Raw genomic sequence first — 247,394 nt, forward strand, 5'->3', positions numbered from 1 at the left:
TACGCGGGACCTTGATGCCCTCTCATCCTTGAATTTGATGAAACAGCCTATTATCAATTCACCTTTCTGCTTGAGTTAGGTTTGCCTGGTTTCTGCTTGAGTATGTTTCACTTGTGAGCATGGGTCTTAACATAAACATCTTAGTAGAAGAGCTAATTCTTCAGAAATCTTTCTCTTTTCCTTTTTTTTGCGGGGGGTGGGTCTTGATTCCTTCTTATAAGGAGATGGACTATAAATACCTCCTATCTTCCCTCTCCACCACCTTTAGAGTGTTAGCACTGGCCCTCCCTCTCCATCAGTCTCACATTCCCTATAATGTTTTTTAAATTCTCCTCATCAGACAAGATTTTGTCAATTGAAATATATCAGAGGTCAGCTCCGACAACTCCCTGATTTCACGGCTGGGGAAGTGGAGAGATTTGCCCCTAGCAAGCTATTGGAGCTAATTGGTTAAAGCAGCCTGGAATTCGGGCTCTTTCCATGTTACTAACTTAGCGGAGACGGCAAGTTGCCCACCAAGAACTGTTCTCCCATTCTTGCTTGGCACATGGCTAGCCTACATTTCTCAGCCTCCTCCGCAGGTAGGTGCCGTCTGACTGAATTCTTGCCAACAGAAAGTGAGCAGTCCCCACACCACGGCAGGGTCTGGGCAGTAAGGCATCAGGGGTGCCTCCTCCATGCTGTTCCCTTCCCACTGGCTGGAACCACTGATGACCCAGCTTCAACCGTGCAGGTTATGACAATGCCCCCAAGAGATTGGAGGCAACATGATATAAGGAGCCTGTGTCCCTGAATGACCGCTTGGAGCAAAGCTGCTCCACTGACCTGGACTGCTCACTTCAGAAATGTTAACTCCCCTCAGAGTTGTTATGTGAGAAACAAACCTCTTTGTTTTCTAAGCCACTATTTTGTTGAGTCTGTTACAGCAGCTTAGCATTTTACCCTAATACAACCATGCAACTTCCTTTGTGTGTATTCAGAATAGCTTTGCAAATGACCAGTTAACCATCTTTTTAGAAAAAAGCCCTAACCTCCCAAGTATGTGATAATCAAATAATGACATTCCTTCCTGTGGCTGCTATCCCAGAATGTCTTCATCTGGTTAAATGCTATTTAACAATTGAAACGGATCATTTATGGGGAGACTCACTTGGTTTTTATGCTTTCATGCAATTCATTCAACAAATATTTGACTTTCTAGACGCTGGGGATATATAGAAAGGTTCCTACATTTATAAAAGCTTGCTTTCGAGTGAGTAGTGTTGTTTTTAATGTTGTGTTTTGTTTTAAGCCAGAAAAATCCTTGTGGAATGTGGAACTGAGTCTAAGAATACAAATAATGACTGAAAGTTACAAAGGATCAAACCATGTGCCTACATTTCAACTGCTTTCTTGTTTAGCCCTAAATATTAATCAAAATACTTTAAGGACTAAGAATCCAGTTTTCTTTTCAAAGTATTTCCTAACCGCTTAGAACTGCATTGTCTGAACTGTAAGAAGTGTCCAAAGCCTAGTCAAGATTTTTACTTTGTCAATTACATCTCAATAAAACCGGGAAGAAGACTTTACTGACAGGTAGACGGACCTAACAGCTTGTTGAGTGTTGGAATTAATTGCCCAAGCCATTCAGACTGGAGACGCCGAGTACCTGGACTTGCCTGGGGATTAGCTAAGGCCAGATGGTGTGAGATGGCGCTCCTCATCCTCACTTAGGCTGAAACAGCCCAAAGCTGGTCTCTGTGGTCTTTCCCTTGCCCACTCTCAAGTGAGATTTGCTGAGTGAGTAGTTGAGTGAGAGGCTTTGCCACAACTTGCTCCCTGACTACGGAACATTCATGTTTTGGGCCTCAGTCACCCCATCTGTACAGGTGATATGGCTCCTTCCGTCTCTACATTTATGACAACCACTAGAACTACTTCCCTTCCCTACACTCGACAGCCATGTCATTCAGAGGGAGCAGGCAGAGAAGGGAACGTCTACCTGAGGGCAGTGCCTCAGACCCCGGCACCCAGCAGATCTCTAGTGTTTGACTTCCCCGGGTTCTCTGCTGCTGGTGGTGAAATTCTAAGAACAGGGGCACTGGACACAACCACGGTGCCTTAAACTTTGTAGGCGCTTTCTTAATAGAAATTCCTCATTTTCAATTGCCAAGAGCAGCAATTTTCAACTGATGTGCCACAAGGATTTTTAAAACATGCAATACCTAGTCAGGGACACGGACCCATTTTCCCCTCGATTGTCAAATTAAAAAATTACAACAGCCAACACAATAGCCATCCGGTGTGAATGAATCAACATCATACCCTTCTTTTGGTCACACCGGCAAAAAACTGTATCTGGTAGGTTGCAGAATTTTAGTAATTAGTTTATGTGCCATGAGATGAAAAAGGCTGAAAATCGCAGCCAGAGATAGCGATGAGTTGAATGGGAAGTTGCTGCACCAGGTATTTCAGATGGAAGGATTAAAGGCTTTTTGAGGGTGGGTTGTTAAAACTAGTTTTTCCTGCTTGTCCACTGAAGCTTTTTAAAAGCTTTAAAACACATTTGGCAACTCGAGTGAAGAGCATTTCAGAAAGACTAAGGTCCCCCCTAAAAACAGCCAGCTTCACACAGCTCCACAGCCTGAGCACTGGAGTCTGCCGGCTCTGCCTCAATGCCAGCTCTGCCGCTCACTAGCTGCACTCTTTGCCGGGCCTGCTTCCCACTGGCCAACAGGAACAGACACGGCATCTCCCTCCCAGAGCTGTGTGAGAAGATAATGTATACAAACTGTTGGTCCTGCTTGACTCACAGTAAGTACATCTCCACTTCCAGTGGGAAGATGTGGCTTCCACCATGTTAGCTCCTGAAGTAGTTAACAAACTGCGAAAATTATGCCATGTTTAATGTAAAGGCCAACATGGGGTGAATACGATGCTAATTGCATCTTTGACCTGAGAAAATTTTATTCTTGAGATTCAAATCAGATCAAGTGGGGGTGGGGGGAGTAAGGTGCAATAAAACTCAAGGGAGCCAGGACACTCCACAGACTGGGAGAAGAGGGAGAAAAGAAGCCACTGAGGTCAAGTAGCAAAACCCAGCTTCTCAGGTCACATGGTAGCATACCTGCTGCCCTGGCCCCAACTCCTGCCCTGGCATCACACCGTGCCACATCAGGTGCCTTGACACAAACCTCCCCCAACACACACACTCACTCCCACACACAAAGGTGAGGCAGCTGCTCACACTGCCTGCTCTTGCAGCAATGCCGGGAGCTGGTCCATCCTTGCTGCTTGACACAGTTGCTGCAGAGAAGAAACATCTGCACAGCGTATGTTTCGGGGGACCTGGCGTATATGGCATACTGTTCTTGATATGTTTGCTTCCCTTAGCGCTATGTGTTTTAACCAAGGTCACCTCTGTGAGAAAGGTTGTTTCCCCCGGTAGGGATTTTTCCCTGAAGTTAGGGAGGAGATAAAACCCCTTAACTAAGTGCCAGGTGGGTAGTTAATCATGCTTAAGCTACATAATCTTTACTCCCTGGAATGGAGATAAGAAACACCCTAACCTTTGGAATAGAAGTTGATAGGATTAAAATCAACTGGTATAAATACAGATGTAACAAGACAACAAAACACAGAACCTAGAGACAGGACTTGGCTGGAGATCCTAGACAGAACCTAGACAGAGAACCTAGGGAGAGAACATGGCAAAAGATCCTGGACAGAACCTGGCTACAGAACTTGGCTGGAGAACCTAGACAGAACATGGCAGGAGAACCTGGAGAAGCTGGATGGAGAAGCTAGTGAGAGAACATGGCCATAGAACCTGGCCGGAGAACCTTGCTACAGAACCTGGCGACTGAACCTGGCTGGAGATCCTGCACAGAACCTGGCTGGAGATCCTGCACAGAACTTGACTGGAGATCCAAGACAGAACTTGGCTGGAGATCCTGGCTAGAGATCCTGGCTAGGCTGCTGATCAACTGAAGGCTGTCTCCGTGTCATTCCTTCTTCGCCGACTCCGTCCACACCTTTGGGGACCCCTGGACCCGCTGGGGCTGGACCCCAGCACAACAAGTGTCCTTCCTTTGCAGACCTTATTACAGATATCCTATCTAATAAGGAGGGAATATGCAAATGGACCGTCATGCCATAACAAGATGGCTGTGCCCACAGAGAGGCCGAGTTCCCGTAATGAGCCTTAATGAGCAATCAGCAGGGACCTGAGGCTGCGCCCCCTGCCCCGGCACCAGGCTAGGGGACCTGAGGCCGCGTCCCCCGCCTGGCAGAGTTTGATGGGGGACCTGAGGCCATGCCCCCCACCCAGCAGGGCTTGATGGGGGACCTCAGGCCGCACCCCTCCACCCCGGCACCAGGCCGGGGGACCTGAGGCCATGCCCCACGCCCAGCAGGGCTTGACAGGGGACCTCAGGGCACACCCCCCATCCCAGCGCCAGGCCGGAGGACCTGAGGCCACACCCCCCGCCCCAGTGCCAGGCCAGGGGACCTGAGGCTGTGCTCCCCGCCATGCGGGGCTTGACGGGGTACCTCAAGGCACATCCTCCATCCCGGCCCAGGCTATGGGACCCGAGGCCGCGTCCCGCGCCCCCCCCCCCCCTCGCCGGCACTGGGCCAGGTGAGCTGAGGCTGAACCCCCCCAACTGGCAGAGGTTGATGGGGGTGGGGCCGGCCGGGTCTGGATCTAGCCCAATGGGGGAGGGGCCAGCCGGGTCTGGGTCTCATGTGACTTCAAGGCACACGTGGGTGGGCAGGGACTTGTCTCTGGTTCAAGGGCGCACCCCAGACTCTCACAGGAGGAAGATTTTCATGCACATTTTACTAATTTTCTTTCATCTCTGACACTTCTATTACAGAGAAAGGAAAAATAGCAATATTAAAATATTTCCTCTAATTAATTCCCTTTTAATGTGCACGAATTTTGTACACCAGGTCACTAGTAATTCTATAATTATATGATCAATGTGGATTTTTTTCATCACCATGTATTCCCAGAGCCTAGCATAGCACATGGCACATCATTTCTAAAATGTGTGCTGGCTGAATGAAAGGGCTGGCCATAGCTTGAGAATTTATCAGAGGCTGCTTTCAGCCTAAACTCTGGCATCTGAATAAAGATCAGTATACAATGGTGAGTACACTGGGGGACCCTAGGGTGGTGGTCACGGCCAAAAACAGGATAACTGACAGAGGTGGCAGGAGAAATCCATGTGTACCCAGGTATTGCCAATAGGTAAGGTGACAGATAAACACAGTATGTGCTATATGCCGTTTTTGGGGGTAAGGGAAAAAATAAAAAATATATACATTTGTATTTGTTTGGTTTTGCTTAAAAATTCTTGAGATATGTAAGAAATTAGTAAGTGATTATCTATGGGGGCAGGAGGGCATGGAGGTGGGAGTGAAATTTCTCAATGAATGCTTTTATATCATTTTGATTTCTGAACTATGTAAAAAAAGTCTGGTAAAAAATATAACTTTAAAAAAATATTCGAAGAAAAAGAAAGGAGTGACGCTATAGAATTCAGCGCTGTTTAAAAGCTCAATCAAGTCTGATAGTTCTTTTACTTCACCCTCTCCTTATATGCACAGCTAACAATACATTTACCAAGAATTGCTTTTTAAGGTCTAGCAAAGTGATCTTTCTTCCAAGATCCCTTCCTGTCCCTCCAAAGTGAAGTTCTGCACAGCTCTGAGAGCCTTCGATGTTCTCTTACCTGGGTCAGTTGTCTGTGTGTATACGATATTTGTAAGCTTCCTGAAAGCAAGAATCACCTCATTTTTAAAAAATACTTTAAAAAATATTTTTATTGATTTCAGAGAAAGGAGAGAGAGAGAGAGGGAAAGAGAGAGAGGATATCAATGATGAGAGAAAAATCACTGACCAGCTGCCTCCTGCACTCCCCACACTGGGGATCGAGCCTGCAACCTGGGCATCTGCCCTTCACCGGAATCAAACCTGAGACCCTTCAGTCCGCAAGCCGACGCTCTATCCATTGAGCCAAATCAGCTAGGGCAATAATCACCTCATTTTATCTCTGTATTCCCTCTTGCCTAGTTCAGGGACTCTCATATAGTAGGCTCTGAACAAATAAAATATTACTTGAGAAGAGAGTTATTGCTTAATGGGTACAGAGTTTCTGCTTGGGGTGATGAAAATGTTTTGGAAATAAATAGTGGTGATGGTTGCACAACACTAAGAATGTAATATAAACTTAAAAATGCTTAACTTTATGTTATACGCATACATACATATACGTAACATTGCTGGCAGCTCAGGTCATTCCAAAGAGAGAGCTTCAACTGGTGATAACTTAAATCTCTAAGAAAATGAACAAACAGTGTGAGATCATATGAAGAACGTCAAATTTGAGAAAAAGCCAACTGTTGGTAACAAATCAGACTGTATATAAACTAGATATATACATATATATCTTTTTAAGGACTAAAGAGGCTCTTTCAAACTTTTTCTTTATTTAAAATGTAGATTCCTAGAAACAAAAAACCAGATAAAATGTAGATTCCTAACTCAATAGAGACAGCAGTCACAGTAATTACCACACAAGAGGACCTCAATAAATGTCGATGTCTTTCGTTTTTCAAATCCCATGTCACAGCCACCTTGGTCTGATTCTCTCCTCTATGGAATTCCAAGGACTGGTTTGGTTCACCTAATCATCTAACTGGGGCCAGTCCTTTCCTGCCATTCACTCAAATCCAAAACTCCTGATTTGTGGGGCGCACAATCCTTCGGTCATCTATAAAAGTGTCTGGAAGTTATCGATATTTTTAGTCAAAGTCAGGGACATAAAACTCATTTCTTAAGGGATATAGTGAATCCTGGTATTCATCAGCAAAAAGAGCCCCTCCAGTGTGAAAAGTGCAATCTGTGCCTCTTTTAAAAATAGAACCTTTAAGGTTAAAAGAAAAAAATCCCTTCCTGAACTCACATTGCCAGACACATCAGCCACACAGGAGCTGACAAGACCTGCTGTTTCCATGACAGAGAACATGACACTTTGAAACCACACCACTGAATGAAAGAAAATGGCGGGAGTTTCTGCATAGCGGTCCTCTGCCCAGACTGGGGCACAGGCTAACCCTCCCCCCGAACCAGATCCCTGCCACTTTTGCAAAGGCCACTGGACATGTCCTTTACACACTAGATTTCAGGTCTTCATCATTCTGCCCTACGGATCCCTTCTCTTCAAGCTCTTTGTCACGGTCTGGGGAAATACTCTGACTTCCTATGGTGGTGAAGGCATCTGAGTCCAATCGTCTTCTTTTCTTCAGTTGGTGTAAATGGGATTTGGATTTCATATGTGCTAAATAAAACAACAACAACAAACAACTCATTAAGCTTTTCTAGAATTAATGCTTGCAGCATATAAAATTAGCTATGCAAACCTTCTGTTTAATAATAACAAGAACAATACATGTATTGGTATAGCTGCTTAAAAATTTTAAAGGAAGAATAAGTTATATGGCCAGCGAGCTAGCAAACTATAGCAAGCTACCACGTATCACACGCACCCTGCTAGGTGCTTTATATCACTAATCCTCCCCGAAATCTTGCAGACAGTACTATGCAGCTCATTTTATATAGGAGGAAACTGAAGTTCAGAGATGTCTTACATTTTGTCCAAGACCACACAGCAGGGGAGCTCCTCAGCTTACCTATAGTTCTAAAAAGGGGCCAAATTTTCCAGAATCAGAACTCTTAATTCAATTTTTTGGTATAGGGCTCCCCTGTTACAGATACATTTCAACTCACATGACTAAAAAGTTACAAATTCAAATCCTTGTCTGTATTGCAGGACAGCCTGCCACAGGCCTGCGGCACCCAGAGACACCCTTCCTACTTCTTCCCTGCTCTACAGGTTGCCCCTCCTGCACTGACATCCCTCTGCCTGGGTCAGATAAGCCATCTGAATGACTAACCCACAAGGCTCACATTATGCAGACACACGATGCTCTGGGTAGATAACAAGAAACCTTCTCTGACATCCCTTCTGAGGGTCAGAAGCAGTAAAGCTACTATTGCCTGATATCAATTTCTGACCTCTCACTCCAGACAGTTCCCACCCTCTGACTTACTCACACAAGCTCCTTTTCACTAGCCTGTTCTTTTTCAAGGAAATCTTATTTGGGAACACCTAAAAAAATAAACAGCTAGATTAAATTCTATTTCTACATATTTAAATAATCATTTTTAAGGGTTTAGAAGCAAAAATAAATAAGGAAGAGGTTAGAAGTCAAAGAAAAGCTTACTTGGGGGGAAAAAGTCAGCTTTGTTCTCCAGCTAGAGGCTAAGGCAAAAAAAAGAAAAAAAAAAAGAAAAGGGGGGTGGGGACACTCTGGACTGGCTCTCCATGGCAGCAGGAGATAGGAGCAAGGACTTGACAGATGGCACTATAGAAGGGCTTATACAAGCTAAGCTCACAAAGGCTCACAAATGTTGCTTCTCTAAGGCTACCCCTGAAGGACACTGGACAAATCGAACCACTAAGTTTCCTTTAGAAAAAACAATCAGACTCTCTCTCTCTCTTCCCCTTTCATCATTATAAACCAATGACAATCGAGGCTTCTTCTGCTGCTTGGGCAATCACAGCCGTCCCCAGTCTCTGACAATGGAGTTCATTTTGCCAGAGTTACCAGTTAATAGAACTAATCATTCTACTGGTTGGTATGGGGAGAAAAATCAACTTCTAAAAGAATCCCATGCAAAGCAGTACTCTGAACAGAAGGATTCCAGCCATTAGGTAATCCAGCTGTGCATAAAAGGAGTGAGCCTTAAACAAGTTTCTAAATGTGATATAAATTCAAGGCTTGGAGGCTAAGGCCCTTTGGGTGACTACAGAAATCCGACAGGGAGTGCATTGTGGCTCTGGCAGAGGCAGATCCAGGCTCTAAAACAGAGCGGAGCCTCCACGCAGGGCTGATCCCTGGTTGGTCGGAAGTACCTTATAAAGGAGACGTTATCCATAACCACCTTCTTTATACATGACTGATAGCCTTGCTGTCACACTTTGCTAGGCTGAATGTTAAGTCTCCCTTACCACTTTTCATCAGTTTTAACAACCACCACCGTTTCAACATTACCTTAAAAATTACTGAAGAGCCCTGGCTGGTTGGGCTCAGTGAATAGAGTGTCGGCCTGCGGACTGAAGGGTCCCAGGTTCGATTCTGGTCAAGGGCACATGCCCGGGTTGCGGGCTCGATCCCCAGTGGAGGGCGTGCAGGAGGCAGCCAATCAATGATTCTCTCTCATTATTGTTGTTTCTATCTCTCTCTCCTTCTCCCTTCCTCTCTGAAATCAATAAAAATATATTTTTTTAAAAATTACTGAAGAGACACCACTTCTGAAGAATGTACTCAGGAAGAGTAACTGCACTTCCTGCTCCTTCCCACCTTTGTTTGGGTGAGTTACCTGGCCTCCCTTAAAATCCTACCCCATCCCACTGAGGTCTGAACATGAAAGGCCAAGGAACTCCTATAAGGCAAGACCACAAAGGACTCTGGGAAGTTAACTGTAGACCCTTTAGTATAAAATATCTACTCTAGCTCAGGGCATATGATCTTCCTTTGAAATTCAGAATACAGAGATAACTGTCCAATTTGGGAAGATAGCCATGAAATTTGAGTACAGGCTCTCAGAGGAATCTGGCCCTCCCTTTACAAATACGCAGACTCTAGCATTCAACCTAGCAAAGACCTTGAATTTCATGAAGTTTGTGTAACACACCCTAACAGATTTCTCTGTGCCATTCCCCAGACTCTACCTGCCCATTCACGGTCCCCAATGATGATCCGACCACAGAGGTCACACATGTGAGAACTTCTCTTGTTCTCCGTGTTACTGTATGGCATCTTTACTGGAGCAGCGTCAGGCTTACGGCCCTGAAATAACAAAGGGGGTGGGGTGGCAGAGAAGCATTCAATTCAAAGAGACTTGGATATCACTCTCTGATATTAAGAATAGAGGGATAGTCCCAAGATTCTTTTTTCTCATCCCAGAGAGCAGGTGGACTGTGAACAGATTTTAGCAACAACCTTTCTGAATGTGAAAGTAGAAACACATCCTCCAGGGATCTAAAAGCAGCCAGCCCTTCTGCTCTATTCCACGGAAAAGAAGGCTTGGTTCCCAACACAGCAACAAAGGTATAAGCTAAGGAAAGTTGTTTGAAAACCAGACAATAGACAGTACCATGATAATAATCACCTGGATGAAACTTTGCACAATTTCAAAAGCAGGTTCAAGAACAGACTCCTCCCACTTCAAGGTATCAGATACTTCTAAGCCATATATTGGGGGGACACTGGGACCAGGTCCTAAAGATGACAAAGAAAAGCTGTGAGAGGTCAGCCCCCAAGACCTAATCTATTCTGCTTCCAGGACTTCAATTCAAGAAAGACCTAGAAGGTTGACTGGTCTGCAGCCAACAAGTCTAGCTATATAATCCAGAGTCTCGAGTGTAGGATCTTCCAAATCAGAAAGGAAAACAATATAGAGCAATAGCTCTCCTAACCACTGTGTGGGCTATAATGTAAAGACAGTACAGCACAGGAGGAAATAAACTAATAGCTTGAAGTACTTCTGAATGGAGATGAGACCAGAGGTAGCCAAGAATACAGCTATAGGCATTTCATCCATCTGAGCCAACCAGGTTTGGTCTCTGCTGGTAGCTTCGCCAGTCTGTGGACACACTGAATTGCCTTCCACAGCTAGGTTAAGTCAGTTGCCTAAAGGCAAAGAGCACTGCCCCATGGACAAAACATCAAAGTCCTCAGGATGCCAACGGCAGGCAGGTGCTAGCCTTTTGATTGTGCCAACCACAAATAAGATTCTTCTTAAAATGGACTGGGCTGCACCTGCCACCACACAGAAAGGTGAGACTGGGAGGGTGCAGGCAGCATCCACAGCACACCTGGCCTTGGCTAAGCTCTGCACCTGTTTCCAGGCCACTCTATATTTTCCTTTCCCTCTAAGTCCTTTGTTGGGCTTCTGTGCCCTGTCTAAGCACCTTTCAACAAGTTCTCGGCTCCCAGCTGCTATTCCTGGCTTAAGTCCAAGGCCAAGCTGGGGTGGGGAAGTCCCTCTGGCTTCTTGCCAGAACCATATCCCAGCAGACCAGCCCTGGCCAATCACACACAGCTCCTGATTTGCAGGGCAGCTGTGCCTTTCACACTAGCACCAGGACTGTGCGGGCATATGCATGAATGAGGAATGGGCATATGATGCACTGTGCCATCAACCCCTCCTGACGCGGAGATGGGGGAGTTATTGTGGCTTTACCACAGAAGGAAGCTCCAAATCATTACAAAAAAACATCTTTTGTTACAGACTAATTGTAGCCCTGGGGAGAAGAGGAGCTGCATTAGAAATTCATAGTAGTGAACTTCAATTTCAGCTGACTCAGGCTTCCTCTATCTAACAGGACATGCAAAGAAAGCAGGATAAGTAGAAGAAAGTGTCAAGAGCCTCTTGGCACCATAACAACAATGGAGAGCTCTGTCAGAGAGTGAGAGCTGGGAGAGAACTTCAGCAATCTGGTGGTCAACAACATGAATCAAGGTGTTTATGTTCAGAGGCACTGAGGAGCAGGGTGGAAGGCCTCGCTGCCCTTATCTGAACTGAAAGCAGAAGTAAAAGGTAAACAGGGGATGATTCAGAAGCATATTTTAAAAGTGCCCACAAGATGAAACTGGGGTTTCACTTATGCTTAATCTGTATGTATAAAAGGCTAATATGCAAAGTGTCCCCTTGGGAGTTCGACCAGGAGTTTGATTGCTCGCTATGATGTGCACTGACCACCAGGGGGCGGTGTGAAATGAAGGAAGGCCCCGGCTGGCAGCCGGAAGGCTGGCCCCAATTGCTGACCAAGCCTAGGGACCCTACCCATGCATGAATTTCGAGCACTGGGCCTCTAGTATCTTAATAAGCACACAATCTCTTACCCAAGGCCAATACAAATGCTGTCTAGCTAATGTTATAGCTAAAGGAAACAAGAAGAATGGTGGAAAGCAGAGCATGGGCTTCAGAATCAGGCCTGCATTCAATACTCTATTGCTTAATAGCTAGGAGATTCCTAGCAAGTTATTTCACCTGTCTGAACCTCCATTTCCTTACCTGCAAAAATAAAAGAATAACAACTACCTGGAAGACAGAATAACTTATGTATAGTACCAAATTTAGTACCAAGGATCAAATGAATGAGATTTTCCTTTCCTTTTCCTTAAAAGTGCTATCCAGCCCATGTGTTCAGTGGTTGAGCATCACAGGTTCAATTCCCAGTCAAGGGCACATACCTGGGTTGCAGGCTCAATCCTGGGCCCCAGTCAAGGGGCAGGTGGGAGGCAACCAGTCATGTGTCTCTCTTGCATGGATCTGTCTGTCTCTCCCCCACCCCCGCTACCCCACCTCCCTCCCTTCCACACTCTCCAACAGCAAGAAAGTGCCATCTAGGGTGCAGGTGCAGGGTGGAGGGTGTCAATGGGGAAAAGGAGGGGGACATCTATAATACTTTCAACAACAAAGATAAAGTTTTAAATAAAATAGTGCTATCCAACTAAAATTAAAGGTGAAGCAGTTTGAAGCACCACATATCTGAACACAGAACATTACGGTGAAGGTTTTGTCTTTTTATACTGCTCATCTGGCCCCAAAACCATTTTAATTAGGAAAGCCTTCCTACAGAAATTTGATTGCTCTTCAAAATTGGAACCTAAAACAACCCTGAGCACCAACTCTGCTAAGATGTAGCTATTTTGCTCTTCCCAGTTTGCAGCCAGCATGCATATGTTCAAGGCATAAGGCAGACTTCTCATTGGAAAGATTTGTTTTCTGAGACATCACAAGAAAATATCCCTGGACGATCAATTATGCAATAGACACCCACCCAGGTCATGTCTCCAATCCTAATACAGGTCCAGAAACTGAAGTTCATTTTCTGGGTGAGCTGAGGGCATCTATAGTCTATTGAAAACAGACCCAGGGGTAAGGAAAAACATGAGACTTACTGCTCAAAAAACGATTTTTAACCCATCGGTTTTGCTTCCGGGCATATCTCTTAGTCACTTGTTTCAGGGCCTCAATACCTGAGAGATAAAGTAGATATAAGAACCTCTAAGTACTTTTCACCCTGCCAAAAGGAAGGCCCATCCAGCCCAGCATAAGAGAAGATTAGCCACAGCAGCACACTAGGGGACACTTGGTCGACAAAAATCTTAATTCTGAGCTGCAGGCCATTTGGGACTCTTCTAGCCTTAGCTCTTTCTCAGACCATACCAGCAGGGAACTCTGTCACCCAAGGATGTCCATGGCTAGGTAAAATGGAGAAATTCACACCTTTCTTTAGGAGCTGGTTACTAGTCTCTGGTGTGCATTTTCCCTCAGTGATCAGGTACTCGTGAAATTCCTTGAAGCCAATTGATTGGAAGATACCATGTTGATAGTCCTGGCTGGGAACAGGAGAGCATCAGCAGATGAGCCATTACATCTGAGCACTAGCAGGGGCCTTGGAGATGATCTAGCTGAGCCATTTCATCTCTCAGATGAGGAAATTGAGATCCTTAGCAGTTATTGCCTCTCTGAACTCCTTCCTCCACCACCCCCACCAGCTGCCAGGTTACTTCCCTTGAAAATTAACTCCTGAGAATGCCTGACAGATTAGAAAACTGCAACTGTAACAAGTACACCAAACCTCCTCCAACAAGCCTTGCCAAGGACAAAGGCTAACAAACAAAAAGATCCAAAGCCAGTATTATGTTTATATAGTCTTTTGACCATAAGCAAAGGATGGAGAGTAGGTTAAAGTAGTAAGTCAAATCCTCACCTGTTTTCTTCAATTTTCTTCTGATTATAGCGTCTGTGAAAATCCCTTAGTTCATCCAAGAGCCCAGCAGCAAGCATGTCATCCACCCTTTTATCCAAGCGCTCATCTAGAACTTGAATCAAATTAACCCATCACCAGTAAGCCTGTTGTAGGTGTGTACTATGTACTTACATGATGAATGGACATGCTGCACAAAGAATAGAATTTGTGCAAATGGAAGAAAGGGTTCAAAGTCCAAAGATCTATAATAATAAAGGGTAATATGCTAATTAGACCTTCTGGATGAAGCCGGGTCTGTGAGGGAAGCCTGGGTCCCGGGTGCCAGCAGCCGGAGGGAAACCCAGGTCCTGGGTGCCAGCAGCCCGGGAAAGGAAGGCCTACTCTTGCATGAATTTCGTGCATTGGGCCTCTAGTTATATGATATTCATTTCATATGACATTTAGTCACGCTAAGACTCTGCAACTCCAATAAAAACAGCCAGAATGAAACACACATCTTCTTATTATATAAAGAGAAAGCATACAATTGCACCTTTTAGGGAGAACAAATATTTTTTATTTTATTTCATTTATTTATTTTTTAAATCCTTACCCAAGGATATTTTTCCATTGATTTTCAGAGAATGGAAGAGAGAGGGAAAGACAGAGAGAAATATCAATGTGAGAGAAACACATGAATTGGTTGCCTCCTGCACACGCCCCAGCAGGGCTGGGGAGGAGCCTGCAACCAAGGTACATGCCCTTGACCAAATCGAACCCAGACCCTTTGGTCCGTAGGCCAACACTCTATCCACTGAACCAAACCAGCTAGGGAAAGGAGAACAAATATTTTACTCTCACATGGAATGTATTTCCATTGTTTATTTCAGAGGCAGCTGAGAGCCCCCTGGTTTACCCTTACTTTTTTTCATCATAGTTGTTACTCTAACGTTGTGTTATTTCACATTTAAGAATTCTTAGATGACTCCTTCGAAAGGAACTTTAGTCCAAAGCCATCCTCAGTGTATCCTGAACTACTGCGCCAGACAATTGAGTAAGAGGTCATAATCATTTAGATGTGGTGGTCAAACACAACTTTATTATAAATCAGATACCATTATATTATGCTAAATTACAGGACATATTTTAATTTACAAACATTTAATTGTGGCCCTGGTCAGTGTGGCTCAGTTGGTTGGGCGTTGTCCCATGCACCAAAAGATTCAATTCCCAATCAGGGCACATGGTGGGGGATTCAAGCTTGATCCCCACAGAGGGAGTGCAGGAGGCAGCTGATGGATGTTTCACTATCGCATCAATGTTTCACTCTCTCTCCTTTCCACTCTCTCTAAAAATCAATTTTTAAAAATCTCTTTAAAAACTTTTTTCATTATGAAAACATTATCTTTTTCTACAAACTTATAACTAAAATTCATAACAAATTTTCACGATTTCAGTCATGCTCTTCTACATCTCTGCCACTGCTATTTCATTGCCTGCAATGGAACTAACCCATGTTTCTGTCTTCCTAAAAAGTTTGCATGTATTGAGGACTCTAGATGTGTCAGGCACATTCTCAGTACTTTATATTATTAACTCAACTAATCCTCAACGAAGCAGTGAGATATGTACTGAAACATTATCTCCATTTTGCAGGAGAGAACATGGGGGGCACAGAAAGGTAAACTAACTTGCTTTAAAACTCACATAGCTAGAAGATGATGGGTTAGGAATCTGAATCCCAAACAGTCCGGCTCAGAGACCGTGCTCTTAATAACCACACTATACTGCCTATTCTCAAAATAATCTCACCTTCCCAGACCTAGCTCATAGGTTACCTATACAGATTGGTCCCAGACTCCCCCACAGAGAATGCTCATCACTTTCTAGCCAACATTTATCACAATGTAGTATCTATCTCATTATTTGTTGCCCCACCAGACTAAGAGCAGGCACTGTGTCTCATATTCATCTCTGAAATCCAAGTACCATGCAGAATACTTGACACTTCAACCTCTTCCACAGGAGCCTCCCTTCTCTTTAGCTTTCTCCTTTGGCTCTTCTCTGGATAGCAATCTCTCTTCCATCCCACTCATCCCATCTTATCCCACCCTTGATATCTTATCCTGGTGCCAGGGCTGCCCTTACTCCCTTTCCAGATAGACACTTAGGGGAATGGCCTTACTGTGCCTTACTAAGTCAACAAATAATGGTAAATGAAAATAAAATTAATAAGTAATACTTATTTAGTGTTTATTATGAGCCACTCATGATTGTAAGCATGTTATATATAGTAATCATTACTGTAAGATCTAACTCGAAAGAACTCTAGGGCATCAAAGGGCTTTTACCTGACTGGTCAGCATGAAGCCAGAGGATGCAAGAGTTAGGGTACTTCAGAGGGCCTCCAAGGGGACCACCACCTTCCTCTGCATGTTGACGATGAAGAAATTCACTGTGAGAGATTCCCGTTTCTTCAAACACTTGCAAACTCCTAAGTCATTTGGGGGTGGGGGGAAGGAGGGGTTAAAAGCCATAAAAACTATTAGGAAATATTAATTCTCAAGGAGAGAGGGTGTTTATTATAAAACGTCTCATTCTCACTTTCACTGCATAAGCCCATGAAGATATGAAAGTCCAGGTTACTATGATCCTATAGCTATTCAGAAAGGGGTCCTAAGAAAACTTTAGGTAAAGTAAGAAATAATACTGTTCCTTTAAACACATATCAATTTTTCTGAAATCAGTTAAACAGGTTCAGAAACAACAGGTTTCTTCTATACATACAAAATGGGACTTACTTTCAGGTAAGCAGTAAAAGAACTTGTTTGGGACACTTTGTTACAAGCTAACAAGTCTAGTCTCGCTAGAATGCCTTTCCCACAGTAGAAAAGTATGTTGTATAGCCAGCTCATCAACTTTCTTTTAAAATATGTCTAAAATTCTGACTAATTCAGTATTCTACTAGCACAAAGACCAATGAAAAAAGAACTCACATACTTACTCTTAAGCCACCATACACTCTGTCAGTATCTGTTATGTTACGCAGCACTAGGTAATTTAACTCCCAATTCTATACTCTACCACTCTGGGTGATTGTAAGTTATCAGCGTGAAAGTGATCTTTCCCTTTCTGACCCAATTCTACTTCCTGAAACCCTAGTACAAGAGTAAAGACCCCTTGTTATTTCACATCACTGGTCATTCAAAGAGGATCTATGAGGAAAAAATGTATAGTGACAATATCTCACTTTTCTGGAGGTTAGACTACAGGCTCAAACTAAAAGAAAGATGAAAAAGTCCTCCAATCCTCTGTACAGACAGATTCTAGAGCTCTTACTTAGACTTGATTGATTCCTACGAAGACACAGTTCTCAACTCATTACTAGTTTAGAAGTAGAAAATGAGGAGAGGTGATAAGAGAGAACTACTTGATAAAAGAAGAGGAAAATATAAACCAAGCTCCAGAATCATATCATAAAACAATATAAAAATGAATGTTCATCATAATGTTCCTGATTTTTCAAAAAAATTTTTTTAAAGATTCTTATTAAAATGTTTAAGTAAAATGTTTGGATACTAGAAAATATAACCTTCATTTATCTACTAGACTATGTATTATCAACAGGGTGATATTGCCCTCAAAGAGGCAAAAACAACCCTTACCTAATACGAGGTGTGTGTCCCTCCAAAGGGCAACCAAACCCAAAAAACCACATAATTCTCCAGTATTAAAATTTCATTGGTGTGAAGAAGGAAGGGGGCATAATTAGGAAAAACAATTCTAAAAAGGCTTCTAGGTGGGGTGGGAGGCAATAATGAAAAAAGAATTCAGTAACATGATCTAGAACATTCATTTGAGTGGAACACTTCATAATCCCTATCAATACCACATGTTGCCATATTTAATCTTTATAACCATCCACATAGTTGGTACTTCGTTAGATCTTCTACTCTGCCAGATACTCCCAACACAGAAAAATACAGCCAACACATCAGGCTGCAATTTCAAAACAACCTAAGAAAACATGACCTTATGAGTTCATGCACCACCTCTCTCTTCCCTTAAGAAAATCTCCATGTGTAAAGGTGAGCTGATCTATGAGACAGTTTATAACTCTGCCTCCCACTGGGAAAGCTGTTGGGGCAGAACTCAGCATTGCACAATCAATTATGAAACCCAAGTCACAATGTAAACCTACTGCATGCCAGAAAAATTTATATGAAAACTGTTATACAAGCAAAGATCAAACAGAAAATGAAGCAAGATTACATAGGCCCTAGGGAAAAACTATATTGTATATGTATTTTAAATGTAACAACAAAGCAGGGTACAACTATTTATTGAGGGAGTTGGTCTGCGGCAGTAACTCAGGGCCTCCTAACCTTTTAAGCTGTAACTCATCAATCTCCACTAAATACTATTATCAAACCTCTCTCTCATCACCCAGGCACACTGAAGAACTGACTATCCTCTAACTCTAAAGGAACTCAGGGGTCAGTGGGCCCAGGCTTTCTTACCTGGCCACTTTGCGCTTGTCATGTGGGTGCAGCTTGGCAGCCATTTCTGGGTCCACCTGGCTTAGGCGTTTGTGAAGTACATGGCCATCTTCCTTTTCAAGCTCTACTTTCCGGTCAAACTCTTTCTCAGTGCCCATCTCCTGGGGCTATTAAATGAAGGTTTATAAGTAAATTTAACTCAACAATTCAATAAGCACCAAGACAGTGTGTGTACCAGGCACTCAGCTAAATGTTACGAATACAGAATAGAGATGATTCGGAAGGTCTTGCCATACAGTGAGAGGCAGATCATAAACAGAAAATTCCAATACGTCAGGGTAGTGCTGTGAGGCCACAACAAGTAAGAGGAAGGGGACATACTCTGGTACCCTGCTTCCTTGTCAGGAATACAAATAGGTACCAGGGCTAACATGTCTATATTAAGACATCCAGGAGTCTAGTGTTCCCAGCAAGTGTGACCAAAGAGTAGATCAGAATGGCCAGCACACTATAGTTTGCTAAGTCCCACCCTATGCAATAGCATCTCTGTAAGAAAGGTTAGTATTGGATATCTCCCTGACACATAGATTGTTACAGCCAGGAAATGCTGAATCAGACCAGTGCACTGCTAACTATATGGAGATGCTAATTAATCCACAGAGGAGCATTTTCCCACACACAGCCCCTGCCCTTAGGCCTGCCTGGAGGAGCACACTTCACATATGGAGGTGGCATTTGCTTCAGAATATTAAGTTGAAAATTACAGTTGCTGAGTATAAGAAATAGGCAAGAGTCCTTCCACTAAAATTAGCTGGTAAGAAAAAATAGCCCATTTTCTTGTGACTTACAAGTGAACTAAACATACCTTAGCACTGATAAGAACTTTCCAGAGTAGAGACTCAATGTAATAATTGGTTCCTCCCACGACAATAGGAATTTTGTGTCGGGCAAATATATCTTCAATGTGAATATTAAGAAAGACATCACAATATTTAATTTCAGAAGAGAATCCTGACTCACCCAGAAAGGAGGGTATTAGCAAAAAACCACATTCACTTGGAATTGATACTAGTCTTCACTGTTTCCCATGAGTTCTCAGAATTATTTCCTATCAGTTCTGGAGGGACTTTCATAAACCAGAAACATAAATGACTGTAATTATTTCCAATTCTAGAACTTTCTTGCTTGGTATTCCAATCAGCTTAATGAGCACAAGTCCAAGGACTCTCACAGAACCAAGTGTCAGCTGCTCAGGAGCCACCAAGGTGACGTCTGACTTTGCTTTCTAAGGCAAAATACAAATTGGTTCTGAGACGTGGTTTAGACTCGGTCTTCCCGTTATGCGGTAGTAGAGCACATTTCAGCCACTTGAGACTCCACTAGAAAAACTGAGAAGCACTGGTTCTAACGACAAACAGATTTCAATTACCAGTTCCAGTTCTTGGGCACGTTATTCAGCCTGAGCTTCAGTTTTCTCACCTGTAAAAATCCCCATGAGTTCTTATGAGGATTAAATGTGACAACGAAAGTAAGTCCCCAATCACAATGCCTGAAATATCTTTTCAATTGTGTCAGCATTCAATTTATAATTTACTTTAGTCACTATTGTTTTTATGTCTCTGCTACTTTGAATTCTTTTCTTTAGAACTCTGTTGAACAGGTAATTATCTGCTTTAAGAAGGCTTTGCTTCTGAGAATAATTGATAAAAAGAGACTTTCAACCCAAACAAAGACTCATTTACACACTTCTTTCCCTTGCCAGCCAGTCAGAGTGCACAGACAAAGATGATCTCTTTTCTATCAGAAGCCCATTAACCTTTAAGAAGTTGGGGTGGGGTGGAAAGATGTTAGCAATCAAGGATCATATAGAAAAAAAAAAATGTGTTTTTTTAAAGGTAAATTCTGTATTTCCCTCCTTAAATTAAGTACAGGAAGTATACAATTACACAGTAGTTGTAATAAAACTTCAAATATATAATTAACAAAAGGAAAAAGGACAAGGAAAACAAAAAGGAAAGGCTAAAAACAGTGAGATAGCAAAAGTGGGGGAGAGTGGAAAAGAGGGAGGGAAATAGGTAGTAGGAGACATGGAGTGAAAAAGTTTAACTTGTTTGCACAAGCCATGAAACTACTGTGATCCTGGGCAAAACCCTCTGTCTGGGCCTCAGTATCTAGTACCTTCATCTGTCTAATCAAGAAGGCTGACTGGCCCTGACCAGTTTGGCTCAGTGGATAGAGTGTTGGCCTGTGGACTGGAGAGTCCCAGGTTTGATTCCGGTCAAGGGCATGTACCTTGGTTGCGGGCACATCCCCAGTAGGGGGTGTGCAGGAGGCAGCTGATGGATGTTTCTCTCTCATGGATGTTTCTAACTCTCTACCCCTCTCCCTTTCTCTCTGTAAAAAATCAATAAAATATATTAAAAAAAAAAAAAAAAGAAGGCTGACTGGCTACTTCTGAAGATACTTTCTATTTTGCAATCCTATAAATGACCTGATTAAATTAAATCATCCCTATTGTTGCTGCCCTTTGGAAATTTTAATTATCTCTCCATTTTCTTTAAGTTCTTCCTGAACAACCAAATTGTCCTATAGCAACAATGTACTTTGGTGATTTATTTTAATTTCCAAAGGGCTTTCATATAATTTATCTCATCTGATACAACTGCCTTGTAGAGCAGGTAGGGCAGGAATTATTATCCACATTTAAATCTCTGCCCTTTGAGAGGCAAAAAAAAAAAATCTCATTGTTTTTATTTGCATGGTCCTGATTAACAATAAGGACAAACCCTTTTTCATGTTTATCACCATTTCTATTTCTTCTTTGTGAATTAGTACTCATGACCTTTAATTTTTGTACTGATTCATAAGAGTTCTTCATATTTAAGTATATTAACATCTTACCTTTCCTGTGTGACAATATTTTCCCCCTGGTTTGTAGTCTGTTTTGGGGTTTTTTTTATTGTTTTTTTAAATATTCTTATTGAAAAAAATTTTTTATTGATTTCAGAGAGGAAGGGAGAGGGAGAGAGAGATAGAAACATCAATGATGAGAGCAAATCATTGATTGGCTGCCTCCTGCACACCCCCTACTGGGGATCGAGCCTGGAACCCAGGCATGTGCCCTTGACTGGAATCAAACCTGGGATCCTTCAGTCCGCAGGCTGACACTCTATCCACTGAGCCAAACTGGCCAGGCTGTAGTGTGTTTTTTAATTTTATTTATGGTGGGCTGTTTTCCCCATTTAATATCTCTATATATATATATATATATATATATATATATACATATATATATATATATATATATATATATACACACACACACACACACACACACACACACACACTTCAGAGAGGAAGGGAGAGGGAGAGAGATAGAAACATCAACGAGAGAGAATCATTGATCGGCTGCCTCCCGCACCCCTCCACTGGGGATCGAGCCTGCAACCCAGGCATGTGCCCTTGACCGGAATCGAACCGGGGACCCTTCAAATCCACAGGCTGATGCCCTATCTACTAAGCCAAACCGGCTAGGGCTCCCCCTTTTTTTAAAATTATAAAATATCCAATATATACACAAGAACATTTTGACATATGTAAATTATGAAGCCCAGTAATAAACAAATACTAATGAACCCAATGTAAGAAAAGGAATGTTAGTCATTCCTTTGAAGTTTCTGTGTATTCATTCCCATCTCAACCCCCAACTTCTCCTCTCTCTGAGGAAACCACTATCTTGAGTTATTTCAGGGAAAGGAAGGGTATTTGTTTTTCATCATTCCCTTGTTTCTCTCTACATTACTACTGATGTGTATATATTAACACATTAATACATAAAATACACAGTCAATAAATAACAATATATAATTATGATCAGTTTTGTTTGCCTTTTAACCTTTATAATGGCATGAACATGTATGTATCCTTCTATAATTTTCATATTTTATGTTGTTTTTGAGATTCTTCCGCATTGATTGATGCATGTACCGATAATTTATTCATTTTCACTGCTGAAAAAGTAAACTTATATGAACAAAGCAAATGTTATACATTCTTCTGTAAGTAGGAATTACAGTGTTTATATGTTTTTGCTGCTTAGAGGAATGCTATTATAGAATGAAATCTACCACATATCTCTGGGTATACTTGTGACAAGGTTTCTCTAAGTAGATACCTAGGAGTTCTAGCTGATACACATTCTTGCCAATACAAATTCTTAATCCTTACATATTCAACTCTAACAATTTTCCTTTTCTGCCCAGCTGGTGTGGCTCAATGACTGAGCCTCAAACCATGAACCAGGTCATGGTTCAATTCCCAATCAGGGCACATGCCTGCGTTACAGGCTCAATCCCCCAGGAGGGGGCATGCAAGAGGCAGCCAATCAATGATTCTCTCTCATCACTGGTGTTTCTATCTCTCTCTCCCTCTCCCTTCCTCTCTCTGAAATAAAAAAGTATAGATCTTAAATACACACACACACACACACACACACACACACACACACACACACTAGAGGCCTGGTGCATGAAATTTTGTGCAATGGGGGGGGGGGGATCTCCCTTAACCCAGCCTGCATCCTTCCAATCCTGGGATCAGGCCTAAACCAGCAGTCGGACATCCCTCTCACAATCTAGGACCACTGGCTCCTAACTGCTCACCTACCTGTCTGCCTGATTGCCCCTAACTGGCCCCCTGCCACCCTGATCACCCCTAACCACCTCTGCCTGTCGACCTGATCGCCCCTAACTGCCCCCCCCCCGCCCCCCGCTGGCCTGATCGCCCCTCACTGCCCCCTCTGCCAGCCTGGTTGCCCCTCACTGCCTCCTCTGCTGGCCTGGTGGCCCCTCACTGTCCCCCCTGCCGGCCTGGTCTCCCCTCACTGTCCCCCCTGCCGACCTGGTCGCCCCACACAGCCTGCTGCTCAGTCGTTTGGTCGTCCCTCACTGACCCCCCTGCCAGCCTGGTCACCCCATGCAGCCTGTTCGGTAGTCCGTTCAGTTGTTTTTGATGTGACGGCCCCTAGCTCTTTATATATATAGATATAGATATTTAACTCTGAAATCATGTCATATATAAAGAGGACTTGGTTTTATTTTTTTCCAAAACAATGAACTGTCTCAGGAATAATTATTAACTACTGCATTATTTCTTCATTTATTTTATTTTATTTTATTAGATATAGACTGTTTCACAAATTTGCATGTCATCCTTGTATAGGGGCCATGCTAATCTTCTCTGTATCATTCTAATTTCAGTACCTATATATACTGCCGAAGTGAGCACTCTTCACTATGTTTAAATTCTATCTTAATAAGCTAATATATATGCCCATTTGAATTTGTATCTGAATTTTCTATTCTGTGCCATAAGTTTGTATAGTATATAATTTCCATGCTATTTTAATTATTATGAATTTTTAATGTCTTAGTATCTGGCACTCCAGATGTTAAATGCAGTCTGGACATTAAAATATATGGACAGCCCCCCCCCCCTCCCCCCCAATACTACTCCTTTTTCAAAAACTGCTGGTATTACCCAGAACAATTTTTTTCCTGTCCCATCATTCCTACTCCAAATATCCCTTTGAAATTCTAACTGGAAGTCCATTATGTTTATAAATTAATTAAGGGTGGAAAACTGAAGCTCAGTGAGGTAAATACTCTAAACAATGAAATTCACAAGATCAAAAGAGGTGGCTCTGAGGCTGGAACACAGATTTTTCTGGTCCTAAATCAATGTTCTCTCCACTAAAACAGTGCTTCTCAAACTTTAATGTGCACATAAATCACCTGGTACTCTTGTTAAATGCAGATTCTGATTCATATGAAGTGAGGCCCAAATTCAGCATTTCTAACAAGCTCTCAAGGGATGCTGATGTTGCAGTCTGAGGACAAGACTTGAGTAACCAGGACACCATATCTTTCAATCCACATACTGCTGATGGGATGCTCCCTATTGGTAGTGAGGTCTTGCGTGCCCCTGCTTAGAAGAAACTGTCACTAGAAAGAAAACTTCTTTCTTGGCTTGGGCTGCCTTGCCATCCATCAAGCCTAGTTGTCTTTCCTAAGGATATCACAGCAGTTGCCTTGTTCCTGAAGTCCACCACTGTGTAATTTGTCACAAGAGGATCCACAAAGCTGATCATGTGGTGCTGGCATAGTCTCTGCTCTTGGGTAGAAACCTTGTTGGTGATGATGTCTAGGCCTTCATAAACCTAGGAGAGAGAAAATTAGCATGAGAATGTCATAGGCCTCCTTTACTGTACACTTGATGGGTGGAAATGGTGATCTGCTCCTCCCTCCAGCCAAACACTTGACTGACCTAAAGCACCAGAGTAAATGTGATCTAACCAGAGCATACCCAGATCCACAAAACCCAAGGCAAAGGAAGCAGAATATAGAACACCAGCTTTCTTATCAAATATAGGTTTTCCCCACTTTCCCAAAGTACAGTGTTCCTACAAAACTTTCCCTAAGATAAAATGGGGTAAAGCAAAGAAGCAATTATCATTAATTTATATGAGAACAATTTTGATCTTTCCCAGACCCCAAATTCAATCTATATACAATGTCTTTATTTTGTTCACCACAACTGAAATGCTTACTTGCATCCAGTTTTACACTAAGCATAACACCCTTACAAGCTCTTTTAGGCTTTGCTGACACCTTAGGACACATCGTACTAATGGATACACAAAATAAATCGAGATAAAGCACAGATGCTCACAGACACTGTTCGAAGCTATGAGGGCTCGACACTGAACTGGTAGGCGTAGTTCCCAGGGAAAGGGCTGGTGCTATCTTTATAACAACTTGCTGCAAAACAAATGATGAACGCTATTTTCACTTTTTGCCTTTTTTCATAAAAACAAAAATTCTCTTTGGATTTCTTATAGTAAACAAAAATAGTACAGGTTTCCCACACTATCCAAAAGAAGACCATTTCTATGAAGCCTTTCATAAAATTAAATGGTGTAAGGCAAAGAAGCAATTACCATTAATTTAAAAACCTCTTAATTAATTAAAAATCCTCTTCAGATTTCGTTTGGTTACCAAAAACAGGTATTAATGTAGATCTTACTTGTAAAAGTGAAGTGGCTTTACTTAAAACTTTTGAAAAGTTAGGAACACCTGTCGTGGCTATTAGCTCAGACTTAAAAATGAAAAGGTTATGTAAATCAGTGCCCAAATGAGAATTAACTCTGCAAGATTAACCAGAGGTTCTTTGGCCTGAACTTTAAGCTTCTAAACATGGATAGGCTGCTTTATTTATTCTATTTATCACAAGTCTCCAGAAAGGTAACATTTTGCATTGCTCATAGTTCTACTTCAAATGCTTACACATCTTGGGATTTAAGTGGCTCTGAAAGGTTTTTAGAATCTGTATTAGATTGGCTATCTACAAGAATATATATATAAAACACACAAAGTCAACTATTCTTTAATAATAAATAAAATACATAAACACTTTGAAGTCAGACCCCTAATACTGCTGTACTCTGTTGAAAACGTAGTGATATCCAAATTACTGCTTGACACACCATAAATGCTACATAAGAGTTCTTATAGAACAGTATAAATACTCAAAGGCAAGCCCAGCAAGTGTGGCTCAGTGGTTGAGCACTGACCCATGCATGACCCAGGAGGTCACATTTCCATTCCCAGTCAGGGTACATGCCCAGGTTGCGGGCTCAATCCCCAGAAGGTGGCAGTCGATCAATGATTCTCTCTCATCATTGACATTTCTATCTTTCTCTCCCTCTCCCTTCCTCTGTAAACAATACATATTTTTAAATAAATAAATAAATACTGAAAGGCAATATATCCTATCTGCAAGCTCTTGATCTGCCAAATGAACTAAAAAGTTCAAGTGTACTTTTTCTAAATGCAAGTTCTCAGATGGAGAACAAATCTGAAAATACTAGTTTGAAAGGAGGGATGAATGCTTTGAAATTAAATGTTCTCTCTGTAATCACTGATTCTACAGGGAGCACTGAATGAACAAATAATAAGTTCCATAGAGCCCACAACGATGTTAAAAGCATTTTTTATCTCACATTTCCCTTTACTTATATGGGTGTCATATAAGTACAGCACAGTAAAATAGTTAGAAGGAAAGACCCTGGCGCCAGACTGCCTCAGATCAATTCCTAGCCCTGCCACTTACTAGTTATTTGTACTTGGAGTGGTCACTTACTAACCTCTCTGTGATTCAATCCCTCATCAGTAAAATGAGGATGATAGTATCTATCTCATAGGGTTGTTATGTGGATTAAATGAGTTAATATATGTAAAGTACTTATTTTGCTTGGCACACTGTAAATGCTACACAAGAGTTTTATATAACTACTTATATTAAGATCACTACCACTACTATTATCACAACAGCATAGGGAGAATGGGAAATAATTTTAGTGTCACTATTTACTGAACTGTACAGTTATGAATTAACTATTCATGTTATGGTATACATTATCTATCAATTAAAATCAATGCTCAGCCAAAAAGCAAAAACACGGCAATATTTTACACATTTGCACTAAGAGTAAATATGTAAACAAACCAAAAAAACCCCAATCAATTTTGTAAATGTTACTTTTGGTCTATAAAGATACTTATATTGTAGATGCCACAATTGGGCTTATAATTTCATTAGCTGCCTAGAAAACATTCATCCAATAAAACAGGTTAGATTTGTAGCTGATTGTCTTACATTTACCCTATTTTCCAGCTTCAATTATATATGTATTTTAAAATATATTTTTATTGATTTCAGAGAGAAAGAGAGAGAAACATCAATGATGAAAGAGAATCATGGATCAGCTGCCTCCTGCATGCCCCCCACCGGAGATTGAGTCCGCAACCCAGGCATGTGCCCTTGACCAGAATCGAACCTGGGACCCTTCAGTCCACAGGCCAACACTCTATCCACTAAGCCAAACCAGCTAGGGCTTCAATTATATTTTTCAGTGTGACTCTACCTATAGAACAGTCAGCCCTGGGTGCCAGGTAGAGCTAAAAGGACCTGTGGTATCTTTCAAAAGGCAGCAAGTCATTCTATTCCATTTCCCATTCTTCCAGAAGACACCTGAGATCTGTGTACATAGAAATTACTGGATAAAATAATTCTCTCTGCACAAATCAGAATTTGACAATATTAAGGGAACTCTGGCCTCTTTGTGAGCCTGATAACTGAGACACTGAAAAATTATAGGTTTAAGTTACTTAGCTAATTATCAACATAACTGACATTTCAGCAAACATTCACTGAGCATCTACTATGTGCCAGGCACCCTGCAAGATGTTTGGTATGCAAAGATTAAGAAAGGATCCCTGTCCTCAAGGAGTCCAGGCTAGTAAGAAACACAGATACAAATAACGTAGTACAAGGAGATAAGAGATATAAAAGTTTATGAGAGTTATTAAAGTTTGACTATACACTCTTTTCTAAATACCACAACCCCAAAACACTTAATGGTTTAGGCATCTAACTGGCTACTTACTTACAGGGAGATATACCTCTTTGTCTCACATCTAGTGAGGGTTTATTTCCAGCCTGAAAATTTTTTGGGAAAAGGTCACAAGGCTGAAATAACTCAACTCTCCAAGCCAACAGAGGTGAAGTGCCTAGAGGGGCTAATGAAGGTGAAGGGAATCTATAAAAGACCAAAGAGGCCGAAACCGGTTTGGCTCAGTGGATAGAGCGTCGGCCTGCTGACTGAAAGGTCCCAAGTTCGATTCCGGTCAAGGGCATGTACCTGGGTTGCGGGCACATCCCCAATAGGAGATGTGCAGGAGGCAGCTGATCGATGTTTCTCTCTCATCGATGTTTCTAGCTCTCTATCTCTCTCCCTTCCTCTCTGTAAAAAATCAATAAAAATCTATGTAAAAAAATAAAAATAAAAAAAATAAAAGACCAAGAGGAAAACCAGAAGAATCTAGAGTTGTGACTGTAAACCAGAAGTGAATCTGTCCACCAGGGGATATCTGCAATGTCTGGCTGTCACAACTACGGAGCTGGGGGCACTGCTGGCCTCCAATGGGTAGAGGCCAGGGATGCTACTCAACAACCTACAATGCATAGGACAACTTCCCATGCCCACATCAAAGAATTATCCAGCCCAAAACTGTCAACAGCCCCAAAGTTGAAAAACCCTGATCCAAAGAAATTTCACCCTGGAAAAACTCACCAAAATTTTTATGTATACAGACAAGATCCAACTCATGCTGTAGGGTGGCCCTAATGAGTGTGCTAATTAACAGCATCCTGGGCACTGGGCAGATCAGAGAGCTCTGTCTGAGTGCTGGCTGGCTCTGATACCCCAATACAGCCTTTTACAAGCAAGAGTACAGTCAAATCTCGTTTCTTGAACGTCTCCCATCTCGAACAATTGGGTTCTCGACCAAGTGGTTCACAGAAAAAATGTCTCTCGGTTGTTGACCAAAACTTCAGTTTTTGACCTGACAACCCAAATGTTTCATGTGGATACCTCAGCATCACAAAAAGCATCTCTCAGGCAACAAAGGAGAGAATGCTTTTGTTGCTGGCTAAATCAATGATTAGCACAATTTTAAGACATAATGTTGCTAAGGGTGTGAAAGTGCTCACAAAACGAATCATATGCAAATGAATAGGTAGAAAAACTGTTGTTTGGATAAACAAAAAGTAGCTAGCCAGTGATAGCATCTCAGAGGCAGTGATATATTAAAAATTCATTTAAGGCCGAAACCGGTTTGGCTCAGTAGATAGAGCGTCGGCCTGCGGACTGAAAGGTCCCAAGTTCGATTCCAGTCAAGGACATGTACCTTGGTTGCGGGCACATCCCCAGTGGGAGATGTGCAGGAGGCAGCTGATCAATGTTTCTAACTCTCTATCTCTCTCCCTTCCTCTCTGTAAAAAATCAATAAAATATATTTAAAAAAAAAATTCATTTAAGGCTAGCAGGGGATGGTTCTATAAAGGTAAGAAGTTTTTATTTATAGACTAAACAGTACATTAGATATGTACTGTATATAAGAAAGGTTAAAACAGAGAATCATTTGGGGGTCTGGAATGGATTAATTCAATTTATACTATTTCTAATGGGGAAAATTATTCGGTTTTAGAACAATTCACTTCTCGAACAGTCTTTCTGAACGAATTAAGTTTGAGAACCAAGGTTCCACTATAAAAGCAGCTCCCCCCCCCCCCACCACCAGTTTGGTTCCTTCCCTCCAAGTTATCTTCCTCTTTTGACTTCATTTCCTTCCCAACCAAATTAGATTCTGAAGTCCTTCAATCACTTTCTTACCTCTATGAATTACAACTGCATTGAAACCACAATCTTGGATTATGGATCAATACAATCATAGCTGCCTACCCCCACCCCCAGCTCCATTGATATCACACTCACTCTCTGAGATCACTAATGAATCTGACTGCCAAATATAACACTTTTCCACTAAGCTCCCAAAACATGTCATGAAAAGGAAAACACAATCTGGTACTATTGAGCTCCCTCTCCTTCATAAATCCTTCTCCTTTGGGGCTTCAACTGCACTAATCTCTCTAGCTTTTCCTCCTATCTCACTAGCCCTTCCTCAGTTTCCTTTACTGAGGCCAGCCACTGCTCAATTAGCAATGTCTGTCATGGGAACAATATGCATTAACTGGTGCCCTATGGGCAGTAACACAATCTCATATGAAGTAACCTTAGCCATCATTCTCTTATCAATTTTACTTATAAACAGCTCCTTTACATTATCAACATTGATCACTACTCAAGAATATATTTGACTAATTTTTAGGGCATCTACCTGCCATTTCTATACTATAAACTTTCTCTGGGTGACATTCATGGCTTCTACTTGTGCTCATAACTCCCCAAATCCGTATTTGCAACCTAGTTCTCTCTCATGTTGCCATGCCAGGCCTGGATATTTAACTGCTTAATGAACATTCCCATCATCAATGAGAGGCATATAATATAGTGAAGCGGTTAACAGTAAGGACTCAAGAACCAGGTTTCCTGGATTTAAGTTCTGGCTAAACCACTTACTAGCTATGGAAACTTGGTCAATGTAACTTATTTAATCTCTGTGCCTCAGATTTCTTATTTATAAAGTGAGGATAATCTTAAATATAACCTCAAAGGGTAACCGTGAAAATTAAATAATTAATACATGCAAAGCATATGGTATAGGGCCTGCCCTATAAGAAACAGTCAATAAATGTTAGCTAGCTAGCACCATCATCATCATTACTCCAAACAGGCACCTGAAACCTGATATGCCCAAAATTGAATTCCGTACCTTCCCAGCCATACTTGAACCACCCAGATCCCTGGTCGGCAAACTGCGGCTTGCGAGCCACATGCGGCTCTTTGGCCCCTTGAGTGTGGCTCTTCTACAAAATACCACGTGTGGGCGCGCGTACAGTGCGACTGAAACTTCGTGGCCCATGCACAGAAGTCGGTTTTCGGCCTGGGTGAGTCTATTTTGAAGAAGTACTGTTGCTATCTGGCTCTGTTAACTAATGAGTTTGCCGACCACTGACCTAGATAATCAAACTAAATACTCTGAAGTGATCCTAGTATCTGTCTCCCTCATCCCAGTTCCAACCTGTCTCAACTTCTACCTATACTAGTTCCTAAAATTATCTCAAAGTTTATCACATCACCATTACCACATTTCCCACTGCCATTAAATCAATTGAAGGCTTCATGATTTCTCAATTAGACTATCCTATCAGCTTCCTCATTGATCTTCTTACCTTTAGAGCAGGGGTCCTCAAACTACGGCCCTCGGGCCACATGCAAATACAAATATTGTATTTGTTCCCATTTTGTTTTTTTACTTCAAAATAAGATATGTGCAGTGTGCATAGGAATTTGTTCATAGTTTTTTTTTAAACTATAGTCCGGCTCTCCAACGGTCTGAGGGACAGTGAACTGGCCCCCTGTTTAAAAAGTTTGAGGACCCCTGCTTTAGAGTATAACCCAGCTGTGGGCAAACTACGGCCCGCGGGCCGGATCCGGCCCATTTAAAATGAATAAAACAAAACAAAAAAAAAGACCGTACCCTTTTATGTAATGATGTTTACTTTGAATTTATATTAGTTCACACAAACACTCCATCCATGCTTTTGTTCCGGCCCTCCGGTCCAGTTTAAGAACCCATTGTGGCCCTCGAGTCAAAAAGCTTGCCCACCTCTGGTATAACCACTCAAATTTATGTCCTCTACAGCCTGATCTCAACCAGCCCCACACTCTTTAGCATTACTTCCCAACGAAAGCCTGCCTTTAGATGACTCCCCAGCTGTACTTGCCCTCTGTCTGCCATAGTAGCCTGCATTTACCTCTCTCACAGAACTTATTGTACAAAACTTTAAAATATTTCTATCTCCCCCACTCGACTACAAGCTCTGAATGAAGAAATGGTGTACTTTATCTCTAGCCTCAGCACAGAGCCTCATACATAGAATATACTCAACGAATACTGGGTACAGATTGCTAGATCCTATGCTGAGTTTCACATCCTATGAAGTTACATTGCCCTCATTTTATCAATGAGGAAATAGAAATTAGACACAATAGGTAACCTGCCCAAATTCACACAGCTAGTTAGTGGCAAAGGCAAACTATGAATCGATTTTACAGTCAGTGTTCTTTTTCCACTATATTACTTATCTCTGTTCTGTACAAATCAGCTTGTGACTTTGGGAAGTCAACTTTCTCTCCTGAAACCTCAAGGTCCTCACATCTAACATCCCTTCTAATAGTCCAAGCTTCAGAAAAAAAGTTTTGGCAAAGGAGGGTAAAAGAAACAATTATTTGTTTAAAGGATGTTGGCACTTCCCAGAAAGTTGATTTTCCTTTTTGATTAAAGGAATTTGAATTTGATTATTCAACTGAAGAGAAATTGAAGAGTAGAGAAAAGGTCAGTGTCTTGGCTTTTATTTCTTAACTAGAGGCCCGGTGCACAAAAATTTGTGCACTGCGGGGGGGGGGGGGGGGGGGTTCCTCAGCCCGTCCTGTGCCCTCTCGCAGTCTGGGACCCCTCGGAAGATAACAACCTGCTGGCTTAGGCCTGCTCCCAGGTGGCAGAGGGCAGGCCCAATCCCTAGGTGCAGCCCCTGGTTGGGCTCAGAGCAGGGCCGATTGGGGAGTTGGGGCGCTGCCCCCTGTCATGCACAGAGCAGGGCGGATCGGGAGGTTGCGATGCCACCCCTAGTCACGCTCAGGGTACGGCCGATTGGGGGGTTGGGAGACCGCCCCGTCACACTCAAGGCAGGGTCGATAGGGAAGTTGCGGCACCACCCCGTCACGCACAGAGCAGGGCTGATCAGAGGGTTGGGGCGCTGCCCCCTGTCACTCACAGAGTAGGGCCAATAGGGGAGTTGTGGCACCGCCCCCTGTCACACACAGAGCAGGGCGGATCAGGGGGTTGGGCGCTGCCCCCTGTCATGCACAGAGCAGGGCCTATCAGGGGAGTTGGGGCACCGCCCCCTGTCACAGAGCAGGGCGGATCAGGGGGTTGGGGCGCTGCCCCCTGTCACACACAGAGCAGGGCTCATCAGGGGTGTTGGGGCGCTGCCCCCTGTCACTCACAGAGCAGGGCCCATCAGGGGGTTGACGAGCTCCCCCCTGTCACGCACAGAGCAGGGCCCATCAGGGGGTTGAGGAGCTCCCCCCTGTCACTCACAGAGTAGGACCGATAGGGGAGTTGGGGCACTGCCCCCTGTCACGCACAGAGCAGGGCGGATCAGGGGGTTGGGGTGCCGCACCCTGTCACACACAGAGCAGGGCCGATCAGGGGGTTGGGGTGCCACCACTGTCACACTCAGGGCAGGGCCGATGGGGAGGTTATGGCTCTACCCCGTCACACACAGAGCAGGGCCCGAGGGAGGGGTTGGGGCGCCACACCCTGTCACACACAGAGCCGCAGGGCAATCAGGGGGTTGGGGAGCTCTCCCTTATCAGGCACAGAGCAGGGCTGATCAGGGGGTTGGGGCACCTTCCCCTGTCACACACAGAGCAGGGCCGATCAGGGGGTTGGGGCGCCGCACCCTGTCACACACAGAGCCGCAGGGCGATCAGGGGGTTGGGGAGCTCCCCCCGTCACGCTGATCCCGGTGCCGGGAGGCCTTGCTGCTCAGCTGATCCCGGTGCCGGGAGGCATATTACCCTTTTACTATATAGGATAGAAGCCTGGTGCACGGGTGGGGCCGGCTGGTTTGCCCTGAAGGGTGTCCTGGATCAGGGTGGGGGTCCCCACTGGGGTGCCTGGCCAGCCTGGGTGAGGGGATGATGGCTGTTTGCAGCTGGTCACACCCCCTTCAGGGTGGGGGTCCCCAATGGGGTGCCTGGCCAGTCTGGGTGAGGGGCTGAGGGCCATTTTCAGGCTGGCGGGTGACTGAAGCTCCCAACCGCTCCTTTTTTTCTTTTTTATTTATTCTAGGCCAGCTTTAGCTCTGAGGCTTGGCTCCAGCTCTGAGGCCTCGGCTGCTGAAAGCAGGTTTCTGGCCTTTGTTTACCTTCTGTATTTGAAACAATGTTGCAGTCCTGCTGGCTGAAGCCTGGCTGACTAAAGCAGGTTCCTGGGGTTTGGTTTAGCTTCTATATTTGTTACAATGTTTCTTAGAGTTGCAGCTCAGAGGCCCGCAAGGCAGGCGGGGAAGCCGTCACTGAAGCAAGCAAGCAAGCCTCCCTGTTCGCGTCAGCTGCCTGGCTGCCGGCTGCCATCTCGGTTGGCAGTTAATTTGTATATCTCCCTGATTAGCCAATGGAAAGGGTAGCGGAGGTACGGCTAATTACCATGTTTCTCTTTTATTAGATAGGATAAAAGAATGAGTTTTGTAAAAATTTACACTTTATTATGTTAGAATGATTAGCTGCAGGAACATCATAGCAAGCAGCTACTCCTTTTTAGCTTTGTTCGGCAAAAATTCAACTGCAGACTTGCTGAATATATCAGACAGATTAAGATGCTCAATAAGTGGGAGAACCTGCACCTGACTTGTCCAGTCAGTCTGGTGAGAGGAGTGGTTTGGAATTTATAGTGCAGATCATGGCCTGTATTCTTCCTATGCCTGTCTCTAAGGGGAAAGGGACTACAATAATAATATAAGGCCATGCTTCTCAAATTGAGAAGTGCATACATAAGATGTATGTGATGCATTTTTCCAGAGCATCAATCTTACCAGTGGTAAAAGGAATTTGCAACATTTTTACATCTAAATAAGATGTAGGGCAGAGAATGCAAAATTGGCACATTTTTTCAGAAATTCAGAAATCATCCATCTAGTCCAGTAATGGCGAACCTATGACACGCGTGTCAGAGGTGACACACGAACTCATTTTTTTGGTTAATTTTTCTTTGTTAAATGGCATTTAAATATATAAAATAAATATCAAAAATATACATCTTTGTTTTACTATGGTTGCAAATATCAAAAAATTTCTATATGTGACACAGCACCAGAGTTAAGTTATGGTTTTTCAAAATGCTGACATGCCGAGCTCAAAAGGTTCGCCATCACTGATCTAGTCCAATCCCCTGAAATGTTATACTTGATAATACTAAGGCTGAGAGGGCTCCCCTGTCCATATAATTGACTGGTGGTAGAGACAGGACTAAAGCCTGGATGCTCTCCCTATAATACAAACTGTTGCAGTGGCCTCATACCAACAGAATTTATACCTTTTTTACTCTGGTCTATTTGCTCGCTTGAAGTACTGAATTCCTACTAAGATGAAATTAAATTCCAGCGACTGAGAATACAGTTACTATACACCGGACCCCTTTCAAGGTTTTCAAGAGTTAGTATGACAAAAGGCAAAACAAACACAAACTCATAGTCACAGACAACAGTAAGGTGGTTACTGGAGGGAAGGAGGGTGAGGGTGGTGTAGTAAAGGGTAAAGGGGGTCAAATACACAGTGACGGAAGAAGGTCTGAGTGTCTGAGGTACAGATTGCTAGATCCTATGCTAAGGATAACAATATACAGATGATGTATCATACAACTGTACACTTGAAACCTTTATAATTTTATTAACCAATGTTACCCCAATACGTTTAATAAAAAAGAGTAAATGTAATAGAAAGATGGAAATATACACATAGACAATGCTATGTGTCCAATGAATGCATAAATAAGTCAAACAAATCAATGTTTCTGTTTCTCTCTCTTTCTCCCCCCTCCCTCTATCTAAAAATAAAAATTTTAAACAATTTTAAATAATAATAATGTTTCTATTCTATGGCCATCTTTACAGCCTCATGATTGCCCATTTTTGATGGTTTCAGTGATATTTATCTTATGATACCTGTGATAGAGTATAATAGCTGAGGTGCTCCATTATTTGGAGGTCTGCGTCTAAGTTAGGGAGAGGCAGTAGAGTATAATGAAGGCAGAATGCCTGGGTTCAAATTCTGGCTCTACTATCCAACTATAGCCATTATCTGGCAAGTTATTTAAGTATCTAATTTTTCTTTGCCTCAAGTTTTCTCACCTATCATCTTCACTGGGTTACTCTGAGACTTAAGGCTTTTAGAATAGTGTCAAGCAGATGGTAAGCACTATATGAGTGCTTGATATTATCTATATTTAATTGGAGGCTAACCAAGATTTTCCTTGGTTCTTTGTATTGAGACCCCTGCCTAGGGTTCAAAAGAGAACCACAAAATACCAGAGCTGAAAGGAGCTTTAGACACAGTGACAGACAAACAGCGTATGGCCCACAAAGCCTAAATTATTTACTACCTGGACCTTAACAGAAAGTCTGCCCATCCCTGGACTAATCCAATCAGTTTCCCCTATCTAAGATATCCGAAGAGGGAACTAAAGCCCAGACAGGGTAACCTGTCCACAGTTATATATTCAGTGAGTTAGTGGGAAAGCTGGGACTAAAACCTAGTAAATAAGAATAAAGATGAACTATAAATTAGGAAAAATACTGGCAGCTGAAGAGTTAAATAAATCATCTATTTCCAATGGATATTTACTGAATATTATAAGCCTTGGCATCAGTGTGTGTGTGTGTGTGTGTGTGTGTGTGTGTGTATATAATTTTATTTTTGCATCAGTGTTTTTTAATGCTCTCCAGGTGAATCCAATGTGCAGCTGGAGGCGAGAACCACTGTGACAAGTATTGTGCTATGCAGTAAGATATAAACTAATCACTTTCCCCCCCTCAAAAAAATCAACTGACAGGGTAGTTAACCAAAGGTACCCATACCTATAGAATCCCATATTTCCCTTGCAATTACCTACACGTTTGTGTAAGGAACTCCACAAAGAAGAGGAACAGGGATGCACAGTGAAGACAAAGAGGCCCTGGGTATATCTTCATTTACACTAGAGAATCAACATCATTTTTTATTTACATCTGTACGTTCCAACAGTTAAATGAATTATAAATTTCAGACAAGAACTCTTTCTGAAAGAATGTTAAAATAACTTGTACTCCTAAAAACTGGACAAGAATATACTAATTTAAAACTTTTATATGGCAAAAAAGGATCATAAAAGTCAAAAGACAAGTGACCAACTAAAAAAACACTTCTGACACATGAGATTATACAAAGGGTTATTACTTGCAATACACAAAAAGCTCTTCCAAATCAATAAATACAAGAATAAAAACGATTATATAGAAGTGGACACAACAGGAATGAACAGGAAATTCAAAACATAAAAAACACAAATGGTCAATGTACCCTTAAAAAAAACAATTAACCTAAGAAATGAAACCCATTTCTTGTTTACCAGACTGACAATGAAAGAGACAGGTAATACACAAATTGCAAGGGTGAGGGGAAACAGACATACAGCTAGTTCAAACCTTTTTTAAAGCAGTCTGGCAATATGTATCAAAATATAATGTGTGCATCTCAACAAAAAAACAACAACCCAGTTTAAAAACGAGCAAAGGACCTAGTCTCCAAAGAAAATACACATACGGCCAACAAACACATGAAAAGATACCCAACATCATTAGTCATTAAGGAAATGGAAATGAAAACCACAATGAGACACCACTTTCACACCCAATAGGATGGTTATAATTTTTTTTAAAGGAAAATAAGTGTTGGAAAAGATGTGGAGAAATTGGTATCTTCATAGATTGCTGGTGGGGATGTAAAATGGTGTAGCCACTGTGTAAAAAGAGTTTGGCAGTTTCTCAAAAAGTTAAACATAGAATTACCATATGACCCAGCAATTCCATTCGTAGGCATAGGCCAAAAATAACTGAAAAGAAATACATGTACACATGTATACATGTACACATGTTCACAGCAGCACTATGCACAACAGCCTAAAGGTGTTAATCTCCATCATTAGATGGACAAATTGTGTTCTATATACAATGACATATTCAACCATAAAAAGGAATGAAGTACAAATAACAAGTGAAGAAGCCAGATGAAAGGTTGGATATTGTATGATCCCATTTATATTAAATATCCAAAATAGGTAAAAACAAAAAACAAACAAACAAAACAAACCAGAAAGCACATTGGTGGTTGTTAGGGGCTGAAGAGAAAGGGGAATAGGGAGTAATTGCTTAATAGCTACAGGGTTTTCTTTTGGGGTGATGGACACATTTTGGAACTAGATAGAGGTAGTGGTTGTACAACATTGTGGATGCACTAAATACCACTGAATTGTTCATTTTAAAATGGTTAGTTATGTAGAGCACTTCTAGCACCAGGTAGATGGTAACCATAAAGCTCAACCCTTTGGTCACCTCGGACCACACCAAAAACTGCAAACACGCTTCAATGTCCCCTCACACATGCACTAGAAGATGACCATGTTGTCCCCGCTCTCCAAGGAGCTGTGGGAGAAGTACGTCTGCTCCTTGCCCATCCACAGGATGAGGAGGTCCAGGTGGTTTGAGGACACTACAAAGGTCAGCCTGTAGTAAGGGTGTACAGAAAGAAATAGGTCATCTACATCGAGCGGGTGCAGCGTGAGAAGGCTAACAACACACTGTCCACGTGGGTATTCATCTGAGCAAGGTGGTTATCACCAGGCTAAAACTGGACAAAAATCAAAAAAAAATTCTTGAACGCAAAGCCAAATCTCGACAAGTTGGAAAAGAGAAAGGCAAATATAAGGAAGAACTCATTTAGAAAATGCAGGAATAAATGTAACCTGTTGAACAACCACAGTTTAGCTGTAGATTTTTAGCCTGGTGTATATTCTTTTGAGACTTTTCAAGATGTCTCTAGAATATTTCATTTCTTTCCTTTTCTGTTATTGATATGTACCTCTGTAAACCTACTGTTGCTGTTTTAATTTTATGAATAAAAATTGGAAAAGTTGAATTCCTAAAAAATAAAAAGTTAACCCTGGCCTGTGTGCCCAGTGATTAGAGCATTAACCTGCGTACCAGAGTCGAGGTTCAATTCCCAGGCAAAGGCACATATCTGGGTTGCAGATTGGATCCCAAGTACAGGAGGCAACCAATTGATGTGTCTCTCTCACATTGATGTTTCTCTCTTTCCTCTTCCACTCTATCTAAAATCAATGGAAAAATATCCTCAGGTGAGGATTAACCAAAAAGGAAAAAAAAGTATACCCTCTAATAAATGCCTTAAAAAGTGGAAGAATAAAAAATAATATATACATCCTCTCGTCCTATGAATTTACCCTGAAGAGAATCATACAAAAAGATGTATGTGCAAAGATGTTCATCTTAGCATCATTTATTACAGCAAAAAACAGAAGAACCCTCTAAATGTCCTTCAGTAGAAATCTGGTTACATGAATTATGATACACCTGAATTCTACACAAAAATTAAAAACAATAATGTAGACAGAGAGCTTTGCTATCCAATTTCAAGACTTATTATAAAGCTATCGTAATCAAGAAAATGTGATATTGGCAAAAGAATAGACATAGGTCAATGGAACAGAATAGAAATAGCCCCACACAAATACAGTCAATCGGTTTTTAACAAAGGTGCAAAGGTAATTCAATGGAAAAAGGATAGTCTTTCAAAAACAGTGCTGGTATGCCCTGGCCAAGTAGCTCAGTTGGTTAGAGAATCATCCTAATTGACCAAAGTTGTGGGTTTGATCTAAATGTTCCCTGAATGGCAAAATTAACCCAGATTGAGACCACTGATGTAGACTTGTATACATTAATACATAAAGATATCTATAACATACTGCTAAGAGGGGGAAAAATAAACAAGACACAGAACAGCATGAAATATATGCATCAATTTACATAAAAACACATACACATGGACAAAACTTAGGGAAATTATGCTAAGTGAAATAAGCCAGTCATAAAAGACACAAATATTGTATCATTCCACTTACATGAAGTACTTAAGAGTAGTCAAAATCATAGACACATAAAGTTGTATGGTGGTTGCCAAGGGCTGGAAGAAAGGAAAATGGAGCATTACCCTATATAATAAAAGGCTAACATGGAAACAGACCGAATGGCGGAACAACCAAACAACCGCTCTCTATGACTTGCACTGACGCGCGGAACATGGCGGGCATCGGCCACGGCAGGATAGTGGAGCAGGTGAGCGAGGGCGCCAGACCAAGGCGGGGCACCGATCACTGTCATCAGGGTCAGCCTCTGGTGGTAATGGAAAATTCTTTGCTCCCGCAGGCCGCGGTCCCACCCGGTGCTCGCACCTGCTGCCAGCATCAACCCCACTCACACCCACTGCCAGCACCCAGCGCCAGGTCCCGATCGCTCAGCTCCATCAGCAGGTGCGAGAGGTGGCTTCCGATTGCCCCTGAGGGCTTCTCCACCTCCCCCGCTCCTGAGGGGAATAAGGGTAGCAGCCACCGCTCACACCCGCTGCTGGCACAGTCCGCAAGAGCAAGCAGGGCTGGCCCCATCAGAGCATGGGAGCAGTGGCGGCGGGAGTGGGGCTTCCGGCAGAGAGGAGATCAGGGGCCACGGCAGGAGGGACCGGGCCAGGGCGCGGAGGATGGGCCGAGACCCACCCCTGTGCCCACTGCAGCCTCGAAGCCCACAGTTCCTTTCAAGGTGCATGAATTCATGCACTAGGCCCCTAGTTGTTTAGTAAGTATAGAGTTTCAGTTTTACAACATGAGAAAAGTTATGAAGATGGATGGTGGAGATGGTTACACAACATTATGAATGCATTTAATACCATTGACCTGTACACTTAAAAATAGTAAGAGGGTAAATTTTATGTGTATATTTCAATTAAAAATTAGGGGGAAAAACACACATACACATGTGCATATAAATACATAGATAAATGTCTGGAAGGATGTGCATCAAAATATTAAAATGATTATCTCTGGATGCAAAGACTACAGTGATATTTCCTTTGTACTTTTTAGTGTTATCTGGATTTTTTTCCAATAAGCATGTATCCTTTTTTCCAAACATAAAAAAGGCTTTTGTGCCCAGTTGTTGAGGCTCAGTGGTTGAGCATCGACCTATAAACCAGGAAGTCACCGTTAGATTCCCAGTCAGGGCACATGCCCAGGTTGCAGACTCGATCCCCAGTGTGGGGCATGCAGGAGGCAGCAGATTGATGGTTCTCTCTCATCACTGACGTTTTTATCCCTCTCTCCATCGCCCTTCCTTTTTGAACTCAATAAAAATATTTTTAAAAGGCTTTTGTTCTCTATCATTTTGTTTCAAAATGCTCCCATTTCAATAACCAAAATCCTATTAGTCTGTCTCCAAAATGACAAAATGGTTACCTGCTATCCTTAGCCACAACCCAACTCCAGCCTCTTTCACACCCAGGCTAACATAACAGAATCCTAAACTGTTCATCTCTCCACCCAGCCAGTGGAGTTACCTTATAACACAGATTTACTATCACTTCCTTATTTAAAACCCAAAATTCCATAGCATGCTTTCAATGGCCTCTAAAATTTGTTCTAAGAGTCTATATTTTTAGTTTGACCTCCTACAGCTGTCTCTCAAGTATCCTAGATGCCAGATAGTTGCTGGTCACTCCTTGAAAACATACCATGCATTTTTTTTACTCTTTTTACTTTGCTCATGCTGTTCTTTTGTCAAGAGTATTCTTCTCCCGCTCTGGCTGGTTTGGCTCAGTGGATGGGGCACTGGCCTGGGAACTGACAGGTCCCGGGCTCGATCTCCGGTCCCAGTCGAGCATGTGCGTAAGGCAACTAATTGATGTGTCTCTCTCACATTAATGTTTCTCTCTGCTCTCCCCCTCCCTTCCACTCTCTCTAAAATGGAAAGATATCCTTGGGTGAGGATTAACAAACAAAACAAAAAAAGAGAGAGAGAGAGAATATTCTTCTTCCTTCTCTGCCTGATGAAATGTATACAGTGGAATAAAGGAAAAGAACGGGATGAAGGACAAATGGATAAACAAATAGGAGGAGGTGGAGAAAAAAACATAGAATAGCATGGAGATGACAGTTCAAGAAAGCAATTTTTGGTAGGGATGAGATTATTATAGTGCCTACCTCATAAGGTTATGGTGAGAATATTAAATGAGATAATATATGTCAAACTTTTAGAATAGTGTCTGTTATCTATAATAATCTATAATAATAAAAGCATAATATGCTAATTAGACCAGATGTCCTTCCAGACGAAGCCGTGGTGGGGGCCGAGGCAGCTGCTGGGGCAGCAGGGGACCTTGCACAACTTACGTGCATCGGGCCTGTAGTGTGTGTGTGTGTGTGTGTGTGTGTGTGTGTGTGTATTACTGCTATTTTCAGTATTGTTATTATTATTCATGATACGGTGCTAAGAGCTTGAACTCTTGCTGCCTCAATGAGGAAGGAGCAGTGGTGAGGCTCCAGCATGGCTCCAAAGGTAACCAAAAAGACAAACGGGCACTGGTCTGATTCAAATTTATTCAACAAACTACACACAAAACCAAAACCAATTAGGTTAAGCCATACTAGAGTACATACAGAGCATGTAGGTGAATTCCTTTACACCTCAAATAACTTTTACTCCTCAAACATATATCCTTTTTAGAAGTGGAGCTGTTTCAAGTGAAATATGAGGACAGCACTCATGCTCACAAATATGAATCTGCAAGTCTTATCTATGCTCCCCAATAGTTTTCCATTTGGCCAGGAGTCATTCCTCCTTCCTTACATAACACAGGAGGTTTGACTACAAAGTTCTTCTCATAGCTGCAAACAAAGTGAATATATATTTAAAAACCACCCACACTTAATACTGTAGCAAAGGAAAATTAAATTCACTCACAATAGAGCTGAGTCAAGAAACCTTAGAAACTCATCCTATAGAATAAAGAGGTAATATGCAAATTGACCATCACTCCAACCCACAAGATGGCCACCACCATGTGATCAAAGATGGCCCGCAGGGGAGGGCAGTTGGAGGCGACCAGGCCTGCAGGGGACGACAGTTAGGGGCAACCAGGCCGGCAGGGGAGGGCAGTTGAGGGCGACCAGGCCTGCAGGGGAGGGCGGTTAGGGGCAACCAGGCCTGCAGGGAAGGGCAGTTGGGAGGTACCAGGCTGGTAGGGGAGGGCAGTTAGGGGTGACTGGGCTGGCAGGGGAGTGGTTAGGGGGTGATCAGGCTGGCAGGCAGGTGAACGGTTGGGAGCCAGCAGTCCTGGATTGTGAGAGGGATGTCCCAGATTGGAGAGGGTGCAGACTGGGCTGAGGGACGGACACACACACACACACACCCATGCATGAATTTCGTGCACTGGGCCTCTAGTACATACATAATTTTAGATGAGTCAAAAATTTGAGATTTCCTTCTTTGCCTCTTATCAGGCTCAATCCTATTAAAAGATTGCCTCCAGATAGCCCCCATCTCTTCTGGTTACCAGGTTTTCATGACTTTTATTTCATATCCTAGTAATAAGCCACTGTGATCCACTATCCAATCTCTCCTTCATATCCCTCCCCCATGCATCCCAGACCTCCCTTGAGCACTATCAGACAGTAGGCCTTTAGTTAAAAAAAAAAAAAAAAGCAAAACACTGCTCCTAAATTATGTCCCAAAGCAGACAAAAAGAACGTAGAACTCCACATCTATTAAATGGCACATAGCCTGCTTACTAGTCAGACTGCCAAAAATCATTTGCTTCTCCTCTTGTAGGTTTAGACAAACACAAAGGGAACTATGCTCCTATGTATGACTACTACTTCTCCACAGGACTTGAAGGACTAAGGCATTAGAGATACTTCCTCTCTATAAACCCAAACAGAACACTGTTTATTTTCTCTTGGCATACAGTTAGTTGTCTGTATTTCCAGACAGTCATTGTACATCTTTTGGCAAGTGCCTTCAAGTTTCTCAGTACAATGTTTCATCCAGTCACTGAAGGCAATGCATTGTACCTTGAATTTACATGCCAAGAAAAGACAGACTGAAAAGAAGACCTTCAGTATCACCTTCCTGCAATATATGAGACACTACAGGAGTTAGAAAGCCCAGATCCAATTCCCAGGTGTGCAAGTGTCTTGCAGTATGATCTCCAGTCTGCTCTTTAATCTTTCTGTACTTCAGTTTTTCCATCCTGGAAAACAGGGATTGTATTACCTTCCCCTCCCTGAATTTAGACTCTTACTGCTGACTGAGAAAATTTATGTTTCTATAATTTGTGAAACTGGGGTTTGGAAAACTCAGAAAATTAAGCACAAATGTCATTTCTCACTTTTGTCAGATCTACCATTCAGAATCCACAGAAAGTGGATTTAGCAGGAGTCTCTAAATAAGTAATCCCTCAGAGAGTAGTTCTGACTTCCCACTCAACAAGTAATATACATGAGAATGGGAGGCAAGAGGCCAGGGAAGACCTTCAGATGCTACATGGCTAGCTACAGAAGCAAGTCATTACACATCAGGCTCCATTACAGTATTATCACCCTAGACATGCTATCCTTAACACCCCATTGTAGTTTTACCTCAAAGAAACTACCTCAATATTTAAAGCACTTACTTAATTCAATGTTTACCAAAAACAAGCACTTTCCCTGGATGGTAACTGCTCTGGTAAGGGTTGCCTTGGGGTGACCCTACAATTAAGGCAAGACAAAGGGATGACACCCCAAGTATGAGGTGCAAGACAATTTAAGATTTAAGGCAGTGTTTTACAGTCCTTTTTGAGTTACTAGTACACTTTTTTTAAAACTGCTAAATGACTTTTTTAAATTAAGTTTTATTGTCAAAAGTATTCCATATGTCCCCCTTTCTTCCCCATTGACCCCTTCTAGCCTGTCCCCAGGCCTTCACTACCTATGGTCTGACTAGTACACTTGTGAAATACAAAATTCTGGACAGGATTCCAAAAAATTATTAAAATGCAAATGTTGGTTTTTAAAAAGATAAACTTGGACCCTAGCCAGTGTGGCTTGGCTGATTGGGCGTCGTCCTGTGTACCAAAGGGTTGCCAGTTCGATTCCAGGGTGCGCAGGAAGCATCCAATTGATGTTTAGCTCTCACATCAATGTTTCTCTCTCTCTCTCTCCTTCTCCCTTCCTCTCCCTCTTAAAAAAAAAAAAAAATCAATAAAAAATAATTTTAAAATAATTTTTTTAGCCCTAGCCGGTTTGGCTCAGTGGATAGAGTGTCAGCTTCGGACTGAAGGGTCCCAGGTTCAATTCCAGTCAAGGGCATATACCTTGGTTGCGGGCACATCCCCAGTAGGGGGTGCGTAGGAGGCAGCTGATCGATTTTTCTAACTCTCTATTCCTCTCCCTTCCTCTCTGTGAAAAATCAATAAAATATATTAAAAGAAAAAAGAATATCACTTTGTGCCCTAGCTGGTTTGACTCAGTAGATAGAGTGCTGGCCCAAGGACTAAAGGGTCTCTGATTCGATTCCAGTCAAGGGCACAGCCAAAGTTGCACTTCATGAGTGTGTCCAGCACCATGTGGGTATGGCTGGACACTAGTTAGAGTGTCGCTGGGCACTCTAAATAGCAAAAGCTCTAGAATAACTGGGAGGCAACCAATGGATATGACTTTCTCACATTGATGTTTCTCTCTCACTGTCTCTCCCCATATCTTCCACTCTTTCTAAGAATCACTGGAAAAGTATCCTCAGGATAGGATTAATAAATAACAACAAGAAATTTAAAAAAAGAATGTCACTTTGTTCAAAAATTTTCTGACTCAACCTCAAGTCACTGAAAAGCATCACCTCCTTCCATTAGCTAAAAAACAAGCAAAGCAGCACTACCCTAACAGGGGGGCATGGTAAGCAGCTATAGAAATGAAGAACTGAATATTCACAGTGAATGGGGCAGAGATACTTTATTTTATTATTTAGACTGAAAAGTAAAATCAAAGGTCAAAGTTTTTCAAAGGGACCCAGAGGAAATGTTATGAATATCCAAGATATAATCAAAATTAAATACAACCTATACCCAATTCAGAAAGCTCAATAATCATTAAAGTACTTTTCATATATTAATTAATCCTCATGGCATCTCGAAGAAGTTTGATTCTCATATTCTAATTACTTATAACCACAGGAAAAATCTGAATGGACCAAGATGCACCATTTTAATAAAACAAGTCAACAAATGTTTTCTTCTTTCTTATCTATCTATCCAAACTTCACCTACCTTTCAAGTCCCTTTTCAGAGAGATTTCCATGACTATGCCATCCTTCTCCCTTGAGAAGGAATTATTTAATTTATAATAAAATGGAGTAAATGAGATGCTTGATGTGAAATTCAGGAATTATTTAATTTATAATAAAATCTAACACTTGTAGCCTCTCTTCTCCCTACCTGTCCACCTTACAAAGCATCATTAATATCTCAGTTCAAACACTTATTAACTCTATTTTGTTTCATGTTTAGCTGAAATAAAACTTCTTGAGGACAGGGATTATGGTTTTGACTCTCCAAAAGGACATTTCAGAATAGTACCTACCAGTCCTAGCTGGTCTGGCTCAGTGGATAGAGTGTCGGCCTGTGGACTGAAGGGTCCCGGGTTCAATTCTGGTCAAGGGCACATGCCCAGGTGCGGGCTTGATCCCCAGTGTGGGGTGTGCAGGAGGCAGCCGATCAATCATTCTCTCATTATTGATGTTTCTATTTCTCTCCCTCTCCCTTCCTTTCTGAAATCAATAAAAATATATTTTTTTAAAAAAGAATAGTACCTACTATATTTTTACCACTTACTATGTGCCATATGTTGTATTAAGTGCTTTACATACTTTATCTCCTTTAATCAATACAATAATGTTGTGTTGTTGTTATTATTCTGCCTATTTTACAGAAGGAAAAACAACAGTATGAAGAGGTTGGGCTGAAGTTGCATATCTTAGAAAAGACAGGGCTGAGATTTGAGTCTCAGCCCTAAAATCTATCTCTAGAAGTTGGCACAAAGTAGAGATCACAAACAAATATTTGCTGAATTATCCTAATCATCTCATGTGTGTTGATGGCTGTATCACCCCAAATGAACTAATGAGGGTAGAAACCTTGCCTAGAGGTTTATAAGGTAGAGTGGGGAGCGCTGCCCCTCCAGGCCCTGAACCTAGGTGGAATTTCACATCAAGCATCTCATTTTACTCCATAAAAACCTCTATTTGTAAGTTCTCTTCAACAAATAGCACCTGTAATTCTTCCAGCAGAGATTTACCCCAAAAGTCACCCTCTCTCAATCCGAACACAAATGCTGCCAGGTGCCATGTGTGCTGCATTCCCTCTGGGCCTCCCTCTGACTCAAGGGACAGGACACAGCCTCCTGCTCCCCCGATGCCAGTAGCTTAGGAAGTTCGGCTCCTGCCCGGCCAGCCTGGCTCAGTTGCTGAGCAGCGACCTGTGAGCCAGGAGGTCACCGTTCGATTCCCCTGTGTGGGTCATCTGGGAGGCAGCTGATCAATGATTCTCTCATCGTTGATGTTTCTATCTGTCTCTCCCTCTCTGAAATCAATAAAAATATGTATACTTTTTAAATTTCAGCTTTTTTAAACAAGCATTTACCAAGTGCCTGGTCTTCTTCAGCAAAGGCCACCCTGCTCTTCATTCTAACTCTATTTTAACCCCAGTTATTAATCACGACAGCCCTGTGAGGTAGGCAGTGTATTCTCCACTTTACAGATACATAACGTCCCCAAAAAACTACATTATGAAGGTCACGAGCCCGGTGGCCGATAGGGCAACCGACGTATCCTGGTGTCGCTGGGCACTCTACATACCAAAAGCTCTAGAATAACTTTCATTCAAAAGCTATTTATCGGACACGTACAGGTCAGCCTTGCGGGTTCAAGTACTATCTCCTCTACCTATTTGCTACGGGACACGGAGAAAGTGTATGTCACCTCCTTCGGTGAGTTCCCGCGTCTATAAATGGAGATAATAGTACCGGCCGAACAGTACTGTCGTGAGAAGTAAATGAGATGAAAGTGAAACGCCTGCAACTGTGTCTGACAGGCGGTGGGCGGCGAGTAACGATGGGCTCCTTCCCCTACCCGCTCCGCCCCGCAGGCCTCGGGGCTCACTCACTCTCCCGCGCTCCGGGGCATCCCCCTGGCCCGCGGCCTGCACGCGCGCGGCCCCCGGGTTCCCTGGGCCGGGCCGGCCGCACCGTCATACCTGCATGGAGTCGGCGCTGACGACCTCGCCGCCCAGCCGCTGGCCCAGCTGCAACGCCAGGGTGGACTTGCCGGTGCCCGTGGCCCCGAGAATCACTACAAGCGGCAGTGTCCGCTGCACGCCCCGGAGCCCCGGGCCCACGGACACGGCGCGTGCAGCCGCCGCCGCCGCCGCCGCCATCTTGAAGACATCTGCGCTTGCGCGGAAGCAGCTGTCCCCATGGCAACCGTCAGTGCGCTTGTGCCAGCCTGGGGCTCGGCAGGGAGGGCGAGCCGGGAGGAGGGAGCTGCGGAGCCAAGGTCCCCGGGCTCCCGACGTGAACGCCGCCAACGAAGTGGTGTCACAGCTCCAACTACCAACTCTCCTACATAGGGGCTGGCAGTCCTGTTTACAATAGAATTATCCCCATCATTCTTTTCCAGCACCCAGTTATTTTTCTTCATAGCACTGATTACAATAGAAAATTATAAATTGACCTCTTGTCTGTTGTCTGACTTTCCACTCCAGGCTGCTGGTTCCATCAAAGCAAAGACCAGCTCCTGCCCAGGTCATTGCTGTATCTCCAGTACCAGCACAGTACCTGATACCGAGTAGGCTCCCAATATTGTTGTTGTTTTAAATATATTTTTATTGATTTCAGAGAGGAAGGGAGAGGGAGAGAGAAACATCAATGATGAGAGAGAATTATTAATAGGCTGCCTCCCTCACGCCCCACACTGGGGAGGGAGCCCAGACCCGGGGCATGTGTCCTGACCTGGAATCCCACGGTGACCTCCTGGTTCATAGGTCAACGCTCAACCACTGAGCCAAGCCACCAGAGTTTGTTGGGGGTTTTTTTAATGAAGCACTTTACAAGTGTCAGACTTTTTAAAAATAATGAGTCACCCTTTTTTATTTTATTTTTTTTTATTGGTGTGAGAGAGAGGAAGGCAGAGGTAGAGAAAGAGAGAAACATCAATTTCTGTTGTTTCACTTGTTTATGCATTCATTAGTTGTTTTCTTATATGTGACCTGCCTGGGGATCAAACTCGGCAACCCTCTAACCAACTGAGCTGGGAGGCCAGGGCCCAATGTTGTTCAATGGAGAGGAGAATGGCTTGCCTATCTAGTGCTGGAGCCAGTCAGCTCAGAGGTGTGGCATTCTCCGGGATCAAATCTGCCCTGTTATCAGGCCAGGGTGGCTGCACTAATGTTTTCATCCCACAATGCAAACTCAGACACAATCAGAAGGCAGGGCAAAACCCTCCATCTCTTTGGGGAGAAGATGCAAGAGATGGAGTGAGAAAAAAGAACAGCAAGCAAACTACCCACAAAATATGAAGAAGAAAAGTAAAGCAGGCAGAAAGGATAAAGTAGTAGCAATCCTTCCATGTGCCTCAGTGGTCGGAGTGTAGCCCTGTACACGGAAAAGTTAGGGGTGTGATTCCCAGTCAAGGCCCATATCTAGGTTGTGGGTTCGATCCCCGACCTGGTCAGGGCATGCAGGAGGCAACCTATGGATGTTTCTCTCTCACATCGATCAATCTCCCCCCCCCCCCCCCCGCCACCGCCCCCCCCCCCCGCCCCCCGCACCCTCTTGCAAAATCAATGAAAATGTCCTTGGATGAGAATTAAAAAAAAAAAAAAGTAGGTGAGGAGAATTAAAACAAGAGAAGACCAAAATCCAGGGGACTCCACCATCTTTAAGAAAGGGCTTTGGAATCAGATGGACTAGGTTCAGATCCTTGCTCTGTCACTTATCATCTGTGTGGCCTCATACAATTAGCCTCAATTTCTGTATCATTAAATACCTCTCAAGATTACCATAGGGAGAACATGAAGTAATGTCTGAAAAGTGTCTGCTACAATGCCCTGGTACATAACAACCATTTTTTGAACACTTTGTATTATTATCAAAGTAACACTCCATCTGCCTCACTAAAGAGGTAAGAGCAGCAGCCTAAAGGTCCAAAATTTTCAGTAATGTGTAAAAGTGTCTAAATACCTATGTACTAACCCCTTCTTAGCCAATTTAAGAGTTAATTTTTTTTCTCCCTGAGATTACTTGTCTCTGTCTAGCTCTCAGATCATGTCACCAGGATCCCCTGGGCCACGGGAATTACTCCTGGAAGTTTAGAGCATATGTGAGAATATCTGCCAATATGTGCCCTGCCTGGAATAACTATGAATACATTTCGTAATCACTTGGATCACCCCTGGCATAATGGCCACTCTTATAGCCACATGTATTATTTGGAGAACACCAGATCCCAGGGTCCCCATACCTCCCTTTCTCAATCCAATCTGCTTTGATCAAAAGCCTTGTTCTCTCCAATTTGTGGTACCTGCCTGGGGCTGGAATTAAAATCAAGATGGGAGGCCACATATTGGCAGACACTCTCACCATGATGGTTGTTAACTGTAGAGCCTTTGCCTGGAGACTTTCAGAGGGTACAGTTACCATGACAACCAACAGAAAGATGACAGGCTGGAGAAATGATGCAAATAAAGCAAAAGGGAGGCTAATTTCATGATGACAATCTGACCATGACAGAGTATGCTCACTCACAGATGGGAAAGCATTGTTCAAGTCATGACCAGGTGACTGTTACTAGAGAGAGGAAAAGAGGGGGGTGGAATTTACCACCGAGAGACCAGAAGAGGGAGAGGCTGGTTGCCAAGGCAACTGGGAAGAAAGGAATGAAAAAATGGAGCTTTACCACAGCAGCAGAAAATTGCTTCTAGCCAAGCAACACAGGACTGTTGCTATAGAAACAAAGAGAACAGGGATCCTGTAGACCATGGGGAGAATTATCACTAAAATGCTGAGCAGGGAAGACTCCTAAATCAGAATGGAGTCCAGGGTCCAAAACAAATGAGAAGTGAGAAAAACATTGTACCGTTTCCATTCATTGTAATTCTACCAGCCCTACCAAAAGGGAATGGGAACATATTTTGTAATACCTTTATAGTATTTTATTTGTACATTTGTCTCCCTAATGATCCTCTAAACTCTACTAAGAATAGTTCCTGCAAGTAATCTGTAATTTGAAATCCTAATTGGAGAGATTAAGTTCAAGGGAAAATCAGGAAATTGAAGTCTATGACCAAGAGTTAATAAGTATTTCTGAAAACAACATAAAACCCTCTAGGGCAGCGGTTCTCAACCTGTGGGTCGCGACCCCTTTGGGGGTCGAACGACTCTTTCACAGGGGTCGCCTAAGACCATCGGAAAACATATATATAATTACATATTGTTTTTGTCCTTAATCACTATGCATTAATTATGTTCAATTGGTAACAATGAAAATACCTGCATATCAGATATTTACATTAAGATTCATAACAGTAGCAAAATTACAGTTATGAAGTAGCAACGAAAATAATTTTATGGTTGGGGGTCACCACAACATAAGGAACTGTATTAAAGGGTCACACCATTAGGAAGGTTGAGAACCACTGCTCTAGGGAGAAGCTTTGCAGGATAATAAGGAGACAAAAAGTTACAAAAGGAAGTCAGAAAAGCTACATGTAGTCATGCCCAGGTATTAGCTTTGACCCTTTCTCCACCTTTTATGAGGCCAAATGGGATGTAGCTCAATCTTTTCTGTAAGATAGCTCAAGAGGAAAGGTAGGGATGAGATTATTGTAGTGCCTACCTCATTCTTTCAAGTATCTATATATATAAAAGCCTAAGTGACCATTACAATGGAATGACTGGAACGATGGGAATGACCGGAACGACCGGTCACTATAACGTGCATTAACCACCTTGGGGCAGATGCTCAATACAGGAGATGTCTCCAGCCCGCAGTCCCTGGTCACCAATGGGGCCTGCCAGCCAACCTCCCGGTCCCTCTCCACAGCCAGCAGGCCCCAATAGCCTGATCAGGGCTGGGCCCCTGGACTGGGATGGGGATCTGGGGATGGATGGCGGCGGAGGCATCCCCTTTCCCAGGGGGTCCAAGGGCTAGCTTCCTCCTCGAGGCCGGCGGCCAACCTCCTGGGTCTTTCACCTTGTCTCTCCCCTGGTTGGCAGGCCCAAATCGGCCTGCTGCCCATCCTCCGCGGTGGCAGTTGGCCCCTCCCCACCTGGCCAGCAGGCCCTGATTGCCTGATTGGGGCTGAGCCCCAAGCTGGGACAGGGAACTGGGGGTGGGTGGTGGACGCCCGCCGGCTGCGACAGAAGGAGGGGGAGGAGGCGGGAGGCCAGGGAGGTAGGGAACTGCATGGTGGTGGCACGTGGGTGGCGAGGGAAGGAGGAAGCGGGGAGGTGGGGAGGCGGGGAGGCGGGGAACCTGATGGGCCCTGATCACCGGCCAGGCCTAGGGACCCAAGCCGTGCACAAATTTTGTGCACCAGGCCTTTAGTATGTATATATGTAGAGGTGAAGGATGCAGAGCTTATCTCCAACATACTCCACTGCTTACAGGTTGTTTGGGGTAAAGAAATTCTAGTTTAAAAGGCAAAAATGGCCCAGCTGGTGTGGCTCAGTAATTGAGCATCGACCTATGAACCAGGAAGGAGGTTACGGTTCGATTCCAAGTCAGAGGGGCCCAGCCTGACTATACAGAGCACATGCTCGGCTTGCAGGCTCCATCCCCAATTGGAAGGGTGCAGAGGCAGCCAATCAATGATTCTCTCTCATCATTAATGTTTCTAGCTCTTTCTCCATCTCCCTTCCTCTCTAAAATCAATACACACACACACACACACACACACACACACACACACACACTGAGTGGCCAGATTATTATGACCACCCCATCAGTACTTCATTGACACTTCCAAAAATACTGAATATTGAAAACTTCCTAAGCAAATACTCTCAAGGTTTTATTATTAGTATTATTTGCATAACTAATTCACTTCATTGTACTGATGGGGTGGTCATAATAATCTGGCCACTCCGTGTATATTACATATTTTAAAGGCAAAAATGTTGGGATAGGTTCAGTCTGGAAGGGCATATCTAAAACGCAGGAATGAGGTACTAGGGATGCTCAAATTACTGGGAGGGTAATAATTCCTCGCCTGCCCTCCTGAAAGTCCACAGCATCCACCTAATTGTCACCCACAGTGTGTGAGTGTTGTACCCTAGGAGCAGATGTATAGTCAGGCTGGGCCCCTCTACCTACCTCCTGTTCTTTAGGGAACTGGGAACAGAACATTGGGTTGGATGCACATGGAACATGGTAGAAAAGGAGAAAGAGAGAAGTGCAGAAAGATAGAAGGGAAATTTGGGTGATGACTCGTTAGTGTTTATCATGTTACTTTCTATCCTCTGTATATTTTAAATAATTTATTTTAAAATTTTTGGAAAAAGAAAGAAACTTGAGAAGAAGGCTAAAGGTGAAACCATTAGAGTGGAAGGTCCATTCAAAGTGAAGCGTCAGGAATGGGATTCTGGAGGATGCTGTGACAGTCTGGACAGAAGGAAGAAGGTGGGAAGACTGAAGCATCTGTTTCCAAGGTAAAAGAAGAAAGTTGGGTCAAAGACAAACACTAGTTTTTTTGGTAAAACTCAAGGTGCCTTTGCAACCTAACCCCATACTAATTAGGTATCCTAAATAAAAAATATTTCCTGCCGGAGTATTTCATGATGAACTTGGTATTTGTTTTAGTTTCCCAGAGCTGCCATGCTTGCCATAACAGATTACCACGGAGGGGGTGGCTTAAAACAATGGAACTGCATTTTCTCACAGTTCTGGGCCGGAAGTCCAAAATCAAGGTGTAGACAGGCCATACTCCCAGGCTTCCATCTATGGAAGAATCCCTCCTTGCCTCTTCTAGCTTCTGGTGGTTGCTGGCAATCCTTGGCATTACTTGGTCTGTGGCAGCATGACTCCAGTTCTGCCTCTGTCTTCACATGGCCCACTTCTCTGTCCGAATTTCTTTCTTTCCCTTGTTTTTTTTTTAAATTGATTTGAGAGAGAGAAACATGGGTTTGTTGTTCCGCTTACTTATGCATTCATTGGTTACTTCTTGTATGTGCCGTGACCGGGGATTGAACACACAACCTTGGTGTATCAGGATGATGCTCCAACCAACTGAACTACCCCACCAGGTCCTGAATTTCTCTCTCTTTAGGATACTAATCATTGGATTAGGGCCCAGCCTAATCCAGTATGACCTCATTTTAGCTTGATTACATCTGCAAAGATTCTATTTCCAAATAAGTTCACATTCACAGGTTCTGGATAAACCTGAATCTGGTGGGGGATATTATACAACCCAGTACAATGTCTGTCAGTAATCACAACACATCCCATTGGTTTGGTGAATTGCTGTTTCTAGTGGTGATTGGTTAATTCAAATTTGGGAGCATCAGAATTGCGCAAAACAGGCAAGAGGAAGAGAGTAGAGCTCACTATGCTGTAGGGGTCATGTTATACCTAAAGAGTTACAGGGTTTGCTTTAGAGCACACCAGAATATTTTCAAAAGATGCTTCACTTTGGACCTTCTGGGCTCCTTAAGAGAGCCCGCATATCCGCAGGGCATCCCTGAAGGCTGCAAAATCAGAGTGGGGAAGGTGCAAAAGGAAAAAGACGCAGAGGTCCTTGCCAGTTCTAATCTCAGGGCTCTTTTTTCTTTTCTTTTTTTCTTTTTTTTTTTTATATGAAATGCTTCATGAATATGTGTGTCATCCTTGCGCAAGGGTGATGCTAATCTCTGTATCGGTCCAATTTTCATTTATTTATTTATTATCCTTTCAAGTTTAGTATATGTGCTGCCAAAATGAGCACCTCATGACTCTTTTAAACTTTATCCTGTACTCCTCGGCCCCCCTCTTTCTCATGGCGTGGCATTCTGGACCTTCATCATCTTTATATCTTGAGTTCCAAGCCTGTATCTTCAGTTCAAACCCTTTCTAAAGCTTCAGTGTCACATTTCCCACTTCCCCTGTTTTGGATGACCCCATCACTTCAATCTCTGTGTACCCAACCACAATCAGTTTCTTTCTTCCCTGACTTCCCTATTTCAAAGAATCACAGAGGGTGTTTGCTATTGAAAGGATCCTCTTAGAAATCTAGTGCAAACCCTCTTGTTTTGTAAAAATGAGAACGGTCAACAAAGCACACCAGATTTTTGCCCTTCCCCTAGGTTCCACATAACCTTCCCAATCCCCTTTCCCCAAAGCTATTCCCTTAGTCTAGAACACATTCTCCTCTTCATTTAGCCAAATACTACTGGTACTTCTAGTTCCAATATCCTCAACAGGAACTTTCTTAATGACTCCAAACACAGTGCTCTTCCCCTTCTGAGGCTTGTAACCCTTGTCTGAGACACATACTGCCTTAGTTTGTAATCATGTTTGCACGCTCACAAACTTTCATAAGGAACTGTAGTAGCTTTATCTTCATTGCTCTTAACTATGTGGGAGCTACTATTCCAGGAACTTTTCATATAATAATTTATTTACTCTTCACAACAGTTATTGAGGCAGGTGTTAATATTATATCCATTTTAGAGGAGCAGGAAACTCACTTGGGGAGGTGATTTGCCCAACATCACATGGGCAGTAACCGCAAGTCCCTGTCTTTAACCTTTATACAGGGTGGAGCAAAAGTAGGCTTACAGTTGTTCTTATGGAAAATAGTACAATAATTAATACGAATAATACAAGAATAAACTGTTTTGCATACTCACAACTGAAAAACTACTTTTGCCAAACCCTATACTCTGCCATCTATAACCACCTTCTGTGAATATTTTTGTATCTTTGCATCTCTTCAGGTCTTGGCTCTAAACCCTTATTCCAATGTTTTTCTAAGTGTGACCTCAGGATTCCACCTCCCTGCTTGCTCATCAGCAATGTAGGTTTCTGGCTCTGACCTCCTGCATCAGGGTTTTGGAGGTAGTTAAATTCTAAAAACACCCTCAGGTTTAAAATCTCTGCCTGAACAAAATAGGCGTTAGAGGATTTAATGACTGAATGGAGTCAGTTGACTCCAGCTCAGATCGAAGGTATTGCAGTACCAAGTAAGGACAAACGGAGGACACATATGTGCACTGGCATCATAGACTTGCAGCTCCTGCCTGCCATGGGTCATGGGATGCTGTGGACCCATCAGAGATTCAGATCTTTGCTCTCTTTTCCTCCTCTGCCTATCTCAGTCTCTCCAAACCCTGGCTACTCCTTCCTGGATAATTTACTGCCTCTTGAGGCATCAATATGTGTACTCAGATTACTTCAAAGTACTCCACTTGGGAAGCTTTCTTCTTTTATCAATCCCTCCTGTCTGTCACCTTTCAATAGGATGAATCTGTATCCTAGGTGTGGCCTGTTAAATGGCTTAAATAACACTAGTCATTTGGGGAGAAAATACTTGCAAATTACATATCTGATAAGGTTAATATACAGAATATATAGAGAACTCCTAAAAAAAATCCAATTAAAAACTGGGCAAAGAACTTGAATAGCCATTTCTCCAAAGAAAAAACACAAATGGCCAATAAGCACATGAAAAGATGCTTAATATCACTAATCATTAGATTTGGTGCCAAAACCACAACAGCTACCACCTCACATCTGTTAGGATAATTACTATTAAAAAAAAAAAAAAAAGTGGCCCTGGCCAGGAAGCTCAGTTGGTTAGAGAGTCATCCTGATATGCCAAGGTTGCAGGTTCAGTCCCCAGTCAGGGCATATACAAGAAGCAACCGACGAAGGCACGAATGCATGAATGGGTAGAAAAACAAATCAATGTCTCTTGAAAAACCAATACATTTTAAAAAATGGTAAAGATAATAAATTAAGATAACTTACGTGCGCCGAAACCGGTTTGGCTCAGTGGATAGAGCGTCGGCCTGCAGACTGAAGGGTCCCGGGTTCGATTCTGGTCAAGGGCATGTGCCTGCGGGCACATCCCCAGTGGGAGATGTGCAGGAGGCAGCTGATCGATGTTTCTCTCTCATCGATGTTTCTAACTCTCTGTCTCTCTCCCTTCCTCTCTGTGGGAAATCAATAAAATATATTAAAAAAAAAAAAAAGATAACTTACGTGTATTTTACTACAATAAAAATAATTGGGGGAAAACAATAACAGCTAACATGCTCATAGAATGCTTTCCATGCGGCAAGCACGGGTCTAAACACTCCACATGTGATAACTCACTACAAAAATACGCTAATCATTTACTGAGCACTTACTATTGCTCGCAACAATCCAATGAAGCAGGCGGTACTATGTACACCTATTTTACAGATACGGAGGCGAGGAGAGGTTAATAATTTGCCCATGGTCACAGAGCTGGAAAATGCAGGGCCAGAGTTAGAACTGAAACCTGTTGGGTGTGAGCGCCCACTTAACCATATTGCTTCGCGCAGTTTAAAGGTGACCCATCACTTCCTGGGCACTGAGTCTCATTGGACACCTGGCACTGAGTCTCATTGTTTTTAATAACTCACCTGAGTAGAGACTTTAAGAACATATTTACATTTCTTCCCCAAAAGAATGGTAACATTAATACAGTGGATTCCTTTGGCAGCAATTCTAAATAAAGACATTAACAAGAGCTACCCACTGGACTTAAAGTAGAAATGCCCACACCCCAAGGCAACTTCAGCAGACACATTTAGATACCTCCCCTTCATTCCCCATCAATTATCTCCCAACTGGTTATCTTATCCTTAGAAAGGAACCTCTCTCCTCTCCCTCCCTCCCATCACCTTCCAGATCTACAAAGGCATCCCCATGCCCCATTTCTTTCTAAAGTGGATCTTCTGCAACATCCTGACCCTAGGAGCACTTTAGACAAATTCAGCGTCTAAGATAACTCAAGCTGTCTCAGTCCCCCTGTCCCCCAGATAGCTGCCAATAGAGGAGTTAAGCACATGCATTAACCTTTTCATGGCTAAGAGGACAACTTTCTTTTCTACACCAAGGGTTGCCTCTTGGCTGCCCCTTATTGTCTGTGCCCACATCCCCAAGTTGGGCGTATATTCTCCTAAATTCAGGAATAAAATCCTAGCTATTTCCAGACAAAGATAGAGGTAGGAGTCTATAGAAACGAGCTAGGAAGGAGCTTAAAATACTTCACATTCCAGAAACACCCTCCCTTCCCCCCAGGAGATGGCTTTATTCCCACTCCTTTCTCAGCAGAGTTGGACTCAAAGGAGCTGAAGCTTGGAGTCAGGCAGCTGGTGCTAGCTGTGTGGGCTTAGATAAATGACTGAAATGTCTCAGCTTCAGTTTGCTTATCTGTGAAATGGGGTGACACCATCCTGTTCTCCAGGTTACCATGAGGATTAAGATACGTAAAACAACCGGCATCTTATTGAGGGCCCGGGATTCATTCAAGATCTAGTAAAGGGAGAGAACTTCTACAAATGAGTCTCTTGAACCAGGAGGTCATGGTTCAATTCCCAGTTAGGGCACCTTCCCTGGGTTGCAGGCTCGATTCCCAGTGTGGGGTGTGCAGGAGGCAGCCAATCAAAATGATTCTCTCTCATCATTGATATTTCTCTCTCCCCTTTCCTCTCTGAAATCAAATACACACACACACACACACACACTTTAAAGGATGGGAACAGCCCTAGCCAGTTTGGCTCGGTGGATAGAGCTTCAGCCCACGGACTGAAGGGTCTCAGGTTCTATTATGGTCAAGGGCACATACCACATTTGCAGGCTTGGTCTGGCACTGGTCTGGGTGTGTGTAAAAGGCAACCAATTGATGTGTCTTTTTCACATCAATATTTCTGTCTGTCTCTCCCCTTCCCTTCCACTCTCTAAAAATCAATGGAAAAATATCCTTTGGCAAGGATTAACAACTAAAAGGATGGGAACAGAGTTGACATTAACTAAAAGGAAAATTAAATTTTAAGACAAGAGTCCCAGCAATCCAAGTCTGTTTTTATCCAACAACTACTTATAAACTGGGTTTGGTGATGTAGGGGCAGGGGGGGTGGAGTAGAAAGTTTACCTGACAGGAGTCTGGGTTTGGGATTCTGATTTTGTTATGTGACCTTAACCTCTCCAGGCTCCAGTACCATGTGGCAGATACTGCCTACTTACCAGGTTGTGATGAGGGTCACTGGCTACATGCCAGGAATTTATAGTTTTTTTTTACTCTACTCGGGCTCCATAGGAGTGCAGGCAGGCAATACCAACTCAGGTTTCACCCATAAGGCAGGAGTAGCTAAAGCAAGGTGGCCTTCTCCCACCATGCTGCTCATGGCCCTTCGAAACAGCAACCGCTTCCCTTTCCATCCCACTGATGGGCAAAGGGGCTGGTTATGGAACATATGCATCACTTCATCCCAGAAAGTGGCAGGCACAATGACCCCCCCCCCGACCCCCCCAGAGTTCCAAGCAGCAGTTAAGCGATGGAATTTCATGTTTACCTCCACCACACACTCCATGCTAACAAAACAAGCTGATCATTACTATGCTGTGGGGAAGACTTCTGGCTTCGGAGATATTCAGAGGTGGTTTCAAATCCCAATCATTGACTTACCAGCTGTGTAACTTTGGGCAGTTTTGTTTCACTTTTAGAACCTGTTTCCTCTTCTGTAGTCCTGGTTGGTGTGGCATAATATGGAGAAGTAAGCTTAGGCATAGGCAGTACTCTATCAGGAAGAGCTATTATTAAGTTCTCTCCTCTTGCATTTACAGCAACTTTATAAGAACTATGGGAGGAAAAGGGAGTCTTCATTCTCTTTCATTAAATCCAGGAAAAAAAAGGGGGTGGGAATCACATTACATCACAAATTTACTGAGAATTTCTTAAAAGACATCCTGCAATGGGTCATCATACCACTAACGTAAGAACAGTACCACCCTAAATACAAGGCTTTACAGTTTAGAAAGTGGTTTATCATCTACTACTTCATTGAATACCTGCCAAATCCCTGTGAAGTAGCATTTACCCCCATTTTACAGATAAGGAAACTAGGGCTCAGAAAGATTAGGCTAAAGGCACAGAACAAGTGGTGGAACCTGATTTCAAGCCTTCTGAAGTACAAATTCAGCATGCTTTGCAATTCACAAGGGAATTTCGTGTTCACCAAGAGCCGAGCCTACCTTGTTTAGACATGTCTGAAATGGCATTTCAGCAACCCAAAGTGGAATGACCAGGTGAGCAATGTGGTTAGAGAAATGCAACCCTCTGGCTCCTTTGTAGCTACCCTGAAACAGCCTTCCTTGGATCAGGGAGAGACTCAGTTGGCATAAGCTGCCCCCACTCTGACATGTTTGAGAAAGTTTTATTAGCTGTCCCAGAAGGCAACATTTTTAAATCAGGCGATCAATAATTACAACTAAATACATAATTTCAGATAAACTTGCCTTTCAAAATAACTCAAGACTCTCACAACAGGATAATTGCCCAAGAGCTTTTTTCTTGTACAAAAACAACACCACTTTGCAAAAGGCATACAAAAATACAGTATTAAAAAAAACACACACACAAAACCTGCTTCCAGTATAATACCCAGCAGCAGCTCATAAAACACAAGCTATTCAGGTGAGACATCAGTAACCTATTTCCCACCCGTTCTCCAAAGACAGTTCCAGAAGTCACTTGGCTGCAGAAAACCATGCTCCAAAAGGTAGAGAGACTTTCTCCAAACTTCCACTGGGGTTCTCTAGGGCCACGAAGCAACCTCAGAAACAGACTCTCGTGCATAACAGGTTTAGAAGTAGCAGGTGGCTTTCCAGAGCCACAGACAGCTCTCAACCATCCTTCCCTCCCCCACTTTCAAACCCACAGCCAGCAGAGTCCTGGAAGGGGGGTCGATCCTTTTTTCAGAATAGGCTTGGGGGCTCCTGAGGTTGCCCACAAGACACTATAGGGTTAGGTGTTTTTTACAGACTGGAGGCTGCACCTGGAAGCCACTTGGAGGCGCCGAGTCCAGCTGGGGCAAAATGCACCATGGTCCACTGAGCAGAGCCCCGACCCCGGGAAGCCAGGCCGCCTTCTGGAGCACTGGATGAGTCCCAGCAGCTCTCCCAGGAAGACCTTCAGTAAGGCCCAAGTTCTGAGACAGGGATCTGACTCATGGCAGGCTGGCTGGCAGGTGGCCCAAGGGTGGCTGCAGAGACACAAGCTCCTTGGAGCTGCACGAGGACAGGTTTGCATGGTTCTAGTAGAACTTCAAACTTATCAGTCAGGGCTTGAGATGAGAGGAAGCTGCGAAAGAGGAAATGGTACAGTTCTCACTCCTGATGTGCCTGACGACGGCCTTGAGAAAAGATTCCAAGATGGAAGACACCTGGGTAGGGAACAAGTTCACAGCCAGAACTCCGAGCCTTCCCTCGGTGAGGACCCATGTCCCTGCATCTTGGGGAAATATTTCTGACCTCTGGGAAAGGGGGTGCTCTAACGCCCATTGCTAACAAAGGCAGAAGGAAACAAAAAAGTCCCTTGTGAGGACAGAATGGTCTTTCCCTCGGAGGAAAGGGCCCAGAGGGCTTTGAGACAAAGAACCTAGAGGCCAAGCTCTTTAAATGTTCTCAAGGCCGCAGCATTGAGTGGGAGGAGGGGTGTCATCTAACAATATATATGTATATATTAAAGGTTTCCAACTCCTCAGCTACTGTAAAGTGTCTGACAGTGAGGTAACGGTCCATGTTGATCAAGTCTGCGAGCTTGTCTTCACCCAAGACAGCTCGTATGTCTCCTGGAAAAAGGAGCCTCAGGGAGTGCATCCAGGCCCAGCTGTCCCAGCATCACCCCAGAGACACCAGTGGGAGCATCCCTTCCCAGCCTAAAGCTCATCCGGAGTGTGAGATTTCATGCAGGCTGGAGGCCCCGACAACGTCCACCACCTGTTGCATAGCATCTGTCAGGCTTTTCTTCAGAGCTAGTGAGCTAGGCAGACCCCAAGGCTCCTCCCTCAGCTGCCCGCCTGAGAAGCCAAAGGCGCCAGAGAAGACACAGTGCTCCCATGAGTCAGGGAAGAGGGAGAGCTGGGTTTCCAGGTTTCCAAGAATGCAAGCCCTTATTGTGTGCACCAGCTGCAAAGCATCCTGGGATCAACTGTCCAGACTGTCCCGCCGTAACCAAAATGTGCAAATTACTAAAGGGGAGAGGGACAGTTAAAAAATTAACTCGGGTCTTTGTAAGAGCAGTCAGGCGTTTTGGTCAGTTAGTAGCCACTGAGATACGCGATTCTTTTCTGCAGTTGCTGCTGCCGGCATCGAAGCTGCCTTTTCTCAGTAGCCATCCTCTTCTCGGCCCCCACCAGGGCCTGTAAGTATTCCAACGCCTTGCTCAGGATCACCACTTTAGGGGCCTTGGAGCAGCTGGCCAGGGTGGGTACCTGGTCCCTCAGGGCCAAGAACCTTGAACGGAGGTCATTTCGCCTTTTGCGCTCCAGGAAGTTGTGGTTCTTCCTCTTGGTCACATCCTCAGTGTCAGAGCTGACAGGTCTGGGGTGGCAGAACTGGGGAGCCTCACTTTCTATAGGCAGGGGGCTCCCAACCTCTTCATGTACCTCATCTTCCTTTTCCTCTGGAGCATCTGTCTCCAGAGCCTCTTCTGGAGGACCTCTCTCTGGAGGAGAGCTCTCAGGAGGAAAACGGGCGGCATAGTTGTGTTGTTGCTGATGGATGGAGATGTGGAAGTGTTTCATGCAGGGGTCCAAAGGGTCTGCTCGCACTGTGATGGTGACCGGCTTCCGCACACCCAGGGACTGTCTCTTCTCCACTGTCACAACATCAATTTCTTCACCCTCTGTCCAAGAAGAGAGATCAAGAGAAAAACACACCCCATGAGAAACATAGACAAGGATCCTAGGCTGGGAAAGGAAGTGACATTTTTCTAATTTAGATATAAGCAAACTGAAGTGAAGGGAAAGACAGCTGATTCATTTGTAACGGGTAAGGGCAGTGTGAAGGAAAGGAAGGGAAATAAGCAAGAAGGGGAATATTCTCCAATTTCCTTTTGCACAGCAAGGCTTAGATAAGAACAAAAGGCAGGCCCAAGCCAACAGCCCCCAGTCTGCACAGACTCTCCCCTCCCCCACTGAGAGGATGGAGAGAAAGAGCTATCAGCCTGGGACAAAGTTTAGCTATAAAGATCTTCCCCAGTCGGGCTCTTTCATGCCCCATCAGAATTGTAAATGAGGGGTCTGTGGGCAGAGTTGCCCTTTGTTCCTGCCCAGCACAGCCTGCACTTGGGGAATTGTTACTTTTCACAAGTTATAAATCCTATTATTCCCCCACCTCTCTATTCTACTATCCCTTTCAGACGAAGATTCAGAGAAGGGAGGGCTGCAAGGCATCTCTCATCTCTCCACACCCACAGAGGGGAAGGAACGGTTTCCGTCAGGGGCATTTTGCTATCGGGTTCAATGGGTTTCTAAAGTCATCCATCATTTATAGGTTGCCTGCCCCACCCCCTTCCCTGGATCAGAATAGGGTTGGATTTGTCATTGCAGGTCGGCAAAAGCTGCAGGAACTTCACAAAGGTACAAGCGACCATTTCCACGCTACCTGTGCCAGGGGTAAGAACTGAGCAGCAGAATATCCCCACGCAAGGGCTGGAACACCAGGGACCTGGACATGCCCCATCATTCCCTGGCTTGAAGATCTCTTAGGTTACCCCAACCAGGAGAGGGGCATTTAGGGGAAAGCCTTCCTGCTCCACGCGTTTTTCAGACCTCCACATAGAAGACCACCTAATGCATTTCAGCCTGACAACAGAAGAGCTCAGTTCTCTGTCTCTTTTGCATATCAGGAAGCTTGAGCCCCTTTGTCAGGAAGGCTTCCATTGTGTGGACAATCGCATTACTTCTCCATTAATAAAACCTGACCATTCAGCCCTCCTGGCCCCAAGGCCTGTGATTGGCTGGCTAAGCTGTGTTTGGAATGCTGTTTTACCCAGCCCCTACCTGCTATTGGCTGAGCTTTGCCATCAGTCACTCTCCCCACCCCCCTCATTGTTTGCAATCTGTTGCATTTTGTTCTGGGCCATGTGGCCTGTGAACCAGGAGCTTGCAAACAGGTTCAGGTTAAAGGGCAGGTCAGAAGATTATTCAGGAGGCTCCCCCGCATCCCAAACTTTAATATTTCAAGGTTAAACCTGGTGGCTGGGAAGACTCAGCCTAACGAAGAAATAACCTAAGACCACTATTCCCCTTTTCAGAGAGCAGTGTCTAACTCTACCCAGACAAGGAAATGCCCTCAGCTGGACAATCAAGGCCAAGCCCCTCATAGGCCAAGGGAGAAACAGCCCTAGATCATCCAAATCCACACATCACTTTTGTAACATTCTGGACCTCAAAGTAAGATCTCAAACTCCCCAAACAGTGCTCTTCCCACTCTTCCACTCCATCAGCCTTTGTAGAGATATATCTTTACAGGTTTCTTGATCTCCAAATTCCCATTCCAGCCATTAAATAAATACAAGCTCTTGGTATAGGAAGCAAGCAGGTTAAAAATGACCTTAAACACAGTGGACTGAAAAAAGTTGACTTTTAAATTTTTCTTGTCATCCTTACTTTTTCCCTTCAAGTGTATGACGACGTCCATACCCTATTCCCTAGTCCCCTCTAAATGGTCATGTAAAGTATTCCTTAAAAGTGAACAAGTGGGACATCTGTAATACTTTCAACAATAAGATAATTTTTTTAAAAAAAGTGACAGGGTTTTCTCTGTCCTGCATCTTATAAAAGCACCCTCTCTCCGATATTTCTTATGGATACAGAGGTCCGAGAAGAGGGCAGGCTAAGAACATTGTAGTCTGGTGGCCTGGGATGCTGGTCTGCCCTTCCTGAGGTTTACACTTGCATTCAACGGTGGGGAGAGGGGCCTGGAGTTCCATATCCCTGACCCCGGCATCTAGATTCTAGAGAGTTTGGCACAAAGTAGGGGCCAGCGAACACTTTTCGAATGCAAGGAGGCAGCTGACGCTCTCGGATGGATTGGGAGGGAGTTAGAGGGACACCTTTCCAACTCAGGCCAAAGCAACAAGGCAAGATGTAGCCCTTCTCAGATAAACAACACTGAAGACCCTCTAAACATCAAGAAGTACCTGGTTGAGATGGAGAGGCTTGGGCAAAGAAGCTGGCTAGATGGCAGGAAGCTGGGGCTCACTTCTAGTGATTTCCTATTTCTAAGCCTCAGTTTATCCATCTGTTAATGGCCAGAGTTCATTCCTTCCTTGTCTCATGGGCAATGGTGTGGATGCACGAATGATAAGGGATGGGAGCATTTTAAAGTCAAGCAGACAGGAGACTAGGTTTTTAAAAGGATGAAGGCTTTGGCTTTGCACAAAAGGCTCCTCAGCTTCCTCTCTCCCTAGGGGAGTGTGAGTTTCCCAGGAAAAGAGGCAGTAACAAAAAACTTCAAGCCTGGAGTGACCCGTAAGGGACCTCTTCCAGCCTCCCAGGACAGAGATCCCCTACTGTCCAATCCCGCATTGTCCTCTCCAAGCCTCACCCTCGTCTCCCTTGTCCCCTGGGGTTCCAATCATCATCAAAGAAGCGCTGGCTCCCACGCCACTTCTTCAAACTGTTTACTAACACACCCACGTGCCAGACAGACACTGCTGGGGGCTACACGGGCAGCTTCAGCCCGAGAAAGGGGGAGGTGGCCGAAGGGCTTGCGAAGATCCATTGCCTGACCTCAAACAGCGGCGGAGTTTTGGCCACCCATGGGGTGCCCCCCTCCACACACGCCTCCTGATCAGCCCGGGGCAGTCCTTACCCGAGTCGCTAGGGCTCTCGGACCCCGAGCAGGCCTGGGTCTTGGGCTCGCCCAGTGGACAGGGGGCAGCGGGCACCGGGTTGCCGACTTCGAGGCTGGGAGCGCAGTCCGGGGTGGCGGGCAGCTTCGGCGGGTTCCCCCGGGGCGCGCCCGTGGCAAGCCGGTCGCTCACCGCTCTCTCCAGCCGCTCCCGGGCTGAGAAGCCGCTCCACATGCAGTCACGGCGGATGATGGAGGCGTAGTTTCTGCCCCAAGCTTTCGAGTGGCCCCGGGATTCTGCCTCATCCCCGGCGCCCCCTCCGGGCCACGGCTCCGGGGGACCAATTCCAGGGGCCGGGTCCCCGGCGCCGGGACCCGAGCCCCAAGGCGGCGACGTGGGAGGCGACGGCACCAGCTCGAATTTCTTCCAGATGTCCTCGCTGGGCGCCGTGGAGCGGTAGAAATCCTCCCCGCAGTCATAGTCGTAGAAATAGTGCTGGTACGAGTCGAAGTCCATGTCCGCTCCCTGCGAGAGGGAAGGGGGACGTGCTGATTGGGGTACGGGCCCAGGGAGGGAGGCGTTCCCGGATTCCCAAGCACAGCCGGCTGCAAGGCTCTACCCCTCCCGAACCTCTGGGCTTGGAACCCACGCCCTTCCCTCGCGTCCCGGGAAGCCCGGTGCTGGGTCAGCGAGCCCGGGGAAGCCGCTCACGGAGCGCGGACGCGGCTGCAGGAGCGAGTTCAAAGCAAACTTTGCCAGCGCCGCCCGGGGCGCAGCTCCCAGGGCCCAGCCGGGCCGGGCGGGGGCGCACTGTGCCCAGAAGGCAGCCTGCAGCCCGCCCCCCCGGGACCCGTGCCCGTCCCCAGGCGGCCCCTAGTCTCACCTCGCTCCGGCCGCCCGCCACCGGGAGCGGACCCGCTCGGGGCCGGCTCGGGGCAGCCCGGCAGCCCGCACACAAGCACATGCGCGCCACCGAGCGCGCGACCCGCATCCAAGAGCGCGCCCCCACGCGCGCCCCCTCTCCCTCGCTCGTGCACGAAGCCCCAGACGCTACCGGGATAGGCGCGGGAGCGCGAGATGCAGGCGCATTGTTTCCCGGCTGCCTTATATCTCGTCGCGCGCTCTAGGCTCCGGGACCCGGGGGCGGGCCCTACGGGACAAGCCCCTCCTCCTATTCGCCCCCTCCCCGCAGTCGACAGGTGGGGACTTGGAGTCTCCGCCCCACCCCTGCTGGCTGCTCTCTGCGGCTCCATTAGTCCCCGTACCCCACAAATAAATTGCACACGGGGGAGGGCAGGGCAGGCGGCAAGCTGAGGCAGCCCGGCGGTCGCCTGGTGGGGGCGTGACTCTTCCCCCAGACCCAGACGGCCCCTGCAGACCGAACAGAAACGGCGATCCTTGCCCACTCCGGGCTGGGAACGAGGGCTACTCCCCGCCGCGCCGCGCCGCGCCCCGCCCTGCCCAGCCCCGCGAGTCTACTTCCCAGGCCTCGCCCAGCCTAGTTCAGGTGCGTCTGGCCCGCGGGGGGTGAGGTGGGGAAGCCCTCGCACCTACACCGCGCCACCTGGCGGCCCGCACTCCCGCACTGGGGCTGGGCCCCAGCCTCTGCGTCCTCACCCGTTGACCGGTTTCTTTAGTTCGGTGTTACAGACCTGGGCCCCAGCGAAACGAGGTGGTGAAGATTCCGGACTTTGGAGCCTGAGACTTCACTTTTTTTTTTCTTTTTAATCCTCACTCGAGGATATTTTTCCATTGATTTTTTAGAGAGAGTGGGAGAGAGAGGACAAGACACAGAGAAATATCGATGTGAGAGAAACACATGGATTAGTTGTGTCCTGCACCTACGCCAACCAGGGCCGGGCAGGGGAGGAGTCTGCAACCAAGGTATGTGCCCTTGACTGGGATCAACCTGGGACCCTTTGATCCGCAGGTGGATGCTCTATCCACTGAGCCGAAGTTCACTTTTCTGTGCCTCCGTTTCATCTACAAAATGAAGGGACAGTAATACCTCACAGAATTGCGAGTTTTTAAGAAGATAAGGGTATCTAGAGAAGGGAACCGGGCCAGGAGGGGAGGCCAGCAGAACACCCTGGTGCGGTGGTAAGGAGGAGAATTTTCCCCCAGGGCCAGGCCACGCCGAGGCCTCTTCCTTACACCACACACAAAATACTCTGTAGGAGTTGTAGTATTAGAGGAAAGAATGGGGATTTGGCGTCTGGAAACTGTTCAAGCTCTTACTTTGCTACTTGTTAGCTGTAGAGCCAAAGACATGTGAAGGCCTCTGTCTGCTCACCTGTAAAATGGGAACATTGCTTGCAGCTGCCTCTCTGGCCAAGATGATGGACAGGTAAACCCTTTATGTCATCTTACATGTAGACTACCTTCGGCAAAAGAGGAAAAGCCGGACTATACGGTTATTCTATTGAGACCAAGGAAAGTAACTTGGAATAGCTGCCAATTAATCTACAATGCTTCACCTGGCATTCAAGGTCTTGTCTCTGTCTGCAAGCAGCAGCCTGATGGCCTGCTGTCTGTGTCTTTCCCTCCCACCTCTGCAGTCTAAGAACAACAACTACTCACTGTTGTCATCCCAGCAGAGAGAAAGGAGAAGTACGAGTAGTTCCGTGTTGTTGGAACATGGGACACACGGTGTGAGTTGATATATGAGTTGGGAGGAGGCAGGAAAGATGATCCCCTCAGCTTTGGATATGTTGGGTCTAAGGTGTATGTGGGACATCTTTGAAAGCTGCAACTAGCTAGCTCTTACTAGCTTTGTAACCTCAGTACCTGGAAGGTATTTATGAACTTACTGATTCAGCCAACCAGATATTATTGAGACAGCCTGTGTGCCCTACTTTGTGCTAAACAGAGGCACAGATCAGGGAAAATTCAGGTCTGGTTGCAGCCCTGAGGGAGAAGGATTGGAAATGTCTTTTGGAGACTTATTCTCTGGTCCATAAAAATGTCTGAAGTGGTTGCTGTACCAGAGTTCTTGGTTACAAATGACAGAAACTAACCCTGGATAAATTTAAGCAGAAAATCACTTTATTGGAAGGATTTTGAGTTTAGAATCCATAGGAAGCTGGGAATCTATGCTTGGAATATGAGTCTTCTTTCTTTATCTAGACAAGAGTCCTTACTCAACAGCCCCTCTCCGTGATTCATTGTAGTAGGTGATATCTGGGGGCAGACAGGAGATGACTCTACCTCAAGAAATAGGATACAGTAAATTGTCGTCTGAGAGGCTGTTCCTTCACTTTGCACTTTGTTTGATGTTGGTCTTCCTTACCAGACTATAAACTCAATGAGGGCAGAGACAAATATCAGTCTGGCCCGCGGGGGGTGGGCAGGGCAGGCGGCAAGCTGTAACTTAGAACAGAGTCTGGCACATCACGGCTGTTTTGTAAATGTGTTGCCTGTTTGACTGGACCTACATCTCTAATACTTTAAACTAGAAATGTGTCAGCTTCCAGTGGTAAGGTCTGGGGAAGGGGTAGAAGGCCCATGTCTTTTCATCATGAAGGTGGCAAGAAGAAGGGCCTGGGCCCGGCCAGCAGTTGAGCTCACTGGTTTGATTCCTAGTCAGGGCATATGCCCGGGTTGCAGGCTTGATCCCCAGTAGGGGGAAGTGCAGGAGGCAGCTGATCAATGATTCTTTCTCATCATTGATGTTTCTGTCTCTCTCTTCCTCTCCCTTCCTGTCTGAAATCAATTTTTTAAAATATTAAGAAAAAGAATAAGAAGCTCCTGAAGCAGCCCAAGAAGCAGGCCAAGGAGATGGATGAGGAAGGTAAGGCATTTGAGCAGAAGCAGAAAGAGGAGCAGGAGAAACCCGAGGAGCTAAAAGTGAAGGCCACAGGGAAGGGCGCCCTGGCCACAGGTGGTATTAAGAAATCTGGCAAATAAATGGTGATGGGAAAGGAAAATAAAATAGAATAAAAAATAAATGAATAAAAGTAAATTTTTATAAAAGAAGAAGGAATCTGGCAAAGGGCTCTCCCTCTCAGGAGCACACCTGCGCCTGTCCTGTCCCCATCCCCTTTCCCCCAGTCACATTACCTGTACCCTTCTCTCTCCTAAGCTCCAAGGGCTCCTTCTTTTGCCTCTGTAACTTGTTTCCAAAGCCCATTTCTTCTATGGCTCACTTCTTCTACCTCTGTGACTTTCTAAATAAACTTTCTCTTATTAAAAAAAGAAAAAACACCTATGGATTCTTTTATAAAATCACCCCCGGGATTCAGGGCTTCGTTCTCCTGGCAGTTTGCTAATTTTGCGTAGCGATTAGTACTGACTTCTCAAAACGGGCTATCCCAATACAGTTCGAGAATGTCCCACGTAGTTCCTCAGAGGTCATGGATAACCCTGTGCTTTTTTATTGCACACTGGAAGAGGAGGAACTTGAATAATTACTAAATTCCCAATCGGAGTGGTCTGGAGGAAGACACAGTAATCCGAAACTAGACATTAATTCAAGCCCTTCCTGAGACTGGGCAGCAAAGAGCCAGGATATGCCTTATTTTAAAATCTGTCCTACCTCTTCACTGACCACACAGGCCTGGGCCACATGGTCGTCTCTTGCAGCCAATCCAACTGTGAGCAGCAGATGGGATCATTTGCATTTTTCTTCTTATATTTTCTTTGACAGGCAAATTAAAGGGTTTTTTTAATTAAAAAAAGAAAGAAATCTGGCAAAAGGTGAGCTGTTCCTTGTGCCTGGTGATCCTTCATTCCATTCCTGTTTGTTTGTTTTGTTTTGTTGTTTTTAATAGTTTATTGATATTTAGAGAGAGGAAAGGAGAGAGAAGCATCAAAGTATTTTTATTGATTTCAGAGAGGAAGGGAGAGGGGGAGAGAGATAGAAACATCAATGATGAGAGAGAATCATTGATCGGCTGCCTTCTGCATGCCCCACGCTGGGGATTGAGCCTGCAACCTTGTCATGTGCCCTGACCAGGAATTGAATCATGACCTTCTGGTTCACAGGTCAGTGCTCAATGACTGAGCCACGCTGGCTGGGCTTACAAATTTTTTGTAAGAGCAAAACATCAATGGGCTGCCTCCTGCACACCCCCTATTGGGGATCAAGCCTGAAATGCAGGCACATGCCCTGACCAGGAATCAAACTGGCAACCTTTTGGTTCACAGGACAATGGCCAACCAACTGAATCACACTGGTCAGGGCAATTCCATTCCTGTTTTAACATATGGATTCCCTGTCATAACATCTCTTGGCACCTATAGCTAGAATGAAGTATTGTCTTGGAGCCTGTTATACATTTAGGAATAAACTTTTGTTTAAAATAATAATAATAGTAATAATAATGCAGTGGCTAATCTCTTTAGTTCTTCTCATTCTGCCAATTCAACCTCAACCTTGAGGTCAGAGTAAACCCAGCCCAGAATCCTGTCAACTTGTGCTCTTCAATCCTTGTTGTATTCCGAGTTCTGTACTGCCTGGAATTAAACCAACTCACTTGAAAATAAAATAAAATAATAAAATAAAATAAATAAAATAAAATAGAGATGTGTCAACTTTAGAGATAGGGACAGAATAACTGTTAGGCCCAGTATAGACTGCAACCTGAATAACTGTATTAATGCAGCTAAAGAAAAGAAGGTGCCAGTTAGGAGGGATCTTGGCAGAGATCAAGAAGAGTTGTCAAGGCAATCACCAGAGTGTCCATCCTAGCACTGCCTGGGGACAAGATGCTAGTCCAGGGACATGGGAGATGGAGGCATTATTCTTTGAAACCACCCAATTCAACCCCCGCTTCACTGATGCTGTGGGTCACCAAGCAACATGCTGAAAACCACTCTGTTCCCTGTGTAGATTCACCTCCAGGGAGAGAATGCGCTCAGCGAACAAGAAGATCCTGTCTGCTTCAAAGCTTTGCCTCCCTTTATAAATTAATGAATTGGTATTTGATTTGAAATATCGGTCTCATGAGCCTGGCTAATGTGTATCTGTTTATAGAAATGCTGCCACTTTTAGGGCTGACAGCTCTGGTTTCTTCGGAGATGTCTGGAGCCAAGATAGTGATGAATTCACTAAGGTAACAAATGCTACCCTAGGGACACTCAATTTGTCTGTAATTTTAAATTTTCTTTAAAAAATATTTTTAAAATGTATTTTTATTGATTTCAGAGAGGAAGGGAGAAGGGGAAAGAGATAGAAACATCAATGATGAGAGAGAATCATTGATCGGCTGCCTTCTGCATGCCCCATGCTGGGGATTGAGCCTGCAACCTTGTCTTGTGCCCTGACCAGGAATTGAATCATGACCTCCTGGTTCACAGGTCGACGCTCAATGACTGAGCCATGCTGGCTGGGCTTTAAAAAGATTTTAAATCAAAATAATACATGTACATAGTGTTTTAAAATCAACTAAATGTATGACAAGGTTAAAACAAAAAGGCAGTCTTCTGCCCTGCCTTTTCCATCCCTGATTCCCATTCACGAAAGGCAACTAGTCTTTTTGCTGTGTCCTCAGTACTTACTTCCATATTTTGACCAATCCAGAGAACCTATTTTTTTCCTGATTTAAAAATTCTTATTGACATTTTACAATAGAAGGAGAAGATGTAGCTCTTATATTTCCCTTTCTACCCCCACATACTTGGTCTTCCCATTTTTCCAGTAGAATTATAGTTCAAATTTAAAATTAGTCAATATTTATAGTATTTTGGCTATATGAATACGGAATACTAACTATTTCCTTTCTTCTACATTTTTTTCAGATTTAAATTGTCTCATTTTTCTCTTTTGCTTAGATTTCTATGTATATGACTTTACATATCCATTCCCACTAGAGCTACAATGATCACTTAACATGGTCAAACATGTCAAGTTTGTTTGTTTTTTTCTTGACAATATCCCTTCTTGGAGCCCTTTGTCTTTCTGTTCCAATTTGAATTTATTGATCTGTAGGCCTGCTCCACAATTGTCAGTCTGCAACTTTGTCACCATCATCCTGGAAATTCCCTTTGCTTCTCTCCTATTCTGGCTCCCCTGTTTTCTGGAGCTCATTTCTTCTTTCTTGATTTACTTTCTCCCATTGGTTAAGCACATCCTCCAACAGCTGCCTGAGAAAGGGTACTTTTACTTGAGAAGTAAGTTTTGAGACCTTGCGTTTCTGAAATTGTCTTTATTATACTGGCACCTTTGGTTTGTGTGTTTAATATATATATATTATATATATATGTATATATATATATATATATATTTTTAATTGATTTGAGAGGAAGGGAGAGGGAGATAGAAACATCAATGATGAGAGAGAATCATTGATTGGCTGCCTCCTGCACGCCCCCTACTGGGGATCAAGCTGAAACCCGGGCATGTGCCCGAATCAGGAATGGAACCAGTAACCTTTTGGTGCATGGGATGGCACTGCAACCAACGGAGCCACTCCAGCCAGGGCTTCCCCCAGAATTTTAATTAATTTTTTTTTTTTTAAATATATGTTTTATTGATTTCTTACAGAGAGGAAGGGAGAGGGATAGAGAGTTAGAAACATCGATGAGAGAAACATCGACCAGCTGCCTCCTGCACACTCCCCAACGGGGATGTGCCCGCAACCAAGGTACATGCCCTTGACCGGAATCGAACCTGGGACCCTTGAGTCCGCAGGCTGACGCTCTATCCACTGAGCCAAACCGGTTAGGGCAGAATTTTAATTAATTAATTAATTAATTAATTTTTGTTTTGTTTTTTCCCCAGAATTTTAAAGGTATTGCTTTCCTGTTTCTTAGTAACCAGTGTTGCTACTGAGAAGAATAATATCATTTAATCTCTAAACCATTGTATGCGACCTGTTTCCTCTGGAAGCTTTTAGGATGTGCTCTTTGTCTTGGCATTCAGAAAAAAAGTTTTTTAAAAATATATTTTTATTGATTTCAGAGAGGAAGGGCGAGGGAGAGAAAAATAGAAACATCAATGATGAGACAGAATCATTGATTGGCTACCTCCTGCACCACACAGGGGATCGAGCCCACAACCGGGCATGTGCCCTGACCGGAAATTGAACTGTGACCTAGTTCCACTGAGCTCTGCTGGCCGGGCTGCATTCTGAATTTTTTCATTGGTGTGGGTCTGTTGTATAAGAAAGAGCTTGACTGGCCCTTGTATGAGCTTCCACCACTGCCTCTTCCTAGGAGGTAGCCTGGAAATCCTTGGAATTTCCTGAGTGATGGAACAGTCGGTTATTCCTGGTGGGCCCTAATGGTTTATGCTAATGAAGGTACTCATGGTGAGTGCCTAGATAATTTAAGATGATTTAGGGAAAGCGTTGGCCCAGCCAGAAAAGCCAATTATGCAATTACAGGGTGGACGCTTTGAGCCCTGTGTTATCTGCCTGACTTCTGGGAAGGAGAAGGGGCTGGAGATTAAGTGGGCAATGATTCCATCAATCATGCCTACATAATGAAACCCAAGTAAAAACTTTGGACGCTGAAGCTCAGGTGAGCTTTCCTGATTAACAATACTATATGTGTATTCTACACATCCATGTGCTGATAGGATCTAACTTCTCCCATTTATCCCTTCCTTCTATTTTTTTTTCAGCCTTTACCACTAATTTCAGAACATTTCATCACTTCAAAAAGAAACCCCAGAGCCATTAAGCAATCATTCCCTCCCTTGTGAGTTTATATATTTTTTTTCCTAAACCATTTACTGTCATTTTAATGGAATTTCAAGAGTGAGTGGAGATAAACACATGTGATCAATCCTCAGGTTTAGCCAGAAATCTGCTCTTCCTTTCAAACTGCAACAATTCTCATTTTCATGAGGTAGATTCCTGAGCCAGGTTGTCTGAGAGGGCCTTTTGGAGGAGGGAAACTTGATCTGAGCCTTAAAGATGTCTAGGATTCCAGCGGAAGTTAAGGAGATGGAGGTGGGAGAGGATGCGAAGGGAGCGTTAGGGAGGAGAAAGGGGGAAGGAAGGGAGAGGAAGGCCTTTGGCAAAAGCACCAGAAGAAATTTAATCAGATTAAAGTCTGGTTTCTTATCCCACGTCTGTGGCTCTGTTACCTCTGCTTGAATTTCACTGAAAAGCAGTCCTTTCCTTAGAACCCGAAGGAATGTGGCCTTGCCTTGAGTGCAGGGAGGAAGGAGTTCTGGAGACTTTGTGCCTCACTCTCTGCAGCCAACGTAGGGTAAAGGCCAGGCCTAAAGAGATAGGAACAGTTTCCAAGAACAAAGAGAAGTAGGCTGAGTCTAAAACTTATCTGCTTGCAAATAAATAAATAAAAATGACACTTATCTGTTTGCAGACTGTGTTACCCTGAGCCAGCTTGTACGGACTCCGTTTTCTCATCTGTAAAGTGGTTATTGCTAGTGGCATGATTGGAGAATTAAATAAGATGCTGTTTGCGAAGTGTTTATCACAGAGCCTGGCCCAGAAAAGAATTTCAAAAACCTCAGTTTTCTTCTCTTTCTTTCTTTGGAGATTAAAGGTAAACAGTACGGGTGGAGTCTCAACCAAAGCCTTGAATATCTGACTAAGGACTGATGCTGAAAGCCATGCAGAATTATAGGAGGTTTGTGAGTGGAGGAGTGACACAGATATATCTGTGCTTTAAAAAGATCACTTCTGGCCTGGCCGGTGTGGCTCAGTGGTTGAGCATCGACCTATGAACCAGGAGGTGGCAGTTCAATTCCTGGTCAGGGCACATGCCCGGGTTGTGGGCTCGAACCCCAGTGTGGGGTGTGCAGGAGGCAGCCAATCAATGATTCTCTCTCATCATTTATGTTTCTTTTTTTTTTTTTAAATATATTTTATTGATTTTCTACAGAGAGGAAGGGAGAGAGAGATAGAGAGTTAGAAACATCGATGAGAGAGAAACATCGATCAGCTGCCTCCTGCACACCTCCTACTGGGAATGTGCCCGCAACCCAGGTACATGCCCTTGACCGGAATCGAACCTGGGACCCTTCAGTCTGCAGGCCGACGCTCTATCCACTGAGCCAAACCGGTTTCGGCTCATCATTTATGTTTCTATCTCTCTCTCCCTCTCCCTTCCTCTCTGAAATCAATAAAATATATATTTTAAAATGAAGAATGTAATATTAAAAAAAACACATCACTTCTGAAGAAGAGAATCCAAGCATAATGCAGGAGAGTCCCCGAGTCCCAACTCTACATCTGATTGACTCCATTTTCTTAAATGTATCCAACCCTCATCCGTGTTTCCCCAGTGGACTATGAGTTAAAGAAAACACTTATCCCTGACCGGTTTGGCTCAGTGGATAGAGCGTCGGCCTGCGGACTGAAGGGTCCCAGGTTCGATTCTGGTCAAGGGCATGTACCTTGGTTGCAGGCACATCCCCACCCAGCAGGGAGTGTGCGGGAAGCATCTGAATTGATGTTTCTCTCTCATCGATGTTTCTAACTCTCTATCCTTCTCCTTCTCCCTTCCTCTCTGTAAAATATATTTAAAAAACACACAACAACACTTAATCCCTAACACAAACAGGGTCTCTCAGTGTGCCTCCTTAGAGATACGCAGGTCTAATGGGAGGGGCTCCCCATACTTGAAGGGCATGTGGGATGAGATGGGATTTTGAGAAGCTGAAGCTAAGGGGGCCTTCCAGGCACTGCTCCTCAGAGAGGGGGAAATGCTTAGTGCCTGAGGACAACTGTGAAACCATATGGACCCCCCCTTAAAAAACTTTCCTCAAGATGGATGATAAACCTTATCCATACCCTGCTTTGGGTTCTGAACTCTGGGCACAGGTAGAGCAAGATAATCACCTGGAATGATTCTTCTGTCCACTAGAGGGAAACCCAGGCTAGAGAGATGGTGAATCGGCACAGGATCTCTGAGGCCAGAGGAAGCAGAAGGAGCATACGCTGTGCCTGATTCTCTTGTACTAGTTCCCTGAGAGCTGGTTGCATTTTCAGGAATTGTGGGAGCTGCTGGTTAAACACAGTCATTAAAAATTAAATTATTGCCGCCGACACCGGTTTGGCTCAGTGGATAGAGCGTCGGCCTGCGGACTGAAAGGTCCCGGGTTCGATTCCGGTCAAGGGCATGTACCTGGGTTGCGGGCACATCCCCAGTAGGAGGTGTGCAGGAGGCAGCTAATCGATGTTTCTCTCTCATCGATATTTCTAACTCTTTATCTCTCTCCTTTCCTCTCTGTAAAAAATCAATAAAATATATTTAAAAAAAAAAAATTAAATTATTGCCCTGGCTGGTTTGGCTCAGTGGATAGAGTGTCGGCCTGTGGATTGAAGCGTCCCGGGTTCAATTCCAGTCAAGATCCCAGGCCCTGGTCAGAGCACGTGCAGGAGGCAACCAATACATGTGTTTCTTTCACATCAATATTTCTCTCTGTCTTTCCCTCTCTCTTCCACTCTCTCTAAAAACCAATGGAAAAACATCCTCGAGTGAGGATTAAAAATATATATTAAAATTAAGTTATGTAAATGTACAGTTAAAATTATATAAAAACCAAGATAGTAAAGACTCTAAACTTATTCCTTGCTTTTTATTTTACTAGATCTTACTATTATCTATTGCACCTGTTATGGTGGAAGTACTATATAATGGTGTGCTACTGTCCAATTCCAACTTTGGTAGCTTGACATTGATCGTGGTGGAATATTTATTCCATGGAAACCCACAAATGCTACATTCAGGGTTTCTCCCCATTCTGTGCTAAATGCTAGATCTCACTAAGATCGAGGCCTTTCCCACATTAGGTCTTGTGGGAGGACATAAGCTTTTCCAGTGGTCTGGCCAACACAGACACACTTAGAGATGTCCCCATGGATTCAGAAGGCAGAGGGGTGGGGGAGGGAGGGGGGGGGGCCTTGTTGTGTTGTTGCAGGAGCTTGACACAGAGGTCCTCACCCAGTCTCAGGCTTTGTGCAAGCTGCTCCCTCCCCTGAAATCTCTCTGTGCTCAGGCATGCCTTTCTGTCTGTCTAGTTCCCCCAGTAGAAAGTGTGCTTCCTGACGGGTAGGAAAGTTCCCACCTGGATGTGTATCCCCAGGCCTGGCCCATGTCCCTGGGCCAAAATGTTGGAGTGGCTACACAGAAACCCTATGCGGGAACAGGCAAGACACAGGACTCAGACAGATCTGGGCTCTGCCAGCCCTACCCGCGTGACTTGGGAAGGGCACTTAAGCCCATCTGGTCTTCAGTCTCCTAACTTGTCAGATAGGGATAAGAAGACTCCTCATGCACGGCTGCTGTGAAGATTAAATAAGATTATTCACGCCAAGCTCTCAGCTGGGCATTCCATCACCTAGAAGGTGTTCCCTGATGTAGAAGCTATTATACGGAGGGGTGGGGTGGGTACTAAATTTAAATTGGCTCTGAGTGCCTGACCTCCCTGACACTTTGCGTGGCAAGGAGGTGGGAGCAGGACGGGAAGGACCAGGAGGCGACAAATCCGTGGTGGCACCGCTGGCAGAAGTGTCCCAAGCACAACTAGGAATTGGAATTGGGACGGGGAGTCTCTAGCCAGGATTCGGAGGACGCTGGGTGCCGGACAAGAGGCGCCCCCTTAGTAACCCCCTCCCCACCTCCAGGCTGGGTGGGGCTTTGGGCGAGCCACCGGACATCGCAGGCCCCGGGCTGTGCGCAGGAAGCGGCGGCCCGGGCTGTCCTGGAGCTTCAAAGCGGCGGAAGGGAGGGAACAGCTCGCACCTGCATTGTGCAAGCCCGGCTCCCCGCAGAGTCGCTGCGGACCCTTGGCGCTGAGATCTTGGCCTGCGCGGCTAGGGCCGGCCCTCGGCATTCAGGCAGGTAGTAACTGGACACAGAAGACTCTCTGCATTTTCGTCCATTTATTTCTACATTCACTCATTCATGCACCCATCGGTTATTCTGCTCCCGCAGGAGCTGGTGAGCAAAACAGTCCGTGATTCCAAGGGCCTTCACAGTTCGCGGCTCTGTGGTCAGATGGCTGGGTCGGAAGCCTGGCTCCTTCACTCGAATAGCTGTGTAATTTAGGCAAATTACTTACCCCGCTGGCGTCAGCGGATGGAGAGCTGGATTAGGTGCGTGGGGGACTTGTGATCCATTACTTCCTTGAGTGTTGGATTTAAATGAATCCCACGTGAAGCACTTGGAACCATGTCATGCCTGCAACTACCAAGCATTCATTAAGTGTAGGATTTTAAAAAAAATGCTTTGCAACTTACCAAGTTAGTTTTTTTAATTTATTGATTTTTAGAGAGAGAGAAACATCGAATTGTTGTTCCATTTATTTATTTAAAATCCTCACCCGAGGATATTTTTTCCATTGATTCTAGAGAGTAGCAGAGAGAGGGAAAGACAGAAAGAAATGATCAGTGTGAGAGAAACACATCCGTTGGGTGCCTCCTGCACGTGCCCTCAGGGCCCTGGCTGGGAAGGAGTCTGCAACTGAGGTATGTGCCCTTGACTGGACTCGAACCTGGGACCCTTAGGTAGATGGACACTCTATCCACTGAGCCAAACTGGCTAGGGCATTCCATTTATTTATGCATTCTTTGGTTACTTCTTGTATGTACCCTGACCGGGTCCAACCCCCAACCTTGGCTAATCAGGATGACATTCTAACCAACTGAGCTGCCCTGCCAGAGCTAGGATTTTTAAAAAATAGTTTTTATTATTGCAAAAGGCCATTGTGGACTAAAGGGGCCACATGCTGCCCTGACAAGCTCAGGAGAGGCCTGCATAGCAGTTTTGCAAACTCAGAGACCTAAAATAACCACAAAGGATGGTCTGAAATTAAACTTTAACTAAAAGCAGTTATGGTGGGCAGTTACGTCCTAAGCCGATATCTTCACTGATAAGGTCAACCTTTACCGATATCTTCACTGATAAGGTCAACCTTTACCGTAACTGAGCCTATCTGTCTTTTTGCATCTAAGATAACATATCCTTGGGATGTCTGGGTAACTTGTGACTTCCCTTTTTATGGAGCCCCTGGGGCACAACCAGGTGTGCTGGGTCCCAGGACAGATACCACAAATTCCTTCATCATCATGTTAACTGTTCCTGCACCCATCATTTTACTTTTTATCCTATCACAAAGCCCCCCCCCACCCCCCACCCCCGCTTCGCTTAATCCCACCTCCTTAAATCTGTCACCAATGAATTTCATGTATAAATACGGATGTAAACCTGCTTCCCGGCATATGTCGACAGTTTGGCTCAAATAAACTCACAAAATTCTTTACAGGTTTCAATGGTTTTTTTACGTTAACACCATCTTAAGAGTCTTGTGAAAGATGCACTAGAAGGGCCCAAAGTTATATACTGAAGGTCTGAACAGTGGATTTAAGATGATTTTTAAAAGTTGTTTTTTTGTTTTGTTTTTTAGCCAAACTGACAAATATACAGGGGAGCAACATCTCATATGCTCTCAGATTTAAAGATTTTTAAAAGCTAATTTCCAACATTAAAAAATTGTGTCATTTCATCTAAAACTCAGATTTGGTCTTAAAAGATCCAGGCCTAGGAAGCTTGTGTTTCATAAGCTGCTGTTGGGTATTTTGCTACAGGCAGTCTCTCTCTCTCTCTCTCTCTTTCTCTCTCTCTCTCTCTTTTACAGTACATTTTTGTATGCCTTTTGCAAAGTGGTGTTAATTATACCAGAAAAAAACTCTTGGGCAATTCCACTGTTGCAAGGGTCTGCAAGGCAAGTTTATTTCGAAAGGCAGACGTTGTAATTATTGATTGCTTGATTTTAAAATGCTGCCTTTTGGGACAACTAGTAAAAGATTTCTCAAATATGACAGAATGGGACAGTCTGTGCCACTGGAATCCCCTGAATCAAAGAAAAGATCTGTATGCCAGTGACTTCTCCCAGTGAGGCTAGAGGCCAGAAGCTAGTGAGTGGGTGGAAGGTGGGGAGTCCTGACCAGGAAGTGGAGTGGAGGCAGAGAGAAGGAGCAGGCAGATGACAGGCACTTAATAGAACTGACAGGATGTGGTTTATGAAGGAAAGAGAGGAGGCTGGGCTGACTCAGGTTTCTGGCCTGGAACCGTGGGTGGGAGGTAGACCCATTCACTGACTTGCAGTTCAGAGGAAAAGAATGAGTTTGCTTTTAGTCATGGGGGTTCTGAGAGTCTGGGTCTGTTATGAGATCAGTGGTCTGGTGGTCAGGAGAGGGAGCTGGGCTTAGATGTGCCTTGGGGAGACGAGAGGTCTAGGGAGTTGGTAAAATCACCCCAGGGCTGTGTGGGATGAGCAGGAGGCCTGGGATGGACCTTGAGGTCCTGTTTACAGTAAGGGATTAAGGATGATTAAGGACTTTAAGGGATTGGAAAGATAGTAAAGGAGAGGAAGAGGAGTTTGAAAGACTGCAATACCCAACTGCCTCCTCACATGGTTTTAGCCTTCATCCTGCAGGACTGGACCCTGGCAAACCTCACTGCAGAGGTGGACTGAGGAATAAGTGGGCAGAAGGGATTCTGACTGCAGCCTGCTGCAACCCAAATGAAGGGGGAAGTGGGGCAAGACCCCAGGCTCCTGCCTGCCTCCCAAGGTCACTCGGTGGGCTTCTGGGACACTATTGGGAAGGGGATCTCAGAGGAAGGGCCAGGCTGTGCCTCACTGGCTGGACAGAGAGCAAACAGGGCACCCAGGACATTCTTCTTAACTGAGGGGCAGTTGGGTGGCCAGGGGTGCCCATAGCTGCCACATGGTAGGATACCTGCAGGTCAGGCTAGGGAGCCCCATCCCTTGTGCCCAGCATGTATTGTGATTGTCATTGGTAGAGGCCAGCCAACTTGCTTGGGAGCCAGAAATTTGGGCTAGGGCAGGGCTGAGCTTGAAACATGCATTGACTCTTACTACGTGCTAGACACCGCACACGTTTAGTCTAATGAGAACCTTATGGAGGAAATAAAATTTCCCCCATTCTACAGAGGAGGAAACGAACTCTCGGAGAGCATAGTAACATTCCAAGGACACGCAACTGCTGAGAGGCAGAGTTGGGAGGACAAGGAGCTCAGGTTCTGCTCCTAGGGTTTCTCCTACGGTGGCCCCTCTGCTGCCATGGCCTCTCAGCCGCCTGGACCCCTGGGCTCTTCCTTGGGTGTCCTCCCAGCCTCCACGCTCTCCCTCACCCTCAATCTAAAAATGATCACCAAATCCTGCCCCCTCTACAGACCTTGCATCTGTTCCCTCTGTCCATTCCCGGAAGGCTGTGGTTTTTTTTCCAAACGATATGAGAAGGTTTATTTAAAAAGTCACAGAGGTGGAAGTGAGCTGTAGAAACAAGTTACAGAGGCAAAAGACGGGCCTTTGGAGCTCAGGAGAGGGAAAAGGAAAGGTGACATGCCTAGGGAGAAGAAAAGGGGGTGGGGAGAGGCACAGGCATGCTCCCAAGAGGGAGAGCTGCCCTGGAGTCACTGCCCCTGTTTGGGCCTCATGATCTGCTCTTGCTATTACATCAGCCTCCTCTTTGGTCTCCCTGCCTGCCAGTTCTCCCACCCCAGTTCTTTCTCCACAGCAGCAGCTAGAGGCTCTTTTAAACCACAAGTCTGGCCTGGCTGGTGTGGCTCAGCGGTTGAGCGTCGACCTATGAACCAGGAGGTCAAGCTTCGATTCCCTGTTGGGGCATGTGCCAGGGTTGTGGGTTGCAGGTTTCATCCCCGGTGGGAGGGAGTGCAGGAGGCAGCCGATTGGTGATTCTCTCTCATCGATGTTTCTGTCCCTCTCTCACTCTCCCTTCCTCTCTGAAATCAATAAAAATATATTTTAAAAATAAATAAATAAAATGAAATATAAGTCTGACCATGTCCTTCTTAATACTTGCCAAGGATGTCCGGTTGCCCTTTGATAAAATCCAGATTCCTGTGCAGGTGGGCTCTGATCACCAGCCTCAGCAGCCTCATGTTCACTGGCTCCCCTGGCCTGTCCAGCCAAATATGCTAGTTCACCCTCCTCTGAACAAGCCCGGAGCTGGGCTTTCTCACCTCTGGACCTTTGCTCCCACTGCCTACTCTGCTGACTACAATCTCCCTCATCCATCTCCGCCGACTAAAGTCGGGCTTGCTCCATAGAAGGCCCTTTTGCCAGAGCCTTAGTGTGCCTTGGATTAAACTTTTTTGTGTTCCTATCTCTCTTTCCTACTGAGCAGCATGAGTTCTTGTGTGTCCCTCCCTCTGCGCCCAGCATAGTACCTGAAATACTGGGGAGGCTCTGTAAGTGTGGGGTGGGAACACCGTGGCCTCCATCTCCCATCCTCTCCAACCTGGCCTCTGGCTCCAGGTTCAATCCCTTGCCCTGGCCTGGATTCACACCAGTGATGATAATAGCTCCAGGTCAGGCTCTTGGCTCAGCTCCAACTCTGATTCCAGCTCTGATGTACTTCAAGCTTTAGCTCCAGCTCCTGGCCTACCACTAACTTTGGCTCAATATCGAGGACTCATATTTGTTTAGCCTATGGCATTGGGTCTAAACTTACAACCCATCCAACTGCTTCCTACTCTGCTGATCCCCAGCTTCACTTTCCTGGGCTGACGTTTCCTGCTTTCCTGATTAGGAGGAGGGAGAGCAAGAGAAGACTAGAACAGAGCCCCATGCAGCCTCCCCACTTCTGGGATAACCCCAGCCTTGGAGCCACCTTGCTGGAGCAACCTGGCCCAACCTCAGCCCCTGACCACTGCTGTGGGAACAAATAATCCCAGGTCCAAAGCATTTGAACCATTTACTGGCTGTAAGGATTTAAGCACCTCCTTGGGCCCCTATTCTGCTCCAGCCGAACAAGCCCGGAGCTGGGCTTTCTCACCTCTGGACCTTTGCTCCCACTGCCTACTTCTATGAAATTGGATAACAGATGATGTAAGAATGACAAGAGACAATGCTGTGGAGGTCTGGGCATGGCGCCTGAAACAGTGTAGATGTCAATAACCGTGCGGGCCTTTGCGCTTCACCCTGTCCCCAGGTTTATAAGGTCAGCTCCTGCAGGTGCCCAGCACATTTCACAGAGCCCATTACATAAGGGCTTTTCTGTAACTATGATGTTGGTGGGCCTGGCACAGCCTTGTTTCCTGGCTTCTAGCTTGGACTGTTGTCCCTGGGGCCTCTTGGCCAGTAGGGGCAAGGCCAAGGCACTATACTGGATCCCCTGCCCAGAACTGCATGTCCCTGACGTCAGGAGTAAATACAGACCCAGAAGGTACTGGGGGAAAGGCTGGTCTCCTCTCTGTGGCTCTCCCTTGTTGTGGGTTCAATAAAAATATTTGGATCCTGCCCTGACCGGCTTGGCTCAGTGGATAGAGCATCGGCCTGCGGACTGAAGAGTCCCAGGTTCGATTCCGGTCAAGGGCATGTACCTTGGTTGCAAGCACATCCCCAGTAGGGGGTGTGCAGGAGGCAACTGATTGATGCTTCTCTCTCATCGATGTTTCTAATTCTTTATTCCTCTCCCTTCCTCTCTGTAAAAAATTAATAAAATATATTTTAAAAAAATATTTGGATCGGGGAAGTATGGGTGCTTCCTTCTCACCTCTGATTGGCTTGCTGAATTTCTGTCTCATCAAAGCTGAGAAGGCAAGAATTCCAATGGATAAGGGAACTTGGGGACCCTGCCCCTCAAACACAGCAACAGTGGAGGTCAGGGTGTCATCTGGAGATGAGAGAATGTATATGTATGGATGTATGTGTGGCATGATGTGTGGTAAGTATAGTCATGTAAGAATATCATGTGTAGTATGTATATGTATGTCATGTGTGTGTGTCTATAAGTGATGTGGGTAGTTGGAGGGCTGTGCCTATATGTAGCATGAGTATGGTACATATATGTGACTTTTATGTATTACTATCTATACATGTGGTGATGTAGACCTGGGTATGTGGTGTAAACAATGTGTGTTGGTGTATCTATATGTGATGTGTGTCTCATGTGAAGTAGGACAAGGGACGAGTGTGTTAGGAGATAAATGTGGAGAGTTGTGTTAGGCAGTGGGGAAGTGTTGGTGTGTTTGGGATTTCCTGCTAAACTCTCTGAGATGGCAAGGTTATTGTCCATTCACTGCAGGGGTATTAGGGGCAGAGTAAAGGGGTTGGGCCTATTCTCTAAAGAGCCAACATCCTCCACACCCAGCTAACTGCCCTGCCCTGATGTCTGTAAATACTCCAGGGAAATAAATATAACCTTTGGAAGTCTTGGTGATGTGTCTGGGAGAACGCTCCAGCTGGTAGCTCATGTGGGCAATGCCCTGCCTTTGACCGGAGGTTGAGGTCAGTGAGGTCAATGGCCTTGCTGCCACTAACAGGTCCTAGATGATTGCCTCACTGTTGTTGCAGTATTGCAGTCCTGCTCCAGAGCTTCCAGAGACTCCCTGTTGATTGGCATCTCTAGAAACTCCAGGCCCAAGAAGGAAAGTTTAGGGATTGCCGGAAGCCGGTCCATCCTTGCTGCTTGACACAGTCGCTGCAGGAAAGAAACATCTGCACAGCATATGTTTCAAGGGACTTGGCATATATAGCATATTGTTCTTAATATGTTTGCTCTCCTTAGCGCCATGTGTTTTAACCAAGGTCACCTCTCCGAGAAAGGTTGTTTCCCCAGGTGGGGATTTTTCCCTGAGGTTAGGGAGGGGATACAACCCCTTAACTAAGTGCCAGGCGGGTAGTTAATCACTTTAACTACAAACAATCATGCTTAAGCTACATAATCTTTACTCCCTGGAATGGAGATAAGAAACGCCCTAACCTTTGCAATAGAAATTGACAGGATTAAAATCGACTGGTATAAATACAGATGTAACAAGACAATAAACATCAGATCCTGATCAAATCCTAACCAGAGCTTGGCTGGAGCTCCTAACCAGAACTTTGGCTGGAGATCCTGGCTAGAGGTCCTGACTAGGCTGCTGATCAACTGAAGGCTGTCTTCGTGTCATTCCTTCTTCGCTGACTCCGTCCACACCTTTGGGGACCCCTGGACCTGCTGGGGTTGGACTCCAGCAAGGGATGTGTAAGGCCAGGCCACACCCAGGCTTCTGAGCTCTGGAGGAACCTAATTTTAACCCCAGCTGTCTCCTCCCTGCTCCACCTCTAGAGGTGCCTCCCCTCTCAGAATGACTCCTTAGATTATGTGATCCTGCCTGTGTCTCCCATCGTTCCCAGATACGCACTCCCTGCTGGGGACACCCAAACTGCATTTTCAAGAAGGCACTCTGCAGTCTACTGCCAAAAACACTCTACTCTGCCCTGCTAGCTCTGATTCATCCCCCAAAATTCAGGTTAACTGTCAGAATGCTTTCTGAGGCTGAAACTACTAGTTGTTCCCTAATATCCATCCATGATCCTGCTTGTTCTTAGTCATAAAACCCTGCTTTTTAGCTGGGCACAAGGTTGGCCTGGAGTAAAAACCATATTTCCCAGAATTCCTTGCAACTAGGCATGGCTTTCACTTCTTTGCACTAAGTGCTGGTCAACAGAAGTTGTGAGCAGAAGAGTTTTGTGTAACTTCCAGAAACTATTTTTACAGGGAAAGTGTGCTGTTTTCACACCTTCCTCCTTTAAAAAAATGTTTTTTATTAATTTGAGAGAGAGAGAGAAAGAGGCATCAATGGGCTACCTCCTACACCCCCCCCTACTGGGGATCCAGCCTGCAACTGGCTCATGTGCCCTAACCAGGAATTGAACTGGCGACCTCTGGGTGCATGGAATGATGCTCAACCAACTGAGCCAGGACCACACCTTCCTCCTTCAGACTGGCAGAATGCAAATGTGATGACTAGAGCTTGAGCAGCCATACTGGACAATGAGATAGAAGCATCATGTGAGGGATGGCAGAAGGTGGTAGAGCCATAGCGCTGGGTTCTGATGATTATGGATCCACCATACTAGCTTTGGAATAGTTAATTCCTGCCTTTTAACTGCTTGTAATGACTATTATTTAGGGTTTTCTGTCATCTACAGCCAAACCCAAGCCCAATTGATACACTTTTTTATTAAGAGACTAGAGGCCCGGTGCACAAAAATTTGTGCACTGGGGGGGAAGGGGGGTGTCCTTCAGCCCCACTTGTGCCCTCTCACAGTCTGGGACCCCTCGGGAGATAACCACCTGCTGGCTTAGGCCCACTCCCCAGGTGGCAGATGGCAGGCCCCATCCCTCGGTGCCTGCCCCGCCTCCCTGGGTCGCGCACACGGCAGGGCCAATCTGGGGTTTGGGGCACCGCCCTGGGGCAGGGCCAATCTGGGGTTTGGGGCACCGCCCTGGGTCGGGTTGCACACAGGACACCCGCCGCCCGGGGTCACAGATAGCAGGCCCGGATGGCGGCAGGGCAGGCAGGATGGTGCTGTCCCACCCCACTGCCCCAGGTCGCAAATAGCAGGCCCAGATGGTGGCGGGGCAGGCGGGATGGTGCTGTCCCACCCTGCCTGCAGTATGCAAATTAGCCGCCATCTTTGTTGGCGGTTAATTTGCATATTGTGCTGATTAGCCAATGGGAGATGTAGCGAAGGTACGGTCAATTACCATGTTTGTCTATTATTAGATAGGATTTTCTTGCTCTAGCTGGTTTGGGTCAGTGGATAGAGCATCAGCCTGTGGACTGAAAGGTCCAGGGTTCGATTCAGGTCAAGGGCACATGCCTGGGTTGTGGGCTCGATCCTCAGTAAGGGGTGTGCAGGAGGTAACTGATCAATGATTCTCTGTCATCATTGTTGTTTCTATCTTTCTCTCCCTCTCCATTCCTCTCTGAAATCAATAAAAATATATATTTAAAAAAAAGATTTTCTCGCCCTGGCTGGTTTGACTCAGAGGATAGAACATCAGCCCACATACTGAAGGGTCCCAGGTTTGATTCCGGTCAAGGGGCATGTATCTTGCTTGCAGGCTCAAACCCTGGCCCTGGTCGGGGCTTTTGTGGAAGGTGGCCAATTGATGTGTCTCTCTTATATCCATGTTTTTCTCTCTGTGTCTCTCCCTCTTCCTTCCACTCTCTCTAAAAAATAAATTGGAAAAAATATTCTCAGGTGAGGATTAACAAAACAAAAAACAAAATATAGAGAGAGACACTGAACAGACTGTCCAACCTCAGAGGGAAGGCGGGGGGGGGGGGGGGGGGTAAGAGATCAACCAAAGGACTTGTATGCATGCATATTAACATACACAATGGACACAGACACTGGGGAGGTGGGGGCTTGTCCTGGGGGATGGGAGTGGCCGGAGTGGGGTCAATCAAGGAGAAAGGAGACATATGTAATCCTTTAAACAATAAAAAAAGGAGAGAAATTTTCTTTTAAAAAATCCTCACCCTAGAATATGTTTTTTAAAAAAACACAAGAATATATATTTTTAAAATATATTTTATTGATTTTTTACAGAGAGGAAGGGAAAGGGATAGAGAGTTAGAAAGATGGATGAGAGAGAAACATCCATCAGCTGCCTCCTGCACAACCCCTACTGGGGATGTGCCCGCAACCAAGGTACATGCCCTTGACTAGAATTGAACCTGGGACCTTTCAGTCCACAGGCTGACGCTCTATCCACTGAGCCAAACCGGTTACGGCCACAGAATATTTTTATTGTATATATATTTTTTAAAAATATGTTTTTATTTATTTCAGAGAGAGGGAGAGAGAGAAAGAAACATCAAGGATGAGAGAATCATGATCAGCTGCCTCCTGATGCCTTCCACTGGGGATCAAGCCCACAACCCAGGCATGTTCCCTGGCCAGGAATCGAACCATGGCCTCCTGGCTCATGGGTTGACACTCAACCGTTGAGCCACACCAGTGGGGCTGGTATATTTTTATTAATTTTAGAGAGACAGGAAGGGAGAGAGAGAGAGAGAGAAACACTGACGTGAATCAGTTGCCTCCCGTAGTACTCTGGCAGGGGATCAAACCCACAACCTGGGTATGTGCCCTGCCAGAGTCAAACCCACAACATTTGGTGAACTGGGAAGATATTCCAACCAACTGAGCCACCGGCCGAGGCCTACACTTTAATTGGCTCAGATGTTTCTTCTCTTGTCCCCTCAGCTCTCTGCCAACACACTCCATTCTAATTTCCTAGCTCTATCTGCTCACAAGACCCTGAGCTCAAACAGGCAGAGTCCATGTCACTCACCAAGCACAGTGTGTAACAAAACAAAAAATTTAGTTGTATTAACAGCTATGTGAAATTCACATTCAGGCATCCAGATTTGGGTGGAGCTATAGATTGGGGAGTTATAAGTATAAATATGATCGCTACAGGGATGGGAGAAAATGGGGTAAAGAGGAAAGAGGAGCAAAGAAAGAAGTCCTTAGACCTTTAACACTTAAGGTCATGTGAGTAGAAAAAGACCTAGAACAAGGCTGAGAAAAGCAGTAAGTTGGCAAGGACTGGGCAAAGGGCTTCGGAGCAGGTGAGCTCCGAGAGAACATGTGATCATGTGGTTTCCTCCAGCAGCTCGCAGTAGCTTGAGATAAGAGCAGAGAAGGAAATCAGCTGGGTCTGACCCATGATGAAGGCAGGGGAAGGTGCTGGCAAGAGAAATGCCAGCCCTATGGCAGGTAAAACTAGGAAGGGCTGGTAGGTTGGGTGAGGATAGAGGGGTGGAGGGATGGGGTTGAAAAACAGGTGATGTGGACCTGCGGGCATGCGAGAGCTGAAGGGAATTTGACATTTTTTCAGGGCCCAACCAGGGCATGCCATGCCTAGGATAAAAACAAGGCCACCAAGTAGTTGTTCTGGTTCTGCAGGACCTCAGCCTCCCTCAAAGTCTTCCTGAAGAGCTTTGGGAATCCCAGGGGGTTTTCATATATGCCCACAGAGTTCCTTCATGAGGCTTGCTTCCCATTTCCCTTGCCTTGCTCTAGAGAAGCCGACTCTTGTCATGCTAACGCCCAATGAAGGTTCTGCTGCTGGTGAAGCTTAAGGGGGGCTGATGTGACTGCTGGTGCTCACCTGAGAGGCCACCCTTGACCAAAGTTAAGGGCACTGGTGTTGAAGGAAGCGGTGGTCAAGGGCTCAGGATTCTAGAGTCCAGGACATCTGGGTTTCCATCCTGGCTTTGCCATTCACCGGCTCTGTGACCTTGAGCAAGTTGACTAACTTCTCTGAGCATAGATTTCCTTACCTGCATGGGAGGGTAATAAAGAACCTACCTCATGGAATTGTTGTGAAGTGAAAATGAGGGGGAAATTTTTTTTTAATATATATTTTTATTGATTTCAGAGAGAAAGGGAGAGGGAGAGAGAGATAGAAACATCAATGATGAGAGAGAATCATTGATTGGCTGCCTCCTGCACGCCCCACACTGAGGATCAAGCCCGCAACCTGAGCTTGTGCCCTGACCGGGAACCAAACCTGTGACCTTCTGGTTCATAGGTCGGCGCTCAACCACTGAGCCACGCTGGCCAAGCTGAAAATGAGAAAAAAGTTTTTTTAATGAAATTTCTTCTTTTTTAAAAAAAATATTGTTTATTAATTTCAGAGAGGAAGGGAGAGGGAGAGCAAGATAGATACATCAGTGATGAGAGAGAATCATTGATTGGCTGCCTCCTGCACACCCCCTACTGGGGATTGAGCCTGCAACCCGGGCATGTGCTCTTGACCTGAATTGAATCCAGGACCCTTCAATCTGCAGGCTGACGCTCTACCCACTAAGCCACACCAGCTAGGGAAAAAATGAGAACATTTATGTAAACCACTTAGCATAATGCCCAGAGTGGGTGGCTAATGAATATTAGCAATTACAAAAACTTTTGGTTAATCTTCACCTGAGGATATTTTTCCATTGATTTTTTTTTTTAAGAGAAAGAGAGCCAAAAGGAGGAGGAGAGACAGAAAAACATGGATGTGAGAGAGAGACACATTGATTGGTTGCCTCTCGCACAGCAACTGAGCCTGCAATGAGGCATGTGCTCTTGACCAGAATTAAACCCGGGACCCTGCAGTCTGAGGGCCGACGCTCTATCCACTGAGCCAAACTGACCAGGGCAATGCTTTTTGTTATTTACAGTTGACCCTTAAACAACACATTTGTACCGAACGGGTCCATGTATATATGGACTTTTTTTCAATAAATATACAGCTGGCCTTCTATATCCCCATCCCAGGTGTCGAATCCATGGTTGGGAATGTGTGGGTGTGGAGGGCTGACTGTATGCATTGTTCCATGCTGTTATTTATTTATTTGTTTGTTTGTTTCACATGGTGGCTGTTTACCACCTTCCTGGGCTTTCTGTTGTTGTTGTTTTGTTTTTTTTATTGATTTGAGAGAGTAAGGTGCTGGGGTCCAGCCCCAGCAGGTCCAGGGGTCCCCAAAGGTGTGGACGGAGTTGGCGAAGAAGGAATGACATGGAGACAGCGTTCAGTTGATCAGCAGCCTAGCCAGGATCTCTAGCCAAGTTCTGTCCAGAATCTCTAGCCAAGTTCTGTGTCCATGTTCTCTCGCTAGGTTCTGTCTCTAGGTTCTCTGTCTCTGGGTTCTGTGTCCTGTTGTCTTGTGACATCTGTATTTATACCAGTTGATTCCAATCCTATCAATCTCTATTTCAAAGGTTAGGGCATTTCTTATCTCCATTACAGGGAGTAAAGATTATGTAGCTTAAGTGTGATTGTTTGTAGTTAAAGTGATTAACTACCCACCTGGCACTTAGTTAAGGGGTTTTATCCCCTCTCTAACTTCAGGGAAAAATCCCTACCTGGGGAAACAACCTTTCTCGGAGAGGTGACCTTGGTTAAAATACATAGCGCCAAGAAGGTGAGCAAACATATTAAGAACAGTATGCCATATATGCCAGGTCCCTTGAAACAGCAAGGATGGACCGGCTCCCGGCAGTAAGGGAGAGAAAGAGAGAAACATCAATGATGAGAGAGAATCATTGATCCGCAGTCTCCTGCATGTCCCCTACTGGGGATCGAGCCCTGACAGGGAATTGAACCGTGACCTCCTTCTGGTTCATGGGTCAATGCTCAACCACTGAACCACACTGGCCTGACTCTATGCTGTTGTTTTCTTTGTTTTTCTTTTGAGAGAAAGGGAGAGGGATAGAGAGATAGAAACATCGATGAGAAAGACTCATCATTGATCAGCTGCCTCCTGCACACCCCCCACAGGGGATTGAGCCCGCAACCCAAGCATGTGCCCTGACCAGGAATGGAACCAGTGGCCTCTTGGTTCCTGGGTCAATACTCAATCACTGAGCTACACCAGCCGGGCATCTATGCCGTTTTTTACAAGGAACTTGAGCATCCCCAAACTTTGGTATTTGCAGGGGGTCCTGAAACCAATTCCTGGTGGATACCAAAGGACTACTGTAATTAACTTTTAGGGGAATCTAAAGTTATATGTGGATTTATTAAACGCATAATATACTATTAGACGGGATGTCCTTTGGACGAACCTGGGGCTGTGAGGGTGTGAGGGAAGCCTGGATCCCGGGTGCCAGAGGGAAGCCAGTGCCACCAGCCTAGTCTTGCATGAATTTCGTGCATGAAACTCGTGCACATTAAAAAGGAATTAATTAGAGGAAATATTTTAATATTTCTATTTGCCCTTTCTCTATAATAGAAGTGTCAGAGATGAAAGAAAATTAGTAAAATGTATATGAAAATCTCCCTCCTGTCAGAGTCTGGGGCACGTCGAGGGACCCAGAGTCAAGTCCGCACCCACCCGCGCATGCCTCCAAATTGTGCAAGACCCAGACCCGGCGGCCCCACCCCTGTCAAGCCCTGCAGGACGGAGGGCGTGGCCTCAGGTCCCCAGCTCCAGCGAAAGGGCTCGAGGGCGTGATGACCATTTGCATATTAGCTCTTTATTATATAGGATATATATTATTGATCATATATATATATGTATATATATTGATTTCAGGGAGAAAGGAAGAGGGAGAGATAGAAACATCAATGATGAAGGAAAATCATTGATCAGCTGTCTCCTGCACCCCCCCTAATTAGAATCAAGCCCTCAACCCAGGCATGTGCCCTGACCGGGAATTAAACCATAACCTCCTGGTTCAACCACTGAGCCACGCAGATGGGGCCATATGTGGATTTTTGACTGCACGGGGAGGAGATTGGTGCCCCTAACCTCCATGTTGTTCAAGGGTCAACTGTATAATCCTTCTTACATTCACTAACTCATTTAACAAATAAGCTATAGACATTCCCCCACATGTGCCCAATGCTTCTGCCAAAAGATATTTCCTGATATTTCCCAACGTTTAGCATATCCCCTCCTCCTCTGTGGCTTTGCACATGCTGTTTGCTGTGCTTGAACTGCCCTTCACTCCTCATCTGCCTGGCCAATTTGCCCTTTGGGCTAACACTTAGTACCTCAAAGAACTTGCCAAGACTTTTCAGGCTGGGTCAGATACTTCCTCTGGGCTTGCACATGACCAGGGCTATCTCACTGCACAACTCCAGGGCAGACCGATCATATAGAACCCTATTGTTTTGTGACGTGGCAACGTTGCCCATATCTCTCCTCTGTTTCCCTTTATCATAATTTTTATCAGACACTTACTATAATGACTTATTTACCTGTTGATCTCTACCTCTAGACTCTGAACTCCTCGAGGACTCTGTCTGACACAGTGTCAGGACTCAGTGAATGCTCATCTGAATGAAGGGATTCTGCATGCATCCTTGCGTTTTGGGGCTCCCAGTTTGGCTGGGAAGACAGAATGGACAAACATAAAACATGTCAAATATTGAACATGACCAGAAGTTTCACAGCCCTATGTGTTTCAGATCGAGATTTTCTAGAACAGACAAACAGTAAGGGAGGATGAAGTGGTCAGAGTGGTGGACTGGAGCTGAGACATACAGAATGAGTTTGCAGCCCTAGTCGATTTGGCTCAGTGGATAGAGCATCGTCCCATGGACTGAAGGGTCCCAGGTTTGATTCTGGTCAAGGGCATGTACCTTGGTTGTAGGTACCCCGTCCCTGGTTGGGGTGTGTGCAGGAGACAACCAATCAATGTGTCTCTCTCACATTAATGTTTCTCTGTCTCTCCCTCTCTTTTCCACTTTCTCTAAAAATCAATGGAAAAATATCCTTGAGTGAGGATTAACAAAAAAAGAAAGAATGAGTGTGCACTTGGAAAACCCAATGCCCCACACTTTGGGTTGCTCTACTCAGAAATGGGAAGAATTCTAGCCTTCCCCCATGATGTTCATAAGGAAGTAATCTTTTCAAAGTTCTTACAAGGATGTTATATATCTAAAAGGGACCATCATGGATTGATGCTCTTTGCCAGGCGTCCTGCCTCCCCCCCCCTTTTTTAATGCATGTTAATCTGGGGCATGGCTTGAAGCAAGAGGATGTACCCAGAGCAACTGACATTGCTCTAAAAAAATAATTTGAGTTATCCCCATTATGGGCAGGGATCAGAGTACGGGGCTCTTAGGAGAGTGTGACCCCCCGCCCCGGACCCACCCAATATGGATTTAGACAATACTGTTCCTGAGAATAAACACTTTTTAAAAATATATATTTTATTGATTTTTTACAGAGAGAAAGGGAGAGGGATAGAGAATTAGAAACATTGATGAGAGAGAAACATCAATTCAGCTGCCTCTTGCACACTCCCCACTGGGGATGTGCCCGCAACCAAGGTACATGCCCTTGACCAGGATCGAACCTGGGACCCTTCAGTCCACAGGGTGATGCTCTATCCACTGGCCCAAACAGGTCAGGGCAACACTCTTTTTTTTTTTGTAGATGTGTGTGTGTGTATTTGATATATATTTAACCACCCCTCTGTCATCCCCACTTGCCCCAAAAGGCCAAATCTGAACAATGAGGAGGAGGTATAGCTCCTCACTTCTCACTGGCAAAGAGACTTTCAAGAGATGGGGCACGGAGAGAAAAAATGCCAAGCCCACCCTAGGTTATTGGCTGAAGCCCATTTCCTGCACCCCTCCAACCTCCTGCTGTGATGTGCTTTTAGACTGATAACTCAGATTTGGGGAAGTGTTCTGCTAAGTATTTCTTTTAAAAAATATATATTTTTTTATTGATTTCAGAGAGGAAGGGAGAGATAGGAACATCAATGATGAGAATCATTGATCAGCTGCCTCCTGCACACCCCCTACTGGTGGTGGTGGGGAATAACCCAGGCATGTGCTCTGACCAGGAATTGAATCATGACCTCCTGGTTCATAGGTTGACGCTCAACCACTGAGGCACACCAGCTAGGCTGCTAAGTGTTTATTATCCTGTTGATCCTATTCCATTGGCTTAGGGGGGTGAGGTTTCCTGCAGAGTTTGATGGAGATTTTGTTTGGTGAGAAGGTGGTCTCTTTCTGTGGGTGTGAGGGAAGGAAAATCTGAGACAGGAGAATAAAGTTAGAAACTGAGTGTACTCATGTGGGGACATTCTGTTAACAGGTTTTGGTTCTTTTTTCCCTGTGGGCAGTCATGTGACACGTACATCTTAGAATGATTTCTTCTAGTTGTATTTCCTTACAGGAATTCCTGCCCCTTCAGTGAAGTCTGTCGCAGGCACGTGGACCTTGAATTCATGGCAGCATTGTAGAGACAGCATGTCCAGCAGCGGGGCTGGGAAGGAGTCCTACTGGACGTTAGCTCCAGAGCAGGAGCGGGAGAAAGGGGATTTTCCTTGAAGGGGAATAAAATATGAAGCAGTCTATTGTAGGGTGAAGGCAGTGAGGGTAAAGGGCAGGACTTCAACAAAAGCTTAGGTAAACCCTGGAAACTACCTTTTCTGGGGATGGAGATCTTCAAGCCCAGCTTCTGGCTGGAACAAAGGGTGTGGTGACATCTAAGGGAATGAGGTAGGAGAGTTAGGTGTGGGTGCCCCTTCGTCTCAGTCCCAGTCCCTGTTGCAGCCTGCCTCCCATGGCCTCCTTCCCTCAGGGACTCAGGCTGTAGGCTGTGCCCATGCTTTTTCACTGCTCTGTGCTCTGTGGGAAGGTCCTGGATAACTACCAGGATGCATTCTGACCACCTGAAGACACCTCCCATACCCCCTGCCCTACCCTTTACCTCTCTTTTCTTCCTGGTGGTTGAGGAAGTCCTCCAGAAGCTCAAGGAAAGCTACAACCACCTTCACTTTGGCCCTTTCTACCATGAGGGAGCCAAACTGAGTCTCCAGGAAGAGGAGTAGGGTGAGGGGAGACGCTCAATAATTTGCTACTTTCCCTTCTGTGACCACCTACTCCTACCCAACATAGTAAGCCCAGAGCCTGGAGTTCAGAGGGCAGAGACCACAGTTTACCACCTAAGGTTTAGAACCCAGCCCAGCCCAGCTCCAGAGGTCAGCCCAGGGCCTAGAACCTAGAGCCCAAACAAGCCCAGCTCTGGTCCAAAATCCAGCTCAGAATCCAGAATTTTTAAAGCCTGGAGTCCAGAATCCAGACTGCAGAGCCCGGAGCACAACTCAGTCCAGGACCAAATACCAGCCAGAGCCAAAAACCAGGGCTTAGAACTTAGAACAGCTGAGAACCCAAAGCCAGAAGGCCCAAAGCTCAGAGCCTAGAATTCAGGCCAAAGCTAAATCCAAAATCTAGACCCCAGAGCAGTCTGACTTCAGTTTAGAACCTATCCAGCCAAAAGCCTACAACCCAGCACAAACCCATCTTAGCTCCAGAACCTAAAGTCCAGCCTAATAATTAGGGTGGTCTAGAGCCCCACCACACCCAGCCCAGAGCCTACCAGATCCTTGATGCTCCTTCTAGGGGCAGCACCAAAGGGAGAAATCAAGGCTGCAAACTGAGGAGGAGGAATTCCAGATCCCAACCTTACTTCTGGCTGGAGGTGAAAAGGAATTGATTATTTGTGTGTGTGGCAGGGGGAGTGTTCTGTGGTCCTCCTGGCCCTGGCCTGGAAGGTTCATCCTGGGGAGTCAGATAGCAGGCAACACATGGGCCACCACTGCTGTTGACTTGCTATGTGACCTTGAACAAGTCCCTTCCTTTCTCTGGTATCACTTCTCCTAGAAAGGAAACCAGGAAGTGCTTTATTTAGACCCATACATCGGGGAAACATAGAGGAAGGAGTTATTACAAATAGCCCTTTCATCCATGTAGTCTTTCATTCATCAAACATTTATGGAACACATATAATAGGTAAACTTTAAGCAGGGGGGTGAAATGGTCAGGTTTGTGGTCTTTTAAAATTCAGGCCTAGAATTCAGGCCAAAGCTAAATCCAAAATCTAGACCCCAGAGCAGTCTGACTTCAGTTTAGAACCTATCCAGCCAAAAGCCTACAACCCAGCACAGAGCCATCTTAGCTCCAGAACCTAAAGTCCAGCCTAATAATTAGGGTGGTCTAGAGCCCCACCACACCCAACAATTTCTGTTGTTGGAAATTGGATCAGAGGGGACCAGTTAGGGCATTGCTGCAACAGTCCAGGAGAAATGGGATGAGGGTCTGAGGGTGACAGTAATGGCACTGTTAACTTTATAAAGTGACAGATGTAGTCACCTTAATCCTCTGCTCAGAATCTTTTCATGTCCGCCCCCCCCGCCGCCCCCCCCCCCCCACCCCCGCTATCTTCAGGATGAGGATGCAAGGCCTCCTTCCATCTTCTCAGCCTTGGGGCTTACCAATTCCCAAACAGCAAATGTCCAGACAGTCCAAGCTGCTGAGTGTTTCTGTGCTCACCATCCTTCATCACATGTCCAGGCCTGTGGTGTTCCCTTTGCCTGGCGTGCCCTTCCATGTCTCAGGCACTCTTACTTGCCCTTCAGGTTTAGTTCCATCATCGCCTCCTCGGTGAAGCCTTCCCAGACTTTCACCCCTCAAACAGAATCTAGTGCACTCAGATCTCCATTTAGGTCTTTGTCACATTACTTTGTAACTTTTCCTGCTTATGTTTGTCTCCACAATTCGATGTGACCTCCTCAAAGATCACCCACGCTTTATTCAATTCTGTGTTGCTGCGTGGGCCCAAGTAGGCTTAGCGAACACAACACCAAGGCAACTTTCACACCTTCTCCAAGTATCTTTTTCTTTTCTTTTTTTTTAAAGGCCTCATGTCCTGGCTGGTGTGGCTCAGTTTGTTGAACATTGTCCCATGTGCCAAGAGGTCGCAGGTTGGGTTCCTGGTCGGGGCACATGTCCAGTTGTGGGCTTGATCCCCAGTAGGGGACCGATGTTTCTCTCTCCCTCTCCCTTCTTCTCTCTGAAAATCAATAAAAACATATTTAAAAACAAACTAACAAAAAAACAACCTGAAACTATCTTTTTAAAAGGCTCTCATGTTTCTTTTGAAAAAATCCTCACCCAAGAATATGTTTTTTATTGATTTTACAGAGAGAAGAAGGAAGAGAGAACCATCGATGTGAGAAAAATATTGATCAGTTGCCTCCCATCTGCACCCCGACCTGGTATTGAACCTGAAACCTTTTGGTGTACAGAATGATGCTCCAACTAACTGAGCCACCCAGCCAGGGCAGGCCCTCATCCTGCATCTTCTCATCCTGGACTCCCCCAAGTTCAAGGTCCTCCCAGGAGAGAGAAACAATCCCACTTGGGATGTGTTTTTCCATTGTCTATTTGTTATTGTTGTTCTTATTTATTTCTTTTTCTTTATTTTCTTTTATTTATTTTTCAGCACCATTTATCCCCCCTATACCCTCTTCTACCTCCATACCCCCCGCCCCCCCCCAATCACCACACTGTTGTCTGTGTCTATGAGTTTTTCTCTCTCTTTCTTTTTTCTTTCAATCTCTTCCTCCATCATTGTCTGTTCATCAAAGGCATCTTGCCAATCAGAGGAAATGGATAAAGGAAAGAAAATGATCATTTGTTGAGATCCAACTGTAAGGTTTGTTTTGTACCCACAAATTGTCTCACCTGACCTTCAGGATAAAAATATGAGGCATTATTACAGATCAGATAAATGAGACTCAAAGAAGTTAAACGACCTGCCCTAAGTCACAGAGCTAGCTAGGGACAGAAGTAGATTAAAACCCAGATGAGCCTAACTCTAAACTGCACTTGTTAAGGACCTCAGCGATGCCATTATCTTTTGCTCCTGATCAGCATAGGATCACCACAAAGTCTGAAGGCAGCCACCAAAAGCCGGAGGCCTCCACATGCCATAGTGAAAATGGAAGCAGCCATCACATGGTGCTGGGTTGTCCAACATGCTTTTTGAGCACGTGGGGAGGGGGTTGGGGGAGTGGGGGGACTCCGGGCTTCCCAAGGCAGGTTTTGCTTCTGCCATGCTGACCTGAGTCCAGCAAATCATGTACTCTGAAAGACTCTTCCAGTTCTGAGAGGGTCCAGGCCAGGAGATCAAGGCAGGGCCTCCATGTAGTGGGAGCATGAGGAAAGCCAGGTCAGATTCCTGGCCAGCCAGGAAGGGAGAGGTATGGCTCAGGCCTCAGGCCCCACCCCCACTCCTGCCCAGAGTACACCTCACCTGATCTTGTGGCTCCTGAGGCTATCGGTAGGTTGGTCCAACCCCTCGGGCTCCCTCAGAGCATGCCAGGGCCTGAATAGATATGACTCTCTCAGCTGACCTACCCAGCTTCTTCCACTCTGTCACTCTTAGGTCTTCTCAGCACTAAGAGTTTTCTTGGCAAGTGGGATTGTTTCTCTCTCCTGGGAGGACCTTGAACTTGGGGGAGTCCAGGATGAGAAGATGCAGGGCACTGGTTGGTGGGGGCAAGGGAGGACCACCAGGTGTACCAAGTGTCGATGTAAGAAACATTCAAACCTGTAGAGAATTCTTAAGAGTTTATTTGAGCCAAACTGACAACATGTACTGGGGAACAAGTTCTCAAATGTTCCAGAGAACAACAGTTTAGTAACTTCTTTTATGCATTTGAAATTAAGGAGGGGATGTAAGGAAGATTGAAGAAAGCAATGTGGGGATTGGATTAGAGGATAGTTAACAAGCTTATGTGCTTTCTTAAGAATGGTTATGTCTTTAAAGGGTGTTACTGCTGACATCTCAAAGGTATGTTCATCTATCAGGGGTGAGGAACCTTTTTTCTGCCAAGAGCCATTTGGATATTTGTAACATCATTCACGGGCCATACAAAATTATCAAGTTAAAAATTAGCTTGCTATATTTGGTCAAACGTTTCATTAACTCACCTCACCCCTAATGCCTTGGCATGGCCAGATCAAATGATTTCTCGGGTCTTATATGGCCCTTGGGCCAATGTTCCCCACCCCTGAAGGTGCACAAGAACAATGGACAGAGCTTGCTTAAGGCAAAGATAAATCTATTTATTTATTTATTTATTTATTTACTTTTGAGAGAGACAGAGAGAGAGAAACATCAATGTGAGAAACATCAGTTGCCTCCCTTATGGACCCTGACCAGGGATCAAACCCACAACCTAGGTATGTGCCCTTACCAGGAATAAAATCGAACCCCCAACCTTTTGGTGTACAGGACAATGCTCCAACCAACTAAACCACCTGGCCAGGGTGGCAAAGATAAACATTTAAAAAATATATATAGTTTTATTGATTTCAGAGAGACGGGGAGAGCGAGAGAGAAATAGAAACATCAATTATGAGAGAAAATCATTGATCGGCTTTCTCCTGCATGCCCCACACTGGGAATTGAGCCTGCAACCCGGGCATGTGCCCTGATCAGGAATTGAACCGTGACCTCCTGGTTCATGGGTTGACACTCAACTACTGAACCACACAGGCCAGGCAAAATAAACCTTTTAGTAAAAAGTTAGATGCCTAGGCACTGGTTGGTGTGGCTCAGTTGGTTGAGTGTCGGCCTGTGCCCCAAAAGGTCACCGGTTCAATTTCCAGTCAGGGCACATGACCAGGTTGTGAGTTCAGTCCATAAGGGAGGCAATCCACCAATGTTTCTCTCTCTCATTGATATTTTGTGCGCTCTCTCTCTCTCTAAAAAAAAATCAATAAAACCATTTTTTTTTAAAAAAGGGAAAATAAAACTTATATGCCAAGGGCATGAACCACCATGACTTGCCTAGTTAGGAACCTGTGAGGTGACTTTCAATAGAACCCTTTTATTTCATCCACACAAGGAATGTCTGGGAACTCTTCATGCCCCTCCTCTCCCTGACAACTGAGGCTCAGAAGCCAGTCTCATCACCCAGCCCATTCCTGAAGCCCAGGAGAGGGGGCCTCTCTCTGGAGTGGTCTATAGCTTTGTGGGATCACGGATCAGCCTTGAGACTTCTGCCCCACAATTGCCCAACCAACATCCAGGCAAGAACTGGCAGCCTCAGGTGACTTCAAGAGTCCTCAGCTACTTTTCCCCCAAAGGACCTCTCTTGGGATCCTCAGGAGTCCCTCCTTCCTACTTTCTGTCTGCCACCCCCCTCCCCGCTCTACCGCCCTCCCCCCAACCCCCCACCCGGGACAAACAAAGGGACTAATGGGAACAGGTTGAAGTATTCCCAACACCGTAGCTGTTCCAGGAAGCTCTTGTTCCAGCCCATGCCTCTTCAACCTGGCTATTCCCCGGGCTCAGGCCTTAGAGCACCATCCGGCAGGATGTAAACTTACCAGTGGCTATTGAACTAAGTATTGTTAGGGCATGGGCTGGGCTCCTTTTCTCCAGAAGTCAGGGTGGTAGGTCTGCTAGTTAGGGCCTGAAAAGATCTTACCATTAGACAACAGACCGTAAGCTATACTACTTGGCAACATTGGCATCTGACAACACCTTCACTTAGCAACAATCTCCTAGCACCAACACCTCAACAGCTCTACCTGACGATCCTGCCTAGAAGCATTCCGGTCTGCTAAAAATACCACCTTGAGTCCCTGACATAAAGCTAGTCCCTAGCTATTCAGACCAAATTTTCTCCCTTCTGACTCAAGTGGTCTTACTTGGTGAGGTTTTGCTCAACATACTAATAATGATAATGATAATAATAAACACTTTTAAGTGCTTTCTATATGGCAAGCACTGCTCTAGGCACCCCACTTAATCCTCGTGACAACCCTGTGAGATAGATGCAATTATTACCCCCACTTGGCAGGTGGGGAAAGTGAGGATCAAAGAAATTCACTAATTTGCCCAAGAGTAACCTGTAATGGTAGGATAGGCTATGAAGCCCGGTAATCTGTCTTCTGGGATCTTTGCACTTACCTCTGCTGCTCTGTTTCCCAGGAAGCTCAGGGGACCTGGGGAATTCCCCCAAAGGCCTTCAAGGGAGTGTTCTGGGGCATTGAAGAAGCCCTCAAGGCTGGGCATGGTGCCCTGTGAGGGCACAGATAGTTGCAGAGCAACCAGGGGAGCACTGACGTTCATTTGCCTTAGGTCATGAGGCTGGGCTAGATCCAGAAAGGGTTAAGGATGGCCAGGAGGGTGTTCCCACCACAGAGCAGGGAGCTGTTGGTCTGCTCCTCAGGGAGAAGCCCTTGTCCGCACTGCTATCCTAGGTAGAACATTGCTATGAAAAATGGGCCTAGTTCTCTGCTCCAGGCTCCTGAGGGTAATAGGGCTAGAGAGGTTACCTTCTGTCCATTGTGGACTGGAGCCTCACCAAAGCCCCTTGGGCTCCAGGCCTGGTGGTGTGGGGGTATGAGGGTAGGAGGGAGAATGGCAAGAGGCCCAATGGAGACTGTATTTGTCTGGAGGGCAACATCTCTAAGTGACAAATTCATTGACAGAAAAAGATGCCTGATTCTGGGGTTATAAAATTAGTTCCTGCTTCCCCTCTCTTAGTTTCAGGTTCATCATGGTAAATAGGGGTAACAACTACCCTCTTCAGTGGTGTTGTGAGGAGTAAATGAGATTGTGTAAGTGGCAGGTGCTTTCCTCATGCTTGCCCAGCACACAGTGGGTGTTCAATAATTGGGAGCTGTTGGATTAGCAGTTAATGGTAAATGAGTGTCTGTAGTGATGTGTTATGGTGCTGGGGTCCAACCCCAGCAGGTCCAAGGGTCCCCAAAGGTGTGGACGGAGTCGGCGAAAAAGGAATGACATGGAGGCAGCGTTCAGTTGATCAGCAGCCTAGCCAGGATCTCTAGCCAAGTTCTGTGTCCATGTTCTCTTGCTAGGTTCTGTCTCTAGGTTCTGTCTCTAGGTTCTGTTGCAAGGTTCTCTAGCCAGGGTCCAGGTTCTTTCGCCATGTTCTGTCTAGGTTCTCCAGTGAAGTTCTGTAGCCAGGTTCTGTCCAGGATCTTTTGCCATGTTCTGTCTAGGTTCTCCAGTGAAGTTCTGTAGCCAGGTTCTGTCCAGGATCTTTTGCCATGTTCTCTGGCTAGGTTCTGGTTAGGATCTGATGAGGAGCTGATGAGGAGCTGATGTGGATCTGATGAGGATCTGATCAGGAGCTGATGAGGATCTGATGAGGAGCTGATGAGGAGCTGATGAGGATCTGATGAGGAGCTGATGTTTGTTGTCTTGTTACATCCATATTTATACCAGCCGATTTTAATCCTGTCAATTTCTATTACAAAGGTTAGGGCGTTTCTTATCTCCATTCCAGGGAGTAAAGATTATATAGCTTAACTACCCGCCTGGCACTTAATTAAGGGGTTGTATCCCCTCCCTAACCTCAGGGAAAGATCCCCACCTGGGGAAACAACCTTTCTCGGAGAGGTGACCTTGGTTAAAACACATGGTGCTAAAGAGAGCAAACATATTAAGAACAATATGCTATATATGCCAGGTCCCTTGAAACATATGCTGTGCAGATGTTTCTTTCCTGCAGCGACTGTGTCAAGCAGCAAGGATGGACCGGCTCCCGGCATTATGGGGCTCTTTCCAGACCAACAGTGTGTATGGTGGAGTTGAAGTCCCAAGGAACAGCCTAGATCTAAACGTAGAGAGGGAGAGCCCTGGCTGGTGTGGCTCAGTTGGTTGAGTGTTGTCCCATGCAATGAGACGTCACTGGTTGGATACCCAGTCATGGCACATGCCTGGGTTTCGGGCTCCATCCCCAGTAGGGAGCATGCAGGAAGCCACTCAGTGTTTCTCTCTCTCTTTTCCTCTCTCTCTAAAATCAATAAAAACATATTTTAAAAACTAAACTTAGAGAGGGACAGAAAACAGGGGGCAATAGAACTGACATTCAAAATAATTTTGGTGCCCTAGCTGGTTTGGCTCAGTGGATAGAGTGTTGACCTGCGGACTGAAGGGGCCTGGGTTCGGTTCTGGCCAAGGACATATGCCCACAGTAGGGGGCCTGTGGAGGCAGCCAATCTCTTTCATCATTGATGTTACTGTCTGTCTCTCCCTCTCTCTTCCTCTCTGAAAGCAATAAATTAAAAAAAAATTTGGTGAAAACACAATACAATATACAGATGATGTATTATAGAATTGTACACATGATATCTATATAATTATATTAAACAATGTCACCTCAATAAAAATGAAAAATGGGGTTTTATCTTTAAAAAACCATATAGACAAAAATTAACAACAACAAAAAAACCCACAAAATTTTGACAAGCTGGAATAAGCAAGATGACATTGTCCTTCTGTAGCTTCAAGTCTTTGCACAAAGCAGAGGCAGGGGAAGAGACCTCACTTGACCCCAGCTCCAGTGAAAAGGATCTGAATGATTTAGTTGACCACAACCTGATGGGAACTAATCATGGGAGAGAAAGATTCGGGAGCCCAGCAGCCTTAGGCTGCATTAACAATGTGTCGAGTCCAGACTAGGGGAAATAATGGGCCTATTGTGTTGGCTTGGTCAGGCCATATCTGGAATCTTGCATTGCTACACTGACAGACTGGAATCGGGCCAGGACTAGGACCAGCTCAGCCTCAGCTCCCAGGCACTTGTGCTAAGCACTTCCTGTGCATTTTCTTGTTTCACACCAAAATAACCCTTTAAGATAGTCACTCTTTAAAAAAAAATCTTTATTGATTTCAGAGAGAAAGAGTTAGAAACATCAATGATGAAAGAGAATCATTGATCGACTGCCTCCTGCAAGATCGAGAATTGAGCCTGCAATTGGGGCATATGCCCTGATCATGGGATCGAACTGTGATCTTCTGGTTCTTAGGTCGAAGCTCAACCAATGAGCCACACCAGCCGGGCACCACCAGCCTCTTGAGTGTCTGCCTGGGATGATGTTGGCACAACTGACCAAGAGGTGTCAGAAAGACTGTTATTGGCATCTGTGTGTGGTCTCTGTTCTAGACTAATGTCCTCTCATCTTCTTTCAAGGACCAGGTTGATTACTCAGTACTCTCTTTTTCAAACCTTTCTTGAATTGTTTCAACCCAGAGTGCCATTGCAGCTTTGTATCTCCCAGGGCTTCTTGCTGGGGAGACACATGCGGTCTTCCAGTGATGTTTGCCAGAGGGACCGAGCAGGGCTGGAAAGAGGGAAGGCTTTGGGATGGGACAAAATCTTTCCGGCCTGGCTCCCCCACATGTGTGTCTCCCTTTCTTCAACTGTAAAATGGAGATAATAATAGTACCACCCTCACTTGGCGGCTGTGAGGGCTGAATGACATCATGGTGAGCATCTAGGAAGCTCTCCATAAAAGGCTGCTCTTATCATCAACGTGTAGTAGTGTAGCAGCGGCTGTGGTCCCGGCTCCTCTCCACAACTTGGGAGTTTGGTGACCGCAGGGGAGCGTTGCCTCGTCTTTTTCCCCCATCTCTGAGGGCCCCAAAGATGCCAATGGCAGGAAGAGGAAACGGGGAATGAAAGAGGGGAAATGTCAGTGCCACATCCTCCAGGTTTGGAGGAGAGGGAGACTCAAGCGATTCCAGATTTTAAAGGGGGTTCTGAAAAAACTATAAAGAGGCTTCTGAGTCCCTACCTTTCTCAGACTTGGGGTCATGGAGTGCAGGCTGCATTCAGGGAAAGCTTATTCTGGGAGACCACGGGCACGCTCAGCCGCAGGCTTCAGTTTCTGGTGATGTCAGGTGGCTCTCCCCGCCTTCACCCGGTAGCGAGGTTCGGGCTTCAGAACGTGGCTCAAAGACTGAGCGCCTCAGGGGTGGTTGGGAAGGCGGGGGGCCGGCGGGCGAGCGGATTGGCTGGAGGCGGGGCAGCAGGGCTCCGGGATTGGCCGGGTGCGAGAGGGCGGGCCAACCTTTAAGAGGTGCGAGGGGGAGTGTAAGGGAGTGTGCACTCGCGTCTGCCGCCGGCCTGGGGCTGACTCTCGCGCGGTGACTGTGGCAGCGGCGGCGGCGGCGGCGGTTACTACCCGGGCCCGGGCGGAGCAGAGGCCGGCGGAGCAGAAGAGCATCCCCGCGACCCGATACCAGGCGGCGTGGCCCGCGGGTCATGGCCAAAGGAGAGGGCGCCGAGAGCGGCTCCGCCACGGGGCTGCTGCCTACAAGCATCCTCCAAGTTGGTGAACGCCCGGCCCAGGTGAAGGTGAGAACCTGGCATCCGGGTGGAGGGCCAGGGGCGGTGTGTGTGTGTGTGTGTGTGTGTGTGTGCGCGCGCGCAGGCTGATGGGGGCACCTAAGGATGAGCCTGGGTCTGGGATACATTGGGCCACCCGGGGACTGGCGGCCCCAGGGGCAGGAGTGAGCCTGGAGGGGCCCTGGGGCCGGGAGCGATGAAGTAGTTTGTAAACCCCGGCACCCCTTTTGCTCACCCTCCCTCCGCATCTCCACGGAGCGCGCCGGGCGCGCCAGCCCACGGCTCCACGAGGCTGCCGGCTCTGCCTGGCTGTCTTTCATTCTTCTGTGACTTGCGGCTTAGAAGCCAAAAAGATTCTAAAAGCCAGAGAGACCCCAGAAGTCTGGGAAAGTCCTCTGAGTTCCCCATATCTACCCACTACTCCCCACCCCCACATGCCTACGTTTTCGCCTCAACTCTGGGAGGGCCGCTCAAGTTCATTCATAAGAACAAGGACTCCGCTCTTAAAGGAGCCGCATTCCTGAGGCGTTTGTGTGAGTGTGGGTGCAGGGGCTCATCTCCTGCCCGTGCTTTGGGGGTCTTGACCTTGGGCACCACCCCCAGCTCTTCTCTGGATTTAATGAAGGACCGAACGAAATCAGGGAGGGATCCCAGGCCATAGATTTCTGCCTGGGAGGTGATTGCCTTTTACTTTTAGTTTTAACTGATCTTTGAAAGGAGCCCGGGCAAGCAGTTAAGCTGCTGCCATGTGTGAGTAATCTCTACTTCTCCCTGGGCAACCTCAGCCTCCCTGGTGCCCCACCCAGAGAGAACCCAGCCCTGCACCCAGAGGCTTTCCCTCCCCTCTCCAAGGTCCCCTAGGAGCTGAGGAAGGGCAGGGCAGCTCCCGGGTTTGCCTGAAGCTCTGGCTGCCCACAGGGGCCAGGGATGCTCTGGGACAGATGGAAGGAACAGCTGTGCCTGCAGTCAGCTGGGCTGGGCCCCCACAGCTCTAGAGCCCTCGCCCAGTAGGCAGGTGGGTCCTGGCCTCTGAACCAGGGCAGGAGCTGGGGCTTCACTTCGGCAGCTCTTGTCAACAAGAGGATTTTCAGGTTGTGGCAGGTGGTGCTGGGTGGGGACAGGTCCGCTGCTGGAGCATGTTGCTCTTCCAACCTGGAAAGGAGCATGACTGCGGCCTTGGGGGGAGTTTTTTAAAGATGGTGGTCTGATAAGAATCTGGGGGTGGGGTAGGTTGGGTGGCTTCAGGGAAACTTCTTCAGTATGGATTCCCCTTTTCCAGGTTCCTAAGAATAGAGAATACCTCTCTTTTCTTGTGGGAAGTGCTATCTAGCTGGGTGGGAATAGAGCAAGACAGATTTGTTCCTCCTGGCAGAATTGTCTGGAGGGATGGTCCTGTCTTTGAAATTTTCTAGGATGGGGACTAGGAAATTGGGTCTCCTTTTATGCTTTTCTCTTCTCCCAAAAGGAACCAAAGAAGAAACAACAGTTGTCCATTTGCAACAAGCTTTGCTATGCAGTTGGGGGGGCCCCCTACCAGATGACAGGCTGTGCCCTGGGGTTCTTCCTACAGATCTACCTGTTGGATGTGGCTCAGGTGAGTGGACTGAGCATGCCAGGGTTCCTGCAGCATCCAAGGTTTTCCCCATCTGTGAAATGGGACTGGGAATTCCTACTTTGCTGCCTGTCAGAGTCACACTGGATGAGAAATAAGGGTTTGGAAGTATCCAGAATGAGAGTCTATATGCCCCAGGAGTCATAGCTGGCAAAGTCAGGCAACTCCTCCTTGTCTGGCAAGAGTAACAGAGCCTGGAAGGGTAGGCGGTGGTATGAGGGAGAATGGAGCCTGTTGGTGACGCTGTTCTTAGAAGAGACTGGCACACCATGTCCCCAGCTGGACAGCAAGCAGTCAGCTGCTTGGCTGTGGGGTTGGTAGATATTGCCAGGCATGTGGAAGAGGTGCATCTCATTTTCACCTGAGGAGCAGAGGCATGTGGGGGGAGGGAGGGGAAGGCTCAAGTGCTGGACTGAGTTAGAGTGCCCCAGTACATAGGGTCTTTGATTGGGAGGGTATTTAAGGTGAAGCTGGGCTCCTCTGTACTCGAGAAGCTTTAGCCAGAAGCTTGGCATCCTGAGAATTCATCTTGTCTGAGAGAGTGGGAGGCTGCACAACCACGGATCTCAGGGCTCCCACACTGGCCATCTTTTTTATGTAGTATCGGACTTTGCAAGCAGGGCATCTTAGTTGTATGCATTTATATGCCGGGAACACTGAGCCCCAGAAAGGACAAATGGCAGCATTCACCAGCTAGTTTTCAAGCAACTTTCACGGGTTGGGTCCTGAGTGGGGTGCAAATATGAGGAACCTGCAGCTAAAGTGTAAAACTGTGTTGTATGTTAAAGTTGGAAGTCTGATTAGGGAGACTGCCATGTGGGAGAGGCCAGAAGTTCCCCAGCTTCCTGGAGCAATAGCAATAGTAGGGTCTTTTCTTTTTAAATATGTTTTTATTAATTTTAGAGAGAAAGGAAGGGAGAGGGAGAGAGAGAGAGAAACATCGATGTGTGAGTGTAACACTGGTCAGCTGCCTCCTGCACAAGATTGAGCCCACAGTCTGGGCATGTGGCGTGACTGGGAATTGAACCAGCAACCTTCCGGTGCGTGGGATACACTCAACCAGCTGAGCCACACCGGCCGGGGCACAATAGTAGGGACTTGATAGGTGAGGGAGAGACCAAAGAAGCTGTCTATTCAGGCCTAGAAGATTTGGGGGAGAGCCCTAAATGGTTTGGCTCAGTGGATAGAGCGTCGGCCTGCGGACTGAAGGGTCCCATGTTCGATTCCAGTCAAGGGCATGTACCTTGGTTGCAGACACATCCCCAGTAGGGGGTGTGCAGGAGGCAGCTGATCGATTTCTCTCTCATCCCTCTCCCTTCCTCTCTGTAAAAAATCAATAATAAAAAAAAAGATTTGGGGGAGGGAATAGCTTGAATGGGTAGTGATAGGCCACTTTTAAAAAGCATCTATAGGTTCCTTTTTCCACGTCCAAGATAGAGCTTGAGCCATAAGGTAGGGATCATAACTCCCATTATATAAATGGGGAAATTGAGATCTACCGTGGTCCTAACCAGCAAATGCTAACTCTAGTATCAGGTGGCTGGGGGATCAGGGTTGTGAAAGGGAGGCAAGGAAATCATTCTGGATTCATTCTAATTGATGGGAGTGTTTTCAAGGGCAGTGAAGGGGAGGATGTAAGGGAACAGATCTGGGAAAGTTTCTAAGGAGGCACACAGCTATCAGAATTGTTACTGTCATTATTAACAAGGCAAGTGAAGGTGCTTAAGGCCTGAGTGAGAGCAGCACAGTCTGTCAAGGGCCTGGCTGAGGAGGGGAGGGAGCCCTGCTTTTGCCTACCAGTGAAAGCTGAGGTAGGTAGAAGGATGAAGGGGTCATTTTTTGCCTGTTCCCCATTCCAGGTGGACCCATTCTCTGCCTCTATCATCCTATTTGTGGGCCGAGCTTGGGATGCCTTCACAGACCCCCTGGTGGGCTTCTGCATAAGCAAATCTTCCTGGACCTGTCTGGGCCGTCTTATGCCCTGGTGAGTAGAAGAGGTTCCTTCAAGATGGCAGAAGGCAGGGCTTCAGCATGAAGACTACCCTTCAGTTTTTCCATGTGCTTTGTCACAAGCTGAGGGGTGAGGAGAAGGAATGACGCAAAAACCCGAGTGTCGAAATGCTAGCTGAGGTCAGCTACCCCAGGCATGGGGCTTGGATGCCATGCCAAGTTTATCTCCAGGCTGGCCAAATTGTTAGATTGAGCAACTTCCCCCGGCCCAAACCCTATTGCTTCCCAAGTTCCATTCCCTTCAATGAAACTGGAATTCTAATTTTTCCCACTCAGTCACTTCCCATAGTAGGACAGGTAGTACTGCATAGTGGTTGAGAGGTTATACTCTGGAGCCAGCCTGACTCATTTTGAATACCAGCTTCACCACTTACAGCTGTGCAACCTTAGACAAATCACTTAACATCTCTGAGTCTCAAGTTTCTTCATCTGTAAAATGGGGACAATAATATGCCTATCCCATAGGGTTGTTGTAAGAATTTCAAATGTTTATTTTATTTTATTTATAAGTACTTAGAACAGTGCCTGGCACAGATTAAGTGATATCTAATTTGGCACCCCTTCAGAATGACTCCTAGTGGGGCAAGACCGAGAATGGGATATAAGACCCATAACCCCTTGGTACAAAACCTACAGTACTCAGCCTCCGGCTATCTGGCAAGGTAGGAGGGGTGCTACAGATCAGACAGCAAAGGAGGCACATGGGACAGGCGGACAGGCTGGAGCTCTGGTTCCCCCCAGGACATCCTGCTTGGTGGTGGTGGTGTGGGGGGGATATTTCCTTTCATCTCCAGCCCATCCAAGCTCAAGTGGGCGCCTTCCTGCCCCTGGGGTGCCCATACCTGGTCTCCGGCCTTCAGCCTTCAAAGCTCTTCCCACAGCCCCCGCCTCTCCCCCACAGCTTCCTTTCCCACGAGCCCCCTCCCACTACAATCCTGCCAGTCCCTGGCTAAGGCCCAGGCTGGGGCCTTTGATCCAAGACTTCAGGGCCAGAGGGCAGGACAGCCTGCCTTACCTGGGCAGCCTGCTCAGGGCTCCCTACCGCCTGGAGCCACACACCCATGAAGCTATTGTACCCGCGTCCCTGGGAGCGAGGAGGCGGGAGGCGGGGCTCCACTGCCACATCGCCTCATGAGGCCCAGCCAATGGGAGGCAGCCCCTCTCGCCAGCCCAATAGGCAGCAGTCCAGCCCGGGTTACTCCCAGTCACATTCAGTTCCTCATCTGCTGCTTGTGAGGAGAAGATGGAGTGTTTGACGAAAGCTGACGCCCTTGTTCCCTGAGAAGACACGTGGATCTGGGAAGGGAGGAGGAGGGCTGGGAGGGAGGACAGGGGAGGCCCTGGGCAGGTGTGGCAGCAGCTTGGTGAAGTTGCTGAGGTCCTTCAGGCTGGTTTCTGTTTTAGGACATGTCCTCACCTGTGTGGGTGATACCTCTCGAGTGGCACTACACCCTTGTCTGAGGGCACACTGGACCACTCATGGGCTGAAGGGCTGCCTTGTAGTACTGTGAACTTCTCCCCGTCCATGCCACAGTTAGCATCTAGCTCAGTGATGGCGAACCTTTTGAGCTCGGCGTGTCAGCATTTTGAAAAACCCTAACTTAACTCGGGTGCCGTGTCACATATAGAAATTTTTTGATATTTGGAACCATAGTAAAACAAAGATGTATATTTTTGATATTTATTTTATATATTTAAATGCCATTTAACAAAGAAAAATCAACCAAAAAAATGAGTTTGCGTGTCACCTCTGACACGCATGTCATAGGTTCGCCATCACTGACCTAGGACCTGACACCCCTTCTGTCAGTATAGGAAGAGGCTGGGCCTTTCTGAATTTGTGAGCCACGTGGCCCATTCTCCTCCCAGGCTTTAGACCAGATCTGCCCTCAGCCACCATTTAAATCCCCCTTTCAGACCAGGAAGACTTTGACAGATAGTTTCCCGGGGGTTCCCAAGGCTGCCCCATGAGAGGCAGGGTGCCAGCAGGGTCACATGGGGAGGCCGAGATACAGCAGGGCTGGACCTGAGGCCTGACTCCCAGCCCAGTGCTCTCCACAGCTCCCTGGCCGTCCTCTTCCCTTTTCCTGGTGTGATAATCACAGCAAACACTTACTGTATCCCAAGCTCTAGTCTACATTTTAATTTTAAGCTCTAGTCAACTTATTTAAGTCTCAAAACGACTTCAACCCTAGGATATAGAACCAAGGTCCTTACCTGGCTTGTAAACCCCTATATGACCTGGTGTCCCATTTCCTCTCTGATCTTACCTCCTCATTGCATGGTGCATGCTCACTCCACTCCAGCCTCACTGGCCTCCTTGCTACTCCTCATACCTGCCCGGCACAATTCCCGCCTGAGGATGTTTGCACTAACTGTTCCCCTTGCCTGACACACTCTTGCCTCACACATCTGCAAGGCCAACTCCCTCCTCTCATTCAAGTCTTGGCACAGATGTCACCTTCTCAAAGAAGGCTACCTTGTCTACTCAGTTGTGAATTGCACCCCCATACTCCTAATTCCTGTTTAGCCTGCTTTATTTAACCCATAGCAATTAATCACATTTTATTTATTATTTTTTATTATTTTTAAAAATTTCTACCCAAGGGTATTTTTCCATTGATTTTTAGGGAGAATAGAAGAGAGAGGGAAAGACAGAGAGAAACATTGATGTGAGAGAAACACATCCATTGGTTGCCTCCTGCACGAGCCCCAACCAGGGCCCAGGCCGGGTAGGAGTCTGCAACCAAGGTACGTGCCCTTGACCAGGACCCTTCGGTCTGCAGGCCGACGCTCTATCCACTGAGCCAAACCAGCTAGGGCTTAATCAACTTTTAATATGTTTATATGACTTTTTTGTGGTAAAATATACATACCAAAATTGACCATTTTAATTTTGTTGTTGTTAATCCTCATTTCCCCCCATTTATTTATTTATTTTTAATTTTTTTTTTTTCTCCACTGATTTTTAGAGAGTGTGGAAGGAGTGGGAGAGACAGAGAGAAAGAAAAGAAACATTGATGTGAGAAAGAGACATCAATCGGTTGCTTCCCTCACACGCCCCGACTGAGGGCCTCCGAGATGGCGCCTGCAACCAAGGTGCATGCCCTTGACCAGAATCAAACCTTTGACCCTTTAGTCTGTGGGCCGACGCTCTAACCACTGAGAAAACTAGCTAGGGTTTAACCATTTTTAAGTGTGCAATTTAGTGGCATTGAGTATACTCTCATTGTTATGTGACTTACTAACCATCCATCCAAGCTGAAACTCTATACCATTAAACAGTAACTCCCTAATCCTCCTCTCACTAACCCCTGGCAACTACCATTTTTTTTTATCTCTGTGAATTTGTCTACTCTAGTTATATCATATATGTAGAATCATACAGCATTTGTCCTTTCGTGTCTGGCTTATTTCGGTTAACATAATGTCTTCAAGGTTCATCTGTGTTGTAGCATGTGTCAGAATTTTATTCCTTCTTAAGGCTGTATAATATACATATTAGATGTGTATAATATATATCCTCCCCTCCCTCAGGATCATCTTCTCCACACCCCTGGCCATCATTGCCTACTTCCTCATATGGTTCGTGCCTGACTTCCCACAGGGCCAGATCCTATGGTACCTGCTTTTCTATTGCCTCTTTGAGACACTAGTCACGGTGAGTGTGGGCACCTCCCCTGGATGTGAGGGCAGTCCCCTGGGGCCTCTGGGGTTGGTGCCCAAAGCCACATCTGTTTGTCCATCATCTGACTGGCCGAGGGCCTCTCTTCCATGCCAGTGTTTCCACGTTCCCTACTCAGCTCTCACCATGTTCATCAGCACAGAACAGAGTGAGCGGGATTCGGCCACTGCTTACCGTAAGTCTCTCCCTCACCCACTGATCCCACCTACTAGGAACCCTGGGTCCCCCATTCCTTGACCCTCCTGCCACATTTCTTCCCTTGCTGGGAATGAATATGAAACCGTCTTAAAAATAACTCAATCCCCTTTTGGCTCTGGTGAGACCAGACACTAGTCTAGACCAGAGGCAGGGACTAGTCAGAGGTCACACAGAGCAAGGATATGAGTTTAGTGGTTCTCAACCTTCCTAATGCCGCGACTCTTTAATACAGTTCCTCATGTTGTGGTGACCCCCAACCATAAAATTATTTTCGTTGCTACTTCATAACTGTAATTTTGCTACTGTTATGAATCGTAATGTAAATATCTGATATGCAGGATGTATTTTCATTGTTCGCGACCCACAGGTTGAGAACCGCTGGAACTTAGGCCAAGGTGCCATCTGCCCCACCACCCTATGGCCACCCTACTTGGAGCTGCTACCATGATTTGGGGCTAGAATTTGGCTTCTACTCATCTGAACTTCCTCCCTTGGGGCCCACAACCCATGGGTCCCCTTCAAAGAACCTTCTCTTTATTGCTTAGGGATGACTGTGGAGGTACTGGGCACAGTGCTGGGCACAGCGATCCAAGGGCAAATCGTAGGCCAAGCAAATATGCCTTGTCTTGAGGACCCCAAAGATTCAGCAGTGGCCACGGAAGATGCCAATCATACACACAGCACCACCTCACTCAGAGAAACGGTGAGGCCCCTGTCAGGGCAAGGGTTTGGGGAGATGAGGAACAATGGGATGGTTTGCAATCATCCTCAAAACAGTAACAGTGTTGCTAAATGTTGAACATTTGATATGCAAACTATTAATGTGGCCATGGCCACTTTGTAGATAAGGAAACTGAAGCATAGAGAGGCTAAATAATTTGCCTCTCTATGAGTGGTGATAGAGTTAGTGAGTTGCCGAAACTAGATTTGGGAGAGATTTCTCTGTGGATTCTCAGACTCCATAGCCGGCTTCTTAAAATTTTGTTCTGCTGGACTTTTCCAGCAGAACAGCCTTGGGAAACAGCAATAGACCGAGGGTGACTTTTCAATTTCACAGATGAAGTCAGTGAGGCCTCAGAATAGAAGGACTGGTCCAAGGTCATTGAGTGGAGCTACTGAGTTGAGATGAGACCAGACTGACTGTCTCTCTATGTTGCCTTTATCCCCCTTTATAGAAAAATGCATACCTGCTGGCGGCAGGGGCCATAGCCTCCATCTATGTCATCTGTGCTGTCATCCTGGTCCTGGGCGTGAGGGAACAGAGAGGTGAGAAGCCGTGAGGGGGGTGGGGTGCAGGCCCCAGCACAGATGGCTTTGTCACTCTGCCTGGGTCTCAAGCTTTGGAAGGAGCTTCTGCTCTCTTTCCTTACTGTTCCCTCTGGTCCCCAGAAGCCTATGAGACTCAGCAGGCTGAGCCGATACCCTTCTTTCGGGGCCTCCGACTGGTCATGAGCCATGGCCCATATATTAAGCTTATTGCTGGCTTCCTCTTCACCTCCCTGGCTTTCATGGTGAGTGGGAGTCTGACATGTTCAGCCTAGAGGGGGGAGGAGGTGAGCAGAGGACTCAGGATGTGACAAGCCTGAGAGATGGTGGAGTGAGGGCTGGGGGTAAGCAGAGACCCCTGGAGCATAGGGAATGTCTTGGGGAGGCCCAACCCCAATATCACGTGTTTCTTTGTGCTTCCCCCCTCCCTTGTCCTGTCTCCCAGCTGGTGGAGGGGAACTTCGCCTTGTTTTGCACCTACACCTTGGGCTTCCGAAACGAATTCCAGAATCTGCTCCTGGCCATCATGGTGAGTGTGGGGCCCCGAGGCTGGGTAGGCAGCCTGGGCTGAAGTGGCATAGATTGGGAGATGGTTCTTAGGAGAGTCAGAGGGTATTTCTGAGACTGACCCAAGGTCATAAAGGGGTGAGGGAGGTTTCTCAAAATAATTTGGTTGGATCTGACCTATCATTGCTTAGATAGGAATGTGAAAAGTTTGGGTGCGTGTATGAAATCCATTATGTTGTACCCTTAAACTACTAATACAATGTTGCATGTCAATTATATCTCAATAACATGGGATGGGAGGAGGGAAGAAAGAGTTTGGAGTTAAATGGAACAACACTGGCCATCTTTTTTGTGTAGTAGAAAACTCCTTGCTTGGAGTTAAGTGTCCAAGCACGAGCAAAGAGGTAGAGGCCAGGAACTTCGGACTTTGGCTCAGTGTGCTCAGGAAAGGCAGGAGATGAGGTTGGAACCTATTCTCAGCCCCCTTTGGGAGCCATCAAAGGTGCCTGTCAACTTCCTCACTGCTCAGATGAGGTCATCTGGCTGATGTCAGGCAGGGCTGGGAGTACCTTTGGGGTCCTGGGAAAGGCAGGAGGGGTTCCACAGCTCTAACCCACTTCCCTCACCCCTTTTACATCGACAGCTCTCGGCCACATTCACCATTCCCTTCTGGCAGTGGTTTCTAACCCAGTTTGGCAAGAAGACGGCTGTATATATTGGGATCTCAGTGAGTGGGACTAAAGGGGGAAATGCCTGCGCTGGTGGTTGCTGGTGGGAGCTTCCCAGCTGACTCCTCTTCCTGTACCCCCTTCCCTAGTCGGCAGTACCATTTCTCATCCTGGTGGCCCTCATAGAGAGTAACCTGATTGTCACGTATGTGGTAGCCGTGGCAGCTGGCATCAGTGTAGCAGCTGCCTTCTTACTACCCTGGTAAGTATACAGACCCATCTGGGTATGTTTCCCAGTTCCCCACCCCCACTTCTAAAGTTCCTTTGGGAGAATTCTGTGAGGGCTTCTCTTCTCGAAGGCCATTCTGTGGGTCCAGGTTGCAGGTGTGGGGCAGGTCTTCCCATAGTTATACAGGTTGTAAACTGTCCAAGAACACCTAATCAGCCCTGGCTGGTGTTGCTAGGTGGTTTAGAACATTGGCCTGCCCACCAAAGGGTCCGGGGTTCGATTTCAGGTCAAGGGCACATACCCGGGTTGCAGGTTCGATTCCTACCCTGGTCAGGGCATGTGTGGGAGGCAACCAATCGATGTGTCTCTCACACACTGATGTTTGTATCCCCGCTTCTCCCCCTCCGCACCTCCCCCCAACCCCCCACCCCTCTCAAAAAAAAAATCAATGGAAAAATTATCCTCAGGTGAGGATTTAGAAAAAAACACACAAAAAACCCCACACCTAATCAGACTGAGAAATGGGGGCTTAAGTCTAGTCTGCATGCTACTAGTCCAGTGGAGCACCTGGTGGGGCTAGTTCACCATAGGAAGGAAGGGGCCTTACTCACATCAAGTTGCCATCTCCTCACTGAGCTGTGTCCATGGGGCTGCAAACTCCCAGAGAGCCACCTCTTCTCATTGACACAGAGAGGTACCGAATGGGCTAGTAGGGGCCTGGGGTTGCTAGGTGGGTGGGTCCTCATGGCTGTCACTACTCTGTACAGGTCCATGCTGCCCGATGTCATTGACGACTTCCACTTGAAGCACCCCCATTCCCATGGAACTGAGCCCATCTTCTTCTCCTTCTATGTCTTCTTCACCAAGTTCGCCTCCGGAGTCTCACTGGGCGTCTCTACCCTCAGTCTTGAGTGAGTAGCGTGGGGGCCTGGGACAGTGTTGGACAGGTACAGGCCCCAGGCATCCCATCCTTACCGCTCGCCTTCCCACTGGGTCCCACAGCTTTGCCGGGTACCAGACCCGTGGCTGCTCCCAGCCAGCGCCTGTCAGGTTTACATTGAAGATGCTGGTGACAATGGCTCCCATAGTGCTCATCCTACTAGGCCTGCTGCTCTTTGAGCTGTACCCCATTGATGAGGAGAAGCGGCGGCAGAACAAGAAGGCCCTCCAGGCTCTGAGGTGAGTGAGAGAGGGGACAGGGAGGTGGAAGAGAGGCACCATCCGGACTAAGTCCTCAGCTTATGCATTCTGTGGCCATTCCAGACTTCCTCCCACACACCTTCCCTTGACAGCTCTTCCTCCACCCCTTCCCTCTGCCAATTTATAATAGTTCCAGCTGATATTTCGCTTTTTAAATATAGTTCTTATTGATTTCAGAGTGGAAGGGAGAGGGAGAGAGAGATAGAAACATCAATGATGAGAGAGACTCATTGATCGGCTGTCTCCTGCATGCCCCCCACTGGGGATTGAGCCCGCAACCTGGGCATATGCCCTTGACTGGAATCGAACCCAGGACCCTTCAGTCCGCAGGCCGACGCTCTGTCCATTGAGCCAAACCAGCCAGGACTCAGCTGATATTTCTTAAACATATAGTTGCATGCCAAGTGGTTTTACACTTATTTATTCATTCAACAAATGCTTATTGGAAGCCCACTATGTGGTAGGCATTGCTCTAGTGAATGAAACAAAAATCCCTGCCCTCGCCCAGCCTACGTGGCTCAATGGTTGAGCGTTGACCTATGAACCAGAGGTCACGGTTTGATTCCTGGACAGGGCATGCCCAGGTTGTGGGTTCAATCTCCAGTGTAGGGCATGCAGGAGGCAGCCAATCAATGATTCTCTCTCATCATTAATGTTTCTATCTCTCTCTCCCTCTCTGAAATCAATAAAAAAAATATATGTATATATTTTTAAATCCCTGCCTTCAAGGAGTTTGTTTTAGAGAATGTACATTCATGACCTTCTGTAGTCCTCCGACAACCCTAGGTGTCACAGAGCACTATGATTCCCACTCTGCAGATGAAGAAACTCAGGCTTAACCAGGAGGAGTGACTGGCCCAGCTGATAAAGGGTAGAGCCGGGTTTGAGGCCTGGTGTTCTGACTCCACACCATGTACTCTTCATGGCACTCCTGGCATCCGGGACCTCAGGTGTGGCCTGAGCCCTGCCTTTTGGGAGACCAGAGGGCAGGGTGGAGTGAGTCATGCCAGCCCATCAGCCAGCCTAGGTCAGAGCATACTCTTTGGGCTTGTAATGTCTTGTGGGTAGCAAGAACAGTGATTAAACCAACCAGCAGTTTCTGGGCTATAAGGGAGAGTATTTTATTTTTATTTATTTATTTACTAGTAGCCCTGCACACCAGTAGCTCTCTGCGGGGCCTGGCCACTCCTCGCCCGCTGCCCAGAGGCTCTCTGCGGCCCAGAGGCCCATCCGCTGCCTGGAAATGCAAATGACTTCCCTCCCTGTTCTCAGGAACTCCAATAAAGGGCTTCCTTCCACATTCTCGGCTGGCTTTCACCCCTGTGCCTCCGCCACCAGCCCCTCCTGACACACTATCCTCCACCCCCTCCACCCTTTGGCCGCCCAGACTTGACCTTGCCTGGGAGTTGGGGGCCACTTGACTCTGCTCAGCTTGCTGGTTCCTTCTCTTCTTACACAAGCGTTCCATGCCCCGGCCTGGCCAGAGGCCCATCCACGGCTGGGTGCGGAATGCTTGCCTCATCACCACAGCGATGAAGCAAGCATTCCTCCAGGCTGCTAACACTGCCCACTCTCAGCGGCTGCCCTCCCGGGACTGAGGGACTCCAGCAAGCTGAGAGGTCTGGGTGCCGCCATCTTGTGGCTATGGGCACCGCCATATTTGTGATGGTTAATTTGCATATTACCCTTTTATTAGATAGGATTTTAAAATCCTCACCTAAGAACATGATTAGAGAGAGAAAGGGGGTGGGGGCAGAAAAAGAAGGAGGGGCAGAAAAAGAGACATGAAAGAGAAACATTGATCAGTTGCCTTCCATAAGTGCCCTGACCATGGAGCCTACAATCCAGGAACCCAGGTATGTGCCCTGACCAGGAATCAAATTGGCAACCTTTTGGTGCACAGGAAGACACTCAACCAACTGAGCCACTCTGGCCAGGCAAGAGACAGGGAGTGTTTTAGACTTGCCTGACAGCTGGCTAAGATTGCAGGGCCAAAGATTGCAGGGCCAAGGAAGGAGGCAGGTGGGGCAGGGAAGGGGTAAGGATGTTTCTTCTAACCTATCTTCTCTGGCTCTTGCAGGGAAGAGGCCAGCAGCTCAGGCTGCTCTGACACAGACTCTACAGAGTTGGCTAGCATCCTCTAGGATCCACTGTGTTGCCAAAGTCACCAAGCACAAGGCCTGAGTCACCAGGTCACACGAGGAATCTGGACCTGCTTGCCTGCTCACTCAATAGCTGGTCTCCAGGTGCCAGGAAGGGAGCCAAAGACTTGAGAGTATGTGGCCCAGGACACCTCCAATGCCCACCTTGGGCAGTCTATTCATACAGCCACCTGCCTCTCTCCCCGCCCATGGGGCCGAGCCCTGGGGCTGCTACTGTGAATATGCCAAGGACTGATGGGGTCTAGCCCAGGACACTAATGTAGAAACATTTTATACGGACACTAATTAATAACTTAATGACTATGTATATAGCTATGTGTGTGTATGTATATGTCTGTGAGCTATTAATGTTATTAATTTTCATAAAAGCTGAAAAACAGAGCACTATCTTTCTGTCTTTGTCCTTCACCACTGAGGCCTTCTGTGCCAAAATTCAGATAGTGAGAAGGGAGCACTGAGCCAAATGGACCCTGGCTAGGGAGAATGAGTCTAGAGGTGTGATAACAGCATTAGCTAACATTAACTAAATACCTATCTGTACCAGGCATAATGTGGAGTATTTTTTAAAATATATACACAGTGGGGCCTTGACTTACGAGTGTCCCGACTAACGAGTTTTTCGAGATACGAGCCGTCTTTCAGCTGATTTTTTGCTTTGAGTTGAGAGCTAAAATTTGGGTTACGAGCCAGCTTCAGATACCCCACCGCTAGATGGCGCAGCGGACGTCACAGTGAACGCCACAACATCAGCCCAGCATCACGTGTCTCACTCGTTCACTTTATGATTTGACATATGAGTAATTTGAGTTATGAGCTCCGTCACGGAATGAATTAAACTCATAAGTCAAGGCCCCACTGTATATTTATTTTTAGAGGCCCAGTGCACAAATTTGTGCACCAGTGGGGTCTCTCAGCCTGGCCTGTGGGATTGAGCTGAAACCCGCTCTCCGACATCCCCTGAACAGACCTGAATTGCAAGAGGGTTCAGGCCAGGCCAAGGGAACCCACTGGTGCATGATTGGGGCTGGGGAGGGATGCTGGAAGTTGACCAGCCTGGGAGGGACCGCAGGAGAGCTCTACGGCCAGATCCCAGCAGCAAGCTAACCTACTGGTTGGAGCATCTGCCCCCCCTCCCCGGTGGTCAGTGTACATCATAGCGAGTGGTTGAGCGGCCTTAGCATATCATTAGCATATTATGCTTTGATTGGTTGACCGGAAGACTGGATACTTAGCATATTAGGCTTTTATTATATAGGATTTTTTTTTAAATTTCAGAGAGTAAGGGAGAGGGAGAGAGAGATAGAAGCATCAATGATGAAAGAGAATCATTGATCGGCTGCCTCCTGCATGCCCCACACTGGGCCCACAACATGCAAATGGGCCCTGATGGGGAACTGAACCATGATCTGGTTCATAGGTCGATGCTCAACCAGTGAGCCACAGTGGCCGGGCATGGTATGGAGTCTTTACATTCACTTTGTGGGTGTTCTCAATCCTGGAAACCATCCTGCTATGTCAGAATTTGTCCCCATGTTATTTATTTTTTAAAAAGAACTTTATTGATTTTAGAGAGAGGAAGGGAGAGAGAGAGAAACATCAATCAGTTGCTTCCCACACATACCCTGACCAGGGATGCAACCCACCACCTTTTGGTATGCAGGATGATGCTCCAACCAACTGAGCCACACCAGCCAGGGCTGGACTTGCACCCATTTTAAAGATGAGGAGCCCTGGCAGGTGTTTCTCAGTGGTTAGAGTGTTGGCCTGCACACCAAGGGGCTGCAGGATTGATTCTATGCCCCTGTTGGGGTGTGTATAGGAGGCAATTTATCCATGTGTCTCTCTTACTTCGATGTTTCTCTCTCCCCTTCCACTTACTAAAAAAAAAAATCAAAGGGGGTGGAGGGAAAGATGAGGAAACTGAGCTCCAGTGTTGAGAGGAACTTGGCTAACATCACATAGCCAAGAGGACCTAACGAATTCCATCTTAGGTCTGTGAGACTCCAATATGTTCACCACCAACCTCTGCTCCCCTTTGTCTGATAATGACTGATCTACTGTCAGATAGTAGCTCTGCCCAGACCCACACTGAGTGTTTTGCATCCTGTGTAGGCCTGAGTATGTGGGCCTGGCTGTGCTAGGGCAGGTTCTGTGTGATGGTCCATGTGGTGTCCTAGAGACCTGTGATTCTTCACAATTGTTGGAAAGTGAGAATGTACCTGACTGGGTATATGTGTGTCAGTTGAAGAGGGGTCTCACTGGTGTGCAGGTGAAAACAACCTCTGGCAGGGAGCACAGTGGCAGGAGGTGGGGAGATTGAAAGCCTAGTTTGTAGCATTTGCCTATTTCCATTTGTAAATACTCCCACTATAACCAGTTTCTAGTTCTACATTCTTGCAAAATTCCTGAAAATTTAACAGTTGGCTCTTGCAAATAGATAGGAGCCTACCCTGGCACATCACTGGATTTTATACACTTTTTAAAAAAATATATTTTATTGATTTTTTACAGAGGAAGGGAGAGAGAGTTAGAAACATTGATGAGAGAGAAACATCGATCAGCTGCCTCCTGCACACCCCCTACTGAGAATGTGCCCGCAACCAAGGTACATGACCTTGACCGGAATCGAACCTGGGACCCTTCAGTCTGCAGGTCGGAGCTCTATCCACTGAGCCAAAATGGTTAGGGCAAGGATTCTATACACTTAATCCAAGGTCCAAAAATCAGAAAAAGTAAAGCTGTCAGGATCAGGAGCTACCAGTCCCATCTCTTTATTTTATAGATTGATAACTGAGGCCCAGAGAAGCACTTATGAGTACTTAAACTTTGGTGTGGGGCTCCATTCTTTTGCTAATGAAGTTCCACCATGCCACTTATCCTATGTAATAAAGAGGCAATATGCAAATTAACCCTCATGCCCTCACAAGATGGCACCTATGACCAGGCCAGTAGGGACGTTAGTGAGGGATGACCAAATGACTGAACAAGCAGGCTGCGTGGGGAGACCAGGCCAGCAGAGGGGGTAGTAGGGGGCAACCAGGCCGGCAGTGGGGGACAGTTAGGGGTGACCAGGACAGCACGCAGAGGCAGTGAGGGGCGATCAGGCTGGTGGTGGTGGGGGAGCAGTTAGGGGCGATGAGGCAGGCAAGCAGGTGAGCGATTAGGAGCCAGCAGTCCAGGATTGTGAGAGGAATGTCTGCCAGTTTAGGCCCTAAACTGGCAGTCGGACATCCCCCAAGGGGTCCCGGATTGAAGAGGGTGCAGGCTGGGCTGAGAGGACCCCCCACCCCATGAACGAATTTTGCGCACCAGACCTCTAGTAAATTTATAAAGTGATACTAACAGGTACTTAATAAAGATCAGTTCATTTAGTGAATGATAACCACCAAGTCCTGTTGTTTTTATTTTAAATTTCTATGCTTTTATTTAAATGTAAATTTTTATTGTTAATACTATTGCATATGTTCCCCATCCACGCCCCCCCCCCCCTTTGCCCACCTTCACCCAGCCCTTGCCCCCACCAACCACTTGGCCCTCACTACACTATTGTCTGTATCCATGGGCTATGTATATATGTTCTTTAATCCTTTCACAAGTCCTGTTTTTTTTTTTTAATTGTTTTTAATTTCCTAAAGCACTCACACTTGCTTCTTTCCCATGCCTACAATTATTAGATGTTATCTTCTCTTCTTTCCCATCCCTACAATTATTTATCAGAACACTAAAACCAGCATTCTCACTGATCTGTCTTTGATTTGATCTCATATTCCTCCTACAAACTACCCAAGATAACCAAGCAGGTCTCCTATTTAGAAACTCTCCTATGAGTCCCTGTTGCCTTTAGGAGGAAGTTTGAGAACCCCTCCAGCCTCACCAGCCCCAGATCTAGATATAAGCCCTTTTTGCAGGCCACTGACCAGCCCTGGAATATACCTCTGGCCTCTGGTCCCCCTGGAAGACATTGGCCCAATGTGTCTTGGTTTCAGTATGCTTCTCTAAAGTCATTTCTGACCCCCTACCCTTAGGGGCAGCTTTGAAATTTCCATGCTCACTTCATTGTGGTCTCCCACATGAGTCCAGGGCCAGGCATAGTGGGTTGGGGCTTGTGGAGCTAAATAAACACGAGCTATGACAAGAGGGCTTTGTGAGCCAGGCCCAATTCCTAGTGATCCACTATGATGCTTCTCTCTTGGCTTCCCCCAACTGTACACTTGGGATTTGGAAATGAAAACCCTTGCCTCTCTCCAGTTTCATACTCACAGAAAATTGTTCTTTTTTTTCAAATTTGTTTTCCTTTTCAAAGACCCCCGATGGAGGGTTTGGGGGTGGTATAGGTGGGCAAGTGGGAAAGCAGTCTGAGGTCCCAGAACCCCCTTGGGTCACTGGCTACTCCAGGTCCCTTTGGACAGCTCATATCTACCTATCCTTGGAGAGAAGTGCCATCCTGACTTTCTTTCCACTTGGATCCAGCATTACCAAAAAACCCCCTGCTTCTCCCCTTTTGACTCTGTCCTCAGCAAATCCACCCCCCCCACCCCCCCACACCCCCCCCACACCCCCCCCTCCCCCGCTTCCAAATCCCTTGCCAAGGACCAGATGTAGCTTTGGCTCCACCTGATGGAAGAAAGGAGCAACATCTTTCAATATTGCAAAGAAGGAATTCCAGGTCTGTCATTGACTGGCTTTGTGACCTTGATTATCCATTTATTGAACAAATATTTATAATGGACCTACTATGTGTCATGCACCAGCTATGCCCTGAAGATAGAGTGGTGAACAAATTAGGGCTTACATTCTCAGTGGAGATCAATGACAATGAAGGGACATATAAAGAAGTTCATATTGTAATAAGCACCAGGAAAGAAAGAAGCAAGGTCATAAAAGGAACTTGTGTGGGGGTTATTTTAAATTGATGAAAGAATGTTCTGAAAAAGTGATGTTTGTCTTAAAGCATGAAGGAGAATTAGCATACATCGAAGAGCTTCTAGGAAAGCAATGCAGGTGGAGGAGACAGCTAGTGCAAAGACCCTGAAGTAGAAAAGAGCTTGGTGACTTCAAGTACTTGAAGAAAACTGTGGCCAGAGTGGAGTGAACAAGAGGGCAGATGGTATGAGGTGAGTCCAGAGAGGTATACAAGAATTAGACCATCCAGGGCCTTGTAGCCCACAGTGAGAGTTTTGCTGTTTTTTAAAATATGTTTTTATTGAGAAGAAGGGAGAAGGAAAGAGAGATAGAAATATCAATGATAAGAGAGAATCATTGATTGGCTGCCTCCTGTATGCTCCCTACTGGGGATCAAGCCCACAACCCAGGCATATGCCCTTGACCTGAATCGAACCAACACCCTTCAGTCCCCAGGCCAACACCCTATCCACTGAGCCAAACCAGCTAGGGCGAGAATTTTAATTTTATTTTGAGACCAAAGAGCCATTAAAGAGACTTAAACAAAAGTGATTTCTTTTTTTTTTTTTAAATGAAGACAGTGGCAGATGGCACAGTGCTTTGTAGGCCACGTTAAGCACTTTGATCTTTATTCTAAGAGCAGTAAGAAGCCACTGATGAGTTTTAAGTAGGAGAGTCATACGCTAGATCAAGATGTGGACAAAAAAGGGGCTCAGATTTATATCTGATAGAAAGTAGCCTCATAGGGTTGGATCATATAATTTCTAAACTGGGCAGGTCAGGGTGGGTAGTCACTGGCTCAGGTCTATAAAAAGGTTAATCTTTGCCTTAAGCAAGCCCTATCCCTTGTCATATATATATATATATATATATATATATATATATATATATATTAATTGATTTCAGAGAGGAAGAGAGAGATAGAAACATCAATGATGAGAGAGAATCATTGATCAACTAACTTCTACATGTCCCACACTGGGATCGAGTCTGCAACCTGGGTATGTGCCCTAAGGGAATTGAACCGTGACCTCCTGGTTCATCCACTGAGCAATGCTGGCTAGGTTCCCTTGTTCTTATGCATCTAGGTTAACACACCTTTGAAATGTCAAACTAATTCTCCTTTTCAGACCCTTGGGAGGTGTAGCCATCCTCAAGGGAGTACATAATCTTGTTAACTATCCTGTAATCCCCACCTTGCTTTCTCCCACCTTCATATAATCTTCCTTAGTTCCCTTAATTCCAAAGTATAAAAGGAAATGCAAAATTGTCATTCTCCAGAGTACTTGTGATCTTGGTTCCCAGTATGTCATCAATTTGGCTCAAATAAATTATTAAGAAATTTTCTACATGTTTGGACATTCTTACTTGGACAAAGAATTTAGAAAGACCATATCATCTGCTTTGTGGAGAAAAGATTGAAGGAAGTGAAAGTGGAAGCAGGATGAGTTGTGTAGAGACTGCTCTTACAATATTCTTAAGCAATGAAAAGGACCAGACTAGGTGGTGATAACATAGTAGGTAGTTAGACATAAGCAGAGTAGAAATGATAAACCAGCAATGGACAATTATAAGGTGGAACCTTGCCCCCAGGGTGACCTTTCCTCCCCTAGCATATCGAGCTTTAGAACCCCTGACCTTTCATATCTTTGGTCATACGGTTGGGCCCCTTCCCTTGCCTTTCCTCCCCAGGCATGTCGCCAATCATGCATTAGACCCACTTAGAGGAGGAACAAGGAGGACAGAGTATAACCTCATATAACTCCCATATAAGCCCTTGCAGGACCACTCCCTTAAGCATTAAGCCCTCTAGCCCCACCAAACAATTTTAGGAACAAAGCCTCAGGTCTGTTGACCATAGAGACAGAGTTTTGGTCAAACCAGAGATAACATCTAGGCCTAAATTGTGTTTCAGCTCCAGGCCCAGAAAAGCAGCAAGGCCAGCCCGGTGACAGCATGGCTGACATCAGGGCCAGCTACAATGACCAATGATCCCCTGCCCTGGAGCTGACCCATCAGTGGAGACCAAAACCCTCAGTAGACACACCTGGAAAAGCTATTCTATTGAGATCCTCTTCTGAGAACTCCCCTAAAAACTCCTCCTTTGGAAACCAGATAAAAGCCCTTAAGACAAAAGACCCAGTGGAGCTCTCTCTGAAGCATGCCCAAGCCTTTCCCCCTCTTCTTCCCTGAGGTGAGTTTTCTTTGCCTTTCTCCTAAGCTTTGTAACTTGTTTCCTGAGCCCTTGCAGCCCAGCTGGCCCACTTCTTCTATCTCTGTGACTTTCTAAATAAACTTTCACTGGTGATTTGAGTTCCTTGGCTCTGAATTTTTTCAAGGACTGATGGCTAACATCTGGTGCTGTTTCACTGTTAACAGTGGCAGTGAAAATGGAAAGAAGACAGATTTGACAGCTGGATGGCCTGGATAATAAAGAGAGATTGGGGAGGGGGAGGCGGGGGAGAGGGAAAGAAAGACAGAAATAAGGGCGATACCTAGATTTCTAACTTGGGAAACAATGGTGCCTCAGGGATAACTGGAAGAGGAACAAGCTTGGGGGACAGAACAATTCATTTGTCACCTCTTTGTATCCTATATAATAAAAGGCTAATATACAAATCGACCAAATGGCAGAACGACTGGTCACTATGACTCGCACTGACCACCAGGGAGCAGATGCTCAATGCAGGAGCTGCCTCCTGGTGGTCAGTATGCTCCCACATGGAGAGCACCACTCAGCCAGAAGCCGGGCTTACAGCTGGTGAGCACAGCAGTGGTGGTGGGAGCCTCTCCCACCTCCGCAGCAGTCAGACATCCCCCGAGGGCTCCCATACTATAAGAGGGTGCAGGCCAGGTTGAGGGATCGCCGCCCCCTTAGTGCACAAATTTTGTGCACTGGGCCTCTAGTTATTCTATGTAATAAAAGCTTAATATGCAAATTGTCCCCTCAACTGGGCGTTCAACCGCTCGCTATGACGTGCACTGACCACCAGGGGGCAGCATGGAACATGGTGGGCGTCGGTGACGTGACATGGGCAGCGGGTGGCAGTGGAGGCACTGCCAGCCCTGATGGGCCCTGACGAGAACAGGATCACGGCGGAATGGTGGAGCAGGTGTGCAGGTGGCACCAGACCAAGACAGGTGCGAGCGGGGGCCCAATCGCCCCACTGATCACCCCGCAGATGGCGACCAGCAGCTGGCAGGCCCTGATCACCCTATCAGGACTGGGCCCGAGGCTGGGACAGGGAACCGGGGGTGAGTGGCGGTGACCAACTTCTCATGGCACCCAGGTGGGGGGCTACAACCTCTTGCCAGCTACCTGGGGTTGGGGGTGGCAGGGATGAAGGTGTGGTGAGAATGCAGGGTGTCTGCTAAGCTCACTCTCACTCCTCCAGCTATCCTCCCTTAGGATTCCAGGGCTCGTGCACCAGGGAAGGCCCCCCCCCACACCCCCCGCACTCAGGTGACAGGCACCCACGAGGAGCCTGCCCCGCACCCACTCAGCCTCTTCTGGGTGAGTCAGGCCACAGCCACTGAGACCACAGGGGCCAGTGGGGCTCCCCATGGGTTCATGCAGCAGCTGGTCTACAAGGCCAGCAGGGAGAGAGCACACTGCCCATTTGGCTTCTGTGCAGCGCTGCTGAGCGGCCCAGAGGCCCACGTTGTGCCCCGGCCTGTGGTGTCAGGCCGCACTCACCACATCTCCATGTGGGGACTCGGGACCGCAACTCAGATGGAGGGGGGCGCATGGGGCCTCAGGGGCCCAGGTGCTGCCCAGGGCCCAGAGGTCAGCTGGGACCTGCTCTTCCACACCAGATGCTCGAGCTTTAATCACTGGCCAGGCCTAGGGACTGCACCTGTGCATGAATTTCATGCACCGGGCCTCTAGTTTTCATATAAAAAAAGGAATCAGCCCTGGTTGCAGTGGCTCAGTGGTTGAGCGTAGACCTATGAATCAGGAGGTCACAATTCGATTCCCAGTCAGGGCACATGCCCGGGTTGCAGGCTGAATCCCCAATCGTGCAGAAGGCAGCCAATCAAAGATTATCTCTCATCATTGATGTTTCTATCTTTTTCTCCTTCTCCCTCCCTCTCTGAAATCAATAAAAATGTTTTTTGTCTTTTTTAAAAGAGTGGATTATTTCAGGTAAGGTTAACTTTCCTTAGGGGAAGACAGGGGTCTTATCAATCAGATTACCTTACTAGTGTTTTCAGGAAATTCCAGACCGACTGATTTAAAATTTCATTCCTTGGGGAGATTAAAACTGCAATTAGGTTAGGTATTAAGTTTTGGTGGGGTTTACAACAAGTGACTCCATTTTGGGTCTGTTGTTTCTTTTTAACATTGTCAATGCAATTAGATAAGAAAAACAAAAATTGGGAAGGAGTAGGTAAATTTATCTTCATCTATCAATGACATATTTGTATTCTAAGAGAAAACAAGTTAATCAACTGGAAAAAAACTATCAACAAGAAAATTCACTAAAGAAATGAGTATAAAATTTTTATTTTAATTTTTATCCTCACCCAAGTATATGCTTATTGATTTTAGAGAGAGATGAAGGGAGAGAGGGGGAGGGAAAAAGAAAGAGAAAAACTTGAATGTGAGAGAGAACATCAATCAGTTGCCTCCCATACACTTTTGGACTGGGGATCGAACCTGCAACCTAGATATGTGCCCTGACTGGGAAATGAACCTCAATCTTTTGGTGTACAGGACAATGCTCCAACCAATTGAGCCACTTGGCCAAGGTGGGTATAAAATTAATATTAAAAAATCAATACCCTTTATATAAAACAAACAGTTAAAACTGCATTATCCAAATGATAACCACTACTACATGTTGCTATATAAATTTAAATTTAAAATAACTAAAATTAAATAAAACTTTAAATTCAATTTTTTTCACTCATACTAGTCTCATTTTAAGTTCTCGATAACCACAAGTTTTATAGAACTTGTTCATTGTTGCAGAAAGTTGTTATCCAGTGCTGAGTTAGAAGATATGGTGAGAGAAGACAACATTTATGAGCTCAACAAAATACCTGGGAATAGAAAAGAAATACTGTAGCTATTTGATTATTTTTTTATTATAGGCCCCCTGTCTGGACCTCTCTGTATTCCAGGCAGAGTCAGAGGTTCCTCCAAGCGCCCCCAGCATAACACACAGCTGATCCTCATTCTTAGCAGATTCTATATTTGTGAATTTGTCTACTTGCTAAAATATATTTGCAATGTTATGCCCAGATTTCAGGATCCCCAAAAGACCACCAGGGAGCCAGCCGAGTCAGATGCAAAAGCAAAAGAGCCTTTATTCGAGCTAGCTCAAGCTCCCCGTCCACCACACTCGCCGACGCAGCGGCAGGAGGCAGAGAGAGAGAGCGAGCTCTGTGGGAGAGGGGTTTTATAGGGGGGTTGGAGTAAGGGGAGGAGAGAGGACTGTGGGCCCTGCTGATTGGCCAGGCGCAAGTCGGTGTCTTGTTACACAGGATGTGGTTGTGTCTATGGCGGGCACTTCCCTTGATTATCATTGGTTAGTTTAAAGAAATCCTAGGTGTGGTTAGCAGAGGCTTGGGCTTCTGGGAAGAAGCTCCTTGCTGAGCACATGGCTAATGGCTGCTGCCCAAAAACGGAGGATCCGGGGCAAGATGGAGAGCGTAGCCCTCGCCCTTTCAGTAACCCCAAGAAGGGAGGCAGGAGAGAGAAAAGAGAAGAAAGAAGCAACAATGACAGAGGAGGTAGTGGGCCAGAGAAGGTGTTTTGGATTAGATCCAGAGCTTCTGCCTTTTCCTCCAGGGCAACTGGGCAGGTAGGGTGGGGCTCAAATCTCCTGGGCAATCAAGGAAATCCCTGATTTCTGTGGCTTGAGGCCCTTTCTGGGGTGAGGCCCTAAAGAGGCCCAGCCCAGAGACAGCTCTGATTGCTCACCTTCCAGGAAATTGCCTTCAGTTTGGCAGAGATTCCATTGAAATTGGCCTACGTTGGATGGACTGTGTCCTCACCCCAAAGCTTTCAAAAAATCACCCAGATAGTTTGGGAGGAGTCTTGGATGTCTTGGGGTGACCTACGGTCAGAAAAACAGGGAGCTATCTACCCTTCTAGTGGTTCATAAGAGATGGGGAATGAGACCTAGAGCCTCTACTGTCTCTCATGATAGTCATGGTAGTCACTCATCCCAGTACCTTCCTCTTCAGGAGTCTCATGCAGCCTCAAAGGATGCCTGTATTAGGGAAGGCAGAGGAACAACCCAGCCAAGGGATTTGCACAAGGTACACAGTCAGAGTCAGAAGAGAATGGAATCTAGGGCTTATTCCTAAGCTCAGAGTTATTTTTCTTTTCCTACCAAGTTGTTTTTCCCTCCCCCTTCACTTCCACCAGGACCCAGATTCCAAAGCTAGTTCCACATTTGTCTATGGCTACCAGATCATTAGCTTGGTCATAAATGATAACACCAAGGAACAATGCAGTGTGGGGGAGGACCTGTTCCACTCCCTGCTTACAGGGACCCAGTGGCAGAGGCTACAAGGGAAAAGACCTAGGTTTTTTAACCCTGAGGAGGAAACTGGTCTTGCTAGGTGTGTCAGGCCATAAAAACTGTGAACAATGCACTGCCCTGGGGCGGGAGGGGAGGGGGAGGTAGTTATCGCTGGCCCCAGGACAGATCATCGGATATGGCCTGGGAATTTCCAACACCTGGGGGCCTTCCTGTAAGCCCACAAAAGGGGGCAGAACCATATCTGCAAGACAAAGATCCCAGAAGGTTATAAAAAGTGAAACCCTCTGTGTGTTACTCACTCTGATTTGGAAATTATTCCCGAGTCCACTAGTGTTAATAAACAGGGTCCCTCCCTTTCTCTAGGAAGCATGCTTGGTATTTCTTTGGTATTCTGCAACAGTACTTTTTAAAAAATATTTTTTTTATTGATTTCAGAGAGGAAGGAAGAGGGAGAGAGAAATATCAATGATGACAGAGAATCATTGATTGGCTCCCACATGCCTCCTACCGGGGATTGAGCTGTGACCTCCTGGTTCATAGGTAGACACTCAACCACTGAGCCACGCCAGCTGGGAGCCAGATGTTCTCATAAATTCTGGGAAAAGTCACAAAGTAAAAGGGGGACCTTGAAATCCAGTCTGTTGCCCAAGATATCTGGCAGAGGAACCTTGAAATCTATAGACAGGAAAGTATAAAATCCTTAAATCTCTACCAGGGAGGGTGCTCAGACTAGCTGGGTTGCCCACTGTGCTATATGCCAAGTGTATTTTTCATCTGTATATATAAAAGCCTAAGTGACCGGCCAACCACCAAGGGACAGATGCTCAACGTAGGAGCTGCTGAGCAGCAGCAACTTTGCAGAGTGCCCTCTCGCACTCCAGGACCCCTCAGAGGATGTCGAACTGCTGGTTTCAGCAGGCCAGGCAGAGGGATTCCATCAGTGGACAAATTTGTGCACCAGGCCTCTAGTTTTTAATAAATTTTCTTGCTTTGCTCCCACGCTGCTGTCTGTCACTTGTCTGAAATCTTTCTTATAAGACTGACAAGAGCTGAATAGTAGTATAGCCCCCTCCGACTCAAGGGACTTTCCAGTAACAGTTGTATTTGTACTAAACACAGACTTTTTTCTTGTCATTATTCCCTAAATAATACAGTATAACAACTGTATACATAGCATTTACATTGCATTAGGTATTGTAAGTAATCTAGAAATTATTTAAAGTATATTGCAGGATTTTCATAGGTTACAAGCAAATACTACATCATTTTATTTAAGGGACTTGAGCATCCTTGGATCTTGATATCCTCTGGGGTCCAGGAACCAATCCCCTGTGAATACTGAGAAATAATTGTACAGCCATATAAACTCCACCTAGTTCAAGATATAGAACATTTCCATCCTCTGGAAGGTTCCTCATGCTCCATATAATCAATATCCATTCCACCAAAGGTAAAAACTACAATAGACCCCCTTATTTGCAGGGGATATTTTTCAAGCCCACATTAGATGCCTGAAACCATGGGTAGCACCAAACCCTATACATAATTTTTTCTATACATACATATCTATGATAAAGTTCAATTTATAAATTAGGCACAGTAAGAGATTAACAATAATAATCAGTAATAAAATAGAATTATTATAAAATATACTGTAATAAATGTTATATAAATGTGGTTTCTCTCAAAATATCTTATTGCACTGAACTCACATTTTCACTTAAAGCACTTTACAGCTTCTCTTTGGCATATCCAAATTGCCAGCATCATTATTCTTGCACTTTGGGGCCATTATTAAGTAAAATAAGAGTCACCTGAACACAAGCACGTAATACTATGACTGTTGATCCGATAACCAAGGCAGCTACTAAGTGACTAACAGAAGAGGAGTGCGTACAATGTAGATATGCTGGATAAAGGGATGATTCATATCCTGGGCAGGATGAAGTGGGATGACTTGAGATATCATCATGCTACTCAAAACAGCACACATGCAATTAATACTTATCAATTTTTTAAAAAATATATTTTATTGATTTTTTACAGAGAGGGAGGGAGAGGGAGAGAGAGTTAGAAACATTGATGAGAGAGAAGCATCGATCAGCTGCCTCCTGCACACTCCCTACTGGGGATGTGCCCGCAACCAAGGTACATGCCCTTGACCGGAATGGGACCTGGGACCCTTGAGTCCGCAGGCCGACGCTCTATCCACTGAGCCAAACCGGTTAGGGCTACTTACCAATTTTTTATTTCTAAAGTTTTCCACTTCATATTCTCAAATGATGATCTTGGTTCTTATTTCATCAGAAAAGCAATTAGAAGGTAACCTCTACGTTCTACTACCACTGCATCAACCTACCCACCAGCATCTCCACTGCCTTATTCAAGCACATTCCTTCTACAGTTATTTTATTTCTCCCTCTTGCATCTTCCATTTCCCCCTTTTACTGATGCATTCTCAGCAACTTACAAACATGCCATGTTATCTCCTATCTTAAAAATCAGATAAAATCAAAATCCTTCTCTGACAGCACACTTATTTTCTAGCTACCACCTCATTTCTCTAATCTACTTTATAGCAAATCATCTTGGAAATTTGACTCTGTCCTCTCTCTACTTTCTCTACTCCCATTCTCTTTTGAACCCACTCCAATCCACTTACCCTAAACACAGGGAATGCATCAAGGGGAGCAGAGAAAAGGGACAGTATCTAGAGAGATGGATGATTGGACTCTAATCCAGTCAGGTGTTGTCCCACCATTACACCAAAATTGCTCTTTCCAAAGTCATCAATGACTTCCATGTTGCTAAATCCAATGGTCAGTTTTCAGTTGCACTCTTTCTCACCCCATCCACAGCCCAAATGATCACTCCTCCTTGAAACACTCACCTGACCTCACAGGGACACCCTTCTCTCTGTTTTTTATTTTTTTATTTTTATTGATTTCAGAGAGGAAGGGAAAGAGATAGAGAGATAGAAACATCAATGATGACATAGAATCATTGATTGGCTGCCTCCTGCACACCATTTAGCCTGCAACCCAGGCATGTGCCCTTGGCCGGAATTGAACCTGGGACCCTTTAGTCCACAGGCCGATGCTCTATCCACTGAGCCAAACCGGCTAAGGCTCTCTGTTTTCTTTTCCCTTCCATCTTCCCAACCTCTACCTGGCATGCCCAGGAACCAGTCTTAGACCTCTTCTCTTGCCTGTACTTCCTGCCTTGATTGATGCTCCTGTCAGACCCAATGTTCCATTTTAATTTAATCTAACTTATTTGCTAAATGTTTTATCGTAAGGAATTTCAAACATACAAACAAAAATAGGGAGAACAGCCCAGCCGACATGGCTGGTGTGGCTCAGTGGTTGAGCATCAACCTATGAACCAAGAGGTCACAGTTCGATTGCCAGTCTCAATGCACATGCTCAGGTGGCAGGCTCCATCCCCAGTTTGGGGCGTGGAGGAGGCAGCTGATCAGTGATTCTCTCTCTTCATTGATGTTTCTATCTTTTTCTCCCTCTTCCTTCCTGTCTGAAATCAATAAAACTATTTTTTTTAAAGTCAAGAGAACAGTACAATGTATTCTCATATACTTATTACCCGGAATCAATATTTAACAATATTTTCCCCATTTGCTTTATCTATCCCTTTTTCTCTTTTCTTTGCAGAGTATTTTAAAGCAAATCCCACATACCATGTGTTCATCTATGCAGACCCAGGGAAAAGCCCTGAGACTGGAAATCTACCTCTGAAAGCAAAGGACAGGGAAAGACTGAAGAAAGAGGCTGGCCACTCCAGTCTGGTAATTAATATAAAGTTTATTAAGGGAAACTTGCATACAAGGTGTGTCTTGGGTGAGTGCAAGATGAAACGGATCCTTGTGCTGCTTGGCAGGCACCAAAGACTTATATAGGATAAAAGAGGTGGAGGTGGGGGGTGGGCAGGAATAGTCATAGGTACTAGTACATGAATGCTACCAAGTATGGCAATCACTTTACATGTTTGACCAGATCAGGACAATAGCCTGTTCCAGGAAACGGCACAAGTGGGAGGCAGGCGAGGGGTGCTGATTTACCCTAGTGTGTCAGAATGAACATCAGTTACAATCATTCTCTAAGAGAGGTTTGCAGTAAGCAATCTCCCCTTTCTGGCCCAGTGTAGCTCACTGGTCATGCATGGTCAAGTCATGGAACAGTCTCTCCTACTCACCATGTCATTTCTTTCTTTTTTATTTTTTTAATATATTTCTTATTGATTTCAGAGAGGAAGGGAGAGGGGGAGAGAGAGAGAGAAACATTGGTTGGCTGCCTCCTGCATGCCCTCACTGGAGTTCAAGCCCGAATCAACGGGGGGACTTGTCAGTCCTCAGGCTGATGCTCTATCTACTGAGCAAAACCAGCTAGGGCATCATTTCTTTTTTTCTTTTTTTAATTAATCCTCACCGAGGATATTTTTTCATTTATTTTAGAGAGAATGGGAAGAGAGAGGGAAAGACAGAGAGAAATATCCATGTGAGAGAAGCACATTGATAGATTGCCTCTTGCACGTGCCCTGACCAGGGCTTGGCCTGGGGAGGAGCCTGCAACTGAGGTACATGCCCTGACCAGATCGAACCCGGGACCCTTCAGTCCACACGCTGATGATGTCTCCACTGAGCCAAACCGGCCAGGGCTCCATGTCATTTTTTTAAAAAAATATTTTTATTTTTATTGATTTTAGAGAGGAAATGAGAGGGAGAGAGAGAGATAGAAACATCAGTGATGAGAGAGAATCATTGATGGGCTGCCTCCTGCACGCCCCCTATTGGGGATTGAGCCCTCAACCCAGGCATGTGCCCTCGACTGGAATCAAACCTGGGACCCTTCAGTCAGCAGGCTGACGCTCCATCCACTGAGCCAAACCAGCTAGGGCTCCATGTCATTTCTTTTTTTAAAAAAATATATTTTATTGAATTTTTTTACAGAGAGGAAGGGACAGGGATAGAGAGTTAGAAACATCGATGAGAGAGAAACATCAATCAGCCGCCTCTTGCACACCCCCTACTGGGGATGTGCCCGCAACCAAGGTACATGCCTTTGACAGGAATCGAACCTGGGACCCTTCAGTCCTCAGGCCAACGCTCTATCCTCTGAGCCAAATCGGCTAGGCTCCATGTCATTTCTTAAAGACATGGGCCATCTTCTCAGATAACCATGGTGCCATGACCATACCTAACAAAATTTAAAATAGTTATTTGATATCATATAATACTAGAGGCCTGGTGCACAAAAATTTGTGCACTGGGGGGGGGGGTCCCCCAGCCCGGCATGTGCCCTCTCGCAGTCTGGGACCCCTCGGGAGATAACGACCTGCTGGCTTAGGCCTGCTCCGGGGTGGCAGAGGGCAGGCCCAATTCCTAAGTGCAGCCCCTGGTCAGGCTCAGAGCAGGGCCGATTGGGGAGTTGGGGCGCCGCCCCATCATGCACAGAGCAGGGTGGATCAGGAGGTTTCGATGCCACCCTCCGTCATGCTCACGGTAGGGCCGATTGGGGGATTGGGGCACCGCCCCCTGTCACACTCAAGGCAGGGTTGATGGGGAGGTTGCGGCGCCACCCCCGTCACGCACAGAGCAGGGCCAATCAGGGGTTTGAGGAGCTCCCCCCTGTCACTCACAGAGCAGGGCCAATAGGGGAGTTGGGGCACCGCCCTCTGTCACACACAGAGCAGGGCGGATCAGGGGGTTGGGGCGCTGCACCCTGTCACACTCAGGGCAGGGCCAATGGGGAGGTTATGGCTCTACCCTGTCACACACAGAGCAAGGCCCGTGGAGGGGGGTTGGGGCGCCGCCCTCTATCACCCACAGAGCAGGGCCGATCAGGAGGTTGGTGCGCTGCACCCTGTCAAACACAGAGCCGCAGGGCAATCAGGGGATTGAGGAGCTCCCCCCTATCAGGCACAGAGCAGGGCAGATAGGGAGGTTGTCGCCCCGCCCCCTGTCACACACAGAGCCGCAGGGCAATCAGGGGGTTTGGGCGCTGCCCCCTGTCACACTGATCCCATTGCCGGGAGGCATATTACCCTTTTACTATATAGGATAGAGGCCTGGTGCATGGGTGGGGGCCGGCTGGTTTGCCCTGAAGGGTGTCCTGGATCAAGGTAGGGGTCCCCACTGGGGTGCCTGGCCAGTCTGGGTGAGGGGCTGAGGGCTGTTTTCCGGAAGCGAGTGACTGAAGCTTCCAACCGCTCCTTCTTTTTTTTTTATTCTGGGCCAGCTTTAGCTCTGAGGCCTCGCTGCTGAAAACATCAATACAATGTTGCTAAAGCCCGGCTGAATGAAAGCCAGTCTGGGGGTTTGTTTAGCTTCTTATTTGCAACATAGTACATAGTTGCTTAGAGTTGCAGCTGAGAGGCCGGCAGCGGCAGGCGGGGAACGTTGGAGTTCATTGTCACTGAAGCAAGCAAGCCTCCCTGCTCGCTTCAGTGCATGGCTGCTGGCCGCCATCTTGGCTGACAGTTAATTTGCATATACTCACTGATTAGCCAATGAAAAGGGTAGCGGTCATACGCTAATTACCATGTTTCTCTTTTATTAGTGTAGATATGATTCATAATTATACCTTTCCTAATGTCTCTGATATGTCTTCTTACACTGGGTTTGTTCAAATTAGGATCCAAACAAGGTCTACACATTTTGTTATGCCCTTTCAACCTTTTAAATCTGCAGTGGTCCTCCTCCTCTCTATTTTTTATACTATTGACTGATTGCAGAAACCAGCTCAATTGTTCTGTAGAGTAATCCACATTCTGGATTTATTCCCTTTTTATAACACATCTTTTCTAATTGTCCCTTTACTGTCTTGAAGTGAAATTCAGGAATAAGGTAACTACTGTATTAGTTAGAGCCTGGAAGGAAACAGATGGCACACTCAAGCCAAGTCCAATTGAGGCCAGTTTAAGCAAGGGATTATTGACAAAGATGTAGGCAAAGTTAAGAGAACAAACAAGGAATAAGAAAGAATTAGAGGGTGAAAAAATGTCAAATAAACTCATCAAAATTTCACAAAAAACTAGAGGGAGTGTCTGCCATCCTTAGGCCTAAAGGGCCAAGATAAGGGAGTGGTATGTTCCTTCGGTTGAACCCAACCAGAAAGTACAGGGCAAGGGAGCTTGACTCATGCCTTTCATAAAAGCTGGCCCCCCCAGGGCAGGAAGCAAGGGTGCAAAAGAGCAGAGAGTGGATCGGGTTTGGAGGGGTAAATGCAGATTATCCCTCACCCCCTCCAAATTATCTTCACATGCAATTTCAAAATAATGAATTTAAGTCCCTATAATAAAAGGAGAAATAAGGGGAAACTAATGCAACATGTAAAATTATGCACAACTTCAGCAGAAGCTCTAATGTAATCATCAGGTGCTTGCAGCCATCCATCCCTAGAATCACTGTACCTGTCAAAGCTGCATATGCAGACTGATTTAGGATTGGCATCTAAAATACAGAGAGCAGTGGTGTTATTGATTTTCCAAACAAGACAAAGCACTCTCTCCCATCAATCACATTGTTGGGAATCTCAATGTATATTAAAACCATATAAAAAATACTGTGTATGTGCAGAACCGATGTAGGTTGAAATAAATATAAACATATTTTCACCAAATGAATGTCCAATAGGACATTTGAAAATGATGTAAAATGTAAGACAATTTCTATAATATAGGATTATCTTGTGCATTGCAGAATGCTTAGAAGCCCTGGCCCCACCCATAAAGCCTTATAGTGTTCTTCACCCTAATCATCATGACCTCCCACTCCCATATCCCCCTTCTCAATGTTTTGGTGATTTTCTAAAACTTCCTCTAGTGGGTAGATCATTCCGGTAGAGAATCATTGGCCTAGATCCATGGTCGGCAAACTGCGGCTCGAAAGCCACATGCAGCTCTTTGGCCCCTTGAGTGTGGCTCTTCCTAAGCCTTAGGAGTACCCTAATTAAGTTAATAACAGTGTACCTACCTATATAGTTTAAGTTTAAAAAATTTGGCTCTCAAAAGAAATTTCAATTGTATGTTGATATTTGGCTCTGTTGACTAACGAGTTCTCAGGATAAAGGTGAAAATCCTGACTAAGGCCTGAATTGTTTTCAATTTTCAATTGAGGGGTTATTTTAAAGCAAATAGGTGAACCTGGTGAAAGGGAGAAAGAGAGTGAAGAGGGAGTGTGGGAAAGAGAGGCTTTGTAATGACTTCCATGTGAGGACAGCCTGGGACCCCTTTCTCCAACCTCATCTCCTCCCATTCTTTCTTTCACTTTATGGTTGGAACACATCATAATTCCCCAACTTGTACACTGTTTCAAGCCTCTGGGGTCTTACTTGGACTGCTCTATGTCTAAGTAGAGTTCTTTATCCCTCCTTTTGGTACGGATTCAAAACCCTCTGCCTTTCTCCTTTCCTTCTTCTAGGGAAAAAGAAGAGAGGATAAGAGCCCCAAAAAAAGAGAGGAGAAGAGCCCTGATTGGTTTGGCTGAGTGAATAGAGTGTTGGCCTGCGGACTGAAGGGTATCAGGTTCGATGAGAGAGAGAGAGAGAGAGAGAGAGAGAGAGAGAGAGAGAGAGAATAGGAGGAGGGAGAGGAGGCCAGCTTAGGAGTACCCTAATTAAGTTAATAACAATGTACCTACCTATATAGTTTAAGTTTAAAAAATTTGGCTCTCAAAAAGAAATTTCAATCGTTGTACTGTTGATATTTGGCTCTGTTGACTAGTGAGTTTGCCGACCACTGGCCTAGATCATCTCCTCTGGTCCTGTGAACTTAAATACATTGCACCTTCCAAATTACTCATTCAGCTTCATCCTCTCTCCTGAATACACATTTGTAGACTCAATTTCTACTTGATGTCTCTATTTACATCACTAACTGACATCTCAAAATCTTGAATCTACACCCCAACACAGGAACCCCACCCTTCTCTCCCAGACTTATTTTAGTTTCGGAAGTGGCAATTTCATTCTTGTAGTTGTTTTTATATTTTTGTTTGTTTTGTTTTGGTCTTGTAGTTGTTTAGGCCAAAAATATTAGCATTATTCCTGACACCTCTCATTTCCTCATACCCCACATTGGATCTATCAGCCAATCCAGTTGGCTCTACCTTAAAAATATATTCCAAGCCTGGCGAGCATGGCTCAGTGGTTGAACCAGGAGGTCACGGTTTGATTCTTGGTCAGGGCACATGCCCGGGTTGCAGGCTCAATCCCCTGTGTGGGACGTGCAGGAGACAGTCAATCAAGGATTCTCTCTCATCATTGAAATTGTATCTCTCTCTCTCTCTCCCCTTCCCTTCCTCTCTGAAACCAATAAAAAATATTTTTAAAAAATTTGACGAGTAAATTTAAGATCAAATTGGCTTTATTAAATCATTCAATAATTGGGTAGCATCCTATCTAGCAGATACAAAGGCGTTCCAAAGAGCTGTACAAAATGGAAGGCTTTAGCCCTGGCCGGGGAGCTCAGTTCCTTAGAGCATCATCCCAATATGCCAAGGCTGCCAGTCTCTGGTTAGGGCACATACAAGAAGCAACCAATGACTGCATAAATAAGTGGAACAACAAATTGATGTTTTTCTCCACCCCCCCCCCCTTAAATCAATAAACAAAATGGAAGGCTTAAATACACAGAAAGGGGAGGAGACAAGTCTGACAATAAGGTCTTTTTTTTTGCAGAAGCAGAATGGACTTCATCCACATGTGTCACAGCCTTTATAGATTCCGTTGCTGCTGCCTTTGCAAGAAAGTCAGCTAGGGTCTTTCCCTGATGCTCAGGTCAGTCTTTTTAGTGTGCACCTCAATTTGATGACAGCAATTTCAGAGGGTAAGAGAATAGCAGTAAGAAGGTCGTTTACTTGTCCATTTTTAACTGAGGTCTCAGTTGACATAAGAAAACCCCTGCCATCCCCAAATCATGGACAACGCCAAAGGCATATCAGCTATCAGTATATTAACCATTTGTCCTTTTGATAACTGGCATGCTCTGATAAGGGCACGGAGTCTGCTTGTTGGCTGATTCAGATCATGGGAGACTTCCCCTCTCAAGGAGTTCAACAACATAACCAGTTTGGTAATTCCCTTTTTCATTTTTACAATATGACCCATCAACAAACAAGATTAAATCAGGATTAGTCACAGGAGTGCCTTGTAAATCATGACACAGTGCTGTGAAATGGGATGTCATTATCTCATGGTCATAGGGCTCATCTTTGTCAGGCAGGGATAGTAGCTGAATTAAGAATGTTGTGATGTTTAAGATGCAGATTAGGTGGTGAAAGCAGAAGGATCTCATGGGAGGTTAGTGTGCTTGGAGAGAAGTGTTGAGTCAATTCAGAGTTAAGAAGACTCTGAACAGTGTGTGGAGTTTGTAAGTAAAAGTCATGTTTTGGCGTGAGCATTCCTGGGGCTTGGTCATCTCTTTCATGAACAAATAAGGTGAAAAGTTTTGAACAGTTAGGTAGCTGTAGGGCAGGTGGTTCTTGCAACCCTTGTTTAGTCTTCTAAAGTCCTGCTCATGTTTATTTTCCCAAGGAAGGGGTCCAAGGACTGAAATTTTAGTAAGTTAATAGAGTGGAGAAGTCAATTAAGAAAAATTAGGAACCAATAGCCAGTCAGACCTAGAAATCCACAAAGCTGTCACTTGATTGTGGGCCTAGGAAATTCTTGGATTAGCTTAATTCTTTTTGGAGCTAGCTGGATTCCTTGAGTGCTTCTATGACCTAGATAATGAACAGTGTCTGGAGATAATTGTAATTTTTCCTTAGATCCTTTATGTCCCTTTTCCGCTGACTGTTGTAGCAAACAAAATCCTGCATGGCCACCTCTTTGGTAACTGAGCATAGCGAGAAATCACCTACATATTGTAAAAGGGTTGATTTCCTGGGGAACTAGGGGATGCTTACATCTTGGTGGAATACTTCAGAGAAGTAAGAAGGGGCCTCAGCAGATCCTTGCGGCATGACTGTCCAGGTATATTGTTGATTGTTCCAAGTAAAGGCAAGTAGATACTGGCTGTTGGGGTCTCTAGGGATGCTGAAAAAGGCTGAACAGAGGTCTACAACAGTGAACCATCTTGAATCTGGTGAAACTTGTGACAGAAAATTGTTCAGGTTTGAAATAACTGGAACATGGAAAATAACTATCATGTTAATAGCTTTCAAGTCTTGGACAAATTGCCATCTTCACCCATTAGGTTTTTGGACTGGCAAGATTGTCCCAGTTTTTTGTTCCACATGGCAGGTAGCCAACCCATAGCTCCTAAGTATACATCTCCTCTGTGTGAACTTCCCAGATTGAATTGAATTGGACACTCCTTGTTCTAATTACAGATTAGAGAGAGGGCGAGAGAAAGAAATGTACCCTAGAGTTGTATACTTGGTACATAGAGCTGCCCACATGAGGGTAAGACACTTCAGGTGGTACTTTAGGTACTTTAGCTCTCAACTATAGAGATATTTAGGTCCTACACTGTATTTATAACCTGCTGAGAGACCGAGACGTCTCTCTCCTATGGGAAAATCTCTTTGTACTCTACTGGCAGTCAACCTCAACCTTCCAGGGACAGCTAAATTCAAGTGGAAAGAGCCTTATATGCAATCTGAAGTCCTGGGATGGGATCAACCTCCAGTTTACCACTTACTAGCTGTGTGACCTCGGGCAAGTTATATAACCTCTATGAGCCTCTGTGTACTCATTTCAGAAAAATCAGAAAATGCTAACAATTGTAACTAGTAAAAGAAAACCACACTCTTTGTCCCTTTCTTTCTCCCTTTCACAGGCTTCTTTTTATATAATATGCACAAGCACAGCCTGGAGGAGTTTAAGGGTTTAATTTCAAAGCTTTGGCAGGGCCTTTGTGTCTTTGTGTAGAAAAGGGAGAAGCCATTAAGAGGTACCTGACTCTTCAATAGGCCAGCTCACTATTCCCAGCAGGCCTAAAAGAACACAGTTTGGAAGGCCAAGGAGCAAAGAAATAAATGCAATTGTTCTGCATTGCAATAGAAGTCCTAACTCCACTGTGAGAGAGGCGGCTTTCCAAATTATGGTGGTAGAGGGAATGAGGTAGCTAAAGCAGGAACAATTAGTGAAACCCAAGAGTGGAGAATTGTATAAACCTCCAGGGGAAGGTAGGTGAGAAAGTGTTATTTAGGACATGTATGGGAGGGGTTGGTTTCCCCTTTCTGTTCAGACACAGCCAGTGGCACCTCTATCCCACAGAGAACCTTAGAGGAAGTTAATAAACGGTGCCCCCTCCCTGAGTAGAAGCAGCTCTGTGCCAGGATGCAGGACTTGGTGTGTGGAGTGTTGGCTAGGCACTATCTTCAAGGTTATGCTCAGTGGCCCTGCGTGTCAGCCCTTATTGTAGACTAGTGGGCTGCAAGGAAGATCTACCAACAGGAGTGGACCCAAATGGAGACAGAACAAGGGTGATTCCTAGAATTCTGTACCCCCCCTTCCCCTCCCCCCCCCCCGCCCCCGCCCTCCTATCTCAAGCCACACCTGGTAGGATGAGAAAAGGAGAGGCCAAACACACAGGTTTTATATGTAAACCAGCTCCCTACCCTTCGAATTACGAAAGATTATCTCTAACCTCTAATCCCAAACTGAATGGAAAAAATCTGCACATTGCTTAAATCCTGTTAATTTGCAGGGGTTACATTTTCATATTATTCTTCTGGGTTCCAGATTCCTTCCAATTATATGCTGTCCCCTCTTCAAGTTTTATAAAAGCCACTCATACTAAGCATTAACTTGAGTATTAGGTATTATAGAAAATTAGGGGTGGGAAGGGAGAAGATGAAGGATGTACACTTAAATTTTGCATAAGGGAAAACTCCAACCGTAAAATTCTTTTCAGTTATCCTGCCATTCTACAGATTTCTCACTGACATTTAACTTCATGTACACCCAATCTTCCAGAATTTTGCTGGCTCCCATCTCTTTACCCTTTCTATGTCCTCCTTCTTCTAGAATTGCCTTCTATACTCCAAATTTTCTTCTCTATTATGCAGAGCAATTTAGCTCGCTTCAACTCTGAATCTGCAACATAAATCTAAACCCATCAAGTAGTCTTATACTGTGACATATGATATAGTTGTAAGAACCTAAGGGAAAAAATATTAGCTTTGTTCAACCAACCAATTTGCTGGTGAACCTCCATATATTAAGTATATGATACTTAATAAATAGGAGGCATAGAATATTAGGTAAAGTTGAAAGTAGAATGATTTTTTTAGCCACACTGAAAATTTGAATTTTCACCTTGCCCTTCACATTGCTGGGAGATGTGGAATATTCTGCATATATAGTTTAGTCAAGAAAATATTGATCTTTTATTAACTTGATCTATAAGTAAAAAATTAAGGTCTCTCAATAGTGAAATTTTCGATTTGCCACTCACTGAGGTATGAAAGAGAAGAAGTTGGGTTATATGGGGGTCTGAGGATTATATATTTTTATAATGGTGGTTTAACATTTAAAAATTATTATTAAAAATGTAACTCAGTGAGACTTCAATGTGTGATGAAGGGGAGGGGTAGTACACCTAGGAAGAGCTAAGACTAGTTCAGTTACTTTGTGCAATTTTGTGTAAAGATAAAGCTACCTAAGTTAATGCAAGTCCAGAGTGTTTTGATTGTCCATAACTTGGGGGCAGAGATCAAAGCAAAAGGGGAAAAACACCTGATGTCAAAAGTGTGAGTGTAAAAAGGAGAAACACTATTATTTCTTCTAAACTCCACATATAGTAATATGAAGAAAGCCAGATATATTTAAAAGTAATTATCCTTTTCTTTCCTTTTCCTTTGCCCTAGAATAGCATATGGTGTGGGTTGGTGATGGTTAAGTTTGTCATTTTGTCCACAAGTTGCACAATATGCAGGGGGATCATGATGGAACCAGGGAACGGATGCCATAACTGGATGCGGGCTGTCTCCTTTTAGAAATTGAGTGTATTTTTTTGTTTGCATGTGAGATAATTATATTGTTAGGCAGAGGCATTTAAAAAAATTATATATGATATAAAAAAAAGTGGGAAGACGTTGCTTGGCAACCCATGGTTGGAATGCAGAAAACATCTGTTGTTTTTCTCTATCAGCATTCTATCTCCTTGTTTTGTACACTGCCTCCTCACCATTGCACACTGGTTTGATGGGGCTGTCAATCATCGTTCTCTGCCCTTCCCTAGTCAGAGGATGGTATCTAATCCCAACTAAGGCAAATGGAAGAGCTTCCTCTGTCTCTTTAGTGGAAGACAGGAGGACAGAAAACTCTTGAAGCTGACTCATTCTGGGGCAGCATTCTGAAGAGACTTTTTATTCATTTCTGCTACCTACATATGCAGAACTGCCCTGATTCCTGAATATGTTGAAACTTGGCTGCTCAGATTGTCTTTTGACTTTATGAATTTTCATATTTTATTTCAATAAGTTCCTTCATGTTTCACCTTAAGTTATCCAGACTTAGCTTCTGGTGCTTGTAGCCAAAGTACTTTAACTAGTAGTTGGTCCCTTAGCATTAATCTCAATTAAAAGGGTCCCATAGCCCAGCCAGTGTGGTTCAGTGGTTGAGCATCAACCTATGAACTAGGTGGTCCCAGGTTTGATTCCCGGTCAGGGCACATGCCCAGGTTGTGAACTGGATCCCCAGTGTGGGGCATGCAGGAGGCAGCCGATTAGTGATTCACTCTCATCATTGATGTTTCTATCTCTCTCTCCTTCTCCCTTCCGCTCTGAATTCATTAAAAATATATATCCTATATAATAAAAGCCTAATATGCTAAGTGTCTGACTGTTTGACCAGTCGCTATGACATGCACTGACCACCAGGGGGCGGATGCTCTGACCAGGAGGTTAGCTTGCTGCTGGGGTCCGACCAATGGGGACTGGGCAAGATGGGCTGGATATGACCTGGAGCCCTTCCAAGATCCCTCCCCAGCCCCGTGCATCAGTGGGGTTCCTCAGCCTGGCCTGCGCCCTCTTGCAATCCGGGACCCCTTGGGGGATGTCGGAGAGCCGGTTTCGGTCCAATCCCTGCAGGATCCCATAGCAAAAGGACAATAAACTCAGAAGAATACCATAGATAGCAAAGAAGGTCCCCAAATGAGATGATATTTAATGATTCAACTTTTTCAAATCATGTATATATAGCACCTTTCTCCCCAGACATTCCAACACAGTGTCTGGATTGGAAAGGTTTCAGGAAGGGTACCAGTAATTGCTGATACATTGTATTCAGAACTACCATTTAGGTATGGCCTTACAGGTTTTGCACTACAAAAAACTCCAGGAACTTCCATTCACAAATATTATGATGTGTATGGTGTTTTTGGTATTGTGTAGTGCAGTGACCTGTTACTCCCCTCTCACAGTCCGTTACTAGATTTGTCTTCTTATGACAGCCTCATGCAGCCTCCTCCTTCTCTTTAATTTTCCCTCAAGTGCACATTTGAGCTTCCTGAAATTAGTCAGGGCCATACCAATCCATCAGATGTATCTGTATGTGTCTGAATCAAATAGTGGACAGAGATCAAGACTGTTTCTCAGGAGGTTCCTGAGAAATTAATGTATACACTGAATGTGTCCCCATCCAAATTCGTATGTTGAAGACCCAACCCCCAGGGTGGCTGTTTTGGGAAATAGAGTCTCTAAGGAAGCAATTAAGGTTAAATGCGGTCATGATGGGGGGTCCCTGACCTGATAGTATTAGTGTCCTTACAAGAAGAGACACCAGCCCTGACAGGTGTGGCTCAGTTGGTTGGGCAATTTCCTATGCACCAAAACGTTGTGGATTCAATTCCTGGTCAGGGCACATTTTCAGGTTGCGGGCTCGATCCCTGGTAGGAGTTCGTGCAGGAGGCAGCCAATGCACATTTCACTTTCATGTCGATATTCAATGTTAAAAATCCAAAAAAAAAAAAAAAAAAAAAAAGCCCTGGCCAGTGTAGCTCAGTTGGTTGAGTGTTGTCTCATGCAATGAAAGGTAATTGGTTCAATTCCTGGTCAGAACACATACCCAGGTTGTGGGTTTGATCCCCAGTTGGGATGCAACCAATCAATGTTTCTCTCCCACATGGATGTTTCTCTCTCTCTCTCTCTCTTTCTCCTGTCTCAGCAGGAGTTACTCAGAGGACTGCTCAGTTGTAAACTCAATTTTCTTATGGAAAAGGAAGAAATGATTCAAAGGGTTGAACCAAGCCCACAGTGAACAAGAGCAACTCTCAGGCAATTGGATTAAGCTCTAATCAACATAGACTTGTTGGATTTCACAATTGGCTCTGTTGTGTGTGCCTCCTACTTTCCCTATCTTGGAAGAGGAATGACTATACAGATTATCCTGTGCCTTTTCCACCACTGTGTGTACAAAATATATAGGGAGAGATAACTTGCTTCTTACAGTTCACAGATCTGCTATGTAGGGGAGGGTGTTAGGGAGAGACCAAATGAAGAGGTAAATTAAGAGGCTCTTAAAGATCGTCCAGGCAAGAGACGATAGTGATTTGGAGTAGGTAGCAGTGGGAAGAGGAATAGGTGGTGAGATTCAGAATATATTTTGAAACTGGAGCCCACAGGCTTTGTTGATGGAAGTGGCACAAGAGAGAAAAAAGAGTTGAATATGACTCCCCAGTCTTTAGCTTGAAGAACAGAGTAAATGAATGTTTCCCTCAAAACCTTTTGATTGTCTCATTTTCAGAGCAAATTTTTCAAGTGACCTACAATGCTGTACCCATTTTCTCACCTCTCATTTATCCTACTCCTATCTAGTCTCTGCCTACTACCACTTTACAGAATTGCTATTGATAATATCACCAATGGCCACCATGTTTCTAAATCCAATGGACACTTTTCCATCTTCTTTTCATTTGATCACTCTATTGCATTTAGTACAGGTATCCACTGACCTTCTGAAATATTTTCTTCCCTTGGCTTTCTTTCTTTTTTTAAAAAAATATATTTTATTGATTTTTACAGAGATGAAGGGAGAGGGATAGAAAGTTAGAAACATCGATCAGCTGCCTCCTGCGCACCTCCTACTGGGGCTGTGTCTGCAACCAAGGTACATGCCCTTGACCGGAATCGAACCTGGAACCTTTCAGTCTGCAGGCCAATGCTCTATCTACTGAGCCAAATCAGTTAGGGCTCCCTTGACTTTCTTGATTTTCTGTTACCTCTCTGGTTGCTCCTTCAAACTATCCTTTTCTTTTCTTTTTTAAAATATATTTTATTGATTTTTTACAGAGAGGAGGGAGAGGGATAGAGAGTTAGAAACATCGATGAGAGAGAAATATCAATCAGCTGCCTCCTGCACACTCCCTACTGGGTATGTGCCCGCAACCAAGGTACATGACCTTGACTGGAATCGAACCTGGGACCCTTGTGTCTGCAGGCCGACACTCTATCCACTGAGCCAAACCGGTTAGGGCCTAACTATCCTTTTCTGGCTTCTCTTCCAACTACTATTAATGTAGCTCCTCAATAGCTCTGGCTGACTTTTTTCTGGTCTCATTTTATATTCTTTCAATCTTAGGACTCCTAAATCCATACCTCCTGGCCAGACTTGTCTTCAAAGCTCCAGTCCTAGGTCTACCTGCACATTCAGGAAATCTCACAGACACCTCAAACTGAACATGTCTAAAACTGAACTCATCACTTTTCCCCCTCAATCTTAGTCTTCCTGCGGTGTTCCCAGTCTCTATAAAGAAATACTGTCTCCCCAGCTGCTCAACCCAGAAAACTAATGGTCTACTTGACTACTCACACACTCTCATAGACAACCTAGCTCCTTTAATGTCCAACTCTTAGATCACTCACTCTCAAATCTGTCCATTTCTTTTTATCTACTGCTGTCCAAACCACTCTCATATCTTGCCAGGACATCTGCATCAGACCCTCACTCCTAATCCCACTGGTCTCCATCCTATGGCCAGAATGTTCTTGTTCAAACACAAATAGGACCGTGTACTTTTTCAGTTTAAAGTCTTTCAGTGATTTCCTAAAAGCCTTGGAATCTATATATATATAAGGCTAATATGCTAAGTGTCTGACTGGTCGCTATGACGTGCACTGACCACCAGGGGGCAGACGCTCAATGCAGGAGCTGCCATGACGTGCACTGGCCATTTACAGAGAAATGGCACTGCGAACCTGGCACCCACAAAGCAACACTCGGCTTCCCCCAAGTGGGACACAGGCCCCGCCACCACTCCGGAGCCACAGCCCACCAAATCACAGCCGATGCTGCCAACATCCCATGGTGCAAAATGCAGCCCACAGTCCAGCCCAGCCTGAAACGGTCACTGTGGGCGCTGGGTAATGATGTCATGTAGCAACGTCCCGCTTCCTCTCCCTAGTGACGACTAGCCTCCTTACAGTTTCTTCAGCCCAGGAACACGACTTGCTTTATAGCCAGATGCAAACATTTCACACTTTAACCAAATGTCTGTGAAGCGTTTTCCCGTGCCTCATCTCATTTGATCCTCACAGAAGTCCTGGAGTAGGTAGATAGGAGACTTGGTGGAATCCTATTTTCTGTTCATTAGCCAGAAAACAGAGATTTAGAAAGCTTAGAAACTTGAGCTGCCTGAAAAGAAGTAAGAAATGGTGGACCTTGAAAATGACTTCAGGTTTTCTCACTGTGCAGAATATAGTCAAACACTGGTGCAGTTAAATATTTTACCCTTTGTTCTCCCTGCATGATCTACAATAATAATCTGCTTCCTGTTGATATTTACTGCTGTGTTGCTGACAACTACCTGAAAGAGAAGTTGGGGTGCTTCACTGACTGGGCTGGAAAAAGTTTAGCTAAATCAGAAAGCAGATCTAATTAAGCACGTTTATTCTATACATACTAGAGGCCAATTGCATGAAGATTCGCGCAATAGGCCTTCCTTCCCCTGGCTGCCGGCACCAGTTTTCCTCCGGCACCGGTTTTCCTCCGGCACCCGGAACCCAGACCTTTGGTCCGGCTGCAGCGGAGAAGCCAAGCCTCTTCAGTCTTCAGTCTTCAGTCTTCACTCTGGCCGGAGCCTTCTGTCTTCGCTCCGTGCCTGCATATGCAAATTAACCGCCATCTTTGTTGGGTTAATTTGCATAGTCCCTCTGATTGGCTGGTGGGTGTAGCAGAGTGACACCAATTTGCATGTTTCTCTTTTATTAGTGTAGATAAAAGGCTAAGTTGACTTGTGCATGCACGATACATATAAAGCTCTTGCTGGCGCTAATCGCACACATGTTTCCATCTGTCATTGTTGATCATGAATTTGATTGACACTTCTATTATAGAGAAAGGGCAAATAGTGATATTAAAATATTTCTTCTAATTACTTTCCTTTCAAGGTGCATGAATCCATGCACCAGGCCACTAGTATATTATAGAATCCTTCATATAGTTTAAAAGAGCTTTGCAAGATCTGGACCCTGCTGTCTCTTTCACTTCAATCTCTTATCACTTCCCTTTATTCTCTGTGTCCAGCCACACTGAACTTTTCTCAATCCCTTGAAACTGCTGATCTTTCTCTCACCTTTGGACCTGCACATTTTTTCTCTCTGCTCAAACAGCTCTTCTCTAATCTCTTTGTTTGACTAATCTTACTCATCCTTCAGGTCTCAGTTAAGTAAAATTTCCTCAGGGCAACTTGCCCTAATCTCCCCAGATTGTCTGTTTACTGTTTCTTGAATCTTTAGAACAAGCATGTCAAACTCAAAGGCTAACAGGGACCAAATAAACAAGGTTTAAGTTTATGTGGGCTGCAAAAAAAACAAAAGCTTCAATTTTCATAGAAACATAGGTTTATTTCAATAGAGATATGCTGAATACAAAGGGCTGAAGTAAATAAGTAATTGTTAACATAAAATAATAGAACATTTTAATAAAATTAATATTTTTTCTTGAACATTAACTTACCAGACACTGAATAACTGCACAAATTAATAAGCGTAATACAAATAAACCTATTTTTCTTGTTCTCCAAAAGCGAAATATTTCCTGTTGCGCACACCAAACCAGTCAGTCCAAGACTAATGGTATGGCAATCAGCTGCTAAAATATTCACTGCTAGTATTAATGGAGAGAAATGGTGTGCCTGTGAGTAAGGCACATAAGGAAAATGAATGCAACACGATTATAGTAATGAGTCATTATGAGCATTGTAGTTCATTATTAATAATTATGTATAACAGGATATTGTGAAAATTAAGTTACGAAATTTTTAAATTTTTATTAAAACGTTTCTTGCATACCGTTATTTTGGCTGAGCTGCAAAAATACTCATTGTGTGCCACGAGTTTGGCATGCTTGCTTTAGAACATCTCTTTGTCTATTTAGCCGTCACTTGTGGTCAGTGAGGAAAGGAGAGGGAGAGAGAGATAAGAACATCAATGTTGAGAGAGAATCATCAATTGGCTGCCTCCTGCATGCCCCATACTGGGGATCGAGTCCACAACCAGGACATATGACCTGATCAGGTATTGAACTGTGACCACCTGGTTCATAGGCCGGTGCTCAACCACTGTGCAACGCTGGCCGGGGCTGCTTGTGATTCTTATAATTATTTAGTGGAATATGTTTCATGTTGTCTTCCCCACTAGAGTAATTTCATGACATTCTGTACCTATTTTATTCACCTTTATATCCACAGTGTCGGGTAGTGCCTGGCATGTAGTTAGATGCTCACTAAGTATTTCTGGACTGGCTGACAATCAGGGAAGGTCCAAGTAGCACTGGCCTCAGGCAAAGGCTATAATTACCTAAGGCTACACCCCCATCCCTTTCCTCCCTTAAGGAAATTTGTAAGGGCCAGGGGAAATGCAAACACCGGATGACTTCGTGCACTGTCTAGTACAAAATGAAAGAATATTCATCACAGTTTTATTTATTAGAGTGAAAAAATAGAAAAAAAAAATCCAACATCTCCCAAATATGCAACAATGTGGAAATGGCTAGTTTAAAAGTATTGTCTAATATAGTTAATACTTATTTTTCAAATTGAACCTTGCATGGGGCTCAATATCTAAAATGCATTAAAATTGTGCTATTTTATTTCCTTTCCCCTTGCTCCTCCCTTTCTCCTCAAATCTTGAAGGCTTTCCAGTTTCTGGTTTTATTCTCATTCTCTCTCTCTCTCTCTCTCTCTCTCTCTCTCTCTCTCTCTCCTCTCTCTCTCTTTCTCTTTAAAAATATTATTTTAGAGAGGTGGGGGGAGAGAGGGAGAGAGACAGAGAGAAGAAACATTGATCAGGTGCCTTCTACACACCCCCTACTGAGGACCAAACCCACAATTGATCAGGAATGGAACAAAAAAACTCTTTCAGTGCATGAGACAATGCTCAACCAATTAAGCCCCACCATCCAGGGTCATTCTCTCTTTTAAAGCCAGGGCATTGTTTCTGCTTAGGGTTCCATGAGGCACTCCCAAATGGTCTGTTGTGTTGTTGTTAAGCTGGTTCAAGTTGGTTTTCTGTTAATTGTAATGAAAAACAAAAAAAAAAACCTTAAATAATACTGTTGCAGTTTGAGATTTACTTATGTAATGGAAAGAGAGTTGGCTTTGGAGTCAAAACTGATTTTAAATCTAGGTCCTGACTTTGAGCAAGTTAACCATTTTTAACTCAATTTTCTCATCTGCAAAGGGAATTATACTTAACTTTTGCAAATATTAAAAAATACGAATAGCCAGAACCGGTTTGGCTCAGTGGATAGAGCGTTGGCCTGCGGACTCAAGGGTCCCGGGTTCGGTTCTGGTCAGGAGCATGTACCTTGGTTGCGGGCACATCCCCAGTGGGGGGCGTGCGGGAGGCAGCTGATCGATGTTTCTCTCTCATTGATGTTTCTGGGTCTCTATCCCTCTCCCTTCCTCTCTGTAAAAAATCAATAAAATATATTTAAAAAAATACGAATATATTCAAAGAATTGATATTGAATAGGCTCTCAACAAGTATATCAACAACATTAAAGTCTTACTAGAAGTCGCTCTTAACCCCTCCAACTTGAAGAAGTGGATAACTGGATTCAGGGTAGCCAAAACTAGCAAGGCTGCCATCTTGTGGTGATTTACTGACATACTGTCCAAAGTCATTTAATATATTTGAAGCAAGATACTCAAGAACATAAAGCTACATGAAAGGATGGCAGACATACCAGAGAGCCATTGGAATGAAGATAATAACTAAAGATACAGGACAAAGGTAATTCATCATTGGAAAGCACAAGAAATAAAGAACCTAAGACTGAACTTTTAGGAACTGTAACATGCAGTAGACAGTAGAGAAGTCAGAGGAAGAAACAAAAGAAGTGATTGATGAAGGAGGAGAAGTAAATAAGTACTTTAGTGTATCACTCAAGCCAGGGTTGACATATATATTTATGTTGATAGCTAACCTGATCCTGTCTTTTGTTTTTCAAGACTTCAACAGCCATTACAAAAGCCAACCCAAAGGGGGAAAAAAAGCCAACCAACACCATCTACACTTCTACACTAATAAAAGAGAAACATGCAAATTGGTGTCACTCCGTTACACCCACCAGCCAATCAGGGTGAGTATGCAAATTAACCCAACAAAGATGGCAGTTAATTTGCGTATGCAGGCGCAGAGCGAAGACTGAAGGCTCCGCCTGAGCAAAGACTGAAGAAGACTGAAGACTGAAGAGGCTTGGCTTCTCTGCTGCGGCCGGAGCAAAGGCCTGGGTCCTGGGTGCCGGAAGAAAACCAGTGCCGGCAGCCAGGGGAAGAAAGGCCTATTGCACGAATCTCTTCGTGCAACGGGCCTCTAGTAATTATAATACCAGTAGAGGCCTGGCGCACAGAATTCATAGAAGGGGCTCAGCCCTTGCAGCTGCGGCAGCTTGCCTCAGCCCTCGCAGCCCTGGCTTCATCCAGAAGGATGTCCAGAAGGTCGTTTGGCTGTTTAGTTCAATTAGCATATTATGCTTTTATTATTATACTAGAGGCCTGGTGCACAAAAATTTGTGCACTGGGGGGGGGGGGTCCCTCAGCCCGGCCTGTGCCCTCTCGCAGTCTGGGACCCTCAGGAGATAACGACCTGCTGGCTTAGGCCTGCTCCCGGGTGGCAGAGGGCAGGCTCAATCCCTAGGTGCAGCCCCTGGTCGGGCTCAGAGCAGGGCCGATTGGGGAGTTGGGGTGCCGCCCCCTGTCATGCACAGAGCAGGGTGGATCGGGAGGTTGCGATGCCACCCCTAGTCACACTCAGGGTAGGGCCAATTTGGGGGTTGGGGCACTGCCCCCTGTCACACTCAAGGCAGGGTCGATAGGGAGGTTGCGGCGCCACCCCCTGTCACGCACAGAGCAGGGCCAATCAGGGGGTTGGGGCGCCGCCCTCTATCACCCACAGAGCAGGGACGATCAGGGGGTTGGGGCGCCGCCACTGTCACACTCAGGGCAGGGCCGATGGGGAGGTTATGGCTATACCCCGTCACACACAGAGCAGGGCCGATCAGGGGGTTGGGGCGCTGCACCCTGTCACACACAGAGCTGCAGGGCGATCAGGGGGTTGGGGAGCTCCCCCCTATCAGGCACAGAGCAAGGCTGATCAGGGGGTTGGGGCGCCTTCCCCTGTCACGAACAGAGCAGGGCGGATAGGGAGGTTGTGGCCCCGTCCCCTGTCACACACAGAGCCGCAGGGAGATCAGGGGGTTTGGGCGCTGCCCCCTGTCACGCTGATCCCGGTGCCGGGAGGCCTTGCAGCTCCGCTGATCCCGGTGCTGGGAGGCCTCGCTGCTCCGCTGATTCCGGTGCTGGGAGGCATATTACCCTTTTACTATATAGGATAGAGGCCTGGTGCATGGGTGGGGGCTGGCTGGTTTGCCCTGAAGGGTGTCCTGGATCAAGGTGGGGGTCCCCACTGGGGAGCCTGGCCAGCCTGGATGAGAGGATGATGGCTGTTTGCAGCTGGTCACACCCCCTTCAGGGTGGGGGTCCCCTCTGGGGTGCCTGGCCAGCCTGGGTGAGGGGATGATGGCTGTTTGCAGCTGGTCACACCCCCTTCAGGATGGGGGTCCCCACTGGGGTCCCTGGCCAGTCTGGGTGAGGGGCTGAGGGCCGTTTTCAGGCTGGCGGGTGACTGAAGCTCCCAACCGCTCCCTTTTTTTTTTTTTTAATTCTGGGCCAGCTTTAGCTCTGAGGCTTGGCTCCAGCTCTGAGGCCTCGGCTGCTGAAAGCAGGTATCTGGTTTGTTTGGGTTCTATAATTGTAACACTGTTGTGGTCCTGCTCACTCCAGCTCTGAGATCCTGGCTGGCTGAAGGCAGGGATCTGCGTTTGTTCTATAATTGAAACAATGTTGCGGTCCTGCTGGCTGAAGCCCGGCTGGCTGAAAGCAGGTTTCTGGGGTTTTGTTTAGCTTCTATATTTGTAAAAATGTTTCTTAAACTGCAAGCTCAGAGGCCGGCAAGGCAGGCGGGGAACATTGGCTTCCTCCATCACTGAAGCAAGCAAGCCTTCTGTTCGCTTCAAGCTGCCTGGCTGCCGGCCGCCATCCTGGTTGGCAGTTAATTTGCATATCGCCCTGATTAGCTAATGGGAAGGGTAGCGGAGGTATGGCTAATTACCATGTTTCTCTATTATTAGATAGGATTGCCCAGGCTATTCAAATACTATCCTTCCTCTTAAATCAATGTTTTACCTTCCTTCTATATCTTATTACAATATACCACTAGTAAGAATTTTACTAATTAAGAGATTACTGTATGTCAAGGGTTATCATCACTCCATTTACCACCAACAATGGGATTCTCATTGCTGTCTGATCCAGTTCCAGAATCCCATCCTGAGACTTTTATTTCTAAGGTCACATCCACTATCAAATCTTTTAGACTTAATTTCCCCCAAAAGTATAGCCTGAGACAAGGGCATGCAAATAGGTTGGTTTGTTTGTTTTCAGAAGTGATCCCATGGAACATGAGTCAAAGAAGGGAAGAGTAAAATAGGCAAGCCAGGAAAGTCAGCCCAAGGATGAGGGATCTAGGAGGTTACTGCTTTGGACACATGGGGTTCTATTCCCCTGGAAATATTCTGAGGCCATGTAGAATGTGCTTTTCAATTGTCCAACCAAGGGAAGGAAGAGAGAAGTATATTCATTCATTGGCTCCTGCCTTCATTGGTGAAGGATTAACTCCGTTGCACTTTCAAGAGTTAGCACTTTCAGGAGCCAGACGGTCACCGTGAAGTCAACCCCTTCATGACCTCAGACTGCAGCAAAAACCGCAAACGCCTCTTCAAAGCCCCCTCGCACAAGTGCCGCAAGATCATGTCTTCCCTGCTCTCCAAGGAGCTGCGGCAGAAGTACAACGTCCGCTCCATGCCCATCCGCAAGGACGACGACGAGGTCCAGGTGGTTCGAGGACACTACAAAGGTCAGCAAATCGGCAAGGTGATCCAGGTATACAGAAAGAAATACGTCATCTACATCGAGCGGGTGCAGCGTGACAAGGCTAACGGCACAACTGTTCACGTGGGCATTCACCCCAGCAAGGTGGTTATCACCAGGCTAAAACTGGACAAAGATCAGAAAAAAATTCTTGAACACAAAGCCACATCTCGACAAGTTGGAACAGAGAAAGGCAAATATAAGGAAGAACTTATTGAGAAAATGCAGGAATAAATGTAACCTGTTGTGTAACCACAGTTTAGCTGTAGGTTTTTAGCCTAGTGTGCATTCCTTTAAAATTGTTCAAGATGTCTCTGGAATATTTTGTTTCCTCCCTGGTTTGTTATTGATATGTGGCTCGGTATATCTATTGTTGCTGTTTGGATTGATTTTATGAATAAAAACTGGAAATGTTAAAAAAAAAAAAAAAAAGAGCACTTTCAGGATGACACAAGGATCACATGGCTGTGTAAATTCCCATGGGCATCCTATGAGGTTAATTCCATGAGAGAAGCCCCGAGGCAAAAAGCAAGAGATATTTGGAGAAAACAGCTGAAGTTTTGGGCTGTCAGGTCATACCTGCATGCACCTGATAGCCACAGAAATGGCTGGAGTAGAAAGGTGGCCAACAGAAGTAAGAGACAACAACTTACAGGATGGAAAGTCTAGCCTATAGGATGCACTCTAAGTTCTGAACCAGGAACCAATGTGTGGTGGTGTTTTACTCAGAGCCAGAACAGATGGATCCCGGAAGAAAAAGGGTAAATGTGGAGTGGCAATTCTATTATACTTAATTGACTACTTTTAAATGTTTATCTTCGTGTCTTTGTGATTCTGAACATGGCTAATCATATGTTTTATTATCTTCTACTAGAGGACATGAAAATAGTTTCATTGGATTGGAAACTAAGGATGGCAGTTGACAATTTGGGCTTGTCATTTACCAATTTGGGCTTTCATGCCAGTAGGTAAATAGATTTAAAAGACAAAGGTGAATTCAGTGGTGTGCTAGAGCCAGCTCAAATAGGCTTACAAGAGTCAATTATGTGCATGTATTAGTTTCCTATTGTTTCTGTAACAAATTACCCCCATTTAGTGCTTAAGACAACACAAATTTATTACCTTACAGTTGTGCAGATCATCAGAAATCCAAAATGAGCTAAAATCAAGGTATCAACACAGCTGTGTTCCTTTTGAAGGCTCTAGGTGAAAATCTGTTCCTTGCCTTTTGCAGTTAGGGGCTACCCACATTCCTTGGTCATATCACAAAGACTTCTGCTTTCACAGTTACATTTCTTTTTAAAAAATATGTTTTTATTTATTTCAGAGAGGAAGGGAGGAGAGAGAGATAGAAACATCAATGATGAGAGAGAATCATTGATTGGCTGCCTCCTGCAGACCCTACATTGGGGATCAAGCCCACAGCCCAGGCAAATGCCCTGACCAGGATCAGAATCGTGACCTCCTGGTTCACACAGGTCATCGTTCAACCACTGAACCACATCAGCTGGGCTTACATCTCTTTTTCTGCCTCTGCCTCTCCTGCTTCCTTCTTTCCCTTATAAGGATACATGTGACTGCACTGGACGCACCTGGATAATGCAGGATGATCTGCCCATCTCAAAATCCTTAATTTAATTATATATGCAAAGTCCTTTTGCCATGTAAAGTAGCATATTCACAGGTTCCAGAGATTGGGATATGGACATCATTGGGGGACCATTATTTCACCCACTACAGTGCATTTTTCTCAACTCTATATTCAGTGACATAACATTGGTTGTTTAAAATTGGCTCTGGTGGTAATATTTACACTGCAGAAACTGACAAATTCTTCAAATCAGGGATTTTATCGCTGGAGAGCTTATTGTTAAATTTTACCTATCTCTGATTGTGATGATTGACTGGGATGAATGAGCCTATTATCAAGGCAAAAGAATTTTCATAATAGAGGAAGAGAGGATTATGGATATAATCCAGAGGATACCTAGGGCACCTCCTATTCTTGCCATGTTTAGTGAAGACAACTATGGGAATATCATACAGGCAGCACCACCAAAGTCTCTAGTCCCTCAAGAAAAAAGGTTTGGGTCACCTCTAGAAAACTTACTTATATGATTAAGTTCTAGTTAATGCAATATAAGTGGAAGTGATATATGCCACTTCTGGACCAGGGCCTTTAAAACAGTAGCATGTCTCCTTCATGCCCTCTTCCCATCACTATGACCCTGAGGAACTGAGGTGCTGGTTGAAGACCAAGAGAGTATGGAATGGGTAGTAGATATGTGAAGTCAAGACTATCAACCAAGGCCCTGACTGGTTTGGCTCAGTGGATAGAGCATTGGCCTGCGGACTGAAGGGTCCCAGGTTCGATTCCAGTCAAGGGCATGAAAACAAAACAAAAAAACAACAACAACAACAACAAAAAAGACTATCAACCAAGGCCAGGCAATCAGGTACAGAAAGGTTTCTGGCCATGTCAGTTTAACAGTTACACACTATATTTAATTTTCTCCTCCTTTCCTCCCCCTACCCCATATATGTAGAATGTGGTATATTGTGGTGGTTGACTTTAAAGTTGAATCCAGCCGTAACCAGTTTGGCTCAGTGGATAGAGCGTCGGCCTGCGGACTGAAAGGTCCTGGGTTCGATTCCGGTCAAGGGCATGTACCTTGGTTGCGGGCACATCCCCAGTGGAGGGTGTGCAGGAGGCAGCTGGTCGATGTTTCTCTCTCATCGATGTTTCTGACTCTCTATCCCTCTCCCTTTCTCTCTGTAAAAAAAAAAATCAATAAAATATATTTTAAAAAAATAAAGTTCAATCCATATACTGAAGAACATTGAAGCAGGATCATTGTGGAACTGAAGGAAGAATGAGCATTATTCAGCACTCCTGGACCTGAAGCTACATGATGTAATTAATGAGACTTCGGTTGATTCCTGTTTGGGAGTGGGGAATAAATGTAATGATGATATTTCAGGCGATAAAAGGTAGGTTATTTTAGTTAGGAGTCTTGTTTTGTTTCATTTTTTGAAGTGGAAGTATAGAAAGAAGGGTATATGTTGATGTTGCGCTGTCCCAGGGGTTTATTAATGTGGACTTGTATCATTCTTATTGGACACTCAGCATCTGCAGCCTCTTCATATATTTGGGCAATATCCCAAACAGAGAGAGAGTGCACACCTTATACTATCAAAGCTGACAATGCTCACTGTCACTTTCCTAGTATCACAGACCCAGCCAATCCCATCCTCTCTTTAGTTTGGGTTCCCTGAGACAAGTGAAGTGGGGAAGAGAGAAAAGTCAATACAGGGTTCATTAATGAGCAGGTTACTTCTGTGGACAACTGGGGGCTCAGTTCCTATGGGGACTTTCAGAAACAGTGTGAAATGAACACGTTGGAAATGTCCCTCTGAGGGATAAGGAAGCTGCAATATTTGTTGACTGTTGTTTCTGGCTATGAGACAGAAAGCAGGGTATGCTTTATGGAGTTCTTTAGAAAACTTAGACTTTCTAGTTTTAGATACTACACCTTCTCCTTCCTCTTTCCTTAACATGATGTGATGGCTTGGGCTACAATAGCCAACTTGTAACTATAAAAATAAGTAAAAAAAAACAAAAACTCACAAAAACCCCCTAGCCAGTTTGGCTCAGTGAGTAGAGCATCAGCCTGTGGACTAAAGGGTCTCGGGTTCGATTCCGGTCAAGGGCACATTACTGGGTTGTGGGCTCAATCCCCAGTAGGGGCCATGCAGGAGGCAGCAGCCGATCAATGATTCTCTCTCATAATTGATGTAGTGATGTTTCTATCTCTTTCTACCTCTCCCTTCCTCTCTGAAATCAATAAAAAATATTTAAAAAAAGAATAAGTCAAGCCCTAACCGGTTTGGCTCAGTGGATAGAGCGTCAGCCTGCGGACTGAAGGGTCCCAGGTTCAATTCTGGTCAAGGGCATGTACCTTGGTTGCGGGCACATCCCCAGTAGGGGGTGTGCAGGAGGCAGCTGATCGATGTTTCTCTCTCATAGATGTTTCTAACTCTCTATCCCTCTCCCTTCCTCTCTATAAAAAATCAATAGAATATATATTTTTTTAAAAAGAATAAGTCAAATGGAATCACAGAGATATCAACTCATATTACTGAGCCAGTAAAACTGCCCACCTCCATTCTTCTTGTATATGAAAAAAACTCCACTTTGTTTTAAATGTCTCCACAGTCAAGTTTTCTGTTATCCATCGCCAAAAGCATTCAAATTCCTAACTGATTTATCTAGTCTTACTTGCAGCCAAGGGCACAGGCCACAACTTGGAATCAAAAGGTAATGATATAAAGGAGTAGACACTGTGGGCAACCTTTCTTGTGATGGGGTAGTAGTGGCAGTGGTTATGGTGGCACCATCCATTGTGTTGATACTTCAGACTTTATTTTGCTTCCTGGTGGTCTTCACCAGGGACATAGACAATAGACTCTCTGTATTGAATAATAATTGTTACTATTCAATGAGTCAATGATTTTTGTAAATTTTCTCTCCTAATCACCATATCAGCCCTTCAAGATGGATATTAATATCCACTGACCTGACCAAGATTACACAATTAGCAAGTGGCAGAGTTGGGATGCAGGTTCAGGTCAGAGTGACACCAAATCCAGATCTTAACCACTGCATTATAGTGCCAATATTTATTTTGCCAACTTGTAATTTTTGGACTTGAGACCCTAACTCAGGCTGGATCCTGGGGCCACCCTAAGAGGGGAAGAAAGATGGGCTTGCATAGATTATTGTCTGTCATCAGCCCCTTCTGGCAGGGAGAGAGAGGATCCGCCCAAATGCAGGCAGGCTCTGAGCCAGGCTGCACAGATGCAGGCAATTCTCTGAGCCAGGCCGGGAAACATTCCAGATAAACCGCTAGACTTCTGTGTCTGAAACTCTGAGAGATAAGAATCTTGGAGACAAAGATAAGAATCTCAGAGACAAAGCTATTCCGCAGGCTTAGAAATGTGCTGAAATCTAGGCAAAACGAGAAAATGGCAAAGTACATGAAGACAGGGCATGTGTGAGAATCAATCAACTCTGTTGTCAATTTTTTTTTTTTAATTGATTTCAGAGAGGAAGGGAAAGGGAAAGAGATATAGAAACACCAATGATGAGAGATAATCATCAATTGGCTGCCTCCTACACACCCCACGCTGGGGATCAAGCCTGCAACCTGGGCATGTGCCCTGACTGGGAACTGAACCGTGACCTCCTAGTTCACAGGTCGACACTCAACCATTGAGCCACACTGGCCAAGCATCTGTTGTCATTTCTTGTTTGCAAAATGATTAACTGCACTCCTTTCTTTCTTTCTCTTCCCAAGGCTGGATTTGTAAGTCTAAGGATCAAAACCAATCCAGTCTTCCTCCCACCTTCCATTCACCCATGCTCCAAGTCTCAGAGCCACGTTGGCCCCACCACCCTTTTCATTTAGTTAACATTTTCCATAAATATCTATTGAGTATCATTTTTGAGCCAGAGAGGCAAGGACTCTCACTTCAAGGTACTTACAGAGAAAGAAGACATTACAAGATAATTGCACAAATAATTAATTAAGATTGTGAGACCTGCCAGGAAGGAAAAGCAGTATTCAATGGGAGTATATCCCTGGGGAACTAGATCTAGACTGAAGGCTCATTCAAATCATTCTCTTTCCATTTGTCTTACTCCTTATCCTCCTCCTCCTCACTGCTCCCTTTATAAGAATGGTGAAAAAAAAAAAAAAGAATGGTGTCTTTTGCATTGTCCTCTCCCCTGCATCCCCCTACCATAGCCTTGATTCAGGCCCTTGATACATTTTTGTATCTGTCTTCTAACAGGTTTCTCTACCCACCCCCTTTTTTTAACATGTTCTTATTGATTTCAGAGAGAGGGAGAGAGAGAGAGAGAAACATAGACTCATCATTTGGTTGCCTCCTGCATGTTCCCTACTGGGGATCAAGTCTGCAACCAGGGCATGTACCCTGACTGGTAATCAAACCGTGACCTCCTGTTTCATGGGTCGACACTCAACCACTGACCCACACCAGCCGAGCTCCCTACCCCTTTTTTTGCCCACTCAAGTCCATGCTTTGCATCACAGCTAGAGTTATATTTCTAAGTGAAATATGACCAGCTCTTCCTTGCTTTCACATTAAGGTTTTACCTCTCTTGCCTGGCACATTGCTCAGCCTCTTTTTTTTTTGCTTTATCTCCAATTTCTACAGGAAGCTCTTACTTCAGCCATCTCCACTATTACTTACTCATGTGTGCTCTGCAGTGTTCTTCCCATCTACCTCAGCTCAGTAAAGGACTATTCTGAATTCAAGGGTCTCACTGAGCATGTGCTCGATGAGAGCCCACCATGGGTGAGGTACTGCATAAGATCAGTGAAGAAGAAAAAGCTGGAAGCCAGTAGTCAGCCCTGTTCTGATGACTACTCCAGATGTAATACCTGTTTCCACAATAGACTGTAAGCTCCATTAGGGCAGTGAGAGGATCTGAATTATCCACTGCTGTGACTCTAGTTGTGCCTGGTACAAAGTAGCAGGGTGCCTAGCACAGAGGAAAAAGTCAATATTTTTTCCCCTGTGTATAAATGAATGAATGAATAAATAAAAGTGACAAACACTCTTAAATTGCCTCCCACTAGAATTGTAAATGCACATGTTTAGAGTCCTTAAAAGATTAGAAGTTTCCTAGGGGGAGGGATTGTGCCTTACTCATGCGTGCACTCTTTACAAAAAAAAAAATCACTTTTATAGAGTGGTTTCACATAGGTTATTTATTGCCTGTATCACACTGCAACCTTACAAATTTTTTTAAAAGATTTTTTAAAATTGATTTGAGAGAGAGAGGTAGAGAGAGAGAGAGAAATATCAATGTGAAAACGATACATTGATCGGCTGCCTTCTGCACGCCCACCACAAAGGATCAAGCCTGCAACCAGCATGTGCCCTGACCGGGAATTGAACCCTCAACCTTTTGGTGCACAGGATAAGCCCAACCAACTGAGCCACACCAGACAGGGCAACCTTATAAATTGTTGTCTCAATTTTATAGATGGAGAAACTTCCTTCCTTCCTTCTCCTTCTTGTTTCCTCATCTCTCCTTTTCCTCTAGGATGCATATGTGGTCTAGGTAATTCCTGTCTTTAATTGAGAAAGAGATTTATAAGGGCTAAATGTAAAGGTGATTACAATGAGAGCCAGGGAGGCTATTTGCCCTAGGTTGCACATATATGAAGCACTCATACAACCTTTTGATGTTACGTCTGAATAAAGTCAAAGTCTGTGTGTGCTTGTGTTTTCTTGTTAAATGTAAAAATGTACAATTTTTGTACAATATTTTGTCTTGTCATTTTTCTTGTAAACATACTAGGAGTCATAAAATTGGGAAGAGGCCCAGGTTCAAAGAAATTAGGTAACCTGATAAAAGCCTGACCCCTACTTAAGGGCCTAAGCCAGGACTAAAACCCAGGAAGTCTCCTCATCCAGAGAAGCAACACTGCCTCAACACTGCCCCAAATGATTTCAGTATGGTCTCTATATGGAGGTTAAGGGATTTAGAGTCAGGTAGATGTGTTCCTTTCAAAGGTAAAACAGTTACTTTGCAACCTTGGCAAATAATTCAGCTTCCTCATTTTAAAACTGAAGGCTATAATGGTACCTACCGCAGAGTGATCCTATTAGGATTAAATGAAAATGCATGCACTTGAAGCATTCAGTACAGGCCTGGCATGTAGTCAGCGCGTAATAAATGGTAGTTCTTATTATAAGAACTGTATTTGTTGAATGAATGACTGGCATATAACGCCTGCATTCAACTTGAAGCTTGGAACTATCACAGTCGCTCAACTGAAGGGACAGGAACTATATAGCACTGGCCAATTTTTGCTGGAAATAAATCTTTGTGGGAGGATAATCAATGGTTGGAAAATGTGAGCCTTGAGGCAACAAAGCTCTGATCCCTAGGTCCGAGCCAGGAAGACAAGCCTCCCCGGCGGGCTGCAGCCGCCGTGCAGAACCTCCCCTGAACTGAGTGGCAGCGGGCGGGGGACGCCCAGCCCGGGGTGAGGCTACTTCAGAAGCCGGGTTTTAGTGGAGTAGAGCAAGCAGTATCTCTTCTAATTCCGCTATCTTAGTCTCGGAAACCACACCCTGGGGGCTTGGAGGAAGGACTCCAAAACCGCGGGGCGGAGGCTTCCGCGAGGCCCCAGACCTGACCATCTATGGTCACAGAGCGCACCGAACTAACAGGAAGTGGCGCGAGCTTCCACCTTCCCAGTCGGGGCAGAGCGAGCGAGGCCGCAGCGGGCACGCCCAGGAGCCCGGGGCTGAGCCCACGCGCCCTCGTCCACCCTCTCCCCACACCCAGCCTCTGCAGGTCCCCCCAGAACACTGTCCAAGGCCAACGTCACAAACGGGGAAACCGAGGTACGCACGCCCCGAGAGAGGCGGAGCTTAGCCTTCATCGCCTCGCATAGTTGATGGCCGCCGAGAACTCCGCCCCTCAGAAAAACTACCCCTTGGTCCCTCCAAGACCCCTTCTGGACGGTTGTGAAAAGGGAGCGGCCGTTGCCAATGAGCCCATACTGGTAGGAGCATTACTCACTTACCTGTCCTCCTTCTCTGGAGGTGGAGCTTAGCCAGCAATTTCATCTCTTCATTGGTCCCGGCGTCTGCGGCCCCACAGTTAGATGGAGGCGTGGCCAGATAGGACACGCCCTTCGGGGGTCGCTCCCGCCCTGGGGGCGGGGCTGTTTTGCCTGTGCGCTCCTGGCTGGCGGGTAGACACCGGGGCGTGGTGAATAGGGGGTGGAGTCACGAGCGGGGCGGCCGGACTTCCTCCCCGCGCTCCTCCAGCCAGGCATTTCAGCTGGCCGTTCGTTTCCGGTGGGGGTGCCGCGCCCAGTGAGGGCCCGGAAGTGGGTCGCGCGAAGATTGCTGGGCGGTTCTTGCCGGAAGTGGAAAGCGGCTGTTCGCAGTCCGGAGGTGAAGCCGAGCTCTGAGGTGAGGGTTCGCGGTCGGGTAGGGACTGGGCTGCCTTCCGCGGCCCACTGGCCCCTGGCGTTGTTAATGGCCTATGTTCCTGGCCTATGTGCGCGTGGTGAACCCTGCCGAGGGGTCTGGGGCGGAGGCCCTGAGGCCGACCTGGTAACCTGGGCGCGGTCTCTTGAGGTGGGGCTGGGGTGACCAACTGAATTGGGCTCTCCCGGGGTGGCCTTTCCCTTGGATTTCGCAGTCCGGGTCATCAGCTTCAGCGGAGGCCTGATTCCTAAGATGCCCTAACTAAAAGGAACCTCCGAGACCTTAGTAGTCTTCCTTATCCCCATCTCGCCCCCATTGCACGGATGGGTAAATTGATCCCGGAAAGAACAGGCTGGTCTACGATCGTATAGCTAATGAGGGAAATAATTGGAATCATGACTTGAGTTCTTTGAATCCAAGCCCCAGATCCTTCCTACATTCTTTCCCCGAGAACCTGCCTCGGAACGGTTTTCCGGTTGGGTGTCCTCTCTTTGGCATCTGTCAGTTAAAGGGCACCAAGATAAAGGCTTCTTGGAACTTCTTATTTTTTGTTGTAATGCCGCGTGTTTGGGATGCCTGGGAAGTTTTTAAATGGAGAGAGGGGCAGGTCCTTGTATTTGCATTCGGATAGTCCTCCCTTCCTCCTAGTCAGTTGCTCTTATTCTGAAGTTAACTTTATTGAGGGTGTTGCATACTCCTGGTCCTGAAATCAGATGGCTGAGGTTAGGTCTTGCCCCACTGCTGAGTATCTGTGGCCATAGATGCCTTATTTAACTTCTTTGAGCCTCTTCCTCCCTCCCCTCCCCTCCCCCCCATCCTTTAGGTGGAGATCTCCACTCACCTCACAGAATTAAATTTAGAACAAATTGTGTTTATTCTGTCTCAGGCACCCTGCCACATCCAGGGAATGCAGTTTTGAAACAAAACCAGCTAGATCCTGCCATCAAGGAGCTAACTGTTTGCAGGGACGTTTGTTTAAGAAGTAATTATAAATGTGATGTGTTAGGAAAGAACACGGGATGCTATGGAAATATGTAACAAGGGGCTCAGGAAAATTCCTTCTGCAGAAGCAGTGTTTGAGATGAATTTTGAAGGATGAATAGGAATAAGCTCGATGAAGAGAGGATGGCAACCTTTTTAAGGCAGAAGTATCAGAACTGCCAGTTGAACTTCTTTGTAGGAATTCCTGTTCAAGTGAAAAACGGGACAGCCCATCACCAGTGATTTCTCGAGCCTTTAACATGTGTGAGGCACAGATTAAAGGAGGCACTTGGCCCTGGTGGCTAAGAATACAGTTCTCATAGAGTGGAGGAAGGGGCAGACAAGTAAAGCAGGGATGGTTTACAATGTTCAAGTGCACTGTGTGAGCACAAGGCTGAAAGGCAGTAAGAGGAGAAATCGCTGAGCCAGATTTCCAGGCTTTGAGGAGGAAATGGGAGGCTAAGTCTTGGAGATTTATTTAGCCATATGGTGAATCTGGAAAAGGAATTGGCATGCAAAGCATACAAAACCAAGGACATGGAGATCTGGACACGTGAAAGACCATGACTAGTTCAGTGTGACTAGAATTCTAGTAATGCTTGGAGAAGTGAAGGAAATGGGAAGTGGTGGGGGTCAAATATGAAGGACCTTGTAAACCATGTTAGGAAATATGGATCTGGCCCAACTGGAGTGGCTTAATGGTTGAGTGTCACCCTATGAACCAGGAGGTCATGGTTCAATTCCCAGTCAGGGCACATGCCTGGGTTGCAGGCTTGATCCCCACTGGGGAATGTACAGAGACAGCTGATCAATGATTCTCTCTCATCATTGATGTTGCTATCTTCTCTCCTTCTCCCTTCCTCTCTGAAATCAATATACATATTTAAAAAAAAAAAAAAAAACAACAATGTGGAATATGGATCTGACCCTGAAAGCTATGAGGAGGCTTTGAAGGCTTTTATGTAGGAAAATTATGTTGTCAGATTTATGTTTTATTATATTTATTTTTAAATATGCTTTTTAAAAATATATATATATATTTTGATTTTTTACAGAGAGGAAGGGAGAGGGATAGAGAGCTAGAAACATCGATGAGAGAGAAACATCCATCAACTGCCTCCTGCACACCCCCTACTGGGGATGTGCCTGCAACCAGGGTACATGCTCTTGACTGGAATGGAACCTGGGACCCTTCAGTCCGCAGGCCGACGCTCTATCCACTGAGCCAAACCGGTCAGGGCTAAATATGCTTTTATTGATTTTAGAAATGAAGGGAGAGGGAGAGAAGCACTGATGTGAGAGAAATATTAATTGGTTGCCTCCTGCATGGCCCGCCACCCCCAATCCCGCACTAGGGAGCTAGTCTGCAAGTTCGACATATGCCCTGACCGGGAATCGAGCCAGTGACCTTTTGGTGCATGGGATAGTGCTCAACAACTGAGCCACATAGGCCAGGGCAGATTTATGTTTTAGAAAGTTCAGTCTGTCAAATGGGAAGAGAAATGAGAGGAAGTAGACCAGTGTTTGGAAGCTGTTTCCATAATCATGATTTTAAATAGGGCAATGACAGTGGAAAGGAGAGGAGGAATCAGGCTTGAACAATGTTAAAAAGATGGAATCCATAGAGCTGGAGGCTGGTTGCTAATGGGAGTGAGGAAATAGGAGTAGTCTAGGACAGTGGTCGGCAAACTCATTAGTCAGCAGAGCCAAATGTCAACAGTACTTCTTCAAAATAGACTCTCCCAGGCCGAAAACTGACTTCTAAGCATGGGCCACAAAGTTTCAGTCGCACAGTGCGTGCACGCCCGCATGTGGTATTTTGTGGAAGAGCCACACTCAAGGGGCCAAAGAGCCGCATGTGGCTTGCGAGCCGCAGTTTGCCGACCACTGGTCTAGGGTGATTGCCTGGTTTTCTGGCTTAGGGAACTGGGTAGTACCATTCACCAAGATAGGTATTATGAGAGGGAAGGCTGGGTTGGGCAGGTGGCAGGGAAAGAAAATTAATTTTGGATATATTGAGTACAAGGTGTTTGCTGCACATCCAAGCAAAGATGTCTAGTAAGGTACTCAAATAGTGGAAACAGCAAGAGCAAGATGTGGAGGCAGGAGAGGCCATGAAGTACTGGAACCTGGAGTTTGTGGCAGAAGATAAGATCAGTAAAAAGGTAGATGCCTGCCAGGTTTTGAATGGCTTTTTTTTTTTAAATATATTTTATTGATTTTTTACAGAGAGGAAGGGAGAGAGATAGTTAGAAACATCGATGAGAGAGAAACATCGACCAGCTGCCTCCTGCACATTACCTACTGGGGATGTGCCCGCAACCCAGGTACATGCCCCTGACCGGAATCGAACCTGGGACCCTTCAGTCCGCAGGCCGACGCTCTATCCACTGAGCCAAACCGGTTTCGGCTTTGAATGGCTTTTGATACCTTATTTGACTGCACTTGTATTTTATTCTGTGGTTGACAGCTTGCTTATTGTATAAGTTGTTGCAGTCCAACATAAAGAAAATTCTATAAGAATTTCCTGCTTTTTTCTCCCCTCCCCCAAATACTTTATCAATCAGGTGGACATAATTTATGTCTCAGAAGTTTAAATAAAATGTAGCAGTGAAAGTACTTTGTCATGTACAACCTGTCTTGCAAACTGAAAATGGTGGTAGTGTTAAGATTCGATTAATGTGTTTTTGCCTTGAGGAGGTTAGCTGTTTAGTTTGTAAAATGTTTTGTTTCCAATAAGTGGTGATCTTTATTGTCACCCCTTTTCTTGGTTATACATACATTTGTTTAATTGCTATTATTTTTTTTAACGAGGGACTAAGCCTTTAAAAATTTACTTCCTCCTTTCAGTTTTCTGAAGCATTGTGAGTCAATGATTCATTTTACTTAAACAAGCAAATGCAAAATATCATTTGAATTTAAACCCTCTGGTTTGGAATTTAATCCTGAGATTTGAAATCTCAGGATTCTCAAGCCATAATTTATCCAGTCCTAGTGATTATGCCTTGGAATTGTCATCATCAGTTTCTTTACTTTCTACTAACCTGGCTTTCATGCCTATACTTCAACTTCTGCACCACAACTAGACTAATCTTGCGAAGAACCATTTTCATCTCATTACCCTTCACTTTCCCAAAGAATCATATTACCGAAGAATCAAATCTAGCCCTGGCTGGTTTGGTTCAGTGAATAGAGCATCAGCCTGCAGACTGAAGGATCCAGGATTCGATTCCAGTCAAGAGCACATGCCTGGGTTGCGGGCTGGATCCCCAGTAGGGGGCTTACAGGAGGCATTCGATCCATGATTCTCTCTCATCATTGATGTTTCTGTCTCCTCTCTCCCTCTCCCTTCCTCTCTGAAATCAATAAAAATACATTAAAAAAATCATAGGAGAAATGGAAATAAACATAAAATTTTAAAAAAGAATCAAGTCTAAACTCCATTGTCCAATTTACAAAATTCTCCACAATCAGACTCTTATCTTAATTAGTTTTTTTGGATGTTTTAGATTGACAATATAATTTAGAAAGTCCTCAACTGCCACATTAGCATTTTATTTGTATCTCTTGAACTTCCCTTTGCTCCTCACTATATTGGGACAGGGTTTCTCAACTTGGCACAGTTGACAATTTGGGCTGGATAATTTTTTGTTGTGGTGTTGTCCTGTGCATTGTAGGATTTTATTTATTTACTTACTTATTTTTAATAGATTTTTATTGATTTCAGAGGGAGAGAGAGAGAGAAACATCAGTGATGAGAGAGAATCATTGATCGGCTGCCTCCTGCACGCCCCCTACTGGTGATCGAGCCCACAACCCAAGCATGTCCCCTTGGCTCAGTGGATAGAGCAGCAGCCTGCGGACCAAAGGGTCCCAGATATGATTCTGGTCAAGGGCACATACCTGGGTTGCAGGCTCAGTCCAGCGTGCAGGAGGCAACCAATCAATGATTCCCTCTCATCATTGATGTTTCTATCTCTCTCTTCCTCTCCCTTCCTCCCTGAAATCAATAAAAATATGTTTAAAAAAAAAAGTATCATATCATAGCTATGATTGTGCAATGCCTTATCTCCAACTAATTTTTCTAAAGGCAGGCTCCATGGCCATGCTTAGCGCAGTGTATGGCACATGAGAAGTACTAGGTATCCTGCAATGAATGAATCATACGTTTCATTGAGACAGCAAGAATTATTATTTATTCAGAGAATTCCTGGGTGGTCCTTGAATGACTTGCCTTTTTTGTTTTTTTTGTTCTTTTCATCAGAGGGTGTGATCTTAATAGAGAAATGCTACTGATTTAGGCACTCACCAGAAGAAAGCTTTGGGTTAGTTGACAGCGCAAGTGAGGAGATTTATAGAGGGTGGAGCAAAAGTAGATTTACAGTTGTGAGAATGAGAAATACAGAATTTATTCTTGTATTATTTATTAATTCTTGTATTATTTTTTCATATGAACAACTATAAACTTACTTTTGCCCCACCTTGTATGTCCCCTAGTGGGGATATATAAATTCCTGTTTTGTTCATGTTGCCTGCATTTAGGCAGCTTGGTGTAGTGGACAGGAATTATTTATCTTAAACTGCATATAGTTTATGATGTTGTATTCAATGTTTATTTGATTGATTAAATTATTATAGTTTATCATCTTTAATGCAGTTACAGCATCCACCATGAAGCAGTTTTTTTGTGATATGCTGTTCATGTAAACAGCATAAAAAGAATCATGGCTCTAAAAATATTCCTCATGCACAGTGCAGCTTTGTTTGCTTTGTATTACCAAACCTGTCATGTCAAACTTTTCCGTCTGACTGGAAAATAGTTATAGTTGAAATGTTTCATGGAAGGAATGAGCTTGCATTTTTTGTTTTGTTTTGTTTCCTTTTTCTCCTCCAGAGGTCATAAAAATTCCTGTATTTAAGTTAATTATAGACTTATAGTCACAGATCTTTTCATACATCTAATTGTAGCTAAATCATGGGTAGGGACAAATGGCATCCTTGAATCTATCTTTATGCATGAGAATGGGAAATGCTGTTCTGTTTAAAGCCACTGCCCAGCTGAAATCAGCCAAAGCAGTTTTTCCTTATACAATGTCAAAGATGCCTGCTAAATGTTCCTGTGCAGTTAGTCTTCATCATATTCCTTGACTGTAAGACAGAGAGGAACCCATTGCCACATAAAGTTATGTTTGCTCCAGACCTTTAAAACAGCTAGTTCCCAAGTCTTGACTCCAGCTTGTACATTATTACTAGCTTTACTCCTGGAGTTTCAGATAGAGGACCATGTTAAGGAGGGAACAGGAGACAAGTGCTGATACTGAATTGGATTCTTTCCCTCCCTAGAAGATAGGCCTTTCATTCTCTTAATCTAAGCCTCAGGTGGCAATGACTCAGGCACTAAATGTCATTGGTTTCATCAGTGAAACCAAATGCTTGGGGAAGAACAGTGGCTCCTGATTTGGGTTAGATTTAGATGGCATCTTTACTGGGGCAAAGTGGTGTCTGTTCTTTGGTTTCTGGGTTAAAACAGCCAACTTGTAAGTATCTGTCATTAGCATGTCTAGGTTTTGCTTTCTGACATGTTAGAGGCTAGTGATGAGAATTTCTATATTGTTAGTAGAAATAAGTGATGCCTTTTAGCTCACTGGTAGCTAAAGAGACATTTCAAGTGGGGCTGTTTGGCTTTATTTTCATTATGAATAAATTATATAACTTTGTTAAAGAAAGTTTGGAAAATGGAGGGGTAAATTGTCCAAAACCCCATCACTCTAATGTGACAAATATTTTAAATTTTGTTTTCTTAAAGTCTTTTTTCACAGTGCATTTAGCTATTCTGTTATAATCAGAAGTCTAAGCTAACATTGTAGTGAGCATCTTCCCACCTATCATTTTTCCCACACTAGGATGATTTTCTTAGGATAATGTCTCAGGAAAAGAATTACAAGTCAAGGCCAAGAGAAGCCTTTTGAAACAGATCAGTTGTACTACCATAGTATACAGGCTGAAATGTACAGTTTCTCTTCAATTTCATTATAACTTAAGGGAACAACTACCAGACAAAGTAGAAAACATTTAAGTGTAGCAACTTCCTACTCAAGTAGAAATTCAGACCACTGGTTTAATTGCCTGATGAGATGAGACAAGAATTGCAGGAGTAACCTGGTTCCATTTACTTTTGCACAACTTCCTTGAGTAGGCAGGAAGAATTGGGTTGCTTCAATTGTTAGAATGATGAGAGTATGAAGCAGCTTTGACAGGTATCACAAAAGCCATTTCTGATTTTACTTCGTTTCAGATCACAAAAGAAATTGCTGGAGAACCAATGTTCTAGTTTCTTTTTGCTCTGCATGACATCCCTTCAAGAGCCTATCCATTCTTGTGACTTCATGACATTTCTTTGCCGATGACTTGCAGACATTGATCTCCAGTCTTGATCTTCCCAAGCTTAATTTCTAACTACTTAACTGGCCATTTCTATTTGATGCTTCATCTCTTCACATACTGCCTATCTAAAAATGACCAGGTTTTTTTTTGCCCTAACCAAAACATTGTAGAACATGTTTCCGTCTATAGTGTCATCATTCTCTTAGGCCACTGGATTTGCAACTCTGGAGTCATCTTGGGCTCCCTTTTTCTGAATGCTACTGTATTCATTAGTCAGCGCTGCACATTTGTTACTTGTTCTGTGTTTAATGCACACTTGTTTTGTGTGACCTTCAATGGCAAACCAAGATCAGTGGGTGGAAGTTGCAGGGAAGCCAATTTTGTCTCCATATAAGGAAGAACTTTTAAATACTTTGAGCTGTCTGAATGGAATGGGCTGCTTCCAAAAGTCTTGGGTTCTCCACACTGAAGGTAACTGAACAGAGGCTACCTGACTAATTGCTGGGAATGTTGAAAGGACTGTTTTGGCATCAGATGGTGTTTTTACAAGATAGTTCCTGCACGCCCTCCTAATCCTGAGAGCCAGTGATTCAGTGGAAGGTAGCTTTGTTTCTCCTGCAACTCCCTTAGGGCAGAAAAACTACTTTACCATTCTTTTAGATTTCCACAGCACTTAATTCGTGTGCTGGTCACTTAGCTGCCTAAAACTGATTATTTGTGGATTAATCTATTCTTTTCCTGTGTTTTCTGTATCTGGTTAGACACTAGATGTTATGGATGTTTAACTTTGAAATATAAAATATATTTTTTATAGTAGCCTTCTTATTTTACAGATGAACAACAGCTTTCAACCTAACTTAAACCCTAGTATTTTCCTTTTCCCCCCAAATCCCATTCTGTTTCTCAGCAGTATTTGTTTTTTGTGTGTTTTTTCTCAGATAGTATTTGTAAAATTTATCTTTCATTATATTATTCACTCAAAATCCCTGAATGGCTTCACAATTATCACAACATCAAATTCAAATACTGCCTGGCTTTCCCATGATACTTCACGTTGCATGATATATGCGGTCTTGTACTTTTTATGCATTGCCTTGTTCTCTCTTCTTTGCTTCTGATTGCTCTGGAATGTCTTTCCTTTTTTTCTTTTACCTTTTCTATCAAGATGCCCCACGTCCCTCCAACCAGATTACTTTCAATCCTCATTGATTTCTTCTGAGCTCTCAGACCACATAGTAATTTATACTATACTAGAGGCCTGGTGCATGAAATTCGTGCACGGGGTGTGTGTGTGTGTGTGTGTGTGTGTGTGTGTGTGTTTGTGTGTGTCCCTCAGCTCAGCCTGCACCCTCTAAAATCCAGGACTGCTGGCTTCCAACCGCTCGCCTGCCTGATTGCCCCTAAATGCTCCCCTGTTGGCCTGATTGTCCCTAACTGCCCTCCCCTGCCAGCCTTGTCGCCCCCAACTACCCTCCCTTTCAGGCATGATCACCCCCAACTCCCTTTCAGGCCTGGTCCCTCCCAACTGCCCTCCCCTGCAGGCCTGGTTCCCCCCAACTGTCCTCCCCTATAGGCCTGATCGTGACAACTGCCCTCCCCTGCCGTCCATCTTTGACCACATTGGGGTGGCCATCTTGTGTATTGGAGTGATGGTCTATTTGCATATTACCTCTTTATTAGATAGGATAATTCAGAACCATACAACATTCTGCAAAGAAAAAGCTTTAGTATAAAGGTTGACACTTTAACTTACCCTGATCCAAGTGAAGTTAGATATCTAACAACTTTTAAAAATATAGTCTTTATATAAGTGTGTATATGTATATTGATTGCAGAGAGGAAGGGAGAGGGAGTGAGATAGAAACATCAATGACAAGTTTTCAGGATTTATTATGTTGCCATTTCATCTATGTTGTCCTTCTCAATAAGAATGAACGCTTCTGGAGGGCAGAGACTGTGTCTTCTATTTCTGCAGTAGCTGCCACAGTGCTAAGCACTTTCATTTATGAGCATCTTCTGTGTGCCAGGTTGTTTTAGATCAGCCGTGGGCATACTACGGCCCACGGGCTGGATCCGGCTCATTTGAAATGAATAAAACTAAAAAAAAAAAAAAGACCGTACCCTTTTATGTAATGATGTTTACTTTGAGTTTATATTAGTTCACACAAACACTCCATCCATGCTTTTGTTCCGGCCCTTCGGTCCAGTTTAAGAACCCATTGTGGCCCTCGAGTCAAAAAGTTTGCCCACCCCTGTTCTAGATACTGCAAATTAATGGGACTGGGGTTGGGGAAGAGAATGGATAAATATCTGTCCTCCTGGGAGGCCTACATTCTAGCACACAATATGCAGTGATAACATTTTAACTACATTTTAAGACTCTCAAAGTCACTAGTCATCTATAAAATGTACTACTTCAATCTTAAATCTTAAATCTGTGTGCTAGGTGAGGATCCATTAAATGACTGTTCTAAAGTAATACAGTTAATACTGCAGAGTTGAGACTCAGACGTGGTTTCCTGAATTCTAGTTTTATTTAAATTTGTGTAATTAGGTTTGCCTCTTTTTCTTTTTTTTTTTTTTTAAATATATTTTATTGATTTTTTACAGAGAGGAAGGGAGAGAGATAGAGAGTCAGAAACATCGATGAGAGAGAAACATCGATCAGCTGCCTCCTGCACACCCCCCACCGGGGATGTGCCCGCAACCCAGGCACATGCCCCTAACCGGGATCGAACCTGGGACCTTTCAGTCCGCAGGCCGACGCTCTATCCACTGAGCCAAACCGGTTTCGGCAGGTTTGCCTCTTTTTCTAAAGCTTATATGATAAATAGTTGGAAACCTATACATTCATTTATGAAGCTTACATGTAGTTCTTGGTTATTGTCAATCAAAAAATGGCAAGGAATGCCTCGCCATCATGGCTCAGTGGTTGAGCATCAACCTGTGAACCAGGAGGTCACGGTTCGATTCCTGGTCAGGGCACATGCCCTGGTTGCGGGCATGTGCCTAGTAGGGCGCATCCAGGAAGCAGCCGATCAATGATTCCCTCTCATTGATGTTTCTATCCCTCCCTCCCTCCCTCTCTCCCTCTCTGAAACCAATAAAAACATGTTAAAAAAAAAAAAGAAGACAAAAGAAAGAAAGAAAGAGAAAGAAAGAAAGAAAAAAATAAAAAAGTAAATAAATAAATAAATGGCAAGGAACAAGATGAGGCAGAGTGTTCTGCTCTGGCAATTCTGTATTTTGGGGAAAACTCTTATTTTAAGCATTTGCCTTCTAGACCTGTGTCATCTAGCCTGAATGTGAAAAATATTGGCCTCCATGGAGAAAATTGAAAGCTGCTAATAATGTAACCAAGACACCATAGAGAGGCCTTGAATTCACAGTACTGTGCTTAGCAAACAATGGGGGCTGGATGCTCTGATGAACCATAGAGTCACATAATTGCTTAAAAGCCAGGTGGGCCGGGCCATTGTGGCTCAGTTGTTGAGTGTTGACCCATGAACTAGAGGCCCAGTGCACAAAAATTTGTACACTGGGGGAAGGGGGTCCTCCAGCCCGGCCTGTGCCCTCTCGCAGTCTGGGACCCCTTGGGAGATAACGACCTGCTGGCTTAGGCCTGCTTCCGGGTGGCAGAGGCCAGGCCCAATTCCTAAGTTCAGCCCCTGGTCCGGCTCAGAGCAGGGCCGATTGGGGAGTTGGGGCGCCGCCCCGTCATGCACAGAGCGGGGTGGATCGGGAGGTTGCGATGCCACCCTCAGTCACGCTCAGGGTAGGGCCGATTGGGAGGTTGCGGCGCCACCCCCTGTCACGCACAGAGCAGAGCTGATCAGGGGGTTGGGCGCTGCCCCCTGTCACTCACAGAGTAGGGCCCATCAGGGAGTTGAGGAGCTCCCCACTGTCACTCACAGAGTAGGGCCGATAGGGGAGTTGGGGCACCGCCCCCTGTCACACACAGAGCAGGGCCAATGGGGAGGTTATGGCTCTACCCTGTCACACACAGAGCAAGGCCCGTGGAGGGGGGTTGGGGCGCCACCCTCTGTCACCCACAGAGCAGGGCCAATCAGGGGGTTGGGGCACCGCCACTGTCACACTCGGGGCAGGGCCGATGAAGAGGTTATGGCTCTACCCTGTCACACACAGAGCAGGGCCCGTGGGGGGGGGGGGGGTTGGGGCGCCGCACCCTGTCACACACAGAGCAGCAGGGTCGATCAGGGGGTTGGTGCGCTGCACCCTGTCAAACACAGAGCCACAGGGCAATCAGGGGATTGGGGAGCTCCCCCCTATCAGGCACAGAGCAGGGCAGATAGGGAGGTTGTGGCCCTGCCCCCTGTCACACACAGCCACAGGGTGATCTGGGGGTTTGGGCGCTGCCCCCTGTCACGCTGATCCCAGTGCCGGGAGCCTCGCTGCTCCGCTGATCCCGGTGCTGGGAGGCATATTACCCTTTTACTATATAGAATAGAGGCCTGGTGCATGGGTAGGGGCTGGCTGGTTTGCCCTGAAAGGTGTCCTGGATCAGGGTGGGGGTCCCCACTGGGGTGCCTGGCCAGTCTGGGTGAGGGGCTGAGGGCTGTTTTCTGGTTGGCGAGTGACTGAAGCTTCCAACCGCTCCTTGTTTTCTTATTTTTTTATTCTGGGCCAGCTTCAGCTCTGAGGCCTCGCCGCTAAAAACATCGATACAATGTTGCTAAAGCCCGGCTGAATGAAAGCCGGTTTCTGGGGTTTTGTTTAGCTTCTTATTTGCAACATAGTACATAGTTGCTTAGAGTTGCAGCTGAGAGGCAGACAAGTGAGGCGGGGAATGTTGGAGTCCGCAGTCACTGAAGTAAGCGAGCCTCCCTGCTCCCTTCAGTGCAGGGCTGCCTGCCGCCATCTTGGCTGACAGTTAATTTGCATATACTCACTGATTAGCCAATGAAAAGGGTAGCGGTTGAACGCTAATTACCATGTTTCTCTTTTATTAGTGTAGATAGGGATCAGTATCTTCATAATATATCTCATAGAATTAAGTCTTTTATTAAAATCAAGTCTTAGAAGAAGCAGATTGGTGATATAAAGCACAGCTATAAGGGACTATTATATTTAATTAATATATAATTTAATAAACAAGAATTGGTTTGGAAATCTCTATAGCAGTGTGATTTGTGCCCAAGAAGGCAGCATTTATTTGAAAGATCAGGGTTTTTGTAAAATCCTAAAATAGATAAGCAAAAAAGAAAGTAAGGGGAAAAAACCACTTCTCCTCAGATTTGTCAGAGAGAGGAAACAGCCAAACTTGTGTTGAGGGGAGGGAGAGGGTAAAGGCTATTATTATTATACTAGAGGCCCGGTGCACAGGATTTGTGCACTGGTGGGGGGACTTGGCCTGTGGGGATCGGCCTGCTGCAGGAGCAGCTGCTCATCCAGGTCAGCCGAGCAGCTGTGGACCTGCCCTCTGAGCGACTACTCCCAGAAGCAGCTGCTCATCCTGGTCAGCTGAGCGGCGCTCCCACTGTGGGAGTGCACTGACCACCAGGGGGCAGCTCCTGTGTTGAGTGTCTGCCCATTGGTGGTCAGTGTGTGTCATAGCAATTGGTCGACCAGTTGTTCTGGTCGTTGCGCTGTTCGGTCGCTGGGCTTTTATTATATAGGATAGGATTTTTATTACCTCAAGGACTCTTACCAACCTACAGTATTTACAGTGCATAGTACATTTATAGTACATGGTTTCTGCCCTCAAGTGGCCAGTTGCCTATTAAATGATTAAATAAATGATTTAAAACGTATATGTTAAATGTGTGGTAGAGGTAAGCGCACAATATGTGGGAACACATATTGGAAATGCTTCTTGGAGAGGTATTACTTTAGTTAAGACTTAATGGACCATAGGAGTTCTGGAGAGGGGGAAGATTGAGAAGGAAAAGCATTTGAACTAGATAAGCTTCCTGGAGAAGGCAGCACCTTAGCTAAGTATTATAAGGCAGTAGGAGGTCTGAGACAGGGCAGATTAGGAAGGAAATCAACAAAGCAAAGAGGATAGCATTATAAAGGCTCAGAAGTGAGAGAAAGCAGGACTCTTTCTGGAAAGTGCTAGTAGTCCTGGATTACTGTACTGTGCTGAGGAAAGGTGTGGCAAGAGATAAAACTGTAGTTGTAGGAGATAAAGCAGGACCAGGTTCCAGGTTATGGAAACCTTGTTTGGACTTTACCCTGAATGCCCTGGGGAGTATTGAATAATATTAAATAAAAGACTATCATAATTATATTTGCATTTAAGAAGGATCACTATGGTAATATGGAGACTGGATAAAGAGAGTGTATTACTGGAATTGGGAGACTGGCAAAGAAGTTATTGCAATCTGGCAAAAGTTATAAATTCTTAATTTTTGTCAATCAGGATGATGCAAGATGGAGCCTGTTGATTTTGATAACTGATTAGATTTGAGGAGTAAGGAAGAAGATAATTTAATTAACATCTATGGAATCCTTACTATTTTTTAGGACTGAGCCAAGTACCTTTACATTCATTTCCTCTTTTTTGTTTGTTTGTTTTGTTAGTTCCTTACCCAAGGATAATTTCCCATTGATTTTTTAAAATATATTTTTATTGATTTCAGAGAGGAAGGAAGAGGGGGAGAGAGATAGAAACATCAATAATGAGAGAGAATCGTTGATTGGCTACCTCCTGCATGCCCCGCACTGGCGATCGAGCCTGCAACCCGGACATGTGCCTTTGACCGGTATCAAACTTGGGACCCTTCAGTATGCAGACCGACGCTTTATCCACTGAGCAAAACCAGCCAGGGCGTCCCATTAATTTTTAGAAAGAATGGAAGGGAGGGGGAGAGAGATGAAACATCTCTTATCAATTGGTTGTCTACCACATAGTCCAGACCAGGGCCAGGGATTGAGCCTGCAACCGAGGTCCATGCCCTTGATCGGAATCTAACTCGGGACCCTTCAGTCCACAGACCAACGCTCTATCCACTGAGCCTAACCAGATAGGGCCATGTCTTTCCTCTTGATTCTCACTGCAGCCCTTTGGATTTCATACTGCGGTCTCTATTACACAGATAAGGAAGCTGAGGCTCAGAAAGTTTGATAACACTCATAGTTACAGAGCCAACGAGTGCTGTTATTCAAACCCCTATCTGTCTGACTTCTCTAAAGACAATGCTCTCAACCCTCTATACTTGACTGCCTAACAGTTCCCAGGTTACTAGTTTGGTCAATCAGGTGACTGATGGTAGTGCTAGATTACTGAGACAGTGTGGGTGGGAGATGGGAAGTTGACTATTTCTGTTTTGGACATTTCATCTTGAGATGCCTTTGAGACATCTAGGTAGAGATGTCTAGGAGGAAGCTGGATTTAAAATTCTGAAACCCAGAAGAATGACCTGCACTGGATATGGTGCTCTGGGAGTTGTTAGTCCAAAGGTGGTTGTGGCCGTACCACTCAGCAAGCAGGCTGGATAATGATAGTGGAAGGTTTGGGAGTGGATCCAAGCGCCTAAAGAATGTGAATGTGTGCATAGACAATGAGACAAGGTGTATCTTTTGGTCCCTTCAGTTCTGGACATTCTTTCCCATATCATCTCACGTTTCATCCTACCCTCACCAAAAACAAAAAACTAGGTGCTGTTCTATATTTGGTTAGTGGTAGGATGAGAGTAGCTATAAATGATCGCTGTTTTGCCCTTCCTTTCATTCTGCTTAACTTAGCAGAACTAGCTTGTTTAACAATTAAAGGTTACAAGTGGAGAGAAAGGAGCCAAAATCCCATGAAGCTGTATTAAGCTTTTAAGATTGGTGAGTCTTCACCAACCCTGGCAGTCTTTAGAGACACTTGTATTGTGTTTCTGTTTTAACACTGTAGCATCTATTGTGGGAACATGGAGGGAACATGTTTTAGAACAGGGGGTATCTATTAATGCTTGGGAGTTTATTGTATTTGCTGCCTTTCCCCCTGGGATTTATTGAGTGTGGTAAATAATATGTTTATCCCTGGAGAGTATGCAGAATTGACAGCAATTCAGGAACTCAAGTGATGGTAGCATAACATAAGGGAGAATATATTGGCTGCTTCTAGTTTCTCCATTTGTGAGTAGAACAGAGTTGGAGACTTCTGCTGTGTCTCCAGGCCAGGGAATGGAAAGGTTTATCTGGTTTGCATTCTTGTTTTTTTTCTTTGATTTTCTTTTAAACAACATTCTCTGGAAGTCATCGGGCCCAGAGAGACTAGAGCCCATACACAGGAAAGAATGGACAGGGATACTTTATCTTGTGAGCTGCTTATCTCTTCCACAGAGAGGATAATGTGTTAACTTGAGAAATTCTGGCATGTCATCTTTGGGGAAATTGTAGTTGTTATGGTCATTTTAGGCAGCGTCAAGGGAGTTGAGTTCATTCAGCTTCAGTTACCTGAACTAATTAAATTAATTCTTTGAAATGGAATCCCTCCAAGTCAAGGCTTTGATTGGAATTTCACAGATTTTGCCCAGCCGGCATGGTTCAGTGATTGAGCATCGACCTATGAACCAGGAGGTCATGGTTCAATTCCCGATTAGGGCACATGCCTGGGTTGCAGGCTCATCCCCAATGTGAGGAGTGCAGAGGGCAGCCGATCAGTGATTCTCTCTCATCATTGATGTTTCTATCTCTCTCTTCTTTTCCCTTCCTCTCTGAAATCAATAAAAATATATTTTTTAAAAAATTTCACATTTTTATGAGATCACTTACGGTCTCAAGCATTTTATGTTTAGTGATAACATTTAGCACTCATTTGTATGTATAGTATGGGAAGCTTTCAGAACACTTGTTCCTTTGGAGTTTTGGGATGCTATACTTCCAGTTCATTAACTTGATAAATATTTATTGAACACCTATCTCAGGTAGTGGTCTAGATGGTAGAACGTAATAGGGAACATGTCAGAGAAGATCCTTTCTCTGGTGGACGTACTTTCTTTTAGAATATTAGACACTGAATGAGACTAGTTCAGATAAATCAATACCTGTGAAAATCCTAGTACTTGTGGAAGATCTGTAAGAAGCTCTTCTGGATGTGTCTGTTCTTCCCTATTGTGTTTCCAGATCCCATCCATTCTCATTTGAAGCCTGGGTCAAATGGCAGCTTGCCCCCTCTGAAATCCTGTGTTATTCTATCTGCAACACTCTTAGGTCCCCTTACACATTTTTTCTATTTGTTTTATAGTTGTTAGTGTACATGTCAAGTCCCCTGTATTAGATTTTGTTATTGAGGGCGTGGTAACTGTCCTCTTCATCTTGGTTTTGGGCATTCATATGCAGGTAGCAAGATGTTGTAGGGAAAACCACTGAACTTAGAGCCAGATTTCAATTTGAGTACTGGCTATAGGCAAGCCATTTAACTTCATTGAAATTAAGTTTCCTATCTTTAAGAGTGTAATAATTTTCCTTCCATCCCTGAAGTTGTTGGAAGGCACAAGCCAAGATATGTGACTATACTTTTTAAGTTCTAAATTTAAAATTTTGTGATACCATATTCAGTAAGTATTTGAGTGAGTAAACATTTGCTTTCAGTGAACACCTTTTCCTGGGTAGTTCTCTTGCTTAACGAGGTCTTTATGATCTTGCAAATGTTCTAGACTTCTTTTCCACTTATTTTATTATTAAATGACTCTGTTCCTCAGAATTGGCATCCTCTTCATCCTTAAGTATTCTTTCTTCTCCTTAGGTAGGTACTATGTAATATTAAAACAATAAATGACTTTTTATCTGTTTCAGCAGGTGGTGCATTATGGCTGACATGCAAAATCTGGTAGAAAGATTGGAGAAGGCCGTGGGCCGCCTAGAGGCAGTATCCCATGCCTCTGACATGCACTGTGGGTACGGAGACAGTGCTCCAAAAGGTAAGCAATATACAGCCCGGCAGAATATTTTGAGTGAAAACTCAGTGTCTTGGTCTGAAATTTTTTTTTCTCAGTGTATTCTCTCCTTTGGAACCAACTTCCCAAAATGCTTAATCTAGAAAGTTCATTGCCTGTAGTTCGTATTGCTGTGAACAGATAAGGGAGGAAGTGACTTATGCAGGGAGGCCTGTGGTTAAGTTATTTTAACACAAGACTTCCTGCTTGTGTGCTGTTTCCTGTTCTTTTGCAAAATGACTCCAGTGTAAGACAAATGACAGGTGATATTAAAATTTCCTCTCCCAAAATGATTGGCAAATTGGCCATTTTGCATATGCACCAATTGAGTCATAAAGTGTTAGAGCCAAAAGGAACCTTGGGGGATCATTTTTTAAATTTTCATTTTATACATAAAATTAAGCTCAGAGAGGAAAAAAGGACTTAGTCAAGGTAACACAACCAGTTTTTGTTGGTAGGTATTGGAACTTGAACCTAGGTTTCCTGCTTATGTTCATTGTATAGCCTTGCCTCTCCACTTTTATATGGAAGTGCCTTTTAACAAGTCATTTTTCTGATGCCTGACTGATTATTGGTGTCTGTCTTCAGCAGGAGCAGTTCCCTATGTGCAAGCATTTGACTCACTGCTTGCTGGTCCTGTGGCAGAATACTTGAAGATCAGTAAAGAGATTGGAGGAGATGTGCAGAAACATGTAAGAATGTTTTGCCCTTTGCCCCCCTTTTAAAGACTGATGGCTTTCTTTAGATTCTATTTATCCTTGATTTAAGAGCCCTTTGTGAGGCTCACGGCTCCTTTCTAGTTAACTCATGCCTGGAGTTCAGTCCAGACACTGGAACCATCCTCAAATTTTTCTGCTTTTATCACATATTCTATATGGGCTTCTTTTATATACAGATAACTTGCTTGGCTCATCAACTATGGCTCTGTTCATCTTTGTTGTGAAAACTGCTACCAGTCTCATCCCAACATGTTCTATAACCAAGCTTATGGTGGCTTATTAAAAAAAGGTCACTATCATGACTTAGCATTTATAAAACTATGCTTGATAGTTACTGGTTATGCTAATATGAGTTATTTTCACACGTATCCCACAGCAGGAATATGAAGTAGGCAATGACAGGTGCCTGTCCACCCACCTCCCTTCATTTGCTGTTACCTCTCCACCCACTTCCCTTCATGTGCTGCCACCTACTTGTCACCACCACCTGACATTCGTATACATATAGTTGGTCTCTCTCTTTGGGATCTAAAATCTTTCTAGTCTTTTGAGTGCTTCATTGTAAGCAATAATCATGTTTAGGATCTTCCTGACCCTTCTGCAGGACTGATTGCTTGATCTTCGGAAGATTTATCTTGAGCCTGTTATAAACCATCTGTTGGCAGTGGTGTTAGCTCCAGAGAATAGGACTGGGCCTTAAATAGGGGTATTAGAAGCTTGCATTTTTACTTTAAATAGTCTGTAACATATGAAAGCATTTAAAAACATGTACCACTTTTATATTTAAAATGCAAATCCCGAAGAAATATATTATCTTATTTTAATTTTATATTTTAATAGTGCTTATAGCCCATGTTTCTTAAAAACTTTTTTTGACCATGACCCTCAATAAAAAAATACATATTTGTAACAGATATGTTCACAAAATAGCCCTTATAACTACTCGTACTGCACTTTCATTTACCTGTTGGGGGGAAATAATTTCAAGCTGACATACTGTGCTTACTGTTTTGTTTTATTTTGTTCTATTTCATTTAATAAAGTGCTGGTTATGGCTCACTAAATTGATTTTGATTAATTACCTCTGAATGGATCTTGATCTAACATTTGAGAAATAGCTTTAACCTAAAGGAGTAAATACCTTGAGAATTTTAGACATAAATTTAGACCTTTGCCTATATTTCTACCTCTTTTTTTTTTTTTTTTTTTTTTAAGAAAATAGGGTCTGTGTTTTTTTGTGTTTTTGTTTTTTGTGAGAGGCCAGAAGGGCTTTTTCAGTGAACTTCATATCACACTGCATGTGCAGTTGCTAACTCAATTGATTTCATCCAAGGCTAGCCCTCATCTTCATTTCCTGGATATGTGTCCCTGATTAGTTCAAGAGGATCAGTGGTACATGTAATGCTGCCATCAGTCCCTGGAATCTGGAATACCCGAGGAAAGCAACGTGAAGTGCCTAGGTTGCTACCAAAGTACATGGAAGTGGAGGTTTCAGGTTATTCTTATCAGGACCTCTCCAGTTGTAATGTGTCATTGATAGCTGTTTCTTCTCCTTTCCGGCAGGCGGAGATGGTCCATACAGGTCTGAAGTTGGAGCGGGCTCTCTTGGTTACAGCCTCTCAGTGCCAGCAGCCAGGAGGTGTAAGTTCACTACTAGTTGGTTTTGTTTTGGTTTGATGTTCAGAAGTTGAGAGGTTTCTGCTGAGCTATCACAACATGCTAAAATAAATCTACCAGGCTCATGTATAATCACAACAATATCCAGAAGTAGAGTCAGAATTAAAGTGCCAGTTCTGGGACTGTGCCATTGAGTATTTATTGAGTTGTATTAGCTTTTCTTCTGTCATTTTACTTAGGATTGTAGTTACCCCTGGGACTTTGCTGCTTCCCTTTTTTTGTTTAAGAGGAAGTTTATTTTAAAAGTTACAGAGGTAGGAGAAGTGAGCTATAGAAGAAATGGGCTCAGAGAACAAGTAACAGAGGCAAAAGAAAGGCCTTTGGAGTTTAGGAGAAAGATAAAGGCACTTCTAAAGTACTGCTTCTCCCCTTTAACGCTACTTCTACCTCAAAATTGTACGCCGCCAAGTATAAAAATGAATTAGAGAAAGTTGAGATTTTTGTTGGAGCCAAAGATTTTAATTTTGTTTCTGCCCTAACCGGTTTGGCTCAGTGGATAGAGGGTCAGCCTGCGGACTCAAGGGTCCCAGGTTCGATTCCGATCAAGGGCATGTACCTTGGTTGTGGGCACATCCCCAGTAGGGAGTGTGCAGGAGGCAGCTGATCGATGTTTCTCTCTCATCGATGTTTCTAACTCTCTATCCCTCTCCCTTCCTCTCTGTAAAAAATCAATAAAATATATTTTTTAAAAAAAAGATTTTAATTTTGTTTCTTTTTGCATTTGGCTTTCCTAGGCAGAGGGGCAATAAAACTCCTGCTAATGTTATATTAAAATCTTTGGACCCTTGGCATGCCTAAATAATGTAAAAAATAGTGTAAGATAATGTTAAATATATTAGACTTTAATTATTATTAATCTGTCTTGAATGGTTAAAGCATTTTGTTTAAACCTTTTCTCTAAAACAAATCAGATAGTTGAGACACTATTATAGTTCCCCTGCTGTAGACTAGGGACTGGCAAACAACAGCCCACAGGCCAAATCTGGCCTGCCACCTATTTTGTAAATGAATTTTTTTTTTTTTTTGGAACACAGCCATGTTCATTCTATTACTGCTTTATGCACTACAAGGGCAGAATTGAGAAACTGCAGAATGTTTGCTGTCTGGCTCTTTACAGAAAGTTTGTTGACTTCTGTTCTAGACTGCTAAGAATTGAGAATTAAGATGTTCAGAAAAACTGAGCTTTAGAGAAAGGATAAAAACACAGAAACACAAGCCATCTTTTTTACTAAGCTGCCTGCTCAAATGACAAACCCCCTAATTACATTTGACAACAGATCTCTACTTAGCAGCTGCTATATGGCTAGGAATGTGTTAAAGGCTATAAGGATTATAAAAGAGGGTTAAGACAAAGCCTTTATCTTTGAAGAATTAATGAGTTGGCGGGCGGGGGGGGCGGCGCGGGGGAAATATAGCATGGGATCATTAATAGTTTGGGCTGGTTATGCTGACAGTAAGTGCTGTAGGAGGCCATTGTGGCTGAAGTTGGAGGGCAGTTCCTCATGAAGCATGAGGAGCATTTGGATAGATGGAAAAAGAAGAGACCATTATGAGTAAAAGCCCAGGAATGAACCAGTATCTCCTATTAGTGGAACAGAAAAGAGGCTGAAATGGTAGAATTTTGTGATATAGCCAGAGTGTGAGTCCTAATCATGAAAATTCAGCCTGAGAAGTTGGAACTCTGTGAGGAGAGAGAGATGAGGAGCACTATTTTAGCCATATGAATCTGTGCAGAATGAATACAAAGTTTATTTGGATGCTCATTGTAGTCCATAAAGAATTCTTGCCTTCAGGATAGAGCTGGCAAAGCTTTTATAGAAAGACTGTAACATGAATCTTTTTCTGCATCTTTTCCTAGAACAAGCTTTCTGATTTGTTGGCTCCGATCTCAGAGCAGATTCAAGAAGCAATAACCTTTCGGGAGAAGAACCGAGGCAGCAAATTGTTCAATCACCTGTCAGCTGTCAGCGAAAGTATCCAGGCCCTGGGTTGGGTAGCTGTGGTGAGCAGCTCAGCTTCCATGGGAGGGAAGGGATAGGATGAAAAAGGTAAGGAGATAGGGCTGGAGAGGCTCTGAGTCACCGACAGCTTCTCTTTCTTAGGCACCCAAACCTGGTCCTTATGTGAAAGAAATGAATGATGCTGCCATGTTTTATACAAACCGAGTCCTCAAGGAGTACAAAGATGTGTAAGTCCGGCCATTCCTCAAGGGGTAAAGGACAAACCCAGTTGGATACTTGTTGGAGTAGTGCCCTTGGCTGCTATGTTAGTTCTCCTGTCTCAGGGCTGCTTTCTAGAAAGTTTAGTAGATAATGGCACCTAGAAGGTGCATTTATAAGCAGGAAGTGTTTCTCCTTCCACTTTTGCTTCTTCAGGGTTTGTAGAGGCCCAAAGTTTTCTAATGCGTACCCTTCCAGGTTTAGGAGGTTTTGCTGGAGATAAATGGACAGGTGCCTTTTTTTATTCTGACCTGATGATATGTTTATTTATTTTAAAGCTCTAAACTTGCCCTTTTTTAAAAAATATATTTTTTATTGACTTCAGAGAGGGAGAGATAGAAACATCAGTGATGAGAGAATCATTGATCAGCTATCTCCTGCATGCCCCCTACTGGGGATCGAGCCCATAACCCAAGCATGTGCCCTTGACTGTAATCGAACCTGGGATGCTTCAGTCCACAGGCCAATGCTCTATCCATTGAGTCAAACCGGGTAGGGCTCAAGATATGTTTATTGATTTTTAGAGAGGGAGGGAGAGAGAAAAAAACATCAATCTATTACCCCTCATACGTGCCCTAATCAGGAATTGAACCCACAACCTTATGGTGTACAGGACCACACTACAACTCACTTAACCACCCGGCCAAGGCTGGACTAATGCCTTTTAATTTGCCTGTTTAGGTAAGATTTTTTTCCCTTTGTTGAGGATTTCCAAACAGCCCATTGGCAAAAGTTTTAGTAAGATTTTCTAGGAAATTATTCTAACTATTGATGTAGTCAAGTAAAGTGAGAGGACGGCTACCTGGCCAGTGCAGGAATTAAGTAAGGGGAGTCATTGTATGGAGTGACTGCAGGTAGCTATTACTTAGCTGCATAGCTACCTAAACCCTTCCTTTCTTTTTTTTTTTTTTAAATATATTTTATTGATTTTTTACAGAGAGGAAGGGAGAGAGATAGAGAGTCAGAAACATCGATGAGAGAGAAACATCGACCAGCTGCCTCCTGCACATCTCCTACTGGGGATGTGCTCGCAACCCAGGTACGTGCCCTTGACCGGAATCGAACCCGGGACCTTTCAGTCCGCAGGCCGACGCTCTATCCACTGAGCCAAACCGGTTTCGGCAACCCTTCCTTTCTTCTGTTCATCATCAATCAACCAATATTTGTTGAGTAACTACTTTGTGAAGGAGTAAGCCTTCATGTGTGTGAAGTATGTCCCAGAACACCAGGCATCTTCTTGATCTTTCTAGCAACCTGTAATTAAGCATCACATGTTTTGATTATACCCCCTCACTTTACAGTTGAAAAAAATTAGGTCTTATGCTAAATAACTATAAAGTCTTCTAGCTCATATATAAGAAGAGATGAGATGTGAACCATACTTCAATACAATTTCCTCCTGAAGGGAAGTTTTTTGTTTTTTTTGGGGGGGGGGGGGGGGGATGTGCATATCCTATATAATAAAAGCCTAATATGCTAAGTGTCCAGTTGTCCGGTCAGCCATTCAACCACTCAAAGCGTAATATGCTAATGATATGCTAAGGCCGCTCAACTGCTCACTATGACATGCACTGACCACCAGGGGGCAGACACTCCGACTGGTAGGTTAGCTTGCTGCTGGGGTCCGGCCAATCGGGACTGAGCAAGACAGTCTGGACACGTCCTGGAGCCCTCTGCAGTCCCTCCCTGGCTAACCAACCTCCTGCGTCCCTCCCCGGCCCCGATCGTGCACCAGTGGGGTCCCTCGGCCTGGCCTGCACCCTCTCACAATCCCGGCTGAGGGACCGACCCCCACTCCCACCCCCAAGTGCATGAATTTCATGCACCGGGCCTCTAGTTTTGACATAAGGAACTAGGTCATATAGTTCTCAAGTTTCTTGGAGTCCAAGAGTTTCACAGTGATGGCTTTCACAGTGAAAGATCTCTACTATGGCTTCATGCACAGAATGACTACTTTCATCAGTTTTTATTTAAATTGATTTCAGAGCGAGAAAGAGAGATAGAAACATCAGTGATGAGAGAGAATCATTGACTGGCGGCCTCCCGCACACCTCCCACCTGGGGATTGAGCCTGCAACCCCAGGCATGTGCCCTGACCAGGAATCGAACCGTGATCTCCTGGTTTATAGATTGATGCTCAACCATTGAGCCATGCCGGCCAGCCAGGCTATATATATTTTAACTGATTTTAGAGAGAGGAAGGGAGAGAGAGATAGGAACATCGATGAGAAAGAAACCTCAACATCTATCAGCTACCTCCTGCACACCCCAACTGGGGATGAAGTCTACAACCCCAGCATATGCCCTGACCTGGAATCGAACTGTTCATGGACCTACACTCAACCACTGAGCCACACTGGCCTGGCAACAGTTGTACTACTTTTTTAAAAAAAAGTTTGAATAATACTGCTATAAGAGAAAGATATAATCTTAAGTGCCTATCCTAATGGACTTTGGTCTGGTTAGAGAATAGGTTTAAAAAAGAAAAGAAAAACTCAGTGATGATAGAAAAGCTACAATTGAGCATAGCCTAAGGAACACCAGGCAGGAGGATGTGAGCTCACAGAGAGGATTCTGGAATCACTATTGTAATGTACCCTGACTGCCCGTGATGAGTGCTTTCATTTTTCCAGGGATAAGAAGCATGTGGATTGGGTTAAAACTTACTTGAGTATATGGACAGAGCTGCAGGCTTACATTAAAGAGTTCCACACCACCGGACTGGCCTGGAGCAAAACGGTCAGTGAATCCTCCTCCTTTTTACTCACCCAGGATGGGGTCCACAGGTTTCTTAGACTTTGGCACTACCAAGGTCCCAGAGCAATGTTAGTCTTTCAGTGGAGGGTAGAAAGAAAAAGGAGAAGGAAAGGGAAAAATTAGAAAGACTAAAGGAAGCAAGAGTCAAAATATTCATTTCTGTTCAATTTCAGTAAACATGAGTGGGGAACAGTGGAATGGAGGGGAGACAGATTAATTATTACATTATTTCAGCACTCTTGAGGCTTAAAAATATAGATACAAAACCCCAATATAAATCATCAAAATAAATGCTATAATAAAGATGCACTACAGCAAGCATGTCAAAGTTGTGGCCGGCGGGTTTAAATAAATGAGGCATGTAGCTCGTTGGCCACGAGTTTGACATGCTTACACTACTGAGTATGAGGAAGGAATGATTCTCACTGGGAGAGATTGTACTGAAGGGATATATTCTGGTCTGAGACTTTTTGCAAGTCTAAGGCAGTGAGAAGTGGGGGAAATGGGGAAACTAGCACGTGGCAAAGCTTAAAGTAAATACAGAAAAATGGGTCATCTCGGACTTCAATAAGGAAAGATAGTCAGACTTTTAGGAGAAAGGGCAGGGAGGGAAAGTAGGTTGAGACTTTTAGACTTCATAATAGGTGATAATTATAATCGATATTTGAGCAAGAAAGTGATAATGATCAGATTTGCCCTTAAGAGGGCCTCAGTTTCCAGGTTAGGGATAAGGACAAATGCGCAGACTTTGAAAGTGTTCCTAGTGCTAGGGGGGGCTGCTACAAAAGAATTTGTAGGAAATGTAATCAAAATACAAGGAAGATTTAATGAGGTTGAGGGGTTGCAAGACTCAAGGAAGATTGAACAGCCAAGCGTGGGAGCTGATATCTTTCACTGAGATAGAGGTGAGGTGGTGATTAGACAAGTAGAGGAGCAGGCAGGAGATGAAGAACTCAGTCTTGGACTTGTTGAGTCTGAAATAGTGGTGACACACTTAAGTAGATTTTTAGAAGTATGGGTTTAGAGTTGGATTAGAGGCCAAAGAAAAAATGTGAAGGGTGAAAAGAGCTGAGTTGGATCTTAGAAAGGGTGGGAAGGAATAATCAAGCTTTACTGGATAGCTTGACTAGTATTAATCACTGTATCAGGGGTGTATCCTGTGTATCCTGCACACATGTAGGACCCAGTTGGAAATGGTACAGAGGGGAAGAGAGTATGACTGTTGTTTGCGTTTATTGTTCCAGGGGCCGGTGGCAAAAGAACTGTGTGGATTGCCATCTGGACCCTCTGCTGTATCAGGTCCTCCTCCCCCACCACCAGGCCCACCTCCCCCACCAATGCCTACCAGTTCAGGGTCAGATGACTCTGCTTCACGTTCGGCACTGTTTGCGCAGATTAATCAGGGGGAGGCCATCACACATGGTGAGTACTTTGGCAAGAAGAGTTGGTATAGTAAGTTGCTTGGGCCAAACCTTACCAACTAGGGATTGGACAGTGTGAAAAGCAAAACTCTGGTTTGTGTATGGTAGAATTAATTTGGGGTGTCATATTACATTTAGTTGCCCAAAGGGACAGCAGAGTTGGCTTAAATAGAAATTGAAATTAGGTGATTGTAGTTGGAGGAAGCCAACTTTAGAGGAAAGTGATTTATTATTAAGTGGCATGTACTGAGTCCCCTGTTGTGCCAAGGCATGGGGCCTGCAATTTTCCCCAGAGCTTTTTCCATGTCTACTTGGGACGACATTGTGTTGGGGGTTAACTTCCTCAGCAGATATATAATAGTCATGGAAAATTTGCATAAGAATTACCTAAAGTTAATGGCAAGAAATTTTCAAAGTGCTGAATACCAAGAACCTACAACCAAGATTACTTTATCCAGCAAAGCTATCATTCAGAATTGAAGGTCAGATAAAGAGCTTCACAGATAAGGAAAAGCTAAAGGAGTTCATCACCGCCAAACCAGTATTATATGAAATGCTGAAAGGTATCCTTTAAGAAGAGGAAGAAGAAGAAAAAGGTAAAGATACAAATTATGAACAACAAACATGCATCTATCAACAAATGAATCTAAGAATCAAGTGAATAAATAACCTGATGTACAGAATGAACTGGTGATTATAATAGAATCAGGGACATAGAAAGGGAATGGACTGACTATTCTTGGGGGAAAAAGGGGTGTGGGAGATGCGGGAAGTGACTGGACAAAAATCATGCACCTATGGATGAACACAGTGGGTGGGGAGTGAGGGTGGAGGGTGGGGTGGGAGCTGGAAGGAGGGGAGTTATGGGGGGAAAAAAGAGGAACAAATGTAATAATCTGAACAATAAAGATTTAATTAAAAAAAAATAAAAAAAATAAAAATAAAAAAAAAATAAATAAATAAAAAAAAAAAAAAAAAATAAGAATTACCTAAAGTTGGTGTAGAGAAAGTATATACTTTTATATAGCAGGCAGAAGTCTAAATTATACAGCCCTATTTTGGGGATCTACTTATAAAGATATCTAAAATAAAGACCAGTTTTATAGTATTATTAATAGCTAAATGGTATAACAATCTAAATATTCAACAGTAAGGGAAATTGTTAATTGTAGTTTATCCTCTTGATGAAATACTATGCAGTCATTAAATCTCTTTCTGCAGTGAACCAAGCAGAGTTTACGAAAAATCTAGTATTTAAACTACTACCACCAGGAGTGGTGGAGCTAAAAAGGTCATTCAGTATTGGTTATGTAGATTGGCCATGTTCAAGAGTAAGGAGTGGGTTAGCCTGTTGAGGGTAATTATAGAATATTTTCCCTAAAATAAAAAAAAATTAAAATAGCCCAGCCAGCGTCGCTCAGTGGTTGAGTGTCAACCTATGAACCAGGAGGTCATGGTTCGATTCCTAGTCAGGGCACACACCCAGGTTGCGGGCTCAATCTCTCCATACATACGCATATGCTATGTTTTATCTTTTTGAGTGGAACTATATAAGTTAACCTTAGGGTAGAAGAGAAATTATCAAGGTGCTTCTCTAAAATTGCTTTTGAGAGAACATCTCAAAGGCTCTAGTTTTGGCTTTAATTTTTTGTTAAGAATCAGTCTGAGTTAGTTATCCTGATATGAAGGACAGAAACAAGACAGCTTGTTCTTTCAGCCCTAAAACATGTACCTGATGACATGAAGACTCACAAGAACCCTGCTCTGAAGGCCCAGAGTGGTCCAGTACGAAGTGGCCCCAAACCATTCTCTGCACCTAAACCAGGAGTTAACCCATCCCCTAAACCAGCCACAAAGAAGGAGCCGGCTCTACTTGAACTGGAGGGCAAGAAATGGAGAGTGGTGAGTTAATAATTCCGGGACTCGGGTAACAAGGAGTGGACGGGGTTTTAATGGAGCACAGCCAAATAAATGCAAGGTTCTGACTTAAATTGCAAGAAGGAAAGTTTGTGATAGTCTGTTTTTGGGATGGTGTGTGCTTAGCGATGAGATTGCTGAAAGGGGTATCTCTTTCACAGGAAAATCAGGAGAACGTTTCTAACCTGGTGATTGATGACACAGAGCTGAAACAGGTGGCTTACATATACAAGTGTGTCAACACGACATTGCACATCAAGGGCAAAATTAACTCCGTTACAGTAGGTGAGTCCTTGTTGTCCTAGGCAAGCTCTGTTTTAGAGCCTGAGAGGGCGGAACCATACCTACCCTGTTCCTAAGATTCTTAAATATATTACTTTCCTTTAAAGTTATACTGTTGACCTGCTCCCTTTCTTCTAGATAACTGTAAGAAACTCGGTCTGGTGTTTGATGACGTAGTGGGCATTGTGGAGATAATCAATAGTAGAGATGTCAAAGTTCAGGTAACTTGATATTTTGGCTTTTTCCTTTGGTCCCCGAGGAATTAATTGAAAGAGACACAGAGCCGACCCACAGATGTTGCTGTGGTGGGAATCTGATTCTACAAAGTCTGTAAGCTGAGCTGCTTTGGATGTGGCAGAAGCCGAGTTGGCTTAGAGTGAGCTCTTTCCAGCACCCATCCCAGCCTGCCCTGAGTATCCAGTGTCTGTTGTGCACCTGCAAGCTTTTCATGTAGTTGTTAAATCATGTGAAACAGTGGAAGCTTTTCCTATAAATTTGTTATTCTCCCCAACTGCTGGGACTTAGTGTTCTTGGTGTTCTCTGCAGGTAATGGGTAAAGTGCCAACCATTTCCATCAACAAAACAGATGGCTGCCACGTTTATCTGAGCAAGAATTCCTTGGATTGTGAGATCGTCAGTGCCAAATCTTCTGAGATGAATGTCCTCATTCCTACAGAAGGCGGAGACTTTGTAAGTTTCTTGATCTTTTTAGTATTAAGATCAGAAGGGACTGAAGACTTCTTACATTAGACAAAGTGAGTTGAGGGGCATTCTGCCCTGAGTGGGTCAAACTCAGCGACGCACGCTTTAAGCAGAGAAGTGTGACGTAGTCACACGAGGTAGCGCTCCCGAGGAGGGCAGTAACTGCCTGCCTTAGGTTGGGCAGCTGCTCAGGTAGTAAGAAGGAAAGAGAATGTGGCACAGCACTCTGTTGAGTTGGTGCCATGAAGCCATACATCTTTTCCTCTATGCCTCATAGGCTTAACAGTCTGTTCAACATCACTGTCAGTGAACTGTACGGAACAGATTCAAACCTATACCTGCTGGCTTTGGAGCCTCTGTTCTCATTCCTACACTGCAGTGCTCCTCCACTATGTCAGCGGTAGGGGAGGCATTAGTAAAAGATTTGGGTGGCAGTGCCAGTGACATAGCCTTTTAAGGGAGGGTTTGGTTTCTCTCACTACATTTTGCCTGCTCTCAGAGCTTAGTGGAAATAAGCAAAGGAAGAAAAGTGTAAGACTGAATCCCAACTTATTTTTTTGCTCATATTTAAACCTGTTTCTTTATTTGCAGAATGAGTTCCCCATCCCCGAGCAGTTCAAGACCCTATGGAATGGGAAGAAGTTGGTCACCACAGTGACAGAAATTGCCGGATAAGCGAAGTGCCACTGGGTTCTTTGCCCTCTCCCTCACACCATGGGATAAATCTGTATCAAGACGGTTCTTTTGTAGATTCCCTCTACCTTTCTGCTCTTAAACTGCTTCTCTGCTTTGAGAAGCACAGCTACCTGCCTTCACTGAAATATACCTCAGGCTGAGATTTGGGGTGGGATAGCAGGTCAGTTATCTTCTGCAGGAAGGGGCAGCCTTTTCCTGTCAGCTCAACCACACCACCAGTCTGCTCTTACGGAACTGCAGACCAGGACTGGCGTGTTTCAGCTTTCAGCCTTTGGGGATTATTCCACCAATAGTCTTTTGGGAAGAACAAAGCAGTCCCCAGGAATTAACAGCTCAGAAAGTTCACACAAATTAATCTTTTCCTAACAATGAGCATGAGGTAGCAGAAGCTGGTATGATTCCAGCTGGGTCTTCTAACAGACTAATTTTTCACTGTTGACAAGTGAGGCAAGTGTTGCATTGGACCAAAGGCTGAAGCTTGGCCATCTAGCATTCCAAGCAAAATTGTTTCCTCTAAGTATTCCTTTTATTCTGCATTCCATCCTGGCTCCACCTGAACCTGAGACAATAGGTTCTCCTGTACCAGCTGCTGTGGCAGTGCCTGCACCCAGGCCAATTTAGAGTCTTGGACCCTTTCTTTGTCTGGGATCCCTGCCCAGCACCTTCTTAGAGATGACATAAAAAGAGAGGGGGGAAAAAAAGGAAAAACGCACCATTCTAAGGAATCTGGCATTCCTTCCTCCCATGCTAGGTGCCTGTCATCCATCTTCACTGTCTCCATTGCCCTGTCATGCTCAGCAGCTTTTGGCTTCTGTCCAGGCACCTGAACAAAGGACTACAATCTCCTCTGTAGGCTGGTTTTCGGTTTTATGTAAGAATCTTGCACAGCATTGCTAATAGAAATTTCAGTTTTTCCCGCTAGGACAAACACCAAAATATGCAACTTTTTTTTTGGTGGGAAGAGATATTGTCCTGTGACTTCTACCCATTTCCTGAGGCCTGTAGAAATAAACCTTTATCTACTTAAAGTTATACAGAAAATAGAATAAAATTAATACCAAACTTGCTTAGTATTTACCTGTGATATTTATTGTAGAGTTGAAAACATGACACAAAGTTTAAGAAGCTATTCTTTTTTAGACAACCTCATACAATTCTTTTCACATCGCCCCACTTCTTACCCTTAAGCCTCATCTTTTAGTTGGAAAATAAGGCTTAAGTGTAGGAAAAATCACAAAGAGTAAACTTTACCGCACTAACAAGATACTTTTTTCGTGTAGCTAATCATTTCCCCAAACTGACATTCTGCACAAGTCTTCCAAAACAGTTTTGATAGGTTTTCACGGGCAGGGAAGTTGGGGCTAACATGTTCAAACTGCTCAAATAGTGTGGGGAATGGTAGAATAAGGTTAGTTTTCTGTAACATAACAGGAATTCTCAAAGTCCTTAATATGGGTTGATCTCCAAGGAGAAAAGGGATGTGCAATATTCCCCAAGCTTTTTGAGGAAATAATCTTTTTTTTTTCTCACAGAACACATCTTAAACAAGTTTGGAGTGTACCAGTAAATATGATTTTTTTATAATGGAAATTAGCCTGATCTCCATGTTTTTCTCCCATTCTCTGTTAATACCAGTAACAGAGTGACTTAATCCAGACCACTAGTCATATGAAGAGATGGCATATTAAGGATGGAAAGGAAAGAACCAGCCACCTCCTCAGTTTTCATTTCCATTTCTACATTTTTCTTCACCTCCCTTTCTAAGTTAAGCAATACCCACACTTCCTCCCTTAAACAATCCAATCGGGTGTTACTTCCCTCCTTTTATTACAGCAACTAATGTATCACAATCGGGGGAGACCAAGAGTGCTACTGAAGCTAGATGGTGGGCTAGTAGAATTTGTCTACTTGCTAAAGACACTACAGAAGAAAACATACTCAAGGAGAGGAGGGTAGCCTTGGATTATATAGCAACGTTCAAGCAATACTCTCGTAAGCACTGGTTAAATCCCCACCAGCAAAACTGAGAAAGCATGTCTGTGACCACCTCAGGCCTAGGTATCAGCCTTCTGGCTTGAAATGTGGCTAGATTTATATTAGAAAGATGTTTGCCCTCAGAATCTATGTCACTGTTTTAGTTCAGTCTCTTCTGGGCCTGGGCACAGTTCTGGCACTGACTTGCAGCAGACTATTTCCTGAGACAGCTTGACTACATCAAATGGTTGTAAAATAATCTCTGTGGTTATTAACTAATTAAACTTGCATTCAACACCATATGCTGATAGGATGAGGCAAAGGATAAGATTTGGATCTTAGATCTTTCTAAGTAGGTCATGTTAGATGATGACTAGAGAAAAGGGTTAGTTGCAAGCTGGACCTGTGCTCCGGCTTGGGCATGAAGGGAACAGTCTTCACTAGTTTGGAAGTGCTGGGGGCTCCCTGAGCTCTGGAGCAAGTTGCAAAGGTTTCACTCAAGGAAGGGTATGATGTGGGCATAAAACCATTCTTCAGACAGTTGAAGATGGTCCCCTTCTACAGCCAGGAATACTAGTTGTCCTGCATTGTCCATTTCTCTTAGCCCCAAGCGGTCCTGCAGAGAGAAATGCCATAATTAATCAAAAAGCTTACTGAAAAGTTTTGGAATAAAAGAAAAGGTTAGCTGAGCCCTGGCCGGTTTGGCTCAGTGGATATCGAGTGTTGGCCTGGGGACTAAAGGGTCCTGGGTTCGATTCCAGTCAAGGGCACATGCCTGGGTTGCAGGCTCGATCCCCAGTAGGGGGTGTGCAGGAGGCAGCTGAGCAGTTATTCTCTCTCATCATTGATGTTTTTATCTACCCCTCTCCCTTCTTCTCTGAAATAAATAAAAAATAAAATGTTAGCTGAGATATATTCTCAAAATGCAATCTTTTGCCTAAGCATTATAATTTAGGTGTATAGTCAAAAATGCCAAAAAGGATACCTATTTTTTCCCCTAAGCATTAAAATTATATGCAGTTGAGATTATTCTATAGTTTTATATTTTGCTTTCTAAAGTTTTCCAAACCTTTTGGAGGACAAAACTGCCTCAAAGTGTCAGTTAAGCAGAACTGAACCAAAGACAGGAGAACATTAGCTCAATAACTTAAAAAACATCCAACCCGTAGGTAACAAATCTGGGACACTTTCATATCTTGCAGTTGAAAACACTGCCCGTGTGCCACAGAACAAATACGATTCGAAGATGAGCAGTTATGACAGTGTCAGAATGTTGCTTCTGGGGTTACCATCAGTTTGAGTTTCACAATAAGGAGGCTCTTAAGTTGTAATTTCCGAAACGTAACAGACCCTAGCTTCCCTCTTACCCAAGAGGGGCATCAAATGTAAGAGAAAAGCCAAGAGAGGAGACTAGGCTTCTGAAATGTAAAGAAATTCGAGTAGAAGACAGTTGGTTCAGACATAGCTCTTGTGCATTTTGGGGAGTGTATCTCCGATACAGTCTTCAGTGTGGAGCTGGAAGTGGTGAAACGCTGCAACCTCTGCTTGAGAAACCATCTACTGCAAAAAGGAATTCACAACTCTAGTCCCATAACCTCCTGCAGGAGGAGCCCCTCTGTCAGTGCCTAATTTAAAAACACTTCCACGACTACTAATGTTTTAAAGTAATGCCTGTCTCCTGTTTTCATTATGCCTAGGGGGCTTGTTGGATTTGATCCAGTCTGCATCTCAGCAAAAGAAGCCAGTTCTAACCTTTTTACCAGAAAGAAGGAGCTAGAAAGGATGTGTCCCTTGGACATGCTTGAAAACCATGAGGTACAGGTCCTTCGATGTTCAGGAATTAGATTCTATGGACCAGCACCTAATAAACTAGCCCAACAGTCAGCAGCCTACTCAGCCTCACCGAGATGGGTCAGACGCCTCACGACCACTTACTGCTTTGGGGTATACAGGACAGGGTCTATCACCCAAGAACCCGGCAGCTTCAGGAGCCGGGAACTGAAAAGGACAGCACCTCTCCCCACCCAGTTACCTGTGTGTACAGAGTGGTCTTCTGTAAGGGAATGGTTTCCTTGTCTTGTCCACTTCTGTAAAATCCAAACCACTGCAGGAAAGGAGGAAGAAATACGCAGATCACACACATGGCATATATACTGCCAAACTAACTTAAAACTGGCTGGTAGCTAAGCCTAACCAACAAACGACGTCATGAAGGTGTAGTAAGATGGAAAAATAGAATATGTCTTGAGTCATCTCTTTTTTAAGGGTAGATCTTGAGAGATAAGTTATCTTTTCCAAAGAGCTTTCCAATTTCCCAAAATTTCTGCTTCCGATAATTATTGAGCAACTACCCTCGAAAATCCTTGTGCTGAACTAGACACTCAAAGATGAATACATACAGTCACTGTTTTTCAAAAAGCTCTAGTATAATGAGGCACAGAAACAACTAATTGTTTAGCATACTTTTCTGTAAAGGTCACATACAAAATATTTTTGGCTTTAAGAGCCACATGGTTGCAACGATTCAATGCTGCCATTGTAATGCAAAAGCAGCCACAGACAATATTTTTAAAAACTCAAGTATGGCTGTGTTCCAATGGAATTTTAATTATGGACATTGAAATCTGAATTCCATATAATTTTCACTTCAAATATTTTTTACTTTTTCAACCACTTAAAAATGTAGAAACTATTCTTAGTTCATGGGCCATACGAAAGCAGGTGGCAGGCTGGATTTGGCCTGCAGGCCATGGTTTGCTAGTTCCTGGTGGTCTGATGTGATGAGTGCTGTAATACAGGCTGATTCTACTTGAAATAGGATAGCATCCTAAATGGATAAAGTGATCTGAGATTGGCCTTGAAAGGTAAATAGGAGCTTGTCGGGTGGAGAAGCCCAGGGAAGGGCATTCTAACACTCCGGTGTGGGGTGAATTTCCCGCCAAAATATAAGATGGCGCGGGCAATTATTTAGGTTTCCCGCGCAAAATCAGGGATTTTTATGATACCTATTACCCCAATGGGTATGAAACGGTTCGCATACGCAGGTAGGTATCTTTGTGAACGGCAAACAAACAAATATTTGGTAATACGCAGTTACAATCGGCCCGAGTTTACACGTTTCCCGCACTCCACCGCAAATCTATGAACCGAGTTAAGACGGCTCCCGCGGAGTACGCGCAATTCACGCGAGCCGACTTAACTCGTTTCCCCCACTCCAAGTGCTAAGAGACTGAAAAGCTTGAATAAAGGCATGCAAGAGAAAAAGCATAGGCCAAGTTTGGGGCATTTCAAGTAGTACAATGTGATCAGAGAATCTAAAGTGTACAGTGTAGGGAGATTAGGTTGGAGAAACAGGCTGAAGCCAGGTCAAGGCAGACCTTCAATGTCAACCTTTAGGGACTTAAAGACTTGGGGCTGGTGATTCTGAACTAGGGTCACAGGTCTCTCTGAGAATCTAATCAAAATTATAGTCCCTCAGAGAATTCAACGTTACCATTTTGCATAATCTGGGTGGTGTCCCATTTATAGACCTCAGGTGAAGAACCCCTGCCCTACACAAAGGTTGGTGGACGGACTAAGGTTTTTCCCCAAAAGTCATTTACTACTATGGTCTCCTGTCTTGTGGCCTGCCCAAGCAGTCTCACCTCAGAATCCACAGGGTCCACAATGGAATCATTGAGGAATTTCACCATCACAAACTTCTTCAGGGCCATAAGGTTTTTCTTGTAGGACTCATTGACACCCTGGGGGGAAAGGCCAGCAGTATCTCAGAGTCATCATCAGGTTACAGCTGGGGATTAAAGCCTTTCAGGCTGCTTTTTCAGTTTCCTGCCCAGAATATACCTTGTACAGCCTTTTTCTTAACATCCTATCTGATTGGCATGCCCCCGGCAACCAGGGTGCCATCATTAATCTGTCACTGCACTCCACAGGTATCCGGCATATAGGTTAAAGACATCTAGCCAGAGAAAGCCAAGGCAAAATAAGAAGCTGCAAGTTCTGAGTGGTTCTGCTATACGACTGTTTTTCCCTCTTTCAAAAAAAATTGTTTTAAAAAACTCCAGCCTTGGCTGGTCTGGCTCAGTTGGTTGAGCATCATCCTATGCACTGAAACATCACAGGTTTGATTCCCAGTCAGGGCACAAGCCTAAGTTTCGGGGACTCGGTCCCCAGGCTCGGGGTGGGTACAGGAGGCAACCAATCAATGTTTTTTTTCTCTCTCTCTTTTCCTTCCTCTCTCTCTCTAAAATCAATAAAGAAGATATTTAAAATATGAAAATTTTTAAAAACCTCTAGATAAACACAATATAAATTAAGCCATCTAGTTTACCAGAATCTCCCAAACCATGCTTATATTTGGGACACACAGTCCTCTTTGCAGTATCTAAGTAAATCTCTTTTCTGTGAAAATTTGACCCAAAAGGGACCCGCCAGGAAGACTTCCCTCAGTAAACCAGCAGCTGTGAAGTTCCATGTAAGCCAGCCAGCAACCCACTGAGCTGACCATGCTTCAACACTAGGAAAGGGAAAGGACATAAGGGAAGAGAGCCAAATGGATTTCAGCCTCCCTAAAAGGAACTGAATCTCAGAATCACTGGCTCCCTTCCTAAAAACAGAACTTCTGTTTCCTGGGTTGTCTGGGATACTTTGGGTAAACAGTCACTGCTGATCTTTTTATAAATGTCCCAAATAGAAAAATGAATACATAAGAGCAGCCTGGCTTGGGTGCTTACTCTCTCCTGATTAATATCTGCCAAGAAGATGCTGTGGTTGCGGTACATGTCCTCCTTTATGGGGTCGTGCCAGTATTCTGCTTGCACCAGCCTGCAGGGCAAAAAAGATCAAGGTGACCAAGCTGCACGTCAGCAGGCCCCTCTGCATAGGTCACCAGGAGACTTCAAAGGGTCAGAGACCGGAGTCCTCAAGTCCCAGCCCTTGCCCTCTAAATAGGGAAGACAAGACTTCCACCTACCAAAGTTCATCACCTAGACACCTGAGGCAAGGATGTGCTATTTAATACAGTAAAGAACATCTTAGCCTGGCCTGTTTGGTTCAGTCGATAGAGCATCGGCCCTCAGACTGAAGGGTTCCAGGTTCAATTCCAGTCAAGGGCACGAACTTCAATTATAGGTTCAATCCCCGGCCCTGGTCGGGGCATGTGCAGGAGGCAACCAATCGATGTGTTTCACATCAATGTTTCTCTGTCTCTCCCCCTCCTTTCCACTCTCTCTAAAAATCAGTGGAAAAACATCATCAAGATGATTAACAAAAAAATCAAACAAAAAATATACTAAAACTTAGGAAAAGGACCTATCAATATGGTTCCCCTGTACCACTGAGCTTTACCACACTTAATCATGCTTCCAAGTCATGAAGACACATGCTGTCCCCTCCCACAACCCCAAATCTTTCACTCTCCTTTCCTTTCTACTTATCCTGTAAGACTCAGCTCAAATACCACAACTTCTGCCTCCTCTTCACCCATTTATCTCCTCTTCATCTATCTCAGTGATGGCGAACCTTTTGAGCTCGGCATGTCAGCTTTTTGAAAAACCCTAACTTAACTCTGGTGCCGTGTCACATAAAGAAATTTTTTGATATTTGCAACCATAGTAAAACAAAGATTTATATCTTTGATACTTATTTTATATATTTAAATGCCATTTAACAAAGAAAAATCAACCAAAAAAATGAGTTCGCGTGTCAGAGGTTCGCCTTCACTCATCTATCTCGTTGTGCTGATACTGAGATGGAGGTCTGATCTTTCAATCACAAAGCATTTATCATACTACTAGAGGCCCAGTGCATGAAATTCGTACACTGGGGGGGGGGGGGGGGGTCCTCAGCTCGGCCTGTGCCCTCTCGCTGTCCAGGAGCCCTCAGGGGATATCCGACTAATGGCAGTTGGACATCCTTAGCCCTGCCACGGAGGCGGGAGAGGCTCCCACCACTGCTGCTGCACTCGCCAGCCATCAGCCTGGCCTCTGGCTAAACAGTGCTCCTCCTGTAGGAGCACACTGACCACCAGGGGGCAGCTCCTGCATTGAGTATCTGCCCCCCGTGGTCAGTGTGTGTCACAGTGACTGGTCATTCCACCATCTGGCTGAAACTGGCTCTGTGACATCCCCCAAGGGGTCTGGGATTACGAGAGGGCACAGGCCAGGCCAAGGGACCCCACCGGTACACGATTCGAGAGGTTGGCCAGCCAGGGAGGGACTGCAGGAGGGCTCTAGAGCATGTCCGGCCCGTATTGCTGTCCTGATCAGCCGGACCCCAACAGCAAGCTAACCTACTGGTCGGAGCGTCTGCCCCCTTGTGGTCAGTGCACATCATAGCAACTGGTCAACCAATCGACTGCCCCCTGGTGGTCAGTGCATGTCATAGCAAGCAGTTGAGAGGCCTTAGCATATCATTAGCATATTACGCTTTGATTGGTTGAACAGCCAACTGGACGACCAGACACTTAGCATATTAGGCTTTTATTATATAAGATTGAGTGATACTAGTTTTCAGGACTCTGATATGTCATGCAATTTTTAAGGACAAAAGGCAGGTATTTGGTGGTTATAATATTATTTCAGACACAGATCAGTTCTCTTCCCACTTTTTTACTTTCTCTCAGTCTCTCTCCACTTCCCCTTCCATTCCCTCCCAGCCCTCCCCTACCAAAACTGACACCTCTACCGTAAGTTCTCCCACAGAGAGAACTTACGGTTAGTTCCCACTTAGCACCTGCATCTACACAGCAATATTCCAGCTGGAGAAAAAGGCTGAGCGTGGACCTAATGGGAGATGTCCTCTGGGGAAAGGGAGGAATTAGAACGTGAGTGGGACTTTCTATCCCAGTTTAGCAGGAAAAGAAATCAAAATTTCTACAAAAGGAGCCAGCCCCCAGCCAGAGTGAAAGAGCTGCCCAGAGGTAGTGATCCTGGAAGCACCACTCAGCAGAGCAGCGTGGCACTAAAGCCCACTGGACCATCTACATCAGAGACGATGGCAGCTTCTGACGCCCAGGAGACAGGGCTGAAGTTCAAGGAGGCAGCAGTCAGACTGTCAGCGGTCAGAGTGACACATATAATCTGCTTATAAATGTATTTGAAAGCTTTTAAATGTTTCCTTTATCCAATTTTTAAAAGGTGACGAATTCTGAACATTTATAAAATACTGGTATTAGTGGTGGTCTTATTTTGTTTTGGCATTGTTATCACTTATTGTGTGAGAGTATTAGTCCCGCCTCTCCCCTACAAGACTGTAACCTGCTCAGCAGTGACCATCTGCAGATGCTCAGTAGGAAGGGTTTGCTGAATGAAACAGAAGGATGTGGGGATGCTAGACAAGTTAGGAGCAAAGTAGGCCTGGAGTAAAGGGGGGTTAGGGTTTAGAGATGTGACAGGAGGATAGTTAGAAGAACAAGGGAAGACAAAGCTTCAAGAATAGGTGGTCAAGTGTCAAATGCTGAGAAATGTTGAGCACTGAGCCCACACACTTTTCACACAAGTGGACACTCAAGTTCCTTCAGAAAATGTAGGTGAAAGAATACAAAGGCTCTAGATCTTGCCAGGCCCAGTTCTGGTGACTCAGAATGGCAGGGGGGAGGCCTAATGGCTAAGGATAAAAGAAAGAATAAAGGCAGTAATCACAGGTTGGTCACCTTTTTGTGTGAAAGGAAATAGCTAAGAAGGGGCAACAGGAAGAAAAGGACATTTTGTTTTGTAAGAAGCCTGGTGCACACTATTCAGTCCTTACAAGAATTCCATAGAGTAAGTACTATTATTTTTTTTTTTTGATTTTTTTTTTTAATTAAATCTTTATTGTTCAGATTATTACATTTGTTCCTCTTTTTTCCCCCCATAACTCCCCTCCTTCCAGCTCCCACCCCACCCTCCCCCCTCATTCCCCACCCACTGTGTTCATCCATAGGTGCATGATTTTTGTCCAGTCACTTCCCGCATCTCCCACACCCCTTTTTCCCCCAAGAATAGTCAGTCTATTCCCTTTCTATGTCCCTGATTCTATTATAATCACCAGTTCATTCTGTACATCAGGTTATTTATTCACTTGATTCTTAGATTCATTTGTTGATAGATGCATGTTTGTTGTTCATAATTTGTATCTTTACCTTTTTCTTCTTCTTCCTCTTCTTAAAGGATACCTTTCAGCATTTCATATAATACTGGTTTGGCAGTGATGAACTCCTTTAGCTTTTCCTTATCTGTGAAGCTCTTTATCTGACTTTCAATTCTGAATGATAGCTTTGCTGGATAAAGTAATCTTGGTTGTAGGTTCTTGGTATTCATCACTTTGAATATTTCTTGCCATTCCCTTCTGGCCTGCAAAGTTTCTGTTGAGAAATCAGCTGACAGTCGTATGGGTATTCCCTTGTAGGTAATTGAGCCTCTTTCTCTTGCTGCTTTTAAGATTTTCTCTTTGTCTTTTGCTCTTGGCATTTTAATGATGATGTGTCTTGGTGTGGTCCTCTTTGGATTCCTTTTGTTTGGGGTTCTCTGCGCTTCTTGGACCTGTAAGTCCATTTCTTTCACCAGGTGGGGGAAGTTTTCTGCCATTATTTCTTGAAATAGGTTTTCAATATCTTGCTGTCTCTCATCTTCTGGCACTCCAATGACTCTGATATTAGTCCGCTTAAAGCTGTCCCAGAGGCTCCTTACACTATCTTCACACTTTCGGATTCTTTTTTCATTTTGCTTTTCCAATTGGGTGTTTTTTGTCGAATCTTTGGTTTGATTATTGTACTCCTCTGGTCTGCTATTGGGTATAATATTCTTTATTTCAGTCCGTGTATGCTTACTTTCTAATTTCTTTATCGTAGCATCGAGGGTCTCATTAGTTTTCGTGAGGCTCTGCACAAATTTATGGCAAGCCCTCAAAATTGCGATTCTTAGCTCCATATCCTCCATTTCTGTCATGTTTCTTTGTCTCCGCATCTTTTATGCTTTCTTGGTGCACCCCCTTGTGGTCTCTGTGCGCAGTCTTGTTCTAGCCAAGCCTTAATTGTTGTAGTTAACACTAGAGGGATTTGACCCCCAGGCCGGCTGGCTATAGGAATCAGCTGTACGGAAAACGTCTGCCTTCTGGGGAGGCGCTAATCCAGCCTTTGCCTGAGGTGATCGGCAAATGGCTGTGTGCAGGCTTTGGGCGGGGCGGGATCAACAGGGCGGGCGGAGGGAGCAGTTATGGCCACGCTCAGTCCCGTTCCCAGAGGCTCTGCTTCTCAGAACCCCGGCAGCCGCTGCAAACCTCGGAGAGAAAGCTGCCCTCAGGTTCCAACTGATGCCGGATAATCCCGCTTCTCCCGTTTGAGTCTGGGTCCCTAGAGACTCGCCCGGATCTGGAGCCCAGAGTCTGAGACTCACTCCCGACAGAAAACGACAACCGCGCCCTCAGCCACCAGCCCGCTTTGCGCGCGCACCTCGGTACCTTTGTATTTTCCACACTGCGCCGCCTCTGAGCCTCGATTTGCTGTTCTCTTTCCTTCTAGTTGTAGAGTCTCTCTTCAGCCAGCCTTCCTGTGGTTCTGGGTGATGTCCGTTCAGTCTTTTAGTTGTATTTTTGAAATGGTTGTTTGCGGCAGCGGTCTCCGGTGTTTACCTACGCCGCCATCTTGGTCTCCTCGAGTAAGTACTATTATTATACTCATGTTTACAAATGAGGCAACCATACTCCGAGTGATTAAGTAGCTTGCTCAAGGTCGAAGTGTTAGTATGTAATAGAACAGAAAACAGGAGGGGAAGACTGGGCTTTTCAATACAATGATCTTCTCTGAAAGTTGTTTGTTATAATGAGAACTAGAAATGAGTACAATATGGAATCAATAAACTGTGAAGTCATACAATAAAATGTCATGCAGCAAATAAGACAAATCAGCTTTATGTATATGTAATAACATGTTTAGATCTCAAAAATGTAATATTGAGTACAAAAATCATTTGTAGAATGAAATGCACAATGAGATATCCATTACATAAAGTTTTAAATATACAATATAACACTATTTGTTGACTGATTATGGATATGTATGCATATTATACAAACTTTTAATAGGCTATATTCTGATTTGACAGTGGTTGTCACTATGGAGGGAGGGCAAAGAATGAGATCTGGGAGAGATATGTAAAAAATTCAATTTTATCTGAAATGTTTCTGTTCTTAAAAATATCTGAGGCAAATATGACAAAATACTAATTTTAGGTACACAGAAGCTTTAGGTACACTCTCTGTACTTTTTTAAAGCATGTTTCATGGATTTTTTTTTTTTTTTTTGGAGAGAGAGGAAGGGCTCCAAGGGAGAGAGAGAAGCATCAATATGAGAAAGAAAGATTGATCGGTTGCCTCTCGTAGGCACCCTTACCTAGGATAGGACCAAAACCTGGGTATGTGCCCTGACCGGAAACTGAACCAGCGACCTTTTGTACGACACTCAACCAACTAAGCCACACCAGCCAGGGCTCTCTGTACTTTTATTTATTTATTTATTTATTTAGCTAATCCTCACCCAAGGATATTTTTTCTATTGATTTTATTAGAGAGTGGAAGGGAGAAGGAGAGACTCACAGAGAGAAACATCAATGTGAGAGAGACACATCAATTGTTTGCCTCCCACACGTGCCCCAATTGGCACAGGGAATTGATCCTGCAACTAAGGTAAATGCCCTTGACCAGAATCAAACCCACAACCCTTTAGTCTTCAGGCTGATGCTATATCCACTGAGCCAAACCGGCCAGGGCACGCTCTACTTTTATGAACAACTGAAAAGTACCTGAGGCAGCTTGAATGGTTGCCTCAGTATTTCCAGGAAAGAGTGTGGCAAGTTGAGGGCAAAGATGTGGGCAAAGTGGGACAACTGAAGACAAGCACTCTCTGAGCCATGGGGGTGGGAGCGCAGGTGCTGCAAAGCAAGGGGCATGCAGGCTGGGAGCCAGGGACCAAGGAGACGGCCAGCGGGAGAGCAGAGCTGGCACAGAAGACAAGAGGCCAAGGGTGGGGGATGGCAGGGAGAAAAGGAGGAAGGAGAAATCAGGAAGGGCTGCTAGAATCTCAGAGGCGGAACTACAGGGCAGATTTCAGTCAGAAGGTGAGAGAGAGCTGTAACACTCACCATTACTCATTGTACCCACCATGCACTTCCTCACCGCCCTGGCCGGTGGCTGGGTTGGAGCAGTTGTCCATACACCAAAACGTTGTGGATTTGATTCCCAGTCGGGGAGTGTACTGGAGGCAACCAATCAATGTGTCTCTTTCACACAGCTGTTTCTCTTTCTCTCTCCCCCTTCCTCATTCTCTAAAATCAATAAACATCTCCCCGGATGAGGGTCAAAAAACAAAAACAAAAACCACTTCCTCGCTGCGTATTCAGGGTATTAGGATATCAAATTTGCTTTGCTATGGTTAAATTATCTGAACAGTGTAGAAGACATCTTCTGGGGTCTCTGCCTAAATCAAAACCATCCTCTCTCGTGTGGGAACTGCGCCCTTCCTGCCCCCACCTACCAGTTACAGGGGCGGGTATAGTTGGTACCATGTGGTCCCACACTTCTCTGGTCACAGCTAATGAGAACAAGTGGGAACCTGACCTGAGCTGGGGCATGGTCCCTTCCCTAATAATTTGAACTGGGGCAGAGAGATTCCAGCCTCAGGCTGAGATAATCTCCTAAAGGAGCTGTGCCAGGTTTACCATGGCACAGGGGCTGGTCTGCATGGAGAGAAAAAAGCACTGAAACAGAGGGAGCAGCACTGACAATAGCTGGAGAGGGATTGCCTTAGCTCTGGATGGCTCCATTTCTTTCTTTCTTTCTAAGAATGGTTTATTGGTTTTTAGAGAGAGAAGGGGAGAGGAGGAGAGAGAAGCATCAATATGAGAGTGTATCAAACGGCTGCCACCTGCTCACTCTGCCCCCTTCTGGGGACTGAGTGCAAACCGAGCATGTGCCCTTGACCAGGAATTGAATCTAATAATTCTGATTGCCAATGGTTGTGTTTGGTTCACAAAAGAAATATAAAGAAAAGGATGTGCTTTTCTTAACCATCTGAGTTAGAATGAGAAGAATAAAGAGTAAATTAAGAACAATAAAGTGTAAAGAGGCTATGTATATATCCATGAGAACAAAGAATATATGGGACATTAATAACCAAGCTATGGCTAGTCAAACCATGTAAGAGGGTAAAGCTTAGCAGTGGTTAGAGCTGCTTGAGGGAAGATGGAAATATTATGTATCTTAGTTTCCTTCACTGACCATCAGGTGGCACTGTTGACCCAAGATAGCTTTGTACCTATGCATATAGCCACTGAAAGAAAAGGAAAAGAGCTAGCTTCGGGTTGCTTCTCTGTGGGTCACTCACCAAGGCTATACTTTGGAAAATGGCTTCAAGGAAGTGTTGTATTGAAGAGTTGTTATTAGACAAGAATTATCCACTTGGAAAACCCATAAAATAGATACCATAGCCAAACTAATTAATCCCAGTTATCACCTAGAATACTCTAGTTCAGTGGTCAGCAAACTGCGGCTCGCGAGACACATGCGGCTCTTTGGCCCCTTGAGTGTGGCTCTTCCACAAAATACCAAGTGCGGGCGCACATGTACAGTGCGATTGAAACTTCGTGGCCCATGCGCAGAAGTCGGTATTTTGTGGAAGAGCCACACTCAAGGGGCCAAAGAGCCGCAGTCTGCCGACCACTGCAGTGTACTGAATCTGAATTTCTAGCAATGGAACCCTAGAATCCATTTTTAATGAATTTCCCAGGGGTTCTAATATATATTTTAATTTAGAAACAACTGAACAAGAACATTTTCCAAAAGTGATTCTGTATGCTTTTAAATACTCAAACACACACACACACACAGAAAAATAATACCCAAACACATTGAGTATTGGGGACATTGATGTAGGAGACTAACCACGCGCTGCTGACAACATAAAGAATCTGCCCTCCAATATTAATAGTAATTGCTTGGGCTTGGTACTTTCTAAAGGCTTTTTGTTTGTTTTAAGATGAACATTTATTTATTCTGTTGTGATTACATTCTTCTTATATAGAAAAATGTCCTCTGTTTCTTTTTAAAATTATTATTAAAGCAGTTTTAGGTTTACAAAAAAATAGATAGTAGAGAGGTATTTATGGGGAAAAAATCGCACTTGAATATCACTAGCAACTATTCCTAGAATCACTGTTAGCATGAAAGTCAGCATGATATTTTCATGAAGTGCTGGTTCTATGTCCTTGTCAGCTAACCATACATACCGTTCTTGAACAGCTTTATTGTAAGCCCCAGCATTCAGTGTTTTTCTGATCAAGTCACAGATGTGAGAGCTCTCTCCTGGGCACCGAGGGAGTCCAAAAACACCTAGAGAAGTAGAAGACAAATGCCCATTCCTTTAATAATTACGTATTGAATACCTACTATGTCCAAGGCACTGTGAGAAACAAACAAAAAAAAGGCAGAGCTTGACCCTGATATCACTCAAATATTCTTCAAGAAAATAATGTCTTGAGGATTAACACTATCACCAGCTTCCTCTTGGTCCCCCCACACTCTTTCCTGCCTAAAAACCTTTGCACCTGGTCCTTCCTGGAGGATATACAGGCATAAATCAGAGATACTGCAGGTTCAATTCCAGATCACTACAATAAAGCAAATATTGCAATGAGTCATTCAAATTCTTTGGTTTCCCAGTGCATGTAAAAGTTACGTTTACACTACATTGTAGTCTATTAAGTGTGCAACAGCCTTAGGGCTAAAAATATAATGTACATACCTTAATTTAAAAAAATACTTTATTGCCCTAACCGGTTTGGCTCAGTGGATAGAGCATCAGCCTGCAGACTCAAGGGTTCCAGGTTCGATTCCGGTCAAGGGCATGTACCTTGGTTGCGGGCACATCCCCAGTAGGGGGTGTGCAGGAGGCAGCTGATCGATGATTCTCTCTCATTCATGTTTCTAACTCTCTATCCCTCTCCCTTCCTCTCTGCAAAAAATCAATAAAATATATATTTTTAAAAATACTTTATTGCTAAAAAATGCTAATAATCACCTGAAACCTCAGCGAGTTGTAATCTTTTTGCTGGTGGAGGGTCTTCCCCAGGTAGTGATGAAAATGTAGTATTTGCAAAGCTCAATAAAGCGAAGAGCAATAATACAAGGCATACCTGTACTGCTCTTGCTGCTTCAATGGCTGGACTCATTTGCATCTCGCAGGTCTTAGCTTAGAGAAGTCATATCTACCTACCCTAACTCAAGTAGTGTCCAACCCCATTTCTTCCCCTCTCCCAGTTATACTTTCATCCCCATTATCCTCAATAACGTTTTTCCGGGGTACCGGACATAGTTCTGAGCACATATTGACAATAATTCATTTAATCCTCACAACCACCCTGTGGAATAGAAATCATTTCCAGCCCCATATTACGGATTTGAAACTTTAAAACAGAGAGGTTCAAGGTTAGATAATAAGTGCTACAGCCAGAAGAACACAGCAGTTTTGGCCCCAGAGCCTACACCTTTAACCAATACAACCACAATTCTATCTCTCAAGTATTAACCCTTTTATTTTTCTCTTTATCGTAGTTACCACTGTCCGTATTTATTTTATTTGTTTCATGTCTATCTCCCCCACTACCCACAGAAATGAAAGTCTCATAAAGGAAGGGACCTTGCCTTATTTCTAGGTTTTCAATAAATATTTGCTGAATGAATAAAATGATAAAGCTGTTTTTACCAATTTGCACTTGAATAATATTTTCACTTTTAGTAAGTATTTCCTACCTATCATTTCACTTCATCCTCTGAAAAATTCCCACAAGAAGAGCAGAGCCTTATTTTAGTTTCCCTCACCTGTGAAAGAGACCTAGGAGACCAAATTACTTGCCCATCAGTAATAGTTAATTGGGTGAATCCAGTATTCTGATTATAAGGAGAATCCTTCCACCCCTTCGCTATACCACCTAATAGCTATACCCATCAGGACAGAGATAAAGTTCTATTCCAAAGACACATCCTTCCCCGAGTCTATAATTCTGTCTACATAGAAAACCTGTTGTTTTCCAAAGAGTTAATAGCTACTGTTAATTTTACAGACAACAAAGCTTACACATCATTCTTTACCTGAGCCTAGACATCACAATGCCAGAAAACAGGAAAGGTTGTTAGACTTTCCTAATTCCTCAACCAGCACCAGCTATGTGGCTGCAACCATCTCACCTCCAGGAAATCATGTCAACTAAATTGGAGAGAAGTAGATGACAACCTAATGATTCATTTGTGTTCCAGGCCTATAGAACCCTAAGTATCTTCCTATTTCTTCAAGAATGCTGGTTAGTTTGTTAGAAGCTGGGGGGGCGGGGGGGGGGGGGCGGGCGGGGCAGGGGACGGACAACAACAGAATTTTGCAAGGATGGCTGGCTGACTTCTTGTATAAATAGAGCTGCTAGAATTTTTTTTAATCAAATGATCACATGGGTTAAAACAGAAAAAAAGAGGCACAGAGCCAAAGTTACCTTGATGTTGTCCCCCAATTGAGATCAGATTGATCATGGGAGGTGAAGGACATCTCTGAGCCACTGCCCTCCTGAGGGGAAAAAAAGATTATCACCTCTGACTGTCAGATGGAAATGTATCACCAACCACCAATTCCTCAGATTAGACACTTAATTCTCTGTGGTTCTCCAAGGCCACAGTTTCAGGATTGTCCTCTGATATGACCAAATACAAGTTTTTATTCTTTCATAGAAAATAAATTAAGTTCCACACAGAGCTTCTGACATGGGGACATTTTAGAATAGTTGGGGGGCGCGGGGCTGGCTCTGTCTATGGGGCATTCCCAGGCCTTTCCCCGCCTCCTTCCCCAAGGCATTTTCCTTGCCTCTCTCTTTCCCCTAAGCTCTAAGGGGCCTTCTTTTGCCTCTGTCACTTGTTCCCTGAGTTCATTTCTTCTACAGCTCACTTCTACTTCTGTGACTTTATAAATAAGCTTTCTCTATAGTTTGGGGGAGAAGGTAGCATAGCTTCCCTTCCATAGGTAAAGATCTAAAAATAATTAGAGGAGTCAATCTATCTGAATCAGAAAAAAGAAGTCGATTCCACGTAATTGGTATAACAGAAGGGAACTTACAGAAATTGGCCTCCCTGGGAAAATCCCATAGCATTGTAGCCTTGCTGCAAGTTAGGATCCTTAGCAAGAATCTCACACACTGATGTTACTTGGGAATTGACATTCAAGAAGAAGCTATTCTCCACATCCTAAAAGAGGAACCACAGAGAAGTGAAAAGATGGGGCTGAAAATCAACAATGGCGTCTTCTCTAAGAGGTGAACTTGTTTAGTTTAGGTTGGTATCCTCACATACGCCACTCAAGAGTTAAATTGCCATTGCTTGATATGCTGCAAAAACATAAGGCAAAGCATTTGAGCAGTACATTCTATGAAACTAGTCAGCAAACGTCCAAGGAACAGAGCTGTGAAGAGCCTTACCTCTATCAGGGTCTTCCCAATCTCTAGAGATAAGACGTAAATTCCAGGTATTTTCTTCTCAACCATTTTTTTGATAAAGCCCATGCTTAGGGGATTACAACAGCTGTCTCCTAGACAACAAAGACAATGATGGGAACTTATGAATCATAAGATTTTTTTAAGAACTTTTGTGCTTCAAAGGGCATTATCAAGAATGTGAAAATACAACAAACAGCATGGGAGAAGATATTTGCAAAACATATATCTGATAAGGGCTTAATATCCAGAATACACAAAGAACTCTTGTAACTCAAAAAGAAGATAGCCTAATTAAAAATGAGGAAAAAAAAGGATTTCAACACACATATCTCCGAAGATGATGTACAAATGGCCAACAAGCACATGAAAAGATGGTCAGCATCATTGCTCATTATGGAAATACAAATCAAAACTACAATGAGATACCACTTCGTACCTTTATGAAAGGATGGCTTTCATAAAATAATTAATTTAAAAAATGAAAAATAGCAAGTACTGGCAGGATATGGAGAAATAGTAACCTTTGTACATTGCTGGTGGAAATGTAACATGATACAGCCACTGTGAAAACAGGCTGGTAGTTCCTCAAAAAGTTAAACATACAGTTACAGTTATCATATGACCTAGACCAGTGATGGCGAACCTTTTGAGCTCAGCGTGTCAGCATTTTGAAAAACCCTAGCTTAACTCTGGTGCCATGTCACATATAGAAATTTTTTGATATTTGCAACCATAGTAAAACAAAGACTTATATTTTTGATATTTATTTTATATATTTAAATGCCATTTAACAAAGAAAAATCAACCAAAAATATGAGTTTGTGTGTCACCTCTGACACGCGTGTCATAGGTTCGCCATCACTGACCTAGGCACATGACTCCTAGATACAGACCCAAGAGAAATGAAAACATGTGTCCATACAAAAACGTGTACATGTTTATAGCAGCATTATTGATAACTGTCAAAAGGTGAAAATGACCCAAATGTCCACCAATGGATGAATGGATAAACAAACTGTCATACACACATACACACACACACACACACACACACACACACATGCTACAAGGTGGATGAACCTGAAAACATTATTATAAGTGAAATAGGCCAGATACAAAAGCTCACACATTGTACTGTTCCTTTTAACGGATATATTCAAAATAGGCAAATCCATAGACAGAAAACAGATTGGACATTTCAGTGAGTTGTGGGAGAAGGGGAATGAAGAATGATTATTTAATGGGTACAGGCATTTGCTGGGCTAATAAAAATGTTTTAACTAGAGAGAAGTAGTGGTTGCACAACACTGTAATACACTAAATGCCATTGAATCGTCTACTTTATTGTGGTTAATTGTATGCTACATGAGCTTCTCCTCAATTTAAGAACGAGCATTTTTGCTTTGCTCATGTTTATCAAGTAATAAACCCATACAATGTAACTGGGACACCAAATTTACAACTGAAAAATAAGCAGAGATGCATATTCCCCTCCCTTATCACACAAAATTTAAGGAGGCACTCACTCTCAGATTCATGTAAGTGCTGACCCTCAACTTGTAACAAACTAGAGAGTGAGTGCTTCCTTAAATCTAACCCTCTAGGGCAGCGAGATGGCCCGAGGCAGGCACACTGGTGTGCTGCAAGTATTTTGAAAACATGCAATACCTATTTAATCATGGGCACTGACCCCTCTCCCCTTAGATTGTCAAATAAAACAATGACAACAGCCAACACAACAATAGCCATCTGGTGTGAATGAATCAAAATTACACCTTTCTTGCCCTGACCGGTTTGGCTCAGTGGATTGAGCGTCGGTCTGTGGACTGAAGGGTCCCGGGTTCGATTCTGGTCAAGGGCATGTACCTTGGTTGCGGGCACATCCCCAGTGGGGAGCATGCAGGAGGCAGCTGATCGATGTTTCTCTCTCATCAATGTTTCTAACTCTATCCCTCTCCCTCTCCCTTCCTCTCTGTAAAAAATTAATAAAATATAAAAAAAAATTTTAATTACACCTTTCTTTTTGTCAGATTGGCAACGAATATATTTTTTGCTGTGCCGAAGAATTTTAGCGATCAGTTTGTGTGAGCCATGAGATGAAAAGGGTTGAAAATCATTGCTGGGGGCTTCCTTATTTCACCCAAGGCCCAGTCCTGTTTCTCCTCCTGTTTTAAGGAACCAGAACTAAGAATGGGAAGCAAAGTGACTGACGGACCACTGAGTGGGAGAAGTAGAATGAGATTATTTTCCATTTTAACTTAATCATCCTATTTTCGACCTGAGAGGAAGCTTAAGAATTACTTTTTAAAGAGGAAAAGGCTAAGGATTACAGCCTCTTAGCTTTTGCTCACAGTAACATGCACCGCACTGAACTGCAAGTGTTGGTTCTTACCCGCCTCCCTACGGACTGCCTGTGCTCTGGAAGGACACGAAGCACCTTGTGTTCTCATTTAACTCCCCTGTAGCGACCCAGGCCCTGGCACAAAGCCCTGACAGACTGGCTATATTTGCTGACTCTGATTCCTCTCTGAACACTTTCCTTCAACACATTCCAACAAGACTGTCATTCTTTCCAGAACTGCTTTTGTCAAGGTCTTTGGTGATATTCATGTTGCTAAATCCAGTTACCAATTCTCAGCCCTTACCTTGCTTGACCTGTAAACATTCCATAGTTTGATTATCTCTTCCCCTTGAAACATTTTCAGCTGTTCCCCAGGACATTGCACTCTCCTGACTTGCTTCCACCTCCCTGGTTGTCCCATCACGGCCTTCTTTGCTAGTTCCTTCTCATCTCCTCAACCTCCATATGTTAGGAGTGCCTCAGGGCTCAATCCTCAGACCTCTCCCCTCTTCTGTGTACACTCACTCCCTAGGCTGTGTAACCTCACCCAGGCTCAGCTTTAAATACCAAATATATGCTGAAGGCTTCCCCAAGTTAAATCTCCACCCTGAACCTCTCTCCTAGACTGCACACTCCAAATACCTCTACATCTCCTGGATGTCTTAACAAGCATCTCAAACCTAGTAAGTTCAAAAGCAGACCTCTGATCTTCTCCCCACCCCAAATGTGCTCCCTACGGGCGTCCCCACTTTGCGGAAATGCCAACGTCATCCTTCTGGTTGTTCAGGCCAAAACCCATGGAGTCATCCTTCATTCCTTTCTATCTCTTTCATTCCACATCTCATCTGTTAGCAAATCCCTTTGGTTCCATCTTCAAAATATTCCAAACTTTGACCACTTCTCCATTTTACTATACTGTTTCACGCCACTGTCATCTCTCTCTCTCTTTTTTTAAGTTTTGATTTGTGGTGTTTGTTTGTTTTTGTTACTCCTCCTTACCCAAGGATATTTTCCCATTGATTTGTAGAGAGTGGAAGGGAGAGAGAGAGACATGTCGGTTGTTTGCCTCCCATATGAGCCCAACCAGGGCCGTGGATGGAGCCTACAACTGAGGTACCTGCCCTTGACCGGAACCAAACCCAGGACTCTTCAGTCCCCAGGCCAATGCTCTATCCACTGAGCTGAACTGGCTAGGGCCACTGTCATCTTTTTTTAAAATTACTACAATAGCTTCCTAACTTGTCTCCCTGCAAATGTCCATGACCTCCTACAACAGCGGTTCTCAACCTGTGGGTCGCAACCAAACGACAATATCACAGGGGTCGCCTAAAACCATCAGAAAACACATATATAATTACATATTGTTCTTGTGATTAATCACCATGCTTTAATTATGTCCAATTTGTAACAATGAAAATACATCCTGCATATCAGATATTTACATTACAATTCATAACAGTAGCAAAATTACAGTTATGAAGTAGCAACGAAAATAATTTTATGGTTGGGGGTCACCACAACATGAGGAACTGTATTAAAGGGTCGCGGCATTAGGAAGGTTGAGAACCACTGTCCTACAATCTATTCTTAACTAGAGCGGTCCTTTTAAAATATAAGTTCAGATCATGTCACTCCTCTCAACTCCCCGCTCCAAGGGCTTCCCATCTCATTCCAGCCAAAGCCCCTACAGTGGCCTTAATGGGCCTAACAACATCTGCAGCCCCCTCTCCCACCCCCGACCTAAACCCCTATTTTCTTCTCCTTGTTCACTCAGTTCCCACCACACTGACCTGAATGTAGTTTCTGGAACATACCAGACATACCTCTGCCTCAGGGCCTTTGCATTTGCTACTCCCTGGACCAGATGGCCACAGGGTACCTTGTCCACTTCAGTCTTTGCTCAGATATCACTCTCTCAGTGAGTCCTTTCCTGATCTTGCTCTGAAAAACTGCAAGCCACCATCTTCGGTTTCCATGCCCCTCTCTGCTTTATTGTTTTATTTTTCCATCGCACTCGGCACTTACCTGTATAGTCTGTCTCTCCTATTGGAACGTAAGCTCCAGAAGAGCAAAGAACTTAGTCTGCTGTACTCTCTGCTGTATCCTCCGCATCTATAGGTGCTCAATAACTATGTGACTCGCTGCCTAACAAATCTCTGTTCACCGTTTGCATGAATCAGAGGACGGATGCCCGGGTCGCTGCAGCCACAGCCCAGCCCTGCTGAGCGGGTGCCAGATGCTCCATCCTGTCGCTCCATCCTCGCTGCGTGAGGATGACACACTCCGCACAGCAGTGCACAGCCCCTGCGAGCCGCACCCAAGGACAGACCCTCCCCCCGCCGCTTCCCAAGCAGGGCAGCCCCCAAATCCTCACGCCGCCGGGGGCTGCTGTGGGACCGCGGTCCGCCCCTTGCACTTGGCAGACGCGAACCGGGCTGAAAGGGAAAGAGTCGCCAGACCCGTTGGATCCTCCCCTCGCTCACTCACCCATCCCGTGCCAGATCACCAGCGGCAACGGCCCGGCCTGCTCCGGGTGCCCCAGCCGCAGGGCAGCGCGGGGCGCCGGCAGGAGAGCGATAGCCAAGAGCCACAACGTGCTGGGCAACGCCATCTTGACTCAATCACATGACCGCGCCTGCTCTGGCTGGTCCGGCGAGTTGGGCGGAGCGCTTCCTCCCGGCCCCGCCCCTGGCCCCGCCCCCGCCCGCGCCTCGGCCCCGCCCCCGCCTCCGCCTGGGCGGTGCCCTGGCTGGTTGCTCTAGTGGTGGGCAAAGTCATTAGTCAACAGAGCCAAACATCAACAGTACGATTGAAATTTCTTTTGAGAGCCAAATTTTTCAAACTTAAACTATATAGGTAGGTACATTGTTATTAACTTAATTAGGGTACTCCTAAGGCTTAGGAAGAGCCACACTCAAGGGGCCAAAGAGCCGCATGTGGCTCGCGAGCCGCAGTTTGATAGATGGGACGCCTCAGTGAGTCAGTAACGTTTATTCACCACTTCACAGCAAACACTGTCCCAAGTGCTCTAAGTCTGTTAACTGGTTTGTTCTCACAACAACCGTGTACACTTCTCCCCCTTTTACAGTCAGGACACTGAGGCGCTGAGAATTTGGGTGAGGTGCCAAGGTCACAGAGATAGCAAACTGGGGGTTCTGTTACAGGCAGACCAGAAACAGCCCTTCCCCCCGGACCCCCCCAAAAAAGATGTTCTTGGACAGCCCCCTGAGCCAAAAGAGAGGGCTGCCCCCAACCTCGATTCTTGTCTTCTCATATAGATTACTTTTTAAATATATATTTATTGATTTCAGAGAGGAAGGGAGAGGGAGAGAGATAGAAACATCCATGATTCGGGAGAATCATGGATAGGCTGCCTCCTGCACTTCCCACAGGGGAGCCCTGCAACCGGGCATGTGCCCTTGACTGGAATTGAACCGGGGACCCTTCAGTCCGCAGACCGCAGCTCTATCCACTGAGCACACAGGCTAGGGCCTTATAAATTACTTCAAATGAGAGACTCTGTGTGTTGTGATAAAGCCAATTTATTAAAGAAGCAAGGCAAGCACATCTATACATCTGATTTGTGAAGCACAGACTGGCTCTCAGCTAATCTGAAGAGGGAGTTGGGGTCCAGGTGTTATACCCGCCCCCCCCAGTGTTGCTTGGCGTGATTTGTGGCCTTTCCAGAATTCATGAGAAGCACCTGGCAGTTTTATCTTTACAAGCGGAGACTGCTAGCTTTTCTGTTAAGGGAGTAAAACTGCCCTTTTTTCATTTCTCCTTCCCTGCACTGTCTTATTAGGGGAGGATTTTAACCATTTGCTCTCAAGTGTCCTTGGCTGGGAAAGATAATGGCTTGTTATTTACGAGCTGGCTGCAAATTGCCTACACTGTTTGGTCTTATTTTGACTTTCTTCTCTGGGCTTTAATTCCTCCCACCCTGAAATTTTCCTAGCTTTTCACAGCCCTGTTAACAGTTCCAAAGTCGTCCTTTTAACCACTGCATTGTACTGCCTTTGGAAGAAAACTACTTTGGGAAGGAAGAAAGGAAGGGAGAACTCAGCTCTCTATTAGAATTGGAAGGGATGGGGGAGGGATTTTTCCAGCCAGGGCCATCAAGGCAGGGTGTGTGGTACTTATTAAAGATCTAGAAGGGAAAGGTAGGATCTCAACAGGCAAAGATGAAATGTGGGAGAAGGACTCAAATGAGCTAAAGTAGAGAGGAGGAAAAGTAGTGTTTTCTGGAAATATCAGGGCTTTCCAGACTGACAAGAACAACTGTTGGATGTTTAAGAGTGATGAAAACCCTACCTGGTTTGGCTCAGTGGATAGAGCATCTGCCTGCGGACTGAAGGGTCCCAGGTTCGATTCCATCCTTGGCCGGGTTGTGGGCTCCATCCCCAGTAGGGGCTGTGCAGGAGGCTCCATTCCCAGTAAGGGGTGTGCAGCAGGCAGCTGATAAATGATTCTCTCTCATCATTGATGTTTCTATCTCTCTCCCTCCCTTCCTCTCTGAAATCAATAAAGTAGTACATTTTAAAAAATGAAATATAAAGGTTGACTCAAAGCTCTCGCTGGCGCCAATCTAGACAGAGTAGGAATATTCCTACCTGCACCCGTTTTCGGACAGGGTTAGTTATATGTTGCTTTCTCTCCAGTTCGAAGAGCACGTGACTTTAAAGTTAAAGTTGTAAATACTTCATCACAAGGGAAATTAGTCAAGCACGCTGCAAGTGTTTTGACTCTTAATGTGATATACAGGGAGATATTAGAATAAGTTTAATCAATTTATCAGTCATTGTTTTTATCAATGTTGTTTTTATATCATGTTTTTGTTGTTTTTATATCATGTCTTTGTTGTTGATATAGCATGTGTTTCTTCTAATTAATTTCCTTTCAATGTGCATGAATCTGTGCACCAAGCCACTAGTATTATATAAATTAACAATGTAAAATAATATGACAAGGAAATATTGGGCCCTGTGAGAAGGGTTTATGGAAGATTGTGTGAGTATGCTGATGTCCTGATCTGTAGCAGGGTCAATTGATTCTAATTTAAAACACGTTTTTTGAAAGAAAAAAATATATCAAAATTGCTTTTTCTAACCTTATATTGATATTTTAAGAAATAATATATTTTGTAGTGCATAAACATTTACTTGATTCTTCAGCTTTTATTTTAGTGTATTTTAATTCTGTTAAATTCAAGTGAGCTTGCATTAATACTTTATTTATTTATTTGGGGGTGGAGGGTGAGGAGTTTTTAGGTAGTTTTATTTTCTTCTTCAGGTAAAGAAGACAGGGATTCAAATCCAAAGCTCTGTCTTCCCAAAGGGAGGCTTAGCCACTGTTTATACACACTATTTGGTCAATTACATGTTGATTTATTTGCAACTGACCACACTTCTTTGATTGGGTTCCTGTCAAACATCCTGTTCACAGCCACTTCTACAAGTATACTTTGTTATTTTTATTTATTTTTAAATATATTTTTATTGATTTCAGAGAGGAAGGGAGAGGGAGGGAGAGATAGAAATATCAATGATGAGAGAATCATTGATCGGCTGCCTCCTGCATGCCCCACACTGGGGATCGAGCTTGCAACCTGAGCATGTGCCCTGACCAGGAATCGAACTGTGAACTCCTGGTTCATAGGTCGACGCTCAACTACTGAGCCACGCCAGCTGGGCTACTTTATTTTTAAATAACTTATATAGTATGATACCATTTAAAAAGTAGATATATCTATGTACCTGTTAGTCTATCATACTATCTATGTAAAGGAATGGAAGAATATTTAGAATGATGTTAATAAAATATTAATAATGGTTATATTTAGATGGTGGGGTTTAAAAATTTTAAAATGTTTTTTCTTGGTGCTTTTTTTGCATTGTTTACATTATTTATAATGTATAATTGTTATAAGAACAGTAAGCTGATTTTTCTTAAAAACAAACCTTCAACACTTCTCCTTAATCTTCAGGATATGGCTGAAACTTTTGTATTCAAAGTAAATACCCATGTCCTATCCGTTTTGGCTCAGTGGATAGAACATTGGCCTGTGGACTAAAGAGTCCTGGGATTGATTCTGGTCAAGGGCACATGCCCAGGTTTCGGGTTCGATCCCCAGTGGGGGGCGTGCAGGAGGCAGCCGATCAATGATTCTCTCTCATCATTGATATTTCTCTCTCTCTCTTCCTCTCCCTTCCTCTTTGAAATCAATAAAAAATATATTTTAAAAATTAATAAATAAATAAAAACAAAAACATATTTTTAAAAAGTAAACACCCCAAAAGGAGAACCAATGTATATTTTAAACAATAAAGATTAAAAACAACATTAATAAAAAAAGTAAACACCCAGACTATTTTCCAAACCTGATTTCCTTTATCCCCACGTTAACAGAGCTTATCTGTAACATATGTTCCCTGAAAATCCCTGCTTCAGCTCCTTTTCCCACGTGATTTTTACCATTTTGAATGGGCTCACCATCTTTGGTTTACCTCGACAAATACAGTCCATCTCATAAAGATCAACCTCTGGTCCATCTCTCCATGGCCCTCTTCAGGGCTCATCCTCCTCCCCAGCACTTTTTAATCAAATAGTTAAAAGTATCCATGTAGGGCCCTGGCTGGTTTGGCTCAGTGGATGGAGGGTCGGCCTGCGGACTCAAGGGTCCCAGGTTCGATTCCGGTCAAGGGCATGTACCTTGGTTGCGGGCACATCCCCAGTGGGGGGTGTGCAGGAGGCAGCTGATCGATGTTTCTCTCTCATCGATGCTTCTAGCTCTCTATCCCTCTCCCTCCCTCTCTGTAAAAAATCAATAAATATATTTTTTTAAAAAAAGTATCCATGTAGAGAAGTATGGAGTTCTTACTTCCTCTGGATTTAGTTTTAAGAGGAACTATTTAATGAGAGGCAAGTCAAGTTCTCTAAATGTAAGTCAATTCCAGGTTATTATTTTAATAAGTAGCCTTTGAAGCTTATTAATATAATAGGAAGTGAGAACTTGCAAAGCCTGAATTTCAGTGTAACTTCAAGGAGTACTGAAAGTTAATAAGATACATATCCATGCCCTAAAAAGACAAGGAACAATAGTAACATAGAGAAGTATCTGAATACTCATACATTTCGGTTTTCTTTTTTGCACACAGTAATGCCTTTTTTTAAAAATTTAAATTCTTTATTGTTTAAAGTATTACATGAGTCTCCTTTTCCCCCATTGACCTCTCCCTGGCCGCTCCCACCCCCAAGCACATGTCCTCACCCCCTTAATGTCTGTGTCCATTGGTTATGCTCATAAACAAGTAATACTTTTTATATATTACGTTTTTAAATAAAGTTGCTTGCTATTAAAAACATATTCATTAATCAAGATCTAGATACCTACTGGCTTTTTTAATAAAATAAACAGAGATTTCACCAAATGACCCCGTATAATAAATACTCTTAGACTGAGAAACAATTTATTTCTGTCATCTGGGCCATGAAAAAACGACCACGATACTGTTACAGGATTCCAGAGCAGGAGGAATCGGGAAACTGAGACAGGAAAGTTAGAACAAGGCCAAACAGTGTGGGAAATGTGCAGCCAGCTTGTAACTAACAAGCCATTATCTTCCCCAGTCAAGGTCAAGAGAGCAAATGGTTAAAAATAAAAACAACACCTCCCTCGGGAGAGAATGCAGAAAGGGAGGGGAAAAGGGAAAGGAAAAAAGAAGGCAAGTTTACTCCCTAAGCAGAAAAACTGGTAGTCTCAAGGCTTGGCAAGATAAAGTTGCCAGGTGCTTCTCATGAATTCTGGGAAGGCCTCAACAAAGTAAAATGGGACCTTGAGAATTAATCTGTACCAAAATAGTCAGCAGAAGAATGTTGAGACCTGTAGACAGGAGAGAATATAATGCCTCAGACCCCCACCCAACCTGCTCTTTAGGTTAGCTGAGAGCCCGTCTGCGCTTCAGCTGCAGTGGTTCTCAACCTTCTGGCCCTTTAAATACAGTTCCTCATGTTGTGACCCAACCATAAAATTATTTTCGTTGCTACTTCATAACTGTAATGTTGCTACTGTTATGAATCGTAATGTAAATATCTGATATGCAGGATGGTTTTGGGCGACCCCTGTGAAAGGGTCGTTCGGCCGCCAAAGGGGTCTTGACCCACAAGTTGAGAACCACTGAGCTAATGTATAAGCGAGATGTACATAGGGTTGCTTGCTTTGCTTTTTTGGTAAAGGTGCATGCTTTAATGACTTTAGTAAATTGGCTTTTCACAGTCAAGGTCTCTGGTATAAATTCATTTATATGAGAAGACAAGGACCGAGACTGGGAACAGACCTCTCCACTGACTCAGGGGCTGTCCTGTCCAGTAACACCTCTCTGGTGTCAGTGAGAGGTGCCTATATCAATACCATTACCTGATGGCAGCAATGAATAAAAGTAGTACCAAGGTTTCTTGGTTTGTTAACTATTGGGAGCTATAAAAATGATATTGAAAGTGAAAACGTTATATTAGATATGCCATCTACATTAAACTTTTGAGAAAAAGTTTCATCTTCTTGCCCAGTGGAAAAGAATATCATTTTTTATAACACTGTGACAACTTTTGAACATTTTTACTATATATCCTATATAATAAAAGGCTAATATGCAAATCGACTGGTCACTATGACGGCTGGTGAGCGCAGAAGCGGTGGTAGGAGCAAGCAAACCTATGTACATCTGGCTTATACATTAGCTGAAGCGCAGACAGGCTCTCAGCTAATCTAAACACATAAATGTTTAAATTTTAAGAAGGGCATAAAAGAGAAGGTAAAGTCTCTCTTCCTCCCCATTTCTTACCAAGTCTCACTTCCTAGAGGCAATTCTGTTAACAATTTATGCTGTTTAGTTTTCCTGATGTTTATCACAATTTCTTTTTTTATTGTGAGAGTACGTTTATTAAAGCTAGGGAAAATGAAACAAGAAAGGGCCTAGGATAGAAGAAGCACAGGAGAGACCTAGCTAGGCAGGCAGCTTTGACTCTCTAGAAATGTTATAGTAAAAGACGTGACCAAGGTGGGGCTGCTGTCAGCTCCCTGGAGAGTCAGAGAAAAGAGGGCCTTGGGGACAGATTTAGGGAGTTGGCATGGGACAGCTGTCTAACACTCCCCTGGTTGCAAGTTTTGTGGGATCCCTTAGAATTTAGGAGAAGCATGCCTGTAGGGCAAGAGCGGAAGGGAAAGGCACAGGGGAAAAAAGCACACCTAACTGGTTTGGCTCAGTGGATAGAGTGTTGGCCTGTGGACTGTAGGGTCCTGGGTTGGATTCTGGTCAGGGGCACATACGTGGGTTGTGGGATCGGTCCCCAGTGGGTGGGGGGGGGGGGGTGCAGGAGGCAGCTGATTGATGATTCTCTCTCATCATTGACGTTTCTATCTCCCTTCCTCTCTGAAGTAAATAAACATATATTTTAAAAAGAAAAGAAAAAGAAAGCACCTATCATAATATCTTTAATCAGTATAATTATTTATTGGTTTACTAATTTTAACCTGTATCTTTCCACAGTAAAAGACAAATTAAAGTTTATCTTCTTTTCACTTCTCTCCACCTCTAAATTTTTAATTGTTGTAAATATTTGTGACATTTATATTATTTTGTGACCAAACTAAATACAAAATTAATTTGTATATAGATTGACTAAAAATTAAAAACCAAAAACTAACATTCACCATATTATAATTTTATAAATATTAACTGTAGAACCATGCAGTATGATTATACCCTTAGAGATAGAAACATATTTCTATGCCATTAAAATTTTGTAACTCAAAAGGAAATCTCCGTACACCAAAAGGCTGCGGGTTCATCTCCCAGTCAGGGTAAAAACATATCCTCAGGTGAGGATTTTTTAAAAAGCTTATCTTACAGATCTTTAATGTTTTTCCAAACTTTTTTCACTTTGTCTGGTCTTATTCCTCTATTGTTTATATCCCATATGGTCCTCTTTATTAGATTACGTTTTCATTTGCTAAAGTATATCTATGAGTAATTTTTTCACATAGAGTATACGGTGTTAAACATTTTGAGTTCTTGCATGTTTCCTATTTTGCCCTCAGACTTAGTTAGCAGTTTGACTAGGTATATTATTCTGACAAAGGCTCTCTCCTTGTCCAAATTTTAGACTGCTTCCCTGAGCCTTCCTTTTGACTATTCATCATCCTTAAGCTCTGTCCTCAGCTGCCTGGCCCAGTTTTAGCAAGAATCCTGCTAAATGAGTTTAGCAAGAATTACCCCCATTCTTGATATCTGATCAAGTTTCTCATTACCCACCCTTGATGTCTAAGTATTTGGCCTGCTTTTAACAAGAAACCTATTAGACAAGTTTATCAAGAATTCCCTACCCTTGCCCTAGCTGGTTTGGCTCAGTGGATAGAGCATCAGCCTGTGGACTGAAGGGTCTCAGGTTTGATTCCGATCAAGGGCACATGCCCGGGGTTGCCAGCTCCATCCCTAGTAGGGGTTGTGCAGGAGGCAGCCAATCAATGATTCTCTTTCATCACTGATATTTCTATCTCTCTCTCCCCTCTCCCTTCCTCTCTGAAATCAATAAAAATATTTTTTTAAAAAAAAGAATCCCCTACCCTTAATGTCTCCTCTTAGTAATTGTCCATTCATTGACCCCTTCCCACTGTTTTTTGCCTATAAATACCCAGCTGTCTTTGGAATTGAGCTCAGTTTTGCTGAAATTTCTCTCCCAGACTGAATAATAAAATGTCTTTACTGCCTTTAGCTAGTGTCTGGCTGTATTTCTCTTTAACAATTCTAGGTTCAAATACTTCCTTCACAACTTTGAAGACATTTATTGCTAAAGATGGTAAGTCTCATTCCTTTATAGAAAACTGTTTTGTTTGCTTGCTTGTTTTGATATTTTTTTTCTCCCTTTGAATGCCTGGTTGCCCACACATATTACTGTATAGAAAGTTAGCCTGAGTTTCCTCTGATGTGTTTTCCCAATAGGTCTATCCCTTAAAATGGTCTGTGTGGGTGGGAGGTGCGTATATCACATCACCAGGCAGGGTTCTCTGTAGGATGCATGGGAAGTAGGCAGGCAATCTGGTGACTTCTATACTGACCTCTTCATGAGGGTGGAGTGTACTTTGCCTGAGTGAAGCTGCTGTTCCCACCTTCCTTCCTTCTCTGTAAGTCTGACCTGCATTTTATGAAGCTAAATATTCTCTCTAGGCTAACTCTAGGAGACAGCTCCAGGCAAATCCCCACTATCTTCAGAGAGCAGTCTATGCTGTGATTAGCAGACAAACCCTTGTAAAAAATAGTTGGGTTTTTTTTCCCCTTTGGTGGATGACTGTGTCAGATTGTCTGTTGAAAATTCACTCCATTTACCCCCTTCTGCACTCTTCGATATCACTGGAACTGGAAATTTGGGATCTACATTTTCCAAAACACTTTACAAGTGGAGTTCAGGATAGGGCCAGCCAATGAAAGCCATTCAAATGAAAACAAAGGAGAAACAGAAGCCATATATTATTTTGCTTTAAAAAAAATTTATTTTATTTTTTAATCCCACCCGAGGATATTTTTCCATTGGTTTTTAGTGAGAGTGGAAGAGAGAGGGAAAGACAGAGAGAAATATTGATGTGAGAGAAACACATTGATTGATTGCCTCCTGCACATGCCCTGACCAGGGCCCCGGTAGGTAGGAGCCTCCGACCAAAGACATGCCCTTGACCGGCATCAAACCCAGGACCCTTTGGTCCGCAGGCTGACACTCTATTCACTGAGCAAAACCGGCTAGGCCAGAAGCCATGTATTCTTGCTCCTTGGGCAGCAGCAGAAAGACAAGAGTTTTTGCAGTGGCCATCAAGTGTTTCCCTACAAATTCTTCACCTTAGTGTTGCATGTGGCAGCAATCATTGCAATTCCTAAACACTTCTAACTCTGAAAACTAATGACAAGTCTGAGAGCAAAGGATGACTTTCCCTGACCCTCAATCCTCCAGCCCTTCTAATGGGCTGGTAAAACTGAAATAAATTCCTTCCTGCTTGAAATATCTAGAGTGGTTTCTTTTTCCCTGATTGATTCCCAACTGACACAATGACCAAGACAAGGAGAGCTGGGAAGACAAACGTGCTTTGACATGAAATTGTTTCAAGAAGGTCCCACATGGTGAAGGCAGAAGGTGGCAGCTCTGAGAAGAGAGAGGAAAGGTTGAATCACTGAGGCTTACAGCAGAGAATAAAGGATCCAAGAGCCCTTTAAGGAGAAGGTGCCTGGGGAGAACATAATCTTCTTTGTTTGCCACTGTATTCCTAGTGCACAGCACAAGCTTGACATAGAATTTATACATGATAAACATCTATATCCTATCTAACAATAGACAAACATGGTAATTAACTGTACCTCCGACATGCTTCCCATTGGCTAATCAGGGTGACATGCAAATTAACTGCCAACCAAGATGGTGGTTAACCACCAACAAAGATGGCAGCTAATTTGCATACTACAGGCAGGGCAGGACAGCACCATCCCGCCGGCCATTCGGGCCTGCTACCTACGACCCGGGCGGCAAGCAGCCCATATGGGACCCGACCCAGGGCTACACAGTGAGACCACAGCGATCCACCACTGGACACGCCCACAAATGGCCCTCCCCCGGGGATCCCTGGCTGGCTGGTGCTAATGCACCGATCAGCCACCGGCTGCACCCACAAACGGCCTTGCCGTGGGGATCCCGGGTTGGTGGGTGCTAATGCACGGATCCACCACTGGCCAAGCCCACGACCGGCCCTCTCCTGGGGATCCGTGGCTGGCAGGTGCTAATGCACCGATCAGCCACTGGCCACACCCATAAACAGCCCTCCCGTGGGATTCGTGGCTGGCTGGTGCTAATGCACCGATCAGCCACTGGCCACACCCATAAACGGCCCTCCCATGGGATTCGTGGCTGGCTGGTGCTAATGCACCGATCAGCCACCGGCTGCGCCCACAAACGGCCTTCCCATGGGGATCCCGGGTTGGTGGGTGCTAATGCACCGATCCGCCACTGGCTATGCCCACAAACAGCCCTCCTGCGGGGATCCGTGGCTGGTAGGTGCTAATGCACCGATCTGCCACCAGCTGCGCCCACAAACGGCCCTCCCTCGGGGATCCCGGGTTGGCAGGTGCTAATGCACGGATCTGCCAACACGCACACCTGGGCCGCCTTTGCCCTGCACAAACTATGCAGCTGGGAGAGGGGAGTGGGGCTCCTGGGAGGAGGGCGGGAACTGCCCAGGGTTTTTGTCAGGCAGCCCAGAGCTGAGTGCGAACTACGCAGCCAGGAGAGGGGCGATGGGCCGCTGAGAGCAGGTTTGCGTCAGGCAGCCCAAAGCGGAGTGTGAACTATCCCGACCGGTAGCTGCTTGCTCATTCACTTACTTGCTCATTCATTCACTCATTCACTCACTCATTCATTCACTCATTCACTCACTCAGCAAACCCTCTCAGGTCCCTGGCACCAGGCCAGGCACTGAAGTTGAAGCAGGATAAGACAGAGCTATGTCCTCAAGATGTTAGTAATTCAGTAGGGCGAAGCAGGCACATGAACGAGGCAGTTGTATGCACAGATGCAGTGTACTGGGTTCAGTGAGGGCTGTAACTAATGCCGACTTTGTTCTCTTGATAAAATGGGGCCTCGGGAGCCAGGCCGCCCGAGCCTGTAGGCCTGTGCTTAGGCCAGGAGTGGCCGGGGTCCCGGAACATGACAGGGATGCAGGTCGGGCTGAGGGGTCTGGCCCCACCCCTCACCCTCACCCCCGAGTGCACAAATTTTTGTGCACCGGGCCTCTAGTCTACATTAATAAAAGAGAAACATGGTAATTGGCGTACGACCGCTACCCTTCCCATTGGCTAATCAGCGTATCCTTATGCAAATTAACTGTCAGCCAAGATGGCGGCCGGCAGCCAGGCAGCTGGAAGCTAACAGGAGGCTTGCTTGCTGCAGGGACTGCAGACTCCAACTCTCCGACAGTTTGAAACTTTGTAACAAATATAGCCGGCCGGGATCTCAGAGCTGAAGTTATACATTGTTTCGATTATAGAACGCAAACAAACCAGCAGCAGAGGCCTCAGAGCTAGAGCCAGAGCTAAAGCTGGCCCAGAAGAAAAAAAAAAAAAGAAAAAAAGGAGCGGTTGGGAGATTCGGTCAATCACCAGCCTGAAGGCAGCCCTCAGCCCCTCACCCAGACTGGCCAGGCACCCCAGTGGGGACCCCCACCCTGATCCAGGACACCCTTCAGGGAAAACCAGCCGGCCCCCAGGCCTCTATCCTATATAGTAAAAGGGTAATATGCCTCCCAGCACCGGGATCAGCGGAGCCAGGAGGCCTCCTGGCACCGGGTCAGCGTGACAGGGGGCAGTGCCCAAACCCCCTGATCGCCCTGCGGCTCTGTGTGTGACAGGGTGCGGCATCCCAACCCCCTGATCTGCCCTGCTCTGTGTGTGACAGGGGGCGGCGTCCCAACCCCCTGATCCGCCCTGCTCTGTGTGTGACAGGGGGCAGTGCCCTAACTCCCCCATCAGCCCTACTCTGTGCGTGACAGGGGGGAGCTCCCCAACCTCCTAATGGGCCCTGCTCTGTGCATGACAGGGGGGAGCTCCCCAACCCCCTGATGGGCCCTGCTCTGTGCGTGACAGGGTACAGAGCCCCAACCCCCCTGATGGGCCCTGCTCTGTGCGTGACAGGGTACGGAACCCCAACCCCCTTGATGGGCCCTGCTCTGTGCGTGACAGGGGGCAGCGCCCCAACCCCCTGATTGGCCCTGCTCTGTGTGTGACAGTGGGTGGCACCGCAACCTCCCCATCAACCCTGCCTTGAGTGTGACAGGGGGCGATGCCCCAACTCCCAATCGGCCCTACCCTGAGCGTGACCAGGGACTGCACCTAGGGATTGGGCCTGCCCTCTGCCACCCGGGGGCAGGCCTAAGCCAGCAGGTCGTTATCTCCCGAGGGGTCCCAGACTGCGAGAGGGCACAGGACGGGCTGAGGGACCCCCCCTTCCCCCCCGAGTGCACAAATTTTTGTGCACCGGGCCTCTAGTCTACACTAATAAAAGAGAAACATGGTAATTGGCGTACGACCGCTACCCTTCCCATTGGCTAATCAGCGTATCCTTATGCAAATTAACTGTCAGCCAAGATGGCGGCCGGCAGCCATGCACTGAAGCGAGCAGGGAGGCTTCCTTGCTCCAGTGACTGCAGACTGCAACGTTCCCCGCCTGACTTGCAGGCCTCTGAGCTGGCAGTTTGAAACATTCTAACAAATATAGCCGGCTGGGATCTCAGAGCTGGAGTTATACATTGTTTCGATTATAGAACGGCAAACAAACCAGCAGTGGAAGCCTCAGAGCTAGAGCCAGAGCTAAAGCTGGCCCAGAAGAAAAAAAAAAAGAAAAAAAGGAGTGGTTGGGAGCTTCCCGCCAGCCTGAAAGCAGTCAAAACCGCCAGCCTGAAAGCAGCCCTCAGCCCCTCACCCAGACTGGCCAGGCACCCCAGTGGGGACCCCCACCCTGAAGGGTGTGTGACCAGATGCAAACAGCCATCATCTCCTCATCCAGGCTGGCCAGGCACCCCAGTGGGGACCCCCACCCTGATCCAGGACACCCTTCAGGGAAAACCAGCCGGCCCCCAGGCCTCTATCCTATATAGTAAAAGGGTAATATGCCTCCCAGCACCGGGATCAGCGGAGCAGTGAGGCCTCCTGGCACCAGATCAGCGTGACAGGGGGCAGCGCCCAAACCCCCTGATCGCCCTGCGGCTCTGTGTGTGACAGGGGGTGGAGCCCCAACCTCCTGATCGGCCCTGCTCTGTGTGTGACAGGGTGCGGCGCCCAAACCCCCCCCCCCCCCCTCCACGGGCCCTGCTCTGTGTGTGACAGGGTAGAGCCATAACCTCCCCATCGGCCCTGCCCTGAGTGTGACAGTGGTGGTGCCCAAACCCCCTGATCCGCCCTGCTCTGTGTGTGACAGGGGGCGGTGCCCCAACTCCCCTATTGGCCCTACTCTGTGCGTGACAGGGAGGAGCTCCCCAACCCCCTGATGGGCCCTGCTCTGTGCGTGACAGGGGGGAGTTCCCCAACCCCCTGATGGACCCTGCTCTGTGCGTGACGGGGGGGGGGGGGGTCAAGGGGGGGGCAGTGCCCCAACCCCCTGATTGGCCCTGCTCTGTGAGTGACAGGGGGCAGCGCCCCAACCTCCTGATTGGCCCTGCTCTGTGCGTGACAGGGGGTGGCACCACAACCTCCCCATCGACCCTGCCTTAAGTGTGACAGGGGGCGGTGCCCCAACCCCCCAATCAGCCCTACCCTGAGCGTGACTGAGGGTGGCATCGCAACCTCCAGATCCGCCCTGCTCTGTGCATGACGGGGCGGCGCCCCAACTCCCCAATCAGCCCTGCTCTGAGCCCGACCAGGGGCTGCACTTAGGGATTGGGCCTGCCCTCTGCCACCCAAGAGCAGGCCTAAGCCAGCAGGTCGTTATCTCCCGAGGGGTCCCAGACTTCGAGAGGGCACAGGCCGGGCTGAGGGACCCCCCCTTCCCCCCCGAGTGCACAAATTTTTGTGCACCGGGCCTCTAGTATATATATAAAAGCCTAATATGCAAACTGTCCCCCTTGGGAGTTCAATCACTTGCTATGATGTGCGCTGACCACCAGGGGGCAGCATGGAATGAAGGAAGGCCCTGGCCGGCAGCTGCTAGGGACCCGACCCATGCACCAATTTCATGCACTAGGCCTCTAGTGTTTAATAAATGCATGATCTAGTAGAAAATGGTGCCTTTCTTTGTGCTTCAAGTAGGATGCTTTTGGTTGCAAGTAATAGAAAATTCAACTCAAATAAGCATTTTGAAAAAGGAATTTATTATTTCACATAACTGAAATTTTTGTTTTCAGAGCTATGCTGAAACTTGACATTAGAACTTCCGGCAAAGCTTGACATTCCTTAAAAAGATATGGTTGGATTGTGTTCCAACCTGGACCTATCATTGTATAGCTGGGGCTAGGCACAGGAACTACTTTCCGTGAGAGCCACTGGATAGATGTAGACTCCACAATGGATAAGACATATCCAAATGACTCCGCTTACTGATAGAGGATCCCATTTATTTCAATAAGTCCCCACCTTCCTCGGGGCAAAGATATTTATTCCTTGGAACTAGTGCTGATAAGGAGGGGGTGTGGTTATGCCTCTGCCCTAGGACCTGACCCACAGAGGTAAGGCCTGGGTCTTCAGAATTTCCTATAGCTACTGAAACGAATGATATAAAACCTAGATCCCACTTTCTCTTACCTACTCCAGGACTTAGCTCATTAAATTATTCCCTCTTCTACATCATCAGAATTTCCCCCTCTACTTGATTGTTTCCATGAGCTCACAAGCATGCTGTAATTTATCTTAAAATTGTACCTCTCTTGAACTTTACATCTTCCTCTGGTTATTACCCTATTTCCCAGGTCCTCTTTACAGAAAAAAAAAAAAGATTTCTTATAAAGTTGTGTGTCCTTGGAGTCCCTATTGCCTCTCCTCTCATTTTCTCTTGAGCTCATTTTAATCAAGCTCTTCTGCATATAACTCCACTCGTATAGCTCTCATCAAGACCACTAGTGGTGAGGGTAAGGGGGATAAATGGTGATGGAAGGAGACTTCACTTGGGATGGTAAACACACAATATAATATACAGATGAGGTATTACAGAATTGTACCCCCTGAAACCTATCATTTTTTAAAATATATTTTTTATTGATTTCAGATAGGAAGGAAGAGAGAGATAGAAACATCAATGATGAGAGATAATCATTGATCTGCTGCCTCCTGCACACTCCCTATTGGGGATCAAGCCCGCAACGCGGGCATGTGCCCTTGACCAGAATCAAACCCAGGATCCTTTAGTCTACAGGCCAACACTGTCCACTGAGCCAAACCAGCTAGCGCTGAAACCTATAATTTTATTAACCAGTGTCACCCAATAAATTCAATTAAAAAATAAAAGCTCACTAGTGGTTATTTTTCAGTCCTCGTCTTTCTTTGTTTCTCAACAGCATTTGGCACTTGACCATTCCCTCTATTTTTCACTTGGCTCCCAAGACCCCACACTCATCACATCTTTCCTCCTATCTCACTTGCTGCTCCTCCTCAGTCCCGTCAGCTGATTCCTCCTCCTGTCCCTAACATCTAAAGGTGGAGTGTCATGAATCAGTCCTCCCACTTCTTCTCTATTTATACACACTCCCTGGGTGATATCATCTGGTCCAATAACTTTAAAAACAATGTATTACAAATGAAAGTTTTTACAGGGAAAACAGTAAATATACATAATCTGTTTTAAACTACTCCAACCGGGGCATAGTGAGAGAAGATGGGACAAGACTAACAAAATATTAGTAATTGATTAAGCTAAGTAATGGGCACATGAATATTCATTACATTATTTTTTTAAATATATTTTTATTGATTTTTCACAGAGAGGAAGGGAGAGAGACAGAGAGTCAGAAACATCTATTAGAGAGAAACATCGACCAGCCGCCTCCTGCACATCCCCCACCAGGGATGTGCCCGCAACTCAGGTACATGCCCTTGACCGGAATCGAACCCGGGACCTCTCAGTCAGCAGGCCGACGCTCTATCCACTGAGCCAAACCGGTTTCAGCTTCATTACATTATTATCTCTAGTTTTGTATACTCTTAAAATTTTTCCATAATATAATAAATATATATACATACAATCTATATACTGAATATTTGTATATTTATGCTTCCAGTCCTGACTTTTTTTCTAAACTTCAGACATGTAGTTTCACCTGCCTGCCCAACATTTCTACTTGCTTAACAGTCATCTCAAACTTAACATGTCTAAAGTGAACTCTGGGTCATCCCCCTCTCCACCACAACCCTACCCTCCGCCCAGAAAACCTCTCCTAGAGTTTCCTGTATCTGTAAATGACATTGCATTCACCCAGTTGCTCAGACTGAATACTTCAGAGTCATCCTTCACTCTTCTCTTTCTTTTATAATTCACATCCAATTCCCTCAGCAAAATGCATTTGGAATCTGACAAGTTTTCACCACATTTACTGCTACCATCCTTTGTCATTTTGCACCCTGAGCTCCTGCAAATGCCTTCTAACAAGTCTTCTTACTTCCACTTTGGCCCCTATAATTTGTTTTCCACCACGCAGCCAGAGTGATTCTTTTGTGTGTGTGTGCACCGTTCCCAGAGGTACTGCAATACTGGGTCGATGCATGGAGTGGACGGAGCAAGCTCCTATTCCATCTCCATGCTCCAAAAATCCATTTAATATATTGTCCTCAGATAGAGGACGTGTCATATATTAAACTGATAAGAACAGATACTACACTTGGTCTTAGCCAAAAGTCCGGGAAGCGATCAGAGTGATTCTTTGAAAATGTGGATCAGATCCCGTTACTCCTTCCTCTCAATTTTCCATAAGGTTTCTTCTTAGAATAAAACCCAATATCCTGCCCTAGCTGGTTTGGCTCAGTGGATAGAGTGTCGGCCTGCAGACTGAAGGATCCCAGGTTTGATTCTGGTCAAGGGCACATGCCAGGGTTGTGGGCTCGATCCCCAGTGTGGGGCATGCAGGAGGCAGCTGATCAATGATCTCTCTCTCTCCCTCCCTCTCCCTTCCTCTCTGAAACCAATAAAAATATTAAAAATATAAAACAACAACAAAAACAATATCTGTTATCCAGCCTCACATACCTGACTACATCTCTTACCACTCTTACCGTCATTCAATGAGCTCCAGCACAATGGCTGCCTGCTATTCCATGAACCCACCAAGCAGACTCCCACCCTGAGGTATCTGATAAAGAGGAGAGCAAAGAAAATTGTACTATATCTAAGAATTTAAAGGCTGTAGGCAAAAGCTCCATGTTTAGATACTGAAAATACTCTTAAATTTCAGCTCAAGAAAATACAAATTGTATCAAGCTAAGTTAACTATGAGCCATGTATTGAACAAAGCAGCAAAATGATCTTAAATTATTTTAAAATACTTATGCTAACCCAGCCAGCATGATTCAGTGGTTGAATGTCAGTCAACCTATGAACCAGGAGGTTATGGTTGCAGGCTTAATCCCCAGTAGGGGGCGTGCAGGAAACAGCCAATCAATGATTCTCTCTCATCATTGATGTTGCTATCTCTCTCTCCCTCTCCTTTCCTCTCTGAAATCAATAAAAATATATTTTTAAATGTTTCTAAAGCTTTGGGCTGTATTATAATTTAAAAGTATGATTTGGTATAGCCATACGTAACATGCGTCAATGTCTGTCAGTCAAAGACTATAATCGATCAAAGTAGGGTTTATTGGCTCATTGTAATGAGAGATAGTAAACCATAGAGTCAGTGGGGCATCTCAGTAATAGGGTGCCATAAAGGATCTATTATGGAGTTTGAGCTTGGGCAAGATGATTTGGGGGAGGACTTAAGGAAGCAGGGCTTTGCTCTGGATTGGGTGCTTTCCAGAGGCAGGAATAATTGTATGATTAAGTATTTTAATAATTTTTATGCCGAAGGCAGGAGGAACAAAGCAGAGTTAAAGCTGTACTTTGTGAAGAAGCAGTAGTCACTCATATTATCCAGGAAGAAGCAGGGACTCAGTCATTTTGGTGGTTTACACAACATCCTTGTTTTTGTCTACTCAGACATGATGATGGAGTGATCTTGTTCTGTCTGCCTCTATCATAGTTTGTCTCTATCTGATGCTTGCGTTCTGTAAAATTGTTTGTGTTCAGTTGGAGAACACCATGGCTGAGCTCTGAGGACCAGGCCAACTCCTAGCTATTCTAAGGCCTAGGTGTGAGTGCCAGGATAGCTCTGGATGTCAGGAGCTGACTTTCTCTTTCTCATAATATTCAACAACGGGTATGGTATGACTATATCATACATTAAAAATTAAAAAGCTGCCCTGGCTGGCATGGTTCAGTGGTTAGAGCATTGGCCTGCTCACTGGAGGGCCTCCAGTTCAATTCCAGATCAAGTACACATACCTGGGTTGTAGGTTTGATCCCCGGCCCCTGTTGGGGCATGTGTGGGAGGCAACCTATCGACGTGTCTCTCTCACATCGATGTTTCTCTCTCTCTCTCTCTCTCTCTCTCTCTCTCTCTCCCCACTCCCCCTCTCTCCCCCTCTCTCCCCCTCTCCCCCCCCCCGCATCCCTTCCAGTCTCTCTAAAAATCAATGGGGAAAAAAATCATCATTCCTTGGGTGAGAATTAAAAAGAATTTAAAAACCTGACAATTCAGATAAGGAAATAAATGAAAATTGAGAGTTGGTATGTTGGAAAATATAAGTAATATGAAAGAACAGAGCAAAATAAGGGGGATCAGGAATGTTGGAGAGAGAATTTCACTGTTAAATAATTAGAATTTTTATGTAGAATTTTATTTTTTATTTAGAATTTTATATATATATATATATCCTATCTAATAATAGAGAAACATGGTAATTAACCATAACTTCGCTACCCTTTCCATTGGCTAATCAGGGCAATATGCAAATTAACTGCCAACCAAGATGACGGCCGGCAGCCAGGCAGCTGAAGCAAACAGGAGGCTTGCTTGCTCCAGTGATGGAGGAAGCCAAGGTTCCCCGCCTGCCGCCGCCCAGCTCTGAGCTGCAGTCTAAGCAACTATGTTGCAAATATAGAAGCTAAACAATCCCCAGAAACCTGCTTTCAGTCAGCCGGGATCTCAGAGCTGAAGTTGCAACAAAGTTTCAAATACAGAAGGTAAACAAAGCCCAGAAACCTGCTTTCAGCAGCCGAGGTCTCAGAGCTGGAGCCGAGCCTCAGAGCTAAAGCTGGCTCTCAGCTCCAGTGACAGCCATAGAAGGTAAATAAATCCCAGAATAAAAAAAAAAAAGAAAAAAAGGAGAGGTTGGGAGCTTCAATCACCCGCCAGCCTGAAAACAGCCCTCAGCCCCTCACCCAGGCTGGCCAGGCACCCCAGTGGGGACCCCCACCCTGAAGGGGGTGTGACCAGCTGCAAACAGCCATCATCTCCTCACCCAGGCTGGCCAGGCACCCAAGCGGGACCCCCACCCTGATCCAGGACACCCTTCAGGGCAAACCAGCCGGCCCCCACCTGTGCACCAGGCCTCTATCCTATATAGTAAAAGGGTAATATGCCTCCCAGCCCCGGGATCAGCGGAGCCGCAAGGCCTCCCAGCACCGGGATCAGCAGAGCCGCGAGGCCCGGTGCACAAAAATTTGTGCACTCAGGGGGGAGAGGGGGTCCCTCAGCCCATCCTGTGCCCTCTCCCAGTCTGGGACCCCTCAGGAGATAATGACCTGCTGGCTTAGGCCTGCTCCTGGGTGGCAGAGGGCAGGCCCAATCCCTAGGTGCAGCCCCTGGTCAGGCTCAGAGCAGGGCCGATTGGGGAGTTGGGGCGCCGCCCCCTGTCATGCACAGAGCAGGGCGGATGGGGAGGTTGTGATGCCACCCCTAGTCACGCTCAGGGTAGGGCTGATTGGGGGGTTGGGGCACCGCCCTCTGTCACACTCAAGGCAGGGTCGATAGGGAAGTTGCGGCGCCACCCCCTGCCACGCACAGAGCAGGGCCGATCAGGGGGTTGGGGCGCTACCCCCTGCCATGCACAGAGCAGGGCCGATCAGGGGGTTGGGGCGCTGCCCCCTGCCATGCACAGAGCAGGGCCGATCAGGGGGTTGGGGCGCTGCCCCCTGTCACACACAGAGCAGGGCCCATTAGGGGTTTGGGGAGCTCCCCCTTGTCATGCACAGAGCAGGGTCAATCAGGGGTTTTGGGAGCTCCCCCCTGTCATGCACAAAGCAGGGCTGATCAGGGGGTTGAGGAGCTCCCCCCTGTCATGCACAGAGTAGGGCCAATAGGGGAGCTGGGACACCGCCCCCTGTCACATACAGAGCAGGGCCCGTGGGGGGGGGAGGGTAGTTGAGGCACCACACCCTGTCACACTCAGGGCAGGGCCGATGGGGAGGTATGGCTCTACCCCGTCTCACATAGAGCAGGGCCCGTGGGGGGGTTGGGGTGCCGCCACTGTCACACACAGAGCCGCAGGGCAATCGGGGTTGGGGCGCCGCCCTCTATCACCCACAGAGCCGCAGGGCTGATCAGGGGGTTGGGGCGCTGCCCCCTGTCACACACAGAGCCGCAGGGCAATCAGGGCGTTTGGGCGCTGCCCCCTGTCACGCTGATCCCGGTGCCGGGAGGCCTCGCGGCTCCACTGATCCCGCCCAGCAGGGTCACAGATCCGGGTCCCAGACCGCAGACAGCCTTGCCTGCTGCCGCCTGCCTTCAGTATGCAAATTAGCCACCATCTTGTTGCTTCAGGGTGGGGGTCCCCACTGGGGTGCCTGGCCAGTCTGGGTGAGGGGCTGAGGGCTGTTTTCAGGCTGGCGGGCAACTGAAGCTCCAAACCTCTCCTTTTTTTCTTTTTTTTTTATTCTGGCATTTATTTACCTTCTATGGCTGTCACTGGAGCTGAGAGCCGGCTTTCTCTCTGAGGCTCGGCTGAAAGCAGGTTTCTGGCCTTTGTTTTCTGTATTCGAAACAATGTTGCGACTCCAGCTCTGAGATCCCGCTGACTGACAGGAGGTTTCTGGAGTTTTGTTTATCTTCTGTAAATGTTACTATGTTTCCAACTGAAGCTCAGAGGCCGGCGGGGAACGTTGGAGTCCACAGCAAGCAAGCCTCCTGTTCGCTTCCAGCTGCCTGGCTGCCGGCCGCCATCTTGGCTGACAGTTAATTTGCATAAGGATACGCTGATTAGCCAATGGGAAGGGTAGCGGTCGTACGCCAATTACCATGTTTCTCTTTTATTAGGGTAGATCTCCTATCTGAGCTCCTGCAAATGCCTTCTAACATGTCTTCTTACTTCCATTTTGGCCCCTATAATGGCATATATGGCTAATATGCTAAGTGTCCTTCCCACTGTCCTACTGGTCGCTATGACGCACACTGACTACCTGGGGGCAGACGCCCAATGCAGGAGCTGCTGAGCTGCAGTGACTTGGCAGCCTCGGTTCTCAGGTGACGCACCCTGAAACCAGAGAGGAGGGAGCCAGATTCCTAGCAGGGCCATGCAATTCCACCTTCGGCTGTGGGTTATGTTGTTGCTGGAGCACTGTCGGCCCAAATCTGGTTTACTGCACACTTGTGTTTGCATTCCACACCCTGTACCACAGCAACTTTGCAGAGTGTGACCAGGACCCTTCAGGGGATGTCAGAGAGCCAGTTTCGGTCTGATCCCCCGGGCCAGTGGTCGGCAAACTCATTAGTCAACAGAGCCAAATATCAACAGTACAATGATTGAAATTTCTTTTGAGAGCCAAATTTTTTAAACTTAAACTATATAGGTAGGTACATTGTTATTAACTTAATTAGGGTACTCCTAAGCTGGCCTTTGCTAACAACATCCTCAATCTGACTGAGGTACATTCGCTGAGGTCGACTCCTTCCAACTCTCCCATCCACACTCGTGTGTGCCTCCCCTGCGCCGCGTATCCCGTGGCCCGACCGACCTACACCCCCCACTTCTTCTAATGCCACTTCTTTTTAAAAAAAATATATTTCTTTATTGATTTCAGAGAGGAAGGGAGAAGGAGAGAGAGATGGAAACATCAATGATGAGAGAGAATCATTGATCGGCTGCCTCCTGCACGCCCCTCACTGGGGATCAAGCCTGCAACCCAGGCATGTGCCCTTGGCTGGAATCGAACCCGGGACCCCTCAGTCCGCAGGCTGACGCTCTATCCACTGAGCCAAGTCAGCTAGGCTAATGCCACTTCTTCAAAATAGACTCGCCCAGGCCGAAAACTGACTTCTGCGCATGGGCCACGAAGTTTCAATCACACTGTACGTGTGCGCCCGCAAGTGGTATTTTGTGGAAAAGCCACACTCAAGGGGCCAAAGATCCGCATGTGGCTCGCAAGCCACAGTTTGCCGACCACTGCCCCAGGCCAAGCCTAGGCACCCCACCAGCCGGAGGGACCCGCGCTCACTCCACAGACGCCAGGGAGGGACCGTGGAGGTTGGCTCCAGGGCGTGTTCAGCCCGTCTTGCCCAATCCTGCCCCGCCAGCCACCTTCTAATTAATTTCCTTTCAATGTGCATGAATCTGTGCACAGGGTCACTAGTTATTTATATTAGACTAAGATAAAAATAATGAGGTTAGTGTTAAATTGAACTCATGGCTCTGTAAGGCTTTCACTCAGCCAGTGAAATGGTTAAGGTTTGCTTTGTTTTTGACCTACTGATACCCAGAAGTCACTGAGAAAGATACAGATGTAGCCCTAGTGCCTAAATCCTTCATATTATCCTTCACTAAAAGGAACCAGGACTTCTAAGGAGGGCAGCCAATGTCAAATCTCCAGGCAGAGAAACTCCTGGTACATCTTGCTACTGACAGGAAGCAGCAATTCTTTGGGGATTCGTGTATCATGTTGGAGGAGGTAAGCAGGGCAGTTTGAGAATAAAGTTTTTATACCCAGGAATAGTCAAGCCATGACAAGCTGAATATTGAAATCAATGACTGTGATCAACCAGAACAAGTTGAGTCCATAAAAATGCCTTGAATCCAGGACAATATGAAAAAAAAGAGATATTAACATGAAGTATAATGAAAATATAATTGCAATGTAGAGGTAAATGATCAATATATGTTTATAAACACTTAGAAAATTTACTTATGGATTAAGCCAAATGATGAGAAGTCTACCAAAAGCTGTGGAATAAACAATCACAAATTAACCCTGTAACGCAGCACTGTCCAATAAAAATAAAAGATAAGCCACACATTTTACTTTAAATTTTCCAAGAGCCACATTAAAAAAGTTCAACGAGCCCTAGCTGGTTTGGCTCAGTGGATAGAGTGTCGGCCTGCAGACCAAAGGGTCCCAGGTTCGATTCCGGTCAATGGCACTTGCCCAGGGTTGCGGGCTCGGTCCTCAGTGGAGGGCGTGCAGGAGGCAGCCAATCAATGATTCTCTCTCATCATTGATGTTTCTATCTCTCTCTCCCTCTCTCTCCCTCTCTGAAATCAATAAAAATATATATATTTTAAAAGTACAATGAAAGTAGTCAATGAGTCTGCTTATCTGAATGTATTTCTGCAGAAATTTAGAGAAAACTGGCAATAGTAAAGCCATATTATGAGCCTTGAAGACATTAAGGTCATCAAGGTCCCTGAAAATGGCTATAAGGGAAAAAAAATACGAAGAAACAGGTAAAATAAATTTTAAAAATATGTTTATTTAATCTAACATATTCTTTTTAAAAATTATATTTCTATTGATTTCAGAGAAGAAGGGAAAGGGAGAGATATAGAAACATCAATGATGAGAGAGAATCACTGATGGGCTGCCTCCTGCACGCCCCCCACTGGGGATCAAGCCTGAAACCTCGGCATGTGCCCTGACTGGGAATCTAATCGTGACCTCCTGGTTCATAACTCGATGCTCAACCACTGAGCCATACCGGCTGGGCAAACCAATGCTTACTATGGTAATAAATTCCTCATTGTCCAAGTTGTGAAGAAAGGTAAAATGTACCTAATAAAGGGGTGATTTTCATAGGAAATCTTAGAAATATCTGTTTCTATGATAATCAACATTTATTTAGCACTTTCTATGTGATGGAATCTGTTCCAAGAGCTACACAAAGGTTAGCTCATTTACTTTAATCCTCACAACACCTGATAGGGAAATAATAATAGCTGACATTTATATAACATTGTAATAAACACTTTACATATACTAATGCATTTAATCCTCAGGTAATCCCATGATGTAGTTTCTGTTTTTATCCCATTTTAAAGACTTGAGACACAAAGTACAGAGCCAGAATCTGTGTACACATATCTTAAACATATATATTATTTATTGTTTTTCTTGTCTTAAGGAACGGTCATGTTGAATGATATGGTTTCAAATGCATTGTTTGCACAAATGAATCGAAGATCATTTCATACTGCTGAGTGATAGTGGGCCATAAAAGATATTGTGCCTGCAGGTCTTTCCTTGACCGCCCCCCCCCCCCCCCCCCCGCCCACGTGGGAGGGAGTCTGTGCTTGTTTCCCAATAAATTTCCATCTTTTCCTATATAAAAAAAGATATTGTGACTGTATAATATTGTTATATTTTTTCTTCATGAGTAAGATGAAACCATCTTATGGAGAGCCACTAAACTCCCCCTGGCTCTGAAAAGGCATGTGAAACGAACCAATGAGAGATAAGCTCTGTTTTCTGACATAACAGCCTTGGGGAAAGCAGACCAGGAGGGTTACTGAGCCTGCTCTATTATGGGTAAAAAGAGTTTATTACATCATCATTCTGTGAACACTTCCTTTCCTTAGTAAGGAGCCAGTAAGATTTTTACTGTCCCAGTCATGGAATCAGCCATTTCTCCAATAAGGTTTGTTCTTTTTTAATGAAGAATGATATTTGAAAGTCAAGATACAGATGCTAGTTGTGCTCATTGTTATTAGGGTATCATTCTTGTACGTCATTTCAGTAGGACAAGGAAATAGGACATTAACTAGCAAATATATACAGTGGGGCCTTGGCTTATGAGTTTAATTCTTTCCGAGACTGAGCTCGTTAAGGAGCTCGTTAACTCAAATTACTCTATCAACTCAATGCAAAAAATCGGAGGAAAGACAGCTGGTATCTCAAAAAACTCGTTAGTCGGGACACTAGTAAGTCAAGGCCCCACTGTATACGGATATACATACACACAAATACAAATATTATTGTAAGGTCTGGGGCTGGGAAGATAGGGACTTTCCCGATCCCACCCGCTGAGTTGGACAATAGCAGTCCCCTGGGAACTACCAGAACACCAAGTCACAGCGGTGCTAACATCCTGTTAACATCCCATTGGACAATGAATGACCACCCGAGACTTATCAGGATGGCCAGGGTGCAGATGTACAAACTTCCCGCTCATAAATCACCCGCCACAAGCTGCCTCAGATAAACCGGATTGGTCCAACAGTAGCGTAAAGAAGCTCTGCCAGGCATAGGCGGGTGTGACTCCCCCGGCCCCGTGCTCACGCGGACCTCACCCGAGAGCATCTGCCTCGTGAATAAACAGTGCATTCTGCTTTTAATTTGGACTCTGGTGCCTTTCTTCGGTTAAACCTAACAATTATGTGCATTCTGAAATATAGGGCTGGAGTCAGTTCATATGGGCTTACAAAAGCCAATTGTTAAATATTCAGGAATTCTTTGAGCAGCATAATAACTTTTATTGAGTAGCACCATAACTTGGTGAATAATAAAAAAATAATCTCAAGTTTAATTACTACTCAAATTAATTTAAATAAAATAATTATTAAAATAATGAAACATGAAAATATTGGATTTTTAAAACAATGAGTTCTATTGAAGTATAATTTATAGACAATAAAACATCTACTTAAGTGTACAGTTCAATGAATTTTGACAAAAGTATATATACATGTAACCATGACCACAATTAAGATAAGCTTTCTTGATTGAATAGAACATTCGATAGAATTATAATGGATAGAACATTTCCGTCATTCCAAGAGGTTCTGTGTGCCCCTTCTTTGTGTGTGTGTGTGTGTGTGTGTGTGTCCTTTCTTGATCAATTTCTATCCCCCACCCCTCGCCTGGTAACCACTTAATTACATTATCATCTATTAGTGGATTTTTAATATATTTAACTACACACATTTAATTAACAGAATGTCTGTATTTTATTATTAAACCCAAAAGCAAAGGACTGTCTACAAAACAGTGCATAGTTTTGAAACAGGAATTTTTAGGGGTGAAAAAGACAGGTTTAGGAAATTTTAGAAATTAAGGGGACCATGGAAGAAGCACAGGGTTGCAGAGCAGAAGCAGGTATATTTCCATAGAATAGGGGAGTTGAAAAGCTGCAACGGGTACATTTCCATAGAATAAGGAAGGTCTGTATTTACAAAATAAAGGAAGGAAGCCCCTCATCCAGAAGGAGAAGAAGAGAGCCCAAAGGGAATAGGAAAACAAGGAAGGAGGGGAGGACCTCACATGCCCCGTGTCCCTTTATAAACCGTGGAAAAGGGAACTCGGTGGGACTCTTTCCCCTCCCCCTCATGGGGGTCTGTGCTTGTTCTTTAATAAATGTCCACTTTTGCTGTACTATCTCCCGTCTGTGGATTCATTCTTCGACTCCAACGGACAAAGAGCCCGGGAACCATCCTGCCCAGGGGAACACCGCGTGTTCCAGTCCAAAAATCCCGCTTCAATTTCACCACGTTCTTATTTCAATCCATTTTTTTCTGATTCTCTTTATTATTAAAGAATAAATTTGTCATGTGGCATAAAAAAGGTGGAAAGTTTGCCTTATTATTTGCAAGAAAAATAATAGCAGTTGCCATTTATTGAGCATCTATTATGTATTAGGCACCATATTTGCACTTTATATAATCTATTTTCTTAATGGATCCTCACAACAACTCTGACAGGTGGGTATTTATTATCTTCATTTTATTTATTTTTAAGTTTTTTCCTGTTTTTTCATTTTTTATATATCTTCATTTTATATGTGGCTCAGAAATACCTCTGATCTCACCTAAGTATAACGAACACAAATATATCCAACATTTAGCAATATCCCAAATCTCCAAGCTCTAATCAATGAGGTCTCCTCCCCAGTTCTCTGAAATAACTGGAACTACCACTGTCACTCTTCTACTCATGAGTTGCTGTCCTTTGTTGAAGTCTGTGCTGCCCTCCCCTAGATCGCTGAACTTTCCAACTGTTCAGGCCCGAGCTGGCCCCACTGCCTGTGCTGGGGTCATCTCTGGCTGAAGTTCTCTCTCTCCAGGGTGTCGGAGTAATTCACAAAGATCTTTTAAACATTCCTAGGATTCAGTCCACCATCCCAGAAACAAAAGTCCTCTAGGGGGCAGTGTAGACTAACTCCTTAGGCCAGTGATGGTGAACCTATGACACGCCGTGTCAGAGGTGACACGCCAACTCATTTTTCGGGTTGATTTTTCTTTGTTAGATGGCATTTAAATATATAAAATAAATATCAAAAATATAAGTCTTTGTTTTACTATGGTTGCAAATATCAAAAAATTTCTATATGTGACACGGCACCAGAGTTAAGTTAGGGTTTTTCAAAATGCTGACACGCCCGAGCTCAAAAGGTTCGCCATCACTGCCTTAGGCCAACCTAACCTGGCACCTCTGACCACTTCTGTTAAGAAGCTTAATGTTGAAAAAAGTTAAAGAAAAACACTTGGTCAAGACCACCAGCTAGTCAGTAGCAGATTTACTCTCAGTCTATCTGAAGGATGAGTATTTTTTACACTGTTGGGTTATCTTTCTAACCAGTCATTAGATTAAAAGGAAAAGGACAGCCCTAACTGGTTTGGCTCAGTGGATAGAGCGTCGGCCTGCGGACTGAAAGGTCCCGGGTTCGATTCCGGTCAAGGGCATGTACCTTGGTTGCAGGCACATCCCCAGTGGGGGATGTGCAGGAGGCAGCTGGTTGATGTTTCTCTCTCATCGATGTTTCTGACTCTCTAACTCTCTCCCTTCCTCTCTGTAAAAAATCAATAAAATATATTTTTTTAAAAAAAGGAAAAGGACAAAAGCAAGTAAATTTTGTAGTAATTAAATATATGGAGCAACTACTCTGTGCCACCAGATACCAACCTATGAAGTGAACAAAAGAGAGAAGAAAGTCTTTGGGAGAAGTGGTCTTTGAGGGAGAGTTAGGTTTAAGTTAAAGCAGAGAAGAGATTGAGAATATAGGGGATTTTAAGTCGTGCATTCAGCAAATATTTGTGCTGGCACAGTGTTAGGCACTGAAATGGAGTGGGAAACAAGCAGACATGAACACAATCTGCAAGTTTACAATCTAGTGTGTGTGCGTGTGTGTGGGAGGTTAAACAAATAAATGAATACTTAAACGAATCATTAAAGATTGTGGTGTATACTACGAAGGAAGGCAGAACAGGATGCCAGAAGAGAGAAAAGCAAGGGACCTACTTTAAGAGAAGAACCATGAAAATTGAGAGGGAGCTGGATAGGTGAATTATGTTCCAGGTAGAGAGGACAACAAGAACATTAGCATTTGAAGGGCTGAAGGAAGGCAAATGTAGCTGGGGACCACTCTACTTAGACTGGATAAGTACTATCTCTTAATTCCATTCAGTAAAAATGGCAGGGAGTTCCAGTAAAAGGTGACAAATTGATCAGAAACACAGAGGCAGGAAAACTGTGTAGAATGGGGATGGTGGGAGTGGTGACATGTTTGGGGAGCTAGCAAGGACTTTGTGCTCTTAGGACTAACAGGTGATAAATGGTTGGACTTAGAAGCCAGGCTGATTTTTATTGTATTTGAAGTAAAAAAAGGTATGAAAAGTTTTAAGCGATGGAGATAAATTTAGGAAGATGAATCTCAGGGAGCTAGTGGGGTGACCTAGAAGCAGGGATACCTGCTGGGACGCTCTTACAATAGCCCAAGCAAGAGAAGAGTGGGACTTGTGTAAGGGTGTAGTACAATCAAGGAATCGCCCCTTCCCTAAGTCCAACAGTATAAAATCCCCAAAAGGAAGAACAAAGACTAATTCTCCAGGGGAAATCTCTGGCAGGAGGAAAACAACTGAAACAGCCTCTGCGAGATTTTTGAGTTGTTATCTCTTTTGAGGTTTTTTGCTATTGGGTCCCCTGATCCTTCATCAGAACACAGCCACAAAGCCTCCCTCCCAGAATGCAACACTAAGCTCCTGGGGAAGAAACACAATTCTCTTGGGGTCCCAGGGAGAAGACCTGGGAGGGAGTGGCGACAGTTATGGGGAATCAGTTATGGGGAGGTTCTGGAGTACAAACACTGCTTTCTCAGCTGGCCTCTACTCTCGCCCTCCATGCTCTCCTCAGACCTTTAGAGGACACTATACT

General features: G+C 44.9%; 5 protein-coding genes, 3 non-coding genes and 3 pseudogenes across 15 annotated transcripts; 5 read left to right on the plus strand and 6 right to left on the minus strand.

Annotated features, from left to right (window-relative positions):
• Positions 1–6,453: 6,453 nt before the first annotated feature.
• Positions 6,454–47,925, minus strand: TRIT1 (tRNA isopentenyltransferase 1). Of its 2 annotated transcripts, XM_070404801.1 has the most exons (12): positions 47,844–47,903; positions 39,634–39,695; positions 24,388–24,530; positions 19,179–19,275; positions 18,335–18,480; positions 16,166–16,308; positions 13,836–13,947; positions 13,349–13,461; positions 13,021–13,098; positions 10,223–10,332; positions 9,783–9,900; positions 6,454–7,325 (listed from the first exon to the last, which is right to left on the minus strand). In XM_070404801.1, exons 3-12 carry the CDS (start codon positions 24,459–24,461, stop codon positions 7,156–7,158), a joined length of 1,161 nt encoding a protein of 386 aa, XP_070260902.1. In that variant the 5' UTR covers positions 24,462–24,530; positions 39,634–39,695; positions 47,844–47,903; the 3' UTR covers positions 6,454–7,155. The 2 variants fall into 2 exon arrangements, with proteins under 2 accessions (XP_070260902.1, XP_070260901.1); XM_070404800.1 differs by lacking the exon at positions 39,634–39,695 and having other exon boundaries at positions 47,844–47,925.
• LOC139004575 (U6 spliceosomal RNA) lies at positions 23,489–23,599 on the minus strand. Its single transcript, XR_011470449.1, has one exon. It is a non-coding gene; the product is annotated as a U6 spliceosomal RNA (small nuclear RNA).
• Positions 38,016–38,450, plus strand: LOC139004369 (ribosomal protein uL24-like pseudogene; annotated as a pseudogene).
• Positions 47,926–54,435: 6,510 nt separating the features above from the next.
• LOC139004608 (U6 spliceosomal RNA) lies at positions 54,436–54,531 on the minus strand (annotated as a pseudogene).
• A 5,485-nt stretch (positions 54,532–60,016) lies between these two features.
• Positions 60,017–164,633, minus strand: MYCL (MYCL proto-oncogene, bHLH transcription factor). 3 transcript variants are annotated; one of them, XM_070404808.1, is made up of 3 exons: positions 164,580–164,633; positions 65,477–65,981; positions 60,017–62,501 (listed from the first exon to the last, which is right to left on the minus strand). In XM_070404808.1, the coding sequence occupies exons 2-3, from the start codon at positions 65,970–65,972 to the stop codon at positions 61,915–61,917; spliced, it is 1,083 nt and encodes a 360-aa protein (XP_070260909.1). In that variant the 5' UTR covers positions 65,973–65,981; positions 164,580–164,633; the 3' UTR covers positions 60,017–61,914. The 3 variants fall into 3 exon arrangements, with proteins under 3 accessions (XP_070260909.1, XP_070260907.1, XP_070260906.1); XM_070404806.1 differs by lacking the exon at positions 164,580–164,633 and adding an exon at positions 66,511–66,588; XM_070404805.1 differs by lacking the exon at positions 164,580–164,633 and adding an exon at positions 66,340–66,517.
• MFSD2A (MFSD2 lysolipid transporter A, lysophospholipid) lies at positions 105,373–126,373 on the plus strand. Of its 3 annotated transcripts, none has more exons than XM_070404803.1 (14): positions 105,373–105,630; positions 107,087–107,215; positions 109,093–109,217; positions 112,781–112,904; positions 113,025–113,103; positions 113,672–113,829; positions 114,302–114,392; positions 114,516–114,637; positions 114,838–114,921; positions 115,543–115,626; positions 115,717–115,829; positions 116,564–116,707; positions 116,799–116,975; positions 125,976–126,373. In XM_070404803.1, exons 1-14 carry the CDS (start codon positions 105,538–105,540, stop codon positions 126,010–126,012), a joined length of 1,560 nt encoding a protein of 519 aa, XP_070260904.1. In that variant the 5' UTR covers positions 105,373–105,537; the 3' UTR covers positions 126,013–126,373. The 3 variants fall into 3 exon arrangements, with proteins under 3 accessions (XP_070260904.1, XP_070260903.1, XP_070260905.1); XM_070404802.1 differs by lacking the exon at positions 125,976–126,373 and adding an exon at positions 119,077–119,539 and having other exon boundaries at positions 105,376–105,630; XM_070404804.1 differs by lacking the exons at positions 105,373–105,630; positions 109,093–109,217; positions 125,976–126,373 and adding an exon at positions 119,077–119,539 and having other exon boundaries at positions 107,124–107,215.
• Positions 155,758–156,274, plus strand: LOC139003223 (large ribosomal subunit protein uL24 pseudogene; annotated as a pseudogene).
• A 235-nt stretch (positions 164,634–164,868) lies between the features above and the next one.
• CAP1 (cyclase associated actin cytoskeleton regulatory protein 1) lies at positions 164,869–195,699 on the plus strand. 3 transcript variants are annotated; one of them, XM_070404809.1, is made up of 13 exons: positions 164,869–164,973; positions 182,107–182,228; positions 182,832–182,935; positions 184,526–184,603; positions 186,498–186,641; positions 186,742–186,827; positions 189,492–189,597; positions 190,860–191,037; positions 192,754–192,938; positions 193,115–193,238; positions 193,374–193,456; positions 193,782–193,925; positions 194,529–195,699. In XM_070404809.1, exons 2-13 carry the CDS (start codon positions 182,117–182,119, stop codon positions 194,610–194,612), a joined length of 1,428 nt encoding a protein of 475 aa, XP_070260910.1. In that variant the 5' UTR covers positions 164,869–164,973; positions 182,107–182,116; the 3' UTR covers positions 194,613–195,699. The 3 variants fall into 3 exon arrangements, with proteins under 3 accessions (XP_070260910.1, XP_070260912.1, XP_070260911.1); XM_070404811.1 differs by having other exon boundaries at positions 182,835–182,935; XM_070404810.1 differs by having other exon boundaries at positions 164,880–164,973; positions 182,104–182,228.
• A 1-nt stretch (position 195,700) lies between these two features.
• Positions 195,701–218,067, minus strand: PPT1 (palmitoyl-protein thioesterase 1). The gene is made up of 9 exons (XM_070404812.1): positions 217,935–218,067; positions 213,089–213,198; positions 212,731–212,858; positions 212,117–212,187; positions 209,864–209,966; positions 201,341–201,431; positions 200,252–200,350; positions 198,640–198,711; positions 195,701–197,223 (listed from the first exon to the last, which is right to left on the minus strand). Exons 1-9 carry the CDS (start codon positions 218,056–218,058, stop codon positions 197,101–197,103), a joined length of 921 nt encoding a protein of 306 aa, XP_070260913.1. The 5' UTR covers positions 218,059–218,067; the 3' UTR covers positions 195,701–197,100.
• Positions 218,068–234,670: 16,603 nt separating this feature from the next.
• Positions 234,671–234,861, minus strand: LOC139004679 (U2 spliceosomal RNA). The gene has a single exon (XR_011470528.1). It is a non-coding gene; the product is annotated as a U2 spliceosomal RNA (small nuclear RNA).
• A 6,687-nt stretch (positions 234,862–241,548) lies between these two features.
• Positions 241,549–241,677, plus strand: LOC139004728 (small nucleolar RNA SNORA33). The gene has a single exon (XR_011470562.1). It is a non-coding gene; the product is annotated as a small nucleolar RNA SNORA33 (small nucleolar RNA).
• The last annotated feature ends 5,717 nt before the right edge of the window (positions 241,678–247,394 follow it).

This window comes from Myotis yumanensis, unplaced genomic scaffold (assembly GCF_028538775.1).
Source record: "Myotis yumanensis isolate MYYU_CA2020_CCGP unplaced genomic scaffold, mMyoYum1.0.hap1 SCAF_2, whole genome shotgun sequence".
Lineage (NCBI taxonomy): Eukaryota > Metazoa > Chordata > Mammalia > Chiroptera > Vespertilionidae > Myotis > Myotis yumanensis.

What these genes read in the sequence shown, in the direction of transcription:
- PPT1 (XM_070404812.1), bottom strand. Translation starts at nt 218,058, where the DNA reads ATGGCGTTGCCCAGCACGTTGTGGCTCTTGGCTATCGCTCTCCTGCCG. An exon ending in TTGGGAAGACCCTGATAGAG is followed by an intron (nt 212,859 to 213,088) that starts GTAAGGCTCTTC and finishes TTCCTCTTTTAG; the next exon opens with GATGTGGAGAATAGCTTCTT. An exon ending in AATAAAGCTGTTCAAGAACG is followed by an intron (nt 201,432 to 209,863) that starts GTATGTATGGTT and finishes TTTGCCCTGCAG; the next exon opens with GCTGGTGCAAGCAGAATACT.
- CAP1 (XM_070404809.1), top strand. Translation starts at nt 182,117, where the DNA reads ATGGCTGACATGCAAAATCTGGTAGAAAGATTGGAGAAGGCCGTGGGC. An exon ending in GAGGAGATGTGCAGAAACAT is followed by an intron (nt 182,936 to 184,525) that starts GTAAGAATGTTT and finishes CCTTTCCGGCAG; the next exon opens with GCGGAGATGGTCCATACAGG. An exon ending in GACTGGCCTGGAGCAAAACG is followed by an intron (nt 189,598 to 190,859) that starts GTCAGTGAATCC and finishes TTATTGTTCCAG; the next exon opens with GGGCCGGTGGCAAAAGAACT.
- MYCL (XM_070404805.1), bottom strand. Translation starts at nt 66,447, where the DNA reads ATGCGGGTCGCGCGCTCGGTGGCGCGCATGTGCTTGTGTGCGGGCTGC. An exon ending in TGGCGGGCGGCCGGAGCGAG is followed by an intron (nt 65,982 to 66,339) that starts GTGAGACTAGGG and finishes TCCCTCTCGCAG; the next exon opens with GGAGCGGACATGGACTTCGA. An exon ending in CGAGAGCCCTAGCGACTCGG is followed by an intron (nt 62,502 to 65,476) that starts GTAAGGACTGCC and finishes CTTCTTGGACAG; the next exon opens with AGGGTGAAGAAATTGATGTT.
- MFSD2A (XM_070404802.1), top strand. Translation starts at nt 105,538, where the DNA reads ATGGCCAAAGGAGAGGGCGCCGAGAGCGGCTCCGCCACGGGGCTGCTG. An exon ending in GGATTCGGCCACTGCTTACC is followed by an intron (nt 113,104 to 113,671) that starts GTAAGTCTCTCC and finishes TTTATTGCTTAG; the next exon opens with GGATGACTGTGGAGGTACTG. An exon ending in TCACCTCCCTGGCTTTCATG is followed by an intron (nt 114,638 to 114,837) that starts GTGAGTGGGAGT and finishes CCTGTCTCCCAG; the next exon opens with CTGGTGGAGGGGAACTTCGC.
- TRIT1 (XM_070404800.1), bottom strand. An exon ending in TAACCAGCTCCTAAAGAAAG is followed by an intron (nt 13,099 to 13,348) that starts GTGTGAATTTCT and finishes TTTATCTCTCAG; the next exon opens with GTATTGAGGCCCTGAAACAA. An exon ending in TTGTGCAAAGTTTCATCCAG is followed by an intron (nt 9,901 to 10,222) that starts GTGATTATTATC and finishes TTGTTATTTCAG; the next exon opens with GGCCGTAAGCCTGACGCTGC.